The sequence below is a fragment of the Pelecanus crispus genome, chromosome Z (genome assembly GCF_030463565.1).
Source record: "Pelecanus crispus isolate bPelCri1 chromosome Z, bPelCri1.pri, whole genome shotgun sequence".
NCBI classification, from domain to species: domain Eukaryota; kingdom Metazoa; phylum Chordata; class Aves; order Pelecaniformes; family Pelecanidae; genus Pelecanus; species Pelecanus crispus.
The window spans coordinates 80,179,558-80,467,915 of NC_134676.1; the positions used below are offsets into that span (position 1 = coordinate 80,179,558).

General features: G+C 39.7%; 2 protein-coding genes across 2 annotated transcripts; one reads left to right on the forward strand and one right to left on the reverse strand.

Moving 5' to 3' along the window:
- The first annotated feature begins 17,861 nt into the window (after positions 1–17,861).
- On the forward strand, positions 17,862–122,067 carry VCAN (versican). The gene is made up of 12 exons (XM_075726611.1): positions 17,862–17,931; positions 26,727–27,098; positions 39,253–39,427; positions 39,542–39,669; positions 52,003–52,296; positions 94,962–95,075; positions 96,669–96,782; positions 103,675–103,833; positions 104,605–104,687; positions 119,983–120,127; positions 121,279–121,461; positions 121,937–122,067. Exons 1-12 carry the CDS (start codon positions 17,862–17,864, stop codon positions 122,065–122,067), a joined length of 1,968 nt encoding a protein of 655 aa, XP_075582726.1.
- Positions 122,068–168,718: 46,651 nt separating this feature from the next.
- HAPLN1 (hyaluronan and proteoglycan link protein 1) lies at positions 168,719–197,927 on the reverse strand. The gene is made up of 4 exons (XM_075726877.1): positions 197,807–197,927; positions 186,095–186,469; positions 176,141–176,443; positions 168,719–169,008 (listed from the first exon to the last, which is right to left on the reverse strand). Exons 1-4 carry the CDS (start codon positions 197,904–197,906, stop codon positions 168,719–168,721), a joined length of 1,068 nt encoding a protein of 355 aa, XP_075582992.1. The 5' UTR covers positions 197,907–197,927.
- Positions 197,928–288,358: the final 90,431 nt, after the last annotated feature.

A 288,358-nucleotide genomic window follows, 5' to 3' on the forward strand; every position in this document is an offset into this window, starting at 1 on the left:
AAGGATCCAACTTTATACATGTGTAGGAGGCTGACAAGTTTCAACAAAACAAATGCAGAGGCAAAGAAATCATTGTGAGCTCTGGGCACCTGAAAAAAAGCAAAGAAGCAGAGCCGGAGAATATTCACCAATCTTGTCTTTAAAAAGAAAAATTGTACATCAGCTTCCATCCCCTTTAGCCTTTTAAAAAGAGTGGGCAATGTTCGTTAGCAGCATCAGACGTTGTGCTTAATTACTGTAATTTGTAAGAAGGGAAGTGCCACCTAGTGGCACGGACCGTGTCGCTGCTCCCGCTCAGGAGTTCAGCCTGCGAGGGCGAGCAAGTACATGCTGCATTGCCAGAGGTCCACACAAACTGCTAAATACTCGGGACTAATACATGCTATTAATTCTTTATCAAGTGCCAATGGGAATCATGGCACCAGGCAAACACAGGGGGCCTCCTAGCCTAATTTAGATGGGACAATAGGGCCCAGAGACCCAAGATGGATATCCCCAGTGCAGATGCATTCCTTTTAATTCTGTTTGGTTTACCAAATAGGAATTCCTCTAGGAAACCTCAACAAAGAAGTGGATTAATGAGAACCCTAGCAGAGAGTGTTTGCTGTATAAGCAATTCCAAGCCTAAGTAAAGCAAGGGGCAAAGTCTGATCAGCGTTCAGTACCAAACTCAAATAAATTCTGACAGAAGTGGGTGAAAAATGCACCAGCTGCAGGTCAGCAAGAAATGCTAACAAATCTCAAACACTGGCCTGCTTGTTTCATTAAAAAGCAAACAGAGAGCAAAACAAACACTTATTTTTCCCCTGCCTTTTGTTGTTCTGTGGAGTTTGTTTTGACACTCATCGTCCTTCAGCTATAGTGTCCCCCGGTTTCTTCCTTTTTCATGGCATCTTGGTGCTCCTCAACCCCCTTTACCTCTGCCTGGCTACATGCAAGACAGATTGCTCCTGCAATCACCCATGTCATCCCTCAGAGTACTCTCATCTTGCTGCTGCCAGGTCCATTCTCTGTCTCTGCTGTCCTAATGGCTCCTCAAATTCCCTGGCACAAAATTTTGCTTTTATGTGTATAAGCAGGAAGACCCTCCTGCCCGAGCTGCTTATAGCTGCTCCCCTACAGCATATCAGGGAGATGCTCTATCCTCTTGGACTGACCTGAGTCTGCAGTGCTAAAGACTTGCTTAATGCAAGAGTGGGAGGTTGCTGTACTTCAAAGTGCTTTGTGGTAACAGCTTGATCATAGTTGGCATGCAGCAGCTATGTCCAAAGGACCAGCCAGCGTTTGCTTCACTATGAGTTATTGCTTCCATGCTGTGGGATTTCCTCTAACTTACACACTCTGTATTACTTTGCTTTCCTGATAAGCCCTACACATTTTGGGACTGTGGAATAGTTGATGGGAACTAGCCAGAAGGCAGCCTGCAGGAAGCAAACTCCCCCAAAACTATGATCTCTCCTACCATCCCATGAGCAGCATGGCCCCTGGGGTGGCTAACACCATCTTCAAATAGTTAGCTGTTTGATCCACTGCACACAAAAAAGTGTGATATCCTGCAATGCTGGCGATAGGCAAGACACAAGCTGTGCAACTGGGTATGCTACGGGGTAGCAATACTACTCATTTCAGTAGAAACACTTAAAATCACAGCTTCCCTCATCCTTTGCGCATCTGAACCAGGGGGGAAGAAAAAAAAAAAAAAGTGAACAGCTTCTTCTTAAGTGGCTTTTCTTGGAATATTTTGTGCAATTGTGTAGCTAAGGCCAAAGACAAGAAATACATCCCCTCCCAATCTGAGCAGACCTGGACCACCTCTTGTTCTTTGAAATAAAATACCAGGCAGGTGGGTTTATCTATATTTATTGTATTACAGTCCCCCTCGTTTCTTGGCTTACAGGACCATTACTGGTGGCAGGACCAGTGGGAAGGACCAGCAACAGTTACAAAACATCCGTATGGCAGCAGATTTTGGAGAGTCTCTGGGGAGCTTGTGCCCTCACTGTGAGAGCTCCTTATCTGCTCCAGAGCATGTCACTGACCCCGTTTGCAAACTCACCACCCAGAAGAGATAGCACAAGCTGCTATCTAAGCACTTTGGGCATGGAAATGTCAACTGCTGGGGCTATTGTGCTGAAGGCATGTGCTCATCCAGGTGTCCTGCTGAAAATAGAAAAGAGGACCACTGTGTTGCACTCCTGAACCAGGCTAACAGCAGTACTAGGTCCACTAGCATTAGTATGGAAAGTCTCACAAAGTTTATGGTACTTTTGTCTGATTTTGTACTAAAAAGGGCATCATTTAGCTCCTATAGCCAATGTTAGGAACACTAAAGCTGTTCCCATTCTCCTTCATCCTGGAAGACCCCACTCACCACGACAGAGGAAACATTTCACTGAATGTCTGGATACCAGAAACGCTTCTTTTTAACCTTCCTTCAGCAGCTGAAGGATAATAATAGCATGTGTCTTCAGGAGGTGGCCATTGCTAACAGAGTGGCAAAAGTTGGTGAGCAATCCTTGGTTATAACTGAGCCCTGCTGATACCTGCTCATAACGGAGACCTGGGAACGGTGTGGGGGAGGCATGGAGCTTGAGGCTCCTTGGGCAGAGTGCCCTGATTTGGTCTGCAGAGGCATTTTAGCAGCATTTCCTGATGCCTGGCTTTCAGGGCTTGCCTGGGGAAGTGTCTTTGTTTGCTGTACCTGCCTGCTGCAGCTGTTGGAGGAGGCGTGAGCTGTAGAGCATGGTGCTGGTGCTCATGGTGTACACCATGAATGGATTCTCAGTTATTCACAGTTCCAGGCTTCCTAAACCACTGAGCCTGTCTTCCTCTCAAATAATGAGATTGCTTTACAAATCACAGTTTTTTCTGTCTTTGATTATTTTTATTTGTGCTTTGGGTCTTCAGGGCAAATTTGCTTCCTCTTTCCAAACTTTTCTCTGTTACCACCATGATTCATGTTCTATGTTAAAGGAAATTAGCTTCTTGAGTACTACATTTCTTGCTTTGAGGCCTTTTTTAAAAAAAAGAAAAGCATTAAAAATGACAGAACATTCAATAAAGAAGGATAGTTTCCGTCAGAGAGGGGATCCTCCAGCAGCATAAGGATCGGAGGCTGTGCTGAGGGGTCAGAAGTGGTGAGACCTGCAGCAGGCAGAACACAGAAGCCATCACAGCTGCTGGCAGGAGCCAAGACCATGTACAGACCTGCCTGCTCCTCAGCACCAAAGGGTGATGGTTCTACAGTAGAAGGACTGAATATTTCTCTCTGCTTTTATACCCACCCTTTCCCCACTGAGCAAAAAAAAGGGTCACTTCCTACATAGGAAGTGATAAGGTTTTTGTGGAGGAAATGTTTGCAACTACCCCAAGAATCTTATAAATTTTCCAAGACGTATTTGCAGACCCCCTTGCCCTTTTTATCTGTTTATTTATTTTAAATGAAGGTATCACAGATATTATCCTGGCCATGTCTGAGAGCCAGCCAGAAGATGTGGGGTGCCAGGAATAGGCCTGGCTCAGCTCTTTCAACTTGCTTACACTCTCTGTTTCTCAAGGTAGGTTATGACTCTACTTGTAGACATGGATCTTTTCATCTTTCCTTGCCTGTTAACAGCTACCAACATTTCCACCTTTTTATTTTGATCTGCAAGAAGGAGTCCCCAGAGAAGAAAAGTAGAGATTTTCCTGCATGATGGAGGACAAGGAAAAAGCCTGCAGTCTCCCTTTCCTCCTCTTTTTAAGGTCTTCCCACTCTATTTCATTTCTTTGCCCCCCTTCACACATGGCAATGTAGAAGAAACTATTGACTGACACTTGTGGAGTCAGTGGGATCTTTCTAGTGACTTCAGTGGGTTTTGGATTAATCACATTACAAACATTTGTTATTGCTTTAGCAAAGGATGAGAAGGCCCAGGAAAAAGAGATTAGTTAAGAAGATCTCTCTTAATCCATTTCAAGAGCTTGCCCTATCAGTGTGGAACCACACCCAGAGAGTTTATTCTTTGCACAATGGTGGTACCTTTGTATCATAAAAAGAAAAAAGAAAAAAAAAATATGAAAGGCTTATTTCATTTGGTAACAGTAAGTGAACAAACCCACATTTGATTATTCAGGATTACTTCTGCACTAAAGCTTATGATGCAGCCACAGAGTTATCAAAACAAAAATAATGCGTGTCCAGGATGGAGTTTATCAGAGGAAGTCCAGGACAGTACAGATTAGCACAACACTTGACGATGGCTCAGACCACCCTATGCTGATAAGTTTATTAGTTTCTTTTGCCCTTGCTTGCCTTGTGCTGCATTTGATCCTCATAGAGATGAGCCCTGAGGAGGACATCAGCAGTGACCTGCCCACCCTAACAACTCCTCCCCCAAATTACAAAGCAACTATTCTTTAAAGTCAGATCTGGCTGCACAAAGCAGACTGATTTTTGAGCCTGACTTGAAGACAGAGCCTGGTACTTTGGCTTACACCAGGCAGAACCAAATGCCACCAGCTTTCTAACACAGATTTTGGTGGGGCTAGCCATGGAAGCATAAGTAAAAACATCCCAGCCTTGCCCCTTGTTCTTGGAGTCAGGACAGAAACATTGAGGCAGAACAGAAGGCAGCATCGAAATGCAGGAGAAAAACATACCATTGTCTTTGCCATCGTCAAGTGCTGCTGAAAGCCTCCGTGTCCTGGACCTCCTCCTGATAAACTCTGTCCTGGAAGCTGACTATCTTAGTGTAGATAATGCCATGTCTGCATCATTACATTTAATGCAGAAATAATACTTAACCATCGATTGTGGTTTGTTCCGTTACCAAATGAAACACTCTATTCATAGTTTTTCATAGCTGAGTGCTCTTTCCTCTGCTGCAGAAATATGGAGTAAAAATAGGTGGAGAAGGTTTTTGCCACAAAAGAAACATTGACATAAGCCATCAAGTGTTTCACTTGAGAAAGTGGTTGTACACACTACGGTTACCGCTGCTGCTAAGGTTGACTCCTTTGAAGAGCTTTAATTTGGCTTTAAAACCATATTTGACTTGAAGCATAGGAAAGACAAGGCCTGGTAAAAGCTTTTCTTAAACACGGAATCTGAGAACTTGCAGGAGTCCATTGTTTTGAAAGATTTTGTGGTTTCTGAAAGCACATTGGGTTTTAGATAACTGAATCACAGCAGAATCAGGAAGCAGCCTACATTACTGTACCTTTAAAATGAAAATTGGACCGATGGACTCATTTTCAGCACAGCTGGCATGGCACAGCCCTTTGCAAGTAGATGGGAATGGGAAGTTAGACCTCCAGAGCCAGTGGCCAAGTGGAATAACTTTGCAAGGATATTTGATTTGCCTGAACTGACCTTAGGACTGCTGGCATCTAAATTACATGAATTATTTCCTTGACTTTTATGTAAGGCTTTTCACACACAGCAGCTCAGGAGAAAAAAAGGAGGAAAAAAGCATAGGAAAAGATGAAGAAAAGGTGAGTGTAAAGCCACAAAAGATGGCTTGGGAGAACCTATGCCAGACAAATTAGTTTTTCCTTGATAGACTGTATTTCAGATTCACAATATTCTTTCAAGTGATGGGAAGCTTTTCTTTCCACAGATGTTCAGTTTGATATTTGCACATTGGCTGTAGCCACGGTCTAATTAATTTCAGATATTTCAAAACAATGGCTTCTCATAAAGAACCATTTAAGGTCTGTGTTTCACATTTAAAATGATAATCATTGTTGAGTCAGTAATATAAAACCTGTGCTTAAAAATTGTGTAATGAAAATAGCATTTTTCATCATCTCAGGACTACGATGTAGCTAGCAGGATCTTTTTTTTTTCTCCAGTGGTATTACTTTAGGACTGAGACAAACCCTAAACATTTTCCCTTTGTTGGGTTTTCTCACACAAATCTGAACATCTGAAAACAATGATTTGTCATGGGAGACATTTGGCAGCCCGAGCAAAGGTTTACTGTTTCTACTTTGCTTAAAATATTTACAAAGAAAAATATCTGACATTTACAGTAAATCAGACAATGTTTCAGGCCTGACATAACTCATGGACGAAGTCTACATGGTCTCTCTGAGCGGGGAGAAGGAGATCCCGTTTCTGGGCGTGTTTTGGTTCAGTGCAGCGCTCAAGGAAGAAGGGGAGAGTTGAATAAAGTGCGATGAAAATACCTAGGGGTTGCAGAGGTCTGTTTTTCTAGCTTGATGAGCTCCTCACTTTCGCCAGTCCTTCTCTCCATTCTTAAAAGCCCTGAGGGTCTCCAGTGTAAACCACCCTCCTTCCTCCAAGGTTTTCTTTCCGTCCCGGGCTGGGGATGCCCGGGATGAGTTCCTCTTCCCTCCCACCCCGGCCCCACATTTCTGGCGGGCGGCAGGAGCACAACCGGCACAGGGAAAGGGGGTGGTGGGTGGGCTCTGCGACCACCTTCACTATCTCTGCCTGTGCCTTTGTCTCACCAGCCCGAACGTCTCCCCCCGCGTCCAGACGTCTCCAACCCACCGCGGATGCAAACGACCCCTCAGCGCTCAAAGGGGAGGGGAAGGGGAACACACGGCCTCCCGTCGGCGTCCTCTCTTTGTCGCCTCGCCCGGTTTCCCCCTCCAGAAAGGTGAGGGGAGGCTCCCCCCGCCGAGGGGCTCCGCGCCTCCGGCCCCGGGGCCGCAAGGCTCCGCGGGGGCGCCGGGAGCTCCGCGCCGGGGGCGAGCGGGGCTGGGCCGCCGGAGCCCTGGGCGGGCGGGGAGGAGGAGGAGGAGGAGGAGGAGGAAGAAGAAGAAGAAGAAGAAGAGGAGGAGGAGGAGGAGGAGGAGCGGGGGGGGCGGGGGGGGGAGGGGTGGTTTCTTTTCCGCATCCCCCGCTTTCTTCCCAGCTCCGTGAATGAGACGCTTGGTCGTCCGGTTCCCAACAGGGCTCCGGCATTAGGGGTGTGGGAGAAGAAAGGGGCGGGGGGGGGGGGGGGGGGGGGGGGGGGAAGAAGTCTTTTCTTTAAAAATAATCTCTTCTCTTTCCCGTCGTCAAAAAAGGGACCAGACCTGAGGCTGGGTTAGTCTCGGGGTTTAACTCCTTATTGCTTCTTGGCCATGCCTGTAGGCAAAGAGAGCAGCACCTCCCTCCCCTCAAATTTCTGGTCATAACCCAGTGTCTCCCTGTCCCCAGGAGGGTTGGCCAGCTCTTCAGCTGGATCCCTGGCACAGCAGGTACCCCAGTGGGCACAGGCAGCTGCACCTTCCCATCTTGGGGTTGTCCCACTTGCTCCCAGGGACAGCTGTAAGAAGACGCTCGTAGCCCAGCCCCGCAGGAGAGCAGAGATCTCCACATGGTTGGGACAGCAGAGTCACAAACTCCTCTTCCTTTGCCAGGAGCAGTTGTTCAATCTTTGGTGGCCAAGAGTCAAGAGGTGATGGTGAAGCAAGACCAGGGCTGCAGGGGTGGCTTCTGCTTTTTTAGATCACCCCTCCTGCCTGAAGCCAAGGCAGGGAGTAGAGTAAGAACAGATGAAGCTGGAAAGATGGGGTGGATGGTGGAGGCTAGAGGGGACAACTGAGCTACCTTCAGTTTGACCGTGATGCCTGATTATTTACGAGTTCTCCATTTGTCCTGGAGGGTGGCCTGGAGAAGAGGAGATACCCGATGCCACGGGATATCTCCTGCCCTCCTTTCCTGAGGCCTGGGACAGTGGCAGGAGTCCCGCCACTTCATCCAGAAAAGGGAACCGGCCACTGGGACTGGTGCAAGGGAGGGAATTTGTCCAGAGGGATTCCCACCTCGTGCATGTGTCCTCAGAGGGTTTTGTCTGCAGCCTGACAGGGGTCTGAGATTGTGTGGGGAGAGGGAACAGTGCCCTAACTGTGCATCTCGTACAACCCCCTTACACCTGGGAGGGCTGAAGAGGCTTGTCTGAACCAATGTTTGATAAATTCAGTGTTAGCTTTCTCCTTTCATCACAGCATTGCGCAGGGGAAGCATGCACAGCCTCAGCAGTAGGGTTGCTGTCTACACGTGGCAAGGCCGGGAAAGCCAGGCTAGCAGAGAGCAGGGTTAACTCTGACAACCTCCTTCCCATGACTTAATATGAATTGCAGTGCCTTTGTGTGAATTTGCATCAAAAAGCCTCAAAAATATGCCTGCAACTCTTTATAGTGCCTGTTTGAAAGCACAGAGTTGCATTTCTGTCAACTGTTCCATTGCCCAAGGTTTAAGGATTGAGAAAATGGCAACCCAACATGGAGCAGATCCAGTCTGTTGGGACAGGGCATCGCCCAGGAGCCAAACATGCCATGCAGGGACTCACCCATGCAAGAGGAACTGGAGGGACTGCTGCACACTGTCTACCTTCACACGGGAGAAGGGGGATCAGCCTCTCCTCAACATGCTTGCTAACAAGTAAGCGATTGCGGGTTTACCCTATTTGAGGAGGAAAGACCAACAAGCTCTGTGAAGTTGAGGTAAGGATTTCACCCAGCGGTCCAGCTCCATTCACAGCCAGGCCACAGCTCATGCAAATGTGGTCTGGTTTAAGCCGTCAGGTCTCCATTTCCCCCTGCTTGGCTGTCATCTCTTCCACCTCCTGTGCCTCCAACTTGGCACCGAGGGCTCTCTTCGGAAATGAGGGGCTTGGGCTTGTCTCAAACCTGCTGTCAGCGAAACTCTGGGGACAGAGTAGCTGGAACAATAACAGCTAGAGGCACTGAAGGAAAACTCCTCCTGCCTCTTCCTAGCAGTCACACCTGGGGCTGCCAAAAATGTGCCCAGAGGGGTGCGATCAGACACACCTATTTCTCCAAGGCTTTTCTTTTCTGGCTCTGCATTTACACCTTCCTGGAGGAGGGGGGGATTGTGGCACACACTCCTCTGAGAGATAGCACGCCAGAGGCACTGCTCTTGCCAGCACTTTGTGCCTGGTGAAGGGTGCCTTAAGCGTCTACCACATACCGAGATAGGTACATTTTAGGAAGGGACCTGGCCGAGGAGCACAGCAGAGCCTTTATTAACTGGTGAAAGTCCCTTGTAAAAGGGTGGTTTAGAGTTCTGCTTATGACTTCATCTCAGAGAGGTTTGGACAGCAAATGCAGTCTAATCTTAAAAAAAAAAAGGCGGAGGGGTGGGCGAAGAAAATAAGAAAAGTGGCTGGAGAGGCGTAAAACTAGGGTGGAGAAGCTTGGCTCGGGAGGCTGCCGATGCGAGACTGCCTGTGAATTGGCACCGGTAGGGGAAGTTTGGAACAAGCACCGATATGTTCTTTCGTTGCAACCTCTGCTGAGATCGGGGAGGCAAAAGAGAAAAAGGGATTTCGGTCCCAGTCACTTTCCCCATTTCAGCCGGCTTGGGGAGCGGGGGTGGAGGAGGTCTCTCCATTCTCTTCCCTATTAATTGTTTAATTGGGGAACAATGCGTCTTTCCACCCGCCTGCCCCTCTCCGGAGGGCCGCTGCCGGGCGAGCGGAGGGACCCGTCCCGCCGAACGGCTTGCGGCTGGCCGGTGCTTTGGGGGCTGCTCCCGGGCGGGGGTCTGCGGGGTTCTGCGGGGCGCCAAGGGCTCGCCGAGGGGGCGGCCGGGCCGGGGCGGTGGGCGGGGGGCGCGGCGCTCCGCGGAGGCAGGCGCTGGGGGCTCTCCTGCGCCCAGCAGCTGCGGGAGCTTTGCAAATTGCAAGGAGGCTCTTGCAGAGCTTGTGAACCCTCCTCTCCCCGAGCCAGCGCCCCTCCTCTGCAGCGCTGACGGTACAACGATATAATAATGATGGGTGGCTGAGGCTCGCATTTGAACTTGCAGGCGAGCTCCCTTTGCCCACAACTCAGGCTCCGCAGCTCGGAGTCAGGTGCTCGCCGGCGGGGAGGGAAGGGAGACGGAGCTCTGGGAGAAGGGGACACCCTGGAACCACCGTCTCCTTCCAGCACTAACGAGGGGATTTACTCTTTCATGCGGCCACTGGGATCTCTGGACTAGCCTAGCCACCACGTTGCGATTTTTTGCAATCTCTGCCATACGCTACCTTTTGAGGTAACTATAACTATTTTAATGCGGGTTGGTTTTTTGTTGGTTTTAGGTTGTTTTGTTTTGTTTTTTCTTTACATATATTTGCCAGCAAACACCTAGCGTAAGATTTAAAACGATTGTTTTACTGCTGGTACCTGTAAGGACAAAGAGTTGAATTGCAAACATTAAGCGGGAGAGAATAGCGATGACTGGTGAATTTAAACAACCTGGGGTAAGTTCAACGTCACGCGGGGCGATAGGAGAAGGGATGCTCGGGGACCCACAAAAATCCCCTGGTGCAGAGGGGAGAACAAAGAAAACTAGGAAATAAAAGACTTCGGCGTGGGAGCCCTGACAGAAGTCTTTGGTACTAGTTGTTTGAATGGCCGGGAAGGTAGAGCTGCACCTTGGTGTGCGACGGGGCTCAGGAGGGAGAAAGGTGGAAGCTATTTCGTACTGGTGTTAAAGACACAAAGCGCTCGTGTGGCAGGAGCGACAAGAATGGACCTCTCCCCCGGCCACCAGTTTTCTTGCGCCGAGAAAAGCCTGTGCTCAGTCTCCTCCGCTCTTGTGTGTTCCCTCAACCTCCCCCTTTCCTCCCTCCCCCCCCCCCCCCTTCTGATGTTCCTGGAAAGCTGCTCACAGGGCAGAGCGGGGCTGAGGTGCTCAGACTGCATCTCTCCAGAGGAGACGGAGAGCAGGCTTCCTCTGAGCCACATTTTCATTGCTGAAAGGGGGGCGGTGGGTGAGGAAGGAGGATCGCAAGGTCAGTGGAGCAAAACGCCCCCTTTTACATCCACGGCCAGCTTCCCGGGGCACGGGCACTGCCTTCCCCCTCCGCTCCTCGGGATCTCGCCTTTGTTTTACAAAGAAAAAAGTGAGAGCATCGTGGAAGGAATTAAGGGAGTTTCGACGGCGGGAAAAAGCGGGTGTGTGTGTGTGTGGGGGCGGCATGGGCAGAGGGTCGGGATCCCCAGGGCAGGGAACGGGACCCCGCGGCCAGCCTCCGCCCGAGCGGCCCCCAGGCACCACACAAAGGGGCGACGGGGAGCGGGCGAGGGCCGGGGCCAGCCCTCATTGTCCCCCTTGTCACGTCCTCCCCGGCCACCCCCTCTCCCTCCGGGCACCGGCCTTCGGGATTAAGCCCCGATGGCTTTTCTTTTTTTTTTTTTTTTTTTTTTTTTTTTAAATCAAGGAATGAGTGTTGAAACGCGTTGCAGAAGCTTATCCCAAGGATAGGAAGAGTGTAAATGTTGGGTGGGTTTGGAGTTTTTTTGGTGTGGCTTTTTTTTTTTTTTCTCCTTCAAAAGGCTGAGCGAAAGGGTAAGTTTCCTTCCCAAACGGACTGAGTAAGAGCTGGCGGAGCGAGAGGGGCGCAGCGCCCGCGGGGAGCCCTGGCTGCGGCGGCGATGCGCGCTGGCGGGGCGGGCTCGGCCGCCCCCGGGACGCGCTGCCGGGCGGGGCGGGGGGGAGAGGCGCTCGCCCGCAGGGGTCGCCGACAGCCGCCGCTCAAACGCGCCGGGGGTCCGCAGGCAGGCGGGGGCTGCGGGAGCGGCGGGCCGGGGCCGGGGCCGGGGCCGGGGCTCGGCCGCAGAGCGGGGGCGGCCGCGGCCGCTCTCGAGGAACGGGACGGGGCGGGCGCGGCGGCGCCGCGGTGCCCCCTGGCGGCGAGGAGCGGGATCGTAGTTTCTGCAGTCGCTGGTTTCCCGCCAGAGGGCTCCGGTTTCCCTCACCTTCAAGGGCGGGAACAAAAAACAAAATCATGATAATAATTTTTTTTTTTTTTTTTTAAAATTGTCGCCGCGGCGTTTCGCGCCGCTCCTCGCGCTCCCCGGGGCGGGGCCGGCGCCGCCGGGTGGCGTTTGACAGCGGGGCGGGGCCGGCGGGCTTCCCGCCCCCGCCGCGCGCTCCCGGGGCCCAGGGCGGCGGGGGGGGGCACCCGCAGCCCCCCCAGCGCCCCGTGCCTCAGCGCAGGCTGGGCGGGCCCGCCAGGCGCGCTGAGGAGACCCTCGCCCCGCCGGCGGCGGGTCCTGGTGCTGCGCCCCGCCATGCCGGCGCCCCGCGGCACCGCGCCCGCGGGAGCCCCGAGCTCTCTGCATCTGTTTCCCCTTGCTGGTCCTTACGTGTGCCTCTTGCTCCCTCACCTGTGCCGGTGGCGTGGGTGCTGGGGAGAGTGGCGGGCAGAAGGCATCCACAGCTGTCCTGGGAAGCAGGCTGGCAGATGGGCAGGCGGTGCCTGCGTTTGGGGGGAGGCTGGAAGGAGCACGGGGGTGCACATGGCTCCGCAGGCACGTGAGCTCTGGGACCCCGGTTCCGAGCTCTGGGACCCCGCTCCGTGCGCTGCCCCGACAATTTTCCGCTGCCTCTCTGTGAGGCCATCTGAGAGCCCGGAGCCACTTCTGGCATAAATTAGCGCAGGCCCGGGAGGGGTGTCCTCAGGCAGCAGCTTCTCAGCAGCTGCCAGAGCGAGGAGCGCCAGAACACGCTGTGCTCTGGTCACTTCTCCCGTCTGCGCCTCTGCCTGCGCTTGGGGCTGGAGGCAGCGGTGCTCGCCTGTCGAGGCTCCAGCTCAGGAAGAGTTCCTCCTGCGACTGCTGGTGCTGGAGGTGGTGAGGAAGGGATGATGCAGATGCCCCTAGGACCTTCTCGGAGGCCTTAGGAGGACCTTTGCAAGTGATAATGGGCTAAGCAGACGCCACTGATGAATCGGATGCAGACTGATTCTGCCATGTGGCAGCACAGCAGGCTAATTAATCACCTGGCAGAGACATGGTGAAACTGGCAAAGCTAATTAGGCAGCAGTTACGGTGAGGTTGATACATGTAAGCAATTAACAGATGACACAGAAGTACCAAAGGACTGCAAAAGCAGAAGAAAGTGCAGACTGTGTGCATTTGAGAAAGGACAGCAGCTGGGATGGGTTCAGGCAGAGATTGGAAGGTAGCAAGAGGTGTGCTAGGTCTGGGATAGGTCATTCCTAGGTTGCTAGGGTTTCACTGGAGAGCTGTGTAATTTACTGTTTTACCCATTAGTAGGAGCAGCAACCTCAATTCACTTCTCTAGTGCCAGATTCTGCTACTTTTTTTTTTCCCTTTTTTTAATTTTTTTTTTTTTATGTGACCCTGACTTTCACTATGGAGGCAAGGGTGGTCACTGGGCAGAGGCTGCTTTTTACGTGCTTAAGGAAAGTGTCCAGCTTTCACAATACAGCTGTAGAGCATGTGCTGAATCAATCTCAGTGTGACCTGAGAAGCTCCAGCCTTTAAAGACAGTGTCACCTCTATGAAAGCAGCTAATTTCGCATTGTCCCAACTTCAGAGAAGTTGGGAGTAGTTTTTGGATGATAGATTTTAGTCTGTTCCACACCAGGACAATTCACTGTCTTTCTTAACCTGGAGTTTAAAACAGAAAGAGAGACATGATGTTCTCCCATCTGGTTAAATTAAAATAGCATTGGTGTGAGATCAAGCTGACATTGTAAACTAAACACGAGTTGGAATTTGATCAGAACTTATTGCTTCTACGAGTTTTTGCTGTGGTAAGGGAAGGTAGCAGTGCCTGCAAAAATAGGACCCCTGCTTTCTGTCCACAGAGAGAACTTCTGCTGCTGGTTTTTAAAGATATAAAGTTTGTCAAGGACTTGGCTTCCTTTGGTTAAAAGACGCTGTGCTCAGGGTTGCATACAGTTTAAAAATGTAGTGCAAATTACTACTGTAGATTGGTCTGTCTGTAGTAGCTCCTAATAAAATGGATCAGTCCAGTTGGAAATTAGCCAGCAGGCAACCCAAGTTTGGTCACATTAAGTGAGATACTTTTTTAACAGAAGGTGGAAATTAAACACTTACTCAAGTCTTGCAGTCTTGAGTTGGCAGGATTTTCTTACTCTCTCCACAGCATTACTGCTTTCTCTTACTCTAGCTGCAGTGACACCAAGGGGGAAGAAAAAAAAAAAAAAAGCTTGTGGAAAAAGGTATAGTTAGAAGGATTTTGGCTAATTACAGTGGATTTAGGGACAGTACGGCAGCCAGGCAGCAGAGGCCTTTGTAAACTGTAGAGTGTGGGAATGGGAAACACAAACCAGTTTTAGAGCAGGGATTTTGCTCAGGAGGCTATAAGGGAGCACAGTCAACTGCAGCCTCTGCCAGCAAAAGGGGAGGAGGCAGGAGTAGTCACATCTGGTAGTGGTGGCCTGGAAATGTGGGCAGCACTGCAAGGGAATCAGGGTGCTAGGTGTAAGCAGCAGCCTCTGCCTTGCCTGTGGCTCTTGAGAAGGATTGCGGTACCAGCTCTGCAGAGGTCTGCTTTCTCCTAAGCTAGGCTGCCCTGGGGGGCTGAGCAAGGTGCTGCCATTATGCTCTGCACGCCGCCATTTGGAGAGGGTGTTGGGGGTAATTGCACATTTAATTCTGGCAGCTGTACTGGAGCAGCACTCAGTGACCCAGGAGTGTTTATGGGAGCTCACCAAGGACCAGAGTCTGAAAACGCTTATGGAGGGTTGCATGGGAATCATGCTTGTAAGCCTAAGGGCTGAAAATTGGACCCTTCCCCTAGTGTTTTTCATTGGTTGAGTGAGCACCTCGGGGTAGCGGAGATTTAGAAAAAGAAAAGATTGAAAGATGATTTTCCCAGAATCAAGTGGGGATTTTTGGCAGGTGTCTCATATTAAGCTCCATCCTCAAACAGTGCATTTTTTTTGAGCTCTCCAAGCTCTTGGTGCAGCAGATGTAATTCCTGCACTACTCAGTAAAAGGCTAAGTAGCCATCACAGCCATGAATGCTCCCTTCTGTACCAATGGTTGAGTTCAGCAGTCACAGTATATCTTGAAAATTATCCTTCCACACAGTTGTCTTTCTGTCTTCATATTTCATTGTGGGGGTATGCATTGTGTTTAGTGATGGGAAGCTGAAGATGTGAGTTTTTTTTCAACAAGATTCCTCAAATTGCACTTGTAATGAAGTCACCAACGTGACGTCGGAGGATCAGTGCTATGTGCTTGAGTGCAAAGCGGAGAGGAATGGGAAGATGAGGTCCTCCCTGTTCTCTGGACTTACAGTGCAGGGCAGAAACTTACTTTCAGAACTCTGTTGGCTCTGAGCACAGCAGCAGGGTTTGTCGTCTTACCAAATGTGGAAGCTGTTACACCACCTCTTGTCATGACAGCATTGCAGTTAGCTTCTCAGGGCAACAGGTCTCTGATCAGCACATGCCAAATACACAGGTACTCCTGGCCAGGGCCAGTGGAGTGGAGCAGGTGGTGGTTGCGACATGCAGCCAGCCCTGTTTATGTGCAGCATGCCCATCTTGCAGGAAAAAGAAAATCCTTTATTCTTTTTCTTGGTGCGTTTCTTTGATTCCCTTGTTTCTGGTCCCAAAAGCCAAGGTTATCTTCTGGGGAGGAGGGAGGTAAAGTGTATGGGTAAACACGGAAAGCTAAACTTGTAAACAGTTTGTTCTAGATTTTTATTTAGCTGTTGAAGTAGCCAGTGTGAGATGCATGGGAAACACATGTGGACAGAACATCTCAAAAGAAGGTCTGGAGCCACTCTGCTTTCACAGGAGCTGGAGCTTTCGCACTGTCTTGCAGGCGGGTCCAGCACTCACCACCTTTGAAGGTGGAGAATTGTGTCGGTCTTCTTTTTGTGCTCTCTTCAGAGTGCTTGTGTTACTGAAGGGATTAGTCTGCTGTGGTTTTGGTGCCTGAGGCTTCCAGCAGTTCCAGGATAGAAGGCTTGCTTGAAGGGCCTACTCGTCTGTGCCCATCCTTAGGCTCAGGTTGACTTCTCTCTTTTTTTTTTTTTTTTTTTTAAATGTTGTGTAATAATGAGGATAATTTAAGTGTTTATCTAAGCTAGCATGTGACTGTCTGTATTTCGGAGCTGGTCCATTGCATTAAAAGGACTTCTGATGTCTGCAGCTCTTATCTTGTGCAACTTCTTTACTCCTAACAACCTTCTACAGGGAATTACTAGGGTATACATAGTATACCGGGGCACAGTACAGATTTTAAAGTTGGTTATAAAATAGCCACTTTTGTTTTCTCCATGTACAGCTTGGCTTGTGTAAGTGTAGGGAGAGAAAAAACTCTGGCTGGATGGTGTTGGGAGTACATGTTAGAGTCTTCAGAAAAGTTTTATGGCAGATAGGGCTCAAACTCAATGAAGTCAAAGAAATCCTGGTTTTTGTTTGGGACTCAGTCATAAAAAGTGCAAATTCCATGCAGTTAATATTGCAAAATAAGTGATATCACATTATACACTCAGCTCTATTGAATGGCTGAAGGAGAGATGGGGCGTCTGGCAGCATGCAGTCTGCTCTACGGAAAGCAGCTGTATTCTTTCCTCCACGCCCTGGGAATAGGTTGCAGCATGTGTTTCCCAGTGCAACCAGCTGGCTCTGGCCATCCACATATAGGCAATGAAAAGCTCTTGGGTTTTCAGCCCTTTTGGGTGGGAATTTTTAACATGATGCTGTTATGTTAGAGATTGCCTCATTGGAAAGGCTTGGTTTGAGATGTTGTGCATCTTTTCTGAACTGTTCAGCCGTTACAGGATAGATGCCAATTCACACAGACTCATGTGAAGTTTGGGCTGCAGCTGTGAGCTGTGGAGAAAACTTTCCTGAGATTGAACACGTCACCAGTAGTTTTCTGAAGATGTTTCTCTGTGTGTCTTGCTATCATGTTCAGTATACCTTGTGGAGATTTTTGAATGTCTTAGTTAATGTTTTAACCCTAAAGCATTATATGTAAGTACTAAAGAACTAAAATACTAACATAAAAAATGCTAAAATACGTATGTGCAATACAAGTTCCATAGTTGTAACACAGCTGTATATCTATTAAGTCTCTGTTTCACTGTTCCTTAAAACAGTTCAACTGTAATCTCTCTTGGACAGGAAAAAACTACCAGTTCAGGTTACTTGCCCAAGTAAAGAACCCAAGTAGCATATTTTGACAGCAATATCAGGAAACTCAGGATTTTGTGATAAAAATGTTTCAACAGCAGTGTTTGATGAACTGTTGCTGAGTTACTTCTTTTATTGGCTAGATAGTACGTGTATGTAACTATATGGAAGAGAGACTATAAGCCCTTTATAGTAGTTGATGTTTATGGGACTTGTAATGCTTTTATTAGCGTACTTTCAAAATTTTCAGGATATTTGCAGACCTAATGTGCATAACTAAGAACTGGAATAAAAATGAAGATATACTATTATGAACACACAATATATTTTTAGGTACATATGGTATACATGGAGAACTTTTAATCTGTTAGAAGGTGGAGCCTGTAAAGGAACTGAGAAGCAAACCCAAAGGGAACTGACAAGTCTGAGTATCACTGGACTCAATAGTCTGAAACTCATTATGAATCTGTATTTGATAGGGACACATAGTCATTGTAACAAATTTCTACCATAAAATTTTATACGTAGAAATCTTGAAAGCAGGAAGTCATCTGGCAACCTACTTGAAGATGGGAAGGATCATAGTAGGGATGTTGACTCACCATCAAAAGTCACAAGAAGTTTGCCATGGGAGTCCCTTTTGATGTGAACCAGGTTGTTAGCTGTTGCTAAATGACAAGGTAGTTTGTGTTACGGACATAAAACTACCCAGAGGTTGGATTTGAATTAGCAACACCACACCAGGAAAAAGTCGTCAGATTATACTCGTATACTGCTACCACTGTATAAGTATAATTTAAAACGGTGAATAAAATGGCAGAAGATCAATATATTAAGAATTATTCAGTATCCTGCTGAACATCTTTTTAAAGCGGATGACTGCTTCTAATATCGATGACAAATATAGATCTACTGAGTTATAACACTTGATAAGGACACAATGCAATACTAACCACTTATTCCTTTGTTCTTTATTTGTAGGTCAAGATGTTGTTAAGTATAAAAAGTATCTTATGGATGTACTCTACATTAGTTATAACATATATGCTACCTAAAGGTAAGTCTGTTATACACCAAAGCATTTATTAAAATTCATTTTAGTTGTCCAGAGAGTAGGGTATTTCCCAGGACTCGGGAAACAACCCAAACACAGGAGATTCAGTTTCTGGTCTTGCCCCTGACACTCTTTTTGCTGCACTATGTAACTAACTTGGTTTCCGTGTTCTCCTCATTGCCTTACTGATTTACTTACTGATTACCCACCCTTGGTGGGTGGGCGTGTTTTTGACAAGGTTTTTACATGCCTGCCTGATGTCTCCTGAGGTTTGTAAGTGCCATTACTATAATTCAAGTAATAATAAAGTGCCACAGGATTACATTGTGTAAGGCAAAATAGATTGCCTTCTCCAAATACTCAAGAATGCATTTTAATCCTTTAACCTGTGCTTCTGAAATACTGGACCTGTTGGCCAGGTATATCTCACACCTTCATTTTCTATGATCCACTAAGGAGGTCCTTGCAGTATATGAGATGAGGCGGGGTTAATTTTAGAGGAGGACAGACACCTTCCATGGGAGCTTCAGCCCGGTGTCAAGGAGGGAGCAGCAAGCAGTGCCAGTGGCATGGGAGCATGAGCAGGTTCCTGGGACAGACTTAGCCAGGCTGCAGAAGTGGTGAATCAAATGGGGGGAGTTTTTGGGCTACAGGAATACTGGTTTGGCATACCTCCCAGTCAGATCCCAATGCATGTGCTCATGTACGTCATGCCACAGCAGCATTTTGGGTCCAGAGGTCACAGCTTGCGCCCTCTCTGTATTCAAGGTAAAACATATCACGTGCAAGTGGGATACAGGGGAAACCAGTAAGCCCAGTGTCTGCTTTGCTCTGTGATCTGGCAAGGAGCAGTTGGGGACATGCCTCTGGAATGGGCAATCTGGCTGCCATCCCACTGTTGTGGGGAGGTTGCCATGAGCTAACCTGGTGCCAGGTGCCTTGGCTGCTGGGGTCTGGATCAAGGATGTGTTAGGGCAGCTGCAGGTCTTCAGTTTGGGTGGAAGGAAGAGCCCTCACTACTTCTCTTGGTGATTACATGCTAACATTAAAGTATGTATTCATGTGTAGTTGCCATGGTCATCTGAAAGTTTGAGTCAAGCCTTTAATAAGAAAAAGGTCCCTACAGCTGCTGCAGACTCACAGATTTGTGATAATAGCTTTCCCAAGCCTCAAAGCAAGATTATTTTTTTTCCCCCTTTACTTTTCTTCTTTTCTTTCCAGGAACTCCTCAAACTGATTTTAGCCTTTGGGAAAATCAAATGTACTCATTTTTTTTCCGAGCTTGAACATTGTTATTAGGAAAGTCTTTAGGTAGTCCTGAAAGATTGAGGAAAAGACTGTTGTGCTTAGTGGAGCCAAGTAAAAAAGTGGTTTTTTTTTTTTTCCTCAGTCAGGTTTGGAACACCATCCTTTACTAATCTCTACCATTTCTTCCTTCTTAAAACTGGGGTTTTTTTTCTGTTCTTCATTAAACATACAACAGACCAGGATGATTAGACTTGTCCTCAGGGACAACAGACTGAAAGCTTTAGGCAGGGAGCAAGCTACTAAAACTGAGCTTCCATTTTCTTATTCATGGAGGGCTGAGGCTGATTTTGTTATTAAATGTCAAGTTCCCCCCCCGTTTTTTACTTAGTAAATGTCTGTAAGTGTGTACCGATGTATGTATCTTGGATCCACAGCTGACATTTAATAATTCGTTCATATGAAGCATTCAGGAGAGGCAAAGTAGGCAATTGTCAGAAGCAGTCATGGACTTGCCATAGAAGTCTACATGGTGAACTTGGAAGTTTTTATTTGATAAGCTACTTAAAGGGGGCTTGTAAGAAAGACAGAGAGAGACTTTTTACCAGGGCAGGACAAGGGGCAACAGTTTTAAACTGAAAGAAAGTAGGTTTCAATTGGACATAAGGAAGAAATTTTTTACAGTGAGGGTGGTGAGACAGTGGCACAGGTCACCCAGAGAGGTCGTGGATGCCCCCTCCCTGGAAATGTTCAAAGTCAGGTTGGATGAGGTTTTCAGCAATCTGATATGGTAGAAGATGTCCCTGCCCATGGCAGTGGGCTTGGACTAGATGATCTTTGAAGGTCCCTTCCAAACGAAACCACTCTGTGATTTGAAGTTTTAGCTTTCTTTAAGGCATAAATGTCTGTTTCAAGATACAGGAAAAGAAAGAGCTGCTAGCAATAATTAGTCAGCTTCAGTATGGAGTAAATGGTAGTACATCACCCACTTGAGGAGAGGTCTAAAGATAAGTTTTTACCTGAAAATCAACCTTGGGCTGGAGAACATGTAAGGAGATAGAATAAGTAAAGCAAAGGAATCGGACAAGAAATTTAAACCTAACATTTTTCTTATGACCTATTGAAAGTCTCTTCATATTTACTTAGGGCATAGTTCCATGGTCAGTCTAATCACACATACATTTTAGCACTAGATGGGATAGTCCTGCTCCTTTTCCATCCCTTGGTGCTAGTTTTTGTGCTTGCCTTTGTGCTGACACTAGCATTTATGTAGGTATATGGCCAGCTGAGTCGGGTAAATTACTTGTTTGAAAGAGCATATGGCATTTCTTGCAGGTCATTTTTCCACTGGATCAGACCTTTGAACTGACTCACTGCCTTGCACAAATGCTGGTGCTGATGGAATGCAGGGATTAGGAGTGCACCACTGGGAGTGGGGAGGAGTGGGATGAACCTTTAGAGTGGTAGAACATGGGATGGCACCTTTAGATGTCCCCTGACTTACTCTGTCTTTTATTGTCTCTTAAATGGCTTGTGTTGTCTCCAGAGCAGAATTTTTAGTACTTAAGCAAGTTCTGTGTGAACGTCCCAGCAAGGGCTTCTCAGGAATATAGACCAGGTTCTGACTGGTCCTTATTTGCCTGAATCTTTTGGAAGTAATTCAGAAAGACTCTTATGTTCCTAGAACACACTGTGAACTTTGTGGGATTTATTTTTGAAGTTGGGGGCCATGCTTTTGCCACAGACAGTCTTAAACATTTCCAGAGGATGGCCATGGTGAAGAAGACCTTTTCTTTTTCATGAATTGATCCAATAGAGTCTGTGGGATCAACTCATATCCTTCTGTTTTGTAAAAATGTCAGTCAGTTTTTGTAATAACATTTTTGAAGATGAGCGTTACAAGATTACAGACAATCTTTACAAGTACAGCTTTTTCTTTTGTTTAAAAAAATACTCTAAAAATAAAATATATTTCTGCACTTTGAAGAGTTATACATCTTAAGTTTCAGCTTTTTTCTTTTTAAATCCTGAATTTGAATATAAAGTTGATGCCTTGAAATCTTTCCTGAAACACAAATTCTCATGCTTCCATTTCCACAATGGATTGGATCACTCTATATGCTTTAATTAAATATAATTAAATATTTACTTCAATATGATGCATTGCAATATTTCCCTTAAAAAGCTTTCAGGCAAAGTTGTTCTGAAAGTTTTTAAAATTTTTTTTTCAAGAGTCATATGGGAACTTTGTCAAAATTGGCAGTTACTTTTAAAGTGTACATCCTGGAATCTGTGAGTCTTAATATTTCATAACAAAACAAGCTTAATTTAGAACACAGCAAGTTATAAGCACGTAAAGTTTTATGCATTCACCACTCATCATTATTCCTGTCTTTGTTTTCTCTTCCACTCTCATCTTTGTGAATGGTCACATTCATAAACACCTAGCATGTTTGCATGGCGTGCTTGTTAGATTTTATGTAGCAACAAAAGTATTTTTGCTTCAAGGGCAAATTGAGAATGGTCTGCAATGACTTCTTTAAGACTTGAAATTCTCAGAAGATGCGTGTCAAGAAGGCAGCAGGAAATACGGTGTAAGCTTCTGGGGTCATGGGTGTGGCCCTCTGCGAGAGCTTTGTGGTTTGCTCTGGTACATGTGAAGGACGAATGACAGTTCACGAGCAAGGTTTATGCCTACTGCCAGCATGGGATTTACTCACTTTGAGCTAGCTGGTCTTAGGATACTGTAGTTTACAAGCTGGACCTTGTGCTTATGCTCAATGATGGAGTTTATCTCACCTGTTTTAAGCAACTATTTGCCATGCCATGAGTGAGTATGCTTTCGTGAAAGCCCTGTAATCCAGAATACAGTAGAAATCCTCTAGATTGCAGTGTGTGATATGTTCTTTCAAAGGTATATAAATAATACACCGGTGTAAACATCAGTTTATCTGATCGTGTTTGTGTTCTATATGTGATATAAAATACATGTGTGCAAGCCTATGATATCTGTATATGTTATGTTGAGTTCTGCAGCTGAAATTTACATTTGTCTGGCTTCCTATGAGTTTCTTGCAGAATATGAAAGTAGTTGGTTCTTTATCACTCTATGCCTCCTTCTCTTATTCTGCTTGCTCAGACCACAAATCACCTGGTAAAGAACTCAGTGAGGCTTTTTGTTGGATCTCAGTCTGTTACCTCTCCTGTCAGAGTTCCATGCAAGTTTATGCAAGTGGTACATTAATTTTAATTTATCATTATCTTCATTAACAGATTTATGGTTAATGAAAAGACTTCTCTTAAGCTCAGTGTTAGTAGTCAGATTAGCAGAACACATAATATCATTGACCCTTTCTATTGCTGCTGGTAGGCAGGGCAATATACCATATGTCTATGCAGGTTGTTGATGAACTAAAAAAAGAGATTCAATTTTTTGTCTCATGAAATTAGCTTAAAATAAATAGAATCTTTTATTCTTCAAGTAAGCAGCTTTTGTCTGCATACTCAGTAGCAACATTCTGTTCAGTTAAGCTTAATTCTGTAGCAAAATTGCTCTTCTAAGCAGTGTCACTTCATGTAGGGCATTCTTTTTTTCAGACTTCTTGTCCATTACAGACCTCCTGGTCTGGTTGTTATGGTTAATGTAATACAAAAGGGCAAAATTCTGTCCTTTTTCTTTTTTTTTTTTTTTTTTTTTTCCCTTCTCTGTAGATTTCTGTTTTAAGGGTTTTGTAACATTTACAACAGGAAAAAAATGTACAAATTCTAGGGAAAGTTGTTCTTTGTTCTTGAGGACTTTGTTCTCAAGGAAGACATTCTTCTGCAGTTTGTCTCCCACTTCAAAAAAAAGATATCAAGCTATGTGTCATTGGTAGGATAAGGTGACTTTGCAGCTGAAATGGTAGACTGGGAGGACCTAAGGTAGTTTTGCTGCAGGAAAAAAGCATGAAAAAGCAAGCTGGAATTTTTATTTTTATTTTTTAAAGAAAGAATGTGTCACATGCTATCATCCCCATGATAAACTGATACAAATGCTTAGCCATAGCTTTAGGTTTGGAGAAAATAAGTCAGTAATAAGTTGTGGCAAAATCCTACCCAGTAAGTTAGACCTGACAGGACTGTCTTCTGTCAGGACATTGCACAGAAGAACTTTTCATTCTGCATTCTGTTTCTACTACTTATTCTCATGCTGGAGGTACTTAATATTTAAAGAGGGGAAGACAACAAAAATACTCAACTGCTAAGGCATGCTATCTACTGAGTCTGTCCATAATCTGACTGCATTGTGCTGCTCTCTGCCCAACTCTGTAGTCCCATCATCTTGTACAAATCTCCCACTGATTTTGCTGGGAGTTCTGCAAAGATATATGTTTGTGGCCAGGTGATTTGGGCTTAGCTGTGTATGTTATTTCTTCATCTATGTATTTTCACTAATAAATTAGTTATGCATGAGTGATACATGTTAGTAACAGAAAAAAATGCTTATATTTATCTCCAACCAGCTTAGTAATTGCAAAACCATCCTCTTGTATGTGATGTTACAAGTATTCTAGGTCCTACGTGGCGAGGTGGAGATACAGTATAAAACAGTGTTGGCAAATACCTGCTTTTCTCATCTTGTGTTCCAATTTACAAACAGTCACAAAACATTTTGTTCATATTTTTGCCCGCCGTGTCCCTTCTAAGAAATAGTCTATCACATACCATTGATAGTGGCTGAAAAGGAGACATAACATGGAGTATAAGCATAGGGAAAATGCTAAATGAACAAAAGGACTATATGGATTAATAGCAGATATTGATGCTTTCTGCATTGACTAGTAAATTCTGCTTGACTAACTAACTTGGACTGCTGCAAGAAATCAAGCTTTTTGAAACTGTGCAGGAACATCATTTAATCGTATGTTTCAGTGCCTTTTTTTTTTTTTTTTCAGTAGGGAAAAGCTTCTCCCCTTTTCTTGTCAAAACAAAGGATGCTTTTATGTAGTGTTTTATAATGCTTTCTACAGTTAGATGGACATGTTTGTAGCTACATGGTCTCCTCTTCTGAGATGTAGCCTGGTTTAGGATAGATCTAGTTTGCATATCATGATGATAGTGTTGTTTGCCAAGGATTTCAGTCTGCTGATGTGAAGACACACATTTTAAAGAAAGGAAATGTCCTCAGGGTTCAGAACTGATATTCCAGATCACTCATAACCAGAAACAATGTTCTCAAAAGTTTATTAAAATTCTGTCAGTCAGGATAATTATAACTAGGCCATTTTTCACTTAAGAAGTTCCTGTAATGTATATAGATGACAAGAGATCATAACAAATACTAAATATTTTGAGACTGATTTTAATCTCCCACCTGCGTAATTTGGAAGTAATTCCATCATAACTGATAGGACTGAGTATCCATTCTGCTTCTTTATCTCTACCCCACTGTAACTCAGTGAAGCTTCAAGAAATTAAAGGTGATATAAAAGGCAGTGGTGTTTCAATACTGTACATCTTCAGGATAAAAACCATCTTTTCTGGTTTTAAGCAATAAATTGACTCTAGGGGAGTTGAGTTTTTATTTCCTTATAGAAACAATTTTTAAAAAAACCCTCAGTGGATTTTTTTTTTCCCTAAAGAAATGTGTATGCAATCAAAGCTTTTGAGCTATCTTTAGTCTTCAGTAATTTTTACAGGCTTGTCTTCAAGCCTTGTGAATTCTCCAGTCTTCAGATCTATATTGGACCTGTTCTTGTCTTTTTCTCTTTTACAAACAGATTCTTGCTAGGTCTGGGCCCGAAGTGTATGAGGTGATTAGTGTGTTTAACTATTAAATGTGAGTTGTACCATCAACAGTCTCTGTTTAAGAGTTAATGGAAGAATGAAAGTCTCACTACATGCCTGAATCAGGGAGTAAGTCTCTTGCTGGTAAATGTGCTCAGACAGTGCTGCTCCATGTGAACTTTTCAGCTGAGCTTTGGGTGCAATGCAGCTGTTTTGAGACAACACTATGCCATTGTTGTTATAACCTCTCTGGTGTGATCAATTTTGATATAGTTGTCTTGAGTGTATCTGCATTGTGTTCCCAAGAATTTCTAGTTAAGCAGGCATGGATGGAAATGACTTGAGGACTTCCTTTCAAAGTTCTGGGTCTGCCTTGGTCAGTCCATTTTTTGTTTTTTGTTTTTTTTTTTTTTAGTTAGTACTTTATTATTAAAATGCTTGCCATCGAGCTGAATATTCTTGTATTGAACCTTTTTAGATAATACTATTAATACTTTATCCTGTATAAAGTAATCTGTCTCTGTTAAAAATAAACAACTTAATGAGCAATTTTTCCTTCTTTTCCTTCCTTCCTCTCTCTTTTCCTCCAAAAATCTTCTACTTTGTATAGAGAGATGATATTTTTGGTGATAGACAAATAGACTCATAATTTTCATGTGCTCGTGTTTCCTATTTCATGTATCACTCTGGTAGCTAGTATTTGAAGTTATTGTATTTCTAAAATTTATGAATCCTAGTTCACTTCAAATTCATGATCAGCATGTTCCGCCTTTCAAAAAATGTTAAGAGTGCAAGACAGTGGAAGAGGTAAGGTAGATACTGTTGTACATCAGCTTTTAATCTTCATTAAGCCGTTATGTATGGTGAAATAACGTCACACACACACAAAAAAATCTAACAGAAATCCTCGCTTCAGACAGTTGCTGTGTGAAGTTTGGATGAACAGTAGTCAACTTTCCCCTCAGGATATTGTCAGATGGAAGCATTTCACTGTAAAATGTTTGCAGCTGTAGATGTCATAAAAAATGATAAAGGTCCTATCATGTCAAGTCTGAGCCAAGTAGGGACTTTTTGTGCTCTTTACTTCCTTCTTTGCTTTAACATCCTGAAATATTTTATTTCTGCAATGTGTTAAAGTCCCTGAGGCTACAAGGAAATAATTTTAAAAGAATGACTATGTGGGAGAATCTCACTAGAAAGGCTTTTGTTTCAGCATGTATGCAATAAAAAGACTTAACCCTTGAAAGAGTAATGGAGTAAGGGATGTCATGTATGCAAAGTCATGGGCTATGTTTTACTCTTGGGACAAGAGCAAATGGACAAGCTACTGTGAGGTAAGGAAAGGTGTAAACATCAGTAGCTCTCCTGTTTGCATGTTTTTAGCCAGCAATAGATGCGAGGTAACTCACCATCTTTCACTCAGAGTGGTCTTCCTCCTATGAAGTAAAAAACCAGCTCTTACAGTTCATCTATCATGTAAAATTTCAAAACAGTTTCCAGAGGAGGTCAATAACTTGGTGACTATAACAAATGGAGAAAACAAACCAGAAAGCAGTGAATTAAATTTGCCCAAACAGAGAAGGGCTCCATCAGCAGCCTAGGTGGTTGGTGCAAACTCTTTTTTTAGCTTATACTAATCAGTCCTGTTACAAATCAGCTAACGCTCATGGATTTCAGGTCTTGCACGTCTGTGAATCGTTAAATAAAACAAAAGGTATCTGTGTCCATTTTTGCTGTTCCACTAATGTGATTTCTCCTTTGTCTTCCCCCCTCTCCCCTTTCTGTAGTTAAAGCAGAAAAAAAAACCCTGGTAAAGGGATCCCTCTCTGGAACTTCAGTCCTGCCATGCTTCTTTTCAACCACACCCACTATAGCCTCCAGCTATGCAGCTGAGTATCTTCGAATCAAATGGTCAAAGGTTGAACTGGATAAAAGTGGAAAAGATGCAAAAGAAACCACAGTCCTGGTGGCCCAAAATGGCAACATAAAGATAGGTCAAAGCTACAAAGACAGAGTGTCTGTTCCAACCCATTCAGAGGAGACTGGGGATGCTTCGCTGACTTTCTCTAAGCTGCGTGCAAGTGATGCAGGGGTGTATCGCTGTGATGTTATGTACGGAGTTGAAGACACACAAGGCATTGTATCGTTGGCTGTTGTGGGTAAGGATTTATTCATTTCATTTGTTGTCAACAGTGATTCTACTTAAAACAGTAAAAATTAGTAATTAATGTGTAACTAGAGAGCATGTAAAGGATCATCTTTAGCAATTTGCCCTTCCTTAACTGTTTCTCTTCCTGTTCTCTTTCTGTCTTTTATTTATTCTTATAATCTTTTCCAATCTGTAGTGCTCTCGTTTCTCATTTATACCTTTGGGGAGGATACTCTTGATTCCTGGAACAAATGCTGTTTGCTTATTCCCAAAGTACTCTGATACTTTGATTGGGTTTATATCCTTTGCAAGACAAGCTGCTTCTTTTACGGGGGTTTTTGGGGGCTTTTTTTTATTTTTAGGAGATACCTCTAAAGTTTTCTCAAAGCAACTCTTTTGATACATGATACATATTGTATAACACATCTGTCTGAAAATGTCAGTGTCCTTACAAGAAGACAGACTTGGCAGACAGAAGCAGTTTCTTTTTAATTGTTTGTGCAGGGTGAAAAGAAGCAACTGCCTTGCTACTGGAGCTGTGGTTGGCCTATCTTGCAACTTCATGTACAAAACCATAACTCTAGCAAAACTGGGAGCCATTCTTTCTGTGATAAGAACATCAAACAGAAAAGAAGAGTTTCCTTTGTCCTAGTAATAAAGGTTGGATAGGTAGGAGGAAACCCATCTGGCAGAAGTTGCAGGAAAACAAGCAGGGAGGTGGCTGCTAATGTTCTTCCATGTGGAGGATCCAGGGCTAAGTGTTTGCATGCCATCACTACAAGGAAATAACCTCCAAAACTTTGAGGCAGAGACGTGTACATGTAAAAAGATAGAAGAGACAGGACTTTCAACAGCCTGTAAGTGGCAAAAGGAGCACCTGATTTATAGGTGTTTTTCTCCTAAGAGCCTGCTTATACAGCACGGTAAGTATATTGTGGAGACTGCTCCAGAGCCTGGTGTTGTATAGCCCTGTCAGTTTGGCACTAAGCCTGAGCTAACAAACTGCGCTGGAAGGCATGACATACTAGCCCAGGCTCTGTGCCATGTAAATGCAAATCCTGGACCCAAATTACTCTGAGTGCTTAGAACAACACTGTGCTCTGTGGATGTACCAGCTCACATGAGCCTTAGTTTGGACTCTGCCTTGCACTCCTTTGCACTTAGGTGTTTTTTGACAGTTCTGTATTTACTCAAATGACTGAATCCCAAAACAAACATTAATATCTGCTGCTGGAAATTATGGCTTTGGCTAAGATTTTTTTTTTTTTGGTGAGCTTAATACTGTGTTGTTCTTCCAATATGCTTAACCTAACTTGAACAGTCTTTTGGCATTGATTCAATGAAAGGTTTTGAAGGTGTAGTATTAATTTGGAAATACAATAAATCAGTCTAACCATTAATGTCTATATAACTTCATAAAGTGTTTAGTCCTAATGGCAAAAGCAAAAGAAATCCTGGTTTAAACATTACTTTTCAGTAACTAGTGTACCTGGCATTCCTTATTCCTTTTCAAGTGCTCCCTTGACTATATATATCCAGGAGCAGCAGATGTTTACTACAGTAAGATATCTGATGATTTATGGCAATACTTTAACTTCTGTAGTTAGTGCTCCTGCAAAACTCACTGTAGTGAGATGAACTGATCAGACTTTTTTTTTTTTTAATTGAAAGAAAATTTCACACCATTTTCTTTCTGCAACTCTCTTTTCCATGATGGCTTTCATGTTAACGTTTCGGGAGGGGGAAAAGCCAGATCTTGACCCAAATGGAAAATAGTATTGGCAGTTTGTAATTTGTGCACTCTGTTCTCCATTTGCTACCTTAAGTAAACAAATGCTGTTTGTCAGGCTTATAAGGATTTCATGCAAATGTTGCTGCTGAAATCTTCTGCCCTCATTTCAGAAATGCTTTATGGTTTTTTTTGTGATTTCACTGTTTCCTTAAAAAAAAAAAAAAACAAACCCAAAACCCAAAGCATTAGTCCCAAATGTAATTTATTTCTATTATGTTGTCTTTTTGAATCTGCACACCAAAGCGATAACAACGGAAGAGATGTGATCTTCTGTACACTCTCTTTGTGCATTCTTTGCTGCCTGTCATTAGCGTGGTGTGGGGAGATCTTTCCATGTTAATTGTGGTAACTTCAGAGCTGACGGCTAGCGTGGTTCAGCACTGTGCTTTGGTCAGCTCTCCCAGGTGGAGCTGGGGCTCGCGCTTGCAAGGGCGACCCATGAAGCCCTGATAATATTATCACTAGTTTTGCTATTCAGCACATTTTATGCTCATCACAAGTGAAACATAAAATGCATTTGTGTAGCACTCTTTCTCCAAGGACTGAGCTGGCGTGTGTTACTTCAGCTTTTCGGTGGATTAAAAGTATGCAGAAGAAGTGGTAATTCTGTCTCAGGTAGTACTTGCTTGATCATATAGCTTAACCTTAAAGTGAGGCAGAATCATTTTATTAAAGATAGGAAGCTTCTGCAAAATTCCCTGTGTAGGGCAATTTAGGTGTGGGAAGAAATGTTACTAATGCTTCAGAAAGCAACATTTATCTGTTTCTTTAAGTGCCAGCACTGTTATATGTGTTAAGTCTAATTTAATAAATTTCTCAGAAATGGCCAAATGAAGTAGGCCAAAGCTTATCTGCACCATTCTGCTGAAGTAGGTGAAATTAGTCTTTTGTTATTATGATAACTTTATGGGGTTTGTATGATTGTTTGGGTATTTTTAAACCAGGCAGGACTTGAGTTCTAGATATTTTCAGGATTTCTGTTTGTTTTAAGGACATACCCTGATTTGAACCTTTCAAACAAAAAGCACATTCCAGCACCAGTGAAGCCAGGTAGATACGCTTAGACAGCTGTGCTGTTTGTTTTTCAAATGAATGTTTGCAAGTAAGAGAATAGATAACTGGGAAAGCTATCTTGAATAAGAAAAAAATGACTGTAATTGCTATTTCTATCCTTTCATTTAGGTATGTTAGGAATATAAAACTGCTATTGATTCCATTGTGCATCAAATGAATGTATTTTACCAGTGATGGAATGTATTGTCAATGAAAACCAGGATTTCTAAGAAACAATAATTTTCTCTGTAGCATATAGTTTTTTGCCAGGTTAACCTGTACAAGCTAAACATTTGGTATTAGTCATTGAAAGTGAACAGTAAAACTTGTAATACCTGATTTTTTTTTTTTTCCCCTGATTCTCAAGTCCAAGGCTGTCTACCAAAAATGTGTATAATTGTTCATCTATTTTTTTCTGTGTAGCTATCACAATAGACAAATTTGATAATTTGTATGTAAATATCCAGTTAATTTGCTATTTTTAGTTCAGGAAAGTCAGATTTATGTGTTATTAACAACAGCACAAATATTGGCTTTACCAAGAAGATGGGAGGTAAATACAAAACTGCCTTCTCTGATCATGACAAACCTGTATTTCAGCATTTTGACTCAAAATGCTTCAGCATTGAATCCTACCTTGCCATAGGATTATTTATATAGGGTCCAAGTAGAAGATTTTGTTTTTAATATAATCAACTGTTACCTAATTTATGCTTCTGGCAAATTAGGGCGAAACCAAACTCACACCTGTACCATTTCAGACAAAAGATCTGCCTGTCCCAGTGTCCTGTTCCAATGAAAGCAGCGATAGCTGATACCAAAGGGCAAATGTAACTGTTTATATCCTGCATACTCTATTGCTGTCAAAGTCTTGTCACCCATGGACTTCCTGAGGCAGACATGATGGCAGGATTAGACAATCCTGCACAGATTTTTTTTTTTTGCCATTTGTTTTTTGAACGTATGTAAATTTTTAGTATCCACAGCTGGACTCCTGGTTAAGCCACCACTGAACCACAGCTGGTTAAGTTAGTTATTATTCACAAGGAAGATATACATGTTTAATCACCCATGTTGCCTTTGTCTCCGCATTGCATATTTGCACTGCATCCTTTTTTGACAGGTAAAATCTTTCTAAAGAATGGCAGGATCTTGGAAACTGCCATAATTTGGTGCTTTTTCTTTGCTTTGGTTATAGGCGCAACCTATGCCAACTACTTGGGTATCAATAGCTGCTTATATTCTGTTCACTAGGAGCTCAGACACATCACCAAGACGTGGTGGCTTAAAATAGTATCTTGTATCTGCTGAGCAGTGCTTGCCTGTATGTGCATCATTAGCTTGTGATAGAGGTGAAATAATTTGATTTGAACTCTGTTTAAACTGCTCAGCTTAAAGCTAAGTCTGTACTGTCTTGTTTTTATCAGGGGTACAAGAGCGGTTGTGTTCATGCTACTAACAGGGGTGACTTGGTGTTGTGTATGGTCCTGGGGATCTGATCTAGGAAAGTCGCAGCCATGTAGGACTAGAAGGATATGCTAGGTAACTTAAGCTAGTTCCTTTGGTATTGCAAGTAACGATGTTACATGCTGTGCTACATGCCTTTATTACTGAAATCAAGTGAGAGCACCCGTTCACATGGGTTATCAGGTGCTTTGCATATTTCATCTCTAAGATCACTGGAGTTAGATTGAACTGTACTATTTTCATTTTACAGCTGGTGAAAGCGTAAGAGAGAGGAGTGAAACACTTAATTTTAGCCCACACGGGAAGTTTTGGGGCAGCCAGATGCCTGCCCTGCTCGTTAATTGCAACCACAAAGCTGTCCTTGAGGCAGGGGACAGCGCCGGTGCGGACAGGTCTGCAAGCTCACGCAGACGGGCAGTTTTGTCACACTAGATACCTCCTTTCCTGTCACTAATTGTGGGAAATGCTTTCCCTACACCCTGGCTACGGCTATAATTACATCGACCTCTCAGGGATATTTTTTGTTCAAAATGGATCTAACAGTATTATGTTGTTATATGCTTCAACTCCTTACAAGAAGAGAAATATGGAGAACAAGTCATTTGTGTTTGTTTTTCCTGCCATATGTTGTCTTCTCTGCCTTCTCTGCAAGTCCCTCTGAAATTTTCTGTTTTTCGCAGGAACAACTCTTCCTTTGTCAGCTTTTGTAATTTCATCTTTCTACGGTGTTTTGAGCTTTTCTTCTGACCCTTCTTGATGTCCTTAAACCCACAAGTCAAACTGTCTCACATTAGGAGCACTTGGCCTCACAGTTTTTGAATGCTTAATGCTATTTTTTCTTCATTCTTGGTCATTTCCTTGCCACTGTTGTCTGAAAATGTCAAGTCTCGGGAGCCTTCAGATACTTAAAAGAGATGGTTTTCCTTTCTTAGTAGCTAAAACCAAGCTTCCCATTCAAGCTGCTTTTGGACTCTGGTGGGTTTTCACTGTATCCCAATAGACACATTTCAGAGCACAGTGGAGGCTGACAATCAGCAGGTAATGTCTTCTGAAGATCATCCTCAAGTGTTTGCTTGTCTGCTAATAGTTTAATGAATGCAATTTCACAACCTTGACTTGGATGCCAAGTCTGAAATTAGGAAATCTGAAGTCAGGGTGGGATTTATTTCACTTTTGACAATTTAAGGTCGTGTGCCTAGTCTAAGCTAAACACTCAGACTCGTGCTACCTTCAGCTCCTCTCTGACGAGACTCTTGAGTGAGATGAGCTCTCTGGCAGTTTGTATCATTGGTCACCGATTAGAGAGATTTAGAGGACTAGTTTAGACTAGACTTCTGACCTTTAGGCAAAGCAAACTTTAGTGAGTTGAATCCCAGGAAGGATTTTATAAAAGTATTCCTCTACCTCTCTATGTCCACATTTATTCCCTCTCTTCAGTTATAACAAAGTCCCCTTATAAAATAGTTTTGAGATACCTTGTAAAAAGCTGACCTAGAAGTGCAATGTAATAGTACTTTTCATTCTGGAACGTAATTCAATATTTAATGAAATTCTCATTCTGTGTGGTGTTATGATATTGGGCAATAAAAAATAACATGTATGACCAAGTGTTATCAAAAAGAAAAAAATCTGAGCAGACCATTCATTTGAGCTGATTTGTTTATTACCCTCCTTGGAGATGATTGGATTTAAAGGGATGAAAGTAGCAAATGGGATCCTTCTAGTTTTGTTGCTCTCTTTCCATATCTTGTTGGTGAATATTTTTTACCAATATATCCTTTTCTAACTGATGTTTTGGGATACCACTGTGTTCATGGGCCTCATTTTGGTAGTTTCTGTTTGATTCTGCTGCAAGCCTGAGAGACATTTTTAGTCTTTTTAGTTTTGTGGAGTTGTGGTTTGTGTTTTTGAATTTTTTTTTTTTTTTTTAAATGCCAGTAAAGAAAATCCTAGGCTTAAATTACTTACCTTGTTATTGGAAAAAAAACAGCAATTAGGGAAGCAGAGTAGATGGTAAATCACATTTTCATTTTTATGCAAACTTTTCTTTCTTACAGGCATTATAATGATAATAAATGGGAGTTGTTTCCAATGTGGGAACACTGCCACTCACTTGTGCTGTTAGCACTGAGAGGTTGTGTGTTGACAACCTAATTGATTTATTCTCTCTACAGCCAGAACTTCCCTTCATTATCTCTTAATGCATTTGAAGAGATGCTTATTTAATCTTTTAGACTTATCTGTCTTGAAACCTTACTGCCTCTTCATGTGGAACTTCTGTGCTTCCTTGCTAACTAAATTAACATAGGCTGCTGCATTTTTAAGCTTGTGTTTTGCTCTCCTGCATCATGGATCCCAAGGAATCTCTGACTTGTGTAGCTGGGAGGGAAAGAGCACAATGGGTAGCGGCCATCAAAGTATGAGAGACGGAAATTTATTTCTGGGTGAGAAAGACCCAGGGTCTATGTGCAATAGATGTCAGGAACAGGGAAGCAAATGTTCTGATCAAGTTGCTGTGTCCCTCACGTAGAGACTGGGAGCATGGCAGCTGATGGGCAGGCTGGTGGGGTTGCTGTATCAGGCTGGATGGAGGACCTTTGGTGTGAGAGCTCTGAGCCCAGGCATTCACATTCAGGATGGTAGAGCAGAGGCCAATACTAATGGCTAAACTGGTTTTAGGATGTTGGTCATCCCCCAGTATGAGGACAGTTCTGAGAGGCTGTGTATTTTTTTTTTTTTTGAGTAATTTTAATTTAAGTAGCAGTGACTTGGTCTCAGTGAACACTTGTGTGACATAGTATGTTGCTGTGCACAGATAACAGGGTGAGGCAGGTTATCCCACTGTGTATTCAGAGGTTAATACAGATGTAGTAAAGAAGTCCTCCCCCTGAGAAAAATACAGGTAAAACTCAGCATCAATTGCTTTCCTTATCTGAACCAACTTGGTCAGTAGAACTTGCATACACCTGCTTACAACTGCATTGCTCTGTGAGGAGGAATGCAAAGATTTTGCACAGAGGAACAACATGAAAGACAGAGCAAAGGGGTTGGTATCCACTTTCTCTCCCCATGAGAAGTTCCCTGAGGCGTTTGGCAAGGGAGCTCCTGCTGATGCAAGGCAAGCCTGTTCCTCTCAGGTTGCCAAAGCCGAAGACAGGGATCAGAAGATGGGTGCAAAACCTCGCATGAGGAACACAAATGAATTATTCATGTAGCAAGCTGAAAATGCTGCTGTCTTCCTTCCTTTCATACACTGTTTGGTTCTGTAACTTCTGTTTTGGCATGTATTTGTAATGTAAATTTTCTTCTGCATTAAAAGCAAGGAGGATCACCAAACTGCGGTAGCTTTGGTAGTGGGTTGGGGGTTATTTCAGGGGTCTGTATTACAGTGGCTAAGGTTTGAACATAAAAATTAACAGAATAACAACTACTACCATTATAATCTTCTCTCTTTAGATAGTCTTTGCTGTGTGAGACAATTTCTGAAATTCAGGCTTTATGTGACTCCAAGAGTGCATGTTGCAGCAGCGTGAGCTCACTACTGAAAGTGAACTGTAACTTATTAACCATACTAGAAGCCGTTCCCCTGCACTTCCATGAGGTTTTGCTGCATGACACCCTGGAAAGTTATAAAGCAAAGCTGCAACTCAAAGGTGTGAAACCACAGAACCAGGCTCTTACCTGTGGAAGCCCTAGATTGTTAAAAGTGAAATACTTTAAGTTTTTGTTATCTGTTCTAAGACAGAGATAAATGATTAAAATACATTCTCTCTTGCTCAGACAGAAGTGAATTTTGGATGCTACAAATTACTTTCCTGTGAGTGCTCTTTCTTGCAGACGCTGCTACTCCTTCCTGTAATTACACTGACTTTGTTTGCCAGATGTTCGGTGACAACATTATGCTGCTGTAGTCTGTTTTCCAGTTGCTTTATTTGTTCCTAGGACAACTCCTCTTTCTTGCCCTTTCTTTCAGAGAGGAAATAGACAAAGGGGAAAAAAAATCCTTTACAAATGTTTTAAAGTGCAAAAACTCGGACAATGGATTTGGCCTCTCTCTCTCTGTCTAACTGAAACAATGAAAGTCCTGCACTTTAATCTTCTTAGTCCCAGGGGGTCTTCTAATTATTGCAGCTGTTGCACAGGCTTATACATACTGATGATACTCCTTCCCATTCATCTTGGAGGCTCTTTTATGTCCATTAGCTCCTCACTGGAAGTGGAAGAGCCTTCAACTCTAAGAATAGGTGAGGTTTACCTTTTGGATCAGGGTGAGGAGAACAAAGCATTCTCCAAGTTCCTTTCCGGGATTTACAAATGGCCAAAAGCTCTTCTCAGCACTGCAAAAGCTACTTTAAATTGGCAGTGATATTAACTCTTTAGTCCTGCCTTATTGAGGTATCACAGGAATCCTAAAGGTACGCCAGCTAAAAAGGGCAATGGTTGCTTCCAACATGGAAGAAATGAGGGGCAAGATAGCTCTTTGTGGAGAATGATGCACTCGTATATCTAAGCAGTAGGAAGCTTTAAAAAAATATAAGCTCAGAAAAATACATTGCCATGTTCTACTAAGTTAATGAACATTTTTGTGGTTGTACTGAGGAGCAGTGTTCTTGTGCCCAGCTGAAGTTGTGTAACATCAGTTAAGCAATCTGGGGGAAAAAAAACCCAAACCCCAAAAAAGAAGCAATTAATCTAAATTCATATAAAATACATTTTAATTAAGATTAAACCAACAAATCGAATGAACAAATTGCTTCACATACATGGACATTTCTGGTTTGACCCTAAGTTATAGAGTCAGCATCAAATATTGTATATTACAGAAACATCAATGCTACCAGAAAAAAGGTTTAAAATATTTGTATATATTCAACAATAACATGCAGTAAAGCCAGATGCCCAGCTTGTGAGTATTATTATAGGTTCATACTTATGATTCAGGGTAAATGTTTTATCTTCTTCTGTTATGAGCTTTGTAAAACTTGCCCATTTCTTATTTCTAGACCCGGAACACCAAGCAGGTCACCTAAACTTGTGTTTTTATTTACTACTGTACCACTGAATATAATAATGCTCATTTATACCAGCAGGTAACTTGCTCACAGTGTCAACCAATGTTACTAAATTCCAAATCTATTAAAATAAATATTTTAATGCATACCACAGCTTTTTTTTTTTTTAAAAAAACCACCCCAAAACCAAACGTCCAAATCATATTTTTGTTATTTTAAGCTTTTAAATTCCAAATGTGACTAGTTGCTGTTGCCTAACTCTTTCTATGTTGTGAGATAGTGCTCTGTGTCAGGCATGTGGTAAAGGACTGTGTTGATTAGGGTACACAGAGCCAAAATATGCATGCACACATATGTATAAATATATACATATATGTATAAAAGTTTTGCACATCTTAAGACAATGTAAATGGTACGTACATTTGCCCTAACCAGGCAATGGAGGATACCCTATAACAGCGAAAGTGCAGGGATACAAGAGTTAGTAAAACTATATTTCTGACATTCCCTTTTAATCTCTCCTGGTACAGATAGTTCACAGTAAGAAAATGTGCTTGAGGCTGTGCTTTAGCACTGAGGCTGTCTGGAGTGGTGTGGCCCCTGTCCATGCTGTTATGCTCCTTTGGCTCCCAGCAGAGGATGAAGATGTCCATTGGAAGTTGTCTCTGGTCTTTGCTAGCTCTTGAAGTCTGCCCAGAAATCGTTTGGAAGGGTGTTATGTGGCCTGGGCCAAATAATGCCGTGAACTAATCTAACAATTTAACAGTCTTGATGACTGAATTGCAGGCACATGGACTATTTAATTTATTAATATATAAAGCGACATAATTTTTCAGGGTGTAGTCTTCACTTGTCACTGTTGCCAAACAATGCTTGGGTCCATTTGAAGCTGCAACTACACCATTGCTTGGTAGAAGCACTGCTTGTGATGGGTTCCGTCAGTAGTTCTGAGAAGGCATTTTATGGAGACGCTAGTGGCCTGTAAGCTTCCTGTTAGTGGCTGCAGCTGGTGTGTGACTCGATATTAAATGATGAATATGGGGATTCCCAGGGTTTCCTCTTCTATTCCCTGTTTCTCTGCCAGCAGCTTTGATAAAGTTGGTGTCTGATCATTGAGGTTTAACCTACCTGTGAGTATGTCCAGGTTTTGGCTGGAATAGAGTTCATTTTCTTCCTGGTAGTTGGCATAGTGCATAGATCACAGCAGAGTAGCTTTCAGATAATGTATTTTGTTTTAGGAAACCTTTTTAGTGAATCATGATAAAAAGAAAAATGTCTGTTGTATTTATTGGCCACATCCAGACCTTTGATAAGGGGTAAAATTTTACTGAATTTGTCTGCATGGGAAAAAGTATTTATAAAATTTGTTGGACCTCTTGAATAAACATTTTACTAAGTTATCCATATTTCTATTTCTTTGTAAATCAGCAGACTTCTTCCATCTTTCAGCAATGCTGTAATAACAGACTTGTTGTTAAATTCATTATTGCTACAATGTCACTATTTTCCCAAACTGTATTATGGTATGTTATTTCCTCATCATGAAGTACTCCAATAAAATCATCAGAGAAAGGAACATTTTACAGTTTATTTTTCTTGCTTTGTAGCCATTCTGCATAGTGGATGTTTTATGGTGTTGCAATGCTTCTGAAGACTTTAGAGTGCAATAAGTGAGGTTGAATGTTATTTTTCAGAGATCATCAGGGGACATCCTTTTGATGCTAAACTGTAAGACACTGGCAATAGGGGGAAAGTGATTTTGCAAGGTGGAATATCTGTTTTCTGCCACTAAGGAGTTGGTGCCCTTTATGGTTTGTTTTAGGTGTGCATATGCAGCTGTTGCCAAATTCGGTGGGAATTATGTGTATATAGAAAACAGAACATGGCTTCTAGACAAATCCCATCTTAACCAAAACCATCTTAACTCTAGGCCTCCCTCTCCAAACATCTGACATGCTCAAGTAACTTTTGAAATTGTTGAGATTCTTTCCAGAACCAGAAAGGGCCCAAATAAAAGCAAGCTTTGTTTTGTCTGTATCATTTGTAGTGTGTGCAGGAAAACATGGTTACAAAAAATTGACGAACAGCCGTATATTTATAAAAGTTATATTTGTAGTAAGCTTTGATGTGTAGGAACAGACATCAGGGCTATTGCCGATTATCAAATCCACATCAAAAGCACAATTTTTTTGATGTCCGCATTTGTTATGTGTCTCACTGCAGCTAGCAGACCTCAAGCACTCAAGGGATCCCCTATTCACTGTTGGCACTTCTGTGTGCAGTTACGGCAGCTGGCTGTTTCAGAAAGTCTATTTTTAAGCCCACTTTTTCCGAGGACTAGATGTGCTCAGTCTTGTCTGGTCACAGAGTTTGACTTGCAATCAATCTATTGTGTAGGCCAATAAACCAAGATGTCGGGTAGCACTGTTCGCAAAAGCAACTTTGCCTGCAGTGCAATTAGTCGACCAGCACTTGGACCTGCAAGAGTCCAGGTAACTTGGTGATATCACTGACATATTTTAGCATCCATTCTCACTTTTGATCACGATTTTCTGTAATACAGCAGGGAAAATATATATATGGTTTTATTTTATTTTCTGTGTGTACAGTGATTATAATTTCACCAACTCTTATAAAAGTAAGGTATTATATAGTTACTGGTAGCAGCCACTAGAGGGGGGACATCATTTGTATGATAGCGTATCTCTTTAGCCTTTTACGACTTTTATTGTACCTATCTGTTTTCAACATTGTAACAATACCTAGGTAAGGTTACAGTATGATGATGGTTGCAGAAATGATGCAAAATGTGTCACTAATGTAAGTTTTTATCTTTTCAGGTGTTGTATTTCACTATCGTGCAGCAACCAGCCGGTATACTCTGAATTTTACACAAGCTCAGCAGACTTGTCTGGACAATGGTGCTGTCATAGCAAGCCCAGAACAACTGAAAGCAGCCTATGAAGATGGATTTGAGCAATGTGATGCTGGCTGGTTGTCTGACCAGACTGTTAGGTGAGACATTTAAAAGGCCCCTTGGCACAGTTTCCCAAAATTAACATGCTTAGTCTGTACAGACTTAAAATGCTGACTTATGGTAATAATAAATATGAGCATGCTGCATTTCAGGTATCCAATTAGACATCCAAGAATTGGCTGCTTTGGAGATAAAATGGGAAAGAAAGGAGTCAGAACATATGGGCGACGTTTTCCTAATGAAACTTACGATGTGTATTGCTATGTGGAACACATGGAAGGTAAGATAGGTCCATATTTACTCTGTGCTGCAAAATTTAAAAATGCCTGGAGAGTCTAATGTGGGAAGGCAAAGACAGAAGAAATACTGTGTAAAATAAGTTTTGGCTGTGTTCAACCTGAAGAGAATTGCTGAATGAAGTGACCCTATAGTTTGTGGTCTAGCAGTCCTTAATTAAAGGCGAATGTGGAGTCTGCAAGGAGGCAATCAGGTTTAAAGCTGCTATAGTTAGTGCAGTAGATCTCACAAAAGTTGCTGTTGAAGCATCTTATTTTTTAAATGTTATAAAAGGATTTTCAAAGAAACACATTTAAGGTTTGAGGAACAATATATACAAAATACATATGGGTAAAGATGGTTATAGTACATGTGCTAACTGTATTATAGTTCACAAAATATATGATTAAGGTTTTTACATGTCCATGGCAAAAAATTAGGCAGATATTTAATTGCAATCCAAGTTTAGCAATATCTTTTTAAAAAGGGGGCATCTCAGCATCAAAAAGAAACAAACAAGCAAAAACTTTCCAGTGAGGAATATGGTTCTTCAATAAAATTCTTTGCAATTCCATAGTGCAACTATAGTCTTTGCAAAAGCTGCTAATTAAATGGCTTTAATGCAGCAGAATGATTGTGATTATGATTCTGCCACATGGTGACTATGAACCATGGATCATATTGTGAACCCCATGGTACCTTGTGATACGTGGTTAGGGTCTATTATCGGTGTTTATTCAACAAAGAGTTTGATGGCAAAAAGAAAAATATGGCTTTTTTTCTGTGATTGGGCAGTTTTAGCATGCACAAATCTCCATATCACAGATGTAATGTTGTAATAACTTCTTATAATCTCCCTTCTGGAAGTGAATTTAACTATATCCTTTCAGTGAGCCTATAGATATGTTCCAGACACCAGATATCCTTATGCTTAGACATTACTGTGACTAGTTAAATATGTATACTTAAAATATAAATGCAGAAATAGCCTTTCCTGTAGGCTATTTTTTTTTGGCTTTGTGCTGGTTATGCATATGGGAGCTTCATTCTGGTACAGAAATAGTTTGCAACTAGGACCAATGTACATTTTCCATTTACTGCAGCAGTCTGAGTGTGTCACACTGCTTCTGTCTTGTCAGTTTTTATTTCATACCAGTCTCACTGTTCCTTTCTAAAAAAATACTTATAGTTCCTAATTAAATATCTTTTGGGCTGATCATTGACTGATATGCATTTAGTTTAGTACTCTTGAAGTCAGCAGAACAATAAATCAATCATGGCTCTGAGCAAGCCTGCCTTTGTATGGGTACATATATTTATAATAAGCAATTGCAAAATTAAGGTGCTCAGTGTTTGTTTGTATTCTGTCTTAGAGCAGAAATAAATTAGATCATACAAAGTTTTTTCCTGATGATGACTTACAGAGACTTTAGTCACTGAAATAAGTAAGCGTTTTTCTCTTAGTAGCTGATGATTTGCCCCAGACTATGTTCACCTTGGAGAGTTATAAAACACAGGCAATACAAGTCTTGCAAATACTGAAAATACATAGAAGTTTGGGAACTCTGAAAATTAAGTGATGGAATTTTGTTTGTGCTCAGCACTGTCTTAATTTTACTTATGTTCCATCTGTATCTGTTGGTAAGCAGCACATCTGAAAACCTAGAGTTCATAACATTAATCCTCCATCAGTCATTGATGGGATTGAATTTTGAATTGTCTCTGAATCAAGGCTTTCAAATTAAATTTGTGTCTTTCCTAGCTTACAAAAAGAAGTTTTGACTAAGCTGTATCATTCCTGGATGAAAAGCAATGCCTAGCTCCTTTTCCTCTTAAGAACAGAAAAATTTTAACTAATATGGAGAAGCTTATCCTGGATGCATATGAACCAACAATTTCTCAGGGTCAAATATTCTCAGTGAGCTTCTAAAAATAAAAGTTAAAAAAAGTCAATTAAAAAGCCTATTTCACTGAGGTTAATGTTTTGTTCTCAGAACAACCTGGAATATGACCATGATGTTCAAAGAGATTGCAGTGACTATGCAGTTGTCTTTGGTGAAGATGCACATGCATAGATTTTCAATTTTTCATAAATATTGATTGATTCTTCCTTGTTACAAAATTTCATTTACCAAGATTTATGAGCTGTCTTTCCTCTCTGGATAGCTACACATTTCTGTCTTGTTGTTGTGGGTGATGATCTTTTTAAACACATGCATGTCTTTGTGGCCTATCAGCTGGATTGCAGTAATGTGACCTGCTTGGATATGAACCCTTCAGCATTTAAGAAATATAAGCTAGCACCGAATATTGGGGAGATTTGGTCTGTCAACCCAGGTAACAATGAGCACATTCATTGTACCTTCTTCCTTGCACAGTAGCTTCCTGTGGAAAACTGATTAAAGCAAATGCACAGTTTCAGCCTTTATCTTAAAAACACCATAGCCTGGGACAAGGGTTAAAGACCTACAAGGGCAAGACCTACAAGGGCTTGTAGGTCTGACTTGAAGACTGTGATTGACCACTTCACCTCTGGGATCCATTGAAACTGTCCAAGACTGTTACAAAGCCTGTTCTATGGTGACAGAATGTTCGTAGAGATGGGTACAGGTTCAGAATGAAACTCTGCAGGAGGCAAAGATGTCTGTGAGTTTTATTACCATCCTTCCCAAAGGCGAAGTGTGTTTGACCTAGCCTTTATCTAAATGATTCTCAGAATAGGCATTTATAGAAATGTTCTAGAATCTTTTCTCCCAAATTAGGAAACGAGAACTGCATCTTAGGCTAGTACATATTGTATGCTTTTTTGCAGTGAAGAGAGTGTGAGACAAAACTGTGAGATAAATGATGGCTCTATGTTTTGTGATGTTAATAGATAATGGCATTGCCACTAGAAGCATTTTACTGTGCAAGTGAGCTGAATCTGAGAAGGGAGAATTCCCTTTACAGTTTTACCATTGACTTCAAAAAAGCAGTCAGGTCAACACTGAGCACATAGGAAAACTCATCCTTAAGCTATCTATGTATGTGCTGTGAAGAGGTGACTGCTGTGGATGAGATAATTGCCAATTATCTGTACAGCCTTAACCTGTTGCATAGGGATTCTTATTATTTTTTTTAATTATATTGATCAATTCTAATGGCAGATTATTATTATAGCTAACCAAAAATACTTCCCGCCCCCCCCCCTTTTTTTTTCTGGGTTGCTTTTTTTTTTTTTTTTTTACTATTTTCTCAGAAGTTTTCAAATGAACTGGAGTCAGAAAATAAGTCGTAGGAGTCAGAAGGAGTGACGGTTTTATGGATATGCTGTATAGGCATGTTATACTGACATGCAGAGGAGCTAATCTATGCTGTTTGGATAAAGAGAAACAGATGTATGTTAGGAAGACACATTACTGCATCAAGGTATAGCACAGGATAAATTATGCTTCAGTGCCTTTACAGAAACCTGAGTCTCTGAGTCAGACTTCCATTTTAAGATGGGGCTAAGGAGCCAAGATGGCTTTGTTGATATAACTGAAGCAATTTCTCTAAGAACAAAGGCTAATTTCAAATGCAATTTGAATTCAAATGCAAATTTCGAACTACTTTGAAGTTACATAGAATCAATGAGATTACACTTTGGAATCACTCATCCACAGAACACAGACAATTAGATAAAATGTCAGTGGAAGTTATTGGAAAGCAAACATTGCAGTAAACTACATCCTGTGTTTTGTATGCTGTATTGTAACTCATTCATACATTGGTAGAAGACTTACAGTTCAATATTTGAAGTTATGTCAAATTTCTGGTTGGTCTGTCCACCTAAGTCTGATTCTGCAAGGTATGAGCTTTCTCTCTTAATGAGCGCTCTCAACACTTCATTAATAACAAAGAACATACATGGTACTTAGTATATTGTAGAACTGTCCTTAAACATGCTTTTTTCTATGTGAGTTTGAAAGTGCGTATCTGCATAGCCTATTCTGATTCAATGCCAAATCTATTAGACTTACTTGCACTAAATAGGTCCTTATTTGGAAAGCCTGTGTCAGTGGGATGACTATTCATGGAATAAGATGGTGCTTGATTAATGATATCAAAATATGGGCCATAATGAGAATGTCATCATGGAAGTCATTGAACAGTTATTGGTTTGTTGGCCGCTATTAGTGTTTTACTCCAGAAGGCCATAAATGGTGGTAGGAATTCTTGCAACACATTTTAACACAAATGTGTATTGAATTTACAGTACTAATTTGGGTACTTGCACTGAGGATTTGTAGGAGCAACACTATTTCATTTTTCTTCTTTTCTGGCCATATGAAATCACAAAGTTAGCCAGAGACATGGAATTCTCCTTGAAACAAAAATTATTAACTTAAATTAAAACCAGTTGTCTAGGCTAACTCTTACCATTTGCCTGTCCTGAGGAAAGCCAGAGAGATAAAAGACTGCACAATTATAAGTTAAATCTTTTGTGGTTTTTAGCAAAACTCAAATAATAATTATGGGAAGGATTTTAAATTTCTGAGCTCCTAGTGATAAAAGTAAGAATCTGGAGTCAAAATACCATTAAATAGGTAGTGGGCATAATCTCTTACTACAAACTAATTTACATTCCACATATTTCATTGCATATTTCTGTGTACTAAGCATTAACAAAAACATTTAGGATACCTTTAACTGTGGGAGATTATTTACTAATAAAGAGTTTAATCTAAAGTGATTGAGCTGCAAAGGTTTGGATATAACTCCGATGTTCTCTTAACACCTCCAACTGAAGTAGTGTCTGCACCAGACCCTATGGAATAATCCCTTGAATGGAAATGGGTTTCCATTCTGTCTTCAGATAAGCTTATACATGATTGATTTGACGGTGCTGTGGTGTCAGAAATGGGGACAAAATGAGATCTGCTCACCAAAGCCAACTGATGAAGTGAGGGTCTGTGAGTGTGTGGTGCAGAGCCAATGCACAAACTATTCCATGTAGCATTGTCTTCTGGCCAAAGACTGTTAGAAGCCATGTATGTCTAACAAGCTTATGTAATATGCAGATGGGGACTCATGCTAAGAAAGTTATTTTGAGGTGGCTGTGGGGAAGATTATACAGTCTCCCTTCCATGCACCATTTCCCACCCCCCCGCACAGTGATGCAGGGAAGAAAAAGAAAAAACAAAACCAGATGTCCTTTAAATACTTTCCACCTAGTCTCATGCAGTTTTGCAATTGTAATGGAAATTTCTGTGAGAATAATAACAAATAAAGAAGTCATGGTCTAAAATATGGCTTCAGGTGAGAAGTTTCTTCTGTGTTTTGGGCAGCTAAAGATCTTCTCTGGAGTCCATTCTGATTCTGGAGCAACAATTAGATTCATTTTTAAAACAGGGACACAGTGGGAAGGATCTTTTCATTTCTTCTTAGTTCAGGGCCTGTGGTAGGGTCATATCTTTTGCATTGGCTTATACTGGACATTTCTCCAGCCTTGAATTGTGTGACCTAATGCAAAGTAATGGATCCAGAAGTTCTCAAGAGGGCTACAGAGGCCAAACAGAGTAAACCAAAAAGGAAATAATATCATGGTGATTTTTATGCGTGACATTGTAATCGAGCTCATAACACGATTAAGCTCACCTTTAGGGAGATCTGAAAATCCTGATATCTAAATGATTTTTGTGAAAGTAAGTCACAAAAAAAAGAGAATCATATAGAATGCAAAGTTCATTTTCCCCCTCTGGTTCATTTCCCCCCTTTGTATAAGTAAAAGCCAGTGACACTTTGCAACTACTAGCAGTTGCCATTCTACTCTTCATGCTTGAGGGCAAGCCTGTGGGAAAAGTACACTCTTCCAGTCTTGTCAAATGCAGTGGATTCCTGTTCAGCCTATGGTTTTGCATAGAATAGACACAAGACATTCATGAGAGTTTAATTAAATCATTACTGATGTGTATCAAAAAGAATCAACTAACTTGTTCTAACGCGTAAGAGGCTTCTTTAGCTCATCTAGGCTCCTGCTTTAAAGTTGAACCTAGTTGCTTAGGTCTTTGTGGTTTTCTAGTCCTAGAGAGTGTTTCACAGTAATTTGTTACTTTGTTAAGGATACCTCTCTACTAGTCTGATGTGTCAGAGAACCAGCCCTTAACAGTGGCAGGATGGAGGAAGAGAGCTACAGCTGAGACAAGGCATCCTGTCTGTCCAGTTTGGGAAAGAGGGTGAATGCTGCAGCATGAGTTTGATAATAAACAGGCAAACTATATGTAGCCTCCAAGGTCCCTGCCTATGGTGAAGACAAGTGAAAATTTTCAGGTCTGTCTTGGCCCAAATATATCTGTTTTTTTCAGAGTATTCAAGACAAAGGTAGTGGCCTGCATTATCTTCACGTGTGTGTGGAGAGGAGGGATAGATATGGGCAGTATCTCTTCCCTCCTTGGTGCACAAGCAGTCTGGTTGTCCTGTTGGTGGCTGCTACTGTCTTTTTGTAGGGGCATTTTGGCCAAAGAGAGAAAGATCAGGAGGAGAAAATGGAAATTCTTGGGACGTGTGGTCCTCAAGGTGCAAAGGTAAATACTTTAGTCCCCAAAGTGGCCACAATATTCCTGCTTCTTAACACACCTGATTGTGTTCTAGAAATGAAGACTTGGACAGATTCCATGTTTCTAAGCAAAAGAAAGTAATGATGGCAGTGTGTCATGACTGCTTGAGCTTTGAACTAGCAACCATGTGGCTGTGACCAAATATTTATGAGGAGCAGCAACATCAGGTTACAGCTGCAGGAGGGGCAATGTCCCTAGGGTGTTCCATATAACATCAGAAAAGGTGGTATTTTGTCACTTTCAGCCATCTTTCATGCCTGACCCAGGGCACCCTGATCTGCAACTGTAGTCACAGATCCCTGGAGCTCTAACATCCCTGTAAAGACATCTTTGCTTGATGAGCTTGGTGGGTTGCACCACCTCTTAGAAACAACAAATGAACAGCTCTGGAGTTCACCACAGACCCATTATGTTCAAAAAAGGACACCTTCCAGATTTTTAGTGGGGGATAATGTTTCTTCTCCTCAAACAAGAATACCACCAAGAAGCTAAGATGGAAAGGTACTGGAATGTTTTTGTCTTGTTTTTATTTAAAATTGTGAGAGTTAAGCATTACCATCTATGGGAACGATTAGCTTTTTGTGTATTTAATATCACTGTGGATATTCTTATGTCTTTCTTTAGTTGACACTGACGGTAGTGGAGGTTGTAGAGTCTGAGCACCCAACCACAAGGTAAAGCTTGTGAGCACCAAATTCCAGGTAGGACAGTAATAATGGAAGCTCCTGTTGCTCTTGGAGAGCAAAATGGGGAAAAAGACTAAAAATATTACAACCAAATAAATATGTCTCCTTAGTATTTGTCATTCTCTCACATGGTTTGGATAATAGTGAGGACATGTCATAGGCAGTTGACCAGCCACCATCTACAGCAGTTGGTGTGTTACCAGCTATGTCAGAAGCATTCAGTGGGAGTCTAACAGGTTACCTCTTAAACTTTTCTGCAGGTTGGGAGAATCCTTCACACATCTGTAAAACTTTTGTCATGGACTTGCATGTGATGCCTTTATCTGCCAGGTGGAAGTGACTTGTAGCTCATTTTGTTGTGCCTGGCACGGTGGGTGATGGTATGGGAAGTTGAGGAAATGAAGCTCTGCTCTCGGAAGAGAGTACTTCATAGTCAGGCTCAAAGATCTCCTTTAGGAAGTAGAGCCCACCAATCCCCTAATTGTGGTTTCATCCATGCAAAAAGAAATTACTGGTGAGGTCTGTGCTGCAGGGCTTCACCTAGATTCATTACTTCTACCCTAGTCAATACATGTTGCGTATTGACCCCCGGCTATAGTTCTAGCCTGCACTTATTTCTGTGCTTGCTTTTAAGATGTGTGATTCATGGAATTCACATCTACAAACATGCCCAGCTCATTGAGATCTCTCCTGATGAGAGAGAATAAATGAATTAACCTTCAAAGGAATGAAGTTTGCTATAAAACCAGCTGATAAGTCTGTAGATCTTAAGCTTTTTCCTTGGGGGTTGTAGTGAATCAGCTTTTGTCTTCAAGAGAAAAACCTGGCTTCTTCATCTAGCTTGATATATTTGGAAGAGAGGGAAAAAGCATGACTTTCATCAGGTGTTGGTTGTAACCAAGCAAAACAAACACATGTAACAGGAAAATCCTGAGGATTCTTCAAGTGCTCTGACCACTGAGGCTGGATGATCAACCTGAAGCTTGGTTTAAGCAGGAGCCAGCAGTAATATATATGACATTACTGTCTGCAGTCTAAACATTGTCACGGTCTCCATTTTACCACCTGGTACTGTAGAACTAGTTTCTCTTTGTCTGCTGGTCTAAGCCCTGAGGTTTGCCTGTATAACATTGCTAAGTTACTCAGTGGGTACTCCAGCTATAAAAAGATTGCACATGGCTTTTAACACATGCAAAAATTGGATCTGCCCTGCTGGTGTTGGTGGCTATGTAATTTATTTATCAACCAGACAAGTTTTCTCTTAATTTCCTTGTTTCCAGCATTTTGGGTGGGAAATTGAGGTGTTTTCAGACATCAAAGATACTGTAAAAGTGTGACAGGATGAATCTTCCTGCTAAATATGGAACCCATTGTGTTTCCAAAAATAGGACTTCATTTTAGAGACTGCATGGATTAAATATATTTTATTAGCTTCACCATTAACTTTTTTGCTTTTTAGAGGAAGTTTCTGTGCAAGGGTCAAATCCTTGGTACTTTGAAGGAGTCAGGATGTTTCAGCTACACTGACTGACATGCTGGAAGTCAGGATTGGAGCACAAGTGCTTTTTCCATGGCCTCTTGAAAGCCTCTGTCAGTTTTGATGTTGAGTGCATGAAAGAGCTCAGCAGAACCTGATCTCCATTGTATGATTTTTCCCCAAGTACTTGGTGGTGCTGAAGGAAATTCCTAGGCCTTCTTGCTGTTTTTCCTTCAGTGATCAGCACCTTTCTTCATATGCTGCCTTCTGTGTTTCCTGCTCTATTGCCCAGCTTTTTTGTAGGCTGACTGGAGAACAAAGTGTTTTCCAACTTTAGTTCTCACTATGAAGAGAAAAAGCCACATTGACAGTGAAGTAGGACCAGTGCTCTTTTCACATATGGTAAACTGAATTTCCACATTGCTGTGAGGATAAAGAGGTGGGACGTTATTAAGTAGCACTTCCAGAACATGCACCCAAAATGTCAATAGTTTGGTAGCCATTGCTTTCTGACCAAGGAAACTGGTAGTGAGCAAGGGTCTCAGCACTAATCTTGTCAGAGAGGTGATATGGGTAGTAAAATGTCATCCCTGCACATTCCAAGTGATTGCACTTACTGCACACAAACAGTAGGTCCTGATTAGCTGTCTCTGTGCTGTATGGGTCACCATATCCCCGAAGTGCTAAGTCTGCTGTGCATGAATTATGCATGCCCACAGTCTGCTTCAGGTGAGAAGTGCAGTCTCATCACATAATTTAAGGCTACTGTAAATCAAACTGATGCCATTCCACTGAAGAAGTGTTTTGAGCACTGTTTTCTTCCCAAGTGCTTAACAGAAAACATAAACCTTTCTCTTTCTTGTCTTTTTTTTTTTTTTGTAATGTAGTTTTGGAAAATTTTAAGTGTTTATGGATTTATATAGCAAGGCCTTTATTAAGCTTTTGCTTTTTTTTTTTTTTTTTTTTTTTTCACATTTTATCCCAACAATTATTATGCACACTAAGTGCACGCTCAATCATATGGATTTTTAATTTATTTTCAGACTGGAGAGACAAATTGCAGAGTCCTATCTCCTAGCATAAATGACTGCTATTTGGAATCTGACTGCACTTTACTCGATTTTTTTTTTTTTTTTTAAATAGGAATTCTGGAGTCATAGCAAAACACCTTTTGACTAGAGCAATTGCAAGCTGCTCTTTGTACCCTTTATGTCATCACTAGTGTTCCTGAAATAAATGAATATTTACTTGGTATATGATGGAATGATAATAAGGGCATTTTGCTGATTACTCTGACACCTTTTGGCATTCTTTGTGAATTTACCCTCACAAATTCTTTACTATACCAAATAGGTGGCAAAGAATGTGACTTTGGACTTACCTTATTAGACTGTTCTGGTTTGGCTGCATTTTTCTTTAAACATATGTTTTTTTTTTTTTTGTCATTTAGTTTTTATGGTAAAACACCCTCTCACAAAGATGGTCTCTGTGTGACAGCAGCTGACTTTAATAGGTGAACCAAATAAATGTGAGTAGAATAGACTCAAAACAAAGATAGATATGCCACCCATCTTTTAAATGTGAAGTATAATCTATGCAGGCATACTCCAAAACAAATTTAAGGCAGATTTCCATGAAGAAATGCTCTTGTGCAACTTGGATGAGTAAGTTCTTTGATAAAGTGACCTCTGTGACAAGTACTGATTGAACCCTGGATTTTGAGGTCTAACAGTCATTCATGAAGTTTCCTTGCTTCAACAGAGTACAGATGACAGCTCAGAGCTAACTTTAATGGTATTATGCACAAGCTCCATTTGGAAGCAGTGATCCAGATCACTGGATGGAAAAATTGCTTTGCTATTAATCTTGCACTTTCTACCCATTTTCCTATGTTTTCAGTAATTTTCTCCCAGAAAGAATGTTGTGGGATTGTTTGATATTGTTTACTTTTTGATCCATTTTATTTGTTACTAGAAAACCATTAAAAATACATTGGTTTTTATTAGTCGTCTCATTTTCTTGTCTCACCGGACTGATATTAACTGCCAGTTAATTGTAATCATTTTAACTACTAATTTTAATATACATCATGGCTGCTATGTGTCCTCAGAACAGAGGGGACTGCCCTGGAGAGCTTTCTTTGCTCCATTTTTTCATGATGCTGTCTTTGGGACAGTATGGTGGGATAACTGCATCCATCATTCTGTATTGACCATGATACCAGATCTGCCCCTTGATGCAGAAAAAGCTGTCATCTGCTGAAGTGCTTAATTAAAAAGTACATTATCTGTGTGGTCTGAAGAGCTGAATGAAACATTCTGGTATTTCTGAGGGTGAATGATTCTTTGCTTTCCTCACCTTAAAGTGTGTCCAATAGACATGCTCTGTCCATGCACCTCTTAGTTAAAAACTCCCTACAACATGTATAAAGAAACTTACACTATGGAACTGATATTACAGCTGTAATAACAAATCAGAGTTTCTACCTAGGAAGAAAAAGAAAATTGGCACATTGCCTCCTTTCACACTTGCATTCCTTTCAAGCCCGAAACAAGCATGATACTGATGTGAATTAAGCTGCTTGGGGTGATGTAGTTTCTGCCTTTTGCTAGGTTGCCTTGAGACAACTGCAGAGGTAAGACAGATTGCAGTGCACTCCTGCAACAGCGACTGTTGTGTTCTGGCCTACTGCAGTTGAGGAAGACAGTTACTGTTTTGTAACAAATATTTTGAATTTGCGCTGTTTTCTACAGCTGAATGTGGTGATTTTAGGTCTCATCTGAAGTCTGAGCAAAAACTAGAAAGGACTCAGTTTACTGTTTCATTCCTGGCATATGAACATTAGATCCTTGGTTTTCTTTATAGCTTTTGGGTGAATGAGGCAATCAAGCCAACAGCATAATGGTGATTTAGCCTGGAAGTAAAATATGACATGTTTTATTTGTTTTGTTTCAGTTTCCAACTGGAAGGCTATTGTTTACAAATTATTATTCTATGGAAGCTAAACTATACTAGCAGCATCCTGGACTAATTCAACTTTTTCACACAAAAAGGGCTTTGTGCACACAACATGTCTACTGCATTCCCTCACCTTTTTTTCCCCATGAGGCAAGATGACGACTGATGGAAATATGACATTAGGAGCTGCTGTGAAGCAGCCAGTGAAGAACATTTGCTTTTTTTGTATGTCTCAAGTGAGATTCTAGTAATGACTAAAAAGGTTAGGTAGGAGGCTTGCAGATGTAAAAGAATTGTTTTACTGAGAAAGTAAATTCTGTTGGACTGTATTTAATTAATGCAGTTGAGTCACAAAGTCTACTCCAACAGAGGTCACAGAGGTGCTTCAAGTCTGCTGTTCCCTCTGCCTAAAGACTGAGGGAGGGGCTCAATCTCCTACCACAGTTTACTTCACCATATTAAGTTTGTGTATAAATGCTCATGCTTTGTGGTAAGTTCATTTTCATGTTCAAATCTGGGACACTTCATATTCTATCTGATCATTTTACGCAAAAAACTATTGGAAGAGGGGAACTAAGCTGACTTTATGGCGGAATGTGATACTCACTCCTTGTTATCTTTTTTTTTTCTTACTCTAGATGAAGTGGTTCATGTCTCAGTCCCCAAGAAGCTCACCTTTGAGGAAGCTAAAGCGCTGTGTCAGAAAAGAGGTGGCGTTCTTGCTTCTGTTGGGAACCTGTATGTCGCCTGGAGGAATGGCTTTGACCAGTGTGACTACGGCTGGTTGGCAGATGGCAGCGTTCGTTACCCAGCCTCAGTGGCAAGACCCCAGTGTGGTGGAGGTTTACTTGGGGTGAGAACCCTGTATCGCTATGAGAACCAAACAGGCTTTCCTTACCCAGATAGCAAGTTTGATGCCTACTGCTATGAACGTAAGCTTTTTTTAGTTATAATTTTCAGTATGCTCACCACACTAACCCTGAAAAGTGTTTTCTTAATATATGTTTTGTTTCAGTTCTTGTGGCATGCATAAGTTTTTAAAAAATTGTTTTGTCACTATGGCTTTACAAAAAAGAGAGAAAAGACAAACTAAAACAAATGTCTTAAAGTAGCATTGGCAGATAAAGATAGGCAAAGTTTTAAGATAAGATTTCAGCCTGAGCAGTGTTTTTACACAGTGACACACGATATCCACAGTCACCTTGAGACTGCGGATGCTACTTATTTTGGTATGCACCCTGGTATCTTTGTGTTGTGTCAATGAACGTAAGAACAGAAGAAATGTCCTACTTGACTGGGTGAATGACTGTCATCTAACTTGATATTCTGCCTCCAATTATGGCAATAAGAGAGGCTGTTTACAGACTGCATACAGGCCTGGCTATTTTCATGTCTCTGAGGTGCCAGTGACTTGGGGGCTATCTCTGGGTTCCAGGCATTTTGTCCCATCATATTTTTTAGGCTTCTAAAGCAGCTGTAAGTTCTCCTCTCACTTGCACAGTGTTTTCTGTGCCAAACAGCTGCTACTGTGGATGGTCTAGACTGCCTTTCTTACTGCTGCTTATTTCCCTCGTGGTATTTTCAGAGGCACATCAAGCATTTGCCATATTCACCTGGTAGACTGCATTAGTCTGCATACCTGTCAGCTTTCCTTTGGCTTTGGGTTAAATATTGTTCTGTAACCTCTTCCATCTTCAGTGCCAGCAGCCTAGCTCTGCTATTATTATGGTACAGTTTATCCTTGCATAAATTGCTTTTGTCCCAAAAGGTTCACCAGCTTCTAGTATACCTGAGTTTCTCTTCCCTATATCATCTCACCTGTGCATCAGTTCCACATCCCTGCCTGTCTCCCAGGCCTTCCTGGAATTGGCAGTGCTTCATAGACCACCACCATGGAGGTCCTGGTCTCATCTGCCTGGTCTCCCCCAGGACATCCCTCCTACATTTCTCTCTGCCATTAGAGATGACTACTTACTCTTTCCTACACCTCCAGAAACCCACCCATGCATCTCATGACATGCAACATGTAAGTTTCTGTGTAGCCATTCCAAATGCCACAGACCAGCTATCTGTGCCTGTTAAGAGAGGATCCCATTACCTTACTTCTATCCTTTAAGATCCCCTCCATCACAAGGATGTTCTTTGTGCAAGACGACACTGATACTGTTGGAAGGTGCATTGCATATAAGAGTTCAGACTGCTTCTTCCCAGCTGAATATCCTGCTTCCCTGAGACTTGCAGCTTCCTCAGCAGTATAGGGAGGTTGGTCTGCTCAACAGTTTTCCTGCAGGCTTCTCTGTTCAAGGAAGTTCCTGTGGTTGCAATTAGTACGATTGACATTAAGGTGTAAGAGCGACTTACGTTGAGTTAAAAGTTCAGAACTTGGTCTTTAACTATGAATATCTAGGGGTTTTGGACTTGGTCCTGTGACTGTAAGTCAGAACTGCTTGAAATGTGCAGCCTGTACTGTCCTCATTTTTGTGGATGATGAACAAACTGCAGGTGCAGATCTTTCCAATTCAAGCATTGAAGACTCATTTATGAACAAACCCTACTGCTTGAGAATAAATCCCAACATCTGGTGTCATGTTACAGTCTGGCTGTTCTCAGACACTCTTCTCTGCAGTATCTTCAAATAGGATTGGGTTTCTTTCCCTTTATTGCTTGTGGGTAATATGTTCCAAAACTGCATGTGGAAGTAGTCCTAATGGACGTCAAGAGAACTGCATGCAGGAATAAGGACTAGTTAAGTTCAGGAGTGTGTGCTGTAATCTGCAGAGCAGAGTTTTGTCATATCACGCTTTCTGTCCCTCACCCAAATTGTTTGTAATTGTTTTTAAGTGTCGTGGGTTAAACTGACTTTAATGGGGATGAAATTAATCAGTCCCTCTAAAAAAACAAAGTAGGGACTGGACATTTTGCCTGTGATCTAGTCTTTAGTTGGGACAAATTCCAACTTTCTGTTTGTTTGTGTGAATTTCACCCCTTTCAAATAACATATGCCTTTTCAATGTTCTCTCTGGAAGTTTTAGTTAACAAATTCTAGTAACATACCATTTGTTCTAAAAACATCCTTGATAAGTATTGGGTTGTTGCCTTTTGTATAACTGCTTTTTCTGCAAACTCTTGCCTTTAACACATGGAGAATAAATATTTCATCAGTATGCAACCCAGGAAGTAGACAGTCTATAACTATCAATGCTTTTACCAAAAATTGCTCTCTAGCAATTTTAATTGCAATCAACATTACCTCAGAATTAATGAAATGCTGCTAGCTGGATGACTCAGGTTTTGCCAAATACATCTGGTTTGTGTAGGGAAGTGCAGGAGTGTAATGCTGAATGGTGTACCCTCCTTCAGAATGTCTGTCTGCCACATATTTCAGAAGTTACTGAAAGCTTGCTCTCCCTCTCAGAAGGTGCTCAGAATCTCATGGGAACCAGCTGTAACTCTTCATTGCTTTTGCTAAAAGATTTATGCAAGTAGTGAGTAATGAGACTTGCTGCCTAGCATCTTGCTTTCACATCTCAAGCAGCTGCCTGAAGCAGCAGTTCTAGAGTGAGTCACTCTCTCCTGTTGGACTGTTGGAGCCAGTCCTTTTTTGGGGGCAGAAAAAGGGAGAGAAAGAAAAAAATGGTTCTACAGTATAGCAGGAGGCTTGAATTTAAGTCCTTGTTTCAAACCATCTTTTGTCTGGAAGTTTCTTCCAAAAACTTCCCATTATCTCTAATTCAAAGCTTCAAAGCTATGCAGTAGTCCATCACATAAAGTCCACTATTCCCAGGCTCTGACTGCTTTCGGCTTGATATGAAGCTTTTACGCAGAGATTACCACTGTGCCAGACAACAACAGTCCTCCCTAGGATCTTGACTTTTTCCATGCAACTCAAATCCAGCGCTTATAGCTCTTACTGTGCTCATTAGGTGTCTCACATTGCATTGTTATCTTTCCATCCTTGCCTGAATAAAAAGCAAAAAACTTCTGTTGCTGACAAGAAAAAAGGGAGGTCGTTACATGCATGTATGAGATCTTAGTCAGCTAAAGGGAAAAACACAGAGTGCCTCTATGAACAAGGCAGGATCAAGCCAGCTACCCAGGTAGCACCAGCACCAAAGCTCTGCAGCACAGATGTTCATGCGGTGATCTCAGTTTTTTTACAGCATCCCTGTAAATTTCCTCTGCCTCCTGTGAGAAAACTAGTGAAGTTCCCATTGACTAAGCTTCGAGGGTTATGGCCACATGTTGCATATTTAGTCTGAAGTGAAATGGTAATGATGAAGGACCTGTGTCTGCCACTTTTACTCATGCTGAGTAATACTGTACTCCCTGAGTAAGGCCACCAAAACAAATGCCTCCCAGCAACAGAAAGGATGAGTCCAATGCTTGAATTTACACATACTCTGAAGCAATAGATTTGTGGCAAAGCAGGTATCTGTTTTAGCCATTACAAAGACAAATCATATATTTAAGAGAGGGGATATCTCTTTTTTCAGCAGTGTTTAGAGTCTTCACTCTTATCCTGTGATTAAAAGTCTCTGGTGGAAAATCTCAAAATATTAATTTTAAATTGCAGTTAAAAGAAACCTCAATCTGTATTTTGAACATTTGACTTATTCTTAAAAGGGAATAATATTTATTAAAATACATGAAGAACAGTAACCCAAGCAGTAAATTCAACTTACAAATGGTATGCACTAGTTTCAATAAAACAGTTAACCTGGACAACATTTAACAGCAGTTAAATTCAGGATTTTAACTTCAGCAGTGTTCTGGTTACAAAATTACGTTGTACAGTGTGTCTTGACTTCATGAAAATAAAAGTGGCCCAGAATAATGATTTAAAATCTAAAAATCTTGTTAAAAAATAAAAAAACCTTCTTTACTTTGATCACAACTGTTTCTCACTCTACGGAAACCGCATGGTTCTGAGTTTCTGAAACATTATCCATGTATTTCCTCCCATCCTTCCAAGACTTTTGCCAGAATTTTTAGTTCTTTTTCTCTGAGCACTGCTACCTAATCTTGTATCTGATGGGGCTTGAAAAAGTTTCAGGTTAGACACATGATTAGGTACTTGAAGCTCCTTGAAGGCCATTATCAGAGGAAAAGTTTTTCAAATGTTAACTTAGAGAACTTTTATTTACCATTTAAAAAAAAAAAAAGGTAGAACAGCTGTTGTTGAACACTTACGTTTACTTGTAAGAGAATAAAATATTGTATCAGCAAAAAAAAATCATTTTAATGGGTTTTTAATAGTCTATTTAATTTAATAGTTAGTAATTTATTAGTTCTTGCATAGAGCTATAAGGTATTTATTTAAATCCATCCCTCAGCCCCCCAGTCTTGCCAGGTCTAATTCACTGAAGTTTGAGGGAATCTTGCCACAGACTTCAACTGACTTTGGATGGGGCATTTTACACTATAGTATCTGTGGAATAAATTGCACACCAGCAATGCACTGATCAAAATGTATACAGTTTTTGTCGTACATACCTGCAACAAAACTGAACTTGATGAACTTCATACACAGACGTGGTTGAATTTTTGAAACATGCGTTTTGCTGAGAAACACTGATTTATTAAAGCTGAATTCTTTCATAGACCTGTATTGATTTTGGCAAATCTTTCAACAAAACATTTTTTGCTTGACTCAAAACACGTGTTGACTATTTTGCTCTGGATTTGACTATTTTGTTTCAGATTTGCTCTTTCATTTTGACTTTGTTTCATGCACCTTTATTGTTTCCCTCTGGTTATGCCATTTTGGTTTGGCATTATGATTTCATTTTAGCTGGAGATTGGAAAATTCCAGTGCTGAGACAGTATTGCCATATGTGTCCATCACGAATGGAGTCCACGTTGTTTGGATTGTTTCAGTACAGCCCCACCAGGAGTGTCTCCAAGCCAATCACTGCTTGTGACTGAAGGCCTCTCTGATGCTTCATCTGTCTAAAGCTCAAAATCAGAGCACACTTTTATAGAAGAGATATAGAAAGTGCAAACCTTCATAGTATGTAGCAGGACAGACCTTTGTGAGATGAAGTGGAGAAAAATTGTCTCTCTGCAAACCTCTCTCCTGCCTACCCCAAAACCCCTCCAATCCAAACCCTCTGTTTCTTGTCACTTCAAGTAAGAGTGTTTTACTAGGACAGGGGTGTTTGGTAATGCAAAGTGACTTGCAAGCAGTGTTCTTCTATGGAGAACTTCAGAGCAGGGAAAGAGAAAAAAGCCCCTTCTTTGGAAGATCCTACAGCATGAGCCACCATGATTGCAGGCTAAGGCTCAGAAAATATCGGCTGTGCTCCACTTGTCTGGCGGCAGAAAGGATAAAGTTTTTAGGCATAGCTCAAAAGCTGGCAGAAGAAATGTTGTCTTCCCTTTTGCTGCATGTGACTTAGTTTGGAAAACTTTGAATAACTGGGCAGTTTTGTCCTTCTCCACAGCAACCGTTGGTAGCTACATGTCCCAGCTATTTCCTGGATGAGATAATTATTTCCAGCCTGATGTCAGTATTACAGTACTACAGGAGATCTGTGGATTTTTGGTCCATGGTTTGGGAATGACCACAGAATACTGAAGACATCGGGCATGGTGACACCCAGGGAACAAAATTGTCAATCTGAAGAAAATGAAACACAATAGAGTGCTGAACATAATAAAGTCAGTGTCCTCCACCATTTCACAGTCCTGTATCAAAATGGGTGAAATGCCTTTGAGCAGGCAAGCATCTCAAGTTCATGGCACTGTTCACAGTGTATACAATGCTGTTGGCTCTGCTTGTGCTTCCTTTCCCCTCTGTGAGGGTGAAGTTATGCAAAGGGCTTAAGCTGTCTTAGTGAGGCAGCTACCACCAGATAACAATTCTCTAGCTTTTATTATTTTGCTAAGAAGGTAGATCTCTGTGCTTCTCTCAGATATGCAGTTTAGCAAGACCTACATAGCTGCAGAGATCTCCAGTAATATCTTGGACCAGGTGTAGGAGGAATAAATCCCTGAAGCTCTCTGCTGGGTTTATAGCAGCAGGCAAACATCAGAGGCTGCGCACACTAACAGCTTGCAGCATGTTTCTTACCCCACTCTGCTTCAGTTACACGTTGAAGGAATTTTGAGAAGTCAGTCAGACCATGCTGAAAACAGCAAGAAGATTTCAATCCACTTCGGACAATCCTGTGCCATAGACCTCACTAGTACCTCACCCTGAGAAGGAGAAGGAGGAGGTGGTGGTTGGGTGCAGCTTAACATTTTAAATGCTGTGTAAAGTATGAACAGAGAAAACCTGATTTATCAATCTAGCTGTAAGCTAGAGGTGGAGCTTCAGGAGGAGATGCTTCTTTTGCCAGAGGAAATGAACTTGCATATGTCTGAGTCGTTAAGAAACGGGTTCCTTAAGAATAGTACCTAACTGCAAACATTGTGGCCAGAGGGAAAAGAAAGAAAAGAGGACACACCTGAAGCCATTTTTCTTTCATTCCCTCAGATCACTGAATGGGCCAGGTAACAAGGACAGGATTAGGAGCAACAAGGTGAAGAAGGAAAAGATCCATCCATTTAAGGTGTTCAAGTACAGGAGAGATAAATTGGTTTTGCTTTTTATTACCTTTGCTCACTGCTGTGGGAACTGGGTTCCACTCATGGGACATATGGGCAATTTGTCCTCTTTCACACTAGGTGGGGAGAGCAAAGCAGCAAGATTTTTTCTGTTGGTTCCTGACTCAAGTGACAATCTTGGCTCTCTTTGTTCTTCAATTGGTTTTTGTGGTCAGGAAGCAAAGATTGTTGCTTTTATTTGGTGCTGGGCTACAGATTTCATTAGGAAGAGCTGACTAAACAGGCTTGCTGATTTTTTTGTCCTCTTTGGCACTTTTATTATAAATAATGTGGAAGGAAAAATGCTTTTTGCTATTGTTCCTTTGTGGATAGATTGACAGGTTATAATTTGTTCACAGAACTACACTTGCATGTGGGGAAACCAGGAGATAACATATCCTTCCGTCTTTAACCATCAGATTTCAGAAGTTATGAAGTTGCAAGTGGTTTTACTTAAGAGTATTTGTGTACACGGAACTAATAGAGCTGCTGCCTTTGCTGTTCTGTTAGCTGGAAGAAAAGAACCTTGGGCAATGGTGTGAAGAGGATGCATGACCTTTTGTCATGTTTTTAAGTTTTTTCTTACAAATAAGATAGACCCATACCTTTTAATTTTTTTTTTTCAGAATCGCATTCATTTTCTCTAATATTGCACATATTTTGTAAGCAAGAATGGATACTGTGTTTAGATTTTTAAATTATTTTTCTTACTGCATTTGGCTTGTGTTTTGAAGTCAAAACACAGTGTAGGTAAGTAGGAGTATACACCTGGACTTAGAGAAACTCTTATAGTTGTAGTATTGTATTTTGAATTCTCCTTATGCTACCACATATCTCATAAGTAATGAACAAAACTCCACATCCCCTGTCCATACTTCTGGTTCCTGAAATGAGTGAATGAGTGGGTGCTGAGGCAGTGTAATAATGAAAGTTTTCTGGTTCAGTCTGTTACCCAGAGCCTTTTTTTTTTTTTTTTTTTTTTAATCTATTCTTACTCTTACATTGTCCAGTTTGTGAGGTTCTGCCAATAAATTACACTCCAGCTGCCATAACTCTTCAAGTCAGGGGAACATTCAAGACTGTCCTCTCTGCCAGGGTTGGTAGCAGAGAAGGGACAGGCACACAAAACAAACTTAACAAATCAACAAACAGAAATTAACATACAAAAATACGTAAATATTAAGCAAAGCAACCTATCTGTATAGACATCATGCTCTAAATGGGCTGGAAGATGTCAAACCATTAATTTCGACTGTCTCAACATTACTGATATCTTAGAATAACTTATTTTGGCTGTTATTCACAGGAAGAGTTCACTATTTTCTGGTTTCGTTCTGGCTTAAAACAATTTTTTGTTGTTTTGGCTGTTGACAATGACTCAAACAATTTCTGTTTGTAGAGTCTATGTTATTCCAGATTCTTAAGTACATACCTAAATGTAAACACAAAACAATACTTCTGAGTGCAGAGAAACTGCTCAAGTGGTTCAAGTTAGACACATAGTTAAAAATTTTGTGGAACTGGTTATTTTGAAAATGCATATATATAAATTATTATATACATAATATGTATATTCTTTTAAATAAACATTTTCTCCTCCAGAAAGAAAACCCAGATATCCTGAAAATATTATTAAACAGCACAGAACATACTAAAATCCTTATTTGGTAATCACAAAGTTAAACTATGTCTAAAGTTGTGTAGTGTGATTTCCTTGAAAAAAATATTAAGTTTTAATATTGCTACATTATTTTGAATCCTTATTTAAACAATGGTGGGAGAGAAGAGGAAGAAAAAGCTGTGCAGCAAAAGCATAAAATAAATAAACAGACAGTGAAATAATATAGTATCTCTGCAAAGTCATATACTCCATCCAAAATCAACTTCATGCAGGTTGTTCAATATAAAAGGAATCGATTAAAAAATGACAAGATATTCTTTGATATGAGCAGCTGTTGGTGAGATAATATGCTATCTTGTGGCTAATATGTTCATGAATTTTATTAGGAAAATCTGCATCATGTCTTGAATCAGAAGGACAAAAGAGATAGCATATTGCATGCATGATGCAAGGAGTACAGTAATGCAAAACATCTGGGTGGAGAGGACGGCAGTTCAAACTGATGTTCAGTCTATTAAAAAAGCAACCTTCTCTTTGATTTTTTCTTTTCCTGCAGAAAAAAAAAAAATAGCATTGATAGATTTCTCTTTGAAGAAGCACCTTTTTTTGATCCACTCAAATAAGTTTGCAAACCTGAAAGATCTGTATGAATAATCTTATATATCATATTTATGACAAAGCAGTTTTAGAGCGCCCTGTAGCTGGTTTTAACCAGAACTACTCTTTGCACACTGGTAACCCTGTGTCAGTTTCTACAAGAGAAAATTTGGCTGTTTATTGATAAACTCTTAAAAAATATGTGTTTATTGTATACCAGTATATGGATTTCATATTTATTGATTCATTTATTAATATAAGCGAATCAAATACACTTGGTGTTTTTTCAGGTTTACTTCATAAGTGTGTACATATTTTATCAAGTAATTAGCAGATAATGAGTCACAAACAATAAATAACTGCATGTCAGGCATAAATATGTAAACTTTTGGGACTTCCAAACATTTCTTGGAAACTGGGAAGCTACATAAATGGTTGTGATTAAGTACACAAAATTTCCCAGCAGTGATGAAATGAAGTTACCTTTTTTTTCCCCACAAATTTTAAAATTTATTCTCATGCCCTCATTTTTGTCTAGCTTTGTTAGAGGGTATTAGTTTTCATATTCTTTCAAACAGTGATCTTGATAGTCACTTAAAATATGGTAATTGGGGTCTGAATGAGTACCTGATCTTGGCTGCAAAACAAAATCAATCAGCGTTAAGGAAACACCCTGTGGTTAGAAGGGAGAATATGAGACTATTCTATCTCCTTTTCATTTTGCCATAAAAAAGAGCTGTTAAGGCAAATCAGTGGATACTTTGGTAGAAATTTAACAGTTACCAACCACCAATCAAGAGGACAATTCTAACTTACTTGTGTGCACTCTTCACTCCCTAGCTGTGAAGTAAAACTTCGTGGTTTAAACCATCCTCATGTAAGCCGAGAGGGGAAAAAAATTGTAAGAATTTGTTGGTTCTTGATTGTGTGAACACCATCTCACAACTGAATCATACAGGCATTGAAAAGAGCAATAAACATCCACTTTAGTTGTAGAACCCCAAAACACAAGAATCACTTGTGTTAAGGCTGTGTTTTGTTTAGTATCATTTCAAGAACTTTATTCCTTCTTGCTCAACTGAATGTTTTAACCTACAAAAAAAAGTGTCTATAAGTAGCTAAGTCTTCTTTGTAAAACCACAAAAAGATTTAACATATGGTAGGCAAAAGAATCCATTCCTTTTTCTGCTGGCAAACACCACCACCACTTCTAAATATAGCGACATCATATTTTCTTACCCTTACTATTTCCTTTTCACTTTCACTTCTCATTCAAGAAAACTGAAATATCAGCTCTTTTTCCTCATTTTCCTACTCTGTAAACCTTCTCATTCTTCCAGAAATCCTAAGCAGCCATCATGTGTCATGGCTATCTACTTTAGGGTAAATCAAATAGTGCTCTTGCAAAGGTGACATTTTCAAAGCTTGGTGTGTGAAACTAAACAAATATTTGTGTGACCCTAACTTACACATGCGGAATTCATATCTACAAATATCAAAGGGGTATGTAATTAGACATGGGTGTGTGAAAAGAACTGATTCGTGCATACATACTGCGTATACTTGAGTATAAACTGTCATTACAAAAATGTGTGACTAAGTTGAGTCTTTCTAAATTTTTTCATTTATTTTATTCCTCTTCCTTGCTCATGCTATTAGCTCTTGCAAGTCCCAAGTCAGCCAGAGGTCGTACCATCATTTAGAACATCTTCATCCCCATACGCCAGGCAGTAAAAATCTGATCTCAGAACTCACTTTTTACCCTGATAACTGGTATTCATACCTTACATAGGGTAAAGTTTCCTGATCTTTTTTATTAATTCACAGCTATAATAATGAGCATTTGGCTTCAATATTTTCTTGTAAAATACTGTAACTTTTGATTTCTGCATGTTAGGGGAATAGACTTCTTTGCTCTATTAGAAGTTGAGCAATATTTTCTTTTGCAAGAAACTATATGTGTAGTTCTCTCTGTCTGGTAAGCACTTAGTTCTCATATACACAGTCTGTTTAATGCATTCTTCATGTGCTTAGTGTGATTTTAAAGGACCATATTTTGCTCTTAACTGGCATCCATATCAGGCTTTTAACTCTCAGTCACTTAGCAATTAACAGCACTGATTTAAGACATTCACATCTTCCACTTGTCTGCTCCCGTTGGCCTTCTGAAGATTACCAGACTGGAAGAACTGGCAGAAGTGGAGATGTTTCCACCCTGGCCTTTTCCCAAGTAAATCCTGTTTTCTTAGCACAAACTCACTTTTTTCAGGAGTTTAAAATTTGATATCAGACTTTGAAGTGTCATGGCTGTCAGCACACATTTTCTCCTCAGATAGGATGGAAATCTGTGACAGAAGGAGCGGACGAGGGATAAGGCAGCAAGATTCTTTAAAACGTCATAGTTTGGTTCACTGGAAAGACCTTTCTTTGTGTTTCTTGTGAATCTAGGATAGTTACCCCCTTACTCTTCCCATCATTCAGGGGGTTCAGCACTCTGCCTTTTCATGTTCAACACTCCCATAGAAGCACTTCTGTGTGTGAAGGAGTTTCAGATGTATATCTTTGAAGTGTTTTCCAAAGATCAACATCATTATACTATTAAGTTTATGATCTTATGGTTTATTGTTCTCACCTTCCCCCATAATAAATTTCTCTCAGTATAATTTAAATGCAGGGCAGAAGCTTTTGCGGCATTGTAAAACAGTTCTTTATGGTGGCATGTTTGTTCCTGTTGCTTTAGCATGCTCTCGCTCCTGTGAGGGTTCCTTTTTGCAATTTGTAATTATGTGCTGAAAATAAACTAAAGTGGTATTTCACTCCCTTTATACATTTGAGTTGTATGCTACAGTAAGCTTTGAAGAAAACCCCCAGGTTTGCAGTACCACTCATTCATGACATCATGAAATAAACTTTTATATTCCCCGATTGGTACTTAGCTGTTTGATGGGTATGTGTATAATATGAGGTCTTCTAGGGGTAATTATATAAGCAATGAGTATGCATACTGCTACTCTTTCCATTTCATCTGCCTTTAAGTTAGATGTTTTGCAGCTTTATAATGTGCTTTTTTTTAATGTCATTCAAAGCTCTGTTGTACACTAAACAACTACCTAAAGCCTTTGACCTTTATACTTATTTCTCAGTGTAGCATTTAGTTTTTGTTGGGAACTTTCAAGCTGAATTAAAGTAACATTCGTTTGTGCTCTGACTGAATGAATCCTTAACTTTTTTTCTCTTTTTTAAGGTAAAAAAATCATATCAGAGCCTACAACTATTAAGCTGATTACATCTCTGAAAACTGACAGTGTGAAATCGTCATCTGCTAAAGTTACTGTTAAACCTCCTGTTTTTGAGACTTCAATTACTGAAGCGGCTGTCACCAGAACAGAGGTCCCTGCTTTGGAGGAAACAACCCTAGAGACTGAAGAAGGTACAGAAATCACTATTGATGTGGCTGCAGAAAAAAGGGAAATGGAGGTGCTTATGGAGAACATTAAGTTAACCACTGTTCTACCTCAGACTGTCACAGATGGCGAAATAAGCACTTATGATACACTGGGAAGGACTGAATATGATGTTTCACCTAGGTTAACAGAGAGCACATCTGCAGCTTTGGAACTGGAGCACACTTACTCTGAAGCAGAATTGCCCGAGGAACAAGGTAGGTCTGAAAGCATTGAGGACGCTTTCTTGACCTCTATAATTTTTCAGGATAGCACAGCTGTAGCTAAGAGTTCCACTGGTTCGTGGGAAGATACTGAAACAGGAGATACACAAAAACATGATGCTGATAATCAGACTGAACAAATAGAAGTGGGTCCTATGATGACAGCTACAGATAGCTTGTTACCAACTTCTTGGAGAGAGTTTCCCAGTACAGGGACTTCAGTTTCACTAACAAAAGAGAATATGTATCTTGGTGCCCACTCAACAAAAGAACCCACAAAAAAGTCAATGGAGGCAAAATCTGACAAGAAACTTACAACTGTTGTAATTCCTAAAGCTTTCTTCACCGATCAGTATGATCTTACTACAGAGGGGGAGGGCAAAGAGAGCATGTACACTGTTATGCCTGATAGAGTTTCTGTCATGGCTACTGGTAGCGTCCCAGAATCAAATGTGCCTGCTGCACCAGAGACACTCGTAGACGAGCATGAAGTAACCACTGGACAATTGCCTACAGCAGATGAGTCAACTCCATTTGTTAAATATAGTTCTGCGACAGTGTTTGATAATGAGGCATCAGCTGAAGGAAGCAGAGAGGACCTGAGAGATGTACAGCCTACTGTGTCATCTGCAATACCTGTATCCTTTTCTGTATCAACCATTAATCGAACAGGATCTGAGACCATCTCTCTCTCAGGAAGTACTGTTTCTCCTCAGAACTTCGGACAAGGCACCACATCTGTTATCCACTCATCTCAGCAAATGGAAGGATCAGCCATTTTAGAGGAGCAGGAAAAAACAAAGGAGCCAGAAATGAGACCAGTAGATGTTAAGATCCCTCATACCACAACCATCATTCCTACTTATATTACAGCAGAATCTGAGGGACATTCTGCAAATGAGAAGTTCACACAGGCTCCTCCAGCTTCTGGCATGTGGCTGCCGACAGATAAAAATCAGGAGTATATGACAGAAGAGTCATCTCATACTAAGAGAATACATGAGTTAGATACAGAAGATGGTATCTCTGGAATGGAGCCTACATCATCTCCAGGGCAAATTACAGAATATACAAAGCATCCAGGAGCTCCAGTTTCAGCAGTTACAGTTGCAACTGAGAAAAGCATGGAGCCAGCGGAAATGAAAAGTGATGAAGAAACTGTATCAGCTGATTTTGATCAGAGTAAAGATACTACAGGTGTCTCCCACACAAGCATCTCTTTGGATTTGGAAATGATCACAGTATCCAAAATATCAGTGGATGAAAGTAATGCAACAATAAAGTCTTTTAGCTCCTCAAGTGTTACTGTATTACCAACTGCTATGCCCACTGTCACGGAGGTAACTGAACTTGAAGGAGATGAAACATCAGGATATGTTTTGAAAATTTCCATTCCTACCCCAGAAGTTGAACAAAGAGAGGTTACTGAGCCATTGGAAGCAAAGCCTGCTGAAGAAGTCTCTACTGAAAAGGGGGTCTCAGAATACACAGTGACAGAGGAAAGCCAGACAAACATTGTGACATCAGCTGAGGAGGGGTCAGTGACAAGACTTCAAGACAGAAAAGGAACACCATCAGATGTCTTTGGAAGAACAAAGGAATCTATCGTATTTACAGATGTAACAAAGGTAGATACTACAGTTCTGCAGAAAGAATATGATGCTTTCCTAGTTCCAGTTACTGTAGAGAGTGAGGTCACTAGAGATATGCCAGTTACTGATCAGACTCCTTTTGATGGTATCTTTCATGCACAAGCAACAGAAACACCTGGAAAAGATAGTGAGGTGTTCCCAGAGGAACTCTCCACAAAAGATCAAGGTAAAGAACCAGACACTGCCACAGAGTCTACCTTATCTGTGACATCTGTCCAAATACATGAACAAAAGACAAGACCAGGATCTGAATTATCTCAGACAGCTCTTCAGGAAAACCAGGATGAGACAGGTTCAGCTTATGATGAGACACATCCAGCAACAGAAGTATCAGTGCCTGGAGTGAAGCTCACAGATTATGGAAGCATTCTGGGACCTGATGAAACTAGCACCAGGACATTGCATCTCACGGTGACTCCGAAAGCTGAAACTGCTACTGATCAAGAAGAGAAGGTCACTGAAGTGATGCCTACAGCAGTGGGTACCCAAGCAAAAACATATGAAAGCAGAGGAGCCCTTGCCATGGAAGAAGACAGTGACGTAGTGAGCTGGGAATCTGCGTTGCCCCCCAATACGATGTCGATGGGTCATTCTACTGTGGAAAGCATTACTCATCTGACTTTGGGAGCTTCTCCAAGCCAAACTCTGGAAGGTTCAGGAGTATCAGAAGAACCTGAAGAAATCAAACCAGCTGTATTTTCAGCTCACGTAACAGATAAGGCAACAATTCTCAGTGATGTAACAACATCTTCTATTAGTGCCGTAGACAAAATTCAGCCTACATCAGCATCCAAACCTTTTGTTACTCAAAAGTCACCACGTATCATTCCTGAGGAAGAAGAGGAGGTAACAAGCAATGACATCGTCATAATCGATGAATCTGTTTCTCCCAGTAAAGCCACTGCTAATGATGATCTGACAGGGAAGGTGTTAGAACCAGAAATCGATAAGGAATATTTCACAGCATCAACTGCTACTGCAGTTGCACGACCTACTGCACCACCCAAAATGAAGGAGGCCACAGAGGCTTTACAACCTCAAGAGGTGTCTCCTACTTCACACCCTGATAGTGGAAATGACATAAGATTGTATGTTATTCAAATCACAGGCAATGATACAGGTAAGATTTTGCCTTTTAGACCTGCAGTCCATCAGAATGGACAGTTTATAATAACAAACTGGTGTACTTTAGAACATACTGGAGATGTTTCTTGGATCACTGAAGGATGCAAAATACAAGTTTTGTCTAGACAGCAACTTACTAAATGTTGGTAGGTCTATTTTTCTATCCATTAAGCAAAACTCAGAAATGTGTTATGTATATGGTTTGGGGTAAGACTAATTTCTGTGTAAGAAAGAATATGAAACTGTTGTATTTCTTCTTAAAAGTCATGATGGCTATAGCCCAGTTTTCTTATTTAATGTTGTCAAGTCACTGACTTAACTTCAGCTATCTGTGAAACAAGCATTTTAATTTCACAGCTTCCATTCCATGCATTACTAGTCCTAAACGAAGCACTAGATTACTTTAACATTCCATTAGTCTGTAGCAATTAACAATGCCATGTACTGTGTAGTCAGCTAAAAAAGGTTAAGGCACTCTACTGCATCCACAAGTGGACCTCCTTTTGGGGGAAGAGTTTTTGCTCATTTTTGTAGCATATTATAATTTTTTTTTAATCCATTGTACAGACTCTGTAATGCAAACAGACACATAATTTTTAGTTTTGTTACATTTTTTAGCTGATGGCACTGTACATGTGTATGTAGCTTCAATTTCATGGGTATCCAGAACAGAAACTCCTGAAGTAGCGATGAACTGTTGAGTTTGGTGATGAGTATGTCTCCATAATGCAGTAGTTGAAGGCTATGCAATTTTACATTAAAGAAGCCTGTCACCTGACTACTATTTAAGATCTCTTGGTAAAACCTTATTTTTTAAAATGAAATGTAAAATCACTGGCAGAAAAGATAAAGCTCAAAATATCTATTAGGTTCAATGTTGTGTTCTCTTTAATTATTTGATAGTTATTTTATAATTATTTTATTTTTTAAGGGACACAGTAAAAATTCATTTTATGTCTCATATACCTTAACTATATGCAATACTTTTGAATGGTTGTATAAGAAACTGTTTTCTCATTGGTTTTCAGCCATAACATCCATATCTTTGAAGAACTTATCCAACAGATTTCAAACTTTATGGAAGTCTTTTGGTTGGTTTTGTCAGGTTTGTGCTTGGTAGAGTTTCATTCAAAAAGCAAAAGGCGGAAGTAGTTTCTCAGAGATGTGCTGTATCATTATTGAACTTTTCATACAGTGGATTTTGTATCTTTATTCACATTATGCTCATTATCCTACTTTATATTTATAAGATGTAAAACTGCACCAGTCATATCAGTGGTAGTTTAACCTTCCATTTCAGAAAATAATAGTTCTGTTATTTTAACATTTAAACATTACTTTTGTTTCTGTGGTATATTGTCATTATTTTGTCTGAAGCTTTAGATGTTGCCAGTGTCTTGGAAGTCTCAATTAAATGAGACAAGTCCAGTAAGTCAGAACAGAAGGGCAATTTCTGAAGACTAGACTTAAGCCACATATTAAATATTTTTGCACCTGTGGAAATTTGGTTAATTCAGCTTAATAGTTAATAGTTGCACTGTGTTGTAGTGAACTAGTTTTCCCTGTTACATTGTTGAGTTATACTACAGTTTACTGCATATGGGAGAGTGGGTTGTGCTGGGCAGCTGTATGTTGCAGGCGGATGGAAAGAAGTAGGATGGTTTGGGAGGGTGTGGAAACTTGGTGTTTTCTTCAGATAGTGCACAGGGAATACGATTCAGAATTTCTCTGCATATACATCAAGAAGAGTCTGATTTTATACTTTTTTCAGAATGGTATTGGTACTGTGATTCATTAAATTAGGCATTAGTTGAAGCTGGATTTTCTAAAGGACAGTGGATAAATGCATAGCCACTTTTCATGGTTACTCTTCCTTTCACTTGTGCGATCAGGTCATTAGGACAGGCTTTCTTCAGGATTTGCCTTCTGCATCTTCACAAACTTTCTAAAGCTGTGCATACGTTTTCCAGGTGTATATGTACATATGTGTGTGGGTGTTTATAAGCAGAGTTAAAGCTATACATCCTTAAAATTTTGCCTTTAGGAATGATTTAGTCTGTCAGCATAGAAAAATGTTTTTCTTGAAATATTACAAAATTGTCTATATGGCAGTATCTGTGCTGTCTTTAAACATAAAGGGATTTATCATGTATCTAGTGCAAGGTCAAAAAGGAGTTTTCCTTATTTTTTTGTTTTCAGAATCTGACAGTGGAAGTTCCTCCATTTAGCTATCCATAGAGAAAAGGCACCTTATACGTATTTACCACAAGTTAAGTTAGAGCTGCCAAAAATTTATTCTGTCTGAGGATTCAGATTAGTGTTTTCTTTTCTTTCTGCACAAATGAAAGACTGCATATGAAAAATCCTGTCAAGCCCAGTTTCACTTCATTGTTCCTTAGTCCATAAACTTTTCTTTGTACTGAAGGAAATGTACATAGGAGGTGCTGAAGAGGAATGAATTTGGCAGATATTACTAACATATGCCTTTCACTAGGACATAGTTCAACTTCTTATTCTATCACTCTCTGAAAATTGGTCCGCAGTCATACAGGAACTACATAAACTGTACTTTTGGCTTTTTGTTCTCAGCTAAATGGGAAAAGAAATACAGTTTTCATCATTACGTCTCTGTGATAAAACAAAAGTTTTTCCTCCTTTGCTTTGGCATGTTTTCAAGGTAATATAGTTTAGCATTCTTAAATAAAATAATCAGTGAAGTTTATAAGCAAAGGCCTTCATGATTTTCAAGTCAAGAGTCTAAAAGTGCCTCCTAAGAAATGACAACTTGCTTACCAAAGCCCTTCAAATAATAGCATATTCAAATAGGAATAATAATGAGAGATCTGCTGTATAAATGGTATTGTGTATAAATGAATATAATATTTTCCCTTTTCTGTATGCACAAGCCTTGGAAGTATTTATGAGATTAATTTGTGTTTCCATCTTTCTTCACCTCCTTGTTATTCAGCTTTTGCCAGAAGCAAGAGTTTAATAGTGAAGCAGGGCTCAGCGGAAATACGCTACCATGTTTTGTCTCCTATCAGCTGTATCACTTAATCACAGTAAAAACTTGCTATTACACTAACACAGCTGAATATTACTCTCTGCAGCTCCATTTACCATCTGTAGCGTAAGCATAATAATATTTAAGTGCTCCATGGAGGTGCTATTAGTCTTTGTTAGTTATAAGCATGTGGAAGAGAAGGGTCATGCCAAACAAATGGAGTTTTGAGAGGTGCAGATATCATTCACAGTCCCCAGCAAGCAGAACAGAGCGTATCCCTTGCAGCACAGGAGTCCCTTTGTGACTGGTGGGTGTCCTACCTCCCGGTGAAGTGTAGCAAGCGCAGTCCATTGCTGCTCTGGGTCTGGTGAGTTCACCTGTGGCCATGCACTGGTAGAGGGAGAAGCAGGAAGTATTTCTTGCGCCTTTCTTCTCAGTCTCAAACCCTCGCTAAACTGGCAGCAGCTTTGCTGAAGTGCTTTGAAGTCTTTGGCTGGAATGTGCTGTTGGTATATGGAATGTGTTATGGATGTATGGAATTTGGGGGATATTATTCTTCATTATTATTGTAGATTCAAACTGCACTTGAAAGACATTGAATGTTGACTGGGTTAAATTCAATTAAATATAGTGGCAAGGATCTTAGACTGTCTTAGACACACACATCCCCATTAATATGAAGTATACAATATATAATTGAAAGTTGATATTAAATGTTTTCAATTTTTTAATACAATAAGCCCTTAAATTTATTAGATCAGAAAAAGTTTCTCCTAGAGGACTTCTTTTCTTATGCCATCCAAGAGGTAAATAGTTATACTACTAGCTTTTAAAATGCATGCTTGCAATCAATTAAAACTTTCATAAAGGAAGTTTCAGTTACTTTTAGATAAAAAAAAATTACCCATGGAAACAGAAGTAATTTGGGGCCCTGGTGGAAGGTCAAGCTCATTAGCTTAAATTCGGGAAAATGTGCTCCAGTTCTGATAAGAAAGAACACACTGCTGAATGGATTAAGCTGCTTATTTGTATAAGAATACAGCAGTTTTCATTGAGAAAATGTATTGAACAAACAATCCATATACTTGTATGTAAGCAAGTGTGAGGCAGGTGCACAAATTAATGAGGGATTTAAGGCATGTTTTTTTCTGACAACCTATGGCACATGGACAGATCTAGGGCAGGTGTTCCAATTAATGAGGAAAATATATTTGTGCATAGGGACATCCTTTTTTATGCTACAAAAAGGACCACGCACATGTTTCATAATGGAAGGAGTGTGGGACTTCGGAACAACAGGCTGTTCCCTTGGGATTGTGACCATGTTGTGAAAGTGAGAAATTAAAATAACCCTGCACTGTGATATGTTTTCACATTAGCAACTTTCCATTGCATCAGATAGGACAGAGGAGTTTGTCTTTCACTGGAAAGATGCAAAACTTGCCACCTCGTGCCCTTTTATGTTCTTATAGCTCCTATGTATTGTAGTGGTGAGGGCTGATGCCGTTGCTGGAAGGTAATGGATTAGCAGCTGAAAAAAACCCCAAACCTGAAGGAACTTTTCAGCTCATAAAGCTTTTATGAGCTGAAAAATGCTTGTGGGGGTGTTGTTTAACAGTGGTTGAGGGGATGCTGGAAACATAACTCTTGTCTGTATCAGGAGTAATTTGCACACCTGCATTTTTTGGAGACATTTAAAAGTCTTTACTTAGTGAATATGTTTCAAAGTGCTTATTGGACCCTGGGACTTACACCAGCTCTGTCTGGTTTCTTGTCCCCTCCAGCTTTGAACAGAATGAAATTGCAGGAACTTGTGCTTTGTAGATTTGGAATTTTATGGAAAGAGGTTACAAACCTTTGTGTTTCAACATGTAATTCTCTGACATGCATATTTCTGTCTTAGCAGTGTAAGAGGGCATGTGAAATTTGAATGAAATGCAGAATGGTAATGAGTCATAGTCATAAACCTTAACAAAGAAGGCAGAATAGAGTCTTTTCAGGTCCGTCTTAGGCCTTGTCTTAAAATTCATTTAATCCTGTTGTCTTCACAGCTCCTTCTGGAGGGCTGTCCCAGATCATCATGGTTCTCTTTAAGTCTGATTCTAATATCTAGCCTGAATTACTTCTTGGCCAGTTTATACCCATGTTTATTCTTGCCAGCATTGTCTTTAGCTTGAATAGGTCTTTTTTCTTCCTGACACTTATCCCTTGATACTTTTATTTCCCTGTTCTGTTATAGAGAATAACCATGTCCCCTTTCAGCATTCATTTTGTTAACTTCTGAGGGGAATTCATGCATGGGAGTGTGGAAATGTGCTGGGAGCATGCTGGGAGGAAAGACGCTGGCTCTGTTCCGGAGGCTGTGGGTGTCAGGATGGTGTTGTGACAGGATGAGATGATGGTGTGGAGGGACAGGAGCACATGTCTCACCACACTATTCCCAGGCAGCACCTCACGTGCAATAGAGCCAGCTTAAAAGCATGCAGCATGCAGGCTTGTATCTGTCTCCACCTGTATCCACATTGTTCTCTTTTAAGTTATTTTATTTATGCCCACTGGCAAATATCTATCTGGACACTGTTCTTTGTAGCATACACACATGTGCTATGTGCAATTTTTGGTGTACCTTTCAAAAATTATGTGTATTAATTATCGTGTTAGAGAGAATTCTGCTGAAGGTGAGGAGACTTTGTCTTTTATGTGCTGAAATCATGATTTGTTTTTCCTGAAATGAAAAGCTATGCTACTGAAGCCTATTAGTAGTTCATAGGATCTATATCAAATCAAAGTTTATTGTAAAGGAAAGATGCTGTCTTGCATTCACAGCATTGTGCTGCTTTATGCAGTGACTGATAACACACCCAAGTGGATATGCATGAATAGGATTTCCCTGCTTGTGCAAGCTGTTCAGCTTTCTTAACAAATGCTTAATTCTTGATATCACTGTTATGCATTTAAGAGAAGGAGTTCCAAATTTACCTAAACATTTTGGTGAGCAAAGTACCATTTAATTTGCAAGAACTTTTCAACTTATATGCATTTGGATGTGGTGTTCCGTGGCCACAATTTAATGGTAATGTGCAACCAGACTGACCTGAATTCATTTCTGGTGGGATGTTGAAGCCATAGTAAAAGTGGCCTTACATGGGTTGAACCAACTTCCCATCTTGTTAAATGCAAAAATCTCCTGTTTGTTTGATGGAGGGCTGGGCTTGTCTCTTTATTAACTGTAATGTTCCAGATGACATGAAGACTATGGCAGCTGCAGCTCCTCATCAGCCCTGGAGAAAGACCACATTCCCTGCTGCCCTAGGCATGCTGCAGTCAAGGACATGGTCTTATTTCAGTGTTTGAACTAGTAATATCATCCTTCCTGGTAGTGTTTTGTTTTGAGCCCTGGGCTTGTGTGTTCAGCTAAGAAAGAAAACTACTGAGTGGTTTTGAAACGCATTTCCAAATAAAATGGCTTTGTCAATGTCCAATAGCTACTCGAGTAATTTTTATGCCCTGGATGACCAAACTCTGTGTGTTATTCATAAAACCTGGCATAGACGTAGCCAAGTTCTCATTTTGTCTAGAGTAACTGAAGGGTTAAATGCTAAGTAACATGGCCAGGTTCTGATATCATCTTCCCTAGTGTAATTACACCACAGTAATTCCAATGAGGTGATTGAGAGCAGAATTGTTATGGGGATGTGAGGATGGTAGGTATCTGAATGTCTTCAAAATGTTTACAGCTTTTGGTTCATTCTATAATTAGGTGATTTTTAATTCTGAAGAAATTTGTGTTACATATTTAACTCAAACTGATAGACCTGTTGCTTAATTAAACCAGTTGGAATTTTTCTATATATGAATACTCAGGTGGTACTGGTGCTGTGGAGGGCATTTTAAAGTAGGTTGGACACCATCACATATAAATCATATTTAAAATGCAACAGCAATCGTGCACTGTATGAAATCAAGCCCTAATAAAGAAGTAATTGTAATAAGTTCAAGCTTTTTGTACACTGCTCCTTTTTCCAGAACAAAGGAAAAAAAGAAAACAACCCCCTAACCAACAGAGCTGAAACTTGATACTTAGAAAGTTTCACAAGAAGCTAAGACTGGGAATTAATAAGTAGTCTTTAGGCCACTAGTGCTGTCTCTTCTTGAAGCCTTATTATAGAACAATAATTTCTTTTTTCACATTCCTTTATAGACTTCCATAGATACCAGGAACAGTGCCCTCATATTAAATACTGTTCAGAGGATGCCTACACATTCCCTGCTGGTTTTGCGTTGTTTCCAAGGAAACGTCTCAGATCTAGACATAGGGATTACACATTTCTAGCTTTCTTATAGCTCTGTGTTTATTCATGAGAGAAATGAAGGAATTTTATTGATAGGTACAATGTAGTTTTTTATACTTCTGTTGTGAAGTAGAGGAATCCTTTTAGAAGTTTTGTTTAGACAGGGAGAAAGTCTTAAGAAATCCTACTGTGGAAAAAATGAGCTGTCTTTTACATGGAAACACAGTAAGAATTAATTTTTTTGAGGAAAGTGGTTTTCTGTACCAAAGTTTTCTGAATGTATCCAGATTGTAACAAACCTTAGTACTTATGAGGAGGATATAATCTTTCTTGTCTCTTTCAGAAAATATTATATATACCATTTTACTTTACATGAAATGATTTATTGGATACAGTGAAACTTTGAGTGAATACAGGATGTGATCCTGGAAATGTAAATAAAGATATTTTTATAAGTGGCTCAAAGGCTAAAGATCTTAGTAGAAAATTGTTCCCTTAAGATGCGTCACTTGATAATTAGTCTGAGAATAGCACTTTAAAAATATTTGTTGGCTAGTCTTTCTGTTTGAGTATGCAGTTTTCAGTGGTCATTTCTGCAGTTGTTCTTTGCACATTTTAGATTTAATGATTGAATTAATCCTTGCTAATCCAGCTAGTCTTTCTCTCTCTCCTTTTGGAAATGTTTAGATGATAAATTTGGTCAATAATATACATAATACCAGCTGGTGTCTTTCAAGATACTTGTGAATTATTTCCTGGCACGAGTCAGGATGTGTTCAGAGTGTCTGCTGTGTGTTTTGTGTCACCTTTGGGAACATGGAGCTGAAGTTAGCTATATTTTTCTATGGAGTACTTAACCTTTTTTTAAAAACTTCTCAGTGAATTGTATTAGGACTTGTCTGACCAGTCCTGTATTACTATATTCGCTTAAATGAGGAAAATTCAGTATAAAAAATTGTATAGAAATTTCTCTTAATCAATGATTAGAGCTCAGATCCCTGAGGAGGACATATGCAGTTGGAATTTTTTTCCTGATCAGGAGCAATCTTATCTTCCAGTGGTCCGTGCCTGCTTTGGTATTACCTCTGCTGCACTTCATTACTTTTTTGTTACCCAGCATTAGCTTAAGGAGTGCATAAGAAAAGATTATTGTTAAGTTTTTTAACCATAATCTTGGATTTTTCATGTAGTAGCTCATCAAGAGAGAATTCCGTAGTTCCAGTGTGAAGTTTTTGGCATTAGGAAAAGAACTTCCGTGTATTTGATGTAATTTTTTTTTCAAAAATAACAGCAAAAAATATGCCTATATGTAGTAGCATTGGGATATTTTTTTAAGATTTTATTGTGGGATTTTGTCTAAACTATTTTTTTCTTTTCTTGGAGCTGGTGAGTGAAATGATTCTTGGGTTACTCATGTATTTACTACTCAGGCTTGTAGTGAGTTTCCAGTGCCATGTTTAGTTAATCTTAAATATTACAAGCAAAATTATAATTATAAAGATATATTATAATAAGGGTTATAATTATAATATTATAATAGGGTTGTAATGGTGAATGACCCTGGAAAAGGCTTTTCAATGGTCACAGTGCCTTTTGCCTTAGTGCAGGTGCTCCTTTTCATGCTTGACGAAACCAAAGTTAGTGTAAGTTTCCACAGAATTTCTTGGACTAATCATCTGAACAACAACTAAATTTGCTTGATTTCATGCCACCAGGGAGAAGGGCACTAATGTCAAACTCATCACAGTTTGGAAATTACTAAATTGCAATAGGTAACAACGACACTGATGTTTGGTTTTGCTGTTTGTGGATGTTGGATGTAGAAGTCAAGCATTGCCAAGTGAGAAATGCTGCTGAGCATTGCAGTGCACATAATGGATAGCATAGTATTGAGTCAGCAAGATTACCAGATAACTGAGAGGGCATAAGCTAGTTGTATACTTTGCCATAGGTGAAGTAGGAACACTATGAAAATCAATGAAACTGAAGTATTTCTACATCTCCAGGATGTTACTCAAGCTTTTATTTGTTCTTACCTTAATTGAGTTATTTGGCTTCTTGGGCTATATGCCTTTTCTGACTTTATTCTGCCCACATTCAGAGCCTGCCAGGTGTGAACTAATTCTGAGTCATTAGCCATATAACCATGTCATTATAGGATGGAGTTTGTGTTAATAGGTTTATAGTCAAAGGTCTTTCCCCCTCTGCTGTTTTTTTAGTGCTGCACCAAGCTTACCACAGCTAGGCACCTATTTTTAGCTATAGTTGGCTGAAAATTTTTGTTCTTAAGTATTGTCTAACAAAAATGTCTTTTTCAAAAAACAAGTGTTTCTAAAAACAAATTAATATTTTTCTTAAACAAATATTCCATTTTTGCCAAGAAAAAAACCTAGATGGAAAAAGTTCTAGTTTTAAAAGAAAAATGAAACAATTTCTAATTTTTATATATGCATATGATTATATGGTTAAAAAGAAGCTCATGTTCTGTAGGCATTATATGTTCTTTCCGCAACTCTGAGCAATGAAATGGTTAAATCTTCACAGGTAAATAGAGCAGCTTGCTCTCAGATAAGTCTTCTCCAGTTATAAGCTTATTCTAGAGTATTTGCTGCATCAAGCTTCCTTTTCTGCTCTGCTCTTCTATTTCATCTGCTGTTACATGTCTCTACAGAGTTCAGGAAAGTGTGAGGATCAAAGACACCCCAAAAATTGATTCAGGCAGAAATTAAGCATCAAAATAGTGTTTAGTACTTAATTTTTGAAAGGCTTTCAAGCACATGATGCTCCACTTCTTTTCCAAAAATTGTGTCTGAAAGAGTGTCACACTCGTGTCATTCCATCTGCAGCAGTGGGGTTTTTACAGCCTTATGTTGGTTTAACTGAGAATCTGGTTTATCCCTAGGCTGCTTTGGATGTTTAACACCCAAAGCAATCATGCTTATTAACCCCTATAGCCAAATTCCAATTTTTTTCAGCTTTTTTTCCCACAAGTCAAGGGATGATGCTGAGAATACTTCATTAAAATTGCAATTACAGAATCCACTCTGTGTCTTCTGAATATTTCCAAAGCATAAGATTCAGATCTGTGTGCAAAAATCCATGTGCCATATATGTCAATATTTATGTGCATAACCACTCTAATTGTATATTCTAAAACAAATATTTGCATTTAAGATATTATGAAGATACTGTAGTAACTCGAGTTACTACTGCTCCTGCTGTAGTTACTCAAGTCATTTTGCACAAGCAGATGGGTCTAGGACAAGGGTGATTTGCCCAACAATGAACTATTCCAGCAAAGCTTTGGTCATATTTCAATAAAGAAAACTGAAGCTTAAAAAAAGATTTGCCATGACAGAATGAGTGTATGTTGCTACATGACAAATAGTTCTAAATACCTCCCCAAGAGGAGCAGGGACTGCAGAGAAACAGTGTATCTAATCAACTGTGATTTTGAGTGATTGCTGCACGACCAGTGGGCTTGTGCAGACATTAAATTAAAAGTGTGCTTATAAGGTACTTGAAAGATGTTTGGAAAACTGTAGGGGACAAAATGTCAGAAAAACATCATGATAAGTGACAATACAGATACATAAACTTCTCCAGATATCTGTAAAAAGAGCATTGTGGGGTAGATCAGGTGGGGTAATTATCATCACAGCTTTAGTTCTTTGAACAGTTATTCAGAATGGAACCATTTTGCACAGGGAGGATCCTCCTCAAAATGTATGTTTGTTTCTTTCCCTCCCTCCCTTCTCTTTTCCTTCCTTCCTTCCTTCCTTCCTTCCTTCCTTCCTTCCTTCCTTCCTTCCTTCCTCCCTCCCTCCCTCCCTCCCTCCCTCCCTCATTTTCTTTCTCTCCCTCCCTCTTTCTTTCCTCATATATATGTATATATAAAAATACTGCTGTCCGTGTTAGAGCTTGAATATCAGAATATTTTCTGGTTTTATTTTTGCCACATAAAATTCCTCCTTTGAGACAAATTGATTAAGAAAGTAAAATTTAGCACATGCGTACTATGTAAACCAACATTTATTATGCCCACACTAACATGATACCAACCTAATTTTTTCCAGAACTGCCACATTAAAGATTATACTGTAAGTTTGCTCCTAAAGCCAAATATTGTTGACATTACTGGAGAAAGGGACAGGGGAAGGAGTATTCATTACAGGCCATTTAGCATCTGAGCAGCCACAGGAGCAGTGAAATGGTGGACATCTGCTTCAACATTGTAACTGTAGTATTTTGACTTTTGCCTCAAATTTTTGTTGTTATAAGTTATTTTTGGTTCTTCTGGGAGGGGACACTCTCTTCCCATGTTAGTAGGGCCAGAACTTGCTCTTTCTCATTCCATCTGTGTAATGGCAAAAACATTTGTGGTTGCCTCGAGTGTAACAAGGTGTAAAGGTAACCAAGGGATGGTTGTGGAGTGAGCTAGGAAAGGGCAAGACCCATTGATATTTCACAGTTTCCACCTCAGTCATGGAATACCACACATCAGATCAAGGCTGAAGCCATTTTGGTGAGCAGTTGCTTTCTTTTCCAGCCAGCTCTTCTGTTTACCACCTAACCCAGTGAGTTGTCCTGTGGAGTTGGAGCTTTATATATGTGTGTGTGTGTATATATATATATATAAATATATATATGCAGACAGACCAGCTAATCCATATACCATGTGACTGCACAGTCTGACTTTTTGCTTTGTTTAGGATTTCAGCTGGAGAAAATGATTTATTACTGCCAGTTGTTTGTTTTTGTGTTTTTTAGCCCCACAGAGATTTTGAATTGTCTTCTCCGTAGGCAGTAAGTAAAATGTTGTCATTGGAAGGATGTTCATGTCAGGGACTGCTCAGGAGGAGACACCGCTGGCTGGAGGGTGGTTTTGTTAATAACATATTGGAGTAGAAAGGAAGTGGAATAGTTATCCTTAGAATATTGTATGACAAATATTCAGTCATTATCCAGGGATCTGTATCTTGCACTTGCTGTGGCTTAGACTTGACTCTGCAAGGCTGCCATTTTTAACAACTTGACATTTTACTCAATCTGGTTTTTCTTAACAAGTTTACTGCTGCGTCAGGGGTGGAACACAGGAAGCAATGAGGCTGAAGGAAACACCAGAGGTTGCCAGGAGGCTTCAAGATATGCTTTTATAATAAAACAGTTCCTTTATTTCTGACATGGTTTTTGCATCATCATGTCTATTACTTAAAAATTTGGCAGGGGTGTTTAAGCACAGCCATGCAGGCCAGAGCCCTGTACAAAACAGATGTCCGCATAAGCAACATCCACTTTCAACAGGTGTCTCTGGTCAAAGCCAGCAACTCTGTCAAAAAGGAGCTTGGGGGATTGGTATAACTGTAAAAAGGCTGCAGTTTAGGAACATGCCAGCAATTGATACTCAGGTTTTCAACAGGGCTGTATCTTGCATGGAAAGAGAGACACCCAAATATGGTAAAGCAGACTGGATAAGTGAATTTGAGTAGGCAAGACTGACCACCCACCTTGAATTACTTTCAACTCCTACCCAGCCAGCTGTGCAAAAATTATTCTTTTCAAATATTTTTCTTCCAGAAATTTACTTGAGTAGTTGAGATTTTTATGCAAGGTCAATTTTTTTTTTCTTTTTCTGCTGATGAGATTTTAAAAATTTAGAAGGTAAAAAAAAAAAACCAAACCAAAACAATTGAAATGTCCCCTACGTCCTTAAGCATTTCTAAAGGGAGCCAAAGTTAACAAAACTTCTAGAAAGATATATCCAGCTGGGAACATTTTTAAGTGAACTAAATAAAACCATTTGTTTATTTAGACTGAACAGTAATCAAGAACTGGATTTTACTAGACCTCATCATACATACTAGTCATGTTAATGTGAGGTAGAAGGATTTAAAAAATCAAAAATTTAATTATTTCTAGACCTTTCTTTGTTGTCTTTTACTTAGGTGTGTATAATAGTAGCCATGTTTCTTTAACACCTTAGACCAGCTCCTTGGCAGTATTCCCACCTTTTCCTGATGGGGGAGATGGGGTATGCCTGAAGCACTGTTGCACTTTGACCGTGCTTAGGTAGGTTAATGATATTACAAGATGGCACAAGTTAGAGGAATTGTATGTACTGAAGGCTGACACTTGGAATTTTCCTTCAGCAGGAAATGTCTGTATTTCAAATTCTTATTTCTTTTGAAATGAGATGAAAAGAACAATTAAAAAAAATCCCTTTTCTATGAAAAAAATGGCCCAAAAGATGTTATCCGAATGTTTTATTTCTGTAAAATTGAAGCTTTCTGTTCTAGTTTAAATGTAATATTTTAAGAGGAACCCACCCACACCCCCCAAATACAAAGGTTTTCAAACAAGAAAATAAAATAGTTTTTTTTTTTGTATGGGGGCCATCTTGTCAGATCACTTCTTTACTTTTTCAGTATGCTTTTAAAACAAAATATATTCAATTAGACTGACACATTCCTGTGGAATTGGTTGAGTTTTGTTTCACTGGAAGAGTTTCAGCAAGCTGTAGTCATAAAACTGCTTGAATCCACCCAGACTGCAAATCTGGTCCCTGGCAGAGCAGAGGTTCAGGGGAGTCAATATATGACACAAAGCCGTTTAAGTCTTTCCTCATGCTAGATCTTCTCCCAAGCACAGATATGAGGTTTCACTGGACTTTCAGAGGGTTTAAATAAACCATTTTGAACCTCTTCTACTTTGAGGATCCCTAAATATTTTCCAGATTAAGTGGAGACACCTGTTGGCTGAATTTAAGTCTGCTGACTGTAGGCTTGCACTTGGTAGGTCACCTTTGCAAACCCTTCAGGAGTGTCCCACAAATGTGTGGGGATTTTGAAATAACACATCGAAACCATTCATTTAGGTTAATCAGAGAGTCTTAATCAAACACAGTGTGCATGTTTACTGAATTTTTCTGTAGATTGTCTGTTTGGATCTGCTTTTCATAGCAGCTTCAATCGCAGCAAATTCTATGAATGTACAAAAATGAGGAAGATTCATGTGTCTGCCTTTGGTCCTCAGTGCCGTCAGTGTACTTCTCATAGCATATTTTTATAATCTGTTCCTGCAATGACTTTCTTAGACTAATGTTTTTTGAATGAGTAAGGGTCTGATCAGTAGTTGTTATGAAGCTTGAGACATCTGACTTGAGCTGTCATTTAACAGCCTACCTAAGCTGATGGTCTGTTTTTTCCACAATGAGCTGAGCTGTTGTGCTAACTGCTAGGTGTTACGTATTTTGCTTGTCCCCTGGTCCTAGTCTCAGACACCTCTGGCCTTGATCTCAGAGCATTTGATCAGTTGGAGTGATATTTAAGGCTGTTGCCAGGGAGTGCAAGTTTATCATCGTGTGTGTGCGATGGGAGTCTTCTGCAGGAGGTGGTGACCATGGTACTGTGCAGACCAACTGTAGTAAAGAAGAGGAGACATGAAAATAAATGTAGAGTACATATCTATGGAGAAGAAACAAGGTGCCTTAACATGGAAAACAGAGTAGTTAGCAAGTATGCACAGGGGGGAAAAAACCCAGAATTTCTCAGATTTTATCTTAAATTAAATTGTTTATTGCTTTTCTCTCTGAGCCAAACATTTTTATTTTCATTGCAAGTTACTTCATTACCTTTTTCACAGTCACCAAATGTTACCTTTGCAGAAATTTGATACAAACCCACATATATACAATATTTTAATGACATTTCAGTCATACTATGGTCTAACTTTACCCTGATATAATTCTGTTGAAGCCAAACCCAAAAGTTTCTGGTTTATTATTATCAAGTGCAGGAAAAAATTGACTAATACAAACTGGTTTGCTTTTTCATCCTAACCTGTCTTGTGGTTACGGGTTCTTGGTAGTGAATATTATGGAGTTTGTGATAGTGACACATTATGAAATGAAATGCATGCTTTCAGAACAAACAGTCTGAAATGGTTTTGGTCTCCTTTTAAAATTATTTTTTTCTTTTTAGCTCTATTCTAATAAAAATATAGGGCCTGATTCAAAGTCCACAGAACATTTTATGAATCTTTCTGTGAGTTTCATGGGTTTGTGAGACCTCTAGTCCTTCTGTAAAAGACTGAACTCTCTTACTTCTCCCAAACAACTCAGCGTGTTGCTCTGAAGCCAAATATGGACAAATTTCATTAATCTATAGGTGAAATTCCGTTATCTGAAGACAGATTAGACTTTAACAGTCCCATTTTGAATGAGACTTCACAAAACTGTGTTAAATCCGTAAGTCTTCTGAATGAAATATTTTGGGTTTTGAAAGTTTGGAAAACATCAGAATCTGTTTTCTATTTAATTCTCTATTAATTCTTCTTCAGCTGCTTATCTAAATGTTTTTGAGAGAGGAAATGTTTTTTACTGCCTGCCCCCTCAAAAATGATCTTGGAAAAGCCTTTTAGGGTTCTTTGTAGAATGTTAGAAGTCTTCTCAATAAAAAAAGTCACTACACTTTACACATTTTTTGAATGTGTAGAAATTAGCTTGTCCATCAGTAACATAGAGGCAACCTTTGTATTTGATCCAGTGAAAAATTAATGTGGGTTTAGAACCAATTGTCATTAGAAGGGTTGTAATGGACATTACTGCTACCTCAGTCACACTCTGTGGTTCTGTGTAGTAGCAGTCAAGTCCTCTTGCAGCTAAAAAAACACCCTGTAGCCAGAGGGATTTCCATTTCTTACGCATAGTTGGCTATTACTGAGATAGATGCCTATTCCATACAGGTAATTTAAAACATCTAGACATATTAAATGGATTGAGAAACTCTCTAGGCTGCTTATACACTCATCAACCTATCTGTTCGATCTCTATTTCAGTGTATACTTCACCACTTTCCTCAATAAGAGGCTTTACTGATATATCTCCATTAGGACTTGTTTGGATTGGCAGTCTGAACTGACAGCCCTTGGTTTTACTACTTTTTAGCTACTTGTTTTTACTTTCTTTTTCTTGGAGTCGTAGTAACAAAGCACCTCTTTGAACAAGTGTTCCTTTTAGCTTGTTTGCCATGATAATGTGTGAGCTAGTGATAAACACATTTAGGAGCCAAACTCCTTTCCTTTGAAGTCCTCATTTCATCCCTTAGTAACAGTCTCAGGTCTGTATGTCTTTACCTGCAGCTGGAATGGACCTGAACATAAATAGGGGCAACATATGTCAGCTGTATCTAGCCAGTGTAAAACTATTGCAAGTGTTTGTGTGTCTGCCTTAAAGGTCTAACAAACCAGTTCAACAGATAAGACTTTTCCCTCCTGCATTCATATTTTATGGTAGCACTTAGGTTTTCATATTAGTGTCTTGCTTATTCTTAGAGGATGAGGTTATATGTTATATGAGCTATATTCTTACATACATTATTTGCCATCTCTGGGGTTTAAGAGAATTTTCCATAGCAGCTAACTGTGAGCATTGACAGCTTGATTTCTAACAATGAATAATCAAAGCTCTAGAAAAGAGAAGAAACTATAATTAAAAAAATAATTTAATTGTATTCTTTACTATTTTCTTAAAAGCTGGTTATTTTTTTTTGTAGAAAAAAAAGCCAAAACAAAAAAGCTTAGTAATTAATGAAAGAGCCTCCTGAAAGTTTATTATTGAATTATCATGCCTTTAGCTAAGGTTCTTTCATGTGGAACTTTGTGGCATGTGAGATCTTGAAAAAGCTAACAAAGTAAAAATAAGGTCTGATAGAGATCTTTGCATATGTAAGAATTTGTATATGTCTTCTAGGTGAATTTGGAACAGATGTTGTTCATTAAATTTATTACCTACCATAAATGATTTAGCGTGAGCTAGTAATTTGAGGGACTCCCAGGTGTGCACTGCTACAAAAATAATACACTGGTCAGAACTTGTTAGTCATGGTACCCTCCTACAAATTACAGCCTATCCAGTCCCATCCAGGTTTTATAAATTTTTTTTAATGTGTAGTTCCATGCAAAAGCATGCTACATGCTTTGTGCCCACAATCCTAACAGCTGTGTATGAAATCATATTTAATCCTTATGCCATATTAGTCTATATACCAGGTTATTTATACATATACCTTCTTAAGCTGTGCGCACAGTACAAACCATCTTTCTTGCCCATTCACGTTTCTATATGTAGTTCTCTGGTTCTGTATGTTGGTGCAGTTATTTTATAGTGAATTTACTGAGAATCATAAACTCTCAAAGATCCCTAGCAGCTTTGACTTGCCATTCCCCTTTCAGCTATTGAATTCCCATGTATTTTTACATTCATGGTTTTGAAAAGAAGGTCTATGATTCTGTGTCAGTTAGAGCTTCTACGTTTATGAAAATGTGATTCCTCAGTATGACTAGTGTTGCTGTTTCCTAAAATTTGTGGATTCTGAAAGTGATGTTACTAGACATGGTTCTCCATGCCATATTGCAGATCTTGGACAAATAACTAAATTCTTGCTTTTCTGCTTCAACAAAATTTGAAAGGGAGATTTGGGAAGACAAATAAATGGCTGCAGAGGCTATATTTTTCTGTGGCATCAGGCAGCCTCTGCAAATGTTTCTAACCTACTGGAGGAAAGAACAGGGAGAAATTCTCTCTTTACAAGCACACTGCATAAAACAACTCCCACCAAGCCCATGTGAGGGAGGGAGAAAGACCTTCAGCTCTGTAGTCATCTAATAGAGCTGTTATAGGACAAAGTAAACATCAGGCTTCATTGGGGCAATATAGAATAGCCAGGCATAAATGAGGTTAAAAACAACCCTTTTTTTTCTTTTGCTGCACTGGGAATGCTGAACTTGGTACTGTGCAAACTGAGTATTTTTAGTGGAAATACACACTGAAGGTGATTTACTCTCTATAACAATTAGATCAAAGCCTTGGATTTGGGGCACCTTATTTTGTGTTCTTTGTAAAACAGACCTGAAGTTGCCATTTCCTCTTCAGCTGGAGGTTTAGCAAAATGAAGATTCAGTAACTACTATAGTAGTAACTACTTTGTGACTTTAGCTGTAAACACAGCGTGAGGCATTAGAACACTAATTCTCCACATTGCAGTCAATTTGCATGCTCAGAACACCCCAAGCCAAAGAGTCACAAGCCTTTCACAGTGTTCTGCATCAGTTTAATATGATTTAATACATTCTTTTCCAGAACAATCAAATGATTGCTCTATCTGTGAGGACTCAGTAGTCCTAGAAGTTAAATGATATTCATATGCACGGGAATTACTTCAAACTAATGAAATACTTCACCTGTCAGGTTCTTATTTTTTATGTCTTGTCAATAGTTTTAATGAGGAAGATTTACTCAAAAATTGTACTCTGTCATATATTGGATATGCCAGAATACCTGCAAATATTCTTTGGGGGGCAATCATTGCTGACAGTGCTGTGAGACAGGAGTCCTGTATGTTGGTTCAGATCCTCTACTGGCAGATGTAGACAAAGATCCATTGGCTACACCAGTTTATACCATCAAACAGTGGTTTTGCTTTGGACAAAAGGTTTATAAACATAGACTCAGAAGAAAGAAATGTATCTTCTGCAGCTAAAACTTTGTCTACTCAGAACTTCCTTCCTCCTCTTCATTTGCTTGACCACCTAGAAAAAAATTGAGAGGTTTGTGATCTTTGTGAGTGTGTAAATAATTGAAAGTGAATGGTAAGCAGAAGAAAATAGCTGGACTTTAGTCATGTTACTCTCTGAATGGTGATTGATTTTTGAATCTGGGATATTTTTTCTTGGTTGCTTCATAATGCTTTATAATGCCAAATAGCAACAACTTTGTAAAGTGAGACTTTATTTCCTGACTTAGGGTCCGAGTGTAAAGAATAGAACAATTAACGTAGTTTTTATGGTGGTCCTAGTAATTTGAATTACTCTATACCAAGAATAAATGGAGTTGCAGATGAATATTCTGTATGTCCTATTTTGTTTTAGACTTTGTCTTGCTTAGCTTTGTGTAAGTTCAATTTTTGGTAAAAGTTAGTTGATGTCTCCAATTCATGGAAGCAGTTGCTGCAGGTTGGCACCAGAGTCTTTTGGTCTAAAAATGATTTTCATCTTGTCCATTTCTTATCACTGCTGAATAGCGTAGGATAAATTAGCTGAGAGGTGGGTTTGGGACTAAACACGCATGGTAATCGACAGTACTACATAATCAATGTGTTCAATATACACAAAGGCTTCAACTAGAAAGTCAAACACTGTGGCTGCATTTAACTTTGTGTCAATAGAAGACACACTGAATTTACTATGTTTCATTTTGAATTTTTTTGTTTTTTTTTTTCTCCTATGGATTTCTTGTACTTACATATGTCTACTATAATGCGCAACCGTCGCTGTCACTTAGGGATTATGAAAAGCTCTCTTTTTTTTTCAGATCATCCGGTGAATGAATTTTTGGATCTGTTCAGTCGTCACATGCTTCCTCATGCAATAGATGAACCCCACATTGATGCAGAATCAGCTCAGACTGAACCCTGTACTTCAGACTCAGTGCAGGATTCATCTGAATATATAATATTGGATCCTTTCTTTCCAAACTTTATAGAATTTGAAGAAGAGGAAGACTGTGAAAATACTACTGATGTTACAACTCCGCCAGCTTTGCAGTTCATCAATGGAAAGCAGCAAGTTACTAGTGCACCTAAGAGCACAAAAGCTGAGGAAGCAAGAAGTGACCAAATTGAAAGCGTTGCACATTCCAAAAATGTAACCTTTGCTCAAATCAATGAAACAAACACATTTATAATTCCTGAAACTGAAGCTTCTGGTACTATGCAACCAAGCAAAGCTGGAGAAGTAATAGGGGCATTTGAAGTTACACAGCCGACAGCAGATGTTGCAATGTTAGAACCTGTTTATAGTGGTGAGTCAGAAGTCTCCACAACAGATAAATCAATATCCATTACATCTTTATACGAGCAGTCTCTACAAAAAAATAAAGAGACCATAACATGGCATGGAACTGAGGAGAGCTCTACTAAAGACACAAAAAACTTGCTTTTGATTACTAGCGAATCTTCTGGAGATGGCTCCACCGAATCTGATTTATCCAGTTCTGTCTTCCCAGAAATTGTGACAATGTCAAGAAAGGAAGATGATGAAAAAAATTCCAGTATAACTTCTGCTCCTGATGCATTTACTGTGGAAAGTTCTGCTGTAACTGCTTCTCTAGATGCAGTTTTTAATACTGTTACGATTGGCATAGGTGTGAAAGACCTTATTCCAGAAGAGACAACCTCTGCTCCAGGAGATCATGACAAATCAACTGTTAAACTTAATGCAAATTCCCCTGTTGAAAATCTTCTGGAAACAAGCAGTCATATAGCAGACCCTGAGATGAGTGCTGCTTCTTTTATAGTTCGAGAAGGCTCTGGAGATGTAGAAGAGGACATCACTATTGCTTCATCTATGACAACAGAAACAGCAGTAACAGAAACACCTTCAATGCAAGATATTTCTCTGATTTCTGGCACGGTACTGCCAGAAAGTACAGAAATTTCTGTAACTGTTTCAGGAATCACCTCTGTTTTGCCCAGAGGAATTGGCACTCTTTTTTCTGCTTTTGATCAAAGTTCTGAAGTAACTGTTGCCACCAATTCTGAGTTTATTATGGAAAAAGTAGTTGCCAGCTCTCTTGTAACTGAAAAGAATATTGAAGATGAAAAAGGAATACAGGCCACTGTTTACTCAAGTCAGGAAAATTCAGTTACTGCTGCAGAGGGAAATTTGGAGTTGAATGAACTTGGGAGCACTACTGGTAAAGTCAGAACTGTAAGTCAGGAGCCCACCCTGCTCAGTAAAACAGTACCAGTAACAGGTACCATAAGTTCTGAAATCAAAAAGGTCACCAGTGTTCCTCTCTCTCGAGAGAAGAAGCTTTTTATACATGAAGGATCAGCAGAAGAACCAGTAGACATATTTTCAGGGGGTCCCACAACAAAAGTGGTAAGTACTGACTCCCCGTTTATTGATCTAGGTTCTGGAGACATAGATGTTATCGTTGAGTCTGCTACTTTGACTTCAGTTCCATTAAGGCCTGTCACTGAAACACAAACAGAAAAGCATGAAGGAAAAGTTTACAGCATAAATAATGCTTCACTGAAAAATGCTACAACAGAATATGAAGAACTTGCAAGAACAGATGAATCAGCAATATCAGTTTCAAGTACTGGGTCAGATGTCTTGTCAAAGGAGTCTGGGGTAGCAAGTCAGATGTCCCAGGATGTGTTTAGTACAGGAAACCCAGGAGAACAAAACCAGGAAACAGAACCAATTGACATAGCTCCTTCTGAAGTAAAATCTAGTCCTGGTTCTAGAAAAGAGATAATATCTCATGTGGCACCAGGACTTAAAACTGAAAATTTAGAAACAGATGAGATCACATCATCTCCAGAATCAGTGGTTAGTAACAGCACTCATGACATCATGGTGACACATGGTACTGGCAGTATAAAAGCAGTAGCTGAATCTACAGAAAGCAAAAATACAAAAGTTAGTTCTTCAACGGTCTCATTAGGCAAGATTCTCCTGATTGAGTATGGCTCTGGAGAAGAATTCAAAGGTGACAGCAGCACCACAAAACTAATGTCTAATGGACCTACTGAAGAAATACTTGGAAGTCATTTCTCATTTATTGATCAGGGATCTGGAGAAGCAGACACATTCATTGAATCGTTTACAAAAACAGCAGTTTCACCCACTGGGAGACCAGAAACACAAGAGAAGTATGACAAAAAAGTTGTCAGCACATCATCTATGGATCATGCCTTCACTACTGAACCTGATGAGCTAGTCACAAGTACTGAATATGAAGTACTCACAACGGCAACTGTAACTGACAAAAGAATGGAAGAGAAAAGAGTTGATGAACTGACAGTGAGAGCTTTTACTACAAAGATTCCTTTGGTGGAAGATACACACTCTAGGGAAGACAAGCCAAGAGAAATTTCACCAAAAGCTATAGAATCTTCTGAAGAAACAATAGATCCATTCTTTAACAGTACACAGGCTAACCATGAACATCTGGGATTTTTGAATGTTCCAACTGTCAGCCCGTATTCAGAAGAAAAGGAATTAGAAACTGAATCTATTAAAAAAACACTTTTGCCATTCAATGATGACAGAGTAACTGAGCCTGTAAAGATTGAAAGGAAATACATAAGCTCTCCAGTTACAGATATGGAGCAAGAGGAGGAGCTGGTACAAAACATCTTCCCTACAAAAGTTATTCCCTATTCCCTGGTGACACCTAAAGAAGAAAAGCTAACAAATAACGAGCTCATCCGTGATCCATTATTTTCAGGACAAGGATCAGGAGATGACCTTGCTGTTATTCCGTCTGTAGTGCCATTGGCTGTCAAAGAAATCATGAGTACTTCAAGTCCTCAAACTTCTCATCCTGCAAATATGGGACCCAAACTTTCAACTGATGAGACACAAGACTTTGAAAGAGGAAGCACTGAATCAAATGCTGAAGTTAATGAAGTTACAAGTGCTGTAACTGAGCTGCTGACAGAAACAGAAGACCAGTTCCCCAGCTCAGTGATCACCAGTTCCCCAGCTGTAGCTGAAGAGAGTTCCAAGAGCTTCAGCTCTAAAGATATTAAAGAGATGACACATTATGTTGTTGCAATTGAAGAACCTCACAATAAGGAAACTAACTATAGGAGAGTAGAAAATGAAACAGACAGGACAACAGCTACTTCTAAAGCTGTTTCTCAAGAGGAAACTTCACATTTCCTGATTAAAGATGGCGTAACTCCTGTTTCTGTAATACTGAGTGGAATTCCTAATCCTGAAACAGAAGAATCATTTGTAACATCAACAACAAAAATGCCAAGCAGAGTATTACCTGAAAGCTCTGGAGAAGGATCTGGCTGGGTTGGTGTTTTGGATTCATCTTCTCCTGATTTGTTTACTCATTTGTCAATATCCCCTGTGTCAAAAGTAGAACTAAATGCTTCATCTAGTGCTCATGGGGACGTTTATTCTGAAGTTATGACAACAGAAGCACCGATAGGTGGATCACAGACTGCCATCACAGGACTACCATCCTTTTTTATAGAAGAAAAAGAGGTCATGACAAATCCATCTGCTGTTCAGCCAAAGACAGCTACATCAGAAGAACTAACAAGTGATACTGGGATATATGAGAAAATTATTCCCATGATTGATGATAAAAGGAGTGTTACGCTGAACGTTTCTGTTTATGGTGATATTACACTAATTGAAGAGCGACTTCAAACCCCACCAGAAGAAACAACTATTATAGACATGGATCACTCAAAATCAATGCCTGAAGATATAATAAGTGTGCAGACAATGCCAAATCCTGTCATACAGTCAACATACGGCAGTGATGATAGTATGACAGCTGAAGGGGAGAAATACTATTCAACACCTAAAATTTCCATAACCAAAGAGAAGGTACTTGGATTTGATGATAGTCTTTCTTTAACTACTTCCAGTCAGCCAAGTAGTGAATCAGTAACAGCTAGGCACAGACCAAAATCAGATGACAAAGATATGGGTTCAGGGAATGCCATGAAATTTGAAACAGAAACTCTCGTCACTACCACACTCTCTGAACTGGGCATTTTCTTTCCTACAGTATCATCACTGGCTAGCCCTCATGTGCCTCATGAGTCTAAACATGTTGTAACAAGCACAACAGAAGACACTTATGAGCTGAATACTTCAGCAAACAACCAAGTAATAGCAGATCAAAGTGAAACAACCTCTGTCTCTGGCTTTTCTGGAATGGGCCAAGAAGAACTGGATGATAAGCAGTCTGTGGTTCCTTCTCTTACACCAGTTTTAACTACTGAGACAGAAAAGGCTTTGGCAACTGATGTATTTGATGTAAGTATTGTCACCACACAGCATACATCCCAACTGACAACTGTATCATCTAGCGAGAATGAAGAAAAACATCCTACAGTATACACAAACACAAAATCAGCATCAGCAGAGTATGAAGAAACAGATTCAGCGAGCTTTTATTCCATACCTCAAACTCCTAAATCCTCAGTAACCGTTCAGTTAGTTAATGGAGTATCTGAGTATCCTGAGGTAATCATTCCAAGTACATCATCATCAAAGCTTTCAGATCAGTCCGATCATTCATCAGAAGGAACCTTCAAAGAGGTTAGTTCTGATATTGCAGCAACATATAAACCTCCCACTACAGACCTTCTTGACAGAACAGAGTCTTCTCTGCTGGAGTTTTCTCCCAGGCCTGTTTCAGAGAGCACAACTGCTGAAAGTACTCCTCAGTTTAATAGGCTTGTAACAGACAAGGCAGAGGAGAGAGAAACCTCTGTAACTGATTTAGCTGTTGAGGAAGAAGTTACTGTTTCTGGAGATCATTCATCAATACATGTCTTGCCTACTGCTTTTATGAATTTTGGAGAAAGAGCAAGCACAGATGTTCTGAAAGTTAGTACAGTAGAAGTTGAAGCTTCCTCAGAGAGAGTGAACAACCCTCGTCAAGAATATGACAGGAGTCCTGAGAGAGAGGTCCCATGGCTTTTTTCCACCCCTGTTTCAGATTCACCCAACAGTATTGAAAGTGAAGTATTTAAACCTGACCAGGAAGCAGTTACAATGCTAGCTTCATCTTCACAACCATTGGACAGAAGCATGGAAATGCAGTCAGCTTTGTTTGGTCGAGAGGAGATCACGACAGTTTCTTCTAACATTGCAACAAACAGCACTGCCCCTGGAAACAGTCCATATCAAAATGTGCAGTCAACAATAAGCTCTGAGGAGCCAAATACTATTGAACTTGTAACTTCATCATTTTCCCTTCCGGAAGTCACTAATGGATCAGATTTCCTGATTGGCACCAGTGTGGGTTCAGTTGAAGGCACAGCAGTGCAAATTCCAGGTAACTTCCAAATATGATCACTGTCGTATATGTTTGTTGTGTTACTTGTAAAAGCATGTCTTAGCTCTGATAAGAGGTATGACAATCAGAGCACTGTGTGAAATAGCAACAGAACTCATGAGCCTCAAGCTTTGAAATCAGCATGATTGTAACCCCTATGAAGTGAATGAGGATGGGGGTGCCAAAACTCAAGCTCAGTGACTTTTCCTGAGTGTTTGAATATGGAGGTCTGGATCAGACTTGAGGTGACCAGCTGGTTCTAAAGGACAGGATGGTAACATTGATTGTGGTAGAGAATTCAGCTGTAATTATTTAATTTTCCAATTCCCAACAGATAATTTTGTCTGATAGCTTTTCTGTGTTGGCATGATGATAGTGCTTATACAATTGGTTTATAGGTAGGGTTGTGTTATAACATCTTGCAGTTGACTTAGAGAGCAGATCTAGTGTGCATTTTAGGATCAGAATTTTCTATAAATTTAACCTCTCTTAACCTACAAGCTATCTTTCCAGACAAGACAAAACTGAGACTTCACGTTTTCAGCCTGTCTGTAGCTTTAACTGGTTGATATAGTATCTGTCTCTTATAAGTTACAGATCTTTTTGTTATATGTCATTTGCCACAGTTTTATTTTACATAATAGTTATTAGGCACCATTTCACCAATTACACAGATGATGCAGGTAGGGTCGGTATGAGTAGTGTCTCTTTAATTCATATTTTATCTAGATATAAATGAGGAAAGAACTGAACTGTCTCAATTGTATATGATTTTCTATTATTTTTCCTCAAATAATCCAGGTAATTGTCAATTTGAAAATGTTTACTGGGAAAATATCCAGTCCATAGGAGCAGAAACAGACAGCAAATGCATGATAACCATCATTAGGTGCTTAACATAGCCCTCCCTACATTTGGGATGTTCAGTGAAGCAGTCCTAAAACAAGTACCCTGTTTTATGGATATGATCACATTCTTTTCAAAACCTCCAAAGCAAGATCCTGCCCACTTAATTACAACCCCAAACTTAAGTAGGTGGGATTTTTTTTCTGGAGGCTTTCAACTGAACCTTCTGCTTTCTAGTGACTAGATAGGGAACTTGGTACTTTAAAAAGACTCCTTTGAATGTCTAACTTGCAAGATTAAGATAGATGTTACTTATCTTTATTTCATAAACCATAGTCAGATTGTTTTGGGAAAATGTAACGAAAAATCTAAACTTTTCTCATGTTTCTGAATTAACATAGGTTACAGAACTCTTACTGATTTTGTAAGTATTCAAAGCCAGGGCTTTCTTCTTGTATCCTAGAAGGACTGTCTTCATGATTTTCCTCTAACTCTGAGAAGTTAATACTTAGAAATGGTTATTTAGTGCATATTTGTTTGTGTGAGTGATTGTGCCTAGGCATCAAATCAAACGCAAATACCTAGGTATCTAAACTCAGTTGAAATAAACATCACTAGAAGGCATAAACCTCTGCAAGGAAAAGCTATTTACATGATTACTCCCATAACAACTGAAGATTTCACAGCAGGTAAGCCTTTATCTTAATGTTTAGTTCAGTTATGAATGTATTCAGTACCTTTATCTGTATTCTTGAAATGTGTTTTTAAGAAAGGCAGGTGGGAAATATGCATGTGTGAAAACATTCTTTCAAAGAAATAAGACTTTGTGGGCATTGATTGATTAAATATAACAAAGTGAAACAACTGCGGCCAGCCAGTATGTTCTGTGTACCCAATCATTCTACATAAACTAACTCTGTTCAAAAAAACCCATTTTTCATTCATTTTGCATATGTTTAACTGTTTTCGGCTGTAATTAATTGTCATGTCATGCAGACTAAATCCTCAATAGATTATCATGACTGCCAAATATAGTACAAATTGCTATGACAAAATGTAATTCTGAAAATTATTTATACTGGTTCATAGTAAATGCTATGTTGTTGTTAAAGTTGAAAATAGTGACACCTGAAAATAAGCTTCACTATTTTACAAAACTACCTTATTCTCAGTAGTTTATTATGTTAATAGATTTTCTGTAAAGTCTACAGTAAAGTCTGCAACATCAATGCAGAAATGAAGAAAGATTTCTTCTTCCAAAAAATCAGAAAACAACAGTTTCTTGAAACTACAGAGTCAATTTTCTTTTTCTACTTGTTTAACAGGCCAAGATCCATGCAAAAGTAATCCCTGCCTTAATGGTGGTACCTGCTATCCACGTGGTTCATTTTACATCTGTACATGTTTGCCAGGTTTCAGTGGTGAGCAGTGTGAATTAGGTAAGCTGAAGCCATTTAGATACTGATTAAGTTGAGTATAAAGTTTTTTTACATGAAATCTGCAGAAGTGGTTTTGAAGTTAAGGAATACATAGACATTTGAAAAATTCTACAGTGAGGCCTTACTTAAGAAGAGAACAATAAAATGAAGGGGGTCCACTTACCCCTTTTCTCTCTCCCCATAAAGTGCACCGATGTGTACACACACAAACATAAGAGAATTGTATATGAACTACATGACCTAGAATTCATAACATTAAATTAATAAATACATCAAATAAAACCAAATAAACATTAATTTTTGGGGTAGTTCTTAAGAGCTTTGTGTAAGTATTTGAAAGGGTGGTAAAATAAACTAATCCCAGATGTGACCAGGAAGCTGAGCACTGATTGCCAGCTTGATATTTTTCAAGGAAATTGTAAATATGATCATAAGCATATACATATTTGGTATAAATTAGTATTTTGGTAACTCTTCTAGCTGAAGACCTCTTCAACCTGCCTGTGACATCTGTATTTACCTGCTATGACTGTGAGTTTCAAGAGACTCACCAGTACAGTTCAGAATAACCAGAGTTTCCTTCCAACCAGCAAGCCAAAGTATAATAAAATAGGTAGTTTTGTTGTTTAGTGTAGAGCTGGTTTAGGCTTTTGAAAAGTTGTAAGTTTCGTTCCCTGCTAATTACCATGGGTTTTCATGTTACAGAGTTGCCTGCCAAATTTGAACGAAAGAATACTCATGCAATGTTGCTAAAATGAGTTCAAATTGTCATATATAGCTTGGGAGGAAAAAAACCAACCTGACCCAAAGGTTGATATCAGTGCAGCATAATTGTCAGGATTACTATGGTTTTATTTGTGTTCTGCAAGACAGTATGTGATTGAAAAAAATAATTAGCCAGAGTTTTTCGCTGCTTTCCTAACTCATGCTGTTGAGTCTGCTAGCTTCCTAGTGGGTTATTGCTGGTAGATATCAAGTTTTAGATGTGGCATCTTAAATCTTCTTTGTCAAGGAATACGGCATCCCCTGGTTGCAAACCAGAGGTCAGAGACAATAATTTTATCTTTTTTTTTCAGAGTATAAAATAATGTGTCTATATATATACACACACATATATTTTCAGAGTATAAATAGTATCTGGCCACTTCTGATGAGATTCATGAAGATATTTGAGGTCTCCAGTACTTGATGAGAATTTTTTGTGCCAGGGTCACACATTGAAGTCAAATTTTCCACCAGTATGGAAAATACTACACACTGCACAGTATCACTTCTTTCTCAGCTACACAATGAGGAACTGAACATCTAGATTTTAGAAATGAACTCAGGAGTTAGGGTGTAGGATATAAAATTGTGGATCAGTAATGTCACATTTCCTGAGGAAACTGCTTCTTGGCTTGTGGATGAAGAGAAAGGAAGGTTGTGCATGGTGAAATCAGTTATCATGTAAATAAACCAGTCACCTGGATCTTTTGCAATACTTCATTCTTTTCTATTGAACTGGTCCTAGTAATAATTATGACTAAGGATGAAGAACATTTCCCTTCTAGGAGGTGGATGGGTTATAAAAACACTTTTATCTTTATGTTGTAGATATCGATGAATGCCAGTCTAACCCATGCCGGAATGGAGCCACGTGTATAGATGGCCTCAATACCTTTACTTGCTTGTGTCTGCCAAGCTATATAGGTGCTCTCTGTGAACAAGGTAAGGTGTATTCTTTAATCTATGGTGATGGAGGTAATCTGTTTCCATTTCAACACCCTTCTGGAGTAACTAGGCAAAGCCTGCTAAAAACAAGAGGGTGGAAGAGAGCGTCAGAATCTGTGGGAAGTCATCAGTCATGAGGAGAGATTATAATTTGTGTGTATATTAGATTCCATGATTTGTGGCTTGGGACTTTTTGTTTAAGGTTACATCTGCACCATCTTTTGCAGATGAATGAGAGCAAAATCTACCCATGTGTTAACCTGACTGGAAGTCACATTACTGTTGTACTGAATATAAACTGATATATTGGGCAGTTTCTGTGTCAAAATAACAACAGCCATACAGTTTTCAGGTGGCTCCAAGGCCAGCACAGCCTGCTTGTATTGGCTTGCAAACTACTGGGAAGACACATGATGAGGCTCTGTCATTACTGTAGTGATGCTTATGGGATAATGAGTGGGAGCAGAGTTACTCTCTGACCAAGCTTCTGTCTTAAAAAATTATATACAGTGTGAAAGACATATCAGAACCCATCATTTCCAACAAACATCACTGGAAAGTAGGAATAGCCTGCTGAATATGCCAGATTATATATCCATACACTGGGGATGATAGCTTTGACAACTTCATCCCAGAATTTTCAAATTGATTTGTACTGTGATTATGTTAGGAAAAGTAGGTGCAGGATCACAGTTACAGGGAAGTTGTAAAAGGCTTTCTAAACTGGACAAATGAAATCAGGTTGAATGTCCAGGTCCCTGTAATTGTTAGAACATTGCCTGCAAGATTCCCACTGTATTTACAAGAAATATTTACAGTACAAGATGCTTACTCAATATGTGTACGTAGGAGGAGGAATAGGGTAGCAAAATCTGTTCTGTCAGTAAAATTAATGAAGGCATTTCCATGGGAAAAAGAAATGATGTTTTAAAGTGTACTTTCTAAAGCTTATGAGAATATTTTTTTTCTTCAGCTGAATGGTTTTGGTCACAGGTGAATGAACTAGACCTTTGGATTTGTTTAATTAATATTGTGTATTTTCATGTTGGTTTCTCATCTTCAGTGAAAGGCAGTTTGCAAACTCTTCCGGCTCAACCTGTAGAGATTTGTTTGTCAGAGCTGAAAACTTTCAAAGCTGACCAGCTCCAGCACTTTTTACTGTTTAACACTTTCAGTAGTCTGGCTAACCCTGTAATTTGAAAGGACTTTCTGAATCTGTTCTCCAGAATTATAAGTTGACAACGTTTTCACAACAAAAGAAATAAATGTTCTCACTCCCTTTCTCCTCCCCTTCATTCCAGCAAATCCATAGTAGCGAGTGGCTCCGAGTACCGTGGTAGCTTTAAGCTGCTTTTTATGACCAACCTGAGAGTGATTTTAGGTGGTTAATGTGAACATTTCCTAGTTTGTCAATCAGAACCAGAGCCCTGCTCACTCAGCTTTGGAATTTAAATTTCCTCCACTTAAAGTTCTGCAGTGGTTTGGGACTTGGGAAAAACATCTAATGCCAAATTTCCACTCCACCAGACAAAATAAAACTGTGTTGGCAATTCAGACACGGTTGTCTGGCAAGCAGGCTTTATTTCAAGGCACTAGATTTAAAGACCAGCCAGAACGACAAAATGTGTACCTTGGTGCCACAGGAAAGGTGGAGTTGAGCACACCGAGATTATATTTCATTGCTCTTTTTAATTTTTTTTTTCCCAATATATACTATTCATTTTAGAAAGCTTTGAAAAAAGTCAAGCTGAAGGACTTTAGTAGGCACAGTGCTGAGTATTCAAAATGCCATGGAAGGCAATGGAAGCAGTGAGCGTGCTTTACCTCTGGAAATGAAACTCAAAGTAGAGGACAATTCCACTGCATCCTGGCCCCACGACACTGGTGTAGAAAAAACATAGAGCTCAGAATTTTACCCAAATGCTCCTGTGAGACTTCTCTAGACTAAGGGATCTTTGGCTGATGTATTACACCTGTGTCAGTGTTAGGAGGGGATGTGACCAGAGGAAGTGCAGCTGCACATCAGGGAGCTCCGACAGGTGGTAGAAGTTAGAGGAGCCTTCAGGGTGATCTAACCTAGGGTGAGGGAAATCAATCCTGAGACTCAGTGAGCTGTAATTGGCTCCCTGACAGTCATTTTTCTTGCCAGGTGGAAACAGTTCAGCAGACAATCTGAGCCCAGGAACTTCTTCCTGAAGAGAGCTAAAGTCGTCTGATGTTAGAAATAGAGCAGCTGAGGGTGTTTCATTTTTAAACTAGATTGGTAGCTCAGTCAGCCAGCATTGCTTCTTGTTCAGACTAGATTAAAAGTGAGTGGAGTACTTCTGTTAGATAATACTCTCTTTTGCCCACCACATGTGTCTTTTCAAAGTACAGATGCGTATTCTGCATGCCACTTGGTGACATTTGAACATCACTTCTTAAAATGCAGAAATAGCCTAAAACCACTTTTTCGAAGGGTGACTGCAGGCTACAGTATATCTTGATGTGAGCCTTATCCTGGGGGAGCCATCAGTCTTTCCATTGTCAACCCTCTGAAAAGCTTCTGTGAGAGCACTCAGTGTCCAGATAAATGAATGCAGAGCTTAGATCCTCCCAATTTTGCTACCTGAAGCATTGCTTTGCAAGCTTCATGTTTGGGGAAAGAGGAGAGGAGGGTTGTTTGATACCCTGTCTCACACTGGGCTGGTGGAACCAACTGTAGAGAAGAGTCCCCAGGGATCAGTGGGGTGTATGAAAATCTGCAGCTGTTGTTGCATTGTCTGGCCATCTGTATTTGTGGTGAGGAGTACCTTACTGCATAAATAGTTACATGGGAAACAACAAAATGGTAGATACTTGCAATTTGAACCTCAATTTCAAGAATACGTGTTCTTTATGAGAACTGGGTGAGCACCTGTTCAGATTTTCCTCTTCCTTCCTTTGCTGGCTAGAGTTTCCTTTTCTTTTTCTCTTTTTGCTATTCTAATTGGTGTCTACCTGCTTTCAAGGAATGGTGTTTGTGTTTTGAACTTAAGGTTTGGCCTTCTCTGCTGCAGGAACTCTGCAGGCACACCTAGGCTAGCCTGTTTACCAAATGCAGCTGCATGCATGGACCTGTGTGCCAAAATGGCACATATGTGTTTGTTACGGGACATGCCTCCTTGTGGTAATGTAACCAGCTGTCCTTTTGCAGGTTCTGAAAACAAAACCTTTGTTTTTAGTCATCATATCAGGAATAATGTTTTTTAATAACCTAAGCTCATTGTTCAAATGTCTGTGATTACTCTAGTCTCATTTGATTCACTTTGTTCCCAGGGCTTGGTAGCTTGGGATGGAAGTATTTGAGAAGGGCTCAGTGCAAAGATACTTTCTGAAAACAGATGGTCCCTAACTGATGTCTTTCAGCTGAGAAGGGATTATTTTGAATAGTTACCAGAGAAATGGTTTCTTCTCAAGATGTGTGGGCTAACAGGCCTCAGGCATTTGTTCATTAGCTGAAGGCACACAGTCACAGATAAAATTCACAGCTGAGTAAGACTCTCATTATGTTCCAGTACCTGTGTTTCAGTCTTTATTTTCTTTAAGCTTCTTATGGAATTTCTTTAAAGACAAGGGACCTATTGTCAGCAGCTTATTGCAGCTGTTGAAAAGTGGTACCTATCTATGTATTAAACCTACAGAGAACCTTTTTTTTAGTGCAGTGTTCAGAGATGTTGTTATACATATACAATTGCAGTTACGAGGAAAGAAGCTGTGTAAGTAACTCCTTGCACACATCACTGAAAAAGCCTGTAAATTGTCATAAATCTTAAGACTAGTCAGACAACTTTTAAAACACCATAAATATGGCAAGCAGTGTTTCAGTCTTTCCATCACATTCTGGAATAAGTTTACAGAAAGCTGTGATTACGTCCCTGGATAAGTATACAATGAACATGGATTATTGTATTCAGTAAGTGCTTGCACCTACTCTGCTTACAGGTGATTGGGTCAGAAAATTTACAGTCACCTGCAGTTAGAATTTACTGGTTCAGTAAAGGCCTTAAAAACTTATACCCATATGGAGCTCTTACTTTTGTGTAACCCTTGCAGCTTTATTAATGTAGTAAGATACACACAGGACAAAGCACTGCAGAGATGAAACAGTGCCCACATTTTTACTTGCCTGGTTTGCATTTTTTGTCTTCTAGCCTCCTCACTCTCCCTTTTGCCATTCCTTTTTCCCCTCTTCTCATCAACATCTCCTCTCAAAAAAAAACCCCAAAATCCCTGAACAAAACAAACCCCTATTTATTTCATAGCCTTCAGCCCTGTCTTTTTCTGTCTTTGTAGATTTGGGCTACAAACAGGTGCAAAGAAGTTATTCAACTTTTCCCTTTTGGAAAACAACATGCCATTTTGAACAGGAGAGAAGAGCTTTATGTGCACTGCAGTACCTGCATTTCAACTAGGAGAACCTATGTCACCATTTAGCATCCTCTATCTTAAGAAGAGAAATTTTGTTATTTATGATTCATGCTCAGGCCATTATATCTCATTCTTTGAACCCAGTCTTCTAGGTTTTGTGTTTTCAAGCCTCTTTGCCTCCCCCATGTGCCTTTCAGCAGATCTTCTCCTGAATCGTGCACTTCTTGCCTAGCAGAGGCCAGGGAAAGTTTGATTAGAATAGCCTGGAAATGCTCTCTGGCCACAATTTTCTCAGGATGCAATGCTGCTTGCTATTATCTGACTTCTTTCCTGTGGGACAAGGGAGTCCCTGAACAAGATTAATAATAAAATCTTAAGTGCCTTCACAAACGACGTAGCACTGTTAGTCAGCATTGTGTGGTTAAAAAAATGTTCTAGGAAGCCAAAGGCAGACTAAACTTTAAAATGACCTAGATGCCAGAGATTAAAGCTGTATCTGAAGCCTGTACCTCATACAGAATACAAAGCGGGAAAAGATAAAAAACTGACAAGTTGGTAGTATAGATTACATTCCTTTTTCATAGCTGGGATTACTCAAGGCACAAGCAGTTTTCTGTAGTTTAACTTGTTGAAAATAGAAGAGAGATAATCAGTCTAAGCTCTATTATGCCTTTGTATTTGGTACATTTATGTCTGTACTGATGACTTTTAGAAAACAATTTTGATACCAGACTCCTAAGAAAATGACTGGTGTGTTTTTAGTGTTGCCAGGAATTGTCAGAGAAATTCTGGTAAGCCTCCAAAGTGATATGTTTGCATTTTTAAATTCACTTATGTACATGTAAAATCTAGTTTTTATCTTGGGACATTTAAAACCTTTTTTTAAAAATAGACAGTTTGGTGCTTCAGGATGTGAATGGCCTCTTCCTGCTATCAATTAAGAACCAGCCTGGTGGTGTGAAAAAATTATTCCACAATTGGTGTTCAGGTGGTAGCTGCTCAAACCTAAGAAATATTGTAGTTAAAGAATTTGCAGTCATGTGTCATTGGCATATTCTGTAATATTTGGCTTTTTCTGTACTAATGCAAAAAGACCCCTTTGGCCAAAGCATATTACTGACTATTGACTATGTTGACTTACTAAAAATGAGAAATCCAGTTTCATACCAAGAACATATCTATACCTCTGGGAAGGCCAGACAATTTCTTTCAGAAACAGTTTTGTTTGGGGATTGATAAAACTTGGTGGGAAGTGGCAAATTCCTGTTTGGTAGGGTGGGGAAGTCCAAGCTTTGTGTTTCTGTTCTTCAATATCCTGCAACTGAGGCCCTTCAGGGTCAACCGTCATGTACTTAGATAGCTGGAACTGGCTGTAGTCGGAACAAGCTGTAGTCTTGTGCTGAAGTGTCCTTTATGATGCCATTTCGTCTGCCATAACTCAAAACAGTCTGAGTTTTCCCTATTGTTTCTCCCATTCCTCCCTAAAAATCTCTCTTCTCAGTGGCAAGTTCTTATCATCATCAAGCACAGCTCAGACACTTTCAGGCATCGTGTTTATTATGCCTGTCTTATTAATACTGTTTTTTGTCTGTGATTCATTCCTGCAGTGCTGGTGCAGAAGCAAACTTGGAACCAGAACTTTGTTGTTTCTTGCCATCTATTCTGTTTACAGCTGCCTAACCTTGACAAAATAACTAACGTCAAATCCATGGATTGTTACTGTTCCAAGGCTCGAGTTTATTTCTCTTTAGATGAAAGGATATATGGGCTGATGTGAACTTCTGTCTATTATGCATTCTTATCAGTTCCATCCCTCATACAAGCACAGACTGTGCATTTCATTACTTTGTATTTCAGCTTTACAGCCTTCCTTAGAAACTGATGCCTAAGGTTTATTAAGTTAGTCTTTGTCAAGGAAGATGGGTTTTGGAGAAGGATTTGGAGGTGTAAGTTCAGAAAGATAATACTGCAGCTTTGCATCTATGGACTGAACAATCACAAACACTTTCCTTCATATTATTTTCAGCTACTAATTTCTTCCAAACCAAGGCAATTCAGTACAGTCACTCAAAGAACCATTTTCCCTTGCAAGTAAAAATTCCCATCCCTCTCTACAGACTCAGAAAACTCAGATGAAATGTAGACTAACTGCAGTCCATCATCCAGGCATTTCATTCATCCACAGTTATGGACTGAAGATGCCCTCTTGAGATTGTCCAGATACAACACAATTCAATCAGTGGAAGCTCACAAGGTTGCCAGTTACAATTATACCGCTTACATAAGTAACATGCTTGCAGCTTGTACTGAAACTGTGTAAATAGAACTACCTGAAAATGTAATGAGGTCTCAAGGATGAGTGTTGATTGTTTGCATTTGTACTGCTTAATGGGTGGATAGCTTCTTGAACCTTTGCTCTGCAGAAAATCTATCCGCTTGCATGAAACATGCCTGTGTTTCACATCCATTGACAGAGATGTGATTTATTTGTTTGTCGCAGACACGGAGACCTGTGATTATGGCTGGCACAAGTTCCAAGGACAGTGCTACAAATACTTTGCCCATCGGCGTACATGGGACACAGCTGAAAGGGAATGTCGTCTCCAGGGAGCACACTTGACAAGCATTTTGTCCCATGAGGAGCAGATCTTTGTGAACCGTATGTACTGTTAGAATTCATCTAAACAAGAGCTGGCACTGAGGGTTCAGAGCTAGTGAAATATCCTCCTGAACACTCAGCTTTTACATCTCCATCCTAAAATAGACTTCTAGAATATTTAAAAGGCACACTTTGCATTTTTCATGTTTACTTTTGCAGTCAATGCAAGTTCCCTATCACTATTAAGTTATTATTTGCTACATAAATTTGTTTATTTTTGAAGAACAGAACAGGAACTATTGTTTTGGCATTGGAAATTGATGAAACTTTTTTTCTGGAGGCTTTAGATTTTTTGTGCACCTGACATCAGTGAGCATACCACCATATATTGTATTAGGTAGGCACAAAGAAATAGTTCCTGCATGTCGTGTTGCACAATCTAGACAATGCTGCTCACTGCCTAACAAAAACATGAAAAATGTAGGTTAAAATATGTGCTTTTATTATTGTAATCTTTTTTGCCTTTATTTTTTTTCTCCCCCTCATATGCACTCAGGTAGGAAACTAATCTGTTTTCTTTGGGAGATGCTATCAGGAAGGAAGAGAGAGGATTGTTTAAAACTGTTAGATGAGAATCTGCATTTTTATAGACATCCCAAATTAAAATTGAAAAGCTGAAAACCAGCCTGTAAATAGTTGTTTGCATAATGAGCAGAAGAATCTTAAGAACAGGATGTCTGATTCATTCTGTGCGAATTTTTTTTTATTTTCTTTGGTGAAATCTCTTCCATTTATGGGAAGGTTAATAGAAATATCCTTCTGGTTCCTTAGGTATTGGGCATGACTACCAGTGGATTGGCCTCAATGACAAGATGTTTGAGCGTGATTTCCGCTGGACTGATGGTAGCCCACTGGTAAGATGCCTTTGAAATGAAATCACTCATTCATTTCTTTTTGTGGTGGCTTATCAAATTCCCACAAGCAATGAGGGAAGCGGCATGAAAAAATGCAGTCAGTAAATATGCACCCAAGCAAACAGCCAGCAAACTCTTGTTTCGGGATAACTACTATTTTGTGATATAGATCTAAAATCTTATTCTTAGTTCTTATTATTGTGTATGTGGGACCTCTCAAAACTTCCAAATAAAAAATCTCAAAAAATCTGAGACTGTAATTTAAGGGCCTCTGCTGAGCTGGTTTGTGCTCTTCTGGTTTTATACAAGGACGCATGTGTGACAACTCTCCTCTCCCTTCTGTATATGGAGCAGAATGCATTTTTTGGATAGGATATGGCATTCAAACTCTTGTGTTTGCTGGATCTGTGAAAGTGCACAAAGGAGCCTCTCAAGTATTATTGGAGATTGTTCTAGTCTGTATGGCAGCTCTACAGCTAGGATGGAGAAGCAGCCATCCTTAGGTGGTTCAGGAGGCCTGTAACCAATAATCTGTCCATAAAATTTTAAGGTGCTGTTGATACCTCTTATTGCCTTAAAACAAGAAGGAAAATCAGCAGAAGGAGAGGGAGAACACTCTCTACCCACCTTTAACTAACCTAAATCAAGAGCTGATGGATACAAGAAATGATTGAGTGCTTTCCAATTCAAAACTGTCTCTTCTGTAGAAGGGACAGGTGATTTATTGCTGTGAAACACCCACTGAAGAACATTACATAGATAAGCCCCGAACTGGTTATGCTTATTATTTTCCTTTCCAATTGTGAATTCTTCTTAAAACAGAAAGCATCTGGACACACATATGCACATGCTCACACATGCATGCAATGATCATTGCTGCATACCATGTGGCTACAACTTACGTAGAAAGACACCTGGGGCAAAACAGGCTTCGTTTATCACCATTTCATGTAAATAACCAGAGGCTTAAAGTCCTCTAAAATGACTTGTAAATAAGCCATTTCATGGGGAACCTACCACATGTGGCAGGTGACAGCACAGGTGGAAGGAAAAAGGTGATGAAACTTTTTGTTTTCTGACTGATTGCTCAGTGCATCTGTGGTGGTACCAATGTGCCCATTTGTGCTTGGAGTCACAAAGTCTTGCAGGATGTAAGCAGAAGAGTTTCATTTCATTGTTTTCTCTTGCCTATCCTCATGTATTTTTGGGAGCAGAAGATGGGCTATGGGCTTGAACTCCATTCTGGATGAGTTCATTCTCTGTCTCCTGATGCGGCTTCTTACACCTCACTGACAGTAACAGGCACCCTCTGAGGGTGGTTTCGGTTTGCTTGGTGCTCAGGGGTGGACTGGGCTGTCTGCAGTGGTTGGAAAATGAGCCTACACTTCACTGAGGGATGTAAAGCTAGGTGAGACAAATTTGGGCATAAATGTAGTGCCTGAAGGGGCAGCCTATCTTACACTGGCAAGTGTAAAACAACATATATGCTCACATATTCCAAGACAAATTTGGTATGTCACTGAATGATGAATTCAAGGAAATTAAAATTAGGGCTGAGATTCTTTTCTTTAATGCAGGCTACTGGGTAAATGTGGTATTACATTTTCACTTTAATTTTAAATTTTAAGAAATTTAGATACTCTAGGAATAGAATAAGACCATCTGCCCAACAGACTTCTCTTTTGATTGATCTTCTTTCCACTTTATTTTTCTTTTAATTTTAACAACTTCCCCCTGTCTCTTCCTTCAGAAACAATTTAGGTGTCTCTTGAAATCATTTATGTTCATTACTTCAATAGCTTTCCCTCGTAACTTGTTCCATATGGTTTCTAGATACCATGGTTCTGAGCAGCTTCCTCATTTCCTCCTTTTCCCTAGATTTAACTTATTTTTCATACTTTCTAAATACTCTCCTGCTTACAGTGATTTATTACTTCTCTAGTAATTAACAGGAACAATACCATAATTAAATATATGCATCAAATCTATTTCCCTGATGAGGTCTTGAAATTCCAATGAATTTGAATACTGTGTAGGTCAAAAAATTACATCATGTATGTATTTCCAGGTGAACAGTAGTCACGATAGCATTAAACTCATTAACATAATTTGTGATCATGAAAATAAGCATTATTACATCATCACTCAGGTTCTAACTTGAATTTCTGAGATTAGAGGTAGCTCTTGCATACAGTCAAAATCTAAATAGCCTTCTTGTGTTTCACATATCAGGGTGGATCTGTAATTCAGCTGTTTCTAACTTTGTTGCCTAGCTCCATGCTTTCTCCAAGATAATATTATCCAACTGCAGTTCTGTTCAACACTTCTGGCATAGAGGAAAATTTGTCAAGTCTACTGAGGATTCCCCTGATATAAGAGTTTTTTTGGAGATACTATCAGAAAAGTCACTCCAGCTCTTAGACAGACTGTGCATCTACAACTGATGTACATTTATCTTTATCTTTATACTTGTTTGAATTTTCTGCCATAACAGCTTCATTTAATCTGAAGATCATGCTTAGATGATTTTATTACGTTTTGGGTTAAAAAAAAAAAGAGTTCCGATGCTTTTTGACTTAAAAGAAAAGGCAAATTAACAACAGCCACAGCAAGACATGTGGATGGAATTGTTGGCCCAGTACTGCCCAGATGAAACAGCTATCATGCATTTTAGTGATTTCTCTTTCACATGAGTTTTCATTCTGATGCCTCCCACCCCCCCCAACCCCCCCCAAATTGGGAATATTGGGAATCATTGAACCACAGATGTTACCATTGGAGATCATGAAACAAGGTTTGGATTACTTTGGTACTCATTTTCCATGGACATAAGGACCCACAACTTAAATACTCAGTATGTTGAAAGGAACTCTTTTGCCAGGTGTTGGCATGTATTTTATTAGCAATTTCTGGAAAAGGGATTGAATACCTTTTTTTTTCTTTGCACCTAAAAGGTATTTCAACCAATGAATTCAATGGAAGGAAAGCAGCCTTTTTTTTACATTTTCAGCTCATACCAAGTTGTGTTTTTCCACATTTTTTAAACTGAAGCTAAGTGCCAGCCACTACTAAATATGATAGTTGGACAAAGCATATACCTCATTCCTTAGTGAAAATGAACAAACATACTTCCAAGTGCACTGCACATTATTTCTGACTACAGTAAGCTATTGAATACACATGCCCACCTTAGTTATTTTTTTGTGGACTTCATAGTCATATGCAGCAGTGGCATATAAATCTTGTGCCGTCTCACTTCCATTGGCTCCCAAAAAACGGGGGTGGGTGGGGGGGGGGGGGCGGGGCTTTTTTTCAGGACACTTCTTGTCAGTTCATTTGAGATCAGGGTGATAAACTCACCTTTGTCATTGGCCTAGTAATGTAAGAAAACTTGAATTCTCAGATGAGGTTGTGGAAATTTCCCTTACCTCATGAATCAGTGGATGATAATTTCACCAACCAAATAAGTAAGGGCCATTCAGTGTCCTGTGCAGTGTCCAGATGAGATCAATTCATGCCCCTTCAGCGGAATTGGAGGTTTGTTTGTTTTTTAAGGCATGTGGGACAATGCAAACAAGATTTTTAAAAAGTGAGCATATAGAATTAAGGTTCTTACTGGGAAACCTACACTGAACCTACAGTACCCCTGACAGGCGCACAGCCCTACTGAAAACAGGGGCAATTATTTAGGTGCCTAGTAGTGGACTAACTATAGTCAGCCACTTTTGACATCTTGGCTTTCTTTTTTTAACCCCTATAGAAAATGCTGGCTGTCAGCAATTCATCAAAACCAGCAGCAGTCAAAAAAGCCCTGTGCATGTTTTTCATGTGTCAACTGGAATTTATGTTTAACTTGCCAAAATAATGCCAGTAAGCAAGTCTTGGAATAAATGAAGAGTGATCTTGTAAATACATGCTCTGATTCTCAGAGTTCCTCAAGGAAAATGTTGGTGTCTTGAATAACAAAGCAAGTACAATCAGGTTCAGTGAGAAAGCAAGGAGCAGTATTTAAAACTTTTTGGTCCAGATGACATTTGTCCATATCTGTATTAGGTCTACATCTTTTCCATAACAAGAACTTTTAAAACAAGGAAAATTACCCTAACAAAATAGAAATGGCCACACTCTTAAATCATAGTATTGTAGGCTCTGTTCCTGCAAAGAGAACTTAAGAAGGCTTTTTGATCTACTTCACTGAAGTGTTTGATGCATAGTTATCTGTGGCTTTTACAGGATTTTGACAGGTTTATTTCTTAATTGTAAAGTGGTTTTTAATTTAAAACTGCTCAGTGGTTTCCTGCTTTCAGGCAAAATGGCATAATTTTATGCAATGGATTGGGTAATGCAGATAAAATCTCACCATCTCTTGGTAAAAGATGCCTTTTTAGCATGCTGTACCCACTACTTCCCAAACACAGACTGGGCTTGAAAAGTGCAAAATAACATGAATAAAGTAGTTGGGTCCTACCTCTCACGCCCTGAAGTTTAATTGTCAGTCCAGGTGCTACTTTTCCATAAACAAATTACTTTCCAGGTAACTGAGATTTCATTATACTGAATTTTATTGGCCAGGTCAATTTGCTTATTTGTCTGTTTTGCAATTTCTTTAGAAAACAAATTGGGAGCTTCTTGGCTAAGGTCAGAGCACATCTTCAAAGGAGCTCCTTGGCTAAGCTTAGGCTACCTTGTCCAATATGCAGAAAAAACCAAAAAGCTGTAGTTATACTAAACTGTGGAATCCATTGCAGGTGACCCATATGAATCTAATTTGTTCTGATTTGTTATACTGTATCCATACTGCAGGAAACAATCTATTCTCATCTACAATGTGTTCTTTCTCTCTCTCTTTTTTTTTTCCTTTTCTTTTTTCTGTTTTTGAAAGAAAGTTTTTCAGTGTTTCCAGTGGTTGTGAGAGGTGGATTAGTGTTCTAGAGCTGATGGGCCACATGAAAAACACTTTGGCAGCAGCAACAGTTCCCTTTTTATATCAAGGGAAAATAGTTGATTGCAGCCATGTTAGTACAACATAAAAAGTGAATGCTCTTTCAAGAAACCTAGATCATCACTAGTGGTGAAAGTTCAGTGAGAGCTGGAGATGAGGGGCCACTGCCACAAGCATGGGCTTGGAATACCAGCAATATCCAAGATCGCATGGACCAGTACAAAGGCAATTTGTAAGCTGCAAACTTTGGTGTATCTGTCTAGTCCCTAACTTCAGATAATTTGCCTTAAAGGTGAAGGTAGTGAGAGCAGGTACTGAAGTGTATTCAGAGAACTCACAGCCCCCCAACATTTGTAAAACTTCATTATTCATTACTTCCTGAAAATCAAGCCAATTTCTGCTCAAGACATTTCAGGTATGATTACATTGACAGATGCAAGAGGCAGAAGAAAATAATATAGTATTTTAAAGAGCATGTTTTGTTAGCTCTGCTTTTCTTCTATTACAGTGTAGTTAAAAGGCTGTTCTGTTGGCATTTGGTGTGGGAAAGCATTAGTTTTTCTCTGCTTTACATTCTACACAGAAATGAAAATGGCTATATGTAAGACTTTGTTTACATTTAAAAAATTACAGAATCAGGATTATTCTTGTGCTTTTCTGTGCAGTTTTCTCCCAGCATTTCTGTGATAGCAAACAACTCTTTAATATGAATCATGGACAATCTTCATCCCACAATTATCATAAAAAGCTCTAAGCAGTAAAAACAATTACATTTGGCAAAATCACGGTGATACAGGAGAAGAACGCGAGGCCTAAATACTCACACAACTATGTGAAAAGAGGAATTTGTCCATGCCTGCTTGGATCTTTGTACACTTTAAATTTGATGTAATACAAACTACAAAAAACCAAAACTTATATTATCAGTGGAGACACTTAATAATTGGCCTGATCAAAGGAAGAGTGGACACAATGTGACATTTGAAAATATCTTAGGGAAATTGAATTTAAATAATTCACTTAGTTCTGTGAATAGTAACTTTTACAGCTGTAAAGCACACCCATCCAAACAGAAAAAAAATCTGGTGTTGCTTTTGGCAGCTTCTCCATTGTATTTGGATTGCTGGCGTTTCACTGTTAAGGACCCTTGTGAGCAGGCACAGCGGTAAAGGAGTCCTTTGGAGCTATTCATGTTATGGATTAAGCGCATATAGCTACTTGGGGTTATGCCTTGGGCCTCTGTCTCACAAGGGGAGTTATTCATATCCTTTGGAAAATGCTGTTGATAATTAGTGCTTTGTAGGGCAGTGAGCTCACTCCCATTACATAAGATTAGTGCTGTAATAAGGAGCTGGCTAGTGTCTGTGGCCAGATTGTCTGTCATTTGGAGAATGCTGCCAGCTAGGAAAGTAATGGGGCATATTGCCACTTTTAAAACTGTCCAGAGGCTCTGCATTAGTTTTGCTTCCCTTTGGCATAGGAGCATTTATGTTTTGTGTTTTGCAGTGCTGGACCTCAGGTTGTCAAAAAAAAAATGCAAAACAAAACAGAAGTTTAATTCTGGCAAAAACAAAGCCCTCTCTTTTCCTTCCTTTATTGGTCAGTGAATCAGAATGCTTTAACTGAGCAAATCTGTAACTGCACCCCTCTTAGAAAGAGTAACTTTATTGAACACAAAAACCTTCAAAAGGCATGGAGTATTGTAGGGAAGGAGCCTGCCTCTGAGGGTTAAGTAAAGCAAACAAACTGAAAAGTACTGTAGTCAGCTGCAAACAAAAAGCTTATTGTGCCTATGTCCCACAGGATCCTTGGTGAAGGAGATTTTAAATCTACCAAATGTTTTGGTTTTGTGCTGCAGTCAGTCATTACAGCCTCTTTTTAAGATGCTCATTTGACCTGCATTTAAATGGAGGAGAACTATATAATGTTATTAATGACAGGTATATTTTTAGTTCAGTATGTCATACGCAGTAAGGAGGGCCTCTTGGACAAAGTGGGGTTTTGTCTCATTTTTACCAGTGGGGTCAGCAGTTACTTCAGGGCCTCGTTACAGTTGGCTCTGGGCTAAAACGGTTGGACAGCTTCAAACCTGCAGTAATTGTTGACATAAATGACAACGTGCAGGATTTTCCTTTTTTCAGTGGCTTCCTGGTAGTTGTGGACAAAAAGTGTAAGTTACACCCCATGCAATTTGCATCATGTTGATAATATACAGTTAAGTTAGTGTGACTCAAAGAACTTGTATTACACCAAACAACATTTAACACCGTACCACAATTTTCTTTCACAGTAAAACACCTGCCCATTAGCAAGAGAATTTCACCAGCTCTTTGCCACTCATTTTTCAGTCTCTGTACTAAGGTGATTTCTGAAAGCCTAGCACACGCAGTTTACCCACAAAACTGAATTATACAGTGTGAGAAATATGATAAAAGCTATTACTCTGAGAGGAGTTGGTACAGAGCAGATATAAATCAATGGAGTTGTGTCCGCTGGCTTGAACTAGCTTTTAAAGAGTTAATAAAAGAGCTATCTTTTCTGAATAATTACTATTTCGGAACTATTCAGTATTGGGAGTCAGTAGTGAGTAGACATTGCCATCTAGTGGGAACTTCTTGCCATACTTAGTGGCTTCTGCTTCTCATGGAAAACTTGTCATACTACAGTGCTTTTATATTTCAGCATCATCACCTAGCCTTTTTTACTTGTTTCATTTGTATTCCTTAGATTTCTTTCCAAATTATTGATTTTCACATAGATCTTACTGCTTATTCGATCTGCAATTTGTGCTTGTGGATATTCATGGATATACATGAGTGTTTGTTATTCAGAATCCTTTTTTTTTGCAAGCTGTTGCATAGGAAATCCAAGAAATTTTCAATACATCCCACCACTCTGTTACCAAAAAACCCTTTCAAATGAAATATTTTGCAAAGGTCCTTAGCAAAGCTCCTTCTGGGAGTTTGTCTTTCTCACAGTGTGACTCTCTAATGGTAAGTGTTGAGTGTCTGCCCGATCCAAATCCTGCCAGTTTCCCAAATCCCATGCAAATAAAGCCCATCCTGGGTGCTTGAGGGAAGCCATTCAACTATGATCTAAAAAATAGCAGGATCGTGACATGTGATTTTTGTGTGTACCTGTAGATAAATTTAAATATAGCAGGTGTCTTCAAATTGACTAGAATTTGTCCCAGCAAAGATTTACCAACACTCTTAGCTTGGTCCCTCCTTCAGCAAGTTATTTTAGCATGTGTCTGAATTGTGCATGTGATCTACCCTATAGAGTTTAGGGCACCATCTGTGTCTTTAAAGCAAAGTATATTCTTAAACATTCACTGAATGGAGTTTTTAATCTCATTAACACTTTTGGTGAGTTGTGTCAGACTGCTCCCATTCACAAAATTAAACAGAAAAATCCTTTACAGGACTGGGGTGAAATTAAGTGAAAGAGAGCCTATGCTATAAGGTAGTTTCTTGTCTTTCCCAATGTCTAAATGCATTTAAATACTGGGTGAACTTAATGGAATTATTTCAGACATGGCCCAAACTTCACACTAATCTGAATTTTTTCTATTGAAAGGAAATGCAATCCCTTTCAAACTTCCCATGAGTGCCTCATGTAACAGAGTCAGTGCTGTATAACAGCATGAGCCACAAACAATGGTTTTCTGAACTGATCTATGCACTCATTGTAACTTTGTGCTGATCTTCTTGTGGTTCAGCCAACCTATAAAATTGGGTAATTGTCAGAACTTACTGAAAGTGAGATGTAATTTTTAGTTAAGCTATGCAATTATAACAGAACCTCCACAGCAAGGGACTTGTTCAGGGGCTTTCCTGATAAAAATTTCTAAGAATTTTTCTGCTATTGTGAAAAAACTTAACTCCTGTTCTTAGCAGAGTTTTGTGGGGAGGGGAAAGGACAACAACCAGTAAGCTTTGCAGTGGTGGTTTCAGCTTGTTTAGTGACAAATACCAGGCAGGTAATGTTGCTTCACTTTAAGATGAAATGGCACAGAGAGTGTCCAGTCAGCCAGTCCCCACACCTTTCCTTGGTTTTTTGATTTGCCTCATTAGTCTTGCATTAAGAAGGAATCAGATAGGGAAGCAGCCAGAATGAAAGAAAACAAAAATCATGTTGGAAATTACAAGTGCCAAAAAGTGCCAAGACAGTACTTTAAACTTTAAAGTACTTTTGTACTTTAAACTTACTTAAACATGCTGAAAACGTGCTTCCTTTTCCCAGAAGGAAAAGCATTAACCCTGTAAATCTAAATGGATATATTTCAAGTAAATTATTTCCTGGCTTTAGTTATATAGAAAAGATTATTGGCCTTTACACAATAAGGAGGTCAAGCAGTGAAGTTTTGTTTGCATCAGTAATTTATTTTGTTGTGCTGCATTAAACACAGTGCTTGTTGACTATTTTGGAATGCAAAATCCAAGCGATTGATCTCAGCCACTTGTATGTATGTGCCTTCTGGAGATAAAGGAATAGCTGAAATTTCCAAATGAGTCTCAGAAAGCTAAGATACTGCTTACTTGTAGATTCACCTTGGCAGCGCAAACATCTGAAAGAGCTCAGTGGATTACACAATAATAAGGAAATGAATCTCTCAAATAAGGCTGGTTATCTGAAAATTTAAGTAACAAATTTCCCACAAGGTAGGATCTTGTTCATGATGGGAAGGCTATGCTCATTCAGTTTGATTAGCAGCCATCTGAATGAGAAAAAGTAGTGACTATCTAATAAAGTTAGCTGTTTTACAGCTCTTGCTATAATCCTGGATTTCTTAAATGTAGTTTATGTGAAAAGTCAGCCTGTCACCCAACTGGCAGATTATGGCTGTGAGTTAATTCAATGCCATATAAGGAAATCCTCCCCAAAAATGTGGAACTTAATAAAATGTCTTCATGGGCTCTTGTAACCATCATATGCAAGCTCCTCCTGTGAGGCAAGAGAATTCATTGTCACTGTTTTACAGCCTGGGAATCAGCCAGCCAAGTGCATTGTTGAATGCCATGTAGGAAGCCTGAAGAACTGAACCCTGTCTCAGCTACAGCTCTAACCCATCGGCCATTCACTCTCTTTCTGCAGGACAATTTTCAGTGCTCTTTAGCAGAGAAAGCTAGAACAAGTAAACCCGATGAGTTAGTGCAGGCTTTGGTTTCAACAAAAAAAACAAAAAAAAATATTAGGGTATAATTAAAGGCATAAAAACCATCACAGGAGCTCAGTTTTCAGCCTAAAATGATGGCAAGACAGACTAGAGGTGTGGGTTCCAAAGGACCAAATGAGCATACAGGGACCAAAACCCTGTCCCCAAGGCTAGGTCCTGCAGTTACCTGACTGCACAGAAACCTCAGTTTTTTGATAAAAAAATACAAGTGTCTTGCCATCATGGATGTTGAAAGCTTTGCAGGATGTCTGCCTGAGCCTGAGGTGTGCACTTCCAGCCTTCACTCCCCTGAATTGGTTTGAACTTCCCTCTCCACAGCCACCTCAGCAAAGCATGCTTTATAGCTGCAGGAGAAAAGTGTAGTGGGCCAAACCTCCTTTGAAGCACACTTTGAGTCATGTACATAATTATGTGTCCTAAGATGTACAGTCTGGAAGTGCTTTACATTTTAATCCAGGGGAAAACTTCACTTGGTAATGTTGCTTAAGAACCAGGATAGTAATAGTTTTTAGGTCCTCCTGTGTGATCACCCAGTGTAAGTATTTCTGCTGAGGACTAAAAGGGTTGTAGCAGCTTTTCTTCTGTGTATTAACCTAGCATTTGAAGCTACTTAGGTTTTCAGAAACGTAAGTCATATCTTATGAATGATACAGCTAAGAGTATTGCTAAAGGTGTTGACTGAAGCTTGGTTGTTGGCAAGAAGGTGTCTTGAACTTTATCAATTCAAACACAGTGCTCCTTAGTGCAGTTTCATTGGTCTGCTGAGACAATAATAGTTTACATGAAGATATAACCTAACAGCAGGGTGGTTGAAATGACACCAGCAGGTTTTGGCTCTTCTGTGAATATGGCTGATCATTTTTGGACATGATCTTAAAACCCAAACAAACCTGAATGGTACATGTTGCCAAAGAATGAAGTTTGGGGTTTTTTTTGAAAGACTGTAATGCATTGAAATACAAGGATCTTAAATGACATAACCACTTCAAAAAGGGCATCTTGTTCAAGGTATTTTGGGCAGTGTTTCCCACAGAATAATTATGACCTGAGTATCTTAGATGCTTACTGCATTTATTGCAAGGGTAGGGGAGTCTTTACACTTAGCACACTTGGTATGAGAGATTGTAAGGAATACAGTTTGAAAACAAACAGTACAAATCAATATGTGATTTATGGGATTTGGTTCTTTCCTATTAATTTTTTACTAATGTAGGTTTGCTGGAGATAGTGCAGTCAAACCTGATTTACACTAGTGTAAATGAAAACCAGAATCATGCTCATGGTCATACAAAAATGTAATCTGTAAGAGGAAAGCAAAATACTAGTTTATTTGTCTAGGAACTTATTCCACTCAAACTGTGAGAATCTTTTTGTACCATTATCCCATTGTCAGTGGCTAAATAAGGAATTGAAAAACTACAGAAGAGCTGGGTGGAGACCTAAGAAAGCAGTTCAGCAGTCTGGAACTTCCTCTGCTAAGCAATTCTGGCACAAAACCCAAGCAAAATCAGAGTTATTCAGCCAAAATAAATCCATGCAATGACGATATCAGATGTGAGGTAACAGCAAGTCACTCTGGAGGATATCAGGCATTCTTGAATAAACCACAGGGCCTAGATATAATCCTTTGGCATTATGCTGCAGCCCTGCCAGCAAAGCAAACACAAATTTTGGAGTCATTATGGCATATGGAGTCTATGTGCTTTGGGTGGGAGCTGGCAAGCTGCTAAACACCTTCAGCTCACACACCCCCAATAGCCATTAAATATCCTTCATTCACACACTCTGATCCCTATGGAAGCACACAGCTCTCTAGTATAACTTGCACAAGAAACATCTGCAAGGCTTGTTGAAGTCTCCATTGCTGTCAGGATGTTATTGGTTAAACTTTTCTACCACTAACCTGGCTGTATTCTTTAATTTTTCTATGTCTCTGTATGTCTGGGCATATTCTTGAAAGCGATTGGATTGCCTCAGCTTAAGAAGTTGCTGCCCATCTGTCCTGGTTTTGGCTGGGATAGAGTTAATTTTCTTCTTAGTAGCTGGTATAGTGCTGTGTTTTGGATTTAGCATGAGAATAATGCTGATAGCACACTGGTGTTTTAGTTGTTGCTAAGCAATGCTTACACTAGCCAAGGACTTTTCAGTTTCCCATGCCCTGCCAGGTGCACAAGAAGCTGGGAAGGGGGCACAGCCAGGCCAACTGACCCAAACTGCCCAAAGGGCTATTCCATACCATATGGCATCATGCTCAGTATAGAAACTGGAGGCAGCTGGCCAGGGGGCAGCGATCACTGCTCAGGGATGGGCGGAGCATTGGTCAACAGGTGGTGAGCAATTGCATTGTGCATCACTTTATATATTCTTTTATCATTATTATTGTTATTTTCTTTTCCTTTGCTGTCCTATTAAACTGTCTTTATGTCAACCCATAGGTTTTAGGGTTTTTTTCCGATTCTCTCCCCCATCCCACTATGTGGGCGGGGAAGGTGAGCGAGTGGCTGTGTGGTGCTTTAGCTGCCAACTGGGGTTAAACCATGACACCATTGTCTGAGCGGTATAACAGACCATGCATACACTTGTGACTTACATTAGCAAGTCTTACTTTTCAGTTAGGTTGGGTAGTAAGTCATTCAGAGGTGAAAATGAGAGGTGATCACTTCTTTCTGCTTACCCCACCTCTGCAACAGACAGACAGACTTCCTGCAGCACAAGGGAAACCTACACCAATTTTCTTTCAATGCCTTATATTTTGTGGTGCTCCTGAATATGTGTCACAGCCCCTCATGTAGAGGAGATGGAGCAGGTATTGGGGCAGGACCATCGGCAAACATGGGCTTTCAATGTGTGCATGCACTCAGCTATCCCTGGTTTAGCATGCAGTAGCTTTCTATGTTGTGGTAGCATGAACTTTTCTGATCGGATTCCTGCATCCTTAACCAGCTCTGCTGTAAAAAGGTGCAAGACCGTTGGCTTAGCGGCCATTCCAAAATACCTGTTTGGAAAAGGGGTCCTGGAGCGCTCTTGAGTTACATTAGTACATGCCATGCATGGGCATATTCCTTCCTCCCCTTTTTCTTTCTCGCTGGCTCAGGAGATATGTGCAGAGCTTGCTTTTTTCTTCGCACTAGGTGTTGCAGGAAGCCCCCCACACTGCAGATGCCATTTGACTCATATGTATGGTATTTGGCTACTGTGCTTGCAAAACTTATACACTGATTTATCAGCTCATGTGAAATGCTGAATTCTGGACTTGAGTAAATGAGGTAGGGTATATTGTAGTTTAGGACTATTAAACACTGAAATGTAGAGATGGAATTAAGTTAGTTCCACATAAAAAGGGGGATGTTTTATTAGAGGTAATAAATTCAGTGCAGAACAAATTTATTTAGACCACGATTGTTAAATTGCTTGGATAATTAAAACCTGTGATGGGTAAGATGACACATGGGAGGAAAAGGTTAAGTATTTAATTCAGTTTTTTCATAGTTTGATTCATTGTAAGGTAGATACTACTTGTGTGGGGTATGTTAACTTTATTTCTAAAATGTGTTCACCCATGCAGTGAATAGTAGTTATTTCATAAAGTTAAGAAAATAGAAAGCTAAACTTTTATGACATTTATATAGGCCAGCTCTAGACAGAAAGATGTAAGCACTGAGGAAAGTATAAGCACTGTAGAAACTGTGTCATTTTGACCATACATGGGGCTAGCTGCCTATTTAATGTCTGGTGTTTATGTGAATTCCAGTTCTTTCAGATATCTATTTTTATCCTTCATCAAATTCTTCTTGGAGTGACACAACAGAAATCCCAAAGAATATCACTAAAAATAGTTTCCCAAATCTTCTCTCACTTTACATAACATTATGTAAATCTCAAATTACTGTGCTTCATTTGGGATCAAGATGAAACAGGAAGTGGGATAAAGAATATCCCACCTCTGCTGACTGCAAGAACAGTAGGTTATATGTCCCCTGCCAAGGACTACTGCATAGATTTTCAATCAGTGTGCCACTCCCTTTGTTTCTATTTTCCCTGCTTATTGATTGAAAAAACAGACTGAATCCTCCCTAATTTTCATCCGAAAATTACATTGTGCAATGATGAGCTTAGCCATGCCGGCAAGAGTGTGTTAGTGTGTTCTACAGTGGAATAAATGCAGGTTTAACCCATGCATGGAGCTGTGCACAGCCTGCCAGAAGTCAGCAATGACAGATCTTGGTAGGGACATATCTTTAGGTAGATGCAGAGCTGAAAGCTGCAGAGCCATGTAGCTAAATAAGTACAGACCTGCATGTAGCCAGCTTGGATCCCAAAGAACAGAGCTTGCCCAAATTGATATGCCAGATGTGTGTCCCAGGTGCAGGGCTAAGAAAATACTTTTTTTTTATGCTAAAGATATTTTGAAGTTCTCTCTCTCTGTCTTTTTTTTTTCTTTTTTTTTTTTTTTTTTTGTGTCACATACCAACAATCAGATTTCTACTTCTAAAACTAGTGTGCAGTTTCTGCTTTTATTCATATATATTCATAGATGTCTGGAGTTAGTTTTTCTACAGAGGGCAGAATTTGGGTCATTATTTCAAAAGCTGAAAGGCTGCTGTATATGCTCAGTCTGCCACCTAGGCCTTTTTAATGGAAATATCAATCTGCAATGATCTGGGAGTGCATTCTTGCACCTTTACTTATTTTACACCTAATTCTGCACATCATCCCATTGGATGACTTCATTAAATGAGGTCAGAGAATAAATAATTTGAGTCTGAGTATGTAGCCTGTAATTTGCCATTTAGTAGATGTGGACTAACGAGGGTTATGAGTTTACTGCATTTCCTGGCACTCCATTTCATGTCTGTCTATGTAGGAAAGAGTGTGTTTCAACACACTTAGGATCAGATTTTGCTTGTGCTAAATTGTGTCACTTTGTTTTTTTCACCTGACATCAGTTTACAGTAAGTAAGAAGTTAGATCAGAATATTTTTTCCCATTGTGATAATCTGTTAATAGAGTGGGAGGATATTATAAGTCTAGCTTTGTTTAGTTCATGATTAACAGCCTGAATCAAACAATTGAGATCGCTCTTCATGAAAGGTCATATTGTGTGTTCTTCTGTAAAATGGAATGTAAATATATTCCAGCACTGGGAATAATGGTTTTACTCCTCTTTTCTGCAGCAATATGAGAACTGGCGACCAAACCAGCCAGACAGCTTTTTTTCTGCTGGAGAAGACTGTGTTGTTATAATATGGCATGAGAATGGGCAGTGGAATGATGTACCATGCAATTATCACCTTACCTATACCTGCAAGAAAGGAACAGGTACAAACTTTCCAGTAACAATAGCGTAATTCTCTAAATTCCATTTTTATAAAGTTAAAATGACAAATTCTAGCTGATTTCTGGTGACCGGTACAGTGAGCCCTCAGCTGAGTTAGCCTCACAAAGTCATCTTTTGTCTATCCAGATATTACACCTGTACTTGATCCGTTCTTGAGTCAGGCACAAAAAGTGTACACAGATGAAACTCTTGGTTAAAACCAGGCAAATTTATTCTTAGGTACAGATCTCAGCAAAAGAGGCATTCATGTACCTGGCAGGCCTGCTTTACTTGCATACCATGAAAATATTACCAACTCTCTTTTCCTGGGATAGCATTGCTGTGAAGTTTGTGGGCAGCAGAATATTCGTAGGCAGTCAGAGGTGGCAGCTGAGCACTGGTGTGTGGTTAGATTTTCAGCTTCAGTTGAGAATACTTTTCACCCATCGAGTAACGTTAACCTTTGTCTTCCTCTTTTCCAAAACCATCTAGTTTAATGGCACTGCTGGAATCTGAAAAGCAAATTTGGTTTATACATCGTTAGACCTGATACCTACAGGAAACCTGTCTGTTACCAGGAGCTTACAGCAATACTTTGGGAATTGACTTTGCCTTTTCAGACTGAGAAAGTAAAGAAGCAGCCAAAATCTTGTGTGTGCTCCATTGTTCCCAATTACCATTTACAGCTTTTTGTTAACATGTTCTCTGGGCCTTGATGGATCCATAAGTTTTAAGTGCTTTTAAATAGTCTGTTGTTGAGGAAGACATGAGGAGTATTGAAAACGAGACTTTTTTATTAACTGCCTGTGATAATGTCACTGGTTTGCAGGTTTTGCAGCTTTCCTGTGAAAATCACTCTTTGAGTGAGTGTGCCAACCTTTGTGGCTCAAAGCTACATCAGAAATTTAAATCAAGCCAACAAAACTAACCAAATTATCTGCTGGTTTCTGATTTTCACCATTACCGTATTTGGTCTACAAGACTGGAGAACTACAGAAAATACTGATCTCCCTGTCCTTATTTGCATGTGTCTCTTGGGAGCCTAACTGAGGTCCCTTGACATCTTCCCTAGGCCAGGGTTTAGAGGTCAGTATCATATTCAGAAGTGGATTTACAAACTGATGTTTTGGGTTATGTTTTCTCTTCCTTTCAGTTGCTTGCGGTCAGCCTCCTGTTGTGGAAAATGCAAAGACCTTTGGGAAGATGAAACCTCGTTATGAGATCAACTCCCTTATTAGATATCACTGCAAAGATGGTTTCATCCAGCGTCATATTCCAACCATACGGTGTCAAGGGAATGGAAGATGGGATATGCCTAAAATTACTTGCATGAATCGTGAGTTCTTTGAAAGCAAACCAGTGCTGGATCAGAAACAATAGAGTAATTTAAGATTTATAAGTAATAAACATATATTTTAAGAGAAATGCAAATCTGGTATAACAAACTATGGCAGCAATACTGCTCCATCTATCTGTAGCAAAAAACATCAGGCCTCCAAAACTAATGAAAATGTTCCTCTTCTGTTTTCACAGAAGCCACTAAGATTCTTTTAAAGTAAACAAGAACACTCTTACAAAGCCCCTGAAATCAACAGGTTCCTAATAATACTAACAATTCTTTCTGCAACTGTGGTCTAACTGTGTGTAAGAGATGCTTCTCCTGTCTGTTACATGGTCATAGTGTCAGTTAATAATTTGTTAACCCTCTAATTAATCAAGAATAAATGGAACTGTAATGTGAAGTATAGCCAGCCCATTCATAGTTAAACAATTTTAAATTAATTTCCCTTTTTCCCTCCTTCTCATTGCAGCGTCCACATACCAAAGGACTTACTCTAAGAAATACTTCTATAAACATTCTTCATCAGGAAAGGGAGCACCGTTAAATTCATCAAAACACTATCATCGCTGGATCAGGACGTGGCAGGATTCAAGGCGCTGAGAGCTAAATGGTGAATGGGGATTTCCACCATTTCAGCCAAAGTCATAACTTTCTGTGCCTTTTCTATCACTTATAGGAGTATTATCAAATTGTTTTGAAACTATGGACTGCGGTAGTCACAAAGCATTTTGCAAAAATATGGTGTTTATCAGAAAATTTAAAAAAAAAAAAAAAAAAAGGAGAAGTGCTTATGGGGATAAAAGAAAACCATTTCCAGCCTATAAAGATTATGAGTTTTCTATATGCCATCGGTGTGGACCATTTTAGGATATATACCAGCCTTCTGCAATATTTAAACAGCTCGATTTTAGCACCAATGAAAATGTAAATAAGATGATTTTAATGTTGTTTAATTGTGTGTTGTTTTTAAAATCCTGTATATAAAATGAAAAGTCACACTAATTTCAGGCATATTTATGGTTAGAACGGCCTCAGAGGTCTTCAGTCATTTATGACATTGTTTTTATGTTGTTTACCTAGGCTGGAAATGGTTGAAATAACTTCACTGACTGAAATTTGCTATTATCAGGTGAAGATAAACACACAAGTTACATGACTTTTTTTTTTTTTTTTTTTTTAAATGGGAACTGTGCCAATTCCCATCCAAGGTACAGTTTGTGTCCATGCGATGCAAAGTTTAGACAGAGCACATAAAAGTGGCATGAAGCATGAACTAGGGACTGCAATCTGGAACTTTTTTTCTGCTCTCCATTCTGGCTTCGCCATTCATGAGAAAAGACTGCATGGGGGAGTTGTGTATGACAAGGAGGGCCTGTAAAAATTCAAGTGCTAATACATTAACTTTATCAACCAGGGCCACTTTTTTTGAAAAGAAAGAAAAATCTAAAAAAAAACCACCAACTTTACTTTCACAACATTAACCACAAGGTCTATATTACAGGTCTCTGCATTCTAAAATGGAGATAGACCTGGTGTTTGGGGGATTTTTTTTTTGTAAAAAACAAACAAAAATCAAAAAAGTAAATAATTTTGTATATATAACCATTTTTTAATCTTTTTATAAAGTAATGAATGTTTGTGTATGAATGCTGCAGCTGTGAAGCGTACATAAATAAATGAAGTAAGCCATACTGATTTAATTTATTGGATGTTATTTTACCCATGCAAAGAAGACTAAAAGAGCTCGCTAGTGCAGTATTAGCCCCTGAGCTCCACTTTTGGAACCATCTTCCAGTTCAACTGATATTTCCCTGCAGTTGGACAAAGTAGAACAAAATTCCTGCTGAACAGGATCATTTGTTTGCGGTTAGATGGGTGAGAACTGTGTGACTTACAGAAGAATCAGAATCTTGGCTTTCTAGAAAGATGTGTGTGCACAAAGAGATTATAGGTTGTAGTTGGTGCAGTGTGTACGTAGGCGTTTTCTATTATGATTTCTTACCCTGGTCAGCTCGATGACTGACCTCGATGTGTACAATAAGTGCAGAAGGTAATGTTTAAAATGACCTCTCCACAGAAAGGACTGTTATTTCTGCAAAGTGCCTTGCACACCTTTGGGCACAGGACAAAAAAAAAAAAAAAAAAAGTGAAAATAAAGAACAGTAAGTTCCCTATGTTATATCTTTTAAAATAACATTACAAATACAAATGCAGATGGGAGGTTTATGCCTTTGTGTTAGTGTGGGGATATGATGCAAAAAGTTGAAAGCGAAAGGAAAAAATTGAAACCCAGCCAACGTGTAAGAGTTTGTACTAGGTAGAGGTGCCCATGGAGTGACCTTGCCATAGCTCATTGGGAACACTAATTACAGTTCCAGACAGCATCTCTTGCAGTGACTGCTCCACTGAGTGTACACAATTTTTGTGTGTTCAACGTGGCAGTGCGCCACTGTGTTGGCCGGTTCATTCCCCACCCCTCGCCCCCAAACAGTGCACATAATACTTTTCTCTATTTATATTATTATCTTGTATAGTGTATAATGTGAATGTCTGGTTTTTTGTGAATGAAAGTCTAAAATCTTTGTAACTTTTATATCTGCTTCTGTTTCACCAAAGAAACAAGGTTTTGCTATACTGTGACTTGTCTTGTTATTGCATGTCTTCCTGTTTAAATCTATGCAATGTGATTTTTTTCATATGAATACAACTAGACTGTCAGGTACTTCACAATTATCATGGGCTTAGTCAAGTGCCCACTGGAGTCAAAGAGAGTCAGCTGGCTGAACTTTAGTGGGTGCTGGGTTTGACTTTATATGAGCAGCTTTAGGGGATATTTTAAGATATACATTGTATGTTTTGAAGTCGATTATTGCTTGTAAAAGTCAAGGCTCTGTTCATAAATATACAGTATTCTCTACACATCACTTCCTTGTACCAGAAGCATACAGAACAGAAAATATATTTTAACACTTTGCAAACTTTCTTACCATATGTATAAAAAACCCTGCATAGATTCAATGTTTTCTTGTCTACTTGTTGGATTTAAACAATGTTGTAAGGCATTCAGATAACATTGTGATTGTAGTTTTAAATAGGTTAGATACAGTGCTTATATTGATTTTTTTTCACCTCCTTCTATTACGCATAATAAAATAGGACTGACAAGATTCCTTATTAAAAAAAAAAAAAAAAAAACAAAAAAACAACCCAAAAAAATCTGTTACCCATGCTTGTTTATTTAGACAGAGGGTGGAACTTTATTCAGCTCTGGAGACTTTTTCTAACACTGATCTAAACCCTAAATGTTCCAAAATGCACCCACTCATATCACAAAGTTAAGTCTGCTGTGAAGCCAGGGCACTACCACAAGTGCCAATTCCTTTATGTGGAGCATCTCTGAACTCCAGTATGCGGAAGTATGTTGGGGATTGGAGTAGAGGGACGGAAGACAAAACTAGAGATTTAAATACAGTTTTTCTGCGTGAGTGTTTCTTAGCGCTGCTTTCTTGCCTTCCAAGTTAAACCAGAATTTTTTTTAACTTCTTTTTCAATGTTACCCTGTATGTGCTGCAGAGATAGAAGAGTCCACTTTAACTTGTGTTTTATGAGTACAGGCAAGACAAATATCAGAGTAGTATTCCTGTTGTAATCTTCTCCCATTGCATAAGTATTAAACTTTTTGTCTCTAGTAACACGCTGTCTGCCATTTAAAAGAATACAGAAACAGCTGTAGACTAAAAAGTGGAAAGGTTAGGAGAGGATGGGGCATTGGTGATTATAGTCATTAGCTTAAAGGAGTTCAGATGTGCAGTGCTCATTTTCGGTTGCAAGCAGTACATGGAGTATCTGGTTCAAGCAAGTCTCAGGCTGCAGGTTTGTGCAACAGAGCTCGAAACGCCACAAGAGCAATTGCATTTTGTGTGCTCATGAAAATCTCCGCAGAGTAGCTATTATTATTTGAACATCTTCCTGTCCCTTCAGATGTTGACAGTATTCATCTTCCCAGCCTGAACTTCAGAGCAGAGGTTAACACCACACAAGATAGAAATAAGCCAGGCCACCTCTTTTGCTAGAGCTTCTCAAATAGCAAGAGAAGGTGCTGGTTAGTGAAAACATTCCTGTATTCCACCTATACCCTAAACGATGCACAACTTCTTGAAGGTAGGGAGGAAGAGGCAGCTCTCTGATGGCAGATGTCCTTGAGGGATATTTTTTGTGGGAACTCTTGCCTGAGATGTCACTGCAAATAGCAACTCATCAGAGACTGGGGATGGACAAACCATGTAGGAGAAAAAGCAAGTCCCTAGAAGTGCAGCAAGTGGGCCAGCAAGACACAAACAGGCTGGCAAGAGGCTGCCAATGAAAGGATAACCTGCAAAGAGGGCTTTGCAATCAGAAACTGCTTTGCCAGGACAGTGGCTGAGGGAACACTGTCTGAGGTTCAACCTATGGGTGTGGTTAAGGTCTATGTCTGTAATACTTGTTTAAGTGAAAAGTCTTCATTTCTGTAGGCAGCTTTGCATCCCTCTGCAGGGCCATGGACAGGCTGGATCGATGGGCCGAGGCCAACTGGGTGAGATTCATCAAGGCCAAGGGCCGGGTCCTGCACTTCGGTCACAACAACCCCATGCAATGCTACAGGCAGACTTCTAGGCAGATCTGTGAATTTCAGTGGCATTTGTAGCATCAATCACTCCTGGTGTAAACTGGAGTTGTTTCTTAGTGCAGATGATAGGGATAAAGGGTGGTCATGTTCTTTGCTCAATTAAAAGGTTTACAAGATGCTGTCCTGTCCCCCAGAGGTAAAAGATGACTCAAGCTGTCTGTAGGCTTCAGCTCTCCAGGTAGCAAATTGCTCCTTCACCAGGAAATGTTTAAGGTGTTGCATACCAAAAATGACTGGAAAAATCTCTGGGTTCAGTGCTACCGTGTTAATGAACAAAGGCAAATGCATTCTTTTTCAGAGAGAACATACAACTGGTATTGTTGATTATGAGCAGTAATGTGCATAAGACTCTATCAGCACACTGTTTTTCCTAACAAATTATTAAAGGGATATGACAATGTTTGGATGAAGCACTGACAAAAGCTTGCAGTCCACACAAAGTTGTTAGCATGGTGAAGCCAAGAAGTATAGTCATTGTAAGGACAGAAATATCATCCAGGAAAAGGTGTATCATTTGAACACTCCATCAGTAGACCTGGAAGGAAACTTAAGAGCCTCTAAAGTGCAATCTGATGGCAAATTTTGCTTTTCATGGCAAATAAATATTTTCAAGTGGAGAAGCCATCAACTGTTACTGCTATAGAGGCTAAGTTACTGTGTAAATGCAGATTGAAAAAAAGAAATGGGACCTTGAGGTGTATTAGTAAGGAGTTTATTGCAAGGGTGGGAATGGATTCATGATACTACCAAATGTCTCCAGTTTTCCAGCTGCCAATAGCCAGGAGAATTGAATTCAAGCTGGAAATGGTCCAGCAGCCGCTTCTAGGATGGCTGGAAGAATGGAGAAGCTAAAAAGGAGGCAAACACTGGTGGTAGCCCTGCACAGATGCAGGAGTCTTAAGGAGCAATTACGTGGTTTCTGGTTTTAAGCTCTAGAATTTGCATCATGTAATGGTGAGAAGTCCCGTGACAGTAAAAGTCCTTATTACTTTAAGACAGAAGGTAATCTGGGAAAGGAAATAAATGGTGTGGTTGTCTTCGGTAGCAGCAGAATGGCAGGAATTATAGTCCTGTGTTTCTTACACTACAGTGTTTGGGGTAATAATTACACATAATGTTCCTACGTGGCAGGGAAAAAAAATAAAGCAGAGGCTTGGCAGATGTTGGACCCAAAGATCTGCAACAGACCCAGGCAATGAATCCATGTTTACCAAAGGCCCTGTTCCTTCACAGCTGTGTGTGGGTTTTTTTTTTTTTAAAAAAAAAAAAAAGTGATCTTTCTAAGCAGGTGCTGGAAGTTTTTGATTCCAAAGGCAGTAAGAACCCATCCCAAGCTGCTCTCTTCAGGGTTAAACCAAACCTTGGGCTCAACCATGTACCACATCTTTGTCAATATATTTTTTTTAATAAGCTTAGAAAAGGGGAAAAAAGCAGCAGATGTTGCTGACAGTGTTATTTGCTTGCTGAATGAAGGATCCCCTTTGATTGCGAAAGTCATACCTGTTCTTCCACTGCAGCTTGCTCATCTTAAACCATGGCAGCTTCTAGATATGGTCAAATCCTGACCCAGAACAGTCTATGGCAGGGTAACAGTGCCGGTGACCATGCCAAGTACACTTTTCATGTTGACGTCTTGGTGAGAGAGGAGGCAGCCCCCAGCTTCACATGGCTGCAGAGATGATTGTCTTCAGCGTGAGGCAGCTGAGAGGTGCAAGTGCCAGGTTGGAGCTAATGCCCTGTGTCTCCCAAAAGGGCTTTTCAATGGGAACTTGTGCTCTGTTAACAAAACCCGTGGACTTTGGTGTATTTTGAACCATGCTGCAGCCAGGTTGGTATTTGGAGCTTGAAAATGGCTGATGGTACAGGGCTGAAATTATCAGCTATTCCACTTTGCTTTTGGGAAAAAAAAAGACGTTTTCCTCTCAGTAGGCTGAACAGGTCATGCTGATTTTCTCATGTTTTCAGGCTATAAAGAGAATCCTAAAGCCAACACAGACCATTGATTGTGCTACCAAATCAATTACACCCCACTGAGTCTTGCAGAATCCATCTCTGTTAGGTATCTCTGTAAGAGGATCTGCAGCATGTTGGAGCAAAGATCTGTCTGCTTGCACTGTGCCATCACTGCCAGAGACCAGTGGAAGATGCTTTAAGGAAAAAGACATGACTGGAAAAAGTGATATTTTGATCCCTTCTCCCTCATGTCCTTCCCATGCCAGCAGCCTGGCTCCCTCCCTGTAGGCATGCTTTCCAGACTGACATTTTCAAAGGCAGAGTAAGAAGGATGAAAATCATCAGAAAATAGTATTGTTATGAAAGGTAATTGTGATGTCAGAGACAAAAATGCAGGAAGAATGATGGGCGGAAAAATACATGGGTATTGATTTGAAAATGGAAAATCAATCCATGTTAACGTTGTATTAAGGAGGAATTTGAATTTATACCAATGAATTTATACCAACAAGACAGCCATATCCCCAGTAAATGCACATCAGTATAATAGCTACATATAATATAAAATGTATGCTACTGCAGTTTTTGATAAACTGGCCTAAATGCGTTGTGTTCTTTGTTTGGTAGTAGTTTTTGTTTGCACTCTGTGGTTACAGGTGGTTTTTTTTAAAAGCTCCTTCAATCCTTCAGGACTTTATTTAAGACAGACATTTTAGCCTGTGTTTGCACAAGTAGGCTACACTTCCAATCACTTTCCAGTCCTTGAAAATTGTTACAAACAGCTGTTTGTACTTGTAAAGCCAAACATTTGAGCTTAAAATGACATGCAATGTGGACACAGAGATTTTTCAAGTTGCCTGAAATGACATTAACATACTGCTGAAGTGAAATGACTTCTAAAGATAAGAGAGGAGCTTACAACATCCAGCATCAGTTATTGTCACTCCTGAGTGGAAGATTCTTTCTAAAGAAGAGATTCCAAATATGAAAATTAAGGAAAAGCTTGGGTTTTAGTCTACAAGTCTTTTGAGCTTTACAGTATGTTGGATACTAGCTAACACATAAGTACACAGGCAAGTGAATTTACCTTTACCTTTTAGACATAGTTTTATAGTTGCATATAGTAAATCTTCATTTTTCAGGGGTAAAAAAATCAGACGTGTATTTTGATTGACTCAGTATAGAGAGTCCAAGGCATCATTAACAACATCAGGGCTGACCTTAGAGGAAAAAAATATTTGCCAAAGGAGAGATGAATAAAATTACAGAAATCCAACCCTTTTTCTCTTGCCCCACCCCAGACGACTCCAAGCACAACTTTGATCTTAAAAAGGCCATGGGGATTGCTCCAGACTGCTGAGGATGGCTCTGAGGCTGCTGTGTTTGCAGCTGTTGAGCAGCTGAGATGAGCTCCAAGCCCCTGGAGCAGCAGGAGGGCAGTGCCAGCATGGGATAGCAGGGGAGTGCCATAAGAGGGAGACAGCAGGATAACTGAGGCTGGTGTCACTGAGCCACTGCAGGAGCAAACCCCCTGCCTGGATGAGCCACATCCCATGGAGAAATGGCTGGGGAACCCATGAGAACTGTCACCCTGTGCTGGCAGGCATCAGACCTCAAAACTTTCCCTGATGTGATGTGACTGTGGTTTTGGTTGTATGAAGGAGTTGGAACATTCCTATTAGGCTAATCCAATTCTAAAATGGCCAAGGTAATGCAATTGTAACCACTGTTAAATTTGCAGCAAATGATTATACGCGTGGTCCAACGAATTATCAGGCTACTTGGACTGTTTCAGTTCATTTCTTGGGGAACAAGTCTCCTTTCTGTTAAATCATAGTGACTTTTCAAAAGTGGGTGCAGATCAAAACTATTGTCCCTATATGTAGTAAGTCAGCTACACTGCTGCATTTGCAGCTCAGTGTAATCACTTTCCCTCGAGGTTGTATCTCATCCAAACCATCCTCTGCTGCTGCTAAGCTTCACTTTACTTCTGTGAAGTTCACAGATCTTGCTCTTCTTGTGCAAAGGAATAATATTGCACATTCAAAATAATTCTCTCAACCTCTATGATAATAATCTAACAAAGTTAACACATTGTTTTATTTTCCTTTCTTATCTTACCTTACAAGAGTCCGGTGTTGTCTGTACCTGGAAAACCTGGACTGCCTCTTGATGTCTTCTGTGACCTCCTCATGGCAGAGACACCACTTTGGATCTTAGCCCATATATATTCTGTGTGCTAGCCAGAATATAAATGCCTCTAGCTGATCTCACATCACATAACTAAACCTTTTTGGCTGTAAATTTTCAACTTGTGTTCCACACATGGTAAGCACAGAGCACAAAAGGGAAACAAGTAAATTCTGTGTAGTACAAATTTTTTTCATTTCTCATCTCTATTATATCACTATTTACATAAGGAATGGTCTAACTGCTCCTATCCCCTTGCTTTTTATCATACATATTTTTGAGACCTGTGTGTCTTCAGATATGATAATGGTAATATCTGACACTGACCCTCCATGGTCAAGCATTTATAAAAACAAAACAGTTTTCAACATACATCAACAGCTATCCCTCCATCTCACCCAAGAAATGTGTTTCACTAATTAATGCTCTCAGCTTTCATAAATGGATAAATGCTGGTAGTTTTTTTGGAAATTATGTATTGTGTGTCATAATAAGAAGCATCTTTCCTGGAGTAAGGAGAAAGTGCAAATATTTAGTAGCCTTAATCTCACTTTATTAGAGCATGAACCTTTGTGTGAAATGGCTATCTATCTCACATGTTTGAGGAACAGACTCAATCAAGAATAAATGGGATGTTACATTCTCAGAACTGGAGAAATCAAGTTCACTTTTCATCGATTATATTGCCTTACTACAACCACAGACTCTTCAGATAGAAGATGTGCCATGACCACTTTTCTGATATAAGGTGTAGGTAATGGTTAACTAAAAAATTGAGCAGCTATTTCCCAGTATTTCATGCGTTCACCCGACCATTTGTGTGTTTCTGTGCTAGCTGAGTTCAGGAGAACTCAGCGAGGATTCCAAGGAAGAAGTGTGGAGGTACAGTTATAAGTACTAGAACATTAGCAGAGTTCTCCGGTATTTGTTCTCAGATACTCTAAATCATCTGTGATGTGAAGTTCAAGAATAACATAAAGGCACAGAGATGTGCTGAAGGGCTAGTGCAAAATCATTGCTGGAAGTATCATAGAAAGCAGGACAGCGGAGGAATCCTTTGCTGTGATTTCTTGCAATCTGGTTTTGCGGAGGTAAACAAACTGATTTGAAACTTGGGCCAGAGTGTGTATGAATACACTGGGATTTAATTGTACAGCTGATGGGAAAAAAGGATCTTCCCAAATCAAGGGGTGGATACCCACTTGAATTTGGGTCTGAAATATCCAGTTTCTTAATGACTCTTATCTGTTTTATGGCAAGTACAGTTCAACTCTGACCTACCCACACAGCTTGCTGGGTGGGTACGTTTAGTTAGAGAAAGTTTGGGGTCACCTTTGGGAGCTATTACTGTGCTTATTAGCCTGGGAGCAGAACACAACCTAGGTCTAATACAAACCTCTACATCTCTTTTCCCCCCAACCCAGTATTGACCTTTTGTGGTGAGTGCAACTAGAGGTCGCAGGAGGTTTATTACCCTTCATGGGGCGTGGCAGTAGCAGGTTGCATCCGCCAGGCAGAAAGGCAGCTTGCACCCTTCCACGAGTACCGATGTGCTCCAAAACCACCCCTGCCTGAAGTGAGAAGGGATAGTTGTACCTGCTGCTGAAAATGCCATCTGGGATCCCTCACTTGCAGTCAGGAGGTTATGGGGAAAAAAGGTTTGCCCCCAATATGTAAACTAAGTAAGGACTGATTATACAAGCTAACATTGCACATGGAAATGCAAGCACAAGCAGCTTCATTCAGCCTTCCCTTAACAATGGGGGGAAAGCATCAATTTTAGCACAAACATTAAATATATATATAGCATGACTGGATAAGGAAGAAGAGCAAGAGTCTAGAGAAATATTATGAAAAAAAAATCGTCTGGGGATAAGTTTTGGTGGACGTTACTAAGTCTCCTTCCAAGATCAGCCTTTCCACATGAGATGTGGAATTCATCCAAGAATGAGATAAGCTCCAAGAAGTATTGGACTACATGGATTTTATTAAAGTTTATGACTTCTTCAACTTCACACATGCACAGAAATTAAACCCATATAGTTATGCCCCAGGGCAAAACATGTCTGGATGAAATAGCCAGCAGGATGACAATAGCAGAATGGAAATCTCTGCATTTTGAGGGACTTACTCTCTCTTTTGTACTCTTCCTGCAGCAGACAGCTGCCTGACAGGCAGGGAGTTAGAGGTGAAAGAACATTATTTTCTTCCCAGTATTATTTATTTAAAAGTAAAATTGCTTACTTAAAGTTCAGGGAAAAGGTTTCAAAAGTCAGGAAAAAAGAAAACAGAAAAATAATCTGGTATTTTTTCCTAAAATCTCAGAAGGAGAAAAATGGCCAGAACAGAGGAGGTATTTGATACCTTTAGGCAGAATTCACCACCTTAAAAATTGTTTTTGTTGATGATGGATTCCCTAATGGCTCAGAGACTTTTTTTTACTGGGAACTAATCAAGGAGGGGTCTTATCTTAAGATGCCTTGCAAATCTACAGCATACATTTTTGGTCAGTGAGAATTAATATTGCTGTTCAACTGTTCAAAGGGTTGCTTTGGGTAGCTACAATGTCAGTGTTTTATATCATCATCAGATTTATATAATCTGCTCTGACATGCACCAGAGTCAGGAAGGAAAAAATATAAGAGCTTTAAAAATGAATGTACTAATTGCTAATCATATCTACAGTGTACAAGCAATGCCAACAAAACATATTTTTTATAGCAGCATCCTGCTTCAAGATGTTGCATAGAAATGCCTGCATCCAAGGATCATGAAGAAATGCATAAGCATGAAGAGCTTGGTCTTACAAGATTTTAGCACCTCCTCATACTTGTTCTTCAAGTAGATTTGGGCTTTTTCAAACTAATTTTCAATACTAAAGGGTTCAGTACACCTGGGATTTGAGCCTTTGCTCCAATATTTATCAATGTAATAACTATCTTATTTTGCAATATGATTAATATCATGCCCAGAGGCAATGCTTACCAATATAAAGCCAAGGACAACTAAATAAACAAATGGTGAAATGCTCATGCTTTGCTTCATTGTGTGTTCAGGAGCAAGTTCAAAGTGGCTGGGTTAAAGGGGAGAGCTGTAAAACATGACTATCGGCAGTATCAAACATTCAGACAGAAAACGTATAATGAGGAAAGTCTACCATAAGCACAGTCCAGTTTCAGTTTTTAGGGCTTGTGTTTTCTGGGAGCCACAAATGCACCCCTGAAAGCAGAAGTGGAATCTTAGCCAAGCCAGGTGCTATCTCAAATATTACAGAATGATGTAAAATTTGGTGTTACTGTCAATAAACACCTGCCTTCCTGAAGTCCCCCCAGGTTAGCTGTGGGATGCTGGTGTCTGTGTTTGCATGGGGGGATGACGCATCCTCTGACTCTACAGGCCACATCTGCTATTTGCACTTGGCTATAGTTTGGTATATTATAAGCTGACCATAGTGATCTCCCTTTTGTCTACATGGGTCTCTATCCGTTCACTTTGGCACTTGGCTTTCTTCGGTTTTGTAGAAGTGACCTTGGAGGCTCCTGGTACCCATCCTTGTCTTTCAGCCACCACTGGTGCTGGGTGCATCTTGAAATGCCTTCTTCCCCTGGCTGCTGTGGGTCAGTCTTTCCCCAGTTCTCCTCCCAGGTTGTTTATCAGTCCTTTAACTATAACACAAGGAACCTCCCCAGCTCCTGGACCCCATTTAGAGACATCTTTGGGAAAGAGAGAGAGAGATCCTGCATCTCCTCCTCTATGGCTGCAAATCCTTTCTGAACCTCCAAAACTCGGGTCTCCCAAGCCACCCTCATGGCCAAAATGCCAGTGTAGACTTTGATTTTCTACCTGTTAAGACAATATCCCTCTCCTGTGCTTCAGCATTGCATCATGCATTGCTGATATGTTCTTTGGACACTGGTGTTAGGACTACTTTCTTGGCCTTGTGCTTTAACCTTGTCATATTTTCTAAAAAAATTTTCTTGCCCTATTGATGCTTTTAGCCTAATCAGATGCAAATGGCTTGACTCCTGAACTTCTCTGACCTCACACGACCCGACATCCTCCACAGCAGTAAAAGATTGGTATCTACCACCACAGACACCACTGCGCCAACAGGGTACACAGTGCCCACAGGTTATGTCTGCAAGAAGTTTTTTTATGTCAGTCTTAAGAAAAAGACAAAAGGTCCCCTTGCAATGAAATCTCCCTTTTCTTTTTTTTTCGTTATACCTACAAGAGCATAGCTGTTTTGAGTTGTGGTCATTAAGATCTATCAGGCTGAGCAATAAGAATGTATATTTTCTTACACTCATATTGAGATTTTCAGAGTTACATGGCATGCATCTACCTCTTAACTGCTACTTGAATGGCAAGTGTTGTAGATCAGTCCCTTCATATTTTATGACAAACTCTTTTCTCTTATTTTAACACAAATGACTATAATGGTGCCAATGTTTGTCTGTCTACCAGTACAAAGTTGTGAGGTAACACAGCTTTATATTTTTCTTCAAGCTTAGTATTTTTACCAAAGGAAAGTACTGCTAGTACCAAACACTCAAAAAAGTCCTTAGGATGTCAAGCACTGTAAGATTTCTTAAGAAAATTAATCTCTGACTTTGGAATTGCTGGAATGCTACTGATACATTATTTTTTTAGGTTTTGCTTGGAAACTACTAGGCTGAACATTTTCACTTTTTAATGAATCATAGAATCATAGAATCATAGAATCATCTAGGTTGGAAAAGACCTTAAGATCATCCAGTCCAACCATTAACCTACACTACCAAGTTTACTCTAAGCCAATCAAGGGTAGACTAGACTAAACCATGTCCCAGAGTGCCACATCTACCTGTTTTTTAAACACTTCCAGGGATGGGGACTCCACCACCTCTCTGGGCAGCATGTTCCAATGCTTGACCACCCTTTCTGTAAAGAAATTTTTCCTAATATCCATTCTAAACCTCCCCTGGTGCAGCTTAAGCCCATTTCCTCTTGTCCTATCACTAACTACTTGGGAGAAGAGACCAACACCCACCTCACTACAACCTCCTTTCAGGTAGCTGTAGAGAGCGATAAGGTCTCCCCTCAGCCTCCTCTTCTCCAGGCTAAACAACCCCAGGTCCCTCAGCCGCTCCTCATAAGGCCTGTGCTCCAGACCCTTCACCAGCTTTGCTGCCCTTCTCTGAACACGCTCCAGCACCTCAATGTCTTTCTTGTATTGAGGGGCCCAAAACTGGACACAGTATTCCAGGTGTGGCCTCACCAGTGCTGAGTACAGGGGAACAATCACCTCCCTGCTCCTGCTGGCCACACTATTCCTGATACAAGCCAGGATGCTGTTGGCCTTCTTGGCCACCTGGCCACACTGCTGGCTCATGTTCAGCCGGATGTCTACCAACACCCCCAGGTCCTTTTTGCCCAGGCAGCTTTCCAACCACTCTTCCCCAAACCTGTAGCGTTGCATGGGGTTGTTGTGACCGAAGTGTAGGACCCAACACTTGGCATTGTTAAACCTCATACAGTTGGCCTCGGCCCATTGATCCAGCCTGTCCAGGTCCCTCTGCAGGGCCATCCTACCCTCCAGCAGATCGACACTCCCACCCAGTTTGGTGTCGTCTGCAAACTTACTGAGGGTGCACTCAATCCCCTCATCCAGATCGTTGGTAAAGATATTAAACAAGACTGGCCCCAAAACAGAGCCCTGGGGAACACCGCTCGTGACTGGCTGCCAACTGGACTTAACTCCATTCACCACTACTCTCTGGGCTCGGCCAGAATTATGTATAGTTGCATGACTGGGGATTTCAAGAAAAACCCTGAATACTGCAGGGCCTGTGGTATGAATTGAATCTGATGCCTTCATGGGAAACTGAATAAAGAGCTTCTCAGGTTATAGACAGGCACCAACACATTCAAAAGTCCCCTTTGAGGCATAAAGGTTTGCACTGATAACTGCTATGTACCTTTTATTGATAACGTTATGGCAAACTGACTTTAGAAATGCCAGTGCCTATTAATATATTTTTCATTATGACCCCTGTTAAAGTTGCTTTAAACTGAAAGGAAAAAATATATTATTTCCTTCCACCGTTTGAGTCTTCATGGTGGAGACATGTATCCTTTATAAAAACAGAAAACACTAACAGGAATGTAAAAGTGTGTGTTTTCAGTGAAAATGCTGCTTCCGATTTTTCCCCCTTGTTGTGTTGGCTACTTCAAGAGAAATCTGGCATTTGTTACCATATTAGGATTGATTTTCAGGTTTAACCTTGAAGTAGGAGTGTGCAATGTACACCTCTTCTTTACTGAGAAGACTAACAGCAACAAACACTATGCAGCACATAAAGCTCTTAGCTATCAGTCTGTCCTCGTAAAACAACAATCCTGAAACATCAGGTTATTTTTCTTTCTTGCCTGTGCATTTTACTGCAGTAGCATGAGGTCCATTTAAGGACCATTTGGTCAAATTTAAGTGTACAGAGAGCACACACAGAGCCTTTCCCCTTCAGGCATAAAAAGGCAGCTGTGGTTAAGGATTTCTGCAAGGGAGTTACGGGAAAAGGAGGAGAAACAAGTTTCTGCAGTGTGTCAACTAACAGGGATTTATAGGAGCACTGACCTGTTGCCCTTGAAGCTTCTGGGTGTTTTGGCTGGGAGCAAAGCTCAGGTGAGCTATGCATTTCTAAAAATCATGCTTATTTTATGTAAGAAATGCAGGTGATAATACTAGAGAGACAAATCTCGGGTGCAGGGCTTAGAGTTTCTGGGGCAATGGATGAAAAACTGGCAAGAATAGCAAAGAGTTTAGGAGCACTGCAAAGGAGAGCATGCTCAAGTCCAAAGGCTGAACCGCTGGCATGCTTTGTTGGAGGGGGTTTGGCTGATTGACTTTTGACAAAAATATCCCTTAAAGTATATACATGCATGTTTATAGAGAAACCTAGGAAGAAGAGGGTTTCATTATTCTTCCAATAAATTGGCTGCACTCAGATTATGCTTTCTTCTTGTGTACTGAGGCATGGCACATTCCTCTAATTTATTTCACTATTCAAGAAGCAATAAAGCTGAGGTAAATAAATAAAAATAAATAAAGCTTTGAGAAGCTTGTGGCAAGCTGCTGATCATTTTCTTGTCAAAGCTACCTGATACAAGTCAGAGATGTGCCTTTTCTAGGTAATATGTATGATAGTCCTTGTAATTTAACAGATCCTACCTAAAGACTAGTGTCAACTGACTTTGTGGTTATTGTGTTATCTTTTTTTAATCGTATGTAATTGACAAAAGTAAATATCAACTAAACTAAAAATAGCTGCCCTTTTGCTAAAATACTCAAATCGCAGTATCTAGGACAGGTGAAAGTCAGGAGCCTCTAGGACAGAGGAAGCTAAGTTTTTGGCTCCCAACACTTGTAGTTTTCTAAAACTCACTGATTGGATACTGTGATCAGGCAATGCAGCAAAACCTCTGCACAATGTCTGTCTGTTCTTCTGGTGGGGATTATTCTTTTCTTTTTTTTTTTTTTTTCTTCACCACTGATCAGGTGAGAGTATATTATTTATGTATTTATGTCAGCTCCAAAGTGGTGTTGGTAGCATCCTGATCAGTTTCTGTGGGACTGACCTTGAGAGATGATTATGGTATACAACCCCAGCCTGGACGGGGTTTAGGGCCACAACTATTGCTGGTTGGGATGTAACCACCTCCCTTCACCACAGTGCGGAGAAACATTTGAAGCTGTTGTCTAGGATTTCTTCTTTCCTGTCGTGTATGTCTTCCATAACTACTTTGGACTTAATTGTCTTTGGCTGAAGGAGCTTCTAAGCTGTTGGTGCTAAAGCTTCTGTCCTTCTGCCCTCTAAACTGATGGCCTCAACAACTGATGGTGATGGGGTGTTTTGAGTTAAAATTTTGGTGCTTTATAAGCCAAGACTTTCTAAATTAGTTTCTTGGGCACTTGATTCTCTGCTGCTTCGCTGATAGTCTTATTTCCTGGTAGTGGCTGAGTATGGGCAGTGTTATTTTTATTAACTTTGTGATTAGTTACTGTCCTTTGCAATATGAGGTGTCTTTCTCACAATTTGATTTGGTTTCTGGCAGTGCCAGGCCAAATCAGTCTCAAGTACTCCATCTGTTGATGTTTCCAGTTCATAAGAAAAAGTGACCTCATCTGGCCTGTGAATTGGTGGTCTTTTCTTCTTTCTTACATGAAAAATGTACCACGTGCTTTCTCCAGAGAGATTGTTGCATGGAGCAGGAATACCTTTGAATGTTACAACAGCTTTCTTCAGATATCTGTAGCCTTGGTGGAGTACATGATAGCTTTTTGAGTATCAACAGACTGCAAAAATTTAGCAATATGCACATTCAAGTCAGACCTCTCCAATTTGACCTAAATATTGTCTGTACTGGGGGCAAAAAAGAAAGCACTGCACTCCCAGGAGCTCTTTCTCATCTTTCCTCTTGGAACAGAGGATTGAAAGGGTTTCATTTTCCCCTTCTGTATAAAAATGTCTTTTTCTAAACCCTATCAGTTACAGCAATGAAAATTCCTATAAACTTTGCATTTCATTATATCTCTAGATGACCTTGGCTAAAATAGCAAATTTAATCTTAAGCCAGAAATACTGTTTCAAATGAAAACTACAAACCACATGTTTAAACACATATTCCTTTTTCCTATCAGTCAGTCAACAAGAAAGCCTCTTGCAGTTTTGTTTTTTCCTCTGACAATAATTGATAAAGGTGGGATACCAAGGAGGGTGAAAAGCTGAGGGTAGGTTGGCAACAGTACCAAGAAGATTGAGGGACAAGTACTGTTTGCTGTCTGCACCTTTTTTTTCTTGTAACTCTTTTAGGAGACTCTGAAAATCTCTTCTCGGTGCTTTATTTATTTCGCTTGTCCACTGACAGGGACTGAAACTATAAATGTCAACAACTCTGTATAGCAGTGGCCATTACATTTGTATCCAATTAAGGATCTAAAATGCACCTCTAGCATTCTTTGCAATTTGCATGGAAATTAGAGCACTAAAACTCAGACAGTGAAGTTTATTTCCTTAGCTGGTTTTTGGTTATGAACTGATCTTGTGTACTATCCAGAGAATGCCGATGAAACACTGTTTTATTCACTCTTCAGATGTTCAGTTTATTTAAACTTAGTTAATTTATTTTGGTTCCAGTACTAGTAATAGTCTCTAGAACAAGTAAAGCAATTTCACACCTGTTACCAAATAATTGTATCATAATGATGGACTTTTTTGCCCCCCTCTCTGGCACGAGTAAATGGTTGGGACAACTTGGATGACCTTTGTAAACTCCAGGCTCTTTCCTCTTGTTTCCTTTACAGTGCATGGCAGGACAGTTTCCTCCAGCATCAAGAGGGTGACCCAGAAATAACAGTGATGGGAGAGAGCAGTGCCATCACCTCCCGAGCCTGGGTCCCCCAGCTGTCCCCTCTGCCCTTTGTGGAGGAGAGGTTCAGGCAGGCAATTGAATTTGTTGCAGCTTAGACCAAAACGGTCAGTCTTGGGTTAGGTGTTAGAGGTCTGAGAAGCCTTAGGTTTCCCCCCCTATTTTGACAACACAGGTATATTGTTGCAGCCCTGGCAGATCCCATGGGCTCTGGCTGGTGGGTGGCTGCACGGTGCTGTCCATGCTATGGTCATTCCCTGGTTAGCCCCATCAGAGGGGACTTGTGCTTGCACGGGCTTGCCCTTCAGGCAAGCCGACGCTAGATGTCACACGGAGGAGGGTTATTGCATGGAGTCCTCGGCTCCCTGCTTTGGAGGGGCTCTCAGTGCCAAATGTGGCAGGGGCAGCTGCTGGGACTGGGGGAGCAGTCTGTGAGAGAACGATTTTTTCTGTTTTGTTTTATTTTTACGTCTTTCAGCTCCAGCTACTGGTTAACTCATGATACACCAGCAGCTATGCAAATGTCCGCTACTATAGCAAATAAAACCAATGCATTTCATATGGTACCTGAAGGAGAATATAATCTTCTATTCCTGTCACAGGACCGACAGCTGAGATCTGAGTTCTCTGTTTCCAGATCTCATCTAGACTTCAGCTTGCCTCTGTTTTAAGTAAGGCATGCTTAGGATTGTTTGAAGTGTGTAGACTGCCATTTGCAGGTTAAGATTACTTAAAATTGCATTTTCAGACATTTGGGATTGTTAGTGGAGGTTGCTATACAAATGCAAGCTCTTGCTGCAATTACTGAGAATGTGGAAAATTCAAATGAACCCAAAGCTGTGCTAGATGCTTCAGATAAATCATGTACATTTTAGGTACACAGAAAGCTGTCTGACTCAATTTCAACTGTTCATCTTCTCTTTTCATTAATATCCTCAGTTCTCATGCCACATTAGGTACTGAATAGAATAGTGAAAAGTTTGGGTTCGTACATCACTCTTGATAAGTCTTTCTTTTTCCTGGTTGTAAAGATCAGTAGCTTTATTAGTTAAACTATGAGTCTTAAATTTTCCCAAAATTATGTAGAATTCTACAAATTATATTTGCAATCCTGTTATTACTTAATCTTTGGAGAGTCTCTGGGGCATGGTGGGCAACTGTGTGTCTCATTTCTATTAAAATGTCTATTAAAATCACTACAGCTGTCCAGTTTTGTGAGTTGTCCTGAAGTTCATCTGCAGAGTTTGGCTGCTTTTATTACTGAGTAATTGTTTTAAACGGTTAATTGATGCCTGGGGCCCGGACCCCAAAACTTTACAATGATATACTTTGTTATTTTAATCATCAACAGAGAGAAACAGATACTGTTTTGATAGCTGCCATTTTCTGTTAAATTTTGAAGTTTTTTAGAAAGGAATTTATCTGTGTTATGGAAGAATCTGATCCAAACAACATAGATTTGCTGGTAAAAGTGTGCTAACTTGAAAGTGTAAGGAAAAATACCCCACGGTGTAGGCTCAGCAAGTCTTCTCCCTTTCCAGGCTTCTAAAATTTTTCAAGCAGCTCCCTCCAGTGAGCTAAAGCCTCTTCATTTCCTTTTTCAAGCCTCTGCAGCAGCCCATATACATTTTTCCCTGCCACCCTCCCCACCCCATGTCTGTGAATCAGCACATGAAAACCACAAGTTTACAGTATTTGGGGAAACAGTGGAGTCGCCCCTGCAAGGGAAAAAAAAGCCCGGGGGATTCTAGATTGGTCTCTGTTAGGGGTCTCTGCTAACATGGTATGCTAGCACAGATACACCGCCTGAGGTGCTGTGGCACAGACATGTTTGTGAATATAATGCTACATGGATTAGTAAATAGAGCTGCACAGGGTAGAAGTAGGAAAGTGAGTGCTTGCTCCTATGCTTGCTGCTGAACACAGGTCTGGTGTTAACTCAATGGCTTAGCAAAAAAGTGTGTGCACAAACATAATGGCAATTGCTCGAGTCTGGGAAAACGGCCACAGGGAGACATTGACAAGCTCTGTATCACTGTGAGAAGGGGTGGCCAACAACCAACACTAGAGAAAGATGAAGAATAAAGCAAACACATTTTTCATTGTCTGTAAAATTACCAATGAAGCAAATGGGAACTTGTGACTTATCTGTGGCTTGTTATTATCAAGATAAATCTGGATGCGCTTCTCGAACTGAAGTATTGAGCAGGAGTATGTGTTACTGGGTGAAGATTGAATGTCCCATGGTATCAGAAAGTCAGTTTCCACCAGGGCTGGCTTCATACTCATCTCTAAAGCCTGACAGTGGCATTAAATCATAGAATCATTTAGGATGGAAAAGGCCTTTAAGAACATCAAGTCCAACCATTAACCTAACACTACCAAATCCACCACTAAACCGATTAAGGGTAGACACATGGCAATCAGCAGGGCTTCCAGGACATCAGACATCCCTTCTTCTTTGAAAACCAATTTCAGCACACAAAAGTCAGCACCCAGCAGCTGGACTTTGATATTACATCTGACATTGAGTCCTGCCAGTTAATTTTTTTAAAGGTTTTCAGCTTTCGTCTGAGAATACTTCTGAACCTCCATCCCAGCTAAACAGTTGTGCGGTTTCTGGAAAGGCAGCCTGCTGAGTCAGGTAATGTCACGTGGTCATAAAAGATGTAGAAAATTGTGACTGGAATAGTTAAAACCTTAAATTAACATGACTTTTTACAATTAGTTGGTTGTCTGGGAGAAGCAAGAGGTGTTGCCTTGTAAATAGTATGGTTTAACTACTAAAACAGACATATGGAATGAAAGAAAGAAAAACAGAGGGTTAGTATTCAAATCTCTGGTTGTGGTTGTTGTTTCAAGTTCTGGTTTGATGTAGAAATGAGACTAGAGACTATGTGCAGACAGTGGAATCCAGCATTTCAGAAACGCAGCTAAACTGTCTGGTCTCACAAGATTGCCACTATATTTGGTTATAACATAACATCATTAATAAGATCGCAGAATGGGGGGGGACCTAGTTCTCAGTTTGCATAGACCTGAAAACGTGTATTAACCACCATAATCCTAGGGTATTCAGAGCTGGTAGCTGAGGTTGGTGTGCTAAAAAGCAAGTGGGTTCCACTCTTCTGCCCCTTTCCCAGGACTAATTAGGACAGTAATGCCAACGTGCGAGGTGCTCTCAGAGACCTTTTCTGGAGCATTTCATGGATTGTCTCTGAGGTGGGTGAGGCACTGATGGGGCAACTGAAATCTCTGACCCCTGATGAGAAAAGTGATTAACATAAAAAGGAAATTTCAAACCCAAAATGTTTCCATTGACTAAAATTTGCATTTCTAAACTTTATGTGACAGTGCAGTATCTTATTGAAAGAGTGACACTGTCATACCTTCATTTACTTCCAATCATAGAACAGCTGAGCTTGGATGGCACATCTGGAGATCACCCAGTGCAAACCTCCCTGCTTGAAGATGGGTCAGCTAGAGCAATCTGCCCAGGGGTTTTGACTATGTCCATGTATGGAGACTCCATAACCTCTCTGGACATCCCATTCCAGTGTTTGACTACCTTCACAATAAAAACTTGTTTTCTTGTGTTCAGATGGGTTTGTGTCTGGTTCTGGGCATCACTGAGAGGATCCTGGCTCTGTTTTCTTTACTCCATCCAATCAGATATTTATGTTCATGGATAAGGTTCCCCTGCACTTCCTCTTCTCCAGGCTGAGCAGTCTCAGTTCTTTCAACCCCTGCTTGGATGACAGATGCTCCAGTCCTTTAGTCATCTGTGTGGGTTGTTGCTGGACTCATCCTGGTATTTCCTTATCTATAGTAATATATAGATGCATTAATATGTATATATGCATATACAAAGTGTTTGTGTGTGTGTATATCATTAAACAAAGATGTTTATTTCAAGTCATATCCTACAGTTGATACCCTCAAGAGACTTGCTGGGATAATCAGTTTCTTTCTCCTTCACAGGGCATATATTTTTCACAGAGACATCAGAGAGTCAATGTTGTGTATACAATACATACCTAACATAGAGTGGTTACTTACTGTAAGAAGAAACAAGTTCAAACTGAAGTGTATCCAGAGCTTAAATTTGTTACAGTACAACTGCAAAGGTCCGATGCAGATTAAGTAGTACTGGGAAGAATATTTGCTCCTACAGAAATACTGCTAGATCAGAGAGAAAGTGATTTTACATTGTTTAATATGGACACATGATTTCAAATTGGTTTTCAGTGTCTCAGCAAGTGACAAGTGCAAGAACCAGAGTATGAAAGAAAAACCTGCCGAGCTGTACTGCTGGCAGTAGTACCTGAGGTGCAGGATTATGTGACCAAACGTTACAAGTTATTTGTAAGTTATGATGTCACATGATAAAGCCAGGCAGTAATATCTTTTGCCTGAGTGCCCTGCAAAAGTGTTTATCTGTCAAGTAATGTCAGCCTTTTAATCAAATAAATAATTCATAGCCAGTGTTTGATGATACTAGTGCCTAGGAATTGGACACTGTATGGAGTGAAATAAGGCTGTAAGTGTGAAAGGGCAGTGCTAGAGTCCAGGATGGATCAATGGAAGCAGAAATACATTTCCATTTGGTTTATAACTAAGTGATCTTTTCTGGAAGCTCTAATTTTGTAAAGCTCTATTTCAGTGATGGACTTCTTCAATGATCAGTCAGATTTGGGGTATTTTGAGTAACCTCCAAATTATCTTTTTTTTTTTTTTAATTAATTCAGTGACATTTTAAATGGTGTTGTTTCATGTAGTCATAAAGCAATGAAACAACCCCTGTACAACCAGTGTTTAAAGGTCATTTTAACATGACCTTGGAGTTAGCAGTATATCTAGCTGCTAATGACTCTGCAGGATTTAACATTTATTCCTTGCCTAGATATTGGTTTTAGTCCTCAGCCCAGAAAAGATCGCCCCCAGAAGCAGTACTGAGCACCAACAGTGCTCCTACTGCAGGAGCCAGGGCTGAGCATCATCCCTCATTGTACGAAACTTTCCACAAAGCCACTGGCAATGAAACCACGACATAGTGGCCCTGGGCTCATGTACCGAAGGTGAATGCCAACGAGATGGGAGTTATTTTCTCTTGAGCTTGTAACAAGAATCCGGCCTCAAACCAAGTACAGTCACAGTGTGACAGACCATTGCTGAGTTAGGAGAGAAACAGTCTTTTCATAAGTTCTTGACAGATGGCCAGTATTTTGACTTGTTTTGCATGTTTATGTTTGTGCCCTGTTGGCTGCATTCATATGGGATCACTTGAGGATCAGGTTTTAACTTATCATGGAGCAAATGTGACTCTCAATGTGAATCATGGTTTGGTTGTGCTTTGTTTTTTCCATCTTACACTGAAGAAATAAAAGACATCTGGTCTTTTTTTTTTTTTCTTTAGATCTAGAATTTAAAAAAAATCCTCAAAGTTCTTGTTGGTGTGGTTAACTGTCTGGCCACATGATTGAAACCCCATTTGAGCTTGGATGCAACCCACTATTGAACGGTAATAAAAAATTGCCCAATATTAGAAGCAAAATAATTATTTTCTCTTCCCTCTTCTCCAGACTTATGCTTCAAATTTTTTCTCGACTTTGGATTATTCATAATTTTTCTAAGATATTTTGTTATTTGGAAGGCACATTTTTACTTTCCTGTTCTCTTCATGTCTTCTTTTTGCACACTCACGGGCTTACCCTAGACTTTTCTTAAAATCTTGACACTGATATTTTTCTTAGCATGGCAGTAAACTGGCCAAGTTGGAAACAAACCCTAATTTTAGAAATAGTGCAATATTTTGCCCAAATAAAGTGGCATGCAGGCAGCTTAGAGCAAAAATTATCCACAACAGTATCTGTACAGTTTCTTCTGTCAGTGATACAGACCTCTGCAACTTTTGCACAAGTTCTTATTTCTTCTAAAAACATATGTCTCCAGAGTCACTCTGCAAAACAAAAGCAGTGCTCATATATAACTCAAAGTATTTCCGTGGAAGGTGATATTTTAGTTTACTTTTTGTTGTTTTTCAGCAGGAAACTAAACACTGGAGATCACCTAGACACCTGGCTGAAGCATGCTCTAAGCTGAGAGCTGTGATATTTCACTCATGGGGAGGAGCAACAGAGCTGAATGTATCTCTGGTTATCGCATATTAGAGAGAAATTATAAGGACTACAGTAGTTGCAGCAAGTAACATTAAACACACAAAAAGAACACTGAGCAATTATTTTCAATGTTTATTTTAGGCCAGTTCTGTGTCTCTTTCCCTAAACACCCTTTAAGGTCTGTGGAAGTTTTTCAAGTGTATGCAGTAGTGGGATCCTTTTTGGGAGCCAGTATAGTCTATTCAGTATTGAGTCACTAATCAGTGACACAAGACAGTCAGGCCTTGCTGTGTATGGTGAAGGCCAGCCTGGAAAGTGGGGTCAAAGGAAAGTTTGGTGACTAAGTATTCTTCCCTTACTACTGGGGCTGCTGCGAGAATTGGCTTTTTGTTGTTTTAACTTGCAAGAGTAATAAAGTCATGAGTCTGTGCTGCATTTCCACAGCGCATCATCCTCAGTATCTCCACCCAAAACTTGTTAAAGAGTGGGAAATGTATAGTTATTTGTACCTCTTCTGCAAGAGGAATGTCTTTAATGCAATCCAAGTCAGTTTTCCATCTACTTTTCATTGACCAAATAATGCAAAGAGTTGGAATAGTGCTAAGGATCAAACCCAACATCTGGACATGCCAAATGCACCAGACACAAAGGTTACTTTTCCTAGCTAAAATCTCCTCCAGAGTGAAATTTGTTTATCTAAACTTTGTTTACTGTGAAATGTCTGGAAGCTAATTTTATTAGATTCTTCGTTTTTGGGTGTGTGGGGTAATTCGATTAATACAAGCGCAGTTTCTTCAGTCATGCAGTTAGTGGATGAAACACGAGAACTTCAGTAGGGTTCAAATGGTAAAGAAGTGCATTTACTTTATATTTATTGAAAACTGGACATTAAATAAAATACACTAATTATTGTGCAAGTATGTGTAAAAGAAAGCCCAAGTAATGAGGAGTATTAAATGTTTCTTATGAAAAAGTGGAGGTCAGGAGTGGTAGGAGGAAGACCCTGGCTGTGCTCTGCTGTGCTTCTCTCCCCGACCTGAGTCCTGAGCCTCCACAGACCTGGCATTTGGTCTCTGTGTTGAAAATAGCAGCTTTCACCATCGATTAGGAGAGATCTTCACAGGCTTTCAGCACTTTCATTTCCAAGACCTCTTGCTGGTCGCCCTGGAAAACTCCAGCTGCCCTGGAAGGAAGAAAGTGCAACCCCGTTGACATAAATTTGACCTCCCCCAGGACATCTCAATAAGGGCATATTTCTTCTTAGTCTCTGCTGATTTCTTTGCAGGGCAGCTTCTCACTTGTGCACTGAAGCTTGAAGGCAGTGGTCTCATGAGCTTTTGCCTCAATAGCAAAAATAAGGCCCAGGATCTAGAGCTAGACCACGCCACCATCACTTAAAGTTGCTAGTGTCTTACTCTTTGAACAGCCCCATTTAATTCAGCAATCCTCCCCTTGCTGAAAGGAGCCACTCAGTTTCAGTGGAGGTATGTGTTTCTCTCGTGTTTTATCACTTGCTTTTCCCAGACCCCAGCGAGCAGGGGAGATTTCGGCATTGTGGCATGACCATAGCAGAAGTGCTACGGACCACAGCTATTTCAAGTCCCATTTATCAGTAAAGGAAGTACAATTTGAAATGCAGTGGTGGTTCAAAGAGATGAATAAGCAAGCAGAAGAGCCAATAAAAGGTAATCTGCATTGCTGTGCTGCAATACTGTATTGCAGCAGAGGTGTAACTGCAGCTGTGCGCAACGGAGGCTCAGCAGCAAAGGAGACCTACAAGTGTTGTACAAAGTGCTAAACTGTGAGACAAGAATTTGGATAAGACACTTTCATGAATTCTGTGGTCACAGCTGTGAACTCCAGCTGAGAAGCAGACAAAACTTGCTGATTTGGCGAGAGGCATTAAGCACCAGGGCCATCTCTTCAAAAGATGTCTGGCAGTTTATCTTGAGATGTCCAGTCAATGCTGCTAAGTCAACATTTAAGATGAAGGGGCTAGTGATCTCTCTTTTCTCTTGTATGTGGCCCTGATGTCCCCTCCCATCTGATTTATGAGTTCCTGCTGGTTTCCAAATGGCCTGTGGTCCTTCCTCTGAAATCTGAGACTCGGAGGACCCTCCTGAAGTTTGTTTTTTGCACTCAAGGGGGAAAAAAATCAATTTCCAAGTCTTCTGATGGATGCTTTGTGCCTATTACCCTTCTATCCCAATGTATTTTCACAGAGGAGAGCAGCTATGGCTTATTACATAGCTATCTCTAGTAGGCATCATTGGGATAACCTATTATGTTGCTTTTCAGTCAGATAATTTGGTTTATGCTTAATCTGTTGTGGGTACTGTGTGACTCCTACAACTGTAGTGTCTCTGTGCATGATAATGATCTGGTTGAGGCAGGGGAAAATTATTTCCATTTTACGAGACACAGAGAAGATACAGAAATGAGTTATATAAGATGACACAGGGGGTTTGTGTTGAATAAAATGCTTGAATCCAGCCTGCACAAAACCAAAGTGTCCTAACTGCCTACACTAACCTCTTTTCTTCACCTTAGCAGAGACCTCATTGCAAGAGGGAAGACTTACTCATCAAGTGGTAGGCAGTGACAAAAAATCAATCCAAACTGAAGTGTTCCTTGGACGGTTTCCAATGAAATTTAATGCTTGACATCCTCCTGACAGGTTTCTTGAGAGTGTTCAAAGCTTGAGAGAAATTGATGGCATTTGAAATTTTGCAGCAGGAAGTATTAGTTGTGTGTGGTTTGTTTCAGGGGTTTTGGGGTGGGTTTTATTGTAGATTAGTCCTTATTTCTTCTATCATGTCGGCGCTGATTGAAGTGAACTGTTGTGACCTAACATGGAAACCTTTGGCTGCTGTGACATAGCTGAGCAATGGCACTTGATGTTTTTGGCAGGAGGGATGTGGATGCAATGGCAGTACTAGAGTATGCACCGTGTTTGAGACATCCCTCAACTTCCCAATGAGGACCTTTTCCTTAGTTTTGAAAACAGTGTTTCAGGTCCCAGCATTAGGCATGACAATGAAAATCTCCTTTCAATAAAAGCTATGTGATGCTGGGGAACTTTGTGAAAAACCTTTCTGAATCTCTGTGTCTTTCTTTTGGGAGAGGTGAGCTGGCTAGCTAGGACACAATATAGAGTTGCTTCAAATCCATGGCCATAAAACACCAAAGGTTCTTGGGACTGTGCGACTTTTAGAAAGTGTTTGGTTATGTGCCATTAAATCTTGAGGATATTTGTAAGGCAGCAACCTTACCTGAGACCCTGAGGCAACTCGTGCTCCTAAAGAGTTTAAAAGATTTATCCAAAATAGAGCTTGTTGTTGCCCATTGAGACAAACTTAGGAGCCTTGATGGGAACTTGATAGCTGGTGTCCCTTGCCCTCTGTGTTGCACATCAGTAGCACTGGCCAGACTAGTTGGACACATCCATTTTAGTGCTTGTGAGTATGAAAAAAGAGCAGCCGAAACTGAAAAGAGTGACTGAAATGAGATTGGCTTGAACCATATACAAGATTCTGCTTCAAAGGTCTTTAATTTAGTTTTCTTAAGCAAATTTATACAGTGTCTTTGTGGGCCTTGTCAGCAGTGCTGCTAACATAGCATGAAGCAGTAACACTTAAAAAAGAGATCCCACCTTTCCCAGGACAGTGATAGCTTTACCTCCTAAACTCTTGACTGTGCTGAGCAAGAGGAGAACAATGATTTCTTTACCTTATTTTGTTGTGCAGTGCACTTGATACAAGATTAGCTACCTGCAGACACTTCTTTTGACAGTATGAGTAATAGGAATTTGCTGAATTTTCAAGGTTGTGAGTTTTCTTTCACAAACAGGTGGTCTTTGCTGTCTTTCTTTGATAGGTGTCCAATTTCTGAATGCTGCTGCATTTTTGAAGGTGGCATATCTCAGCAGCTGGCACTTCAGAATTAAGAGTTCTGTGGGTTTTAACCAAAAGATGTGAAAAGTGCTGCATTCCTCTGCTTTCCCCCTCATTTTCTTTGTTATGATCAGCCTCTGAGAAGACTTGTCACTGTCTTTTTTCATTAAATAATCTATTGAGGCAAAACATTACTCAGCCAAACATAGGTGCCAATGAAAACTGAGTTACATACACAGTGCAATGAATCATTTGAGGTTCAGCTGAGACCTTGGTGTTTAGTGCTTACAGCTCACATATATGATTGTCCAGCACAATGACTTGTTTTGCTGCGGTTTGTGTTCAAGGGTGCTTACACTCTGTCAGAAGACTATTTAGAGGACTTGCATTGTTTTATATAAGGTAAATCCAAACTAACACAGGTTTGCATGCTGTTTTCTTAATCCAAGTCTGCTGCAAGTACTTGGAGCCTTCACAAGCCTACACTGGAAATATAACTAGGTTAAAATGCAAGCATGTACTGCATGCGAGGCTTTGGGGAACCAGAAAGGGGATGACTCAGTCAGCAGAGCGAGCACTGGACCTAGAATTTTTAGGGCAACTGAGCCTTAAATGGTCCAGGCAGGAGGTACATCCCCAAACTATGGCAGAGAACCAAAGACTGACCAAGACCAGAAACCTGGAAGCGCCTGTATCCACTTCTCTGGGAACTAAAATTTGCGGGCGATATGCATCTGGGCAAGAAAATTCTGCTTTACTGTGTTGAGTTTGCCTTTAAGGATGTTGTCTTTAGACAAACCACTGACAAGTGAACCTGGATTGTGTAACTTAGGTTTTGTTTTTGTTTTCTGCACTCTGCCTAGAATTAGGAGCAGGCCCTGGCTATCCCACACAGAAATATGTTGTGCAAGATGTCTGAGTGAGCACTGTGTGGTGAATCCTTTGAGCCAAAGACAGAGCAGTTTGTGAGGGCACGGCTCAGTTTGCAGAGGTGGTGGGATTTGTTTTATTAGTAGGGTGCTCCATCACAGCCAATGAGCCCTGCCTTTCTACAAGACCAGCCCCCTTGGGCACAAGGCTGTGCTGCTTCACGAAGATATTTCTTCACAGAGATATGTCTACTGTGCAAGAAAATATGCTCTTGAAATCCCCAGAAAACTATTTATCTCTGTGATTGTTCCTAATTCCAGGTAAAACTGATTAAATCAGACTTAAGGGCAAGTATGTGACAAATGAGTGTTGTAAAAGTAGCTGCTAGGGTACATCAGCTGTGCTCACAGTGCTGTGAAACGCACTCTGCTATCTGCTTTCTTCCTCACTCTTTTCTTTGGCACAGGCTTGAAAATAGCTTAACCTCCATGCAGTCTGGAGTGCAAACCTCTGCACAAGTGCTCTCCAGGATGGTAATGAGAAAAATTGTCCATAGCCAGGATGGATAAAACTGTGTACGCTCCCTTCTCAGTTGTTTCAAGACTGTGCAAGAATCAGGACAACAAATGTGGAGATGCCATCAAACAGATGAGTTTGTAGTAAACATATTCTTTCCTAATGAACTGGAGAAGTTATGGGAATCCTTCTACCCCTTTATGACAGATTCCTAAACGGGAAGAGCAGGGGAACAGAAATTTTAAGTTTTAAAAGTTCCATTATTCCTGAAACCAGGAATTGCCTTTTTTAAAAAAATAAAACATTCTGACACGTGAACCTGCACCCACATCTCAACATGGTCTCTTTTGTTCCTTTCAGACTGCGCTAGCTCAGTTTTCCACGTACAGTGGTACACATGGGCTGCAGGTAGAAAAGCTGTTGCAAAGAAATACCAATTCCCAAATTCCCTCTACTAGGTATGGCAACATGGACCCACCATGAGTAAATTAGGCTTTTATTTTGGCACTTTTATGATAGTAATGGAATTACATTGTCTGTTCCACTCAGACCAGTTTTCCCTGTGTGTACGCTGTTGGAGACCTCACTTTTCATTGAGGCCTGTTCTTCTGGCCCAATCCTGGCAGATTTCCACTCTATTTCCCCCTTGGACTTTGTGGATTCCTGACTTGGTTGGAAAGCCCCAGTGCTGGTCAGAACGATATCAGCTGAGAAATGCCTACTGCCTTCATACACACCATTAGGGCTACAGGGCTTTTTTTTTTTTTTTTTTTAGAAAGTGGGCTCCACAAAGCCATAAAATTCATCTAGTGACTTCCAGTTCTATCCCAATTATTTGTTAAGACCTATTTGTTAAAAAGTCATCTGGTCTTGATTTAACAGCTAGGAAACTAATTTAAACTGATGGAGAATTTCCACAAATGACAAATTCCATCAAACTAATCAGTCTCAGTCTGATTGAAACAATACTTCAGAATTTTTTTGTCATAATATTTATTCTTTTGGGGGGTAAGGGAAGAATGAACAGACTCTTTTTTGAAATTTCACCTTGAAACTATGGTTTTGTACTGCCAAGTTTTCATTGAAATTACTTTTTACATTAGAACTTTGTCACTAATTCAATATAAACTCTATGTAACGGGAGTTTCAAGTATGTTCAAAGTGAAGTTCTTAAATACTGATCTAAAGTCATTATGAGCATGAAGTGACATAGAGTTATAGCTGTGTGAGTTCAAAAATAAATTAAGCCAATAAATTAAATGCGGGAATTAAATGACATATCCTGACTCAGTTTTCATTAATTCTTTTATTCATTAGCCTCAGTGCATATGTCTCTCCCTCTCTCTCTAACTAAATGCAGAGTGTACGATAGGTCTGGTAGCTCACAGAGATCAGACCAGCAACAGGGACTCTGCTGTCCTTCAGGGAGGTCACAGGATTATACCATGGCTCTGTCCAACAGACAGTGGAGCCTGACAAGACAATGTGTCTCAGCAAATGTACATTTCAGCAACGGAGTCCAAACATCAGTAATTCAAAAGCCATCCTATGCAATGCAATGATCAGGGTAAAAAGGCTAACAGCATATGCAGAGCTTCAATGTTACCCTGGGAGGTAGCAGCAGTCATTTACCTCTGTGGTGTCATCTGGTAGTTGCAAATGTCAGATTTTCCTTCCCAGATTCCCCTTCCATAAGCAACAGAAGAGCAACAAAACCAATTCTGAGCCAGCTTTGGAGGGCGCCGTTGAGCTGAGCTCCACCTTGCTTCGAAGGACTCATGTTTATCTAGTGAGATCTTAAACACCAGCTGAAGTCAATCCAATGTAATGGTGTAAACTTAAAGAAAATTAAAGTTAGAACAGGTTAGGATGTAAGTATGGAGACAAAAATGTCAGGATCCTGAACTCCCCAGACCTCAGATAAAAATGTGCAGAACTGGCATCTCATTTCTCCTCCCCTTCCAGAAACCATACCTGCTCAGCTCTGTGGCCCCTAATGATGAGCTCTCCCTCCCTGTGTTTTTCTAGGAAATCAGAGAGAAACAGGCAATAAGGAATTCCTGCTTGCTGTAGCACATTACAGAAACAGCCTATTTTATTTATCTGGTGTGGAAACATCATTAAAAGGCATTTTTCTTGTAATTGATTGGGGCAGTGTTTTAGTCATGTCTAGATCTGACTTCCTGAGCAGAAGTCGTACTTTTACAGGCAGTCATACATTTAAACTCAGAAAAATATTAAAGGGGTCAGGGAAAATATTTTCTCCTTTAGCTTCTAAAAGATATAATATTTTCTGTATTTTTTTATTCTGGCAAAGACTGAAGTGGATGCCAGCCAGCAAGCAAGTAAAATGCAGTCAAAGACTGCCCTTGTGCACATGTTTAAAATGGACTACCAAAAATGCATCATTTTTTCCAACATTTTTGTTGGGTGGAGCACGGAAGGTGATTCCCCCTTCACACCCTTACATAAATATTTATACAGAACAGCTTTAGCTTAACCTGAAAGGAAAATTCTGAGAGTGCTTCAGAAAGCCTGTGGTAGGAAATAAAAACTTAAAACAATTTCCATTAAATTGCTGGCTCTGAACATGATGTCGTGGGCTTGGCATACATCACAGGTTTTGAGTGAAACAAACGGCCCTACAGAAAACCCTGAAGCTTTAGACTACATCTTCACAAACTGTCTCTGTTACTTACAAACCACTGGAAAAGGAGAGAAGGAAATGCTTTACTGCCTTGCGAGGGCATATTAAATAAGCCTGCTGTCCTTTTCTACCTCTTCACTGAAAAGAATAGTGAAAGGATACCCTATCTAAGGAAAAAAAATGCATAGCATCACAGACACAAAGGCGATGTATAAAGGATCATAGGACAAGCACTTTTTTTCCAAAAATAAAGAGTTATTTTGTAAGAGGATTAAAGGTTTGGATTTGATTGGTTTGTTACAGCTGAACCAGCTCTGGCAGTGCCCTCCCCTCCTAACCCAGCAAAGGGAAAAACCAGGAATAGGTCTAAATTTGGTACTAGGGGAAGGGTACTGAGCTGAGTACTGAATTTAGACCTGTCCCTGGCTTTTCCCTTGCTGGTTAGGTTAAGCCTTATAATTATCGAGTGACCCATTCCCAAGTGCCACAGTTAGATGCTTCAATGCCTTGTAGAGACAGAGCTGAGACTGGAAAACTATCTTGGCTGGCCTCCCTGCCCTAAATTTACCTTACTTACAATTCATGCTTGTGTACCAGCACCAGCAACGTGGTGTTTGGATAAAGGTTCCTGTGAGCAGCTTTGGCTTTCTGGGCCAAATGAGTGGCATTTGGCCCCACACATCTGTGTTAAGTTCCCTCCCTTTGGGCTGTGATGTGAGGGCATGGGTCATGTGTGTGCCCAGCATCACTGGCCGAGGTTTGTCCATGTGCACTGGATACAGCCCTCCCGCTGCAGGTAACCCTTGAGACTCTGCTTCATCCTCCTTGCTGTGGCCCCCACTCACCCTGTCACAAATACAGAAATTCAAGCAAAGACCACTTTTTGCAAGGAAGTGGAAGGGACCCCTTCTACCCTTCCAGTCTCATTTATAAAGCATGGCAACTGATTGCTTGGCTACCTACTTAACATAATTTTGTCCTAGCCTGAAATAAAGAACACAAAGCTAATGCATTTTACCTTGAAAGTTAACAGAGACACCCTTTTAAAAGAATAAATTTTGTCTTTGTTCTGCCAGGAAACTGTTGTATTTCTCTGTATTCCCATAATGCTTGCAGTACATGTGGGGATACTAGAGATGTCCTTACACTGACTTAGAAGGGGCCTCCACTCCTGGTTAAGCATCTGGGAAAGTGCTGAGTAAAGGAGTAAAGGCATCTCTTCTCATCCTGTCATCACCATTATAACTGAAGTTGCTATTTTGACGGTGATCCTATAAGGTGGACACAGATCACAGAAGAGCTTGGCCAAACAACTTGTTTTTCTGAACAATCCGCTCATTGGATTTAAATATTATTTTGTATATTTAATACAATGCAAGAATTATAATGCCAAGAATTATAGTGCTTTATACAATTAAAGCAAAACTGTAGGAAAAGGTATAACAAAACCCACAGCTTTATGAGATGTATGGTGTTTTGGATGAGTCAGGAGGATTGGACAACACCAGTCTCTCTCCAAAGTTTCTGCTTGTGCTAATCTGTAGGCAAGTACTACTTCACAGTTATCTTGTTTGCTCTTCCTATTAGGAAACTACAGTTCAGCATATCTGCTACCAGTCAGGCCTAAATTGCTTTGTGTAATTAGCCAATTAGCTGCTGTTAGTGAGCCTTAAAGCATCTCTCCTTATCAGCGCTCTCTGTAAGCTACTTAAATACTTGGATGCTCATAATGTTGTTTCCAAAAGGAGGCAACACCTTTTATTTTATTTGAAGTTTTCTGTTCAGTATTCTGTGCAGCCTGTGAAGCTGTACTGCATTTATCCCAAGAAACAAAACAAAGTTCCTCATCATGGTTCCTGGAAAAAGACTGAAATGTGATGTTATACTGGAAGAGTTGTAAGGAGGTTACATTTAGTTCAATATAGCTCATTAATATTACTTTTAGAGGACTTAAACCTTGAATACTTCACCTTCTGGCTCAAAAATCAATGATCTATTCAGGACCTGGAAGAGGCTCCAGCAGGAGTGATTGAGGAGCAAAGTGTAATTCTGGGGCTATTGCAGAACAACTGGACTGTGTAATGTGATCCCTGCAGGGCTGAACATCATGTGGCAGCCTTCCTTGTCCCACATGGCTTTGCTGGAGGTGCCAGCTCCCACGTGAACACAAGCCATGGGTGTACTCAATGCATGTTGTCTGCTTGCACCCTTATCTGAAGGAGGTGATGGGCACAGGGGCTGTACATCCTCGTTGCCACACAAGCAAGTATTTGCAGAAGAGGGGATGGAAGGGCCTTGGCTACCTCCCTGTGCAATTAGCTGCTGCCCCATTCCCACGACAGCTATGTCTAGTCGTAAAAAGCAATGTCTCTCAGGTTCATCTGCTGACTTTCTCCAAGCTGGGTGGCTACTTACTCCTATGCATCAGGGCTAAAAGTCTGAGTAATTTGTGCAGGAATACAACTTGGTGGGGCAGAGATACCTCAGAGTCCTTGTCCTTAGGTTACTGAAATACTGAGTTTGTTTTTTTCACTGTTAGGTCAGCTTCAGAGAAAGAAACAATGAAATACACATACAGCTTTGCATTTTTAATGCTTACAAATAGGCATTTACCAAATGGGCAGGGAATCTTTAAACAGCAGAACAAACATTATAGCTTTATGACAAATCATTGCAACAAATTCTTACTAGAGCATTCTGATTAATAAACAATTACTTTGTATTTGGGAAATGTGGTGGATTTATTAATGTGGACTTTTAATCCCCTCCATGATGGAAATATTCAGCAGTGCCTCTCAGATGCTTGATCTTGGAGTTCTCATTCATAAATCTAAGTCACATCTCCTAGATATAATTTTTAGTCCTGCTAAATACAGTTTTGGCAAAGACTTCTATAAAAGTGTTTATGTTTTCGGATATGACTTAGATGGACTTCTGCTTCAAAGTCGGGCTGAAATGATTGCCTAATTTGTAATGGAAATGAAGTTTAAACAACTATGCAAGAATAGACATGAATTGCTAATCAGTGATGACCTTGTCTTTCCACTGATGTGCATAAATTTTGTCCCCTGTGCAGTCACAAAGGAGACTATTATCACATGCATGGAAATCATTATATTGTGGGGTACAAGTTTTCACAATTTCTTCTGAAATACACCTCTGAGCAGGGGCCTTCTCAGCTCTTGTGCAGATGGGAGGCTGAGGTGTGTGTGGCTTCACCTATGAGAAAGCAGCTGCCCCACCAGCAGCTGCAGACAGGGGAAGTCCTGTACATATCTTGCATGCAGTGGGTGAAGCTTGACAAGTCTAGCTGTAAGACCCTGCAATTTCCTTTGAGTTTTTGTTTTGCTCTTTTGCTTTCCTTCCATGCATTTTCTAACTGGAATGGTCTATAAAGTTTTATACAGTTGTATAAATAGTATTTAATTTTTCTGGTCCTTACCGGCCACAACTTCACTGCTGCAATACTTGGTCTACTTAGAAAATAGTAAAGCTGATAGGCAAGCCAGACTTTCATCTTGCTTGGCAGGCAAAATTTAATGTGAAGTGTTTGGAAATCACCAATGTCTCTGAGCATATTTTCAGCATCTCTTCATATGATTGTCTGGACATTTACGCAGAGCTCTCTTTTTCTATTGATGCTCTTCTCAAGGCCTTGTCTTCAACCTTCTGTAACTGAGGAAGCTTATTCAAAAAAGTGTGGAGAAGGCTTTATTAAGTCTTTCTAAGACTTATGCTGAAATCTGCTTCCATCTGGGAAACCAAGATAGAGATTTTGCTCATCTCCAGAAAAGCTCTCAAGGTAGCTCAAAGTCAAACTTGTAAGCATCTGCATCTTCTAACACCAAAAGCGATGGAGGGTCTTCCTCTCTAGAATAAACTGAACATGCTGCTGGGGAAGACCACAACTATCCTGAAAGAGCAGTGAGTATCCGGGATTTTTCTATAACACACATCTGTGTCACTGCCAGACCTGTGAATCTTTAGCAACAACTGAGGTACACAAAACACTTAGATACCCCATGTTTCTAAGTATCTAACATGCCAGCTGCAGCTGGTCTGTGTTACGAACCAAGGTACTGTGCAGTGCAGTCTCACAGGGGTTGTACTTTTGTTCTGCTCTCCTGCTTGACAGCACTCCCCTACCTCTAAAATGGTCCTTGCCCATGGTTGAGGAAGGGACTTCTGCTGTTCTTCACCTCTTCAGCATGCTCACTGGTGGGGACAGTGAGTGATTTGGACTGTCCTGTGTGCTCAGCTGCTGACATATTTTTGCTGCTGAGCACATCAAAAATGCAATTTTTCTGATGCCTTCAAGTGACTCTGAGGCCTGAAAGCCAAGACCTCAGAAAAATCTAAAACAAGGGCTTTTGCCCAGGTAAAACCACTGGGATGAGAGCCCTAGCACTGTCAATATGTATATGCACACTTGCATGCATCCGTCCATCTCCATCCTTCTGTCTTTGCTCCCTTTTTCCTGATAAGACATTTTTAGGAAAATACAGAAAAGCTAATTACATCTTAGAACCAAATCAGGTGATAGAGGAATTTGAAAGCAGGTATCTTGCATTGCAGGACTGTTTTGGTGAATGTCTGAAGTTATTTTATTTACATACTTATTTATTTATTTTTGAGAGGCTTGCAAATGTGGCTTGCTTGGATTCCTGCAGTTTGGATTAGGACTCATTTCTCCCTCTCAGCAGCTCTAAGGGTAGGCAGCTGCCTGTTCAAGGTGTTGCCTCTTCAGGGCATGTCGTTGAGCGATTCCTTTTCCAGGAATTTGGAGTGGGGTATGGGACAGCTTAACTCAACTCCAAGGAGCTCAGCTGAAGACAGCATGCCTCCAAGGTACACACCTAAGCTCAGCACTGCAATGTCCAGTTTGACTAAAAATTTAGCCCTGGTGTACTCTCACAGAGACAGGGTGATGGTATGGGCTGCAATGTCATACCAGCATGGCATAAACCAGTGGAAAAAGGTGTCAGAGACATGTATGCTCAGTTTTTCTATTGCAAAACATTTGGTACTGCACGTGTTGACTCTTCCACGGGTTGCTGGATGTCTTAATGGTCAATAATATTTATTTTCATGTTCAAGCAACAACAGATGAGCAGGTGACCCCAGGCGATATGAATCCTGCCATAGTGATCTGCATTAGGGAGATATTTCATCTGAATTTATGTAGTGCACTGATGTGAAGTATTGACCCATCAGGATATGCTGCAAAGCTTTAAGTTATGGCTGTGTCTTTAGATTAAAGGACACTGAGAGATAGGTCTGTGGATTAAATTTAAGCAGCTCTAGTGGAGGAGTTTGTGGTAAAAGCCACACAGGTGTTACACATCTACTGCTCCACAGGTCTGGAAATACCAGTAAGTTGTCTGGGCTGAGTGGCTTGATGATCATCTCTCAGACAAGACTTTTTGTAATTTAGTCTCCAGTGGTCATCAGGCTTTGAAAAAGTTTAGGGTGGAGAAATACTGCATCCTTACTGCTGCAACTCTTCTTGTTTTAGTTATATTTTAAGCAAAAACAGTAATTCAGCTATCTGTATCCAAAGCAAATGCAAATGTTTATGCTGGATATTTTACTTTATTTCTTTGTTGATTAAGCTCTCTCTTCTCTTCAGCATTTGATAGCTGATGTGTTTCCTGCTCTGTTGATGCAGTTACTGTAAGGCAGGTCTGGGGGACTGAGTTTCCCTATTAGAGCGTGTTTTGGTGTATATGTTCCCGCACTGGGCAATTACCTGCCTGGGGCAACAGAACTCATGTGGAAGTGAGTCACCATATGACTCTCCATCCCTAGTTTCTCAGCTGTTGGTTTAACATTATACAAGATAATTTTTCTTTTTTTGAGGCCTAACAGCATTTTAATGTAAAGACAATCCAAATACAAATTTGCATTATTAATTATATTGATCCCCCATGTTTCTGAAATTAGTGTTATTTTACATGTTACTTAAAAATCTGCTAGTTTGTGAGAAATAAAAATTCCCTCTAAAAAGCCTGATTGAATTCCATGTACAGTTAACCTTGCACACCTTATTACTGCATTGCTACTGCAGCTTACACATACCTGAGAAAAGCCTTTTTAAAGAATATATCATAGAATTGGCTGCAAATGGTCAAGTTCATTTGCATTGTGGATCAGTGGGAAAACTTCAGTGTTGAAAAATGCATTGGAAAAATGAACACCTATTTAAGTAATATTAATCATGATTGAGAACTATGATAAAGAAACACTGTTTCCTTCATAGGGTGGGGTTTTTTTAGGATGTATGTACAAATGATTTTCTTTTTGCTGGAGCAAATCAAGACTTATATGTCATCTTTAGAAATTTTTAGATGTAGATACAATTTTTCTGGAATTATTCAGCCTTGAACGTTATGTTTTAAAAATCAGAAAGACAGGCTTTCTTGGTGCAATCCTTGATGCACTCCTTTTATGATAATTATCTTTGAGACAATTTGATGTTTGGAAAAGCTGTGGAAATAGAAAACATTTTCATAGCTCTGTGTTTTCTAGTTGAGAACATTTTTGTGCATTAGGATATCACCTCTTGGTCTAATAAATGTGAACATGTTACTATAGAGTGAAGAGGCATGAAAAGAAGGGTTAAAAATATACCCAATGTCGGTTTTGTGCTGAGTACTGTATTTTTCAGAACTAAATATCCGAAGAAACTCCCCTGAGACAAGTTGATGCAGTAAAGCTCAGCTATACTTGATTGCAGTCAGTAACAGCAAAAAATCTTATTTTAACTGGCTTTCCACACAAGTAACACTCAGTGCATGCTAATAGTGTCATGCTGCATTCATAACTAAACTAAGAAATTTATTGTTATTTTGCTATAATGGATGGACAGAAACCAGATTACCTGGATCTTTTGGAGCTGATTAGTATATAATGACTTGATGAAAGCAGTATGATTGCACTTTAGCACTGTCAGGTTGGGACACAGTCTGATGAGCCTGAAAGCTACTCTAACTCCTTATTTTTGTATTGCCATTTCGACAGGCTGTGCACAAACGGTTTTAAAACATATTTTTGAAACTGCCTAGCTCTGAGAATGTGTTTAGGAGCTGTTTGCTTTAATGTCCAGCTTGGGAGAGGTTAGGCAAACATTCTTTGTTTGGGTCTATGTACTTTGAGGTACACACAGTCTCCAAGATTGACCCCAACACTGCTACCATATTTCAACCCTGACGGTCCCCTACAAGAGACCGTGCAAAAAGGAGAGTGGGCTTTGGAGGACAGTCTTGTGATTGCACTCCAAATGGCCTGCACTGGAGTAACTGGTTCACCAGTTTTTACCATCTGATACTTAACCACTGACAGATACTTCTTCCACTCCATCCCTTTTACTGGGCATGAAAGACCTAGAGTAGAAGGGCGGATCCAGCATTTGTCTCCAGACGGGCACACCACTCAGACACAACAATGTATATTAAGTTTTTTCTTTTAATGAAATTTAGAAGAGAAAATATTATTAATTTCTGTATGCAAAGTACTTGTGGGTGTAAGTCAAAACCTTCCATAAGCCTTACCGGATATGATGGCAGCCTTATTGAGTCCACCAGGACTTGGAGGAGATCTGTATTACAGGTACAAGTGTGCTATATCCAATACTCCTGGTGGCTGAGAACTAAAATTGTTATGAAATACAGTTGGGCTGTTGTCCCTGTGGCCATATGCTTGTAAACAGCACTCCAAATTGTCTGTCTGTGCTATGTCTACATGGGCAAGTAATTCAGTGCAACAGGAGTGGTTCAGTAGGTTGAAGCAGTTAGTGCTGAGATTCCTACACCTGCACAGTGTGAGTTATAGGGCTTTTTTCCATCAGGCTAGATCTTAGTTTGGGCCCTGAAACAAAAATCTGCACTATAGATGTGGTTTGAAGGTGTCTGAAGGATCAAGGATTGGTTCAGACTGTTACATCCCCCACTATGGCTGGGAGGCATTTTACGTCCACCTCAGCTTGAGCTTCCAATTTAGTTTCCTCCAAAGGGAACCTAACTCATGCACATCAAAATTACCCTCTAAAGCAAGACAGGGGGCAAGAAGTGGAGATGATCAGAAGATACACTTCAAAACCACATAGCTGCCTGCAATTAATTGCACTTCTTTTTTTTTTTTTTTTTTTAATATATATGCAGCCATATGTAGCTGTGACCTTAACCTGTGTGCACAACATTTAAACTGTCATCTATCTAAAGAAACCATTGTCATTTTCATTATATTCACAAATTTAGAAACACTTAGCTAGCAGATGTTTAAGTTCCAGGAAGGGCTAAGCAGGGTCAAGTGACCAGTCTAAGTGTTTCTTCCACTAGAGACCATTAACAACATAAATATGAAAGTCAACATGATAGAAATTGCCTGAGCATGTGGGACACCCTGATGTGCAAGTGGGTGTCCCTGTCTCTGATGTTGACTCACAAAACCTTAGTAAATGTGCTCATTGGGGCATTACAGAGGAGATGCTCTGCCAATCTACAAGCAATCAGAGTGAATTCAGAGCTCCTGCCAGCTGTGCCATTTGCAACTTCACCCCTCCCACAGTGTAAGCAACCTGTTGTGTTACCCAATGGGTATTCTCACCCCTGTTCTCTGTCCTGGGCTGGAGCAAGGTGCAGGACATAGAGCAAAGTGGCATGAAGGCAGTTGGGACAGGGGTGTGCTGGAGCTGCGAGGACCTGGGTCTGCTGGCAAACCTTCAACAGAAGCAAGCTCTGCCACTCTCTGAGACTACGAACTGTGAAATTACCTGTTACTACTATTCCTTTGTTTTTCATACTTCAGTATCATTATTAAGATACTACTGTCATCCACTGTTCTTAGTTTGTTGGCTTCTTCCTGTCATCCTTTTCCTCTGTTTTTTGTGTGTGTTATTTTGAGGGGTGGTTTTCTTGTTAATTTTATTTTAATTGCCAGTGAAAATAAAAACCTCCAAATCAGGAGTACTAACAAGTAACTAAAACCTCCACAAAACCATCCTTGAAAGTCAAGAAAAAGAATAGTTACTGATGGCTCATGTTTGGTAACACAGAATATAAATTCATTTTATGCTGGGATATTGAAGTTTGCCATTGTAAGAAGCAGCCACTGATTCAAAAGCCGGTTCTGCTGAAATAAAGACTTCTTAATTTGTCTATCTTGTGTTTGAGCTGGAACTACAAAATTTTGAAATCTGATCTTTTTCTACATAAAAGAAAACCAGAATTTTATTTTTCTTCTAGCTGTTAAAGAAATCAGGAGGAAATTAAGTAGAAAGCAAATGGCATCATGTGTATAAGTACAGTGAACAGCAGCACAGAAAGTAAGGAGCTGAAATGTCTTACAATATATCTTTTTAGCAAAGGATAAAACCTAAACTGTTCTTATTCCACCAGTATCAAGGCATACCAATTTGCTTTTGTTTGCTGGCCTTTAAAAAAAATGAATTCATTAAAAACCCACTGGACCCATTGGAAAATATGCTAGTGCATAATTCATTAGCTGAGTCCCATGTTAGGGCTGTTGTTATTAGTCAAATAATTGTTTGCCTCTGGCACAATATTGAAGAAATAGATGGACTTTACATTTTGCCTTGTTGTGGCTTTACAGATTGAGACATTCTCAGACAAAAAGGGGAAAATATTAGACTCAAAGGACTTCTAATCAGAATTTCCTACTTCCAGTTTGAGGCTTGATGAAGAAAAAAGAAGGAATCCTTTCCAAACTCTTGGTCTATTATTAATCTGTTGGGTTTTTTTAAATTATATATTCAAACTTGTGGCTTAATAATTGTTGGGCAGAATATAACAAAAGTAAACTCAGTGTGGAAGATCAGGAGCTGAAGTATTGCTTTCTGTTGTCTTTCCTTTTTCTTCTTAAAGATCTCTCAGGTCACCCCTGTTTTAAAGGGGCCATCCTTATTTATGGCATGGGAAGAGGAGTAATTATCTTTCACTAGTATTTATTTTTCATCAGTTCACCTTGCCTTTCTCTTGAAATGAAGACTATTCATTTGTTTTGTATTTTTGTTTTGAAACACGAAGAAATCTTGTCTTTTTTTATGTAGTGAATTACCTGGCACTGGAATTTTACTGCTCTGCAGCATATTTGTTCAACTTTTGTAACTGCTTCTGAAAAAGGAAGAAAATGTCTAACAAATATATAAGTTTCAGCTCCTTCAAGAAGAACAACTAGCTGTTGGTGGTGTTGAACAGAAAGCTGCTGGTATCCTTTGTAAGTAAATGAGAGAATAAAATGGCACCCTACTATTTAATTTACTAAGTCTTTAGGTGAAAATCTAGACATTTCTTGTTTTGTGGCAGTTCTATTAGGTCTTAAATCCGGTCACTTCCAAACATGAAGACCATGTCTCTATTTTGAATAGCGAGATGTCATTCAATGGAAGTGGCTACTGTTAATGAAGATCCTGATTATTGAGGGACTGTTTCTACCAAGGCAGTTTTAATTTTATGCTTAATGTTGTAAAATGAAAATATTACCCCTTTAAAATTTCTAACTGAATTGTTAGAAAATAAATTATGTTTGTCTCAATCATGTATTGAGGGTAATACAGATTTCACTTTTTCTGAGTGACAAGTTTTCCTAAGCTCTTTTTCATCTATTTTAAAACATGCCGGATATACTGAAAGCTTCTGGAAGATTAGTATTTCTCAGCAAAGTGGTGCAGTGTAGGTAACTTTCAGGGTTAACTCTCCGGCACAGATCAATAAAAGAATGCAGAAATAGTGTGATTACAGAAGCTGGAAAGCTGGCCCAGTGCTTTGAAGAACTAACTCTTTGCTTGACACTAGAAATCTTTCTTGTTGTACATTACAAAGTGTGATTTTTGTTTGTTTTTAATTTCTAAGGCCATAGGATTATATAAATAATTTCATGTTTTTTTCCCATACATGAAACACTGTTCTACATCCAGTTTCTAGTGATGCATACGCAGTGTAACACCAACCATACATATATAAAAAAGCCTTCCTTATTTATGCTTTATTTTATTTTAGAAGATGGCACAGAACACAAAGAAGAAATTGGTACTTGAATTTCTACTTCCAGAATGCTTCAAAGAAGCATAAACCAAAGGCTTTGGAGTACAGTTTTCTTTATTTTCATTGTAAATCATATTCATAGAGTAGTCTTTTTTTTTTCCCCTTGTGATCACTTCGTTTACTTTGGCAAAGTAAGTATTTTTATACTTTGATCTATGTCTTTTCTTTTTGTGTTTTCTGGGACAGAAGTAGAATGGCCAGTCAATAAGGAGAAATCATCATATTGAAAAGAACAACATGATTTAATTGTTGTCAATTCATGGGCATTAAAATTCAGATACATTGTGAAATACAAGATAATGACAGAGAAGATGAATTGGTTCTCATTATAGAATATTCTCTCATGAACAGAAAATAGCACAGACTTTTATCCAGTTCTTAAGCTGCTTTTTAAAGTTTTTATCCAAGCACCTAGCTAGCTTTAGTCGAAAATAAGAAAACATCCTGACGTTTGACTTTATGAAAGAAATGGAGTCAGTAGCTGTAAAAATAAATATAATTCGTGTCTTTTTGTCTATTTGTGCCCACTTCTCAGGTAATCATACATTTTTTATGGGTTTTATACCTGCTTACATTGAACTAATTATTTATTTCATATACGCATATTTTCATCAAACTATCCAATGAACTGTGTCTGTTATAATAATACATAATGTTTTATATTAATACACAGATCTAAATCTAGCTTGATCCCAAATTAGACTATTGGGCTCTTCATAAGTAACATGACGAATGCAAATTTACATACTGCGACTCCATTACATGAACATATGATTCCTAGCAAGCAATATCTTCAATGCGAACTTACAGGCATAACTCAACGATAAATTTGGCCATCTGTGATCATATGCCAGCTCAGAATCTTGCTGGAGACCTAGTTCCTTGTTGCCCTGTGGTCTCTTTGTGCTGCCAAGCTGGGAGCTCAGGGGCTTTCCCTGGAGCTGAGGGATCACCTGGGTGGTGCAGAGCCTGCTCAGCCACCGGCCTGGGGTATGGGTGATGCACAAAGCAGGGGTGGGTTAGGGGGGTGCTACACCCGGGCTGTCACAGCGACAGCCTGGAGATATGAATGCAGAAGGCATAAGCTAGCGCAAGCCTGAGATTGCTGTGATTTAGGACCTGACCAGCCATCTCCAGAGCGTTGCAAAGTTGGTGAAAGGCTGAATTCGCCTTTCCCGCAGTGCCTTTGGTCTAGCAGTGAGGGCACTTTAGCCAGCCCCACAAGTGGGTTGGATGTGTACATTTTTTATGCAGGCAAAATATAATCCCCAGTCCTGCAAAAAAGATGTGTTTGGGTGAAACCCTGTACAGGGTTTCCCTGGAGAGGTAAAAAAAATTTCATGAGGGTCTCTTCACCTCTGTGCAATAGGAAAACCATGCAGCCTCCTCCAGATCTAGCAGATCTTTGGGGAGGATAGAGCTAGCTGCATAAAAGGTTTCCCTCTTTACAGCAACTCTGGATCTAGCTGGGGTAACAACTGGGATATTCCCTATAGCTTTTCCCATCCCACAGCCTCACTGTCCAAACTTCAGAAAAGGCTATGAAATAGTCTGCCTCTTTTTCCATGTTTCTGAATGTTGGATGGGAGAACAACATGTATTCCTCTTGGTCATGGTCCAGTCTTGCATACCCCATTCCTTACCCTGTACGGATATTTTCCATTTCCCTTTCCATTTCCATTTTTTCTCCAAAGGGTTCAGAAAAGGTTCTGAATGGCCTGAGAAAATGTGTGAAATAGACACTGATTTAAAAAATGGATGTTCAGAAAAGATTACATGGGTGTAGGGGCTTGACCTGTAATACATCTCTATTAATAGCTAAGTGATAGAGTTTCCAGAAAATCCAATTTCTAGTAGATTTTTAAAAATGTGGATTTTGGCACTGAGATTGCTTCATCTGTATAGTATGAGCAAATATCCACAGTGGGTGCAAATATCCTCAGAAGGGTGGTAATTTGCCTCTGAGCTTGATGGGAATGAACTCCAGTATAATAGCACTTACACTATGGTATCTTTCCACAACAATCCTACCATATATTGTTCCTAGTTTGTTCACAGAGTTTTAAAACAGGACCATAACCACTCCGGGAAAGAGATTTATTTACTCATGTCCATGGGAAAATAATTAAACCAAACTGTTCATGAAAGCATACCACTTGTGTCCTACTTGGATAAATACCACTATATCTCATTTAGATATGGAAACAATGGGAAGCTATAAAACTGCATAATACAAATATTGGTCCTCTGAAATCTTCATAGTCAGCAAGCATAGAGTAGGAAAAAGAGTTCTCCATTTGTAAGTGGTAGAACCAATACTGGATAGAGAATGTCAAAAATGCCTAAGAGGTTACTCAAGACCAAGATTTTTTAATCAGTGACCTCTTTGTTATTTGGATATCCAGCTTGAGACACCATAAGTGTAGTAAATTTTCAGAAAGCCTTGAGCACCCACTCTCTGAAAAACTGGTTGCATTAAGGTATCTGAAGATGAGCACCAAGAATTGCTGCATCCAAAATAAGTTTGCATCAGAAATCCAAATTCCCTCAAATTGGTATTTAGGGAGGACCTAGTGCTTTACGCAGCTCAGAAAATCCTAGGCACCATGCACAGTACATGTTTATCTCTGACACTAGCAGATATAGGTAAACATTTTCCACCTAGACCACTGCAGATTTAGTGAAAAGAAGTATTTCAGTACTTTTTCTTATTAAGTCTAAGGAGGATTAACTAAATAATTCAGGGCTAGTGATACTATTTTTTTCATCAATAGTTTAAAAAACCTATGTAATTTTTAGGCAAAAATGAGATGTAAGGAAATAAAGTGTGTTTTTTTTCTTCTAAACCTTAATAGCTGGTTTCAGATTTTATTTAATAATCTTATTCTAAGACTTAATAATTTTAATTTTTTTTTCTAATTTTTATTTCTTGTGATGTGTAAATAGGTAAGAAGTATTAAATATTGTAATGTTCTTTCATAACAATAACATTTCAAAGGCTAATGTAAAATCAAGCTGCTAAAGTTTACAATTTCTCTGTCCAGCAGTTCATTAGTACAACTGCCCTGAGTAGATGCTATATGCTGCTTAGCAAATGGCCTTTAAGAGTTTAGAAATAACTCAGTAAAGCTACTCAAAGGTAATACAACACTTCTCAGGCATCTTTAATTGGAGTTAAGATGAAAATAGGGTTTTCTTATTAGTTATTCACTCCCTCATCAATGACTTTATGCAACAAAAACACAATTGAAATGTTCAGGAGAACTAATTGTGCTTGTTTCTATGCATGGGACCATGAGCTTATTTTTCAGAAAGGCAAGATTTTATATTGTAAAACTAGTCCTACTTTTGTGGACTGTTTTAGCTGCTTTTATTAAACTCTGTGTATTTAACTATGTGAAATCAGTGAAAACAGTTATTTTCTAACCTATGTTGTTGTGAGGTTTTTTTGCAAAACCTCACTGATCCCCTTTAACAAAAAGAATATCTTATTCCAAACCTGATATAATCAATTTGCAGTGTTTCTCAAACTAATACAAATATGCAAAATTTGTGCTTTTAAAAGCTTCTGCTTTGAGTAGCCTTACATTCCATAATTGTGCCCTAGCAATCATCAAGCTCTATTGCATGCCCCATTTCATGAAAGAGTACTTTGTTAGGGTGATGTAGCTTAAAGAATTTGGCTCTAAAACGTCCTTACCTAGAGCTTCCATTAAATTATATTAATTTAAAATATCTATGGAATGATATTTTTACAAAAATATTAAAGCAAAAAAGAAACCAAATTAATGGGTTGGGTTTATGAAAATGACTCTTTACAGTAAGTAAAAATTGTTTATCACAGTTTTGGTAACTTGCATGAGTTCATATCAAAAAGAAATCTTTCACACGTTCTTAATGAATTTAAAACTTTTGTGCTCTAGGTATTTTCAGTTGTATGGTCTGAAACAGTAGACACCATACAGCTTGTGCTTTCTATCAGGGAACCCTACAAAGCGAACTGCTGCTTCATTAGGACTGCAACGTTTCCTTGGCCTGGAGATTGGGTAGCGGACGCTGCCATCAGCTAGCCAGCCAGCATCGCAGCGGTCATACCCCAGGAGCTTCCAGGCGGCAAACATCTGGCCAACTTTAGCAATCTGAGCTCCATCCTTCAAGCACGCCTGAACAGCTTCATCGTAGGTCAGCTTGGTCGGGTGAATTAGGTAGTAAAAACGACCTAGTAGAAGAAAGAAGGAAAAAGGGTCATTAGCGACATGATTAAGATGATGTGATATTATAAAGATGGTTTGAGGAGAAATGCAGATGTTCCACTGTAGAATCACATCAAACAGTGGTTGATTTGGGGCTGTGCAATTTGGATGTTGTACTGTTAAAAATATCTTAATTATTTGTACAGCGAGTTGATAAATATCGGGAGTAAAAAAAAAAAGGTAAGTAGAGAAAACAGACAAAAGTAACACTATAATTATTTCTGCTAACTTAGCACAGCATGGCGTTCCCACCCTCACTTGCTTTCAGTGGTAACTGAACTGTTGCAGTGCATATTCATCCTCAGAGGTAGAAAAACAGCAGGAAGAAGCCTGGGGGAGAGGGACGATGGAAGGCACCCTGGGATTTGGAGGAGGGCACCTGTTCTGCATCTGACTTTATGGTGCCAGATGCAACTACCAACAAAGTGCCAATGACAATCCAGTCAAATGTCTGAGGAACCCCATAGATTTCAGGCAAAGCAGGTCTCATGCAGCTGTAACTTACTGTCAGAGAAGGGAAATCAGTTAAACATCCAAAGCAGTGCACTTCTACATTATGCTCCCAGCATTAGCTTAAAACCCTTAGGAGTTTTTCTCTCAGAACATGGCATAGGAAGATTTGACCTTTGATAGCATTTGGGTGAGGGTGGCTGGAGGTAACACATGCAGTTTTACTCTCTGACAAGGCGGTGACCTTGTTTCTGATTAAGTGCAAGCACAATTTTTTTTTTCTTTTTTTCCCTTGTAAGAAAGCTGAGATATTGCACAGCTTCTCAGAAGCAGAGTTTGAGCCTGTGGTAGATCAAAACCATGTCTGTTGTAAGTCTTCATTAGCAGTGTCAAAACCATGTGCACCAGTTCTGCAGCTCTGTTTCTCTTTAAGCATCAAAGGGTATATCCTTACCGTAACTGATCGTGCTGCTAAGAAAAATGTGCCTGTGTCTCAAGGTAATGAAAACATATGCCGGCAAGTAAAGCTCAAAAAGGAAGTCTCTCCTACTAATCCATAAGCATCAATATTACTAACATTAATTTCATTTATCAAGACAATATAAATTCATTGTAAGCCTTTCATTCATTATACTTGGTGTTATTTATCATCACTGGTTTGACAATTAACCAAGTGTGAGGTAGAAATGGATTGCAGAAGAACTGTGTTTTTTTGAAGGAATAATGATTTCTAAATAAATTCACAACTTTTAAATCTGACTGTCCTGTAAGAGGCAAGTTAGCTGAAAAACAAAGGAATTTATTCATGTGGGGATCCTCTAATTCCAGAGCACACTCTATTTCTTGATTAAGAATGTACTCCAGAATAATATCCTTTTTCTTTCTCATAAAAAACCAGGCAAACACACAAACAGAATTCTGCTGTTTCAGATTACTTTCTTGGTGAACAAAAAGTGGTGAGCAAGATGAAGAGTTATGTCAGCTCCAGATCCCTGCAAAAAGCACATAGCTTTTTTTTTAAGTGAAGAAATGTCAGGTCAGATGACACTATAAAGATAATTGAATTAACTTTTTGTAAAGGTTGGAAATCATAAACCGTGACCAGAACATTATAAAAAAAAAAAAAAAAAAAGAAGCATTTACATTGCAGCTGTGGTGGAGCAACTTTCAAAAAATTTCATTGCTGTCAGAGACAATATCTACAGTATTTCAACAGAAAACTGTTGAGAGCAGATAATCTACCCCTTTGTAAAATGTTTGCTTAACTCCATTTCAGCAAGTTGAGAGCATTTACAAGGTGTTGCTAAAGAGAATGTTTATTAAGTGGAAACCTGTTCCTACTGTGTTATTAAGAGGTTTCCCCAAAGCAAACAGGATTTCAGACTTCAGGGAACAGGGATTTGGACTGATAGTATGTAAACTTCACCTAGCTTATTAGCTGCTCTTCAAACCATATGTCAATGGAATGTAATTTCCTAGGGATTTGCAGTAAGGTCAGGCTTTTCACATATGACATCAATAATAAAAACTCTTATACTCTACCCCTTCCTTAAATAGGAGAACTTTAATAGTAAACCCCACAGGGGTGCAACGTGTATCCAGAATGTCTGATTAAATAAAATTCTGTTAATAAACTCAGTAGAGATTTGCTGGTTTTCCCTTGCTAATAGGTTAGAAGGGTTCCTAACTGTGCAATCTTAGTATTTATTAATTGATGTGGAAGGAGAGGGAGGCATTAACTGCCTGTCTCTCATTAATACCTGGTAGTTAGGTCACTCCTACAGAGGATGAGTGTGCTTGATTTAACTACTCACATCCAAGTCATGGGGTAGAGGGTTTATGCAAACTTAATCAAACTTCATTTATAACAGCTATTTTAAGATTTTGCATGTAACAGAACAGCTTAAAGAGGAAAACTTGTGACTATGGAAGTTTGAGGGATGCACCACCCTTGGAGATTTTTCCAATTTCAGCTCCAAACTGAGAGATTTAAGAGTAAGTTTTTATATTGCAGCTGGGTGTACTAGACTGTGGGCCATCATCTTCAGAGGCACAGAAAGGCAGTACCACCCCATTTGCTATTTTCTGCATGGAAGTGTTAATGCAATGCCTTCAAAAGAGGGTTCTTGGAGGAGTGCTCAGAGGGGATGCCTCCATGTGCAGCCTGCTATCAAGTATCTAAGCACTTGGGCTCAGCCCTGACTACTCCTGGCAGGTTAGTGGCTTGCTGGGACAGCCTCTTGGTTAGCCTCGCTGCTCCGACGCTGTGCAGAGGCAGCGGAGCAGCAAGCCCTGCATGGTGGTGGCAGCACACGGAGGAGGAAGGCTGAGTGCAGGACTGCCTTTGCAGTGAGCGATCGTGTGTACGCTGAAAAGCTTATGGCCACAGAAATCAGTTAAGTTCGTTTACTGTGTAAACAGCAAACTGATCTAATTAATGGTTTCATACGGCCATAAAAGGCATTCTCAGCAGCCAGTGGGGTGTATCTGTAGCTTGCACAACATGTAGACCCTGTCATCTGCTCAGCAGACTCAGTTCAGTATATCTTATAGCAATACTAAGTGGTTGAGAGAGGCCATTGTTCCTCAATATTGAAGAACACGTTAAAAATTTGTGATGTGGGAACAATTTTTAAAAATCCTGTCCCAGCCCCTGCCAATATCAGTAGTGAATCTGGTGACTCAGAAGCAACCATTTCTAAGAAAGGTTACAAAATTTTCATTTTGGGAGGTTTGTTTCTCTTTTTGGAACAATGGCTACATGTTCCCAGTGATAAAATATTCTGAAGAGGTCAAATGGTCAAATGAGCCGTCAGCATGCATTATTCAGAGATGACTTTCTGTATCTTTCTCCCATTTAAATGGCAGAGGTGGTTAGCTTGTCATATGCATTACTGTAATAAACAGATGGTTCACAGCTGCACTTTTAACATGATCCCTAAAATGTACTCTTTGTATTTTTAACTTGGGTAACATGAGATTTTTACTTGATTCTGCTAGAACTGATAACAAATCAATTATGCACTGTGGTTCTGTGTGCAAGGTATACAACAAAATGTTAATGAGCAGAAAGTGTGATGCAAGCTCTACTTACACCTTCTTTTGTCTGAAAATGCTTAATTATAGAGGAGCTGATAGATATGTTTATATTTAGCTCACTTAGCACTTTTCAGTGCAGAAGATTCCTATGCTTTTTTCTTCGAGAAACTCTGTTCTCCTTCAGAAACCCTTTGAAATTAAACAAATAATAACCACACAGCTATACCATCATATATTCTTTGTCCCATGCCTTTTGGGCTCTGTAGTGAACACTGCAACAAAAGAATTTAGCTGCATTTATTCCCCTGAATTGGTGTGTAGAAGCCCAAATTGACCTTCTAGAGGGAATGAAAGAGGAGCATCCCCATTCCTTGGGGCAGGGATAGGAGAGAAATTGGGGTGGTCTGCAGCCCTTGCAGAGCCCTTTGAGTCATGGCAGGTTGTCCCACCACATGGGGCAGGAACCTTTAGCTTTTCTAAAGAGAACATGCACTAAAGTGGATCCTACTGTGAAGAAAAAGGAGAGAAGAAATTGGCTGTGAGGGAGTGGAGCTGAGCACACAGACATCAGGAAATTCCAACATGGAACTTCCAAATTTGAGTTAGATTCTTTCCACCTGTGCATTTTCATTTTCAATAGTCTTTATCAACATGAGGAATGTAAAAGCAGGTTGGGAAGCATGTTGCCATCCAACAGTTATGTCTATGGAGGCAAAAAATTATGTTATTTCACAATATTTTGATGGATTTAGTGGATAGAATTATGCTAATGTTACTCTTTGCATTGTTTTATGAAACACATCACTATATTCTTCTAAACTAGTACATTGCTGGTACTATTTACAAAGTGTATGGAACATTTTCAGTTTTTTGGCTTTGCCTGCATAGACACAAAACATGAACAGTTCTTCTATGAACCGATGGAATGATTTGAGTATGAAGCAGTTATACAGGCAGAAGAAAATGTTCAACTGTTGCACTTATACTGGTCTAAGAAAAGAAGCTGCAGAAAGTAATTTCATAAAGTACTAAGATTATTTTATATTGCACTGCAGACAAACTTTGCTAAAACAGTTTCCCTGTGCAGGCAACTGGAATGCAGGTAGAATTCTTCAGTAATGGTGTAACCCCTCCTTGTTTTACCAGTATTTTATTGTATTTATTCAGCTCATCACAGATGGGATCCAACAGTTCCAGGGTGAAAACAATGAAGCTGGATTTGAACTCACTGCATTGATGACTACGTTTTCATTTTTCATGGAAATGGCTGAATATAATTTTGCTGGTTTGTACCTTTCTTCAGGTAAAATAAAAGCTTTGCATGTATTTTAGAAAAAGATTCTCTGGCTTTGCTGTAGTATTTAAAATGGAGCCTTTCTGTTTTTTAATGAACCCTGAGGTCATAATGTATTTGGGGTATTTCTTTCCCTAAAAAGAACCCACTTAGCAGAAATCTAAACCTCACTCACCCTCTTTCTTCATAGCACCTCCCACAACTGACACTCTTTGAGATTTTTTTTTTTTAAGTTCAATTTATACTCCCCCGATTCTGGGGCCCTTGGCATTTTTCCAGATCCCTGACATGAAGCTGAAGGCTTCTCTGTTTCATTCCATCAGGAGACTCCAGCAGTCACTGCCACTGCTGGAAGTGCACAGTGTGCTAACCACTTCTCATTTTTCTTGGCTGTTCCTGAGCCGAGAGAATCAATATTGGGTGTTGCAGAAACAGCTCTGTGCCCATGGCCACTGTCTTTGGCAATTGCAACCTGGTGGCAAAACGGGTTATTATAAGCTTTTCCCTTTACAGGGAGAAAGCTAACATATACTGTTAAGTGTACATAAGCTATCTGAAATGTTGAGCTGAAAATAGGAAGCTAGCATTTTGGGAGAATGACTGGGTTTATTGTGGATATTAAGGTAAGCTTGGTACATGAATCGTGGAGAACACAGCAGGAACATATGAGGATAACATAACCTGGTGAGTTGCTGGTTAAAGAAATGGACACTGAGGAGCAGAAGCTCAGATTTTCTGCTGACACCTTGAGAGACTTACATGGCACTGAGCTGTAGGCAACTAGAAAAGATGGTGCTCAGCTCTATATATCAACGTATTGCTGTGTCTGGTCAGTTTAACAGGCTCATCAAGGATGGATTCATTTTAGTGCCTTGTCTTTGATTTCTCTACTACCTGCACACCTTATCCTCACCTTAACTCATTCCTTTTTCTCTCTCTTTCTCTCTCTTGCTGTATCAATGCACAGACAATATTTATCTGTCAGTATTTTTTTTGTTTTTCAGAAATGATTTTTCTCTTTCCTTAAGAGATATGGTCCAGTTGCTAGTGTGGAAAAGGGTGGTGATTAATGACCAGTAGTCACAAACATTACTCTGCAAGCATTATAAATAGTACAGCTATCATGCAATTATTTTTCCTTGTTTATTTTATTCCTCAGTGCTATTTCTATAGTACAGGGTTAAATCTACATATAAGAGATGAGCTCATATAGGATTTTGCCTTGGATAAATGAAGCAAGAAAAAATGAGCCAGCATTTCATGGAATGATGCAGCATGATAAAAATCAGCTAAACTTTTGTTTCAGACAATTTAATATTGTTGGTTTGAGGATTTGGGTTTTTTTGGAGAGGGTGGAGGAGACAGCATTAGAGCATATTTTTTGAGACCAAGCTTTATGTTTATTTTTTGGTGTGCTGTAGGACAGAAATGCTTCATTGTGGGTAAGTAGTCTGTGCATAAAAAAAAAGGCCATGCTTCTTGGTCTGGGTGGGCTGCAAGCCAAACATGTGCAAAGTTGCGTAAGAATTATCCACAAGTACAATCCTGTAGAGGATTGTAGACTCCTTTTGCCCATGTTCACTTGCAGCATTCCTCTCATTCACGGCCATGCTTTCTAAATCCTTTTCAGCCACTAGATTAAACCTGAAATGATAGCAAGCTGAGATCAAGTCATTTCATACCTAAAGTAACATCTACTAATAGCACAAAAGCTTGCAGTCACTAAAATAAGGTTTAGACCAGACCAAGCTCAGAGCAAAAGTGAACAGGGTTTTGATAGTGTACTAAGATTAGGAATCTAAATTATTAGGCATAAAAGCTAGAAATAACTTTTCTGATAAGGAATTATTAGTCATATTAGACCCGGGAAATGAGCAGGAGCTGCTTGACACAACAGCACAGATGAAGTGATGATCAGAATTTTGTTTTGGTGATATATTTAAGTTGTAAAACACTGTAATTGTAATTGAATTCAACAGTAAAGTTCAATTAATGAATTGCAGGTTTCTTCATCACTTTAACTGAAATAAACTGGGCATATATCAACACTAAAAGAGTACATATAAACTTTAACAGGGTGAAAGCAGAGATATTAGAAACTCCTGCCAATACAAGCTCTGAGTTGTAAAAACGATCTGCGTGAATATGTGGCAAAGACAACTTTACTCTGCGCATGTGTCCTTGTAAATTCAGCAATAACATTTTCCAAGCCTGACATAAGCTTTGACAAATCAGATATCACTTGCTGCCATTGGAGTTCCTTTCCTAAGCACAGAAACTGTTGTTTACAAGATAGGGGTGAAGAAGGCTCTTACCATTGAAGTTTGAAGTAAAACAGAAAACATCATATCGGCTTTTATCTTTATCCCAGAACCCGTAATTCCTGACTCCAGGCACTGTGTTCTTCCCTCCGCAGGGCTCCCTGGGCTTGGTGATGGGGTACTGCACAGAGCCATCACTGAGCCAGCCAGCGTTACACCAGTCCAGCCCTGACCTCCAGGCATCATAGAGCTGGTCAAAGGAGGCAATAACAGAGTCTTGGTCCAGACACTCCTGCTGAGCCTCATGGAAGTTTAAGTTGTAACGACCCAGCCGTGGAGAGTAAGGGAATACGACACCTGAAGTGGTAGAAAAAGGATGAGTTACTCAGAGCAGAAGAAAGGGAAACAGCATTTACAGTCACCAGAAGGAGAAATAAAGGTTAGCACCATGATGTGGGTCAGACTGTTGTTTTATTTCTGGGGAAAAATGCACTGTCAGCACATCAGCCATTAGGTTTCAGAAAGGCATAGGGCTGCTGCCTTACCTAGCCAGCTCCTCTCCCTGTAACCTCATTCTTTTCCCAAGGGGAACTGTGCCAGGTCTGCATGTTGCTCTCATCTGCAGCTTTCCTGTCCCCAGTATGGTCTCACCCTCGTGCACTTTGAGGATGCTTAAAGATGAGCAGAGCTGGCTGAAATTTTGCAACTACACATCTTTCATCAGCAAATTCCAGTTTATCAGCCATAAGATCAATTTCTCATTTTAAAAAAGTAAATTAAAACCTAGACTAGTTCTATTTTTCTGTGGGATGCGATTTGGGGATTTTCTGGCAGTCATTTAGAAAGAAGAAATTGTAGTACAGAGGCACATGAATTATTTTTTTTTACACATAGACATTAAAATGAAATGTTTTGATTGACATGAAAGAGTGCTATGTTCTTTGCATGGACCCTTGCCAAGATTTCCTGAGAGGTTCAAGACAGTGGGTTTTTTGTTTGTCTGTTTTTATTTTATTTCACATTATCCTAGGAAAGGGAAGGTATTTCATGCCTGACTTAATAATACACATTTCAAGGCTAGACTGGTAGGAGGCATAATTTCAGTGTCCTGAGGTCTTAAAGTAGCAAATCTATAGGGAAATAAAGTCAGTGAAGTTGTGTGTGGTTTTAGGGAGACTTTTCTGCTACTTTCCAGCTGTTTTTTTGCAGTTTGTCACCACTCAAGGAGGCAGAGCTCCTCACAGAGGGCATCAGGGAGCATGGTTCCTTGAGCAGAAGACAGGTTTCCCCAACTACTGACAGTGACCCATTGCTGCATAGCATGCAGCAACACAAGACAGTCCTAGTAGGAAGCCATGGGACACTACCTTCCCTCACTACCTCTACAGCTGCCCAAAAGCACTGCTGGCTTAACCAAAGGACACTTGCCGGAGAACCACTGTGCAAGAAGCATGGACTTGCCAAATGCTTTCTTCCATCCCTGAGGACCAGCCACAGGCCAGTCCAAAGTCCTGTCTGTTGCTCATTGGTGGTGAGCCATTGCAGATAGGTATGGCAGAGAGACCTTCTCATAACAGAGGATATCCAAGTGGAGATGGAAAATGTGGGGACACCTACAGAATTGTTTCAGCAGCAACATTTAATCAAAGTCTTTGCCCTTATCTGACGGATTTTTCCACAGTATATTTTCTGCTTGTTTTATGACAAAGATCTGTAGTTAAAGATTACTTCTTGAAGCATGAAAGATGTTTCAGAAAATGCTGAAGAACAACCTCCCCATGTGGCTCTGATAAAAGAGAAGAGAGAGACTTGAAATAAAAGTTTGGATCAGACCACCGTAATCTTTGGCAGGGTTTAGAAACTGAACCCAGATCTAAATGTTACAGTTGGCTTTAGCCCAGTCTCATAATAAGCTGAAATAAAATGGCATCAGAGAAGATCCAGCTCAGAATGTTTCTTCTCAAATACCTCTGTAGTACTGAGTGCTGTAGGATGCAGAGGGACTGAAGACAAGATAACACATGACGTGAGCCAAAAACTTTACACTGGTATAAACATCCATCTTTCTTTTTACTCTCTCCTTGCTGATGAATTCTCCAGCCTCTAACAAGTTCATTGTCGCTGTGGCAATGTAGCATAGGATAGAAAAATTACATTATGGTCATGCAAGACCGTCACCATGCAATGAAGCCATTCTTCTTTCTGAACAGTCAAACCCACTTTGGTGTCTATTCCACCAGTATCTTAATGTCTCCTTTCTTTCCTTCTCTCCCTCGCCAATCTATCATCCAAGAAGTGTTATTTTTGTTAAACAAAATCTTTGTTATTACTAAACTTCAGTGACTTGGTCCAACAAAATAAAGCATGCAAATGTAAACTTGGCAGGGTAATAATAAACAATATTTTGCTCTCCTTAACTACAGAGCCTGCTGAGGTTCTTTCTTTTTGTAAATCCTTTGTTAAAGGGTTTTTCAGTTATAAGCTGTTCTGACCTATAGAGCATGAATGAAATGTAACACTACATGTGCTGTTACTTGTAACTTCATGAACAAGAAGCTGTAGATGTTTCATGTTTTTCTGGATCTCTGTTTTTCCTTCCTCCTCCTCTTAAAAAAAATTATTCATTCCCCCTCAGTGCTAACGGATAGAAATATCACTGGCTATAATAAAAATATAACAAACGTCAGAGGAGTCCAAGTTTTATTACTTTATTAGAAATCCAATACTTATTATTTTTCCAGAACTACACTTCCCCAGACATCTGACTCCTTGTCCAGTACATGTGTCTGATTTACCTATACATGTAAAAAAATCCTAAAATCATCAAAGGTGGGTATTTTTTAGTCAAGATCTAAACTTACATACTTCTAAAAACTGAGCAGCAATTAATTGGAAACTATTAAAACAGATTTTATTTCTTAAGGTTTCCAAAATCACTTTTTAAAAGGGGTTAAATATGTATGCAAATTTGTTACAAATCTACTTGAGTTTGACAGTTTGGGACACAATGTTTTAATAACATTAAATATGCACAAAACTGTAATATTAGCTTTGGGCTATACTTGGGTAGACTGTATAGAAGCTGATTTTTGTTTGATTTCATCTGCAGTACAAGCCTGCAACTAATTAGCATTTATTTCACCCTGCAGATGAGGGTGGCCATTGGTGATTTTGTATAGCAAAATTGACTGGGTATGTGTTTTGTGTAGCTGTGAATTGTCTTGCATCTTTGTTAATATATTTATTTTCTTCCGCATTTCCCTATCAAACCTAACAGTGACATTCATAGCTAGATCTTACTATTCATCTTCCTTTTGTTACAATTAAGCAGTGATGAACTTCAGTTAATTGCAAAGCATCTTCTTTGGTCTTGGGTCTTATAACCCATCAAAAGATAATCCAGCCAATCTGTTATTGAATGGACAAAAGCTGTCCTGGGCTTGTTACTGTCCCCAAACTACAAACTAAATCTCAACTCATGTCTCCAACACTGTGTTTTACCACTAGACAAAACACTCACTTCCAAACATTAACAAATTCAGCTTAGGAAATGCAGGAAGAGAAAAACTTCCAGCCTCAGATGGGTAAAATCTGGTTATTTTGTGGGAAGACTGAGTTGAGGAGCCTTAACTTGACCTTAGTGATTTGGCTCCTTATGCTAAGGAAGCAGCTGAGACACTTGTGAAGCTTTCATGGGGAATATTAATTTACAATACAGACTTCACAGTGTGTCTCCTTTCCCAAACGTAAAGTTCTCTGGAACAGGTTCTACCCCCAGGGAAGGACCTCCTTTCCTCCAAGCAGGAGAGGAAGAACCTAAGACACATCAATTCAGTGGAGAAGAAATCTGTTAGTGAAAGAGGAGGACCGGGCGAGGCTTGCTGTATGTACCTATGACAACACAATCACAGTCCTAAAATGACTGTTGTAATGGAAATTAGGATTTCTACCAAATGAGAATATAAGAACCAGACATATAAAATACCCTCCCGGTATGCACACCTGTATTGCTATGAATACTTTACATTCAATTCCACAAAGGTACAACTCCGCTTCTGTTACTGTGGGTTTTAGGGAATGCAAAAGATATGATAGTGGTGTGTCCTCTGTAAGCTATTTGTATTTCAGAATCTTATATGCAGGTAACCCCTAAAATTCAGTGCAAGTGCTTTGCAACTACCCATTCACTACAGACACATTGTCAGTGCAAGGAGCTGTAACGGTTACCCAAGACAACAAGGTGAGGAAATGACCCTAGAAAGCTCAACTCCTGTAACAATTTATGGGTGTCTATTAAGCCAGCTCCATACACAATTAGCAGTTTTAAAAGTATTTACACATAGAACAAAATAACACAAATTTCTGTTGACTTGTATGGAAAAAAAGGTCTTTTTACAGCCAGAGTAAAGAAATGGACTTCCTTGAGTTCTAGCCCAAACAGAAAAGTAAGTTTTCTTGTAGCCAGTGTAAACACTGGGTAACAGTAGGGTTTGCTATATACTATACTGTAGGGTACAGTTTTATGCTGGCAGGTTCATACACTTAATGGCAAAATTTTCCATGCTGGATTTCTAAAATTCAGTGAACAGTGGTAAGTCCCTCATTTTCCTTGACAATCCATCTTCATTCCTCTGCCCACCAGCACTGTCAGATATCTGATCATTCAGCACTGTTTCCATGGGTGGGCCACTAGCCATCAGTAGGTATCAACCTCCTTAAAAATGAAACTGAATCTTGAGATGGTGTCCCTCCAGTCCATGGCATCCCGTAACCAAGCTGCCAGCGGGGTTGCTTTTTTCTGACAAGTACAGGCATACAAACTAGACTCTACTGTCCTGGGGACAGATTATTCCCTTATTTTTCTAGAGCCTTTATCAAAATTTGGAGACTTGCCTTTCTTTTCTCTTTGCAGGCTAATTAGTCCTATTTATTTTAGCATTTTCCTTTCAGGTCATCATTTCCAGATAATTTTTTGCTGCTTTAATTTGAACATTTTACTTCACCTGCATCTTTCAAGTACCATTTCTTACAGCAATTGCAAACACAGCTGTGTCTGCAAAGACCTGTTATACTGTCACAGAAGGAATTACATTGGTCTGTCATAACTTACTCTTGACAAACTCCTGTTGTCTTTTACAAGACTTTTTGTTGTCTTCTAGGTACCCCCAAATAGTGTGTCCTATAAAATCAGTTCTATAGCAGAGAGAACAACAGATTGACATGCAAAGGATATTTAAAATAGCTTTTTATGTATGAATGTAACATCAATACACAGAAGAAACAAATATGACATACATTATTAGGGTAAATCTGATTTCTCCTGCTGTTGAGACCATGGAGTCAGTTTCATATTGGTTTCAGCTATGAATTCCCTATTGCTTACATTCAACTTAAGAGCAAATGACTAGATTAGAAAATGATTGCTGTGACAATTTGGAAGGATTTGTTTATATGGAGCTTATGGATTTGATCTATTTTGAACTGTAAAGTCTGTTTTTTAAAGAGGTGCCTGTTCTTTTTCTATCTCTATCTTGGACATACATGCTAACATACCTCCAAGCAAGATCATAAAATCTGATGGGTTTTTTGGTTCATGTGGAGCCACCTAAAGAATTAGCTTCTATCTAGAAGCAGCTTTCTACAGAGTTTTTTAATGGTTTTATCTAGATCTGCATATTTCTGGTACTGTTGAACATGCAAAGTAACTATTTTATAGCCTGTATTGCAAAACTACTGTGTTCAGTTATCACCTCTCCCTGAAGACAGAAACTATAGCAAAAATTCCTAACAGAGTAAAAATCTGCCTTTGGCAGTTTAGCCTTGTTCCACTTTCTTTGTCATCTGGCCCATGAATCCTATGAAGGAATAGTACACAAAGTCTGTGCCTGAGCATTATAACCAAGGGCCCGTGCTGGAGCCTTTGCATGCCTGGGAAGCTGAAGCAAACAACCTGATGTAGTGAGATTCATTACAGTGCCTAGTATTCATAAGAAAGGAAAATAGTAAGGCACTAAAATAAAGCAAATTTAATGTAGAACAGTAAAACACCAACATAAAGAAAATTTAATGTAAGGTGAGAATTCTTTGCTTATGACTCAGGCAACAATATCTACCTGCCATAGGAGACCTTTTAATTTGTTAAGCTTTTGATTCTCAGGACATTTGACAGACTGTAAAACCCATGATCCGTATTTTATCTGCAGGAGGAGAGTAAGGCCATTTCAGTGAGAAAATGGCTTTGGTGACAAGGCCAGCACAAAAAGTGTCCTGCTTTCTGCAGTGCTTGACATTTCTTGCAGCCGCTGTGCTCAGCCCAACCCTCCTGCCCTTAGACGAGTACCTGTACATAAGGCTACAAACAGGGTGATAATCATGACATGATTGAATAGTTCTTAAATCTGGTGCCTGTGAAATACTGCAGTGAATCCTAGTCCTGAGCTTTATCTGCTAGACGGCACTGTCTCACTAGAGCAGGGGGAAAATGGTGTGGTTCTGCATTAAATAAGAGTAAAGAAAATGTACCAAAAACATGTGAGGTATGTAACAAATACAGACTGAATCTAATGCCACTGTTTTTTCAAAGCTAAAAGTGCACAGTTATTATGAATAATTTATTTAATGGCAATTCCAGGAGGCCTTTAAGTCTAATAAGAATAAAACACTACCACATTTGGAGAAGAAAAAAGGTCCATTGAGGTAGAGGTCAACTATTTTCATATTGATATATTAACATGCTTTCACCTAGCCAAAGCTATACTGTTTGTACAGTGAGCTCACATTGGAGTGATCAGCTGTTTGCACTGCTAGCGGGCATTCCTGGATATAAATGTTTTTGTCTTGCTGCCAATTAACATCCTTAGGGCCACCATCTCAGGACATCAGGCTATTGATGCAAATCCTTCCCACTGTGACATAAACTTCATTATTTATAGCAGATGTAGAATGTTAGGATGGGCTGATACATTTTTGGTTTTGTCCAAAGATTAATTTTACTTTTTGCTTGATCTGTTCTGCATTACCCAAATACATGAAACAGCAATTAAAGCCAGCACCACATAAAGCAGCATATGAGATGAAAAAATAAGCACAGGGGCATGCAAACAGAAGCCTACATTCCATCAACTCTTTATGTCCGCTGTAAATATAAGTGCATTTTAATCATTATCATTTTAGAAGGAAACTTCAATGAAACTTAGACACAGAATCATTTGACTTAGTTGCCATAAGAAGAACTGACATTGACACACTCGTTAGTCGTATCTCACTTCTTGAAAGGTTATGTTTTACCATAAAGTTTTGCAAATGAAATTTTCCTGTCTGCTTAGGAAACATCACTCTATAACATCAGAAATGAACAGTTTGACACCTGTCCCATACCTGACAAAAATAATTAAAAAACATTGTTCCTTGTGTTAACCAGACCCTAGTTAAAATATATAAACTTTCCTTTGGGCAGAGATTAGAACATAGTTATTTGGAGAAATATGATTTCTCCTATCCTTATGAATTTCCTTATTTTGGAGGTGGGGGAAAACAGGAAGGACTGGTGCTGTTATACAGGATGGGCTGGAGTTGGCATGCTTCAGAGGGAGACACTGTTTAGAGTAACAATAATTAGTAACAGCAGTAATTAGAAGGACAGTGTATATCAGGAGGTGGGAGCCAGACCTCGTGTCCAATTGGCTGGTGCTATATCATGAAACAGTCACACTAAAAAAGGTAGAAAAATGTCCTTTTTTCACTTGTGTTACTGTATGCAGTAAAGGAAAGATTTCTCATTGCTTTCTTACTCTAGTGTCAATCAAATATTGCCTTTCAAGTGTGGATCTCTGCATGTGTGCAAGTATTTGTACCAAGCTTCAGGCAAAAATTCCTGATCTACCACTACAGCCATCAGCATATCCCCTTTCTCAAGCACTCCTGGCACAGCAGGAGGCATTTGTACTGGAACCTTCTTGCTTGTAATAGCAGAAAGCTAATGAACTTTTGCTTTGGAGGCACAATGCTAAATGGCACCAGATAAGTATCTGGTCCAGACGTGTGGCATGATGAGCACTTTAAAGATGTTACATTGGCTCCAACCCTTTTACATCAGCAAAAATACCATAATGCTGTAAAATACAGGGAAATCCCAGTATCTGATGGGGAACAAGATATATAGTTATTTAACTGGAATATCTTGAAGCCTGATAGAGGTATGCAGGTAGGATGTAAGGAGACTGTCAGAAGACTATTATTAAATTATTGAGCATCCTCGCAACCCAGGGGTGGGCTCCAGGACCATCTGCAGAACAGCATGAAAGGAGAAGAGATGTGTTGGGGTCAAACACAGATAAACAAATGCTGCATGTTTCTGACCTGGATTACGTGGTGCTTGCTATTCCTCATGTACTGTAAATAGCTGTACTTACCACATTTTTATTTACACCCTTATTGCCTACAAACTACTCTGTGAGGTGGATTACTCTTGTCCCTGAGGCTGCCCACCTCATAATTTGTCTCCCAATCACAGGGCCCATACCTGCAGCCTGGGTAGCTGATCAGAGCCTTGCTTTCACTTAGGTAAAGCTGAGCATGCCAAGCAGAAACTGCTGTTCCTTCAGCAGCTCGTCTCAATGACAGCAGCTGCAATGAGCAACCACTGCAGTCCCTGCCCACACAAAGAGGAGATTGAACACACAAGAGCCTTTGGCTAGAAGAGAAGAATAAAATAAAATGCTTTTTCCTCCTACTCATTTCTGTCTTCACTCAAAACTGTTTTAGGTAACTTAAACTGGACATGTATATGTCCAGCTTTCTTCATCTCCTAACCTTGAAAAGAACAGCGTGCATTCTTATTAGAGACGGATTATGGGAGGTGAAGCAACCTAAATCAACTATTCTGCTGGCATGGAAACTGTGCAGGGCCTTTCTTGCACTCAGAAATGGAAGGTTTCAGCAGCCTCCAAACAGGAATGGAAAAACAGATGTAAAGAAGTAAGCTAAGGCCGTGACATCTATTTGGTTCCAAGAACCACTCAGCCAGTCTTATTGTGCAGGGTAACTATATAATCACTATAATATACAATAACCCTCAATGAAAGAGTCATATATTTCACGTGCTTACAGGTGTGAGAGCCAGGGGTTTGATTTTCTTCTTTTCTTTTTTTCTTCCTAACCACTTTTCACAGATAATATGACTTCTATAAAGTTCTCTCTGGCACACACTTACTGCTAAGTAAGGGTAAGGGAGACATCTTCATGTAACTTTTAGTTTACTGCTGACTTCACTGCAGTGTTTTGGTGGAAAAGGCCAAATGCTGGTTTCCATGTATTGAATCTCATAAAATTTACCTGAATTTCACAAGAGTAAAGGAAAGCTGAATTTTTGGTCCTCAAACCTACTTCACTAATTTTTCTAGTGCTTTGTACTCTACTGTTTTCAAGACTATTGCTGAGGGAAATTACTACAGACTACATGTAGGAGTTGTCTTGACATGCAATATAGAGATCTATTTTATGTAATTATAAGGCTGGAAAAAACAAAACCATTGCCTCTGGAAAACTACTTCAACTTTTTTCCTTTTTGTAAGATTTGTATTTCCTCGATAACCTAAAATGTCCCAAAGTTCTGTAAAATGGCTATTAGGACAATATTTAATATAATTTTGCCTAAGTCTGCTGTAAAAACATGCAATGACTTCTGTAAAGTGATAGAAGAAAATTAAAAACATATGGAGTTCTTCATACTATGTTTGGTCATTCTTTTTTGGCTCCCCTCACACTGAGTCTCACTGGGAGCTGAAAATGCCATAGGCAGCATAAGTCATAGAAGTCCTAATGTTCTTCTAATTTATGATTGCTGTCATGGTCATGGGCTGTCAGGCCAAGATCCCCAAGGCACAATGAATCCCACTTCTTAGCTGGCTGTGATCACCAATAATACAATATCAGCAGTATTAGGAGAAAAAAGCAGGTATTACTTAACACTGCACAAATCTGAATTTAAGAAATTCAGGTGTCACCTACCTTCCAAATTCAGAGCTACCACTGCTGTATCATCTTCTAATCCTTCAATCACCTCACACTTATATCTCCCGTAATCGTCCAGTATTATATTTGTGATTATAAGAGAGGCATCGTTTTCACTGCTTTCCCTCAGAAACACTCTGCCCTGGTAGTTTCCATAGCTCTTTCTGTGGTGCCCCATTGCAACAAAGACGTCCACTTCTTTGAGGTAATCTGAGGTGAGTTTGGTCCACTTGACCCGGATTTTGTGGGTTCCTGAGCCAGCTGTTGATGTGTGTTCATGGTAAAATTTACATGGCAGTGTGACATTGCCACCCCGGTGTGAGAAGATTTTAGCTTGCTCTGCTACCACAAGTAGACGGGGTCCATTTTCTGCTAGGATTGAAGGACAAAAACAAAAACAAGAATTAGTCTGCAATCTACCTTTTACAGAATGGATATGATCAATGTCATAACAACCATCAGCTATGTTATACATTAGGTCTTGCAGAATCAGTTCCCTGCAATCCTTTTGTACCTATGCAGTAGTAGGGCATACAAACCAGTTATGTATAATTATTTACTTATCTGCAAGTATGTCTGTGTGTGTATGCTCCCAGATGGGCAGAAAGGCAAACTGGTTCACAGCACTGACCCCTCATATAGGCAGAGGCCATCCTAATACTCCATCGCAATGAAGATAGAGTTGTATCAATATATTGACAGAGTTGTACAGCTCGTAGATGAATGCCATCATCCATAAAAGGCTCCACACAAAAATCCCGTATTTCCCTGCGGGTTGTTCCAGACCTGTCCATCAACACTGCATTTTTTTCGTAATTCAGTTTTTATATATGGACTCAGCTTATTCAGGCAGCAGCATACAAAGCCCATCATGATCTGGGATGCAGTGAATCATGTTCACAAACCAGAAAAACCATTACTGTATCAAATAGCACTATTCATATTGACATGAAAAGTGTCAGCATAATTCTAAAATGTCTCATTTTCTATATGTATTTTCTTCTAACATTTAAGTTCAAGTTCCTCTTCTGACATAGTTCCACCAAAGTAAGGAAGTCCAATTTATCTTCAAATGTAAAATTTGGTCCTCCGCTGGCCCCTTTCCTGATCATCTTAATCTGTTTTTTCCTCATCAGTTTTCCTCCTCTCCTTCGTCACTATCTTATCTTTGATATTTTGATCTCACTTTTCACACAAAGCCGTATTTAACTGGCTGGCTCCATTCCTCCTCACCCCAGACTCCCTGCTCTCTTTTCTCTCTAGTAGGTCACTACAGCTGATGGTGCTTTATGAAATCATTATGTTTAGGACAGTCGGCTTGAGCAGATGCTCACTTTCAACCTTAAGTCTCTGGGGCTTTTTTGACAGGTGGCGCTGCCTTGGGAAAACCCTAGAAAACATGTATTTCATGGTAGTAGTCAGCGGGTGTATCCAAAAGCAACAATATTTCCTTCTTTCAGGACCTCTTGCCTCTCCTCTCATGCACATTTTGCAAAATTGATTTAGCAAGATCAGTGCTTCTGTAGATATTGTCCTCTATCACTGAGACACCAACCAAAACTAGCAATGAATCACCAACACTCTGCTCGCTGGCAAAGAATTACCAACCTCACTCTACATAACAGATTGTGAGGAAAGACTTTGTAAGTCCATATGCATGTTCAGCAAGTCAATGTAACCTCCTAGAAATGTGATTCCCGACTTTAAGGCTTGGTCTGGTGCTGTCTAACTTCAGCAAAAGCCAAAGCTAAGTTCCCAAATGTGGGGGCTGCTGAGACCCTCACCCTATGAAGTCTAGTAACAATTTTCTGCTGGCGTCCATGGGTATGAATCTGGATTGATAGGACAAAAGCACAGAAATGTGTGCAAAAATGTCATCAGCCAGAGAGAGAGGTGTGGATGACTGAAGGAGGGAAGGACTGGGATGGAGATGGGCTGACAAATGAGGTGTCAGAGATGAGCCCACCAGGGAGTATCCCACCTGTCCAGCTGTCTGTTCACAGCACTGCAAAAACCTGGGGTGTGCCTGCAGCTGGGGGGGGGGGGGGGGGGGGGGGGGGCAGGTAGATGTTAGGATCTGTAGCTTATAAATGTCCTGAGACAGTCCTAGGCTTCTGAGTCTTGTTGACAGGTCTGGTGGCTAAATGGTATATTCACCTAAACTCCAGTTTCAGCTTGACTTCACTATCCATCCACACTGGCTACACTAAACAGCAGAAGAACCCCCAGGGTATGCAGCATTTTATGATTATGCAAACACACTAAGGGGTAATAATTGCAAAGAAAAGCTTGCTGAATGTAAACTTGCATCTGCTTAAGAAAAACAGGTATCCCAAACACGTAGTTCTTTGTCAGGAGATGCTGTGTCAAGAGCATTGCTATTACCTGCACAGGACAGAGTAGTCAGGGCACCAGCTTCCTCAAGAATGAACAAGCTTGAGCACTGCAAGTTGTTTTACCAGGATGAGAGACCTTCCTACCTAATGAAAAATCATTACTGCAGAGCAGATCACCTGCAGCCTCATGTAACTGGTTTTCTTTTTCACTGCCTTTCTTCACAGAAGTGAGCAGAGGCTTGGGGCTGCTCCAATAACCCATCTTCCCTCTTTCAGAGGACAGCATCAAAGGAGAGAGAGAGGTGATCTGAGGCAACGCACCATGGAAAGTATTGCTAACACTATTTCCACAGGACAGTGAGAAGGAAGAAAGTGAAGGCAGCCAGAATGGTTTCTCTGTGAATTTCCCTGTTTCCTTCAGGGACAAAGATGTTCCACAGACTTCTGTCCACGTTGGGAGGAGAAATGTTATGCTTTGGGGTGGTTATTACCAAGAAATCTGAATCAGAGCTCAACTCTGTTGGGTTTTTAATACTGAACTAGTCAAGTTAATAAATACTAGGAGAAAGGACTGGGGCAGGAGGGAGAGTCTGACTCAGTCTGCTAATGCTCACTCTTTCTAACAACAGCTAGTCTGTGCCAGCAAGGCTTGGAGTCTTGCCCAGAGCTCTGTCACCTCTGACTCCAGCATTAGCATCCTAATGTAGTGGTCTACTTCTCTCCTGGCTGCTTCTCACCTCCTCTGGACCTTTCCAGCAGCCATTACCTGGGTTTATATCTCAGTAAATGTAAAGAACAAAGGGGATGGCAACCTGGGAGAGGAAAGAAAAGCATGGATTTTCTGGCTTTCAAGGAAAATCATATGTCAGATTGGGGGATGTTGCATATTTTTTTTTGGGCTAGAAGACATGCAGAAGACATGTAGGCAGCAGGGATTTGGGATTAAAAATGAGATGACTGGGGTTTGGCAGGAGGCCAAGAGGTCTCTATTATCCAGCAGCCAGTAAGAACCAGGGCCAAATTTACCTCACTGCATATTTTTGGGAGCATGGCAAAATTAATGGTCTTGGTCTTTCTGGAGTAAACAGACAAGGAGTTGAAAAACCCCCCACGATGAACAAAAAGATACCCAAACACAGAGCAAACCAGAATCTGTTCATTTACAATATGTTTAGCACACTGGACGCAGCATTCTAGCCTACTGCTGTGAAAGTCAGCTTAAAAGAGAAATGAATCCTGTTTCCTGGGTTACCTTAATATGACAAGCAATGATCAGTTGTGAAATGGTGATCTGATCATGGAAGATGGAGTAAACACAGTTTTAAAGGCTTGTCAGAGTGGCTCCCTGGCTGCTTTCCTCATGGGGTTTCTGACAAGGCTGCTACTTCTGAATAAAATTACCTTTGTATCTAAATGGCAGGAATATCTAAAAGATGAGTGCAAGAAGGAAAAAGATGGGACTAACACATGTTGTCACAGAGTCCAGCATGTTACTTGAAGAAGGCAATACTTCTCTTTCCCCAGAACTACTTGCTTCAGAAGTACAATCAGAGAATTTGTAAGGTGAATGGCCAAATGTGTATAAACTCTGCAAGCCCCACATAATCCCTCGCTAAACTGTTGTCTGCAACAGGACAGTTTGGATACTTGCTGGAGACAAGACAGACCACATGCATGGCCACTCAAGAGCCTCAGACAGTGGACTAACAGTGAGGAATGTGCTGGGCAACTTCCAGCTGCTCCTTCTGTTGGGAACAGAGATGGCAACAGCCTAGTTATTGGCTCTGGTCTCAACTCCAAGGTCAAAAATGGGATGAGAAAGGTTTGTTAGGTGGGGTTTTCACCCTTCCAGGCATATTTTGCCTTGTAAGGCAGTCAGCAGCTTAGGTGTTAGTACAGAACTAGGCATCCCTGGTGACTAATTTACCATATTTTTTCTATTCCTTCCCTACTACCAATTCTGACAGACTGTGGCTTTTTGTTAATCCTCTTGATGCAATTAGGTGGATGACAAAGGCAACATAATGTAAAAACAGCTAAGCTAGCTAAAAATGAGTTTGTCCAAGTTGCAGAAGCTGTCCAGCTGTGTGGGATAACAACCAACTCTGGGAGATGCTTTTCTAATCCGTACGGAAAGGCTGACTGCCACAAATGAAAACTGACTTGGAAACTTGCCATTCAGGTTGTCTTTGCTGTATCTCAACAGTGCCAAATCAAGCAGCTATATACTGCAAGCAAAAGAGTATCTTGCTACCTTAAGTAATAAGGCACAGGCAGCAGCATGCTATCCACCTCTGTTTTAGCCTCCACCTCTCCTTCTCCCTTCTGGGAATGCTATGCAATTAGCACTGCTGCTCTGGTTGTCATTACTTCGTACACATCTAACCTTGACTTCAGCGGGATTCCCATTTCAAGGACAGTAAGTGGACTTGCTTTCATGCTGCTAGAGCTCTCAATTCAGTCTCACCTGCTGGCTTATTGGTTTAGTTCCAAATTTTACTGCTGGACATGTATTCAGATTTGTTTGTCTTTTAGCATTTTTTTTTTTTGGTATGGGGTTTTCTTTTTGTTTGGTTTTTTTTTTCCCCCTCTCTTAACTGGTTTCTGTACTGAAGAGTAACGATAAGCCAGGTTTGGAAGGCTAGGAACATAGTGTGGGGCAGAGATGATGAGTCACGCCATGACCCTTGGCAAACAGCTTTATCCACTTTATCCATCAGAATTGTCCAGAAGCTTATGTTGACCTGGCTATGAAACTTTATTATTCCCACATTTTAATGCACTAACTTACAGAGCAACAGTGGAGAAAACAATGTACATTTTTATAGGAAAAAAATCACGTCAGGCACATCACAGATGTGTTTTGTCAGATAAACTCATGTATTGCCTAAATGTTCCACATTGTTAGCAAGCCATTAGGTTAATAACATCATGTGCCACCCTACTTTAAATAAACAGAGTTGTTTATTGCTTTCTTGTAGTCTTACCAGGGACTTCAGCATAACCCTCATATCCTAAAATATCCTCACTCTTCTTATAGCAGTAGCATGTTTTGCTTTCCTAACATGTTTATTTAAAACTAAAAAATAATTTCTGTTATAACAATAATTCTAATTGCTATAATATGTACAGAAGTGCATTATTGATATACACATATATGTGTGTATTACTCAAAGAATCTGAAAGGAAAAACATGAGTTTTTATGCACATACTTTTTTCCACACACTTTTCCTACTACATTTTTTCTAACTATGTTTTAAGTAGCTATGTTTTGACTTTTGCTTTTGGGAAAAAAAGATCTAAAAACTTTTGTATATCAGCTGTATATCAGCAGCTCTTCCAAAATATTGCCACCTTTTGCTTTAAATAAAATTTAAGTATGTCATTACCTCAGTATAGATAAATAAATTGCACGAGGATCAGCCCTCATAGAGCAGAATAGAACAGAAATCATGGCAATGTCTCTGCACCTCTTTTGCATAGCAGGAAATCTTCATGGGTGGCATTGAGACTGTTTGAAAAAAACAAAATATCACACAGAACCACTGAGGAGCTTTTCCAGTTCTTTAATTACCTTTAAATGCTATATATATGGAACTAGATTGATGTAGCAAGTAAAGGCAAATTAGTAATTTAAATTTATGTTTAATGTGAATCCCTTTGCTACTGTAATAAATTTTTACAATGCATATATATTGGTACCTATCATTTAAGGTCTATTCCAGAATATGCAGTCCTGAATGGCTTTAATGAAACCAACATGCCAACCAGAGGTGAGGTCTTTTTGCTGACATTTCTACTACATGCTGTTGCAATGCCTTGCTCTGAAGAGGAAAGCAAGTTTTGTTGATGTATAAGAAGCAGCTCAATTATAAGAAGAGACTACAAAATGGATCATGACATAATCTGAAGTGTTCCGAATGGCAACAAAAGTAGTAAGAAATTTTAAGCGGAAAAGATAAATGCAAGAAAATGGAGAGAAATAACAGGCAACACCACTGAAATGGGAAAATGCAGAAAGGTGGAACAAAGGAAGAAAGTCAAAAGGAAAGTGGAAAAGCATGAGACTTGGGAAGATAAGAATCAGTGCAAGAGGTCAAAGCAGTAGTGCATCTAATCTCTTATCATGTTTTTGGCTTGTCCAGAAAGTCTATGCAGCTCCTTTCTCTCTGTTGGTTCTGGCTTGTTTAGAAGAAAAAGAAGTGGACTGTAAATAAAACTCATTATCATGCAGAACAAGTTGTGCAAAGGTTCCTTCTGCTTTTGTTATTGGTTAATTGATTTAGCTAATTTCTTTTTTTTTATGGGGCAATATTAGAAAGTTATCTGCTCATTCCATGTTGACATATTTCTTGGTATGTAAAAAGAAATCCATGCAGAGTTCTTGATAGGCAAATGGGTGTATTCTTGTACCTGAAAGGTAAGGAAATGCTGCATAATATAAATTTATTTATATTCAAGGAAAAGTAAAAAGTTAAAGGTTGATCCTTCACAAAGCAAACTTTGTATTCTGTTTGCTGTACTTTGTGTTTTATTTCTAAAACCTGAACAAACTGGAGACATATGTTAAAGACTCCTGCCACCCTTAAGTAATTAACTTAGCAATTACTGTAATGGCTTAGTCAAATTTGTTTATTTTGCAGAACAGCAAACACACAGCTACACACAGAAGAATGCTCTTATCTCTGAAGGGTACTCTGCCTCTTTGAATAATTGGTCAGCAACTAGCACTATGAATAGATTAGAGAGATATACAAAGCTGAGCACTGAAAAGAATCATCTTCCTCTCTCACGGGACAGAGAGTCCTTCACAGATCTTGACTTCAGAGAAAAATCTGAGTCTTTAATTACATTGATATGCTTAGAGCAGTATTGTTTTCTTCTTATGGACACTTATGTGGCTAGGGTATACTTTTGTCCCATTTTCACATTCACCAGATGATTTCATTTAGGGTTACGATTTTTTCTAAAGAGTGAAACTGGTATCTCTAAGGCACACACAGTTTACTGGGGGTAGGGGGGGAAGTGAGTGGGACAATACATCTTATTTAAATATAGTTTTAACTTTTACCCACAAAAGTTAAACTGGAATGACTTTTGCATGCAGACAAACTACCAGAGAGGAAGGTGATATGGTCAAGCAGTCTGGGATAATAAAGCAGCCTGACCAAAACCATGAAATCCACCACAGGCTTCAGAAAAGGAAATAAAGCCATGGAAAAGATAAAATGTAGCTTTAGATATTTTATAAATTTTGTTCATAGATATTGGAATAAAACCAAAGTAGAGAAGATATGGACAAAAGAAGTGGCCAGAGGAAAGAAGCAGAAAGGAATACTGGTAAAGGTAGGGTGGTAGAACTGTCTAGCAGATGAGAAATTTGACTGAGGTCAAATTGCAATGTCAAAGAGATTGGCAAGTGTTTAGTACAGCCAAAGAAAACCACAGTTTTGAAAGAGTGAACATTTGAAAGACAGAGTTCTGTGTTCATAAAAGCAATGACCTGTCAGTATAATCAGGGAACAATACAATTTATGAAATAATGTTTGTTCTGGTTAGCAAATGCTGAGTCTGAGAGACATGGCAGGAGTTTTTATACTAATGGAGGGGCAGCAAAGTGGAGTAACTAGATCTTCTGGTTCCTGACACAGGGTTAAGGGAGTCAGAAGCATGCTGTAATAGCCATCAAACCATAATACAGTATTAATAGGTGGCTGCTCTTTAGGAAGGCCAAATGAAAGATAAAGGTGATGAGGTGGCACTGTACATTAGTGCTTTAGCAAGTTGTGAAGGAATAAGAAATTATAGTGAGGGCAAAACAGAGCATGGATCAAAAGCATGTCAGGAAGGACTGTAAAAGATCTTACTAGCAGTGAAAAAAAGTATTTTAAACAGGCACAGGCTCATTTTTATTATGCAGTCACTATACAGATAAAAGTGGAAGACAATAGAGAAATGGCCCAAGTGCAATATTAACAAACCTTCTCTTTTTAATAACGTTGGTGTTGATGCTCTGAAATGATGGTGTTGTTTAAAGCACATGAGTGCATTCATATGAAATGAAAACATAAAGATGAAAGCTGAACTCAGAATATATAGCCTGTCCAAAGAAAAGGGTAGAAAACCTCACAGCCTGAAGTACTGATGTTACTGCTAACACCTGGTATGGCAAACCTGATGGCAGAGATATTAGCTCATCTATCACTTTAAGGATGGTACCATGTGTTTTGGGACAACAGCAGAATAACAAATATATGTAAGGAAAGTAATTTAACCATTAACAGGCTCTGTCCTGTTAGTCTGAACTCAACAGCAAACAGGACCTTAGAAAAATTGTTGAAGAACAGAAATAGAGTAAGTCACTAGAAAGAGGAATAAAATGAAGTAAATACTTACCAAAGGGTGTCAGACTAATTTGATATCAACTATATAATAAAAATAAACGTATACGGTCAGGGAAATGTGATGTATCAATTGCTTGGAGCTCACGGAAGCGACTGATATTGGAAATATATGAAATTAGACAGGATGGAGAAAATAGGTGTTTTGGTAGAAACTTTGCTAAGTGTCTAAGAAGTAGATACAGAGAAGACTGCAACTGGTTTGGCTAAAACATAAATGATTAGCCTAGAAAAATGTCAGTGAACTGTCTCCAGTATAATCCTTGAGGCTTTTTAATATTTCCATTAATTTCACCTTATAAAGTAAATGTGACTATTGAATTAATTAAATGTTCACATGGCATATTAAGCATCACTGAAGGGAGGAGAATGGATATTTAGAATGTTTGAAGAAAGAAGGTGGAAAAAGTATGATAACATTTAATACTGAATGCATAATCTAGATTTTTAAGGTCTAGTATGAAAAATTATTGATATAAACCTTGTACTTATTAATTGCAAGTGATAATGAGCGATAACAACTGTTAAATATTGTCTATCACAATAGACTATCAATCAGCACTGCAGCACGTCTGGGGAGAGTACAAATTTGATCCAAGGTCTGAAAAACAAAGCACTGTTAGCTGGAAAACAAAAATACTAATGCCAGCCTAAGATCTTATCTGGAATAAAATCCTAACTGGGTGCACTCAAGAAGTATGAATTCAAACAAGAACCAAACAAGAGATGAACGACTAATATTATCAGGTAACTGGAGGTTATACACTTAGAGAATTTGAAAAAGTTTATTCAGATGATAGCTGTGAGGCTATGGTGTTATTAATGTTTTAAAGTGAACATCAAATAAGAAAAATTGTTATTTGAAGCTAAGAAACAACATTAGGAGAAGCATAAGGCCATACAATGGTTGTGAATAAACATGGAGAATTAGGAGAGTGTTTTTCATACCAGAAAAATAGGGTCCAAAACTACCTTGCAGTAATGAGATTTGAAACCCAGCTTTTTTAAAAATGAAACTAAACCTACAGGAGATTACATGATGTAAAGAAAGAGGAATAGAAGACAGTTTAGTTCATTGCCTCAGGAGATCCCTTTCAGTTCTGTGTGCTTGACTACATATCTATCCACACCTTTTGTAATTCCAAGGCATTACAAAGAATGCAATCCAGGAGGAGTTTAGTTACACATCTCTTGGATTTCAGCTGTGGAGGAGGATGCTACACTCCTTAATGTAATATAAAATACCTTTTGTATGAAGCTATAACACATGTGTTCCACAGGCTTCCCTGATTTCCAGCTTGTTTCCAGGCATAGATCATCGTATGTGTTTATGCAGCATTGGGCAGAGCGGAATCCCAACTCTGATGGGATTCCACAACGCAGAGAGGAGTGAAAAAAATTAATAGTAAAAATACCAAGTTCCAAGCAGTTTTATTCTTTTTGATTTGTGTTCTGTGTATTTCAGAGCCTGAACCACCTGATGCACAATGCTCGTTGTAGAGCTCAATTTTAAGCTTTATCCAGCTTTCCTCAAAGAAATAAACTCTCAAGGTTCAGATGAGTTTTCATGGGTAGGAAGAATGGTCCATCTTGAAACTTTTATCAGCTTTGAACTATTTAGCACTTGGAGACTGCACTGTACACATGCTGAAAGACTAGTAATAAGTGACATGTATGACTTGCAAATTACACTAAACTGCTGACTCAGCAAGTTTAACATACACAGGTTAAGGAAAAATAATTTTTATTTGTTTTAATTATTTCCATTAATTTAATCTTCCAACAAGATAAATAAAGTTCAGAGATAAGAAACTGCATTACATGAGGAAAAGCAAACTATATGTTTATTAGACATTGGTGTAAAATTTGAAATTTAACCTGAGGAACAAATGTTCATCATCTCACAGGAGTGATAAACCTTCATTTTGATATAACACATTCATTTGACCTTCATCATGTGAGTTTCCTCAGAGTGAAATCACCTATCTGTTATTCCTTATGTGACCTTGACTATCTGAGTGCCTGTTTTAATAGGTGCAGGGTACCTTTAACTTCTGTGACTTTCCTGTGAACTTCTAAATGTTTGGGCTTTCTTAGTAACCTGCTCTAACTCTGTAATTCATATTTACACAAACACTCAAATGCACAATTTGCCAGCTGTTGAGAGAAAGGAATCAGGCTTTAAAGACAGAGAGAACAATAATGCTGTGTTTCTTAATTTTGCAAGATTAATTTTAGCCATCCTCAAGAAACATATAAATGAAAGCAGGAAAATCCCTGTTAGTTCTGCCTGTCCTTACTGCATAAAACTCCATTTTTTTCTTATACAGAATGACCCTCAGCGACTGAAGCTGAGACTGAAAAAACAGCTGCATTGTACTGCAGACTCACATCCTGCTACAGCTATAAGCTCCAGGATTCAAACATGAACTAAACAGGATTATGCAGAAGGCCAGTATAACACTTAGTGTGAATTAAAGGTATGAGGAAAGACACATTTCTTTCAGGGTAAGCTGCTTTTTTTTTTTTTTTTTCCCCTGGTTTAAATTGCCCAATTATGATCTCAGATGTGCTAAGCCTTTTTAAATAATAGCAATAAATTTCTATAATGTGAAGAAGTATGTATGACAGTCTTCTTAAAATCAAATATATTCCATAATAAACTAAAGGTGTTTCAACCAATTGCAGTTGCTTATTACTTTAGGATGCATGCTTTTTCTCTTTATCTTAAATCATGCTGTACTTTACTCACTAATTTTTGCAAGGTTGTGACTTAAGTGCTATTAAACAGTGCAACTTTTGGTTTTTTACTTTCCTTAGGAGTAATAATACTGCATCAGAACCAGAAAAGAAAATGTTTGGTCACCAGTAATAATAGTATTTAAAAAACAATGTAGCAGAATAAAAAATTAAAGATCATTAAGCACACAGCAGTCTGAAGATACTGGTATTTTCTCACATATTTCCTTACCTTGAATGTGAATAATTCTTTCATGCTCCAGACTTGAGTTGTCAGGGTGAGGTTCAGCCCAGCAGACAGAAATCAGCACCAGAAAAAGTAGACTCTTCATCTTTACAATCAAAAGAATCTTCTTCACTGTAAGGGCATCACATACAAAGAGGCTTGTGAATTTTTGGAAACCTTTACAGTGTTGCACTGCACAACTTGTTACAGCAATGATCTTATGAGGGATTTATAACATATTTAACCCAATCAGCTGAAAAAGTTACAACAGCTACTGATTTTTTAGGCATGAAGACTGGACATTTTTATCATGGGCTTTCATTAAATGAAACTGGTAATACATATTTAACTCTGCCTATGCATAGAGACAACATGAAAAAATAAAAGCACACACATAAATGTCCATAAACCAAACTTCTTACAAGACCATATGTAAGCAATACCTGTGTTTCAAAAAGGTTCTAGTGTACTTCTGCTTTTCCAGAACTACTCTAGATCTGGTCTGTAAATACAGTTAAAACAATCAACTATCACTATATCTATATTGACTGCATAATCTGCTGGTGGTAGATTTTCAAGATTAAAACAATCTTCTCATAGGTTTTGGCATTTCAATCAAGACTGCAAGTTAACTTAGCAATCAGGGTGATAAGTTTGCTTGAACTAAGCAGTAAAGATGACAAAACATTTCTTAGGCTGACTAGAAAGATCTATTTTATTTCAGATTCACTTACCATTTTAAAAGATGCCTAAATACACAATGAAATGTTCAAAACCATGCACAAAGTAGGTTAGAGTTGCATATGCTACCACTGCAGTTGCCCTGATTGATTTTTCATTCATTTCTACCTAGAATGCTGACGCACTAACTTAGTGTGCCAGGTAGGGTCTCTGCAGTCAGCAGAGCTGAGTGCTGCAGGGAAAATCTCTGCCAGCCTCTGAGTAGTAATTAGACAAATGAAGACCTGAAATAGAAAAGGAGGTATAAAATACAAGAGGTTTTATGTAGAGGGTTCAGGCTGCTGTGTGTTTTATAGCTATAATTTTTATGACCCTGATTTCTTGAAATACAAGATAGCTGTTTCCCAACTTTGCCTTTCAAGAGACTAGGACTTTTTCCACAATCATCAAATAGTGGCAAAGTTATTAATATGCTTTCTCTCTAATGCAGAGAGAAATTTATTTTTTCCCTTTTTCTCTATCAGACCCATCAAAGTTGCAGAATACTCTTGGTGAGAAACTGGGTCAACGTCCGAGCTTTGCAAAGAGTTCCTATCCCCAAAGAGACTCAAACACCTATGTGTTTCAAGTCTAGATCCGAATATTGTAATCCAAACCAACGTCTATTACAGACTAAAATGCAGAAATGCTGTTGCCATTTTTTCATAACAGAACATGCATGTTACTTGCCTGCCCTTCCATTTCTTCAAGTTTGGGTGGGAGTTCAAAGCCAATTCAGCATCCCTTACTCCTTACTGTGGAGTGTCTAGAGGTAGGACAAGTGCTCACTGCACACTATTTTCCAGGTGGTCCACGCTCAGTAAATCAAGACTTCTGGCCACTCCCTCTTTCCTGGAAAGCTTGGCAGGCTGATGACCTCCATTCCCGAGAGCAAGGACAGATGTGGCTCCCCCTACAGCCTACGAGCCTGGGCTGATGGGAGGGGTCACACAAATGCAGCCTGGTGTTCCTCCTGCACGATGGGACCGCCAGCCTGGCTGCTTGAGAAAGCAGGGCACACTTGTGTGAAACCACACTGCTCTTTCCCTCACATATTCCAGACTGGGCACCTGAAGTATTTCCTCTAGGAATGAAAAATGCTTCAGGTTTGACCTTTAGTTTTTTTAGCTGTTGACTAACAACTGACAAATCTTTTTTTTTGCTGGTGAGGGACTGTGTTATTGATTTAGAAATAGTCTGGCTAACAAGAAGCTTTGAATTTGAAGGCAAAGTTTATGGGGGTATTCCCACCTCAATCCACAGCTTGGAGCATATGCTGGATGCAAAACCTTCTGGACCCAGTGGGTGGGGGTAGAGCCCAAAGCGGCTCTACAGACATCCTCTGGGAGTGCCTTAGCTGGTCATTAACACTGCCTCTATCTCTTACCACAAACCTGCTCTTTTCCATGGCATTAGTGAAAAGAAACTGCCACATAGCCAGATGATGGGTAGTACTACCTTTTCTGGGGACAACATCCCCATCTCCACCAAATTCTGTGTGCATGGGTACTGGGTCTCTATTGTGGAATAAGAAAGATTTACCTTCTGGTTACATGGATGGAGAACTCCACACATGTCCCCTTTCCTTGTCAAGGTCTCTCTGATATGACAGGGGAAAGCTCTCCATCTAGCATCATTAGATGACTGTCCGAACAACTAGTTTCAAGATTAGCCTGGTGCACTGGGGGGGCAGGATACACCTTTTACGGATATTTGCATGTACCTTCAGACAAATATCATGTTACTCTATAGAGTTTATGTGATAGCATCACACAAGCAGGATGAGAGACAGGTCAATGAGGACTTGGAGATCTGCTCTTCCTTTTTCTCAATTTCTTGGATGCAGCTGAACAATTGCAAATGTCACTTGCCACAGACATGGTACAAAATCAACCTTACGGTTACAGACATACATGTTTTTTTTGAGGAATATACCCAAGATGGTGGTACTTCAGCTTTGTTAGTAGGCAAAGTTTACAGTGGGTAGGTTTCTGGTTTTCCCTAATTGCCACAGACAGAACGGGCAGCCTGAAGTGTTCCTTGTGTGCGCAGGGGCACACACACAAATAGGTATGTGCAGGTCTGTGTTTTCTTTGACTCTGGCAAAGTTCATCTGCACTGCTAAGGTGTGTTTTTCAGACTGCACAAAACTAGCAAAAACTTAAAAATTGTTTCCCAGGGGAGCAAATGCCTGATCAACATTTTAGGAAATGTATCCATCACATATCTTTGCTTAACTCACCAGATGCTTCATAACTGAGGTTGATCAACTGAGAATAAAGTTTTAGCTGGGCAGAAGCATCCTACTGGGGGCCATTTTAACCCTCCATTTAAATCTGAGCAGCTTTAAGGCTGCTCCCTTTTATTGCCATGCACAGCAGCAGTTGAGAAAATGTGGGTGTCTGAAGTCAGGAATACCCCTACCTTGTACCACTCTCCTCCTGGGATTCCCTGCAATGGGAGCTGCGGCATCGAGCCAGGGCAGTGCAAGGCAATGTTACCAGGCCAAGAATCTGACCCCTGGTGTTTTGTAGGATATCCAAAAAGCAATTAGGCAGAGGAATTCACATCCTCAACTCTAGCCAAAGCAATAGAAGTCAGACTCCATTTCTGCAGCAGCCTAGGAAGACCTCAGGGGAGAAATGAAAGGTGTGGATGTTTTCATATTAAAATTAATAAAATCTTGGCTGGGAGTTAGTGAGATTTCAGTAAGAAATGGTAATGATTAGTCATACTCAAGAAATCTGCACTGGTTTCAATTACTGCAGTTTATGAATCTGCTATCTCCCTGGACAGGGACACAAAGAAACTGAAAAGTAGTTTTTAAAGGGAAACCTCAAGGCTCAGGGAAGTGGTCAAGGTGACTGTACATTCAGTTTTTAAATTCTCAGCAATTGTTCATTCTTAGATACAGTTTGAAATTCTGATATTAATCGTCATTTTGTCATACTTACCCAGCCATAATTCATCTACTACTGGCAAATCTAAAAGGCTATAGAGCACCAACATTTGTATTTTAATATAATATTCTGAAAATTAACAGAATGCTTTCAAGTAATTCAACTACATAAGAAACAAGCATTTCCCTGAAGAACAGAGTACTGAAAAATAATGCTGCAAACTCTGTTTTTAATAAAATAACATATTTCCTATTTACTACTGCAACTACTCTCTAGCTACAGAACATGAGAGCATCCACCATGTGAGGCCAAAGGTCCACCTAGCTCAATATTCTCTGACAGCGGTTAAAAGTCTGAGGAATGCCTTTGTTCATGGAAGTTAATTTTTGTCATATATTAAGACATGGTGATGTCCTATATCAAATGCTTGTTTCCCTGAGAAGAAAGACCTATGGAAGCCTAAACTCACAGTAGCTCAAGAGCATATGGTAATATAGCCACCACCCCCTGTGACCCAGCTGCTAACACTGTCATCCTAGTAAGATGGGTGTTTCAATTAGATTTTAGCTAACTCATGCAAAAATCTGGCTGCTTTTGTGGAAGCACTCCTGCTGCTTTGGATCTTTCAGGACTGATTCCCTCACAGCTACCCAGGTATCCATAGGACCCTCAGAGAAGAGGTTATTGCTACAACATACTACGCCATCTTTTCATGTGTGTAACTTCATGGTGCAAAGAAGGCTTAGGAGGAGAGAAGGCCAAAAGCAGATACTTGTGGAAGAAGGAGACGAGGTACCGTTGCACAAGGACAGAGAGAAAATCAAACTCCTAGGGCAGACACAGGGGACTTCATAAAAGTCTCTGTGTTTCTGTGGAGTTTCCTATATTTAATTGTATTAGATTTGTGTGGCAAGGTTTTGGTAGTGGGGGGACTACAGGCATGGTTTCTGTGAGAAGCTGCTAGAAGCTTCCTCTATGTCCAATAGAGCCAATGCCAGCCTGCTCCAAGATGGACACACTGCTGGCCAAGGCCAAGCCCATCAGTGATGGTGGTAGCACCTCTGTGATAACATATTTAAGAAGGGGGGAAAGAAAACAACTAGACACAAACTGTAGCTGGAGTGAGGAGTGAGAATATGTGAGAGGAATGACTCTGCAGACCCCAAGGTCAGTGCAGGAGGAGGGCAGGAGGTGCTCCAGGCACGGAGCAGAGATTCCCCTGCAGCCCCTGGTGCAGCCCCTGCTGAGGCAGCTGTGCCCCTGCACCCATGGAGGCCCACGGGGGAGCAGAGATCCACCTGCCCCCGGGGAGGGCCCCACGCCGGAGCAGGGGGACGTGCCCCAAGGAGGCTGTGACCCCGTGGGAAGCCCATGCTGGAGCAGGCTCCTGGCAGGGCCTGTGGGCCCATGGAAAGAGAGGAGCACATCCATGCTGGAGCAGGTTTGCTGGCAGGAGTTGTGGCCCCGTGGGGGACCCACGCTGGAGCAGTCTGCTCCTGAAGGGCTGCACCCCGTGGGAGGGACCCACGCTGGAGCGGTTCATGAAGAACTGCAGCCCGTGGGAAGGAGCCACGCTGGAGAAGTTCATGGAGGCCTGTCTCCTGTGGGAGGGACCCCAGGCTGGAGCAGGGAAAGAGTGTGAGGAGTCCTCCCCTGAGGGGGAAGGAGCAGCAGAGACAACGTGTGAGGAACTGACCCCAACCCCCATTCCCTGTCCCCCTGCACCGCTCAGGGGGAGGAGGGAGAGAAGTGGGGAGTGAAGTTGAGCCTGGGAAGAAGGGAGGGGTGAGGGGAAGGTGTTTTAAGATTTGGTTTTATTTCTCATTACCCTATTCCGATTTCATTGGTAAATTAAGCTAATTTCCCCAAGTAGACTCTGTCTTGCCTGTGATGGCAAACAGTGAGTGATCTCTCCCTGTCCTTATCTCGACCCATAAGCCTTTTGTTATATTTTCTCTCCCCTGTCCAGCTGAGGAGGGGAGTTACAGTGTGGCTTTGGTGGGCACCTGGCATCCAGCCAGAGTCAACCCACCACATAAATACAGTGAGACCCAGCAAGTAAAGGCAGCAATCAATGATATCTAAAATAGGTAACAAAATCAGTAAAATCAGTCTCAATAATTCTGGGTTGAAATGGCCCCAAAATCTGTGGACTATTCACATCCATGCCCAAAGCTACTGTACAATATAAGCCTTTACAGGTCCCCTCTCTGTGGATCTCTGTTTCATCTGGGAATTGGTGCTAAGCACTAGAGAAGTACTTATTAATGAAACAAAATTTATGTAATTTCAGGGATAGGGTGTCATCTGCAGTGACTGAGAGTCTCTCATCCTTAGACACTGTTGGTATATAACAGAATAGGATGAAGACCAGTCTAGGCAGTACTCACACAGTCTCTTCAATAGCCTTTCCTAAAACTGGGAAGCTGGAGTGAAATACTTCAATCTAGCTGATTAGACAGATTTCTGGTATCAAATGACTGGCCCAAGTCTCCTAAAGATCATACCTTTTATATATATATTATATATATATATGTGGATAGACACCTAGGTTTAGGCAACTGAGTCAAGCCATAAGGATGGAATTCAGCTCCAGATTGTGGACACCTAAGTTAGTGTGTCTGTATGTAAAAGGTTTACATTGTAGCTATTGTTACAATCAGTTTATATCTAACCAATGTGGTCAGTGGAAGGCAGATGTGTGTTTACTTGACTTAGAATGCTTTCTGTCTATTCACTTTTGACTTTGAATAACTTCCTCTATCTGCAATGCAGCCTCTCTGGAGAAGTGGAAATAGTAGGCTTGAATCTTGCACATTGACATAGAGGGCACACCTTGTACCACCTCTTTGGCTGAGTGGTTTAACATAACACCATTTTGCCTCATGGTACAAATGCAATTTTGTTTAGTCAAGGACTCATCACTCAGGATTAAAGGGACGGCAATGGACAGAGGTGCCTGATGTGCAGATCTGACTCAGGGGCTTGTTACAATCAGAGTCCCTCTCATAATTAGCATTTCTTTTGGCTAGCTCTAAACAGCTTCCCACTCATCATGGTAAGCAACACTTTAAGAAACAAATACTCATCTCTGTATTGACTGCAGAAGGAGGGTGAGTGTTCTGACTCATCCTGGTAGCACTGAAACACTCGTTTTAGATGTCCTGTTGCCAAAAGTGGGCATCTAAAGTAGGCAACAGCAAAGTCAGCCTTACTCTTGAAGGGCACTTAGCTTTTTATAAGTATTTACAATCTCCTTCAAAGATTTTCCATTCTCCAAAGCCAAGAGTAAAATACTCAGTTCCAGCTACAAGCTTAAGACCTCAGTTAGTAAAATCAAACGAAAATCCACTTCTTGCCCTGATATGCCCTTACACCATCTAGTCTTGATTCTACTTTTCTCTCAGGTTCTTCTCAGTGAAAAAGCCCCCCAGGCTGATGGCATCAAGGCAAGATATATTCATAGAATCATAGAATCATAGAATGTTTTGGGTTGGAAGGGACTTCTAGAGGTCATCTGGCCCAACCCCCCTGCAGTGAGCAGGGACAGCTTTAACCACATCAGGTTGCTCAGAGCCCCATCCAACCTGACCTGCAATGTTTCCAGGGATGGGGCCTCCACTATCTCTCTGGGAAACCTGTTCCACTGCTTCACCACACTCATTGTAAAAAATTTCTTTCTTATATCCACTCTAAATCTATCCTCCTTTAGTTTAAAACCATTACTCCTTGTGCTGTCACAACAGGCCTTGCTAAAAAGATTGTCCCCATCTTTCCCACAGGCCCCCTTTAAGTACTGAAAGGCCACAAGAAGGTCTCCCCACAGCCTTCTCTTCCCCAGGCTGAACAACCCCAACTCTCTCAGCCTGGCCTCCTAGGAGAGGTGTTCCAGCCCTCGCATCATTTTTGTGGCCCTCCTCTGGGGGCCATGTCCTTCTTGTGCTAAAGGCTCCAGAGCTGGATGCAGTACTCCAGGTGGGGTCTCACCAGAGCAGAGCAGAGGGGCAGAATCACCTCCCTTGACCTGCTGGCCACGCTTCTTTGGATGCAGCCCAGGATTCAGTTGGCTTTCTGGGCTGCAAGCACACATTGTTGGCTCATGTCCAGCTTTTCATCCACCACTACCCCCAAGTCCTTCTCTGCAGGGCTGCTCTCAATCCCTTCATCCCCCAGCCTGTACTGATATTGGGGGTTGCTCCATCCCAGGTGCAGGACCTTGCACTTGGCCTTGTTGAACCTCATGAGTTTTGCATGGGCCCACCTCTCCAGCTTGTCCAGGTCCCTTTGGATGATATCTCATCCTTCTGGCATGTCAACTGCACCACTCAGCTTGGTGTCATCTGCAAACTTGCTGAGGGTGCACTCGATCCCACTGTCTATGTCATTGATGAAGATGTTAAACAGGACTGGTCCCAGTATGGACCCCTGAGGGACTCCAATTGTCACCAGTCTCCATGTGGACATTGAGCCATTGACCACGACTCTCTGGATGGGGTCAATTCCTTATCCACCGAACAGTCCATCCATCAAACCCATATCTCCCCAATTTAGAGAGAAGGATGTTGCCGGGGACTGTGTTGAAGTCTTTACAGAAGTCCAGATAGGTGACATCTGTTGCTTTTCCCTTGTCCACTGATGCAGTTACTCCTTCATAGAAAGCCACTAGGTTGGTCAGGCAGGACTTGCCCTTGGTGAATCCGTGCTGGCTGTCTTGAATCACCTCCCTGTCTTCCATGTGCTTGAGCATAGCTTCTCAGAGAATCTGTTCCATGACCTTCCCAGGCACAGAGGTGAGGCTGACAGGTCAGTAGTACCCAGGGTCTTCCTTTCTTCCCTTTTTAAAAATGGGCACAACGTTCCCCTTCTTCCAGTCCCCAGGGACTTCACCGGACTGCCATGACTTGTCAAATATTACGGGGAGTGGTTTGGCAACTACATCAGTCAATTCTCTTAGGACTCTGGGGTGCATCTCATCAGGTCCCATAGACTTGTGTATGTTCAGGTTCCTCAGGTGGTCTTGAACGTGATCTTCCCTTACAGTTGGAGGGGCTTTACCCCCCTGCTCCCCAACTTGCGGTCGGTCCATCAACTCGGGAGTGATGAGGAGAGAGGTTGCCAGTGAAGACTGAGGCAAAGAAGTTGTGAGTACCTCAGCCTTCTCCTCGTCTGTTGATACGAGGTTGCCATTCTTGTTAATCGTGGGGGTGTGCTTTCTTTAACCTTCCTTTTCTGGTTGATATACCTGTAGAAGCCCTTCTTGTTATTCTTTACATCCCTTGCCAAATTCAGCTCCAGCTGCGCTTCGGCCTTCCTGACCCCCTCTCTACACAACCGGGCGGTTTCCCTGTATTCCCCCCAGGACACCTGTCCCTGCTGCCACTGCCTGTGCAGTTTCCTCTTACTCTTCAGTTTGACCAGCATGTCTCAACTCAGCCATGCTGGTCTCTTCCTTTCCTTGCCTGATTTCTTACACTTGGGGACTGAGACTATTCAGGAGACTAGTCCCCAAGCTAAACTGTTCCCACAAAGGAAATTTTACCAATGCCATGGCAAAAAGAAAGAACAATTGATGGCATAAGAATGATAATGTTTACATGCTCTATTAGAATGACTTACAGCAAGCTTTCCAAGACCTCCTCCCAGGCTACTTCATTAGTTAAGCCAATTTTGAATTTTGTGAGACTGTGTGAGTCTTGGGGTCATCTAAAGCACCAGACGGTCAATGTCTGGAGAACGGGTTGTCATAGTAGTTCCCTAACCACAGGCAGAACAGTTCAGTGGAGAAGCAGCATGACCATTCGAAGACATCTGGAATCCCCTGGAGTCTATTAATTCCCTGGGAAGAATGCTGATAAATTGCTTGCAGGGAGAAAGAAAATATCTTTACAGTCTTTGAAGTATCTGCCTTGTGTTAGATATGAAATTTATTCCAGATACACAGGGTAACAATAGTAACAATACTTTTGACATTATTCATAATAGTATGGCCAAGGTCATGTGGTCTGGTTTTATGACTAGAATGTAGAAAATTTGGTACTCTAGGTTTAATGCAAACAGGGATATGGGAGATGTGCTGCAGTTAAGATTTATCATTGATGGAATACTGGTCATTCAGTGCTTTGAGTAGTTTTCTTCCTTGTTCTTTATAGTGGACTACATAAATATGTCTTTAGTTCAGGAATCTGGATGTCTTTGCTTGAAGCATGGCAATGGCACGTTCTTTGATAACACATAGCACAATGCCATGGAAAGGTAACTCCACTTTTTGCTTGACAAAGCAGATCCACTTGTTTGCAGTCCCTCTCTTTAGAGAAAGTACTTACTGCAGTCACCACATATCAGCGGTCTTCAATGAATTTCTGCAATCCAGCTCAAGAGCAGGCTCTCTAGCCAGATTGTGCTTGTATTCTGACATCTTCTTCATCAAAAAGCCTCTTTTAGCCTTGAGCATGCAAGCCTGGAGGCCACTGGAAGTCAGTAAGAAAACTTGATCTCTCTCCCTCATTTTTCTTGCCTCTTGGTCATATTTACAAAGCTAGCTTTTCATCAGGCCCTCATGGCTTCCCAGGTTGCCTCCTATTACCTACACCTCTTGTTCAAGGTGCTTTCCTGGTTGCAGCTATACTTCCCAGTTGCCTGCACAACTTCTGCAAGGCCATTTACTTTAGGGAGTTCTGCCAGAGGTTTTTCAGCTTCTCTAACCTTCACCCTATTGATGCTTCTGGGTCTGCCAGTTCTTTTTTGGATGCTTGGAATTTTACAGGGGCATAAATGACTGAAGTTTCTAGTGCTCTGTTCCCCTACCAAAGGTGAATGAAAGCTAGATGCTTTTCTTCTTTGGATCACTAAAAACTGTTTATAATACTAAATAATAATATGATTATATTATTAATAATTATTACAATTGCTGTCTTTGGGAATTTGAACTGTCTTTCTGTATCTAAATTTTCAGTGCTAGATTTCATGCTTGAAAGTGAGTGTTTAGTCCAATCCACAGACAATTTCTAAGCAGCTGGACAAAATTTTGGAGGTTTTGTGTACAGCGAAAAGGTGAAGAATTTTACTCAAAGCCAGGTCAAGTAAGTGGACATTCTGACATTTAATTAACTAGCATTATATTGGGACATTTGAGTAGGGAGACTCTAGGATTGTTAGTTCCTATTGGTAATGTTCAGGTTACTGAGCATCAAAGCAGCATTACAAATTGTTGCCTGGCTACTAAGCTCTGCCAGGCACAGGAACCAGGATGGCAAGAAACAAGTTTTCTAAATACTAGTCTCATTTCATAGTATTCTGTGGTGAATGTTTGCTCATCCATCCTACAACTGATGCCATGTCTGCCCCAAGAGTCCTCCTGTGCTCTCAGCCACCTAAAAACTGCTGACATTTTGAAGCAGACCTAGAAACACAACCTAAGTCTTCTCCAGTTTCCACCAGTGCAAGTGTAAACTTGGTGGAAAAACTGTTTTACACATTAAAAACAAAATGAGCCCCAAACACAACTCGTCTATAAGGACAAAGAAAAGAAGGAAGTTTCCTTTCTGGAAATATGGCAAAAAGGAATGAATCCAAGAGAAGTCAGAAAAGTCACATGCTGATACTGTATGTAGAAATTCTGTGTCATTGCAGACAGCAGCTTTCTAAACTCATTCAAACTTTTTGATAAGTCACTCAAGCCAAAAGATCTAAGCACAACTGAAAACTTAGTCTTATACTTGCTTAGGAAATATTGTGAAAGTTATTGGAATGGCAAAGTTAAGAAACAGTCCATGTAATGATAATACTTTGAGGTATACAACTAGACCAGATCCTATCTGTTTTATCTAAGGGAGGTGCAACATCTCTATTCTGACAGTCCCACATTTAATTCAATGGAGTTCTCATTCCTTTTCCCCAGCTAAGCTGACTGTACCAGCAACATAAAAATAAAAATTAAAAACATTAACAGTGCTTTCACATCCTGGAAGGATCCCACTATGTGAGAGAACAGATGCACTGCCAGACTTACTGAGTAGGAGCCTGGTGCCAGCCTGCTGTAAGGAATTACTAGCATTATACCATTTTTTGGCATGGATCCTGGTAGAAAGCATAAAATGGGACTCCTTGTCCAGACAACCATGAGTACTTAGTCCTGTCCTCCCTCTTTTTTGTGGTCTGAGAATTGCACTGTCTGCACTCTCAGTGTCATTCAGAATGACTTTAACAAGCCACTCAGTTTCCTAAAGAAATAATAACAGTGATATAATGCTCTGCATATTTTTTTAAATTGCTATTACATGTTGCCAGTGCAAGTCCCCATTGAATCATTGCTTCTAAGAAGGTAAACACTAATTTTACAACAGCACTGTTTTCATCAAACATCTGCTTCTTACTGCAATGATACATAAGTTTTCTTTGGATTTTTGGTCATGAAGAATTAGCTGTGGGTACAACCAGATCAAAGCCATATGGGGATCACTTGTAAAAGCACAATTCTTTCAACAATTTTTTAATTGAATTAATCAGCAATCAATGGCAAAACATACTTTCTACTGAGATCAGTTATTCTAAAGAGGAGGAAGGTCTAGAGGTTAGGGCATGAGTTCAGACTTTGGGGGACATGAGTTCAACTCTGCCCTCTCTACCCCTCATGTGGGATCTTGGAGGGTGTGGAAGTGGTGGGGAGGATTAGTTTTCATTATCTTAGCTCACTATCTGTGACAGAGTGTAACAGTATTTTCTGTTGCTTAGAGGGTATTGTGGAAGTGAATATATTTAGTTAGAAGGAGCTCTCACATTGCTGCAATGAGACATATCAGTATCTAGAACAGAAGAGGACTTCTTCATACGGGGACCACTTACCAACACTACAGACTTTCACATGCTGAAGCACCATGTGACAGTTGAACATATGTATACATGCAGACAAACATGCAGATGTCTACTTGTACCAAGTTTCCCCCTACTTTTCTTAAATATCTTTTGCAATATTTTAAGACTGAGAGCACAGGAAAAACACATGAGTCATATGACTGTTTAGTTAACTTCTCATTAGTTAAATTCTATTGAAAACAAATAATAAACATTTTTAAGATCATGAATGTTTGTAAGACAATTTATCTAAATAAAGGCAACACTTCATTGCTAAACAATGTCACTTCAGTATTAAGCATGCACTTTTTTTTGTCGTTTTGGATTACAAAACAATCAGCAATAGTGAGAATACCACAAATTCAAACTGTGGTCTGAAAGCTACTTTTTTATTTTGAGTCAAAAAAGTGTATGACTCAATTAGGTATTAAAAAAAATGTCTTTGATGGTTTGCCGCAATGATAACGGAGACTTGCACAGACATCCTTGGTCAGTCAGATATGAGCAAGATGTCAAAAATTAGTCTTTATTCAAAGGTCCAGACTCTGTATATCTACCAGTTCCAGATATTGGCAAAGAGTGATTGCAGTTCTGCACTTTGAACTAAGTAAGTTAACAGCAACACTAGAAAGAAATAGGAAAAGAATTTATTGGATTCAAGAAGAAAAGATAATAACTTGAAAACTAAAGTTGTAAACTGGCAGTCCTGAAAAAATACATCTGGGAAGCTGGAACAGTTCTTTGTGATGAGTGAACAGTAAATGTTGTGCCAGTGAGGGAGAAAAGCTTTGCTACAGGTAGATCACACCAGACTAGTTCTGTGTCTAGACAAGAACTTGACCCCATTATGCTACTTGGCTTCCAGGAAAGCATAAAAATGTTGTCTGTGACTCAACATGGGAAATTATTATCTAGGATAGAGAAGGAAGAGACTAGTATAAGGAGGCAAAGAATTTGAAAAAATGTAGTTGATATTATAGTTGTGCTAAACCCCAAAATTTTGCTACAGGGCATCACCAGATGAGTTCAAGGAGCAATCTCAGGATCAGATTTGTTACATGAAGTATTTTAATTAATGAGCTGGCACAGAAAGTAGATACATATCAATTTAATATGTGGATGAAAAAATGTCAAAGGCATTGTCTGTATGCAGCGGAATCAGCACATGGTAGAGGATTAAGTGGATGGTTAGCTAGGTTGCCTCTATGAGTGCTGCAATAGAAACTGGAAGTTTTGGCAATGGAGCTGCCAGGGAGCATCACAGAGCTGGACTGATGACTTTGTATCACTATCACCTTGGTAATTTCTTTCCCAGCTTCATACCACTGGCCACACCTTCAGACATACTGCCTGCATCCCTGGTCCCATGGGATTAGGATGTAGTAAATTAAAATGGGACACATGCAGACAAGGGTTTATTGGGGCAATCAGAGGAAAGGAAAACCAGTTTTATAAAAGGAGACCAAAAGAACTTGTCTTGGTTAGTCTGACAAAACACAGCTGAGCAAGGATATAATTGCTCTCTATAAGTATATCAGAGTAAATGCCAGAAAAGAAAAAGAACATTTCAGCTAAAATTTAGGAACAGAACAAGAGGGGCCATAAATAAGTTTAAACTGGAAATTAAATGATTTTAAGCTGTAGAAAAACATCACAGTCTTCCTAAAGACATTTTAGCAGGGAGGAAGAAAACACAGCTAGCATTAAATCAGAACTTGCTTGTTCTATGCAAAACTGCGTGGGATGAAAGGGAATGTGGATAGAAGAGGACTAGATTATGACACAGGGGATCCCTTTTGTTTGTTACTGTATACCTAGCTTTTGGCAAAGGCCTCAATATAGGTAGGATAATCAATTCCTATTTCAAGCAGAACTTTTTTCTTTCCTTTTATGGCAGGTCCAAACTCTTCTGGCTACTGCTATTAATGATATGATCCAATATACTTGGACAGGGCTTCTTATTGCTCCAAATGCATCTACAAATGTGCTCTCAGTAACACTCAGCACTGGCAGCAAAGCACCTTTCTCATCATTGGTACTTCTTATAAGAGATATCTCAAAGCAGCTTTTAATATTCTGACTTGGTATCTGACTCCTGCAATTTCCTAAGTAGACTCTATGCTTTACCTAACAACGCTCTTGTCCCTGATACAGATCATTAAATATCTACAGATGAAATGGAGACATGTAGCTGGCTTAATGACCTGATTTTGCAATGCTCAGTCATATGGAAGGTTTGGCTCTGTCTGCTGCAGTGGTTATGTGTAAAATGTGAAGAAGACAGTCCTTATGTTCTAGAGGTGTGGTAGGACCATGCAATGCTTCCAAAATGCATTTTAGTTGTGATGCTTTTGAGATTTAGGATGATGTAAAAATAAAGGAAAATGGCAATTCCACTTCTACTCTGGACCACTAAGAAGGATGACTCAGGATATTAAGTTGAGAAAATAAAATTTCAACACATACTTGTAAATCAAAGACGTAACGTGAAAAAGAATACAGGAGATCCTCCAAACACACTACCCTGGTTTAACATCCTTATAAGGAAATAGTATAATGGTTTGAGTAAATTTCAGAAAATATAAAATACAGAATTAACTGAATAATTTGCAACTGTTTGATAAAATCATAATGCAGAACATATGGTAAATAAAACTCTCAAGTTGTGTAAACAAAACAGCTTGCAGAGTATGCTGTTTAGTGCACCTAGTACAAGAACAAAAATACATAATATTTTAGATTCAGATCTATTCAGATGTAGGAAGACATGACTGAAGAATCTGAATCCAGGAAGCACCTACATTCTGCATTATAAAATTAAGTACCATATAAACATATATTAAGAGAAGGAAGTGTGGAAAGCCACAGGCAGCACAGAGCTGAATTTAATATACAGAAAGATAGAGATTGCGAGAACAAAAGACTAAGGACAGGTTTTAATTAGTTGAGATATGACATAAAACAGAAGACATTTGAAAAAAATCAATGTAATTGTTAATTGAACTGTTCTGACATTTATTTTGACTAACAGCAATATCTGCTGGCTTTTGGTCAGTCCTTCAGGTAAACTCAACCTGTGCAGATTTCAGAAAAAAACCCATAGACCCAACAACAGGTTTTCTTGACAATCTGTGAATTGGAAAACTCATTTAACAAGGAAATTTTATTGATTTGGATTATGCCACACAAGGCCATATCCTTGCTTAGACAATAATAAGATTGCCCGCAAAACTGGCAGGCTGGGAATGAATGGGATTTGAAAGATGCATAAGTAGTATATCCAATTTAAATAAACGGCAACAGATAGGAGTCACATACTTTTTGTAAGTGCCACTCAACCAAGTTAATTACAGGGATCAGCATTTCTACAGTCAACCAGAATAAATGCAAGGCTTTTGTTTGTGTTTTAGTGTCCTCAGGATTATGCAGGCTGTTTCAACTTCACAGACATAATTCCCAGTTCTCGAATAGCGCTTGTCAAGGCTTTGAACACCCTCCAGCCAGTGTTACCCAATCCACTTCCTCACATCTGAAGTGAAGCTGTGCTTATGAGGCAGGGTTTGTCACACTGTGTAGGATGGTGGGAATCCTAGGAACAGCCATATACTACAGGTTGGGATCTCTTACAAAGGTGTTGGAAACAGGAGCCAGAGAAGGTCCGCACTATTCCTGCCCTTTTTTGGAATATATATTCTTTCCCTAAGCAATTACTGCAGGTAATCACTGGACACTGGGCAAGGCTGACTTTTGCCTTGACACAGTATAGCACTTCTCACACTCTTTTTTTCAGTTACCAAAGCTTCAATAATACTTTCACAACAAGTACCCCTCCCAGAGACTAAAGTGACAAACTGCTTGTGAGGACAACAGGAAAATTTCCATAGTAAGCTCCACTCACTGCAAATAGGGGTGTTAAAACTGTGGCCTGGGGTGAAGAACTGAAAAGCAATGGAAAGAATGCATTACTCCTCTCCAAAAGTGTCTTGAGTGGAGACTCCCTGCCCTGAAGTGCTGCTAGTGGAAAAAGGATTGGTTTACCCTTTGGTGTGCTAATGGCAGGGATTGTTGCCACTAGTCTCCATTGCCCCACAGTTCAGAGGAGATAACAGGAGGATCTACTAAAGACTTCCCTGGAAAGTTAGTATTTCTGCTCATTTCTTCTCAGATACTCCACAGTCTGTACTATGGAATAATTATAATTTTCCTCTACACCACATGCAACTTCACCTACATTGTTTGTCAGACAATGAAAGATTGGTGCCAAGCATCAGCAAGGTTTACCATTTCTTTTGCTTTTAGAAATAAGGGTTGTGATTTTCAACTAGGACCATAAATTATCAAATAAACTAACTGAGATACTGGCTTCTACTTAAGTCAGCTGTCATCTCAGTGACTTGTAGAAATTTCCCAAGCTACATAAACTGCAGAGCCCACAGGGAATGTGACACCGTTCTAGGATCTCTCACTTGCAAGTAGTCTCAACCTTGTAGGGTCAGCTCAGTTTCATTTCTTTCTCAGAGGCCAAATGCACAGATTCACTTACATCCAAATGTGAGGGTCAGCAGTCTAAATGCCATTCTCCAGGCTGTTTTGCTAGGGCAGGGTTTTTAAAGACTCAAATAGCAGGGGTTAAAAAAAAGCCCAAAGCACCCAAACATATCCCTGCAAAGGCTTCCATAAACTAACCCTAGCAGAGCTCCACCTCACAGCCTGAGAGCTGCCAAACAACAGACTGGGAGCTGTGCTAATCTCTAATTAAGTTTAATCTACACTAGAGAATGTTGATTTAGCTAGATAGATGAAGCAATGCTGACACATCAGTCCTAACGTAGGCATAGCTGTAAGAGGAAAAAATGTCTCCAAGAACATAATTGACAGCAGTTGGTGAGCAAAGTGAACTCTATTATAGAAAGCACAGGTTTGTTACACTTGTGCAACACATCAATGGTACATCACACAGTGGACAAGTGACCGGTGGAGCAACTACAGAACCCAAGTCCTGCTCTCCTGTGCCCACGGCTGCCTTGCAGAAAGCCTATGGTTGCATGCTTGAACCAGGCTGGCAACTTGCCCCTATTTGGCCATGATGGGGTATTTGCTGCTGCAGTAGCTGCTACTACTGTGAACGGAAGGGCAGATACTCTGCCTGAGCCACAACAGGAAAAAAGGTGAAACCCATCTTAGGTCCCCCATTGTACATACACAATGCTATATATATATACACACACACATATTTATATATGTTTATATGTGTATATGTACGTGTACAAGTATATGTATATGTACATATGTACGCATGACCATTTGAACTTCAGCTGTTGAACATACTCTGATAAAGCAAGATATGCTTTTGGCTGACATGATTGTACCAGTAAAAGCTGGTAAGATAAACCAGCATGCAGGAATTTTGTCATCCTCTTTCTACAGATGTCTACTTGAGACAAGGAAATTACCAAACACAAAATCTGCAGTAAAATAATTTGTCTCTTTTTTTTGCTCTTGAAGCATCAAGACACATTATTATCTGCTTTGAAAAAAGAACGACTGCTTACAGTTATTATGCATCCCAGGCAGAAAATTAATACGTATTCACAAAATATTAACTTTGTGTTCTTTGGGACTGGAAACTCACAGGATGGACTTGAGCAGGTCCCAGATGCAACCTCCATGTTCACCCCTCCTTCATACTTGGTTAATCTATTTCTAAAATGGGTTATTCATGTACCACAGCTATTTTAACATTCTTGTAGGGACTATTCATCCAGGGGAGAAGAGTTTGTCATTTGATAGGCCATGGCTAGTACTATAACAAAAAGTAGTAAAGAAAATGTCACTGAAATTAGCAGAAGATTAAAAAACATGGCTTAATTGGCTGACACATGATAACAATCTTATAAAATAGCCTTGTCTTTTGGTCAATTTGAGGAATGGGTACTATTTAAGAAGTACTTTCATGAGCCTCAAAATGAAATAATCTGAAAAGCATAAATATAATAAATGAGCTTTTTAATAATCTAGTCTCACTGGAGACGCTGGAGACAGTAGAAATCTATTTCTAAAAAATCAGGTCATCGTTCTAATTAAATCTGACATAGACATAAAAGCATGCATATAAAGCCTGCATTTAATGAAGAACAATTTCGCACCTCCAACATGCCACTAAGAGATTACACTACATAGAATTAATGCCTTTGAACCCTGCTATTTTCATCTGAAATTTACACAACACATCTTTTGAGGTATAGTCATAGATCTGTTTTGTATAAACATAGAGTAAGGACCATTTTCCTTGTACTTTTAGACTAACTTGATTGCACTTAGCTTTGATCTTTGCTGGTGTCAAGATAGAACAATTCCTGCCATGAGATACCAGAGGCATTTTACTCTCAGGGAGTCATAGTGTCTCAGATGTGCTGCAGGGAAAAACAATTAAAGAAATGTGGTACTTTCTCTTCTATGGGAAGGGGAGAGCAATTGCAGCAATAAAACAAGACTTTTTTCCCAAGAATGTGGGTGAGGATCTGTGGGAGAGGAGAAGAACCCTTTTAGGCTGAGCATCATATTGGGACTTCAGTTCTAGGTGTACTTTATGTGGGTCACCCAAGGGAAGACAGCTCTTCCTCAGCTGTAATGCAGCTCTAAATGCACACATGCTATATGAAACAAAGCAGATTATAGCCTAGAATTTGGCAGTAAAGGCAAAAGTACAACTGCAGGAAGGACTGCATGTTCCCTGCTGAAACAAATGAGGGAACAGGAGCAGAGACTGGGTCAAGTCTAACAGTCATACCCACAAATCGCCAATCAACAGACCATTCTGCATAAAGCAGAGGGTGGTTGCAACAGATCATATCTCTTGGGAGCAGAGAGAGAGAAAAAGGAGAAAACCAAAATCAGAGAAAGAACTGAGAATGTGCTGTGGCTGTGCACTGATCCTTACAGTTATGGTGTGAGTTAGTGGATGACCTCTATTTTACAGCTGGGACATCAGAGGCTGTAAAGCCAGATAATAGTTAAGAGTCAAGAAATTCACTTCATTTTTACTATAAAAGGACTGGCACGCATATTTTATGAAGGATTTCAAATTGGTCATAAGAAAAGAAAAAAAAAAGCCTTCAAGACTAGTCCTCTACTCCAAACACCTCTGTTTAAATGTCTCAAATTAGATTTTGTTGGAAAAAAGATACTGGCACACTCATAACCCGACATACTTTCCGTTATAAACTAATTTCTAGTGTAAACTCTGAATGTACAAGCTATAAATAGCACCTTGACTACAACATAGACTTTCATTGTGTGCTCTGAATTCAGGAACAATATTTGGACTTTAGGTGATTTCTTTCTTTATAATTCTTCATAATTTCTACCATTTATTTACTATTTATTTACCTTCTAATAAGATTTTGTAAGAAAGTTTTTCCATAATATTATTGAGACAGAGAATAAAAGATGTATTTGCAGTGAAAGGCCTCACACTTGCTGCTCAGTGGGCAATACAGTGCAGTTCCTTGCTATGCCATGGCATAACAAGCAGTAAATCCTAGGAAGAAAGGACATTCAGGACTATGGTCCAGTATCCTTTGATTTAATATCCAACCTCTTTGTGCTCATGTCAAACATTTGTGGCTGTTAAGCACGTCCACTTTGTCAGTCAACTGTGATTTTAGTCAGAGTAAATTTTTTTTACCTTTCCTTAGAAGCTTTCTTTCCCTTCATGAAAAGTTTCCACCATTTTCCACTGTGCTTCCACCTGCATTTTCACCTCCAGCTTAAAAATTCTCCTTTCCTGTGTTTACATGCTAAGAAAATAAGACAATAAAATCTAACTACCTATCGTTCTCTAGGACATCTAGACATAGATCCTCTAGGTGTTCTAAAACACCTAGAACAATGTTACTACCTGGAAAAAAAAAAAAAAAAAAAAAAAAAAAAGAAATACTTATGAAAATTTAAGTAATCAAACACAAAAACCTAAGGCCTAAGGTAAACTTTTCTAAAGTGTATGAATATACTTGAGACTGCTGGTTTTTAATGTTTTACAAGGATAAAGAAAAAGACAATAATATCTGTGCAGGAACAGCTTCCATTTTGCTGGCCATCAGAAAAAAGGAGAAGTGATCTAATGTTTTGGGGTTGGCAAAACAGAGTACTGGGTACTGTCAAATACAAATATTGTTTGTTTTTTAGCATGCAGGAGGAGTGGTTAAACAACACCGTCTATACTTTTTGGTCACTGAAGCAAAGGATTTTCATTTCACTAGAGACACCCACAGCTTACTGTAGTGATATGCTATAAATTCAGTAAACATTTTCACAAGTGCAAGGTAGCTGAGGCAATATCCTAACCTGAAAATATTTTCTGGCAATGTGTTCCTTGCTGGTCTGTTACTTCAGTCTCCTGGTGACTCTGTACAATATCTCTGAGCAGTGCACAGGATGCAGTCATTGCATAGACACTGTAAATGGAGTTTGCCACCATTAGTATGTATTGGCATATTTAGGATTCTCTGCATAATGGATGTCTACAAACAAGCAAAACCCGTAAAATTTCTCTTTGCTTTGAAACTGCTAGTTGTGTTCCAGAACATGTTTTTATTTTAAAAAAATTAAAAAATAATTTTAACTTCACTTCCACTTTTACCAAATGACTTAATGCTTATTGCCATCTTTGTAATGCAATTTAAGATGTAGGACTGAAAAGCAATTTGTGAGAACTAAGTATCATTTTCATGTTTCTGAAGAAAACTTTCCAAATATGAGCTAGTGGCAAGCATCTCTGTGGTTCCTAGCTGAACCTGCAGTATTCTGCCTAGAACAGTATCTCTCAGAGGGGCCCACAGCTATTTGTTTCAGAGAAGTAAAAGTATAATGTCAGAAGTGTAGTAATTACTATGTCAATACAACACAATGTTATTGTGGGTAATAGCTCTAGCAGAAATACTCAGCTAGTTCGCCTAAATCAACTACTGCAAACAGGTGGATGGCACAGAGAAACTGCTGAAAGATACAGAGTTAAACCTCTGGTCCTTCCATGTGCCACTTCTGCCACATTGCTATGGCATGTATCATATCTACCCGAAATGGGAATAGGATTAGACATCACACTACTTAAAACATCATTTACTACTGTTTGCTCAAGTTAATGTTGGCTTTCCTGGAACTCCACAGCCATAAATGTCCTCTCCCACATGCTAAAATCTCGAATACCCTAAATTCTCTAAAATCCCTGATATCTCCTTATGCAATAGATACTCAGCTTAAAATGTGAGCACGGTGTACAGAAAATGGTTTTAATATCAAAGTATCTTGGGAGTGCACTTAATTGTGTGCAAAATGGTGCCCTGGCCCAATGCTCCTTATGAGATAAATATGCATAAGACGTGCTGCACTGACTGGCCTGAATGAGAAGGAAATAGAGGAAGATTTGACATGGGCAATATGAGATGTATTTCAAATGCAGTGGTTAAAGAGTCAAGCCTCTTTGATATGTATGCTGTCAAAAGTGGCTCAGGGCAGCTTGTGCAAACAGGCAGCTGCTAGGACTACTGGCATAGGCATAGTCTCACTGTGGTTTTTGCCTATGCCAGAACCCAAGGGAAAGGCTGATGCTGTCTCCACTTTGGAGGGTGAGTGGAACAATAGATGTTGCTGGAGCAAGAAGGGCAGCTGCATCTGCCCAGGTGCAGCAGTTGCTTTCCCTGTTGCTGCTTTCCATCCAGTGGCCAGGGTAGACGTCTCCATACCTCTCTCCCTCTGCATTCTGTTCCACCTCTGTCTGTCTCCCACCCTTTCCCTGTAGCAAAAGATGCTTAACCAAAATGAAGAAAAGGCCTGAACCTTCCCTCTTGGAATGGCAAAATTCAGTGTCTCCTTTGTGGTGGTAAACCTTCACGACTAGGATATCAGGCACCAAAATGTGAACTGTACTTTGTGATATCTTTATCAAGCACATACACCCAGAAATATAATCAGGAAATCTGCAGAGCAAGGATTGACATGCTGGCTGAGAGTCAACCCAAGGGCCTGGACACATGTTAGTTGGTCAGCCCCATGGCACTGTTTGCCAAAGAGGTTTTCTGAAGGGAACACTGCTTGAGAGAAGATTGATGGCACAGTCCTGCCCCAGGCTACAGTTCAGTGTGGGGTTTGCAGCCTGTCATTGCCTCGGAAGTGGCACAGCTTGACAAGGACTTACCAGTGCAATGGGAAGCTTGGCTTCCTAAGTTTAGCTTTCTCAAACTTGAATTAGCCACCTTCCAATGCTTTGACACAGAGAAGATCATCTACTGTGATAACTAAATCCTTCCTTCAGGAGCTAGGATGGGATACAAGACCTATTGACATGACTGATGATGTTGTTGGCCAGCATATGAAATAATTTTACCTGCTTTGAATATGCAGTAAGATATACCTAAAAACATTCCCATTAAGTCTACAAGTTTATAAATTAATCATTTCAGAAGCTACATATACTTTAAAGGGAGGATGAAGTCACAAAATCAAAAGGAATATTATTGGCCTCTGAGTCAATGAGCCAGAAGATATTAGCATATGCAATCTTAACTGTAATTATTTAACGTTTTTCAGGCTGCTGTATTAACCTTTGGAGAAGTAAACAATGGAAAGTTACATGACTATTTTCAACAAAGCATGAGCCAGAACTGCCTTTTTTGTCTTCATATAGAAGAATAATCTCATTGCTCAAAGCATTTTGACCAGGTTTTCATTTGCCTTCTACTTGTGTAGACATTTATATCTTTGTAAAGTAAATGCATAGCATTCACGTACAATATATCTTAAACAAGGTGAATAATGGGGGTTTGCACTGAAAAAGGTGCACAAATTTCCATATATAATTTCTATTACTATATGTATTTTTTAGTTTTAACTTTGACCACTAAAATGTGTACAGATATAAGTGACAAGCTGTATGAGTTTTTTGTAGGTTTTTTTTTGTTGTTGTTTCCAGGTCTTCTCTGTGTAGTTTGTTGTATTTTTCCTAGAAGCAAATTGAAAAGTTTTCAGGGAAGAAGATGACTTTTTATAAGCTATACAATTCCCAGTACTCTCAGGCTACCTAAATTATTTTCTTAAACTACACGCCCATTTTCATCTTCTTACTTTCTTGTAGTCTTTAACATGCAGACATCTCTTCTTTATTTGGAATAATGAATATTTGAAGTACTATAGAAGATGACAGCCCCAAGCAATATGAACTCTGAGAACTATCCCAGCTTCTAGAGGAATTGTTGTTTTGGGCTCAGTGACTAGCTTGCTGTGATTCAGTGTTGCACGAAAGCTCATAAACCCCTTTGGAACCACGAGGTTAGCATAAAAACAGTGATGTGTTATCAACTGGGCAACAGTCGATGATATAGTTCTTGCTCTCCAAGCAGTTCCTCTAGATTTCTTTCATTATAATCCTGCCCAAAGCCATTGGAGATGGTCAGGATTAGATTGGTTTGCATGAAGGCAAATACGCACTTCCTGGTATAGTGTCACAAGAATAAATATATATGGCACTGAGTTGGAGGTAATACTATGCCTTGCTTGACCGAACTGGTTGCACAGCAACATTTTATAGGTGACTCTATACCACTACCACATAAAGTGATGAGGTTGCCTACATGAATACCAGTATCTTCATACCATGCCTGTGAAGAGGGGAAGTTTTATCATTCCATTTTTGTAGATGGAGGAATGAAGGACTAAGAGCTCCCAACTTATTCAAGGTCACACAGGGATTTAAAGTCTGAGCAGGAAAACTGAAACTACGCTTCTCAAGCAACAGTAAAATACTTTTACATTAAAATGTCTTAACTACTCAGTAACACTTTCCTCCCTATTGCAAGTAATACATAATTAAAATATAACAATTAATATCTGTTTTCAGATGCCTGAACCTCAAATCAATACTGTGTTACATTCTCTCTGCTAGTACAGCAACCACAGTTCTTCCCTTCAAACAGCAAGGAGTTAAGATGGCAATAATGATTCCCTGTAAATCCTTCATGGGCACTCCATTATGCACTGAGAAATTCTCAGTCTCAGTGGCAGGGAAATATAAGCAGTAAGGTGCTGGTCTTCAGATTTTCAATATGCCTGACTTGTAATCATACTAGAACTCCTGCAGCAGTGAAATAATAAACTGTATTAGGAGGATACAGAAAGCACTAACTTATTCCTAATAGTCTATTTTGTGCCTGTGGAATTTTGGCTATCCTCTACTGTGATTTTATTTCAGGAGGAGGAAAGCAAAGGTCAGACTCATAGGCAAATCTGTTGGTTCATTCCTCACTGTCCAAGCAATACACTATATGGAATATATTTGAAGTAATTTTGAGATGAAAGATAACACTTCAAGAGGCTCTTCTAGCACTGAATCAACCATGAAGTACTCATAGCTTGCTGAGTCAATCTAGAGATGCTGATCAGTTTAGTACTGGAGAATTGCATAAAAGGTCAAAGCCAAGAGCAATTAAGGGCTGCATGACAGGAAATTGAAGAGTCAATTGGGAAACATAGTGTAAATGGGCTTCATGTTTTCTGTACCCTGTCTTTCTTTGCTTCCTTCTCTAGATTCAGCTAAACACAGCTTTAAGAGGACTTTTCAACATCTGACAGCAGTAGTTACCACACAGAGAAGGGGCAAGCTTCCTCCTCACACCTCTCTGTTCTCGTTTGAGGAAAAGCAATATTGCAATTTTGGTATTTTTTACTCTTTCTTTCCCACTATTTTTGCCCTTCTTCCTCTTTCCTTGAATAGCATTGGAAAATGCTGCTAGAGTGGAGGTTTGGCATCATTTTGTAATAACTTGTCCTTTATTCTTGTGCTTTTGTATATCAGAGCAGCCAAGAAAGAATCCACAGCCCTTTTTAGCTAAAATCAATAACTCTTTTCCTCTTCAGTATGATGGGTCTAGACGATACATGAGCAAATATGAATTTGACTATAGGAGTCTAGTCTGACTGCCCTGCTCACAGCAGAGTCAGGTAGAGCTGGTTGCTCAGGGTTGTGTCCTGTTGGGTTTGGACTGTATCCAAAAATGAAGATGCTTCCACCAACTCAGGACAACCTGTTCCAGTGTTCAATCACCCTCACAGTCTTCTCTTATGTTTAAACAGAATTTCTTGTATTGCTGTGTCAGTCCCTTGCCTACTGTTCATGTCACTGGGCATCACTGAGATGAGAATGCCCCTTTCAGTCTCACTGAACTCAGTGATACAGAGAATTGCTAGACCAAATCATGTGGTTAGGACTCTCTAATTTACTTCTGCAGTTCACATGGTGAAGCTTTCCATTGTAAGAACAAAGAGCAAAAAAGACTTTTCTTAGTGGGTTTCAAGACTCTTACATAATATTATGACTTTAAAACTGATGACCTAATAAAACAAACCCATAAAATGTTATGAAAATTGCAAGAGTTGACTGTTATGCTTTCTAGGCCATCTGCCATATTTAAGCTTCCATGACAGAGAAATATGAAACAAATTCTCCTTGAGGTAAGCCCACACGTATTTCCTTTGTGCTACATTGTCCTTACTGAAGTCTGGGAAGAGCTTATAGAGAACCAAAACTGACTTCTACATCTTTTTCAGATCTGCAAGATTTCCTAAAATGACAATACACATCCTAAAAACATGGGAATAAAAACTTACAGCTGTTGACCAGCAGAGTGTTTAATTTGTCCTTTTGTCCATATTTATTTGCACACTGCACAGTAACTGAACCTGCAAACGTTTAATTGCAAAAGAAGAGGCTTATTCTTCCTTCTGGTTTTCCTCCAGACTACAAAGACTATCTATAAATTTCCCTGAAGTAGACACAATGGGACTGTGACTCCATTGCCAAAAGGGCCATTGCTCATAGGTGGCATTTCTGTGGACTTAGAAGCAAGCCAAAATTTATTGAACCAAGAGCCTGGATTTCTAATGACTTTGGGCCACAGTTTAGGGCATATTCAAGCCTGGTGTAACAAATATGCTAAATTGGCTGTTTGGTGTCAAAGGAACTCAAAGACAGTGCACTTCCACATTGGAGACCTCCATCTCCCTCTCTTTAGATATATTTGTTAGGGTGCGCTCTTGCCCTCCAACATGTGGGCTCCATTATTACACTACATCTGTAAGATTTTATTTAACTTTTATGTGAGAAACTCAATATAAACTGGACAGTTGGTACTAATATATATATATCTAAAAAGTATAAAACCTGTAAATCATAGTTCTATGTCAGTTTGTGGAGTAATAAAAAAATAAATAAAAATGAACCAATGAATATCATTGTCTGCAGAAGGAGGGTTGTTTTCTGCAAGTCACAGAAATAAATACAGATTCACTTAAACTCATAATCAGCTAGAACTAGAAAGTCACATTTCCCCAGTATAATGTCAGAAGAAGGCTAAAGTCCAAACAAACAAATTGCAGTAATTCAGTAATGGTGCAGTCCTGAACCAACATTCCTCAGATAAAATAAGAATCTGTATCCATCATCGGATGCACCAAAAATGAATCATCCTCACAACATGATTTGACAGGATCTATGTCTCCTGGTCTGGAAATAAACATTTGTGCTTTTCCTTGACACTTAACAGTGCTTTCCGTAAACGTGGTAGCTTTAGTTTTCTGATAGATGACCATTATTCCTTGGCAATGTTCTACTCAAGTGATGTTATCTCATAATTCTCTGCATATTTTTTGCTGCTTGATACTTCTTGAAAAACAGTAAATCTAAAGTCTCTATCAACTCGATACCTAAAATGAATCACTCAGTGCAGTGATATGCATAGATGAGGATGCTTCTTTCATCTCAGATTTGCAGTACATGATTAAATATAAGTAATTCTCAAGCTCTGTTTATCCAGATGATATTTGAAGCCAGACTGGACTCAACTGTATCTGCAAAGATCATGTATTTGAATTACTACATTCAAGAACAAAGAGTTACCTTCAGGAGCCACAAACAGTGAAAACTCATTAACCTCTTTAGATTTTGTTACTCTTCTGCTTGTTTAGATGCTGAAGCAAGTCATAATTTTCAAAAGTATTTCTCCCAAACAAAACGGTCTAATTCAGTAGAATTGTAGAAAAGTTGTCCAACAGAGAGCCAAAAGGAGTCAGCAGCTTCACACTTTTATCCATTTTGTCTAATGTGGTATTGAAAACTAAGACAATGGGATGTCACAGGCTTTCCAGGCAACCTATGCCTGAGCTTTCTCATCTTTTAGACACATCTTTCTCTGGTCTTTCTTCCCGCAATATGCACCCAATACTTCTCCTTTTCTCTGCTATAGACATAGGGAGAGGATGATTTACTCTACCTTTGTAGCATCTTTCTATGATTTAAAGACTATTATTATGCCTGTCCTTCAGTGTATTAATCTTTAGGCTAGGCTAGGCTAGGTTAGGTTTCTCAGTTGGTTCTTCCAACTCATGCTTCCTAAATTATAATTTTTATTATTTTCCTTATGACTTTCTTTAACTGGACTATACGGCTCTCAAAATGCAGTATCTGGCACCAGAACAAGCTCAAATGAGACCTTAAACCTTACTCATCTTTGTAGATTATTTTATTTCTGCCGCAGTTTACCACATTCTATTTGTTGAAAAGATTTTTTTTTCCAGTTGTTTCTCCAGTTAGGCAAGAACATTTTAACTTCAAAGCATAGGTTCCAAAATAATTCAATCTCTTCCTATTTTGCATTTTCTAAAAAACTTAAAGCATATTTGCTATTCTGTTATCCAAGTTACTAATGAAAATATTGAAGAGTACCAAAGCTGAGTAGCCCTGGCAAAATCCCATTTGATATGTGCTTCTATTTTCACAATGAGCTATTGATTTCCTAACCAGTTTTGAAAACATGTCACACTAGTTTTATCAAGACAATATCTTCCTAGCTTGCTTATGAAGATGTTATACACACCGCTACCATTCTCCTATCCTACTGGGGAATGCCCTATTGGATTTGAAAGTTTTTCTTATTGTCTGATCTGATCATATAGGAATATATATTAAAATGCAGATGCAATCAGATATGGAGGTTGTGTTGGAAAAATTTAATAGTTGCATGCTTCTCTTAGCCTGGTCATGGGGGAAAACAGAATGAAATGTCTGGAAACTGGATGCAACAACCCATTCATTGGCTACAAGACCAGATGCTGGTATTAAAGAGAACCATTCAGACACATCAACAAATGTTTTATTATTCTTTTGATCTACTCTGAGAGATTCTTGGTTAAAATTTGCATTTTTTCCTGCTGGATTTCCCAGGACATATAATTGTTTATTTAATTGCACAGCACCTTTGGCTTCTGTACAGACATTCTACTTCTACCTGCTCTTTTCTGCTTTTTATATTTTATGTTGTTAGAATGAGACCAGCATGTCGCACATCTGGAGTGCAACTGCTTTTTCTCTGGCATGTGTTTTACAGGCTCAAAGGAGCTGTGTTGAAAGACATATAACCCCTGCAGCAGCCAAGTGCTTCTATCTGTCTCCTACTATGTGCTCCCTTATGCACAGGGTGCAAGGGACCAGGTCACTTCAAACCAGCACAGGGAGCAGTCACATCAGCGTGCCATACCAGGCACCAGCCATTGGGTAAATCACTCTGAACATGGTGCCTCTTACCCTGGCACTCAAACGTGTTAATAGCCTAGTTCTTTAGCAAAAGCTAAATCTATTGACCTCTGTGTCTTTTCTCATTTGCAGTGAGATTTGAGAGACTAGATCTGCAGTACAATGTCTCTCATTGGTTCTTGGCTCACAGAGATGACCATTAAGTCCTCAAAGTATATCAAAACAGTGACATGCTATATGTGACCAGACACAACACCACATGCACAACCAGAGAAATACACAGTGACTGCATTAATACAGTTTTTAGAATAATTTAGGTAGCAAAAGACCTTTAAGATCATTAGTCCAACCATAGTTTATTTCAGTACACCAGTGAAAATGTGTTCTAATCAAACCAATCAAAGAATAAATACAGCAAGATCTGAGCAAGGAAACAAAACAAAAAATCTGCCTGCCTGCTTGACTTGCTAATAAAAGCTGAATCACACTTTTTACCTATTTCAAATTTATATAATCAAAGGTATTAAAGAAACAAGTTACAAAGACTCAGCAAAACTTGACATTTTGCTTCAGACATTTGGAAATCGGAAACACAGTCTATCTGAAAATAACAATGTGCTCATTAATCTTTCAGGTTATGCATGAAATTAAAAACACAGAGCTTCACTACTGCATGTACAGCATCTCAGGTGTTAGAAAATAGAAGCAAATTACCTTAGGCAATAAGCAGCGCATATCAGAAGGTGGCAGCACCGTTATGGTCTGCTGTAGTTGGAACACACCTGTAGCACTGCAATTTCAATAAAAGAACTACAGCACCTACTGTAACATTATTTTTCTCTGATATGGTTCTTATAAATCTCTCGGTTACACCCAACACCATAATGTTTTCATAGCTATTACAAACCAGGAAAATTTGCAATGTGCATTTCCTATTTCTAGGCAGTATTTTTGTATGTGACTCAGGGCTGAGTTTTTCTTTTGCTTGAAAGTACGTTTATGGAAAAAAACAACCACTGCATAGATATTTTGGGGTGTAGCATGTATCTTCGCAAATATTAATGAATAGATGAGTAGTTACTTGGTTCCAGTTGGGGCGTTGGGGAAGTTATTCTAGCAACGAAAGTTTTTTTTCCTACATTAAACATGTACTTCTTCTACACAGGGATTCCATAGGTGCAGGTCTTGATTCCTCTACTCTTCATAAATGTGCACAGTTTTACTTAACACTTCATTGACATCACTGAGGTACTTATGTCTATAAAGCTAAACAGATTTGCAGGTTAGGAGTTTTATGTACTGCTTTTTGATCAGCCATGTGTGATATTATGGATGCCATTCTGTAAATAGATGAATAGTTTAATTCACTGAGCCCTGTCTGAGTTTCTATTGATTTCATTGAATTACTAATGTAAGCAAAGTTCCTTATATATTGTTTTGCTGGATCAGAATCTCACAGTGCAGTGGTATTGTACCATGCCTTTTGTGTATATGATCTTCCAAAACACAAGTGCCATGCTGTGACAGCCACTAATTAGCAGAACAATGAATCACCAGTTTTAAAACAATGGAGGGTAATAGTCTCTACACTAAAACCTACAAATCAGCAGCAGTGTGCCATTTTACACAATCAATTTTCAGTCACCAGGCACCAAAAAAAAAAAAAAAAAAAAAAAAATTACACATTCTAATAGGGCATGTGAGCATATATATGTATATTTATTTATATACACAGATACATATACATATGCATAGGTGCACACAGACTGCCTCTTCTTTATATGTATAGGCATTATTGTAGGAAACGAATTCTGAATGTAAAGAAATGTTAATCAAAATAGATGTCAGTATACCTTATGGTATAATGCACTAATACTTATTGATACATTTTAGATGATGAGTTACAAGGTACCACGACATAAGCAGTGTAAATTAACATGATATGACATGCAAAAAAAACCCCTAAACAAACCCAAACCTAATCCATGCACTTGCAAAAGTACAGACCAAAAGCGATCAACCCCAAATTTGCACTAGCTCTAAGTAACTTTTCCCTTTTTTTTCCCCTGGAGTAGTTTGAAACATTTGTTTTCTACTACTTAAATCTCTGCCAAACACATTTCTAATCTAACCTGTCTCCATTGCCCATATGTTCTTTGTAGGCTGCAAGCATTTAAAGTAATTAGGAGATATTATTAATGGAAAGCTCTCTCAAGATAATGGTCTTCTGCTATTAGACAAATGCCAAGATGACATTTTTTGAAGCAAGAGGCTTATATCCAAGGACATTCTTCTGGTCCTATGATTTTACTTCTATCATGCCAGACAATTAATGATGTAGATTCTGCCGTAATATCTGATGTGCCCTGCACTAGGAAATCGCGGTGACTCTGTGTGCCAGTGACATTAGTGGAAAGCTTTGTCCTGGGAGACACTCTGCGGCCTTGCAGAGACTCTCATTAATACAGTTTGGGTCTGATTCCATTAGCAGCTCTTGTGATTCACAGTACCAGGCCAGGCAGAGCTAAAAAGGAAGGTAGCCACCTATGAAGCATAGCATCAAATCAATTAGCCCATTTGCTGCTGTGGTATTTTACTTCCTAGACTTTCATTTGTAAACTTTTCCTGATTAATGGAAGGGCAAATTTCTTTCTCACTTTAGCCATTAACTCATGCATCATGTTAACAACCTGCTATGGTAATATTTCATGTAGCTCTTGAGAAAAGTTTTCGAAGTAGTCAGTGCAGATTACTGCTCTGTGACTTCTTAATGCATGTTTTAAATTTTTGTTTTCAGAGATGTCGATCATGTTCAAGATTTCCATTCTGTTGTACTCATTAAAAAGAAACAAAAAAAAGTGTTTTCAAAGCTAAGTGAATGAAAAGGACATGGAAATTGTTTATTCTGCTAAGTGTGATGTTGCCATTTGATTTACTGTGCAGACAGTGATGAAAATCAGAAAGAAGCGAGGCACAGGGAGCTTGACTTTGCCAAATATTTTAATACTCATTTGCTCCAGTAGCCATTGTGGCGCTTACTTGAAATGTGTGGGATCAGAACTATAGCTTTATCACTTGGTTTAGGTGCCTAGGACATGACTGCAGTGGAAGCTTGGAAGCTGTGATGATCGTGAAATTTTAAAAAAGCTGAGGAAGTGGAAGCATGTAAGCTGGTCACACGGCATAAAAACAGTCAGAAAGTATATCCAGATTGATGTATGCCTGCTTAAACCCTTGTCATTTCATGGGATCCTTTAGAGCTATAAGAATTGACAGCACTTTAATATGTACTGCTGAATAAACAATCCAGTGGACCAAAAAGCAATCTTCCTTTCCCTAATAAAGAGAAAGGACAGTCCAAGCAATAAGCATGTGTGAGGTCTGAGGAAGGTGGAAATAAATGACATGCACAGAAAAAGAAGATGGAGAGGGTTTATGACCTTCTATTAGCCATCAGAAATAATTTAACAATTTCTTTGTCTATGCCTAGCATTGACAAAATATTCAGGGACAAAACAAAAGGGAGTTTAACAGAAGCACATCCTATGTCTTAAAGGAGTTTTGGAAGGAGCTTTGAAATCCTTACTGTTGAGCATAGCTTCTCCTGCCACAATATTTGTACAGAAATCTCTTCTCTTTTACCGTAACAGCTCTGTATGTCAAACCAAGTGTTAATTTCTGGCTGTTTATTACTGACTGATTTAACAAGTCTTTGGAAATAGATATTAGTGGCAAATTATATTAAATAAAAGCTGAAATTATTTTTATCAGATCTAATAGGCACTTAAAAAGCAGAAGGAACCTCCCCTAAAAATCTATGAAATAAAAAAAAAGCTAGCTGATAGTTTTTAATGGTAAAGCTGAATAAAACTAACCATTTAAAGTTAAGTTGCACCTGGGTTAGTTACAGATGTTTTGAATAAAAGAAAAATCTTTTGAAAGACGCTTTGCAATATCCACTAGGTGGCACACCGTGACCACGTTTAGGTCGTCTTATCTCCACAAAACTGCCCATTCATACAGCAGATAAAGAACTGCATTATTAATTTATAGCGCTGCATCCACTCTACACCTAATATTTATTTAGCCAGCTGTTTCCTCTAATCCTCCTTAAACCCATTGATTGAAATCCTAAGTATATTCAGACTTTTTTTTTTTACCCCAAAGAACATTTTGTTACCTACAAGTTACAAGCTACCTTTTCAAGTGCAGTACTGTATGCTACAGTTACTGACAGTGGAGACGGAATGTCTAATACTTCCTTACAAGCAACAGAAGCAGCTTGTCATATGAAAACATTTTTTTTCCAACCCTTTTCATTTTCAGAGATTTTTAAGTAATGAAATACACTGTCAGGTTTACAATGAAACAGAAATGCAAATTATTTCAACTTCCAGGGTTAGTTTAACTACCACTTCAGTGAAAAGGCAAATGAAAAGCAGAAAATATTAATTTCAGTTCTCACACTTTAATCTTTGCAGTGAATTGGAAAACTTTGAATATATTTAGATATAAGCAATTGCAAAGTCACTCTTCACTTGAAAATCTCAAAAGACTTTAAAGGGTGGTCAATATTATTTCCAGATTTTTACTGAGGGGTAAGAAGGTTAAGTGACTTGATTAAGTACTGATAACAGTTCTTTTGGCTCCAGCCTGTGACCAATAGTGGACAAAAATATTTCTTTTAGTCACGTATCAGCGTAAAATCAGAGAGGCTGGGGACCTGCAGTAGAAAATTGCTCTTCTCATCCTTTTACAAACTGTAAAAACAAAGGTGCACTGCAGCATGTTACAGGAGCTCTCTACCCTTTTCTGAAACCTTTCCCCCCACCAGCCCCAAGCCTTTGTATTACTTTAGGGGTTTTTTTTAGCAGCTGCTAGTTGTTTTAACCATGCTAGCTGAAAATGAGAGGAAACTGCTAGGTTTATAATGAAAGGATGGTTTGCTGTGAATTACACTGTCAGTCATGTCTCTGAAGAGGACATTGCTGTAGATAACACTTTTCTTCATAACGACACAAGGCTTTTTTCTCTTTCTTAATGGAATCTGCTTATACATTCAGGAATCTTATTAGGAAGGCAGGCCTTTTGGCACAATTTTTATTTAACGTGAAAAAGCTGCTCTCTACAAAACGATTTTTCTCATCTTGCTTTAACTGTTATTTTGAAAAGTATCACAAATTAATCTTTCTTTCTTTCTTTCTGCTCCTTCCTGTATTCTTCCTTCTTTCCTTTCCCCTTGCCACTAAATGTAATACAGGTAAGTACATATGGGTTAGAGTCTCAGATAATGCATTCAGAGCAACTCCACATAGCTATGCTTTACAGGAGTTGAAGATCTGCCTCCATTAGATACGAAAAACCAAGGAAGCATGAGCTGTCTCTTTGCAGCATGAGGATTTGGCATTCTGCGTGACACGCCTTGGCATGAGACTGCTGAATCCTGGTTCCCTCTCCATAGGAGCTGAACGTAATTCTCCTGTTTATGATACATTTCTCCATGTGCTGAAAATACTCTGTCTCTAGAAACTGTGTTTATTGAGAGGCTGTGTATCTGGATACACTGTATCCACGTTTTCAACCACCACATCATACATATTCCTAGCAAAACAATAGGAATATTTCCAGATTGCTTCTTTCCACATTTAGGCACTAAAACAGTCTTGGCTAGCCATTAATACAAACTCATTTCTGTTAACAATCTACATGATCCTCTTGAACATGTTGCCAGGTTCCCAGAGTCTCCTGAAGGTGTTATATCAGTTACATGACATCACACAGCAACATATATGGCAACATTTTCTGCCCTGAAAGATACTAGCAGTAATGAATCCCCTTTCTAATGATACAGAAATAGCAATAAACCTCCTTAATTCAAACATGCAAATGCTTTCCAATCCTTTATATCTAAACATACCACACAAGTAGTTTTGCCTTAAAAAACATTTTGAATGACACCTTTTCACGTATTTAACCCCCCAAAAAAGAAATAAACAGCTGGTAAAATGATACAGTTGTCATAGCCATGGACCAGTTAACATGCAGATACACATTCAAAATGCTGTGGCATCCTAACTTTTTTGGTGAGTGGAGACGATACAGAAACCTGTGCCAAATGTTGTTCAGGCTTTCTCTGCTAATAAATAGCCAAATATGACATCAGCATGCAATTTATCACATCTTATCAAAATCTTCCTTCTAACCGGATGGTCAGTACTTTATGCAAATCTACTTCCAGCCCTTGCAATTCTTGCTCAGTCTACCATCCTCCTTTTCCTACGTCCTAAAAACTTCTAAAAGCATCTGACTGGATGGAGAAATCCCTCAAGAAAGACAAATGTCTGTGAAATGTATAATCCCACAGGAAGAAGCCACAGAACAGAAGTATACGACTTTTGTCTTTCAGACGGAATCTCCTGTTGCAATATGATCTCTCCTTTGGTAACACAGAGCACTTAAAGTAAAACACATTGAAGTTAGCCAGTTTCAATCCGTCTTTTGCCCTCACCCCCCGCCTCAACTGCCAGATTAGATCGTTTGAAAATCCCATCCGTACAGCCCTGGAGCTGATGCCACAGACATTGCTTACTGGATCCCCATCCCACTTAGAGAAATAACGGAGTAAAAACCTTTCCCAAAAGTTTGATTTTTTTTTCTTTTTTTACCTTGCGCAGAGCTCACGAGTTGAGATGCTCTCAGAACTCTCCAGCAGTTTGAAACAGAGGACAGCGAAGTGCGGAGGAAGTTTTTGGTGCTCACCTTAAGTCAGTGTGTGCGTGTGTGTGCCTATGTCCCGAATGTCTCTTTGTGGCTCTGGGTGGCAGAGGACCTGATTCAGGGAAGAGAGAGCCACTTTCTCACCGAGAGGAAAAGAAAAGCAACACGTCATGAGTTAAGTACGCCTCCAAAATGTCTTAATTGCAGCTCAACGTGCTTTCCATTCAGACCCCAGGAATGAGAGGAAAAATAAACCCACACACGCGGTTTCTCTCTCACCCACACCCACACCCACACCCACCCACCCCGTCCCAGCACGCTGCCCTGTCCCTCCAGGTCCCTGTCCTCGCCCCTTAGGTCCTGCCCTCCCAGATCCGCACCTAAAAAAGCCTCTCGCAATGCACACGAGTCCTGAGCTAAAAACTACACAGGGCTAAAAAAAAAAAAAAAACCCAAACAAAAAACAAACAACCGAATAATAATAATAAAAGTTGGTAGTGTTCCTTGTGAAGGGATCATTGAATTTAGGGATTTAGGGTGTGTGACACCCTGAGAAACATGATACTTCTGACCACTTGCCTCTGCTCGCTCCCAGCCCCCGCTCCTTATTTACTCCCCACCCTAACATTAACTCTGAGGGTGGGAAAGTGGTTTCAGACAGGGAGAAAGTGATGCATGAAAGGTGAGGGGTGTGTAGTGGGGTGGAAAGAGCTGGACCTAACATCTCGTTGTGTTTTTGTTTTACCCCCAACTTCCAACTGTATTATTAATCCAGGAAACAAGCCCAGCTTCTCTCACTGCACCCCAAATACAGAACATGCCTTGCTCATGGCACTGGCACCACAAAACCCTAACATCAGGCAACTGTTGGCCCCAAGTCTTTATGCAATTTCTAAACCCCACCTCGGGCCAAAGTGCTCCTCCAGCATCAAAAATCCCTGGATTATGGTGCATTTCACAACAGGAGACACACAACCCTGAAGGACTCTGCTAAAATCCATGCTTTAACCCCCTAAATCCCATGGCATGAAAAGCATACAGATTAAACTTCACCTCTTACAACAGCACACAAAAGGTGCTGCCATTCTTGTATCTCTAAATGTGTCTGTTATTTAAAGAAACAAACAAAAACAAAACACCAAATCAAACACCACCAGAAGGCAGGAAAAGAAAAAAAAAAAAAAAAAAAAGGCCAAGCCTTGATGATGTTACTACAGGTTGGCAAATCGAGGCCCAAAGAATATTATTTCAGTTGAAAGCAGGTGTCGTTGCTCTTCCTCCACTTGAAAAATATATGATGCCTGATTGCCCAACAGCGGTAGGAAATGTATGCCTGAATCCTCAACCTCTATAATCCCGCACATTAGAAAAACGCAGGTAACCCAGGCAACTTGATCTTGCGGATTCATTTTATCCCTTCTCCCCCCCCCCCCTTTCTCCAATGTTACACAGAAGAATGTAACTGTGTCACATCCACTGCAACTCTTCGACATAATTTTTCAGCCTGGACCCTGCTAAGCTTTTATCATTGTGGGTGTCAAACTCTCAGCCTGCACCATCAAAAGAGGCTGCAGCTCATCAATCCTACTTGATCAGGAAATGCCAGAGCCTAACACATCCTGGTGCAAAAGCACATCTGAAGACATGGGATTTACCAGAGTCACCAAGAAGCGGCCAGGCGCTGCTGTGTCTCATCAGCTACTTCACAGCGGATCCCGCTGCAAGGGCGGGGACACACACACACCCGCAAATAGGCAGACTCTGCATAGAAATATCAGGTATTGGTTTGTGTTTATTGTGAAAAGTAAAAAAAAGGGGCGCGCTGCATTTCTCCGATGTCAGATAACCAGGTACAGGTGGCCACAAGCGCTGTAGGCGCTTCGGGTGCCAGCGATGCAAGGATGAAGCCGGAGGCTGGGCCCGCTCCGGCGTCCGCTCCGGCCCCTCCCCGGCACCGCCGCGCTCCCTTCGTGCTGGAGCGCCGCGGCGGTCGGGCCGGGGCCGCCCACGCCCCTCGGGGCCGGGCTCACGGCTGCGGAGGCGTCTCAGAGACCCGCGTCGGGGGCCGGGGCTGCCCCGGCCTGAGGCGGGACGGGCCCGGCCCCTCCCGCCCGAACAAAGAGACGTTTCTTCACGACGGCGGGTGACCGACCCCGCCTCCCGCCAGCGGCCTCCGCCGGGGCGGAAGCGGCCTCGCATTTCAATAACAGAGGGGGCTTTGATGGGGCAGGGCGCGAAAACACACCTCCGGCGGCGGGGCGAGGGGCGGGCGGGCCGCGGGGCGGGGCGGGACGGGCCGGGGCGGGCCGCCGCCTTCCGTCCGGGGCCGCAGCGCGGAGGGATACGGGGTGGGGGTGGGGCGGCGGCGAGCCCGCTGAGGCGGCGCCGCGGCCCCCCCGGAACCCCCCCCCCGGGACGCCCCCGGGCCCTCCCCGGGGCCCGCCGCGCTTCGCCTCGCTGCCTGCCCGCCGCCCCTCCTCGCCGTGGCGGGTCTGCTCGGGGAGGCTGGCGGGGAGAGGCGCGGCCCCGGGCGTGCGTGGCACCCCAAGGCGCCTCGGCCGGCGCCTTGGCGGGCCGTGAGGCGAGGCGAGGCGAGGCGCGGTGCCCCGCAGCTCCCCCGCTCCGGGCAGCGCTGCGGAAATGACCCGAAACGGGCGTCCGCCGACTTTTTCCACCGACGTTATTTTTCGAGATGTTTCTTTCCCTAGCCGCCTCGTTCGGGTGGGTTGGTTGTTTTATTTGTAGGGGGTTTGGGGTTGTTCGTCGCTTTTAGTGCGCAACAACAGGGGTTTTTTTTTGTTGTTGTTTCCCCTTCCTTTCTCTTTTTCCTCTTCGGAATAGTCAAAATACTTTGAAAGCTGGCAAGGGTCATGCTGGCCTACAGCACTGGAAGAGAGCCTGAGAAATTGAAACATCTGGGGAAGGCCACTACAATTAGACAGGGCTGGCTGCTGGAATGAGAGACTCAAGCTAATTTATACCACCGGTGCCCTGATCTAATGCCTGTGCTGTGTGGTTTATGTCAGTGAGTCTTTTAGTGGCCCTATTTTTACTTCATGAGACAGTAGTAAACCAAAAGAAACAACAGAAATGTCCCGGAAAGTAAGCCTGTATGGATTTTCACTGTATTTTCCAATTACAAATCAGGTGCAGGTAACTAGAGAATGAAACACCACAAAGTCTTAACATAAAGCCTGCTAGTATATCTTGAAATTAATGTTGCCACATTATGTCATTTGAAGACTTGCTAATGGAATGGTGCTAAATATTAACAACACAACATGGGCTTTTATAAATTACGGAGGTGGTAGGCTGTTCTTGGGCTGACAGTGGACTGAGTGGGGCTGAAATGAAATCTAAAAGCATATGAAAAAAAGCTGGGATACTGCATGAAGCCCACAAGCAGCCTGAGTGAAATACCCACTGCTTTTGCTAGTGGATGGGGAAGTGGAAAAGCAGTGGCACAAGGAAACTGCTCCCAGCTCCAGCATTAGGAGAGCCCATAGCACTCCCTCAGTCGGTACAAAATTGAGGTAGTCTTTCCCCCCCCGACCCCCAAAATCTTAGATGAAGAAATACCAGCTCAGTACATATATTTGAAACAAACAGGAATGAAAATGAGTTAGCTTATCAAATTCCATTGTTTTGTTTTTAAACTCTGAAATCCACATACAATGCTGTACTGCATTTAGGGGCTTTATAATAGCAGCTAGATGCATAGCTGAAAATCTGGTGCAGAGTATTTACTCAGAAGCAATCTGTGGTTGAGGAAGTCCCTAAGCTGCTGGTTGCTGGACACCAGAAAGACCTATCAGTGGAAGGCTCTTTTTTCCCTTGCTCTTTTTCATACTCATCCTTCAGGCCCCCACTACTAGATATTGCTGAGCAAGATGCTGGGCTGCGTGGACACTGTTTTGAGGTAGTATGAATGTTTCCATGTGTTAAGTTCTAGCAAGATGTTGTCATCTTGTTGAGCAAAGATGTAGGTTGAAAATAAGCACAGTGATAAGCTTCGCTCAAGACTACAGTCATGGCATTGCAGGAAGCTAGGGTAAAGTAAAAGCTCTGCACAGCACAGCGTGAGCCACAGTGCACTGTCCCAAAGGTTACCTGACTAGCACTCTAGAAAGGAAAAAAAAAAAAAGTGTTTTCATATTGTTCTGTCACATTTGGAAGCCTAATCTGCATATCTTGGTAGTGATGTTTCTGTATAAATACCATAGAGGGTTTTAGAGAGATGCTCAGTTAACTCCAGCTGAAGGTCAGTTCCACATGCAGATCACTGCTCTGTGTGCATTCATCATGTCTGGGAAGCGTAAGTAACCGCGGGATCATACCCATAATAGTGATGAAGGATGTTGTTGTATTTCTTTCCTTCCAAACATAGTTTAGGGTTTTTTTTCCCTAGTATCTGACCATGAAAGCATGCAGAATGAAAGCTGTCTGCTTAAATGCAGTCCAGATAAGATGAATAGATACTATGTTTGCTTTTACCTAGCAGTGCTGTCATGACGGGCAACATCGTAGGCCTGCTGATTATTATTCCTAGCACCTCAGACCATGGCAACAACTCAAAAAATGAATGTTCAGTATCATTGTCCCAAAGATTCTGAATTTTCCTTTTCAATATGGATGCAAAGGTGCCATATTCTGCAAAAATTAATATTGTGATTCATGCTACACTGGACCACTTTCGAAAAGAATTTGGAAATTTCCACTGGTACTACTTAAAATTGACTATTTTTCAGGATTTGAGGAGAAGCATACTGGGAAAACTGCAGCTAAAAGACCTCCTGATAAACCATAAGAGCAAGAGAGGAAGAGTTTCAGGGTTTTCTTTTGTTCTGGGTTTTTTTTGAACATGTTTACCACTTTTTAAGCTTGCTTAATTTTGGGTTGATCAGTTCTTGAGTTACCTGCTTTTAGATTATGTAAAAGTCGTGACAACCTGAAATTCTTCTTAGAAGTTTTCAGATCACAGTAGTTAGTGTCTGTCTGGGTTTTTCTGAGGGGAGAGGAGGTTGCAACCATAAACACACATAGCTGATATAAAAATTAGAGTTCTTCAGTGTTGCAATGTAGTCCATTTTGGATTTGCCAAAAAATCAGGTGTTATCAAACAGTGCCAGGCACATGTGGTTAATGAACTTCCTGCAAGAAGGTTATTGTCCTAGGAGAAACATATAGTCTGTTCTTGTGCAACTGGGTTTTGTTCCTAGTGCTTCTTTATTTAGTTGCCTTCAAATTTCAGTATCATTCTTCTTACTGTATCAATCTTCTGATCTGTAATGCGTCTGCCAAATGACACTGGTCCCAAAGGCACCGCAGACACTACCACTTTCAGATGCTCCCTCAGTTCTGTTCACTGCCACTCAACATGATTATCATTTGCAGTCATTCACTCACCTTCCAGTTCATGTGACAGTGATCTTTTGCTGTACACTCTTGGTAACTGTGAATCACTTTTTTTAAAGAATAATAAACAGTAAGCTGAAACGCCAGGACTCTGGCAGCTAATCCTGTGCCACAATACTCAGTGGAGTAACCTGACAAGATTTATGTGATCTTTGTGTACTTAAAAAAAAATTCTGTTTACCTTAGCTATTGTCCTCAATTCTCATTGAGTTCAAAGCTAGCTGTTGTAACTGCAGTTTTAGCTTAACAGTGATTATCTTTTGATAATATATGCACATAGAGTGAGATGTTCAGTCTTAAGCCAGAAAAGGAGGAAGCTGCTGAGGAGCCTGCTTGACAGCAAAAATGAAACACAGTTGATCCAACTGAGAAAGAAGACGTAAGGTAAAAGCTAATAATATGGTGAAAAGTGCGAGTTATGCACTTCCTCTGTTTGGAAAATTCAGCAGGATGGACGCTATGACTCACCGTTATAAAGCTACAGAAATCTACAGGAAAAAAAAACAGCAGAACATACTCATTTTAAAACAAATACTATGTATTAATGAAAATTTATTACTGAAAAAAATAAAAAGCACTGAAGAGAAATACAAACATGGGGAGAAATCAAATGACAACTGTAAAAATTAAAAATATAATAAAAAGGCAATATATTAAAACAGTAGTTTTCCAAACTGACTGAAAAGAAATTATTTTATGCCAGCTGAAGAGCCAGCTTTCCATTTGAGATTATTTATAGTTTCTCTGACTACAGTGTTTTGTCTTTCATTTCACAAGTTAGGCTTTTTACAAGTGTGAGGTTGTTTTCCTCAGACTAATTGTCAGGTTTTAATGAGACTGATGTTTGGATGTTCATAGCTGTTTAATACTCCTGGATACATAATCTTTTCCTTTTTATAATATTCTCATTTCTACTGCTTAAGAAATGGAGCACCAAAAAAAGTTCATGAAAGAAGTACAGATTATATCACTTATAACATTAGCTTATCTGGAGATAGATGTTTGGGCTTTGTAAAAGGAATTTGCATGTTCTTCATTTTGTCTGATAATATCAGGAGAATCATTTTCATATAAATACACTTTTGACTTAGCACTTCATCACACAATTTTTACACATTTCCCTCCAGAATATTCATTGATTTTGTCTTCTTTATCTTTGTCTTTGTTATCTTTGCCTTGGAATTTGATTGGACCTATTATAAACCTGGGCCAGCTCCAAGCTTTTCTGAGAACTCTTTTAATGTTAATACTGTACTCACAAGTAGTTTTGCCTCTTCAACACACCAGACCAGTTATGTGTTTTCTTCTCATCTTCTGGAAGCTCTATATGTTTTGTTCTTAATTATGTTTCTGTTTTCCTGGTAGACACTGAAGATGAATTGATGAGATGGAAATAGAGTGTGATCAAGAAGCAAAGGCGGCAGAAAGGAAAAGAAGGAAGGCAAGAAAAAAGACTTTGTAATGTCATGTGTAAGCAGAAACGGGAAACTCTCCTATCGGCATGCAAGTTAGCAAAATACTTTGCACTTACACTATACCTTCTGCAGATCTCCAGTGTTCATGCACTGCACACCTCAGAAATAAGCAGGTTTTGTTTCACTAGACAGATGAAAACCAACCCTTGAAATATGTCTTAGGAAGTGATAAGGAAAGTATTAGAGGTAATCTTTGAACTGCAAGTTCAGTAGCAAATAAGGTACTTAAGCTACTGTCCTGGTTTCGGCTGGAATAGAGTTAGTTTTCTTCCTAGCAGCAGGCACAGTGCTGTGGTTTGGATTTTGTATGAGAAGAATGTTGATAACACACTGATGGTTTAGTTGTTGCTGAGTACTGCTTATGCTAGTCAAGGACTTTTCAGCTTCCCATGCTCTGCCAGGCGCACAAGAAACTGGGAGGGGGCACAGCCAGAAGAGTTGACCCAAACTGCCCAAAGGGCTATTCCATACCGTATGATGTCATGCTCAGTACATAAACTGTGGGGGGTTGGCTGGGGAGCAGCGATGGCTGCTTGGGAACTGTCTGGGTATCGGTCGGCGGGTGGTGAGCAATTGCATTGTGCATCACTTGCTTTGTATATTATTATTATATTGTTATTATTACTATTTTACTTTAGAGTGTTTCTCACTCTTACTCCTCTGATTCTCTCCCCCATCCCATTGGGTAGGGGGGAGTGAGTGAGCAGCTGCGTGGTGCTTAGTTGCTGGCTGGGGCTAAACCACGACAGCTACCAACTTCAGTTGTCTTAAATGCTGATTTTTCAGGTAGCCATTAAGATGAAAAAAATCATCAGTTGCTGTACACTACTTGATTTGCTTTTACCACGCTCATTTATTAAAAGTAGTACATTTGACCGCAATGTCAGCTGACTCAGAAATAGCTGATGAATGTCCAGTGTGACTGCTGGAAAGTCAGTGATTTCTCTGTGTGTGATAAATGTATCATGCCAGAAAGATCACAGGTAGTCCCCCCATAGAGACCAGATAACATTTATTCAATCTGTATGAATATCACTGATCTTTGGTATTTGCTATCATGAAAGAGGTGATTTCAGGCAATGGTGGTGTTCTCAAAACTAAAAGAAGTGAGTCCAAGTGGCCTTCTCACATGGAAAACTAAGGCAGTTTTCACTCGGTGTTGGACCAATATCAACAAAATATTGCTAAACTGAAGTGCCATTCCTGATTGTGCTGTCATCTTTCAAGACATTGAGACAGGAAAAAACACTTTTTATTACTGAATGACTAAGCAGTCCAAGCCACTAGGAGTAGGTTTTTTTTTGCTTGCTGTTGCATGTCCTCCCAAGATCAGAATTGAAGTGGTGAAGAGATTTTGGCGAGTCTCCAAAATGTCCTCTGAGCAATCTCAGTACAGCTTTTAGCCATCCGGTTGTACCGATATAAAAAGAGACATCTCAGCTTTCCAATGGTGTATTTTCAAGTGTCTGTCTTTGCAGGTAGAGAGCATGGTAGTGAGTTTGGATAAGTGGTATCTTGTCCTGACTTGTCTTGTGACCTGCTCTGTACCTCTGGGCTAGGATTGTGCTGCACAAGTTGCAACTTTACAGTGCATTTGTCTTGAGCTAAATGGTGTTTTCTGAGGCATTTGGAAATGTGGGAAATTGTACTTAACATCAAATAATAGTGCCTCTAAAAATTTTAGCATTGGAAGAGTTCAGATCATGAAGTCTGTGAAGGAGCCAGTAGCCATAGCCACTCAGCTGTCAAAGAGGTGGCGGATGCAGCACACGGCATTTGCCTGTGGACACTAAGGCTGCAGTCTAGAAGCAGAAAGCTAAGACTTCAAGCTGGCTTGCTCACACTCTGAGTCCAGCTGGGGTAGAAATATGTATGACTGAAACTGTGTCATACAGTTTTGGGTCACTTTTTATTTGCACATATTGTTGCCTGGATTTGCAGATGCAGTCTGAGGCTTGGATGGATGAATATTTTTGTCATCCAAAACTGCACAGGCTCAGACGTCTGCATTTGCAAGTTGCTGTCAGTAACTGACCCGAAGAGTCCATCTTTAAAGAATGTATGGAAGCTTATTTTACAGCTTCCATGCTAGGTAAGGGCTATTGTATTACACTTAAAATATACAAACCCCATTCCTTCTGCATCTGACTGAAACAAGAGACAGACATGGTATACCACTTACTCTGGGAAATCATTAACACTTGCTCAGATCAGCAGTTCCATTGAAGTGGGGTTTCTAGTGTGAGTGAAGGAGCATACTACCTAGTCCCAATTATTATTGCTATTTTAGCTGAATATTTCATGTAGGTAGATGAGGTAATATGAACTGTAATGCTGTCAGTGTGTGACTGGTACACCTCTTACATCTCTGAGCAAGGCAATTCATTATTTTTGCTTCCCAGGGGTTGTGAACAAAATTAAAATTTCTGTAAGAGCAGATTCCCTGAAGGTCCAGGGTGACCTCTTTTCTCATTTTGCCTGATAGGGCCTTAAATCAAATGCAACAGTTTTCAGTTAATATATTTCATTTGCTGACAGCATGACATTGTTGGTATTTAGGCTTGAATTCATATTCTGTCAAATCTCATTAGTTTATTTTAATAAGGATCATCTTGATTGTAGCTCCCTGGCTTCAGTAATAACTAGGATATCTTTTAATAACCATGCAAAGCTCTGATAGCACTTTTGTATTTCTTTAAGTACTGCTTTGTGGCTTCTTATGGGACATGTCTCAAATGAGATGTGTTAATATTTGAAAAATATTCTATGAGTGATAAAACTATTTGAGAGGTTTCACCATTTGCATAGTTTAAAAGGCTCTACTTCTGATTGTTGTCTTGAAGTCTACTAATGTTTTTGTGTCCAAGGAATATTTTCTCCACACAGTCTGAGGAATAGTCATGAGCTGGTGAAAGAGAAAAACGTGACAACCATTTGTTTCTCTGTTTTAAAGAATTGTCTTAGGGAAGTTTGTGTAGGCAACAGTTCTGGGGTAACAGTATGACAATGACTTGTTGAGCTTTTCAGGCAATTCAGTATCAGCTGTCATGCACAGCCATCTGTGGAAGTTATTTGTGGTGCTGTTGGAAAGTTATGGATTCCATGATTCTCTACAAAGAAAGTACTTGCTTTATCTTTTGAGTCTATTAAATCATTTTCTGCAGGAAGTTTTCAGTCCTGCTGTTTTGTTGTAACAGAATACTCCTTTTTGATAGCAATATTTTTACCTGTATGTGTGGCTTTCATAGTATTTTTTGAAGGTGCTAGAATTAACACTCATTATTTCAATAAGTGTATGCCCACACAGGTAATTTTACTATTCATCTGTGCAGGGCTTTGTCAGCGTAGCTGTACCTACTAACGCAAGAGGGAAAGCTGGATGTAGTTATTCTCATTTCCTGTTTACTTATCCTTGGAGAAACTGCCACGAGGGACAAAAACCTCATCTAACTTGTGACGGGATCCGGTGAATCATTTACGATACTGTCTTTTGATTTCTGTCTGGGTGGAGCATTTTGAAGTGGAATCTCTGTCAGTGTAAATATATTACACATATAAGCACATAACATATGGCTGCCAAGAACGTAATAATTTTAAATATTTAGAAGTGCAGTGTTTGTACACTGGAGTGTATTCTCAACCTGATTTTAAATGTTATAGACTTATTTTTCATTTGTTGAATGAATCAATATGGAAAATATTCATCAGGTTATAAAAATATGTTGACTTTGATCCTTCTTTTTTCTTTTTAGGAGGACTGAAAATCTTTGCAGTTACTGTAAGTGGAAAATCAATATAATAAGAAAACATTGATTTAACGTTTCATACGGAAACATGTCTTCTGAGTGTAGTTAGAAACAGGGTCTTAAAGAGATCTGAAAGATTTTTTCCTTTTTAAATGAGGATGGTTATTTAAGGAAAACAATTTAAATAGGAGAAAAATCTTATTCATCAGGGCTGAAATTAACTTCACCTGCATAAATTCTGAGTAATAATCTATGAAACCATTCATACGAGAAGGAAAGCCAAATATTTTTGGAATGCTGAAGTTTTATAGTTGTCAGCTATGCCACATTACTAAAAATCAAGCCCTACATAGTAACAGTCTTTCAGTTTAGCCCAGATTTCCCCATACTTTTGCAACAGATGCAAATATATCCTTAGTGACATGAGAATCTATCTGATTTAAAAGGTACATTGCTGCTCTTGGTGGAGGACCTTGAAGAAGGGAAGCAGAGGTAAAGACATGAAAAATGGTAAAAGAAAGAAATCTAATGAATCCTTGCTGGCTAAAAGACAGAATGAGTAGAGGGTTTCAATCATTTGTAGAGGATTTAACAGAGGATTTAAACTAAAATAGCAATTCAGGATATAACCCTGCAGAACTCCAGTCATAGGCACCTTTACCCTGATCTATATAGAGGATAAGAAAGGGTATTTGAAAAGGGTTTCCTATCTTCAGAGCCTTTCCTCTTTTCAAGCTTAACCACTAACCATTCACCACAAGCAGTAGGCAAATAACTCGCTTAACTGACCAGCTAGGATAAGCTATAATAACTGCTTAGATTAAAAGAAAAAAAGGTTGGTCTTGTACTATTTTATGTCAAAAAGTGCGGTGAATAATCACAGTGACGTTTCATAGCTTCACAAGTATTTTGCACTCCTAAAATACCTAAAAAGACATTTTTCATTTTTGTTTAATTTGTCCTTTTAAAAATAATTCCAATATATAATGTATGTGTGTGTGCAAGTCTTTTTTTAAATCTGACAGTATTTCTGTCCTCACCAATGAAGAATTCTTTCAAACATGCCATAGTCAATAAAAGAAACTTCTTTAGTCCTTTCCTGTGTCGTACACTAATTTTTGGATGAAGCTAATGTTACCTTTTTTGTCCAATTCTTTGTGTATTATTTTATTGGATAATACCAACAGAGATAAAATAACGTGTTTTTCAGTCCTCTGAACATTTTCTGTAGGTGCCCTTACAACAGGAGGGTATTACTGAAGTAATTTGTGAAAGGAATTATCCTTCTTTCCAGCAGTGAAAAAATTTCATGGTCACAGTAAACTCTTAGAACAAGGCTGAACAATGAGGACAACATTATCTTATTTTTAAGTACTTTGTGAATGTCATTTAAATTATGTTATTTTCTTCATATCAGCACACTTTTGAGCCATGCAGATTAAGATCTGTGCAATCCACTGGGCAGAAACTCAGTTTGAAAGAAGTAGGTTTCTGGATATTGAATTTTGGATTCTCCATGTTCCTTTAATATAACAATAAAATAAAAATAATTCCTCTTGCCTTCCTTAGGCAGAATACCTACTGATCTCAGTGGCAGCTTTCTGGTATAAAGAACTACAAGGAAAGAGCCTTAACAAAAAAAAAAAATTCTTAGGTTACCAAGGAAGTTGTTTATTAATTTCCATTTTAGAGAACCAGAAAACTATATTGTTTAATAAAGAGGTGTTTATGAGGTATTGGGTGCAGCAGGATTATTGAAGTTTATAGGCAGATCACATCCCAAGCAGTAAAAAAATTCAGTATTTTTACACATGTGATCTAAAGTGTCTGTATTTCCTGCAGATTTAGGTAACTATTTCTTCATTAAAAATAGATTTATATTTCTGAAGCCAGTTAACTTATTTTATGGTATACTTAGAAAGGTATGACGTAGAATATACCGGAAAGTATACCTATATATTCATTGTCTGATGCTTGTTCACAGTAACCTGAGAGGTAGCTGTTTCTGCTGCCAGGAAGCCTGAGAATACACAACTAGTGAAATACACCCTAAATAGATGAAATGGTATGTGATGTGATCCAGAGAGGGATCCTTCAGGCTACGTAAATTAGGCAACAGAAAGTCAGAATGGGGGTACTGGCTTGAGCATGGTGGTACGAGAAAATAGAAGTAGTCATTGAGGACATCTGGTTTTGAATTTAGCTACCTACATTTAACCCATATTTTATTTTTGGACCTACAGTATTGATTTGGATCTTGCCTTTACCATCTAATCCTGAATAAAGTATCCCCTGTTCATATGGTGGGTTTTTTTAAGGTGATGGGCAAATTGCTGCTGGTATTTTTAAAAATCTGATAAATATTATGCAACCTAAATTTATAAAAATGTTGCAATTTTGGTGCCAGGCTTTCAAAACAAAAAGAGCAATTGGTACAGGATGGCTAAGATTAGACTGGTACTCACATTTCTTGGTAGGATCTACCTTTCTTGCTGGATACATAGGTTCACATTCTGAAAATTGTATTGATGCCAAAAGACCTTATTTCACAAGCAAATTAATGTAGTGGCTTCACAGAATAAGACAAACTCAGTCTGAATAAAGTTTCCAATGTGTGGCCTTAATAGTTGCATGCACTTTAAAAAAAAATCTAACAGATTCACACATTAGTTAAAGAAGCATTATATCTAATATCTCTGCATATCAGAAAATACTTGTCCTACAGAAATTTATGGACTATAGGTAAGAAATTAAGTTACCTGATTTAAAAAAAGAAGGATTGAAAGAGGGCTAGATACTACAGATGAAAGCCAATGCAGACTTCCTAATAGGAGTGATATTTTCTCAACAGATAAACTTTGCCTGAAGATGACTTTTCTTAGTGAGTGGTGAGATATACCTATTGTTAAGCAGAACTTCCTGTTGCATTTCAGTTCCATGACTTTCTTTTGATGGACATCAGTGGAGTTAATTCTTGTGAAATTATGCATTGTGAAAAATTCAAGAGCAAATTAGTATCTCTCACTGAAAGGTGAAGGTCTGCATTTGCAATGAGTAAAATTAAGTATTGCTTTCTGAACTTGTGAGCATCGATGGATATGAAGGTGCAGCCAAACTGCACTACAGTGGGAAGTTTGTTGAGCTAGTCCTTCTAAGTAGTTATCGTTAGCCGAGCTAGTCATTGTTAAAGCTATCTCAGTGATCTCAAAGCTGTGGAGGTAATTATACTTTGGAGGGAACTCTGTGTTAGACTTCTTCCAGCATCTGAACGAGTGTGTTCTGCAACAGTGCAGATAGCTCAGTACTGCGCATCTGTCAATGTCATGGGTATGGACTGTGGGTGGACAATGTTTGGGAGGATGTAAGGTTGAACAAGATGCATAATTTCCCTGTAACAAGTGTGCAGTACCAGTGTCTGAAATGCTCCTGTGTCCTGTGAGAAATTCTGAGCTGCAGTTATGCTCCTGCTTTGTGTTAAATGGCAAACTTTAGACAAAAATGTTTAAGGCTTTTCCAAGTTTGGGTGCTGGCCTTGGTTCACCCTGAAGGGCATGCTCAGAAATGTTAGTGAGCAACCTGATGTATCTCACTATCAATCAGAATGATGTTCCTATTATTTCCTTTTCTCTGTTTTGTTCCCTTAAGTAGATACTGAGCTCTTCCTCTTAGAACATAAGTTCACTTCAAATATATGTGAGGTCTCTCTGGATCACCAGCCTTAATCTTTCCTAGTCAGTTTCCCAGGTCGTTTCTCTCAGTGCTGATTTCCCTTCAAAGTAGTAAAGTCCTGTTTTGATACAGTGCTGAAGTTTTCCAGAAATAAATGAAGCTTTTTTCAGTCTGAGTATTACTGCAATTACTGAGCACACATATTCACTGCCCCTTTACTAACATGTTGTGTCCAAACTGAACAGAAGGAGCACTTGTATATTGCACTTAAAAAATGTTATTTAATGTTTGTATACATTGAGGCTTTTTACAGGCATTATCCATGACCTTTTCTGCAGTTCCTGGAATTCTGCTTTGCAATTATTCAAAACGGATTTCACACTGGGTCCACTTTTCTCCCCTTACTTTGTCAGCTGAACTCACAACATTAGCTGATTTCCCTGTGTTGTTCATCTGCTTCATGTAGATAACGTGAAGTTTAAAAACTGTCTTACTTAGCTATCCTGTGTCAGTTAAAAATTATTTGTTTGATTGTAAATTGTATAGTAGATAAGTTAGCAGATTTTAATTTTGACGCATAAATCTGAAGCCAGTTTTGCTAGTTTAATGGGCAAGGGTGGAAGAGAAATAATCAGTGGTGGGGTTAAATTTGACTTCTGAGATGGGTATCTGAGTGAAAACTAAGTAACGGTGAATGAAACCATCATTTGTCCCATTTTTCCTGGAGAAAACAGCTCCACCCTCCCAACATAGTTTTATTCTGTGCAAACATTTCTTACAAAAATAAGAAAAGAAATGAGGGTTAAAGTCAACAGGTGGAGATGCCAGTTTTTACCAAGTGCTGCTGGGTTTGAGCAACTGCTTAAATGGAGTTGTCTTATTTCCTAAAAGACACAAACCTGCATTTCTCTAATGAATGTCTGTAAGGTGCTTTGGAGAGAGAGGGAAGGGGTGGAAGAAGAGTATTCTTGGGTCTCCCATTGAAACTCTATTGCTTTGGATAAATAATTAGGCTTTCACACCTCTCAGAAAAGTGTTCTCACCACCACTGACACAGTCACCTGTCTGTTCTGACTAACTGTTTAAATCTTTTCTGGAAAACGCAAGCATCACAGCATCAGAACAGTCACAGCACACAGCCAGGTGTGAATCTGCCCCTGTTTTCCACTTGTATTGGTTATTATTGTGGTCGTGCATCCCCCTCCCCCACACCTTTTTTCTCTCTTCAGCCGCTTTACAACCTCAGGGATTCCTGCCAAACCGTGGCCTTGGGTAGTGAGCTGGTCGATTAGGTGCCCGTTAATTGTACCAGAGACTCGTACATGGTCAAAGCGGAGAGTGGCCTTGTCCTTATCAGAAAGTCTTACATGGTCAAAGCGGAGAGTGAGAACAATCAAGTTACCCCTGACAACTTTGAAACAGAGCAGTAATTACTGACCCAGATTGTGGCTCGGATGGAGATTTACAATGACTGAAGTGAATCATCTCACGATCCTATAAAACAGCAGTCCTAAGTGAGGCCCTTTGAGCTCTCCTGGACTGCCGCGGGCTGCACTAACACCTTCCTCTGAGCAGGACTCCTCTCAGAGCTAGCAAGCTTTTAAAGTTTACTAAAATCGGAGGCCCATTGCTGACTGACAGTGGAGCCTGGGCTGAAACCCTTCACTCCTTGAGGCTCAACCCTCGCCCATTGAGAAATGCCAAGACGTTAGGTGTATTTTACTGAACTCGAGGGGAATTTTTAAACTGGTATACTGATTTTTTTTAATATATATGTATATATGTATTCATGTTTGTGTGTATGCATGTGTGAATCAGTTTAAGTAGTCTGTAGATGTACGATTTAATTTCAAAGTGAGTCTTATACTGCTGCATTATCCTTATTCCTATAAACTGTTGACCAAGTCTGAGACTAAGATTGGACCTAGCCGCACCTAGACTCCTCTCTGAGAAGGAGTTTAGAAAGCAAGGGGGTCTATTCTGAACCTCGTGACTCAACAGGAGGATCCTCCTTATCCCCTACATACGCAATCCCTTTGTGAATCATTCCAACTCAGTGTAATTTAATTTTCCTTTATGCACTTCCATGTAGTAATAGAGTGAACCTTGCCATCTTTGAATCTGTAACTAAGTCACAGTTTTGATCAGTTTTGTCTAATCACATTGTTAATCACTGATGACTGAGTGCTATTAAAATATTAGAATCAAATCCTGTGATATGCTACAAGTAAATTCTAAACTACTACTAAATCAAACTGTAGTCACTCATTCACAATAAATTTACATAATCAGCAGGATTCACAAACCTGCATTCATGACAATTATTGAGAGAGAGAAAACTTGTCTGAGTCACCTAATATTTTAAGTGAAACATCTGAGTGTTGGTGTTTGTCCTGGTGGATTTTAATTATTTATGCAGCATGGAATGGGTATGGCAAGAAGGACGGAGCTCTAGTTATGGCACAGTGGTTCATCTGTCACAGGCATTGGAGGAAGCTGAATTGTTTTAACTTGCAGCTTAGGTGAAACCACCAGCCACTGAACTCTTGAGTGGATGTGGGGAGTGAAAGCTCTGTGAATTAAGCCATATTTTTCAACAGGACACAATAAGCTAGTTCAGCTTTCACTGAGCACCAATCTCAACCTTTTTCCCCACTACACAAGATACACTAAATCTACCAGCCACAAAGTCCTTTTCCACTCTGCTGAGCATCCCTGGGAGTGCCCATTGCTGCCTGCCTGTCATCTCCCATCTTCCAAACTCTGGATTTGGTGTTGCACATGCTCATCAGCTCTCCTGAAACCATTTCTGGGAGTCGTTCTTCCATATACTGATCCAAAGAACGTAGTCATTTTTTAATACAAAACTAGTAACAGTAATTGCATCTTTTTTAAAAATGAAATGTTTCCAAACAGCTGTCTATTTTCATGGAGATGACTGTGTATTTCATAAATACATCTTTTTCCCTTCATGAATCTAGAATAATCCTATGTGGCACCATATGGCTTATGCTATATTTTCCAATATTTTTCCTGATAGCTGGACTTCGATATATCTGTGATTTACCAGAAACTAAATACTTTGGTTTCTTTCTTCAAAATTACTTAAAATTTAGTTACAGGACTGTCAGCACAAGTTTCTCTCTGTAGATGGGTACTGAATTGACATCACCTTAGTAATAGATTGAACAGATCCTATTAGAGAGTGACTGACCTTGAGAAATTAAAAAAGCAAAATATAAGTCTGTGTAATTAGAACAGCAAAGTGTAAGCCTGCTGCTCTAGTGAGGGCAAATGGCCTATATGAAAATATTAAACAGCTGCTGGGAACATGGTACTGAAATATCAGATAATCATCCAGTTCTGATCTCAGATGAATTCCAAAGGCATTGCTACTGGAAGGTCTGTTATCACTGGGAGGAACCATCTGAATTTTTCATATACCTTGATGGGTTATAAATTAGCTGTAATCACTCTGGAGAAAGACCTGTGCCTCACAGGGGAAAGCTCAATAAGAACATCTGCTCAATGTGCCGTGGTGGTCAAAGAAGCAAAGAAGATAGCAGGTTATATTAGGGAAAATACATAGAATGATACTGAGATTGCAGTATTGCTGTTACATGTATAGAGGCATTATCTTTATTTTTGTGCTTAATGCTTCAGGAATTTTAATACTTCAGGAATTCCAGTATTTCAGGAAATACAGGTATACAAGCTTGGTATTGACTATCGTTTGTTTGGTTTTAAGGTGAAAGATGACAGCTAGTTTTATTTTTATTTATACCCTTGTTTTTATTACCTAAAAATAGTGCTTGAAGCTTGAACAGGTGTTAACTCCCATAGCACTATCATAAATAAAAGTGAGAGAATATCTATATATTAAGGTCATCCTGTCTTAAATAAAGATTCAAGTACAAAGCACATTATTTGAGACATAAGAGGATTTTTCTTACGAGGAAAGATTAAAACAATGGGAAAGTTTGCATTACTGAATGTGCAGAGGAGTTGTGGCCATAGCATAAAAAAACAGAAGATGGAGCAATGGAGAGAGCTCACACTCTTTCATACTATCTTAGGAGGACTGAGGGATGCTCAGTGAAATGAAAAGAGAACAAACACTGAAATGATATAGGAAGTCCTTTTACACCCCCTCCCCATCATTTTCACCTTTGGAACTCACCTGCCACAGTGTTGGCAGACAGTGGTGAAGTGGCACTTGTGGCAATCAAGGTGGTCCTCCAGGTTTTTGCAAAGATCCTGCAGAAAGGTTAAAGATGTTAATGCTGCTACCTTGCTGCCTGCCCAGGACTCTGTAATTCCTCCCTGGGTTTCTGGTGTCATCAGGAGATCTCACTGCATGGGGCTGCTGGAGTGAACATCAGACTGGAGTACTCCAAAATGGCATCTGCTCATGAATCAGTCTTACCTTTTTCTTTTTCTTTTCTTTTTTTTTTTTTTTTTTTAAGAAGAAAGTTTTTATAATGCACACAGGAAAATACATTAATGCACACAGAAACAGCCGGTGTTTGCCAAAAATGAAAGAAGAGCTTTTTCCTGGTAAATGTCTTACTTTCCTCAGAGCAGGGAAATCAGAATGACCTGACATTTGACTGATGACATTGTTGTCCACATGAAAGGGAGAGAGTTAGCTCCCTTCATGCTAAAACCCTCTGCTGTCTCTCATTTCCTGTTAACTCTATACACACTGTTTAGACTTTCAAGGAACACAGTTCCCCTCCTGCTGTTTTTGCAGTGGTGAATGTCTCAGAAAAAGTACAGGAGATTCAGCTTAATAAGGCTCTTGCCACTGTTAAAAAGTGATATCAAACCTAGGGATAATGAGAAATATTTATACTGCTTTTCAGAATGTTTGTGAGGATTAACCATCCTCAGCCATAACAAGGCTGAATGTTACAGTATTTAGGTATATGGTGCATGATGTTTTCCATGGTACCTATTACTGAGTGCTTGTTTTGGGGCTATTTCTTAGTATATGTTTAAGTCTGTATCTTAATATATGTTTTGTTGTTCGTATATTACCTGAAATATTGACAAGGTACTTAAGGGGGTGATTTGAGCAAAGACTATTCTGTTGCTGAAATCTTCTGCATCACACTTAAAGGAATATTTCTACATACAGTTAATTCCTTGGAAAACATTCACCCATGTTATCAAGAGTTGGTCACTGAATCACACTAAATACTTCACTCTGGGGCCTGTGCTAGCAAGGGAACAAAGAATAATGTGGCAGAAAACAGGTGTGGCAGAGCTGTATACTCATATACTGAGAATAAAAGCTAAATTTGTAAGTAATTGTTTCTAGTATAGAGAGGAGAAGTATAAACTGTTTCCTCCTGTATCATTCAGGAGTATCCCATTATGGTGGAGATGACTGTCTATAATCATGAGTGTTTTTCGTCTGGCCAGGGAAAGCTTTTTTTTTTCCCCTAAATTTGTACATCTGTGCCATCCCAATAGGTATTGACAAGCATGAGAGGTGGCAGCTGCCCATCCCATGGGAACTGAATCCACCTCAGCTGGTGGTAGCTTTGAATTTGCTCCATCTTCACTGCAGAAGAAACCACGAGCCAGATATCCAGTGTTGCTTACATTTCTGGAACACTTCATCTTACACAAATTCCTTTCACTGCACTTATCTTGGTGCGATGGAGCAGGAGCGTAGGTTGCTTTCTGCTGTTTCTCCTAATCTGATGATTTTCAGTGACCTGTTGTTGTGAAGATAGTATAGTTTCTTTCTGAAAGACTTCTGACTAACATGCTGCTCAAGTTCTTCCATGGTCTCAGTTTTCCAAGTGAAAAAAGATTAGAAGCTCACTGAAGACTTTCCAGTTTTGCTTTGCATCATCACAATACTCTGTAGAAGACCTCTTAGAATAGTGGCAATGTATGTTTTCTTGCCAGTGCTGTAAGAAACCAAAGACATCCTAATGAATATAACAGATGAAGACCTGGGGGCGGGGAGGAGGTCACAAAGGGTCAAGAACATGCCAGTTTACAGAACAAGTGGCAAATGCTAGAGGCAAAATGTTTCTTTGATGTTTCAAAATGACTAAAGAAATCAACATTAAGTGATCACACCAAGACAAGTTTTTTATACCTTTATATATTTTAAACAAGCAGTTTTGTGCCCTTAACAAAGGAAGGATGGAATTATTATTTATAAATGTTTATTGGATTGTACATGGTAGGTTGTGCATGGAAGGCAATTGTATCAATAGTAAGAAGCAACTATTGTAATCTGATGATCAGGAGCTCTCTTGAACAGATAAGATAGTGCTAGCACATTGTGGCAAACGTGGTATCATGCTAACTGTCAGTTGCAACAAATTCAATTACTTTGAATTTGTCATGCCAGGATGACATTAAAAGTACTACTAGGCTGTAAGTCTGAAAATGTTTACAGCATTGAAAAATTGATATTCAGAAAAGTCAGTCAAGTGATATAAAATGAAGTCACTAAGCTCCTATGTATATGAAGGCTGATTTTCCATGAAAAAGTGTTGTTTTCAATTTATAAAAGGGACATTGCAAATTATGAAGGTTTAAGTGTTACAGTGGAAGAAACTAAATGAGAGTGGAAAATATACTTACAAATAATTTCAAAGGCAAAAAAGTATTTTTTCAAATTCAATCAATGAAAAAGGTCATATATGCAGTAAACTAGCTGTCCCAAATTATCATTAACTAAGAAAAAATCATGATATTAATATTGCCTCACTTGAGGTGAAAGCTAAAGCTTACTTTGGGTCCATGAATTAGGAAAAAAGGTGAAAGATTGCAAATAGTCAGTATTCTTGAACTTTTACAGGGAAAAAAAATCAGGAAATGTAAGTAAAAATTTATGAATGCTATTTTTTGTATTAGCAAAGGAATCTAATTGATATGTTCTCTTCAAGACCTCCTGATTTTACCTACTCGTTATTCAATCAAGATCTGAACAGAAAGGCCAAAATTCTCAGGACCTGTGGAAGCTTCCAACTCCAGCATCTCAGAGATGCGTGCTCCAGATGTGCTGTGTAAGTATGGTTTAATTTCAGTCAGAACTAACTGATTGCTCAGCTTCATGTGCAGCAACCCAGCTGTCAGTATATAGGAAGATCACTGAAGTCAGTTCAGAAGTAATCTTGGTTCACTCAGCCAGACTAGATATCAGATGTGTTCTGAAGTGCGAAGTTAATAAAATGATTTCAGTGGTACCTGAAGCAGTGCTTTTGGTGTGCACAGGTTCAGTGGTTTCTGCCAGGCTCAGGCAGGTTCTCTCCCCACTGGAGTAATTGCAGCTCAGCGAGTGTATGACAAAGTAAGGACAATAGTTAAGGAATATCTTTCCAGATGTTGCAAAATACAGTAAACTGAAGATAAAAATTGTTCAGAATTTATTTAGATCTGTATCTTCTCCATTGAGTGGTTTTAGTGGGTATGTTTTTACAGTTAAAGTGTGTCTACTTCTAATAAAGAGACTAACATGCTTCCATTCTAAAATCACTGTTTCCTTAATTAAGAAATATTTTAATTATTATTAATCTCTGTTTCTGAGGGAGTAATAAACATGCTGTCATCCCATTTGTTCTGTAGCTAAGTTATTGATGCTGTGATTAAGATGTTAATTGTTTTGGCGTGACAGTGGGTACAGAAGGCAGAGGTACTAAATGCTGCCTTTTCTTCAGTTCTCCACAGCAAGGCCTCTGTGTTTTGAGAGACGGGTCAAGGAGAGAAATAACCAGCAGTGGGTATCAAGTTGGGGTGGCTGGAGACAACCTCACCCATGGGCCAATGGAACAAGACACACTGCACCTGAGGGTGCTGAGAGCTGGCCAGTGTCCTTGCAGGGTGAAACATCTGTAACCTCTGGAAGGTCATGGAGATCCAGGGAGGTTCCCACTGACTAAATAAAAGCAAAAGTTGCATCCATCTTCCAAAAAGGCAGTAAGGATGATCGGGGAAACTGTGGACAGTGAGACAGATAAAAAACTGTCTGGATGATGGGACTTAGAGGGCTGTGGTCAATGGGTCATATTGGCCTGGTGACAAGTGGCATATTACTGGGGTCTGTCTGGGACCTCTCTTGTTTAACATCTGTCATGGTTTAAGCCCAGACAGCAGCTCAGCCCAACCCAGCTACTTGCTCACTTCCCCCAATGGGATGGAGGAGAGAATCAGTGGGTAAAAGTGAGAAAACTTGTGAGCGGAGATAGAGACCATTTAATAGGTAAAGCAAAAGCTGCATGTGCAAGCAAAGCAGAACAAGGAATTGATTCACTAGTTCCCATGAGCAGGCAGGTGCTCAGCCATGTTCAGGAAAGCAGGGCTCCATCACGCATAACGGCAACTTGGGAAGACAAACACCATCACTCCCAACGTCCCACCCTTCCTTCTTCTTCCCCCAGCTTTATGTGTTGAGCATGACATCATATGGTATGGAATATCCCTTGGGTCAGTTGGGGTCAGCTGTCCCGGCTGTGTCCCCTCCCAACTTCTTGTGCACCCCCAGCCTACTTGCTGGTGGGGGAGGGTGAGGAGCAGAAAAGGCCTTGACACTGTGTAAGCATGTTCATCAATATCTAAACCATGCCTGTATTATCAACACTGTTTTTGATCACAAATCCAAAACTTAGCTACATATATAAGCTACTAAACCATACAAGACATTATGAAGGAAATTAACTGTATCCCGGCCCAAACCAGTACACATTTTTATCAGTGGCCTGGAAGTGATCACAGAGTCCTCACCCATCAAGTTTTCAGATGGCACCAACATGGGGGATGGGGTGATACAGAATCCATGACTCCCTAAAATAACAATCAAGATCACAACTGGGAATTTTTTTTATCACTTTTTTCTAACTCTGCTAGTATAACTGACGTATTTAATGCACTGGACTTGATGTGATTTTTCCTGGGAGTAGACATTTGAGTTTATTTACAGGTCATCTACCAATAATTCCAAATGGAAGCAGAGATGAAAAAAGCCCTCTGTGTGTTGTTCTTCACAGAAACCTTAGGAAGAAAGCTTAAGCCTCATCTCTACTTTGAAATTCTTAATTTAAAAAAAAAATCAAAGCAAGGCTGTCTTTTGTAGCTGATAATTTCTTCTTTCAGCAAGAGATCAATGCCCCAACATGATGGCAAATGACCTTATGTCATTAGAAGTATCATCTTTTTCTTATTATCAGGCCAGTTCCTGTAAGAATAGAGAGAAAGCTTCATTTCATGTGCATGATGTGCTACAGCAACAGATACTCTATATGCATTTTCAACTACTTAGCTGTGGGTTTCAGCTAAGTGTTACGTTGTGCACTTTTTAATCTGAATATTGCTGAATATGTTTTTCAAAGCTTTCCACCTTTCATTCAGAGTGTCACATTTAAGAGACAGGTGACAGGGGCATAGCTAGGAGTCTGATCAACCAGTCTGATGGGAATAGACTTCGTGAACATAGGTGCACCAGGACCAAATGTTTAAATCTTTATCTATACTAAACATAAAATTTCACTTCATTTGTTGGTCTTTGCAAGATCTCATTACCTTTTTTCTGCATTTAACTTTGGGAGTGTCATTGTGCATAACTTCATCTCAGTGGGAAATTTGCAGGACTCTGCATTTTCTCTTTTCTTTCCTCTTCTTGGATTCTACTTTGAAGATGTGTGCCAATCTCAGTATCTGAGATACTGAAGGCAAACTCTGTTAAAATGCCAGTAAAGCTGATTAAAATGCCTGTAGGTTGCTCAAAGCACCATAAATGGGGCAATCTCTTGGATGCCCTAGCACTGAAAAATCTTAGATGGCCTATTTATCCGTCAAACTGAAACCTTCCAAACAGATCTTCCTTTGGCAAATCATCCAGAACTGGTACCAGCTTTTGAGTGGGAGCACAGATGTCATATTTCATCCTGACCTAAACACCTGTCAAATTGCACTGTGCTGGCCTCTCAGGCACCAACAAATCATGACCCTGCTAGGAGCACACTGGGACATTTTAATGTACTTTTTATAGCTGTAAAATAGTTAATGACTTCAGTATATAACAGGTAAGGGTTTTTTGGGGTTTGAGGGTTTTTTTGGTTTTTTTTTTTTTGAGTTGGCAGATTGCCATCTTCCCTTTCCCCTTTGGCTCCATGATTTTGTATTTGAAGCATGTTGCTTCCAAAACAGATATCCTATCAAAAAGTGAGTAGGCATCTAGCTAATCAGAACACAAAGGGTCATTGTTTGCAAGTAGGAGTTTTTAAAAATTTAATTTGACAGTCATAGTGTGTAACAAGCAAACTAAACTGAACATTTCGAGACTCACATGAAGATAATCTTTCATTTTAAAGACAGGGAAGTCTGGTGGCTACATCAGGGGATTAGGACTTGAGAGATTCAGTTTCAAGTTCTCACTCTGAAGTAGACTGAACACCTGAGCTTTGGTGGTTCAGATAGGTCAGGCTTTTTTAAGGGCATAACCCAACTGAAAACACTGGGAGTTAAGCTTCTGCATATCTCTGAGGATTTCGGTCCAAGTTCTCCAAAAATCAGAAATGCTCTTTAAGCAGAAAAGTTTTGTGATCTGTCCATTGTTTCCACTGAAGTGACTGGTAGGGCAGGGATGGAATCCATGTCTTCAGAAATGCCTTAACTCTTCCCTTTAAGCTAGTAATAGACAGTATCATGAGCAAGGCAGCAGACAGCGAGGTCAAGAAGTGTGCTAACTATCATGGACCCACCATGTCCATACAGACTTGTGTGTGACCATGGGGCCAGTCTGAGGTAAAGCTGGGAAGTCCCGTGAGCAAGGTGAGGACGTGAGGCAGAAGGCTGGGCAGTGGCATGCCTACCACAGTTTTAGCAAGGAACAAATGCAGAGATCTCAGCTGAAATGCAGCTCCTGCCAAGGGTGGCAGCCCTAGATGGGGTGTCCCAGAGGGCTTTTTCATAGTGTCATGGTTTAACCCAGTAGGCAACCAAGCATTACACAGCTGTTTGCTCACCTTAACCATCCCCTGGTGGGGTGGGGGAGAGAATCAGAAGAGCAAAAGTAAGAAAACTCATGGGTTGAGATAAGAACAGTTTAATAGTTGAAATATAATAATAACAACAACAACAACAACAACAACAATAATAATAATAATAATAAAAATATAATGAAAAGGAAAACAACAAGAGAAAGAGAGAGAGAGGAACAAAACCCAGGAAAAACAGGCGATGCAACCACCCACCACCCACTGACTGATGCGCAGCCTGTCCCCAAGCAGTGATCACTGCCCCCCAGCCAACTCTCCCCAGTTTCTATACTGAGCATGACGTTATATGGTATGGAATAGCCCTTTGGCCAGTTTGGGTCAGCTGTCCTGGCTGTGCCCCCTCCCAGCTTCTTGTGCATCTGGCAGAGCATAGGAAGCTGAAAATGCCTTGACTTAGTATAAGCCCTACTTAGCAACAACTAAAATATCAGTGTGTTATCAACATTATTCTCATGCTAAATCCAAAACACAGCACTATACCAGCTACTAGGAAGAAAATTAACTCTATCCCAGCCAAAACCAGGACACACAGCAGCCTGATCCCAGGTTATGCAGCTGTGCTGTATTGGAACCAATTTGAACACAGGCAGCTAAGACCCCAGGAAAGGATGTTGGGGAAGAGATTGCTCTCAGGCCCTCTATTAAAAAATACGTCTTAATCTTCCTGTGTCTCTAAACCCTGAAAAATGTATAATATCTTCAGTAGTGTTAGGAAGATAAACACATTAAATACTATTTGAGGAGTTGTGAGGATAATATATAATGAGATTAACATTGATAGTAAAGTCACTGGCAGTTGTCTGTATCCCTCTGTTATTTATTATTGGGTTGGGTCTTAACAGTAAGCACTGGACTAGTGTTTCTTGGTACTGCCTAGGTATATCTACCTGGACTTCTGTAAGGCCTTTGATACAGTCCCCCACAACATTCTTTCCACTAAAGAAGAAATGGGTTTGATGGATGGACTATTAGACGGATAAGGAATTGGCTGGATGGCCATGTCCGAAGAGTTCCAGTCAATGGCTCAATGTCCAAGTGGAAACCAGTAACAAGTGGTGTCCCTCAAGGGTCCATACCAGGACCTATTTAATATCTTCATCAACGACATAGACAGTGGGACTGAGTGCACCCTCAGCAAGTTTGCAGATGGCACCAAGATGAGATATGCTTGAGGGAAGGGATGCCGTCCAGAGGGACCTTGACAGGCTTGAGGAGTTGAGCCCATGCAAACATCATGAAGTTCAACAAGGCCCAAGTGCAAGGTCCTGCACCTCGGCCGGGGCAATCCCCAATACCAGTACAGACTGGGAGATGAATGGATTGAAAGCAGCCCTGCAGAGAAGGACTGGGGGATACTGGTGGATGAAAATCTGGACATGAGCCGGCAATGTGCACTTGCAGCCCAGGAAGCCAACTGTATCCTGGGCTGCATGAAAAGAAGTGTGGTGAGCAGGTCGAGGGAGGTGATTCTGCCCCTCTACTCTATGTTGTGAGACCCCACCTGGAGTACTGCATCCAGCTCTGGGGTTGCCAGCACAAGAGAGACATGGACCTGTTAGGGCAGGTCCACAGCAGGGCTACGAGAACAGTCAGAGGGCTGGAGCACCTCTCCTATGGAGAACAGCTGAGGGAGTTTGGATTGTTCAGCCTGGAGAAGAGAAGGCTCCAGGGAGACCTTATTGTAGCTTTTCAATACTTCAAGGAGGCTTATGAGAAAGACAGAGAGAGACTTTTTACCAGGGCCTGACGTGACAGGACGAGGGGTAAAGGTTTTAAACTGGAAGAGGGTAGGTCTAGACTGGACACAAGGAAGAAATTTTTTATGATGTGGGTGGTGAGACACTGGAGCAGGTTACCCAGAGAAGTTGTGGATGCCCCATCATTGGAAGTGTTCAAGGTCAGGTTGGATGGGGCTTTGAGCAACCTGATCTAGTGAAAGATGTCCCGGCCCATGGCAGGAGGGGTTGGACTAGATGATCTTTAAAGGATCCCTTCCAACCCAAACTATTCTGTGATTCTATATATCTTTCTCACTAATTGTGCCCGTATTATTCCAGCAGCTCTGTGTTTAGGGGAGAGAGTTGTTTTGTTTTATTGAGTTGCCTGTAGTGCCAAAAAGGTAATTAATAAGGGTTACAGTGAACTAAAGCAAATGGAATAGAAAAGGATAAGCCTTGGCACACAAAATATTCTGTTTCTGGAATTTTATGTACAGAGTTTCTGACTGGAAAGTTTTTTTATAGCTAATTTGCCAAAACTAATATTATGTATATGTAATACAATTACAGAAATAATCTCTACACAAGTGCAGACTGAGGAAGGTTATTATTATGAAGTTCAATAAGAAATTTTACTTATCAGAGAACTTATCTCTCCTTGAATGTCTTAATTCTTTTTATGCTTTTAATGTGGAACTATTTAAAAATAAAATTAAGGTCTTAATTTTTTAAGGACTAAATCCTAGGCAGACAGAGCAACCGGAAAGATGTGCAACTGAGTCATATTTCTGAGTAATAGAGTCTTACTTCTAAATGCTAGTGTCATCCTGCTAGGTAGGCTTGGTCCAGATATGTTTGCCATTTGACCAGAAATAATGGATGAGTCCTCCAGGATGGTGGATCTCTTATGCAAGGAAGAATGACTGTTTAGTCGATGGAAACAAAAGTAACTTTTTAGTTACTTTTCAGAAGACAAGGGCAGGTTCACAGTGTAGTTGTGCCTGCAATCACAGCAATTGGCTCAGACCTGTGACAGTATACACAGCACACAGCAAGTGGCATGGCATCAGCAGGATCAAGCAGACAAATAATAAGGAGTGGGTAAGTGGGAATGCAGCCCAGAATCACAAGAGAGATGATAATAACACATCACAATTGAGGTAAATCAGATATGTGGGAGGAAGCTCAGGTTATTCAAGTGTGAATAGGATAAAAGTTGTGTTGCTGTTCCACATCTAAGACTGCTGCACAGATAGTGCATGCTTCTTCAGTTGTCATGCATGTCTGTCAGTTCCTGAGTGTTTTATTCTCATTGCTGTAGGTGCAGCAATGAGACTTGACCTATTTGGAATGAGCAGGCATCGGTTTATGCAATAAGCTTCATTCTGGGACTGTGTAGACTGCCCACCCTTCCAGTGGATAGTGGAGTCCCTGCACCATCAGCCTATCAATCACATCAGGTTAGAGTTGCATCCTTTGAGCACGTAAAATCTCCCAAAGGGATAAAACCTGTTCTAGCTAGAGATGTCAGCGACTGCAGCTGAAAACACAAAAACCGAAAGGCAGTGAGATATTTTCCTGCTTAGCCTGTGTAAAATTATGACTGCCCCCCTGAACAGAAAACAGGGACTGCTTGCATTTCTCTTCCTCCTGGGAGTAAATGGAAAGAGAAGGAGTTGCTCTGATTTTCTTGATGGCCACAGGAAGAGTTACCTTATATGTGATTTTTCTGGGCACATCTTCTTTTGCTCCTGAAAATTTTGCTCAGAAAGATTTAAGGTCTTCATCAGTTTGTCTGCAATTGCTCCATGCCTGGTAGCACTAACAAGTCAATCAGATTGTGTGCAGGCTAATAGTTTTTGAGGTTTCCAAATGTCTAAACAAGTCAGAACTGCATGTCTGTTCTGTAGTACAGCCACCTACAATGAACACAAAACTTGTGGCAATCACCACTGCAGTAAATATAATGGACTCAGAAAATGTCAGGTTTGCTTCACTGTTTGGTTCTCGGTGAACAGAGTTTTACAGGGCACACTCTGTAGGTCTGGTACTTCTGAAGGACAGCAATTCATGGGCACTGAGCAACACATGAGCATTTCTGGAGGAGTGGTGTAAGAGCTTTGTTTGAAGAGTATCTTCTGACACCATGCCATTCGTAGACCACGCTTTTTCTGCAAGGCTTGAGCAGTTTCATTCACAGGGGAATGCCATTAATAGCTGAGTTATCTCAGCAGTAATTCAGAGATATTAGAGATGATAAAGACCCATTTGTACATTTTGGCCTACCTCTCTGTAAAGGCAGAGTTAAACCCATTGTACAACCACTTCAGTTTTGTCTATCCAGCTTTATTTGTCTCAGCTGATAGGACTTCCATTATACCTGGGGGAGTGCTCCGTGGCGTGATGCATTCCACTTCTAGGAGTTTATCCAGATACTTGGCTTAGATTTTTCCTTTCTTACTTTTCTTCTCATTACTTTTGGCTATTCTCCTTTATACTACCTGAGATAGCTCTTTTCTCTGCTTAGTTTTCATATCCTTCAACTATTTGTTAATGGTTATCTTGATGCCTTTTACGCATTCCACAGCTAGGCCATGTTTATTTAGATCTTTTAATCTTTCTTTTTAAGTCAATGCCTCCAGCCCACTTTAATCATATCAGTGCCTTTGCACTGACCTCTCTCCAATTTACAACTCTTCTCAATAATGAGAGTCTCAGGGCTAAACACACTTTTCTGGGAACAGCCACACACTGTAGAGAAATTATTTTACCTGTGATTTCAATTGTGATGTATTTGCAGCTGCAATCTATATTTTTCCCCTGCAGTTTTGCATTGGAAGGTCTGTTTGCTGTCAGGATTACCTAATTTGTTATGAGATGTCCACTGTTGTTTTTTTTTTTTTTTTTCTGACATCCATACAATTTACAAATGGGAAAAAATGATTCAGAGGAATGTGGAGATCAAGGACACATGGAGCCCTCATCCAAATGATGTGTCCAAAGGATGTGGAAATGCGTGGAGATTTTTCATATTTTTACTGAAGAGGTCAGAAATATGGGCATAGTACTGTCTTTATGCATCAGACTCAATGAATACGCACTGCACAGGAGAGCTGAGCATGAGCATGCATAATGGCTGTATTCCTAGGTGTTCTTGATTTTAAGAAACTTTATCAAAACTGGTGATCTGGATGAAAATCCCTGTTCATGCCAGTGGAGATAGAAGAAGGCAGTGCCACCTGATTATCTTCACCCCTTCCCCTTTTCCCAGCCCCAAATGTTGTTCCTGAAATTGCCTTATGAAAGGCTTTCAAAGAAAAAATCAACATCTTCTGTTCAATGTGACAGAGAAAAGAAAGCCAGCAGAGGGTAGCAAAACAGTAAAATGGGTGAGGTGACAGCCATAGAAGGTTCATTTTAAGATTGCTTTTATTAAGGGCATATGTGGAGCATGAACTCAAAGGAGTTTTGTTAAATAGGAAAATGTTTGCTGTGGTTGAGAACATTAGTGATGCACAGTGTTTTATTTAGAAAGACATCGACACTGGCAGAGGAGTGAATGAAGATGTAGTAGAAGTATGACTTGTCACTTGTATTTGTTATTGTGAGCTCAACATTTCTAATATTTCTGTCTTTCCTCATAGTGCTTATTTGTTGTCTAGATTCTCCTGAGTTCCTGGATAAACTATGTGGGATTTGTAACAGGAAAAGAACTGACTATGGCAAAAGCGGGTAAGTGGAGAACAAATCATACTCCGCAAACTTCAGGCAGGGTTATAAGGAAGAAATGCTGTACTCCTTTAAGATTCAAGTTAAAAACCACATTAATTGCTAACATGGTTTAGCAGCATGCCTGTTATTTTTAGCCCAATTTTTCTGTAGCTTGACTACTGCAATGATCACACTGTATAACTTGTCATAAGAAGTGCATGTTTCTCTTGAATATGAAATAGTCTTGTAAAAAGACTATACAATGTAGATGTATAAAGTATGAGTGCTCTCATGATGTGATAAAATATTTGGATCCATTTCCTTTTTTTTTTTTCCTTTGTTTAGACAAATGGCTATTAGTGACTCATACGAAATATGGTCCTGAATATACAATTATATACAGGAGTACTCCTGGCTTGAGTACTTCAGTCACATGGATAAAGTCCTTCAGGAAGTCTCAGTGAGCTTACTGACTTTTTCTCAATGTGAAATGGGGGATATTCAGTATTTTATCCAGATTTGCTGAATGTTCATCCCATGTTTATCTTCATTTTGGTGCATCCTCCAGTGGAAATCATGTGGCGACCCAAATAGTAAAAACACAGGAATCACCCCAGATTTATTTAGTGTAGAAAAGGATATGACTGAAAGGAAAAGGAACACTGTGTGTTTACTAGGTGAGTACTAGCAACACAGGCTATCCTTTGATCTAGTTTTCATCTCTATGTGTAACAACATGGAGCAACTGGGTATGACAAAAAGGCCTTTAGAAATGTCATGCAAACTTGATTATAAATAGAAATAGTAACTCATATTTTTTTGGTTCTTACCTCTGTTTGACTAATGATTCATATGAATAATCAGTATTCAGTCTAGTGGTTTTTCTATGGCTCAGTTTTTAGACTAAAAGAGTGTATCCTTTCTCTGTTTAAATATATGTATGTTTATCCATGGCAATTTAGCCATGAGCAGAACTATAATAGGGAAAATACTATCATAAAACATGATTTTTTTTGAGTAAGCCTGGCTTTTCAGAGGAAGTCTTCATTTTGTATGTGATTCCACTGCAATTAATGAAGCTTCAGATTCTACCCAGGATATAAATGTATGTCTGATTGCTTATGTATTCAGAGTAGTTATTTCTAATTTAAAATACAGAACCTAATCATGCAACTTCCTTCGTTTTGGGAGCCTTTGCTCTAACATTTTGCCATTCATCATTTTATTTCAAGTTGCTGCAGATACAGAGAGAGAAAGAGATGGTGATTTTTTTCTTTTATGTTTCCTTAATGCATTTTGATAGGTAAGGGAAAAAATTGTAAGCCACATCAATGTATATAATAGTAGAATGATATTTTCAACCACTGCTAGTTGATAGAAAAAAAAAAAAGAAATTCCTGAAAATCGTAAATCAATAAAACTTTTGAGATTTGATCTTTAATTGAGAAAAAGCCTAAATACCCAGACCTTTGATAGATAAAAAATGAAAGTCTCTTTGCAGAGTGAAAGAGTGAAGGAGTAACCACAAACAATTCAGATGCCTATGTAGATAACTTAACATGATTGGTCACTTAGTTACAACCTTTGATCTCCTCTGATCTTCACCTGCTGCTCCTTGGGAGATACAGCCTTAGCATTGCTTTAAGGCTATGACCTGTCTTACAAAAGTCTTCAGGCTTCTGAAGTTGTATGTTAGTACCTACTGGAAATCCTTTAAAGGTAGCTGAACAGCATGTAGCTTTTGTAGACAATCTTACATGCTCCTTATTAATATTTTTAGGGATCCCAATAATTATGGAAGATGGTCCTCCAGAAATTACTAACATCAGTGAAAAATCCTGGGGGCTTTTGAGAGAAATTGTGTTATGTAAATATAACTGTACAGATTTTATTTCAGACAGAATGTTAACCTGCATTTAGCAGGTATGGTGAAAAATAACCTTATGTAGCTTTTTTTCCCCCTTTCCCATTTTGGTCTAATCCTAGAGTAGCCAAGTGTCAGCTTTGGTTGTAGGTGTAAAACAGGATATTCATGAAGGCCACTGTTTTTTCCTGCCAGCTGTGAATAGCATACAAGCATTAGTTCAGCATTGTAGGGTCAGACAGACATAGCAGCATCCCAGCTTTTTGTTGTCATTTCACCTTGGATGAACCTGGAAAGGAGTGGCATGGAAACCAATGGGATCTATTCCACCACCAGTGGTGCAGATTACCACCCAAGAGGAGTACACACAGATTTCCTTGCAGAGAGTCGCAGAACAAAAACTGTGAGAAGTAAAGACAATTATGATTATTTTAGGTGCAGTCATACTAGCTTTTCAGATACAGGCATCCTGACAAAATCTGTGGGATATCCACACATTGAACAATTACAAGAGCAAGGATACACTTGTTCTAACACAGATTGGTTTGGCTACACGTGCTCATGAGACACTAATCAAAGAGAATCTAGATCTGCAGTCTTTCCAGGTACAAACCTTCCTCTGAAGTCAACAGGAATTTTCTGTGCAAAAGAACAGCAAGATATGGCCATGATTCTTACAATCTGTTAACTAAACTGATGCTGTCATAGTCAGGTACTAAATAGGACTGCTAAGAAGCGAATCTGGGTCTTCTGCCAACCTATTACAAGTCAACATGTGCATGTCTCAAAAAACACACACTAAACTGACAGAATTACTTTGTGCTCAGATAAGAATAAACTGATGTCATTCTGTGGCATTCCACTGAATTTATAGGAGCTCTGTGGGCAACAAAATAAGATTCAACCTGCTATTTTTAGTGTACATACAAATTAAGTCTCAGAAGAAGTCCTTGTTCCTCATGCTTAGCAATAACTTCTTATGTGAATAAAGCACCTTATTTCCTAGTTCAAAAATCGTTCAGCATTTGCTGCAGCTTCACTGGAGTTAAAGATTTTCTACTGACACTAAAAGAGCTATGTAAGCATTTGATCATTCCTTTACAATGTTGAAGAATAATGTTTTGGGATTCTTAGTGCTTCCCATACCCCATCCAATGCAGTTCTGCTTTCTTTCTACAACTTCTCCACTTCTTTTCCAACTTACTCATTCTCAGTGTTACTTTATATATTCATAAATGTAAGCAAAGTGTGAATTGTCACTGTCATTGGTTTGTTCTCTCATTCAGGAACTGACACCTCTGATCTTAGTTTAGCAGCTTATTAATCACAGCAATAATTATCTTAGCAAAGACAGTTCACAATATGAGAAATGATTGGTGAAGATAAACAGGCATGCATATATTCACTGAAATATTTGTATTGTCCATTTCCCTTCAGCATCATAATTAAAACCACAATGTATAAACCCACAGTTATTTGTAGGAGGAGTACAAAGCATGGCAGTCACACTGCAGTAACTATTTTCGGCAGTCAAGATCAAATACGAACGTTTCCAAACTCTTAACAGTGTTTGAATGCTGAACTCATCGATAACAAGCTTCAGGCAGTAAAGTATCATAGTTGTCTTACTGTTGGTTCCTCCATCAATAACACCAGTTCCACTGCAATATATTTGAATCTTTGATATCTTTGAGCAGCTGATTTTTCAGGGTTGCAGGATGAGAAGTAACTGGTGGAACAAATCTTGCACCACCTCACAGCACTGTCCCAAGGCTGAGCTGCAACGCACACGTTGCAACCTTGTTTGAGCAGAGAGGGGATGTAGGGTGCCTGCAGAGCGCTCCCCTTGTGTCAAGGGCAGAACAACTCACATCGAGAGGCAGGGAAAGGAGAGAAGTGCAGGGTGGGGCCAAGCAATTTACCAGCAGTTTAAATTCACTGTGCTCAGCTCCCAGCCAGGGGTGGGAAGAGCAGCCTCCTGTAGATCAGCATGAGCAGTGGCTGGGCAGCAGCACTGCAGATGCTCCACTGGACTCTCCACGTGGCACTTGGAAAAGAATTATTGCAGCCTTGATTTACTACTTCCCTAGAGCTTTTATTTGTAATTTGTTGTCGCAGTATAATAAATCTGCACCGTACCATATCGTATCTGGATCAGATTAGGCAAATACTGGTACCCATACATTTTTAAGCTTAGAGAAAACAAAATCAAGGTGCTAAAGGGAATGTTCCCACAAGACATCGGGGAGGCAAAGAACAATGACTGCTGAATTCAAGTGACATTTCATGTGCTATTACTAACAGAAGTGCAAATGCATTACAAATTCTTGAACATGCTCCCTCTTTACCTCCTCATCTCCTGTAATAACTTTTTCCTGTACATGTGTACTCTCTCACACATACTGTTTTCAGAGAAAATTTTCAGAAAGTCCAAATATGAAACTTGAGTCATCCTTCAGTTTGGGCTGAATTTGAACTTTTTACCTAGTGGTCAAAAAACAGACTGAATATACTGTTCCCTTGTTTTACTCCGTCAGGTTCCACAAAGGGACCATTTTTGTTACACACGTATGAGCACTCTGCGGTGGGATTAATCATAAACCTGGGCCTGTGAGTGTCTGTGCGTGTGAATGATGCTTTCTGTGAGTTGAGTTGCGACCAAGAACAAAGTAAGGCCTAAGCCTCAGAAAGCGGCCTCTGTGCTCTCCTTTAAATGCACTAATTCATCTCCAGGCAAAAGGGGCTAGAACATACCAAGCAGGTCCCCTGAGGTTGAAGTGCTGTTTGTATCATGACAAACACACAAGGTGAAGTCTTATATCAGATGTACTGTGCATGCTATTGACAAGTTTGGAAAATTATGACACTTTTCAGACCTTTCCTGCTTTTCGTGTTGCTGAAAAATATTTCATCTTGAAATGTCATGTGGCTGTATGTATTGATGTGTAATTTCACATCAAACAGAGGCAGAATAAGGAAAAGGCCAGCAAACTCCCATCCCTTTGCCTGCGTTCAAATCTGAGTGTGAACTGACATTTTAAGAGTAAATGTGACAAAAATGCCATATCTTGACAGTGTTCCTGAGTTTCTAGTCTACAGGGAAAGCTAGAGCTGGCTGGCCAAGTTGTGCTAAGGAGTAAAACTTCCTGTCCTGTGATTCACAACGTGGCAGCCCTGCATGCTTTTAACGACCTGCTCAGCCACTGAGTAAACTAAAAGGCAGCCTCGGGAAAGTCAGCTTGATGGGTTGATGGGCTTGAATAGGGCTAAAATATTGTGCTGTACTGAGTGAAAAACAATAATAAAAAAGAGTTATACCTCAAAACCAGAAAAGTGTTACACCAGCCTCTTAGATCCAGTGAAACAGTACTCATATTTGGTTTCCTGGAACAAATCAGCAAGCTGCTTAAGCAGTTTTTTGAATAATGAAATTTAGAAAATGTAAGAAAGTAGCACTACCCCGGGGACATCTTTTGACACATTATTTCTGGAATGTTTTCTAATGTCTCACCACTTGATCCTGTTCTTAGATGGAACAATTAAGCTGGCAGATTTAAATTAACTTATAGTTCAGGAATCCAAGTTACATGAAAAAGAAGTTGCATATCACCTCCCATATAAGGTGAATCTTCATGTCTTCCCTAGACTTTCTTTGCCCTGGCAGCACCCCGCTCATGATGACTAGTGGCATCACCAACCTCTGCTGCCAGATCAGCGCAGGTGTGTTACCTGCTCTGGGAAGGTAAATACAAAGCTTCTCCCATGGTCCACCCTGAAGGCTGGAAGGAACATAAGGCAGAAAGCAGACAGCCTCTAGCATTTATTTTCCAGGAAAAATCTTGCTCCAGACATTACGGATGTTACTACTGCCAGCTGTCCTGCCCTACCAGTCTTCCAAAAATGCTAACCTCATTGCACAGTTGGCTAAAAGGACCTGGCATCCATGGAGGTGGGTTTATGGTGAGAGGAACAGCTGAGAAGCAGATGCACTCTTCAGAGCTCTTCTGCATGCTCTGCAATGGGGATGGCAGCTCCGACAGAGGAGGGGACTTTGCAGCCATTCATTCACTCAAGGCAGTGTGTTAGAGCTTGTGTTCCTGCAGCTTCGCTGGCTGGGTCCCAGTCTGACAAGTAAACAGACAGAAATGAAATAAAATGAAAATTCTTGTTAGTGATGGAAAAAGATTCCCGGATAATAAAGGAGAGATTTGTGTGTGTATTTGTAGTAGTTTCTTTGGTGAAGAAAGTATCAACTTCTGTCGCCATTATAACTGTAGATAATTTCCTAGCACTAGGTTTCATTATGCTTCAGAAAGTAATAAATATGTGACATTGTTCAGTGAACTTGGTTTCCAGGAGCTTAATAATACTATTCCAAACATTATGAATTAATTTGAGAGTTGATTAAAGCTAATCAGAATAAATTAATTTAAACTTCATATAGAGGTCGTATACTTTTCCAAATAGCATGTGGTGTGATTTTGCAGTGGTTAATGGACATTTATCATTATGATTGAATGATTGAGTCTTCTGCATCAAGATGAGAATAATGCCCTAGAATAACACTCATTCTTGTTGATACTTAAATAGCCAGTCTCTTATTTCAGCTAAAGAGATAAGGAAATAACTTGGTAACAGTCAAATTTCTGGATTAACTTTTTGAGTTTCGTTTTGTGTTTTGTTTTGTTTTGTTTTGTTTTTAAGGTGAGGTCAGTTTTCCCTCCACAGCTTGAGCTTTCTCTTTTTTGAAAAACCTGTATGACCTTCATTATCAAAGACTAAGTGTGTGTATAGCTCTCAAGCAGTAATGAATTCCTTCTCATACTGTACTCCAAGGCTGACCAAATCTACCTTAATGTCAGAGGTCTTCCTAAAGAATATGCAGCAAAATTCAATTGGGGCAGAACACCAGCCTACTTTTAATGTATATTTATTCAGATTTTATATGATAAACTGTGTTTCTCAGAACTTAGTTATACATGCCTACTGAATGAAATTCTCCCAACACTGAATAAATGTATGCTTCAGCCGTCATAGTTATAAAAGGCCTCTTCAGAGTCAGAAGGCAAGAAAAGTCAATTCACTCCAGCCTTGCACTTACCCCACCCCAGTGAATGGCAAAATGGATGGACCTGGCATCTTACCTAAAGCGTTAAGATATTAGATCTATCTGGACTATAGTAGGAGACAGTCCACAGATCCTTTTCATTTATTTTGAACCATCTCCACTGATATGAATTACAGCTGTTAGGCATGAGAGAGAAAGAGGCAGTCTCTGAGCTTCCCAACTCTGAAACCACATACAGGTTTAGAGGTTAAAATTCAACACCGTAAGACTTATCAGCTGCCAGGGCTTATCCTGAAGCAGCGGAGCCATGGATAAAATACTGGTTTGTAAGAACATTTTGCTCTACCTTTAGTTTCCCTAAATTTACAGTGTGTAATTTCAAGTCTAAAACGGGCTGAAAAGGAGTTAAAGAAGACATACAGTCTATTCCCATGCACTGAGATTGGATAAACTTATTTAAGCCTTCCAAAACGGGTATTTGCCTGTCACAATGTAGTGGTTCCCACTCTGAGATGTGTCTGCTTCTCCTTTAATCACAATACAAAAGACAGCATCCCAACTGAGAGTTTAGTAATCATTGTAGAGCAGAGTAATTGCTTTTTGTATGTTTTGTAATTTGTATTAATATAAAACATAATTTTAAATTTGTGGTCTGCCTATAACCCCTGGGACCTTTTCTGCCACTTGACTTACGGTAGTCATTTAACGCCCATATGATATTTGTGAATTTAGTGCCCTCTGCCAAGGAGGCTGAACTTCTTGCTGAATTCCCTCCTGGATTTTGGAAAATTTCTTTGCTGATATAATTTTGAATTCTGATTCTGTCTTCTAAAGCATTTTCAACACAGACATTATTTAATGTCAAAGCCATCATCATTGTTGAATTTCTATGCAAAAGTACAAAAATGTTTGACTACTGCTTAGTCACTGAAATTTACTCAGTTTAGTGGGAGAGGAAGATGAATGTTCAAGCTGCAAAAACTGCTAAAACTCCTCTCTCCAGTCAAGTTATATATGTTTAATAACTAACACAGTAGCTTTTGAAATAGCTTTAAAAAAAAAAGAGAGGGAAAAATTCCCCACCATAATCAGACGGGTGAAATCACATCCACATCCCTGCTCAGGAGAGAAGTTTTGAGCAGAAGGTCGACTAGACAACTAGGTTGTTCCTTGATGAATAATAAAGTGAAAGCAGAGCCAAAACATGAGTGGGGGCATGTGCATGTGCACCTATGAAAGGAGCGGTGAGACTCCCAGGAGGATATAGAAAAGCAGAAAAAAATGCAAAAACACAAGTAGAGAAGCCATTGTGGTATTTCCAAGAAAAAGAACCCTCATGACAAGGGTTTTGGGCAAAGCCTTTAGTTCTAGGAATAATCAAGGAAATTATACTTTATACATCCTTTATAAATAAATGCTAGTGGAATATCGTTACTCAGTTCCATCTTTTTATCCCTCCCTGTAGGAGACAAAAGTTTTAAAACTTAACTATTTGGATCAAAGAGGCATTACAGAATGTGAATTTCTTTTGTGACTAGAGAAAAAGTTAACAGCAGTTATTGCAGTGAGTGGAAATCTACTCCAGGCTACTGCAGAAAGGTCCTTTAGTATAATTCACAAATGATCAATTAAATCAAAGTTCATCAGTCAAAGAAATGAAGCAAGTTACATCATCAGGCTCTCCAGTCTTCACATACTACATAGCTACAGTTAAGCCAAACATTGACAGTAAAAGTCTTAAAATTCAGCTACCAATGCAATGACAAAACCAGTTTGGATTGGACCCTGCTGCTGTTTCTAACATTCCCTCCTGGAGTATGTCATACTATCCTTCTGCTTGCTTTTGGTCTCCATTTGACTTGTTCTTAATTTGGGCATTAATTTTGATTTCTGAGCTGGTTTTTGAATATAATTTCTTTCCTGCTTCTCAAAGCACACCATGTTAATAAGTTGCATTTTTGCTCTCAAATGAGCTATCTCTTGCTGCATCACACCCCATTGGATTTTCCTGGAGTTTCTGCTATCTTGTATGATCTGAATCTTAGTTTTGCCCTCAGAAGTTTATAAGACATTTAGTTTTTCTTATATCATGATTCATTTTTACTACTACTGGCATTTCATGTAAGTTCACCATTGTTGCCATCACAAGAAAGCTGTTACCCAGTCTATGTGTGCTGTCAGCATGACTTCCTGGTCCTATCTCATACAGTATTTATTCACTTTTTACCTAAAAGCATCATGCAGCTGTTAAAGAGGTGACTGTTGAGCACCTTGGGAACAATATTACAGTCTTCCTATGAGAAGTTAGTAGAAGGAAATAGCTAAGACAGGGGAGCAGAAAGCACACACAGCAGTTTGCTGTGCATTTGATGTGCTTTGAATGAGGGTATAGAATATATTGTCATTATTACTGGTTCTTGCATGATGATAATTTCTAGCATCCAAGTTTTGGGAGTGGGCTAGCATTGTGGTAGGTATTGCCACAGGTTCCCTCCTGCTGGAAATAGCAATGTATTGTAAGAATTAATATTTGATTGCATATGGTGCTGTGATGATACAAAAAGACAAACTTCATCATAGCAGCTTCAGCAACAATAAAATACTGAGCCTAAACTGCAGGGTATTAGGCACATCTTTCTGAGGATCTCAGGCTTTGAGATTGATTCATCCCTGCATCCTGCCAACAGTGTCTGGGGTTACGCTACTGTAAGTCTGTGTAATGATAACACAATCGCTAAGGGAGCAATAAGATCTCCAGATCTTTAGGAATTTATCTTTGAATCTTATCCTGGCAACTTTTGTTACCTCTTTATACTCAGGTCTTTGTTGTCACTGGTGGATTACCCCTCAAACTCTTGCAGCTTCCACAGAAGGCTTAGTTGTAGGAAATAGCAGTCTTTGCCTTTTGGTATTTTCTGCAAAAAGGGTTTGACAAAAATAGAAGAATTTTGTAGGTAATAAAACAACAGAGATCATTATTAGGCTTACCCTTCTGTGTCACTGGCTCCACAACCTCGCCTATCTTGTGAAGGTGGCTGATGAGTTCCTGCAAACTGCTGCAGGGCTGTTGTATACTCTCAGTTCCCAACCCAAATCTTTCTGCTGCTTTTATTAAAGGTGGTTACTAGTGCTGGTGCACTCAGTCTCCAGTTTCTCTACCCTGGAAGAAAATGACAAAGGTATTTATTCTCTCCTAATAAAAGTTCAGTTTCCTCATTTCTTAGGCTCTGGTATGCAGCAGTAATATTTGAATCAACATAAATAATCTCTTCTTTGCTCCAGGTCTTTAATTTCTGCTCCTGTCCAACTATTGTGTGGTCATGTGGTGAGCTAGACCAGGGAATTGGTTAGTCAGCAAAATATATTTTAGGGTAAATAAGAAAAATGGTTGTTTCTCAGATCAGGAAATTCCTCTATTTCAGACTAGCTCAGATGTACAAGCAGATGTGCAGGTGCAGCAGAGGGAACAACGCCAAAGGCACAGATAGGTGTCAAAGAGACAGGCGGAGAGAGTCATACAGAATTACTGCCATGGCCTTATGTTGGCTGAATTAGGTCATTTCCTTCTGTCCTCGTGCATAGGAACTTTCAATTAACATTTCTACTACATACCTTAACTGCTGCGTTCCTGGCTTCAGGCTGTTTTCCCCTGCTTGTAGTGTCCTTAAAATATAATAGTATTATATTATAGTATTAATTTTATAAACATGTAATTTACACATTCAGTGTGTAGCCCCTTTGTAAGGTGTAGAAGGTGTAAACTTGTGAGCTTTTCTTGGAGTCCATTTGTATAACTTGCAAGCCCATAAAAATCACTGATCTGAGTATGAGGTGACCCTTTGTACTTTATAAGATCTAGGACCCTCAAATTATAGACATTGAACTGGGCACAAAGCCCAGATGATTAGTAGGATTTAAATAACTGATTAGGCAAAGATGGTTTTAACCTGTTATCACTTAAAGCTTCCTTTGGAATGCAGAATCGTTCCCTTGTGCTTATCACAGCTTCTTACCAAAATTGGATGCAGTCACACTCCTCTATGGTCCCCTTTAAATGACTATACCTTTTTCTTTTTGGCGGCAGGGGAGGATGAAACAAATTCTAATTCTCTGCATTTCTTTCACACCCATGATGCAACCTTAATGCATCTTCAACCTGCACAAAGGGGTAAAGGTGCCTTAATTTTCTGGAGAAATTTGTCCTATAGGGTTCTCTTCTTTTTCTCGGTCTTCTTATAGGAAAGTAAATAAAACACCCTAATGGCAATGGAATTATTGCTTTCTGATGTTTCTGCTTTAATTTGGCTTTCTCTGACTTTATTCAATTCTGTAGTTCTGACTTTGAAAAATTCCACAATGCTCCAGGAAATCTACCTCTCTTTTCTTCCTGGCACATTGATGCTTCTGCTTTAGGAAGTCATTAACAATACATTAAATAGGAGTCATTACTCATAAGTAAGGGAAATGCTTGTTCCAAGTGGAATGTCTTGGTTTTAAATCAGTGTTTTATATCATTGTTTATAAGATGCTTTCTTAATTGTCTGCCACCAACAAAACAATCTACAGAATAGTTTTAGTATTTGCAAAAGCTGCTTCACTCCTAGAAATAGGAAAAATAATCTATGAAATTTCTATTTACTGATAAGACTGGAATATTTGTTTGAATCATGAACAACAGATTGCTGAATATATTAAGCAATGAAAGAGAACATGCAGCTGACCAGCTTTGCTAATAGATACCTCTGCGGTCTATGGGAATAACTGCAGGTCCAAACAGGCATAAACATTAAGAAAAAACCACGTTCTTGAAAGACAGAGAAGGTTAATGAGTTAGCCTTCCATTTTCTGGCTACAAAGCAAAGTAATTAAAAGCTATGTAAGTGAGTATTATGAGCTGGTGTTAATTCCAAAGGTAGAGAGATGATGTCAGCTCTTGAATGGTACATTAGTATAGATGTGACCTGGTAGTCTAATCAATTATCTTTTCTCCACAAACATGAGGAAAACATATTGATTTAATCTTGTGATTTTGTTTCTATATACACAGACTAAATTACTTTTGGCAGGTTGAACATGAGAGTAATTTACTCTGCTAATACTATTTTTTTTGTGGTCTCAGATGGATTTGAATACTCCAATTTCCTCTTATTAAGCTTAAGCTTACACACACAAAAAATGGAAAAAAAAAAAAGAAGCAATGCTTTTGCAGGTTACATTTTTGGTCTCTGAAGAATCACCTTTTCATGTTAGAAAGTGATTAAGTTTTAGAAAGAATATTTATTCCACCTCTCCACTCTATATACTGTAATTTGTGAAGTTTATATCATAAATTTAGCCAGTAATCAGCATAACAGCATGACATTTTACATATCTCTTTCTTGAATTATCACACAGCTTTTGTCTTACAATTTGCTCTTGAATGCAGGCTGGAGTATTAAGATTCTTTGCATGAAAAATGCTTCCTGAAGCCCTCATTAACTTTCTTTTCTTTTTAATTTTCCTGTGCGTTTCCTTGTCTTTTTATCAGTGTCACGCTGAAACAAATGGCATTATTCTGACGTTCTCTATTACAGTTACATCAAGTTAATCCTTTTAGGTTTTACCACCTTTACTTCCAAACAATATTACTTTATGCTAATTTAACCTATCTTTATCTCTTATAATTTTAGTTAGGGATCACAATAGTCTTTTTCTCCATCCATCTGTCCATCTCATCCACATTCATGTATTGCAGCCAGAACTTTAAAAAAAATGTTACTGACATCAGAGTACTTTTTAAGTTCTCTAGCGTTTTAAGCAGATCTAAATCTATTTAATTTCAGAAATGTTCTCTCTCTTATTGACACACCACGTTTCACAGTTCTCAGCTGGCAAACCAAATGAAATGTCTGTGATCATTTATCATCCACGGATGGAAAAGAATTCAGTATGCAAGGTGAGAATACTGGGTTACATATCTCTCCACTGGTATCTTTTAAACGTTAACAGAAGCCTCAAACTGAGGTAAAATGCACACTGCCTAAGGTGAGGTCTCCTGTGAAGCTTGTCCCATGGGCTGCACACACTGCAAGATGCATGGAAATGAGGCAGTCTTTCTCTATACACCTTATATCATTAGAAGGGAATGTCATGATATCTCCTTTCTTTCTCTGCACATCTAATTTTCCATGCATGTTTGTGTAAAATTACCTTCCTGTTTTATGCACATTACAAATGTGACACCACTGCCCATGTAAGTATATTTATTCTGTTTACACACAGTGTGTTCTTCCATATGTTTTTACTAAAGCAATTTTTTGGTCAGCCTGAACAAAAAGTTACTGGGCTGTGTTTGAACTGTGTTTGTCTTCATACATGCAGTAGAGGTAAACCTGAATACTGGATAACGGAGAAGGTCCAAGCAGACCTAACATTTATTTCTATTTTTGATCCAGAGGTCATCATACTCCAGATGTCCTGTACTTTCCTTTGTGGTGGAACTTCTGATCAAGATGTGGATAATTAACAGTAAGTATTGTCAAAATGGTCCAATGGCTGAAGTCCTTCAGTGGGCTGGGGTTAATCACTGAGTCATTGCTCAGTAGACAAAACTGGTTGCGCTTATGGTTGCAGGACCAAGCAATAGGAATCAACACAGATTCCCATGATCTTTGAAATGACAGCTCTGTGCTATTGAAGAGTAATTGTGGCTTAAAGAAGATAATGGAAATTTTTAGTCTGATGTGCCTTTTCAAATATCTGAGAATCTCATGGAGCAAATTTATCTACATATATGTACTAGGAATGCTAACTTCTTTCTTTTTCTTTGCTTATTTCTGTCTGTGTGGTTGGAGTTTGTTAACATATATTTAAATTATCTAAATTCTTCTTTACTGTTTTATATACGACACATGAATAAGTGTAATACATTAAAACAAAGGTCTGTCTATCCCATATGTCATTTCTTGACAGTGGTCTGTAGCAGCTGCTCAAGTCAGAGAATCCAGCAAGAACAGGACATGATGAGGATGCCTTTTTTTATTTTTAGAAACTCTCTTGCAGTATTATTCATTTTTTATCACACATTTATCTTACATTTCACATTTCCAGAAGTCATGTTGCTCATTTATTTGTTACATTGCTTTCAAAAATCTTCACAGAGTGTCCCTACTTGATTGGAAGTTTTTTGGGGATTCCCTTGCCACACTGGGACCTCATCTGAAAGAACTTCAGAGCTCCTTATTGTTTTTCATTGTCCAGACACAGTTTCATTTCACTCACCCCCACACACAGGGACACACATCAATACATTTATGAGGCTTAGTATTTCTATACTTTTTCAAGAAAAATGATATTCAAAAGCCTCCCATTGATTTTTTGATAAATGGTTCATGCAGAAACTTGCTTGACAGCCAACAGGAATGAATAAGCTTATTCCAATAAAATCACCACCATGTCTGATTACAATATTTTTCAATGGCCAGTTTCATGCAGAGAAGGAGATCCCTACGGGGAGGTCATTTGTCAGCCTAAGTCAAAGCTTTAATGTTTCTCTGAAATAGCTTAGTTGAAGTTAGGTGAGAGTTTCTCTTTCTCCTTTCAGGGGGAAAAAAAGGTATAAAGAAAGTAGGAAAAAAATACGAAGAATCACAACACTTATATAAATCATGACAGAGCTGCCATGTGATTTCATGTGGTGCCAATGCATTCATTTTATGGTCTAATGGGGCACTTATTTGTGAAGAGTCTTTTTTACTTTTACATTTTTCTACATCTACATTTTCTTCAAATCTCTTGCAGTTTATTTTGCCAGGGTCTGCTTGAGCACATTTTAATCATAAGATTATCAGTCACATTTATCAGTGCAGTGGCTACAATAATATACACTCTATCCTTAGGAATTAGTTTTGCTCTCAGCTCTTCCCATAATTATTTTTAACTAAACAGTAATCCCTATGTCTGAAGCAGCTTCTGCACTAAACAGTTGTTCCAGTGGGATATAAAATTTAAATGGCAATAATTCTACTTGCTTTACTCCACAGTTGTCAGCCAAATCAGTTTTTTTGTACAAAGTGTGCATTTTCTTGTCATATTAACCATTTCAACAGCAGCGTGAATCTGCTGTTATCAGTTGACAAGGTCTTGGTATTAGTGGAGTTAATGGCTGAAGAGTGAAGGAAAGCTTTTACTTCAGTGTGTTTAGCAAATGCTAGCTGGTACAGTGAAGAAGTGCAAAGAACAAAACCAGTTGCTGTAGGTTCAGACTAAAGCTTAAAGAGGGAAGGACTTATCTTAGTTTTTCCTTGCAGCTATGTAGTTTGATATGTAACTGAAACTAAAAAATGTCATTGTTAGTTGAGAAAAAGATTGAACCAGGTTGGATGTACATGCATGTTCTGCTACCCTTCCAGCAGCTAGCAAGGCGATAATGTTTGGTATCCTTTTGCTTCCCAAAGAACACAATGAAAATTTAATTCCTAGCAGCAACCACCCTTTTGCTCTCTTTCTGAGAAGGGTAGATATTGCACATTAAATTAAAAAAAAAAAATTTCCAAAAAAGGATTCAGGTACTGCAGTACTGAGTGTTGCCATGTGTAATTTTTAGGTGGCTTCTGCCTAGAGCAAAATCCCAAGTGACTGAGTTCCCGAAGCAGTTCATGGGGAGATGTCAGGAAAGAATGCAAACCAGACAGACTACTGAGCAGGGAAACTGGGTGGAGCTAACCAACGGTACGTGGGGTCGGGTTGAGTCTGAAATCTGACCATTCTTCATATGTAGGTGCTACTCACAGCAGGACCATCAGGTAGTGCTTGGCACAGCTCATCTTCATTTGGGCTGGAAGGTTAGTCCTCTCCTTCAGTATTGAGTAGAGGGGTGGTATCATCTCCTTAACCAGAGGTGTTTTAGAAGAAACTGTCTCTCTGAACATTGATGAGGAGTAGGAATGGGTGAATGCCATAAGCTGATATTTGAACATTAAAACTTAGCTTTCTTGGCTGCTGCCTTGCTGCAGGCCACAAAGTCTCCAACATTTAATAACGGGGATTTCCTCTCTACCACTTACGACTCATGGTCAGCACCTCATCAAGCCCTTGCAACTTGGTAGAATGAGACTTCTTGTCACTGGGTACCAAAACCTGTGAGAGGCACGCTGTCCACATGTCTATGTTTTGCCTTCAATTAAGTCACTGTGAACATAACACATGATTTTGATGGAAAACAAAATGAATTTTAAACTACTAAAGGGCAAAGTCAACAATGTAGTTGCTAGATTTGGAAAGTGAATGCAAAGAAACAAGGCAATTACATACCTTATTAGCCAGCTGTACTTGGCTTGGTTTCCTGCCTCCATTCTGCTTGTTTGCCCAAGAGCTGACAGGATGGATTCATAGCTTGTTAGAGCTGGGACCTAGTTCTTCTAGCGAGCAACATCCATCTGGCATCATCTCTCCCGAGTTGGAGCCTCCAACTTAGGATGGAGTCTGTCTTTAATGAACTGCTTTACTCACCAAGGCTTCAACAGAGTGTAAACATATCCCAAGGGGATTGCCAATAACCCACAGTCTTGATAGTTAATTTGATTAGTTTGAATTTATGAGCCTTCTGCTAATGTAAATCTGTCTGATGTAATATTATTTGCTGATACACAGACATGTTTTTGAAATACTACTTCATACTGGGTTGCCCAGATAGTGTTATCACTCTCTTCATCAGTAGATGATGCATTAATACCATATAAATAGTGCTCTTCTTAATACACAGGTTCATGAATATAATTTGAATCATCTGAGCTTGTAAGACTTTAAGTAACTTTGCTAGCACATCAGGGTTATTTATAATCAAAACACTTCAGGGATAACAAAAATATAGGTGAAACACTAGGGAACAAAGGAAAACAGAGAATACAACACATATGGTTTGTTATTTGAGAAAAATTTAAAAAGCAAATATTAAGCTTTTCACATTTTGTGAATGGATTAAAACCTTGAGAAAACTTTCAGTTGGCAAAATAAAACAGGTTTTTTTCAGCTTTTTGGTGAACTAAGTAACACAAAACCAAAAGTTAAGTCAGCCTGAAATATTTTGATCAATAGAAAAAGGTGTGTTGTTTTCTTTTCGGTCTATGTAACCTCTTATTCTGCTCATGTTTTGTTAATTTCTAATAAAAAAAAATGGTTTCAAAACAAAAAGCCACAAATGGTGAAATTTTTTAAAAAAATTGACCATTAGATTTTGGAAAGCTCAAAAATCTGTATTTTATTTCATCATTATGTTGACCTCTTTCAGACAAATCTGATAGCAAATTAATCTTAGTTGCACTGACAAAGTCCTCTTCACTGGGAGGGTTTTCTCCTGTCTCATACCCTGGGAAGATGCATTGTCTTGAGTGACAGTTAAGACTGAAGAAGATGCTTGGCGCTTGCAATCTAATTGAGGGTAAGTGTTTGTTGCACCTTAATGATGTCCAACATGACCAACATTAGGTTTCTTCAAGATAATTGGAGGTGAGCTGGGTTTTCAGGGTTTCAGTTTTAGAGCTTAAATTCTGTACAAATTTCATTTTGGGTCTTTTGTTTAATTTTGCCTAGGGCAACAGGGAATCTTTCATTACTACGCGTTTAATCTTTCAGACTTAGAATAAGTGGGAGTTTTCTTTTGCCTTTAGTACAAAAGTACCTGGTACTATGTAAGGTGTTGATAAAAAAGCAAGAGCTAGCGCCTACTTTGCTAGGGAACCTCAAATCCCCAAAGCCTCCTACTTGCAGCATATTTGTGTCTCATTCATTAATTTCTGGTGGCAGTTGTGTTTTACCACTTGTTCTATGCTTCCAGTCAAAATGTAGCGGTGGGTCTTTGCAGTGCAATAAACTAACCACTTTTCCAAAATAAATAATTAGATCTTTTAATATATGTTTTCCCACCAGATAGTAAAAAGCACAGGATTAGCTGTCATTATCTACACATTCACCAACTTAAAAATAGTGTATGCATTTTGAAAATGAATTAATGCAGTGCTCGAGAGCAATATAAGACTGGCAGCCTTGAAAATTGAAGTAGTCTACCCAGAGACTGGCTGCTGTGATGAAGCCCACTACACTATTTCCTCTGTCAGGTGTTGTTGGGATGCACAGCTGTGTTTTGGAGATGCAGCTGTTTTTTGTGGGATAACTGTGATGTCCTGTACAGTCTTTGGTAACGCAAAATGATTTGAACCAAAAATTGAGACACTTACGTGATGCATGTGATTGCACACTAATTAACATTTACTAATGCATTAGGGCATTTGTTTAGCACTTACCTGTAGCTCCATAGCCCAGTAAGTACAGTACTGTCATGGTTATTAATATGCCACAGGTGTTACAGTGAGTTTCCAAGACCTCAGGACTGAGGCTTCTCAGGCTAATTTTGTTTGAATATTTCTTGGGTGGCCTGGAGCTTTGTTTTTTCATGGTTTAGCCACAGCAATAATTTTTCTAAAGACCAGATGGCTATACCTAATTTATTTTACTTTTACTTATCTTTGTGTAATACAACCATAGTTTCCATGTAGATAGCTGTAACAAGCCATTTTTTTCTGTGTAGAATGAAATATTTATGACTAAGAAGGTGATGCAGTGTAGGGGAATATGGGCCTGGTACAATAGCAGAGCCCTTGAGACATGGGGGATGTGGAGTAGAGGACCAGTCATGGGGTGATAAGAGGCAAGGCATAGGCCAGCACTGGAGAGCCTATGGCTATAAAGAACTCATCATTGATCAATTAAACAAATACATACCTGGAGCTGGGTAAAGTCAGCTTTTTAGGGGTAAAAAAGGGAACAAAGAACAGGTGTATAATGTGAAAAAGGCCCCACATACATTGTAAATTTGGATGTAAAGTGGACTTACAGACCAATGAAGAAAGACCAAAGTGTAAATTAAAGCATGTTAGCAAACATAAAATAACCCCCAAATAGATCTTAGAGTAAGGAAGAAGAAACCTTTACCATCACCATGCTGCTCCAAGCAAAGGACTTGGGATGTTGATGACTTGCTGTGTTCCTTGCCAGACTAAAGTCCTTGCCAGACTGAAGCCTCACCATTAGGACCCGAGCAAGTGGTGAAAGCATGAGCAAAACACCTGGAAAAGGGGTAGAATCTAGAAATTTGTATATAATTTTAACAATACTATTATTATTGAGACTATTTTTGGCAACAGTATTTATTTTCTGTCTTTTTTTTTCTTTTCTTTTTCTATAATAATTAGAACTGGACTAATAACAGCTCGTTGATTAGGCTATTAAGATTTTACTTATCCTGACAGTAAACTCTTGATTTTACATACCATTGAATTCCTTTTTTGCCCACTACAAAATTTTGAGTGTAACTTATCTGAGCTATATCTGTAATCAGTGACATAATCCTGACAGAAGAAGTGGGCTGTTTTCACAGAAAGTATAAGTGAATCATGCCCCATGTGATGGACTTCAGATTCCTATGAATTTATAGTTACCACTGATTTTAAGAATAAGTAGAAGGTGAATGGAAATAGAATTAAAATAGTCAATTTTCTTGTCAGGTAGGTTCTATTTCTCTTACTTATACATTTCTAGCCTTACAGGGTGATAACAGCCAAGGCTGTTATGCCTGACAGCACCAGCGTAGAGGGCAGTAGGAGCATCAATTGCCCTTCTTTGGAATTGCTCTGTGAAAAGCCAGGAAACTAGGGAAATTTACTGAGACATTGTGCAGAAAAAATGTTTATTGCTCTTCTTGCTAACCAGGAGTCCCAGAGCCATGAACGAACTGTTTTGAAAGAACCCAGTTCTTTCAAACAAAAACAGTTCAGTCTGTGACGATTATAAAGACCATTGCAACACCACCAGCTGAAAACAGACGTATGCTGTGAATGCAAAGACTTTCTGCTTTGACATCTTTTCTGCAAGGTTCCATAGCGTCTGTGCAAAAAGCCACGATCTGCTCCAGGTCCACCACCGCCCCCCGCCGCCCGCCTTTTCAGCTACAGACAGTGTCTGGATCTTAGGGAAGTGTATTTTCTCCCTTTGCCTGTAACTACCATCTGCCCGAGGGAAGTATGTACTTTAAGGAAACAGCCGTTTCTGGGAATAGCCTAAGTAATGCCATTTTGTATATATAGCACCCATTTTACTCAAACGAACAGATCATGTACTGCATTCTTTCTCTTTTTTCTTACCCATCCCAGTTAATCAGCAACACAAAGAGGGATGGATTCAATTCAACCCAGATTACTGTGGATGGGATGTAGGGAATGAATAATTATGAGACAATGTAAAACAAGGGTGTGATTCATACTGTGACAAAGGCAAGGCACTGCAGATGCAAATTGTTTTCAGGAAAGAAGTTAAAAAGTAAACAGAAAACTATTTTTCTTGGATTTCCCCATGCCAAAGACATTGAAATATAATCAGATGCTAATAATATTAAAATCTGGGACAACAAGCTCAATGGAAAGAAATGCTGAACACAAATGAGGTGGGAACCACATAAAAGTTAGAGGAACCCATCCTGCAAGATCAACAGCAAAAAAAGGGATACTTGTGGCTGTATTTCATGGTTTGGGGTCTTGGTAACTGTAAGGGCTTACAATTTTTGGCTAACAGAATAACAGGAAGGTAGGAAGAGGAGAAGAGCTCCTGGAGGTGGTGAAGAAAGGATAACAGAAGGAGGTAAAAGAAGATGAACAGCTTCCCAATAGTTAAAAACATTAAGAAATTCAGCTGTTTGTTGTTTTGCAGCAGTTTGCTTTTTGCTTGTAACTTTATTATTTAACTCCCTCATTCATAAATAGTCACAAAATTAATTAATTAAGGTCTCATTAGGCTTCATCAACTTTGGGTTCTTTGGAAAGTTAATGGGATCTCTCATCACTGTTCCTTCTCCATATGAGAAAGCTCTTTACCAAAGCTGTGAGATGTGTAAGAATGACCTGAGAACTCACCACCTACACATCATCTAGACATCTGAATTTCTGCCTCTGGAAATTTCTTTCTTGAGGATTTTTGGAAAACACTACCTGCCAAAGTGGAATGCAGAGGTGGTTTTTGAAAGTGAATTTGATGAGTCTTAGGACTTGTGAAAAGGAATGCTCCCCTACAGGTGGTGAAGATTTATGGCTGAATGGTAGCAAATGAACACCAGCTTTCTCCTCAAATTTAGGCTGATATTCACACATGAACAGAAGTTAGTGATAAAACTCTAGGAAGGAAGTCACAGAATTTTTTTCTTTGCAGGCTGCCTTTTTGTTTGGTGTTTGATTAGCTCTGAGCACTGTGGTGTCCTGGCTCATGGCTAGGACTCCTCCCTGCCCTTAGCCAATAAAAACAAGATGGGGCAGTTGGGTAACAGAAACACCATAAAACTGGGGGAGGGAAATACCTGATTGGATTTAAAGGAAGGAACGAAAAGCATTCATGTGAGTAAATTGGTCTGCTTAGCCCACATAGATTGCACCTGAGGAAACACAGAGGACTTGTTAATTGCTGTCTACTTATAAACAAAACCAATCAAGACATCTTAATAAATGGCAATAAACTTAAACAGATCATCCTGTGGAGACGTGCACCAGCTAGATTGCGTCCAGTGGAAAGCGATGTCTTAACAGTGAAAGGTGGCCACTGAGAGAGGTAGAACAGTATGTTGGTGCTACAGAAATGTTATACTAACTTAGGGCCTTTTCCCAAGAGGAAGGTAATGTGTAAAAGCATTAAGTCACTGTTCTTCATTACTGCAGGCAATAATTCAGTGGTAAAAAAGTAAAAAATAAAATTGCAATGTTTCTAAAGAACGTCCTTTCTGTTTCACATCCTTTCTGCCACAAAGATCCTGAAACCACCATACTATATAAAATTAGCAAAACATAAAGTCTGAAGGCCTCAAAAATTTCAAAGTAACGCTAGAAGAGAGACAAAGAGGGGAAGTAAATTGCAGAACAAGACAAAGATGTCCAGAATGGTTTACTGTAATACCAAGAATTTCTTCCTGATCCCAAAAGTTTTTGAACAGTATAATTCTGAGTGCATAAATAATGCACAGGAATCAAACGTGAGAGAAGTTTTCCAAACTGGGGAAGTACAGCAGCCGATCCAAAAGATACACCCTAAGCCTAGGTATGGTCTAGGTAGTGAAAAATACCTAGAATTGTCAGTCAAAAGGGAGAATTGTCCCATAATTACAATAGCAATTAACAGAAGCTTAAACTCATGAGTATTTAATGGCAAACAGCTTACAAGTAATATACTGAGTATATTGAAAGGTGCAGAATGTCTTTACAGTTGTCACTTCCACACATTCGTTTATCAAACTACGTTTTGATATAGTGTAGGTTTCTTGCTCCCAAATGTCCTGTTTAAAATTTGTACACAAACACTAGTTTTCTCATGTTTAGTAACCTTTTTGTAATTTCCATTTTAGGTTTATCCATGGTCAGTTTATACCTTCTTTCTACTAGCAGTCAGTGATTAATCATAATCCCTTTAATTTTTGTTTTCTGAGCTTCAGATGCACTTTTGTTATCCCCATAAGGAAAGTTATGCACTCCTGTTACCATTCTCGTAGTCCTTGTCTGTATGGTTCCAACTGAAAGTAACCTTATTTTTGGCTAGAAGTGACTAGAATTATGTTTAATGTTCCAAATAATCTCTCATGAATGGCCTGTAAAATGATGAAGAACTGTTTCATCTAAGAAGCCATAAGTTTCAAGGAGAGCACTCTTGATATGGATCAGGCATGAAAACACATATTAAACAGCAGCATCCTAAGCATTTCCAGAAATATTTATTCTTTGCAACAGCAGCAGCACATCTGTGTCCAGGCAAGTGCCTGGACATATTTAATTCATGAGGACTTTCTCAAGGAGGGTTCAGAACTCATTCTTATCATAGGCCTGATTTATCTGAACAGACTCCAGACAGTTTTGTTTTGCTCCACTTTGGAACAGAAACCAGACCTTGGAAATTGTATTTATAGACAAATAAATGGCCATTATAAGAATAACTATTTTTCTAAAGTGCCTCTAATCTGTACACTTTTAAGCCAGCCTTTTGAGCACAAAAGCCTATCCTGACTGCTGTAGAAGTCACCTCAGTTTCTTTTTACCAGAATTTCAGACTATCACCCATCCTTGTGACACTTTTTATTTTGTATATATGTTCCTCTCACAACCTTAAGTTCTCGTCATTTTGATTTAAACACTGCTAGCCAAGGACAATGGATAAAAAGGTGTACTATCACATTTAACAACATTTTCTATCACATAAGGTACCAAAAAGGTATTACATTCAACCATATGTATTAGCACTAAAAGGAAGGGAAAACTATCACTCAAGAAGCAATTCTCTTCTCTGGTAGCTACAAGTGGGAGTGATTCTCATTATAAGCAGAGGTTGTAATGCTGTGGTGAGACTATATTGTACTTTCCCATATTCATTTTAGCATCTTCAGGATGATTGTATCTACTGTGGCACAGTGCCATCCTGTGGACCATAAGGTTATCTAAGGCAACCACACCAATATGACAGGCATGACAACTTAACAACTTGAATAATTTTTCACGTAAGGCATTAAACCAGACCTCATTCAATAATTGCTGATGCATTAGCTAAGTAAAAGCCCTTGGCTGAAACCTGCGTCCCTACTTCCTCATGTAACCGCATGCTTCCTCCTGTGGCACGGCTGACGTTGAATTCTTGAGCTGCCTGGAGGGCATTAAGCCTTCTTCATACTAGCTTTCAAAAAGTCCCAGAATTTTTTCTACTTTCACATTTTATCAAGGCAACCTCTTGCCAATCCTTTTGTTAAAAAAGCAAATCAGGTCCAACTTGTGTCAGAAGTCCATTTTTGATGGACAAGTACATTTTTGGTGGTGTTGGATCAAAATTACTTTGAGTGCTTACATGCTAGTGGTCAGGACACAGGTCACAGACATGGGAGAGCCAGGCTCAAGGCCTTGCTATGGTTCATGCAGAGTTTTTCCTCACAATTCATGCTAAGTCTGACCATGAGAACTCACATCCTAAGGCAGATTCAGGAGGTCTGACTTTCCCATCTTCCTTAAACTTTGTGATCCTTATTTATTTGCCTATGAAATGACTTAGCTGCATAA

Bases quoted from the DNA above. Each gene is read 5' to 3' on its own strand.
- HAPLN1 (XM_075726877.1), bottom strand. From the start codon at position 197,906: ATGAAGAGTCTACTTTTTCTGGTGCTGATTTCTGTCTGCTGGGCTGAA. The intron at 186,470-197,806 runs GTAAGGAAATAT...CTTCAATCCTAG, and splicing joins AAGAATTATTCACATTCAAG to CAGAAAATGGACCCCGTCTA. The intron at 176,444-186,094 runs GTAGGTGACACC...CTACCACTTCAG, and splicing joins GGTAGCTCTGAATTTGGAAG to GTGTCGTATTCCCTTACTCT.
- VCAN (XM_075726611.1), top strand. From the start codon at position 17,862: ATGTTGTTAAGTATAAAAAGTATCTTATGGATGTACTCTACATTAGTT. The intron at 27,099-39,252 runs GTAAGGATTTAT...TTATCTTTTCAG, and splicing joins TGTATCGTTGGCTGTTGTGG to GTGTTGTATTTCACTATCGT. The intron at 121,462-121,936 runs GTGAGTTCTTTG...TTCTCATTGCAG, and splicing joins TAAAATTACTTGCATGAATC to CGTCCACATACCAAAGGACT.